At 37.4% G+C, this 275861-nt stretch overlaps 1 protein-coding gene across 1 annotated transcript; it reads left to right on the top strand.

Annotated features, from left to right (window-relative positions):
• The first annotated feature begins 23553 nt into the window (after positions 1–23553).
• pcdh1a (protocadherin 1a) lies at positions 23554–139797 on the top strand. The gene is made up of 5 exons (XM_030154186.1): positions 23554–24140; positions 32091–32905; positions 33678–35864; positions 110863–111082; positions 136198–139797. The coding sequence occupies exons 2-5, from the start codon at positions 32111–32113 to the stop codon at positions 136566–136568; spliced, it is 3573 nt and encodes a 1190-aa protein (XP_030010046.1). The 5' UTR covers positions 23554–24140; positions 32091–32110; the 3' UTR covers positions 136569–139797.
• Positions 139798–275861: the final 136064 nt, after the last annotated feature.

Genomic DNA, 275861 nt, shown 5'->3' on the forward strand with positions numbered 1-275861 from the left:
ACAGTGCTTCAGTTTCAGCTTCACAGTTTGTCATGTCTTTTATGGATTGTGATTGTCTCTCTCAACTCAACATATATTTTTTATTAGTACGTTTTTATTTTTTTCAGTTACTAGAAATTTCAGGCAACCCCATTTGAATTCCAGGTGACCCCATGTGTGGTCCCGACCCCCAGGTTGAAAATCACTGGTTTATACACTTATCCTGACCAGTGGAATGCACTTCTCTGCTGTCTCAGTTTAGTGTGGCAAATTGCGGCAAAACCTGCTGCTAAGCTATCGAAGAAGCCCAAACACATGTCAGAGCCTACTAACTCTATTTTTCCTTCACTGCTCTGGTTGTCAGTTCGCGTTATACGTCTGTTGTCTCTCTGTTGGTGTTTGTTATTTTACGTTGATTACTCAGAACACGCTCCTGCAGTAAGTCTTGAGTCAAGCTATCTCTGATCTTTTAACCCAGCCGTGTGTGCAACCTGACAATCTGTGGACCCCCCTAGCCATTCTGTAGTCTAGACTGAAGACCAAAGGCTATTCATCCTTTTCTTTCCAGGCCCTCAGGCTTTGAGAAAATCCTACCAGGGGAGCATAAATTGGTACAGTCAGTGCGCCTCCTAGATCCTCTCTGTGATGGACAAAGTATTATATAATTAAACATTGATTCCTAAATTCTACTTTTCTCAGCCATTTTTTTTCCCCGGCAATGAATAGTTGATTATCTTTTTCAATTTTTAAAAGGTGAGCATTCACATGAGTACACACAGCTTTCACTTGAAATCATTCCTTGAAGGTATTTATCAGACCATACTGAAAACATAAGGTGGTTTTTAACAAACCCCATTATAAGACATTTTGTGTTTTGACTTCAGCATAATGAAATGAAGTGTGAATATTTGTAAAAATGGAAGATTCACCTTCACTGCTTTAACCATCTATATTGCGGCTACCTCTCTGTTGAATTTCAATAAGACGTTGAGTGATGGTGGATTTTTTTAAAGGCTGATTTAGTAATAATAGATTGGAGTAGGACTAGGAATCTCAGGATACCTCACGATACAAAATGCGATACGTGGCTCATGGTAATGACAGTATCTTGATATGGCAATACTGCGACTATCAGTTTATAGTGCTTAATAACCAACAATATATCCGTGTGTTTATGGGTGAAACAAAAACAAACAAACAAAAAATAAATAAATTTTGTAGTTTATATTTTGCAGCATAATTTAACCAGAGTACAAACAGCAGTAGTGCAAAAACAATGACACTGTTCTAGCAGAACATAACTGTAAACAGAACTTTTAGGTGTCTGACAAACAGCGACACTATTTTAAACAACGCAATATGATTCACACAAATATACACACCACTTTTAATTGGTGTGTTATCTGTACCCATTAGAAGCTTTCCACAAGTATGTTCACACCGTTTTTAGCCTCCTGTCCAACCTGAATCGATGCGTCAAATACCACGCAAAGAGGGTTTGAGTTAGGGGTTACGGATGTGAACCAGAGATCTTGGCGTACACTGACACATCATCAAAAGGAAATTAATAACACGCATGTAGAAGCCAATAATATAATAACAGCCGATAACATAATAATGGCCGATAACGCAATCACTTTGCCATTTTTAAAATATAATAAGCCAAAAACTTAATCTATGGCCAATAATGTAATAAAAGTCCTGAACCGATAACGTAATAACTTATTACGTTATTGGCTGGTTATTACCTCTGCCAAGTGTAACGGTTATGTTTTCATAACTGTCTGTTTGTCTGTTAGCAAGATAACTCAAAAAAGTTATGGATGGATTTTCATGAAATTTTGGTGGTGATGGGGGGGCACTGATCTGCCTTGGCAAAGGTCTGCGCTCCAGGTGCTGTTCTAGTTGCGTATTTACCTGGTAAAAAACATTCTTTGCAAATGTAATAACTGAGCCAATAATGTAATAATATACTAATATCACTTTGTTTAACTTTTCATTATTGGATATAACTGTGAAAATGCATACCGTCTCTGTCTCTCTCTTTGACTGTGTCTCCCACTAACGTATTAAGTCAGGGGTGTCAAACTCATTTTAGTTCAGGGGCCACATTCAGCCCAATTTGATCTCCAGCAAAATAATAACAGTGAAAAAACTAAAATTATATTATGATCAGGTTTACATCTACAAAGTTTCCTTAAAAATCTGAATAGCATGAAGAACCTGAATTGTCTTTAGAAAAACAAGTGTAATTTTAACAATATTATGCCTCAGTTTTATCAGTTAATCATTTACACATGTGCGTTACAATCGTACAAAACATTGAACAACAGGCGGAATATTGGTAAAATTGCATTTACTTTTCTCAAGACATTTGCATTTGTTCATATTTGTTCAGGTTATTCACATTTTTTGTAAACGTATACGAGGGCCGTTCAATAAGTTCATGGCCTCACCCAGAACAGAACAACACAGACTGATAATTTATATTTTATTTTTCAACATAATCTCCATTTACAGCAATGCACTTGGTCCATCGATGTTCAAGCATCACTATCCCATCACGAAAGAATGTAACATCCTGTATTATAACAACCAGTATTTCTGGGTGAGGCCATGAACTTATTGAACAGCCCTCGTAGTTTGGTAATGTAATCATTTTCATGTAATTTTCCTTTTTTCACCAAAAACCAAAGAGAAAATTTGGGGTTTTCATAACTTATAGGTTATTATGATAATATTTTACTGGTTCTGACCCACTTAAAATCTAATTGAACTGTATGTGTCTGTATGTGAAACCTGAATTAAAATGATTTTGACACCATTGATTAATATCTTCAGTGTAATTTCTGCATTTCACAAATTCATCCCACGGGCCAGATTGGACCCTTTGGCAGGCCGGATTTGGCCCCTGAGCCGCATGTTTGACACCTGTGTATTAAGTTATAACGTTATTGGGCAAAAGTTATTACATTATCGGTTCAGGACTTTTATTGTTATTTGCCGGTTATGTTATTGGCCTATTACATTTTAAAAATGGCAAATTTATTACGTTATCGGGTGTTATTGCGTTATTGGTTGTTATAACATTATTGGCTTCTACAATGCAAAGGTCGAAAATGCGTACGTATAGCACGCCAAATGCCATAAGAACTGCTGTGACATACAACGCCATTTCATGAGATCAGTCTCATTTTAAACTCATTCAGAAAACATGACGTTTCATGTCTCTCAAGTGTGCATGTTTGTCGTGTCGCCCACGTATCGTATTTTCATAAGACAGTTCTTGCTTTTTATCTTCCATACTGCAAACTCCTTATCCAGCTTTGTCCCATCCACAGTATAAAAACCAAAGTGAGTCCACACTTTTGATTTAAACAATACCAGTGCATCGTTCAGTTTAACTCCACCATATTAGCGCCGTTATTTGCCTTTTCTTCTTCTGTGACTTCGGAACAATTTTCAGCCACTTGCATGAAGAGCGCCCCCTGGATGACATGTAAAACGGTGACTCGACTCACTAAGGAGGAAGTGAAAGTAGTTTATAGCAGCTGTATTTTAATAATATTTTTTTTTAAAATGATATGCTGTGAGAGTGCATCTATAATCCATTTTAAGATTAAATATTGTGATAGTTCGCCATATTGATATTTTGTCACATTTCTAGTTTGGAGCAAGAAAAATTCACCATTCCTGAAAAATGTTACACTGAAAATGATTTTTAAATGTCTGTAACTTTCACTTTTTAAGTATCCACATGAATATTACGAAACATAAAAACTAAACATCAGTCAAACTAATAAACACATAAAGGAATCAATCTTATTTCAGATTTATCTTTTTCACAGTTTGGAATCTAAATATTATCATCCACTACTATCTGCACCCATTTCTACTGATACTCATATTTTGGAAAATGTCCCACCAGTGAGTGATTAATCTCTAATTTTTGTCAATACAATAGTTTATTTAGAAAGTGGTATTTAAACACTACATTACACTCCAACACTCTGATATAAACAGCTTTCTTTTCAATACCCATAGGCTACTTGTGTGACATTACAGAAATAAAACACAAACTTCTCTGCAGCACATTACAAGCAGAGGTGTGAATATTTACTGGCCTCACAATTATGGCCCTATGATTTTAATTATACTATCTGCATTAAAGGGTATCTTGGAAAGAAAATGACTGAGTTTCATCACCTTTAACCAATAACAAGTATTCACTTAACCTAAACTCCAGTTAACCAAAATGTATGTCACCTATTTGGGTTAAATAATGAAAATAAAAGAATGCTGAGAAGAGGATTGCGTTAAAATTAACTCTCATAGATAGAACTGATTCCTAAAGGTGTACATTAAAACATCATCATTGATTTATTCATGATTCACAGTCCTTATAACTGCTTTAATCTCACTAACCTCTCAAGTTACTAAGGTCTGAAGCCTTTTAGTAGTCTATCCCCAGCAGAAATGATGAAGGTTTCTTTTTTCTTTTTTTTTTATTTTACTGTCTGTCCAAGCTTAAGTCAGCAGAAAAGACTTACAAGCCCTTGCACTACTGAGCTGCATATTATAGCTAAAATAATAGTGAGACTTTCCAAGTTATCCCCCTTTAGAAAATAAAAGTATGCCCTACTTGAGCTCAAGAAAGGGTAGTTCTGGCCAGTCGAGAAATACAATGTATAATGATGACTAAGAGAATACCCTAAGAATGGAATAAGAAAGATTAATGCTTGAATCTTTGAAACCATATAGAGCAGTGAAGCAGCAGTTTTCTTCTTTTGAGTGTGATATAAGATATCTGCAGGGTATTTTCTATGATAAGTGTCCATTTTCTGCTTCAGTAGCAGTTGCGGTTGAGTTGAACTACTCCAATTTGAGCATGTAAAATCTTAAAGCAAACAAGCAACCCCACAAAATAACTTTTCTTGTTTACAGCTTAGCCCCAGTTTCATAATGTCCTGGTCTGTGGCTTTGGTAGAAAGTACTGGACTTAGATTGTTATGAGTTATTACTTGTTTTACATGTGGAGTTTCCCAGAAGGGTTACTGTTTTTGATGGTCAAGCAGCTGAAAATGGAATCTTATTCTGCTGTAAATTGTTACTATATTTATATATATATTTTTTTCTCCACATCATGTTGAAGTATCCCACAAGGATGAGTAATACCCCAGTGCATAAAACGGAAGAAATCCCATTGGTAAGTCTAATTAAAATTTGGAGGCCAGATGTTTTGCCTTCTCTCCTCTCCCGAAAGTATTCTATTGGCAGCCTCCAGCCTCTGTCTTTTTCAAGAAGCTATTTGGATTCACAATAAAGCAAGAAGCATTTCTTTCATTTCCAGCCAGTGGATATTCTTATATAGATGTCATTTGCAGAATATTTTTCAGCCAAATTGCCCTATAAGACCACATGGGTGTATACTTTTAAAGGGATACCCTCATCTATTTGCTTTATTATAAACATGGTCAACAATAATGAAAACACTTTATGGTTGGATTTGTGTCTCTGATGTTGGATGTCTGCCATATTGGCTCCGAATGAGGAGAGGGAAACAATATTTTCTTAAAATGACTTTCTATTACTGAGAAAATGGCACTGAAAGGATTTTAGTTGTTAAAATATGGACTTTAGGAATTGCTGATGTGATTCTGTTTCACTTTTTGTCAATTGTAAAGATTTATTACTGCAGAACACTTAATATCTGGGACTGGATTAAAAGGTAATTCACTGTATAATAAATTAAACAGATTTGCTTTTAAAGTTAGTTTTTAAAGGCATCCACTGGTTTGGACTCACTCATAATGCTACTCAAGAGTGACTTTTATATTTACTTTCTGTGAAAAGAGTTAAACAGTTTTAATCATCTGCTCCTTTTGTCCTTCAGTTGTTCTGAAATACTGACCAATGTAAACTTTACAAAAATAGTACATATTGCAAGGCTGTTTATTAGACTGCTTTAGATGGCTGTTGTTTTATTGTGTCCTCCTCTAGTAAATTGCATCTATGCATTGCTTCAATGGTTCATGCCAAATAAATCAGGGCTTCTCAGTTTGTTCCAAATCCTAACCAATAAGTGGTGCCAGGCACAACAAACCCCACCCCTCACACATATTGTAGCTTATTTTGGCATCGATCCAGCTGATGTCATTATGTCTATACGTGTGTTGATGTCAGCATATCAGTTGCCTCTATATATGTGCCAAGTTTGAAGTGAATTGAAATAAAATTGATCTTTTTATAGTAAATGGGAGAAGAAAAAATATTTTTAAAAATTCATAGAAAATGGGAACTTTGACCCACCTTTCCCAAAATGTAACCACATCTATTCTGGGTCACTGGGAACCTATAATCAAAATTTGGTATGAATTCAACCAATAGTTTTGCTGCTAGAATGTTAAAAATCAAAGAAACAAACCAAACTAAAAACAATACCCCTTGCCTCCCCTTCAGGGGGCAGGGTAATAACACTCACTCTACAAAACAAATTAAAGAGGTTTGATGTATTTATATTCCAAACTCGCAACAGCAGGGGTAAGTGACGCACCAGAACTAATTTAGCCACCAAAAAAAGTCAGTGAGTGCTACGTATCCACATGCTGTATCACTCACTGAATAAGCTTTTATAATACATACATCTGTGCTATGTTTATTAGCAGGATTTCTCCTTCAAATAAAAAAAGCATAGCATAATCGAAGAAACAGTGTGTCTTATAACCTTTACATAAGTTACTGCTTCAGCCGATAGTTTACATTACAGCTGTTAGCTTAACAGTAGTCGCTTTTCCATTGGACATCTGCACAAAACTTTACTGATATTTCCTAAATGTCAAAAAGACAGAAGTGCGTAATGACGTTTTTTCCATTAGCCTCCTAAGACCCAGCTATGGGTTTTCTGTCCACATTTGTAGACAAGAGTTTCACAACTTTATACAAAAAAAAAAAAAAAAAGAAAAGAAAACTGTCCACCACAAAGGACATTCCATAAAAATTTTTAAAACTGCATCTGAAAAAACTGTTGCATCATGATGTTTCCAATATAGGCACTTATTTAATAAAAAACAAAAAAATCCTGTACTTTGCTGACATTTCCTGGGTCTTAGGAGGTTAAATCACAAATGTGATGATTTGTTTATTTATTATCACGAGAGGACACGAGAAGTCATTCCATAAACATGACGACGAACATAAATATTGTGTTGATTTACAGATATATTCATTATTATTATTATACATCACCCCTCTATCTCATAGTAAATAAAAAATGATTGGGTTTCCCGGTGTGTCAACACATACTGCACCATGTTTCTTTTAAAACTCTTCTTCGCTTGTTGTAACGTTCGTCAACATCAGTTTTTTTAAATTCACGTGACTCTAGTTGCGTGAAAAGGTCTTTCCATTGTAGTTTTGCGTGATACCATTAGCGCTACGCCTGAAAAACCACCTCTTGCCAGCGTAAAAACTTTTAATTCAAAAATGGGAGTTTTGGTGAAATTGTCGTTTTTCTATTACATAAGCTTTTCTGCGCAAGTTATATTTGCGCAATTTGAGGGTCAATAGAAAGTGCCTACTGTTTTAGACAGAAAACTACCAGATGGTTTGTGTGTCGGTAGCTGCACTAAAGATCTGTTTGGAATCGTCAAAACAAGGTCAGAATTGTCACAGTATAGTCTGAACCCAGGATCAATGAATGGAGCAAACATAATACCATCACATAAAAACGCTATACCTTCATAAGCCTCATAATCAAACTCACCTGTAAAGAAACGCCGCAATTTAAACATCAAACTCCATTCTTTTAATTTAAATCTGTGTCCAGTGGTGAAAACAACCACAGAGAAGAGCAGAGGGACTCTCTACTCCCTCTAGTGGTCACATAAATCTGTAAATATACCCAGTTCACATTTCTACATTTAATATGTTGATGTCTTTGGCACAACAGTAGAACTCTTAATTGTCAACACTCTGACACTTTTATGTAATAGTTTAATATTTGAAAGCTGAAATACAACATATATAAGCTACCTTTTAATGGTTTCTCCTTCCATTATTCTCAATTAAATAATCTTTACAAAATCAGTATATGTTGTGAGGCTTATGCTTATTGCTTTAGATGGCTGTTGTTTTATTATATCCACCTCCTGTAAATTGCCTCTCTGCTTGACTTCAGAGGCTTGTGATAAATAAATGACACTTTCTAAGTTTGCTCCAAATGACAACCTACAACACTTATACTAATAAACAGATTAAGTGCAGTATTTCACATACCACTTTATATTACAACAGCTTTATTTTCATGCACTTATAATCCATGTTAATTAGAAATAACACGGTAGATGCAGGATTGGTGAGCCACATTATGTAATAAATTTGCATTATGTAATAAAAGTTCAAAATGTAAGAAGAATGTCACGTCATCTTGTACTAAAGCCGCATTATGTAATAAACTGACGCATTTTGTAATAAACTACCACAATGCATTATGTAGTATTTTTTTTTTCTAATTATGTAGTAAGTTATTACAATTTGAGAAATTTATTACAAAATGCACTTGACACATTTTTATTTTCAGGAAAATGTAATGTGATAAATTAATCTTTAAACTGTGTGGTTAAAGTTCTGATTCCATTACCTGTAGATCCTGTGACTAATTCTTCTAAATTGCTCTGAAATTATATTAATTTGGATTGTTATTACATAATGAACTATGTTATTAAAACATTTTTAAAATAAAAATATGTCAAGTACATTTTGTAATAAATTTCTCAAATTGTAATAACTTACTACATAATGTGAAAAAATTTACTATATAATGCGTTGACGTAGTTTATTACAAAATGCATCAGCTTATTACATAATGCGGCTTTATTACAAGATGACGTGACATTTTTATTACATTTTGAACTTTTATTACATAATGGGAATTTATTACATAATGCGGCTAAAAAGGATTCCTGCGCTTTTTAAAAAACTGCCAACATCATGCAGGTTTGAATAGTGCTCACAGTTACTGCAAAATTAACCTTTATGACATTTAAAGGACTGATTAAATCTGACCGATTCACCTCTGTCTTCAGCTCTTTCATTATTCTGTATATTTACAATTAAAGTGCAAAGAATGGTTGCTTCAGAAATAAAACAAACAAACAAAAAAAGAAGTAGTGAAGTGGAAAAAATAAAAACAAATACAACTCAATATGTATATCCAAGTAAATAAAGCTTTTTCAGTTAGTACAGTGCTTGAATGGACCATAAACTGTGAATATTTATATAGATGAGCACAAGAATGCAACAGGGAGAGAAGGTATAGTTTAGATGAAAGTGGAATGCTGAGAACTGCCAGTATAATTGAATTATGTCGGAAATTTGATTTATTCTTTTAGGCATATTGACTGTGAGTGTGATACGCTGTATGTTGAATTCAGTGCAGAGGAAATATTAAAATGTTGACTGAATGTGTGTGCTTGCAAGCGTCTATCCTACTATGTCTCGCACTTTTGTCACCAATGAAAACCAAATCGGGCTTTAATATGACTTAGAGCACTGCACGGTATGTTTAGTTCTGTTTAAGTTTATTAGTGCAAATTATACTTACAGAAATAATTAGTTTTGCCTTCAAGGTGTTTACCTGAAGGCAATTTGCCAGACATGCCTAAAAACAATTTGCAAGACATGCAGGTTAAATATTATTTCTAAAGGTTAATTTGAATCTGTATAAGTGTAAAGTAGCACGAAGTAAAATTACAATATGTAGGTGGTTTGATTAAGTCAGGAATGGACTTTATCATATACTGTTTGTCTGGCTACAATGCTCTTAAATAAAACTGTGTGGGTGAGATTTGTCAATGTTTCTGATAATTTATTCTCACTTCAGGTAATGTCTACAGCTAGCTAAGGCAATTAGTAGATGTCGCAGTGAACCAGCGAATGGGTCACCATCTTTCATCAGTAAGTCTAAGGCTGCTGTTTGAAAGGAAGCAACTTATCCATTACTGTTTTACTGCAGGCAATGGGGTTTGTACGACAGACTCAGAGACAATAACACACACACACACACACACACACATACGCATGCAGCAGATGCTCTCATTTTATTGCTATGCATCCAAACAGATACAAAAGTATTTTGGTATTATCTAGTGTATTGTAAATGTGGTCTTCATTAAGTAGATTTTAATCATTTGAAAATGGAAAAAAATGATTTCCTGTTGTAGCCCACTGCCAAAATTTCTGTGGAGGCTTGAATCAGATGTTGAGTGTTATTAAATTTATGAAAATTAGATCATATTTTACCAACATTCAATAATGAAAATAACAATATGTTTCATACAGAGCCATTTCATATCTTCACTGTTTTTTTTTTTTCTTTTTTTTGCAGTCCATGTATTTGAAGATATTTTTAAGTTTTAATATCTCACTACAGTTTTCTAAATTTTATTGATATAATTAAAATGTGCCAAAATCATGACATGACATTAAACACATATGATTTGTATATAATTGATCATAACCTAAGGAGGTGGTTTCTAGTGAAAAGGTGTAAAATAAGGAGTGTATGTAAAAAATAAGCTCAGCCATTACAGACAGGGGAGGTGATGGGATCTATAGTCACACCTGAACTGTGTATTAGAGAATAAAACATGTAACAGAGTACAAACAGACTGTTCTGTGATGTACACGATAGAGTGTCAGCCTATGGGAGTCTTCATGTTAAACATCATATAGCTAAATGATCAAAACTAGTGTAAAATATGACAAATATGAAAAAGAAATAAGTCATGTAAGTTAGCAAAAGATCGAGCATGGATGAAGGGTGAAATGCAAATTTTGAGGCAGAGGCTGAAAATGACTGGAAATGAAAAAATAAAATAGACAAACAATCAGTTGGCACCAATTCACTTACACTCATCAGTGGAAATGGAGAGAATTTGTCATAATTTGTCATTTAATAATATTGTGTAACAAGAAGAGTGGACCAGTTTCACTCCATTTTTAGTCTTCTATTGATGTCCTTCCCCTTTAGGTATGCTCCATGGGACCTCATTTCAGGAAAATAAAATAAAAAAAATTGAATTGCAGTTACCGGTGAATGCAAAAAAATAAAAAAATAAAAAATAAAAATAAAAAAAAATAAATATATATATATATATATATATATATATATATATATTTTTTTTTTTTTTTTTTTTTTTTATTCCACTTTAACTTTGCCTTGATGATTGTACGTTTATAAGACAGCTTATTAAATCAAAAAAGTCAGTTTGTTGTAAAATTGTATTAGACTGTGCAGACATGTAAAAAAGACTATCAGATTATCACCTCTTTTTTTTTTTTTTTTAATTATCTTTTTATTGGAAAGGCAAATGTCCTTTACATACATTAATTACAACCTTAATCATTAATAAAAATAAAAAAATATACATATATATCTGTATATATATAATAGGATGAATACAGAAAGTTTCATTGCTTATATCCATATTGCCCTTCTAGAATTTTTCTAAATGGACTGTTAATTTCTGGTGAAACATTTATACAACAAAACAAAACAGAACAGAACAGGGGAGCGCACTACCTCACTCAATCTCAGTTTCACATAAAAGCAGATAGATTCACACAAAGCACACATCACAAATACGATCAGATGAAATCAGATCTGGTTGGTTTTACGTACTCAGTCCATTTGGACCAGATAATATACAATTTTTCTTTTTCAACTTTGAGGGAAAAGGATATCTTCTCCATAACATAAATCTCATAGACAATTCCAATCCATTCATCAATGGTGGGTGGTTCTACTTTTAACCATTTCCTCTTAACACATTTCTTACTGGCTGCCAACAGTATAGCTAATAATTTTTTGTCTTTAATGTTCCATGACTCAAACTGTAGATTGCCCAAATACATGGTTTCACATTTAAACCGAATGTTTACATTAAATACATTTTGTATGTTTTTGTGAATCTCTTTCCAGTAAGGTCTTATAACCGGACAGTCCCAAAAAATATGGAAGTGATTGGCTCCATTAGTTCCACAAAGATTATCACCTCTTTTAATACTTTCTTATGTCCCTCATGAAGAAGGAGGCGAGGTAAAACTGATGTATCAGCCATTTTGCTGTTGGTGACATACAGGGCTTAATTTGAGCCAGATCGGGATCCGGCACCTCCAACTACAGATCCGGACCCTATTTCTTGGATCAGGCACCTTTGAAAAAATAAATAGCCCAAAAAAAAAAAGTTTAGTCTTATCTGTTTTGTTAATTTTTATTGCCCGTTGAAGTTACACAAAAATCGTGTGTTCTGATGCAATATAAGGTACATTTTAAGGGAAACACAGACGTAACAGGGACAGTCTAAAATGCTTAATGTAAAATAGCCTTACGTAGCTTAATGTCCGACAACAGTGATCAATCATCACCAAATTGTGCATGGACATCTCTAATCATGTCCACTTTCACTACAAAAATCAAAACAAAAATCTCAATATTATGGATGCTCTCTGTGTTAAGCCTTATTTTTCTGTTAATAAAACACTTTCCCTTCAGCACCATGCGTTTGAGTCCAGTCATTCACTCTGTCTTGACAATTTGAGAGAGAGAGAGAGAGAGAGAGAGAGAGAGAGAGAGAGAGAGAGAGAATTTATTAAATAAATTTGGTGATGATTGATCACAGTTTTCCGACTTTAAACTATGTTAAGCTTTTTTACATACATACTATCTGTTTGACTGTCTCCGTTACCTCCACCCCTGTTTTGAGTTGCTGGATCCATCCCCCCTCTGCATCCCGGCACCTCCCACTTTACAAGTTAATCACTGGTGACATGTATTTTATGTATTGAAAGATGCAGTCCACTGAGCCGTTTCACACTAAACTAGATGGTACTTCACTGTTATCGTTTACTACAAACTACAACTTTCTTGACCTGTAAAATTGTATTGTAGATAGCTGTACAAACATCATATGCGTAAGTGGTGACGCAATTGAAAATGGATCAGGAAATTATTTGTCTCTTGGTATTATTTTGACTGAACCAACATGAACAACATTGCATCTAAAGCAGGGTATCTGGGCCTGACCTGTTGCTTATGCAGATCATCTTTTATCCGTTTATCTTATCACTGGCAACTCTGCAGATGTTACTTGGTTCAAATGATGACAAGTAGTTGCTCAACTTATACTGCAGCTAAAATTCTAGAGAGCTCAATTATTTTCCTAAAATTACATCAGGCACAGAATGACAACCTTGAAGTGTTTCCACCGCTAATAGTGACTTTTAATCAGATGAATGCTTTGGCACAAGAAATTAAAGATATCAGTGGAAAATAAAACAAAACAACTTAATTATTCAAGTCTGTGATTCATCCTGAAATCCTCGATGAATGCTTCCATTTGCAAATCCATTTAAATCTATAGAATTTATTTATGACTTTGTGCATAATTTAATCTTTTCAAAAAGCAGGACTAAAATGCTAAGTAGCTTAAATTGTTCTCTCTTACTCTGTTTTTCTTGGTTCCTTTAGATAGTGTAGGGTTAGCAGCTGTGCTGTGCAGCAAATGACTGCAGGAGTGTTTAAAGCCTACTGTTTGACTATCAGAAATGTTATTGTTGCTATTGGATGCCTTACCGTCAGGATCATGTGGTTATAATCCTAACCCAGTAGCTAATATAAACAATGTGAGGAAAAAAAACAGGAAATGCAAAGTACTGTAGCTCCTGGCATGGTTGAACATAGAGTATATCATTACCTCCCCCACCCCCCAACCCCACCCCCCTTTCACACGCACACACACCCTCTGTATCAGAAAGCCTGACACTGAAACACTTCAGCTGTAAACCTGGAATAAATGCAGTAAAGGAGATAAGGAGGGGTGAGTTTAAGACATAGAAATGTTATATGCAGAACAATAACAGGATTATTTACATCTAGTGCAGCGTGTACATCACCCTTACAATACAAGTGTTTGGATATTAATTAAAACAATGTAGTCCTAGGTTACATGTTTGAGGTCCAATTTTGAGAAGATTCAAAAAGACGCCATTTTCAAAAGCATTGTGTTTTCCAAAATCCAAATATTGCATCTTCAACAAGAGGGTGGAGAGACACAGATCCTCCCATCTCTTAATACTCTCTCCTTGCTTGAGAGCCCATTCTGTTAATTAACCAAACCACATGGGGCCAAACATAAGTCCAAATGCTCCCTCTTGTTTTGATTTAGGTTCACTGTACTCTCTCCTCAAGAATAAGGCTCGAGGCAGGAGCTGAACATAAAATGAATGTGTACATATACCTTAGTCTGGAGGGAGTGAGGCTCAAAGCTCATAAGGAAATAACAACCATGCCAGTCGAAACATGGCTTTAACCTGACTGTAACCTTTGGCCTTAACCGCTGTCAGCATGTCTGTACTATGGTGAATGTCAGTATTATCTCCTCATTGTCAACTTCTCGGTTTCTCAGCACACCAGCGTCTGTCTTAACTGCTTAAGCTGCCCACCTGTCTTTTGTATGATGTTGTTTGGAGAGGATAAACAAATGTGCATGATGTGAAGTGATAACCAAATTGACAGCTGCTGGTGGAAATATTAGTGGGAAAAAATGTTCAGCCTTTGTAGCTGCCAATCAGAAACACGCACAGCGAGTTAAATCGTGACAGCCATGATGGCGAGTTGCTCATGTGGTGCTGACAACATTATAAACACAGCTCCTTTAAAGCTTTTCCAATGCCAGTTACCCGTTAAAAAATCACTTGTCCATTAATGCATTTCAGATGATAGATTAGTTGATCCAGAGAGAAGGATTATTTTTTCCCCAAACTGATTTCTTTGACATAAAATAATCAAGTTATCAGGTGGATTTTAGAGAACAGCTGCACCATTATCATGTAAGATGTGCTAACATTTCAAAGTACAAAAGCTGATGCATCGTCATATTAAATCTTGCGTATCTGCCGAGTAGAATACAATGCAGTTTCATATGTCTTCTGTTTGTTTATAGTGGCACTGAATCTTTTGCAGTGATATACCGTCAGGTTCATTAAGGCGGTTTACAAAGCTAAACCTGCTTTGCACCCATTATACTGTGAATAATCCTCATGTCTTACTCGTCTCACCAAGTGGGGGTTTAAGTAGTGTAATGAATTAGTGATGTAATGAAACCAACTGCACAGTTCAAACTAAAATCTGGATGAGACAAAGCACAGTTATATTATTAGGATGATACATGTGTATCAGAGGGAGTGACAGTAAAGAGACGAGTCATGTAGAGGAGATGTAAGTACATGAGATTTGCTCTAATGAAGGAGGTTTTTTACTGTTGGGAAAGTTACAAGTGCTAATAAATACACAGGGGGATTAAATTTAGGAATTAATGCATGTGTTTTTCTGAAGTCAGTAAATGCTCTGCAGTGTGATGTCCAGTGCCTCTGAATAACTGTTCATTTTGAGATCTGCTGCAAAAGTCGAAAATTATTACCCTGCCCCCCAAAAGGGAGGTAAGGGGTATTGTTTTTGGTTTGTGTTTGTTTGTTAACTATTGATTGAGTTCATACCAAATTGGGTTTAAAGACCCAGAATAGATGTCATTACATTTTGGAAAAATTACTTCAAAGTTAAAAATTTTTTATGATTTTTTTTTCCATTTACTTTTAATGGGTGAATTTTCAAATGTCTGTAGCAGCCAACTATTGTTGAATTCATACTAATTGGGTTTATAGATTACCAGTGACCCAGAATAGATGTCATTACATTTTGGGAAAATGTGGTCAAAATTCAAATTTTTATGAATTTTCTTTCCTCCCATTACTTGTAATGGGTGAAATTTCAAATGTCTATAAAACATCAATTTTGTTTCAATTCACTTCAAAACTGGCGCATATATAGAGGTAACTGATATGCTGACATCAGCACATGCATAGACATGATGACATCAATGGGACTGATGTCAAAATAAGCTACAGTACATGTGAGGGGCGGGGTTTGTTGTGCCTGATACTACTTGTTAATTTTAAAACCAATATGCAATTTAGATTTTTTTTTGTTGCCACAGAAGTTATCTTGCTTTGCTTTGTACCATGTATCATTTGTAACTTGACCTTCCCCCAGGCTCAATAAAGTATCTATCTATCTATCTATCTATCTATCTATCTATCTATCTATCTATCTATCTATCTATCTATCTATCTATCTATCTATCTATCTATCTATCTATCTATCTATCTGTCTGTAGAGAAATGGGTTTGTGTGTGTGTGTGTGTGTGTGTGTGTGTTGTGTATGTGTATGTGTATTTCTGTCCCTTCAGTCCTTAGGTTGACCTCTCTGTATCTGCTCTGCTTCACAAATGTTACAAATGTGAATGCAACAGATTCTTCAACTGAATGGAATGTGATTTTCTGTTTTTATCCTGCAGCTGAGGTTTAAACATTTTCTAGACTCTGTTTTGATTGCAGTGACATTTAAAGAGTAAACCCACATCCACTCACATATGGCAGAAAACTCCTGCTGTACTGATGCCTGTGGGCTTAGTTGCACTTTTGGGGCACACCTTATGATCACGTGTCCTTGAGCATGATACTTCACCTGACTTGCTCCAGTTGATTCAGCTGTAAAAATGAGTATGAGTTTCTGCAGGGGGACTAGCCTGTGATGGACTAGAGTCCCATCCAAGGGGAGTTATATACTCTCATCTGTTTAGCACTACAGAAACCTGAGGTCAGCGCTGGCCCAATAAGCCGCCTGGCTTGAAAGGGGTCTTGTGATGCCACAGTGGGTTTTTTATCAGCTGTCAATGGTAAAAAACCTGACTGGGATGTGAATAGTGGAAGAAAATACTTGTGTGTACCATCCTGCACATTTACAGAGCTGATTTGTGGCCATTGAAATTGATTTTTAATTTCACATTCAATCTTCAGTGTCTAGAGACTGCAATTTTTCCATATAAAATGTGCCTGATGTTTGGTGTTTGTGAATTTCTGTGCGTATATTGGCTGATTTTTACAGTTTGTTTTTTCTCAGTGTCTTGGTGCAAATGTGTTTTTAATGATGGAAAACTAGTGCTTTGAGTGTGAGATGTGATGCAAGAAGAGATGCAAATATGTACACACTGATTACGTGTATGTCATGCACATGTCAAATGAACCATGAACTTGCCTTCATAGGATTTTGCAATCTTTAAAGTTTTCGTTATTGATTGATATAAATCCCATAAAAGGCAAGGCACGGCAAGTTTATTTGTATAGCACTATTCATACACAGGGTAACTCAAAGTGTTTTATAAAGGCATAAAAACAAATCCAGAAGAAAAAAAAAAGCAAGACATTGAAATTAAAATTAAAATAGAGTAAAGCAAGATATTAAAATCAAAAAACTGCATTGAAAGACAGGACTGAAAAAGAGTTTACTCATAAGCACATGAAAAGAGGAAGGTTTTTTACCTGGATTTTTAAATGTTCACATTTGGGGCTGATAAAAGAAGGTCCTGTGTTCGATTCCAACCAGGGACCTTTCTGTGTGGAGTTTGCATGTTCTTCCTGTGTTTGCGTGGGTTCTTCTTTGGGTATTCCGGCTTCCTCCCACCATCCAAAGACATGCACCGATAGGTTAATTGGTCAACCTTAAATTGCCCATAGGTGTGAATGTGAGAGTGATTGGTTGTTTGTTTCTATATGTCAGTTCTGCAATGAACTGGTGACTCATCCAGGGTGTACCCCGCCTTTGCCCATAGGTAGCTGGGATAGGCTCCAGCACCCCCTCCCCATGACCCTAGTGAGGATAAAGTGGGTTCAGAAAAGGAATGAATGAATCCTATAAATATATGTCACAGAAATCTCTGTCCATACTTTTACATGATTCCAGTTAGATGTACTTAAAGGGCTAAATGAGGTTTGAAACAGTCACAGAGCACCAAAAACGTCTGAAGCACAAGGCTGTAATATATTCAGTGCACTGGTTACAGATAATGGGTTAGTCAGATATAGCTGGCAGGACTTTTGTGGGGAATTTGGGAGTGTTGGAGGGCATCGTCTTTGTTCTGATACACAGATTACCCTTGCCTTGTCCTCGGTTCGCTCTCTTATATTCAGATACATCTACCAGGAAAAGGTGAGTCGGAATCAGAAAGTAGTGCTATTTAAGCGGCCTAGACATCAAATGAAACAATATTTCAACCCACCTGGAACAGATAAATACCACTGTGAATCATGCACCTAGGTCTGTGTCTACTGTTCATCGGGAAATAAAAAAAAAAGATCTAGAGAAAATTTTTCATATAACTGACATCTTAAGACTGGTAAATTGATCCAGCCGTACATCAAAACGAATCTGTTCAGGCCCTCCTCTAACAAAACAGATAAGTTTTCTTCTTTTTCACCAGTCATTTTAAAAACAACACATATGACAACAACTTCTACGATATGTTAGGTTGATGTGCATGTTAAAAAGGAATCATTTGCAATAAAAAATAGTGTTGATTAAGTCTTGTCTCAATCTCATGCTATGGACCAGGGGTTGGGCAAACCTTTAACACTCAAAGAGCCATCTGGACCTGTTCCTCACAGAGAAGAACACACTCACAAGAAACCCACAAAACCTTTTGACAACTAAAATGAACATAAGACTGCATATATTGTTTTTTACCTTAATGCTGTGTATATATATATATATATATATATATATATATATATATAGAAAAGTACCTCTATGTGGTTCAGCACTGGACAGCGCTACAGTTACCTGTGCCTTTTGAACAGGTTCAGCACTGGACAGCAAGATTATTATCGTTAATGAAAACTAACGAAATGACGAAAACTAGAATTGAAAAAACATTTTCGTTAACTGAAATAAATGAAAACTATAATTAAAAGAAAAAAAAACAACTAACTGAAACTGTATTGTGTGCTTACAAAACTAACTAAAACGGATAAAAATTATGGATAAAATTCCCTTTGTTTTCGTCTTTGTCAATGTTGGACTGATATGAAATCGATTTATTTTGCTCAAGCAATTATATCTAGTGGCACCATATGATATTTAACGGTCCGTCACTTGTGGTCACTTGTGGTTTACAGTTGTCTTCTGGTCCCCACTCTATCTGGAAACATGGAGACTAAAGTTGGGAGAAAGCAGCAGAGTCCTGTCTGGGATTTATTTGAATACGACGGAGAAGAAGAGAAACGATAGACAAAACTAAAATTTATACTAAAACTAAACTCAACCTAAGCATTTAGAAAAAAAAAAAAACTAATAAAACTAGCAAACCTGCTCTAAAAACAAATTAAAACTAACTGAATTAGAGAAAAAAAAGTCCAAACTAAATAAAACTAAACTATAATGAAAAATTCAAAACTATTAGAACCATACTGGACAGCCAGCTCTAAAAGCTGTTACGTTTGCAACCAACACATCACTAATCAGAATACAGACTTTAACCTCGTCCCCTAACAAATGGAACTGACGGTTTAATTTTTTGGCCATTATTTTTTTGAACGGCAAAAACTTAAATACCTTTTACTTTAATGTTAAAAGATCACAATAATCTTCAAATCTAGAATTACATTTAAAAAAAAAACTAACAAACCAAAATAAAATTAATTTCAATTAAATACTCATTATTCATGTTCCCAAAGTCACAGGGAGCCTCAGCAGAGGGATGAAAGAACTACATGTGGCTCCGGAACCGTGGGTTGCAGACCCCTGCTATAGACCATTTTGATGGAGGTAAACAGCGATGATGTATTTTGTGGGCGGGGCCTAACTAGTGGCAGAAAGTGACAGTTGTGGTATTAACAGTACATGGAAGGAACATGCAAATTAGGAGAGAAACAGAGTAATGGAAGATACAGAGGCCTTCTCCGATTATTTTAATGGTCTGTCAATGACAGACGAGGTGTCTTCCAAAGATAAGCTGACCATTAGCAGCGTGGTGAGGTTTTCTGATCCATACTCACTGTCGGCTCAGTGAGTCACGGAGTCAACAAATGGCCGAAGCTACAATGGACGGACATCTGTTTATATCTTGATGAAAAACCCAGTGTTTACACAAAAGAAAAGCTCAATGCATACAAATCCCTCGATGACTATAACTTTGTTGCACCGGACATTTTACGGGTACGAATACCATGGTAACTCACACAATTCACAGGCAAAATAATCACATACACAGCCCGTGTCACTTTTTATTATGAACATCCTGTTTGACCCTTCAGTTTAAGAGCCCAAAGAACACAGAACAGGTTTGGAATATATTACAAACTTTGTACTTTGCGGGTCCCAATGTCCAGGATATTGACATACTGAGATTTGTGTGATGGTTTGTTGTGTGTTGAGGACCAACCGTGCTGCCTAGTCAGCGACAAGGACAATAAAATGACCAACTCTATACTGACAGACCAACTGCACTTGCATGGCTGGGGAGTGTTGTTTAATGTACATATTGATATGAAATGGACACTGCAAAGCCCAGAATTCCAAATGATTCATCAGTCCAGTCTGTCCGCTTAATGACTTAAGTGTCTACGGTTTTGCCTCAAAGGGCGTCTCAACGACAGGTATTCGGTAAAAGTGAAGGTTGCCTTTTTGAGCATTTCTATTCTGACAAGCTACAGCGCAACAAGACATTTTTCTTCCTCTTTTCTCTCCAATCTCTCAATTTACCTTCATTGTCATACAATGTTTTTCTGCCACCAGAGTGCATGTAGACCTTAACGTTAATGCTGAAGTGGTCTATATGTTACACTAATAGGAAACAGCTGAACAAATTTACACTAAACAGTATATGACTATGGAATACAGGTTGGTATAAACAGTATGTTTTCCTTTGCCTTTTCAGGCAAAGATATGCAAAGTATGTGTTTATGTATATATATGTGTAAGACATATGTGTGTGTGTGTGTGTGTGTGTGTATGTGTTGGTATACAAGAGCATATATTTTTATTCACTTGTAAATAGTACATTCAGGGCCGGATCTACTAAAATCCCAACTTGCATGTACTGATTTACTTGCACATTCTAGAATTTTGCGTTTGGGGTGTAACCACGGTTTGCAGGTGATTTACCAAGATTGCTTGTGCAAATTACAACAGGTGCAAAGTCTTGCACACCGCCCTATTTAAATGAGGGTTTTGTGTGCGCTACTGGAGACAATACGCTGTAAAAACTGCTCTGGCATGCACCAGCACTAACGGGAACAGTGACTGAATGATCCAGACGCAATGAAAATGTACGTTGGAGGAGTGTTGGTCATAGAAGGTATTGCATGACTCATTCATTCATTCATTCATTCATTCATTTTTCATTTTAAAGGTGTGTTGTGTGTGTGTGTGTGTGTGTGTGTGTGTGTGTGTGTTGTGTGTGTGTGTGTGTGTGTGGTGGGGGTTGTTGGATTGAATGACCGTCAGGCGCACATAATTTTGTCACACTGTATCCTAATGTCAGTCCATATTTTTAATCACAATCAGGAGTGGAAAAGAGTCCTGTAAAGTGTGTGTGTGTGTATGTGTGTGTGTGTGTGTGTGTGTGTGGGGGGGGGGGTGCCATAAGTTTCCAATTATTTTTTTCTTCCGTCATTCCAAAAATGTTCACACAAGGGTTAAAAAATGCGTTCTCTGCATCTCGTTCTTCATGTCGATGTCTCCTAACCACAGCCATGTGTGTGCAATCATGCATCCAAACCGTTTGCACCTCCTTTTGAGACGTGTTAAATACAGATGCAGTTTCTATGAGCAAAATTTATTTCAGGTTTGATAAATCACTTTGCGTGTGCTAAATTAATATATTTACATTTTCTCCTCCCAGCACACACACAATTGCATGTAAACGCCCCGTATTGTATATTCATTGTGGCAAATGTACTAACTGGATGCAGACGCGCTATTTTGCACCTTTGAAAGACGCAACCCTTAGTGCGCACTGTTGGTAAATCAGTTTGTACATTTTTTTGCATGTGCAATGAGTTTGCACACATTTTAATACAAGCAAACCTGTAGTAGATCCGGCCCTCATTATGCTATTTTTGTGCTTTGCAGACACTCAAAATAAATGACCAATTAATCAATAAATCTGTAATGCAAAATAAAAAAATTCAATTTATGTGTCATCATCTGGAAAAGTTGTCGAAAATTTCTATTTACATCTATATGATTGAAAGAAAACAAAACTAATGGCTAAACACTTCTCTAAAAAAAATAAACTGTCTCCGGTGAAGGTTTCCACATGTAAATCAGCAGTAATGATGTGACATAAACGGTCTGCCGCGTGTCTGCTGGACATGTTTATTCCATTCATTATTACCATAAATGCTACTTATGTTGTTTTAGTATTTTTCCCATCTCTCTACCTGTTCAATTCTCAGTCAACTTATGGGCCACCTGTGAAAATACTTAAATGTTATTAGTAAGGCTGGTGAAGGGCTGCATAGCAGTGGCAGTGCGTGGGCGGGAGCTCTAATATGATTGGCTCGGGGACACTGTAAGCTTGAGTGGCAGCCCTTAATGGGAGCCCTGGAGAGGTAACCCAACAGCTGTGTGTTTGCAGCTAATGAGAGATGGGGGAGGAGTAAAGGATCACAGACTGGAAACACTCTGATAAACTCTTGCTTCAGAATGGCTGGGTAAGATAGGAAATCAAGTTTTCTCCGGAGGACATTGCTCAAGGCTTTCCTTTGTGACAAAACCCTCGTTTGACTCATTGCTCCTGGTCTGCTGCTCATGCTTAAGCAGTTATGATCACTGGCATCAGTGTTTTGGAGGAAAGAAAGAAAGAAAGCAAGAAAGGGAGCGGGCTAACCGTGGCGTGGGATGGATTTCACTCCCCGCTGAGCCATGCTGATTTATAGCCCTGAGCAAATGCATTGTTTTTTAATTACACTGCTGCAGATGATGTCAAACATAACAAAGGTATTTTTCCCCATGTACACCAAACAGCACAGCCTTCATTTTGCAACAGACAGATATTGTCTTCACTGGCAAGAAACATTATAATATGCATTACGCCAACATCAAACAGTGTTAAAAATCAATTCCCCTAATTTCCTCAGCTGATGCACAGAACTGTATTACTTCCTTTCCTTATTATAACCGCCTGAGGGTGGCGCCAAATGAATAAATAGTGGCCAACCAGCTTCCATTTTAGGCCACTCATTTTACCACATGGAATGCATATCAACAAGTAAACTGTCAGTGCACGCTACCTGTTACATCAAATTTAGATAAGCTGCACAAAAGCTTCATTTGATATGAATATGAATAAGAACTCTGCAGGAATAATAATTTAAAAAAGCGCAATGCATGCTCAGTAATGGCCAGTTTCTCCTATTTAATAAGGTGCTTTAAAAAAAAAAAAAAAAAAAAAATCGAGGTGACCTAGTTCGATGAGATCTTCTTAAACTGCAGGAATCACACAATTTCTTGGTAGACAGCCCAGGATAATGTGATGTTGAGTGTGAAGTTGCTGTGTGCTGCGGTGGATGGGAGCCCCACCTCCACCCACGCTCTGATGAGTAGAGAGAGAGAGAGAGAGAGAGAGAGAGAGGGAGAAGAGGGAGAGATAGGGAGAGAAGGGAGCAACTAACCTACCCACAATATCTCACCACTTGCTCTCTGGAAATGCTTCAGATGGGCTTCTTGTTAAGGACCGCTTAGCTTTATCGACTTGCGTTGCAAAAATGACATTTGTGTTGCAGTCTTTCCCGCAGTCAGTGCGTCTTTGAGAGTGCGCTTTAGGTTTCTTGGTGTAGCTGTTAGAGGGAGCGCTGGACAAACTTGGACTAAAGGGATGCGCTAACGAGTGCAAATCTTGGCAGGGATCATTTACTGAGGATTGGAAATGGAACACACTAGGCTGTGCGCATGGGATGAGACTCCTTATTTGTCAGTTTGAAAGTAGAATAATCTATCAATACGCGCTCATAACTTACACGGACTGAAATCTGAAGAAGATCACGGTAATAAACGCAGGATTTTTATTTATTTATTTATTTTTTATTTTTAATGGAAGTTATGACTGCTTTGAATGGATATTATAGCTTCCTGAAGTTCTTTTGATTCCTGTACTGTGTCGGAGATTGGAGGTTTGGACACCAGCCTCTGGGATCACCGGTGGATATATCAACTGCGGACCGTTTGGCAACGCGTCAAGCGCACATAGAGAAGTCTCTGACTCAGGTACGGACATGACTGCAAAATAAACCTGCAGAAAAAAAAGAAAAAAAAAAGTTGCTTTGATTTGTTCGGAATATAGAATCGTTTGAGCTTCATGTTGTCACGATGATTGAAGTTTCAACTGGAAACATGCACTTCTTTTCTTGTGCGTCAAATGGATTCTGTATATAGACTACAACAAGTTGTCTATGATGCACTTTATCATAGACAACCTGATATCGCCAGCTGCATAGTGTTACAGGTTGATACACAGAGAAAGGAAGGCAACAGTAGACAAATACTCAACCTGAGATAAATGATGCGCTCCATGATTGATAAAGAAGACGCACTGAAATCCAAATCTGCGAACAGGACTTGAGGTATATAGCCTCCGTGAATAATAGTATTAAGTCATTAAGTCGGCATATCATCGCACTTGAGCTAAAATATGAGTGCTAGGCGTTTCAATCTGATATTTACTGGCCATCGGCTAATTGCATTTTATTATACCATTATGAATCTGTGAAGCAGAAAATCTGATCCATTTGTATCATCGCTTTCGCGCAGTCTCTTTTATACCAGGCGCAAACATCACACTAATTGCCTTTATTAGTGGATCTTTATTTGAGGCTGTTTACTTACCAGAAACCATTTTTTTTTTGGGGGGGGGGGTAAATGTTTATAATTAGATATATACCCTGCTATGTTAACAACTAATCTATAGTTATGTTGAAAGGTTGGTGGAAAAATCTTTGGTTTTGCGCACACGGATAATCTTCTGTGCTCTCCGGTGAGAGTCTGGGGTGTTGTTTCTCGCCACTCCACAGACCACCAGGCACATTTTAATAGTCTGCTCTACATAGTGATGTCGGTCTAAGTTCCCACACGTACTGTGGGCTCCAACGCCATCAAAACAGACCAGATCAAAATGGGCCATAACCTACTTCTACAGTACTATCTATCTATCTATCTATCTATCTATCTATCTATCTATCTATCTATCTATCTATCTATCTATCTATCTAGGGATACTAACATGTTCCACTTCTCAATAGCTTGTGATGTTTTATTACATTATTTCTTAACTGTTTGCCTTTCAGTAAACATCTAACATCCGAAAGGCTGCAAAACACTTACAGCTGCTCAAAAATAGTTAAAAAAAAACTGTTAGGGTTCAAGTCAAACAGACATGTGAAATTCAATTAAACTGGTTTTAGTCAGACAGACACAGCAACAAAGTATGTGACCGACCAAGAACATTGATAAATCCCTTTTAAACTCTGTGATACTCTCTGAAAGCATCTAGATTTTTGGGGTTGAAGGTGTGACCCTCCATCAGTATTTGTGCTGTGGAGTAGCCTATGAAGAGCTCATTCAAATGCCCATGCACTTAGTAAGTGTTTCTAGCCAAAAGGCCTTTGCCTTCTCACCACTGATAGCCAGGCCTTACAGTCACTAAAAGTGTGTAGAGTAATATTTTGCTGTAAATTCTATTGGTAGATCATCTGAAAGGAGACCCATAGCTGTGATACTACCCGTCATAAATCATAGCGGTGGAGGGTAATGGATTTTACCTGTTATACTAGCTAAAGGCGCAGAGTCAGCCAATATATCAAATCACATCACTTGGGAAAATCATTAAATCATCTGTTATCTTTCCACACTCCGGCAAAGCAGAGAAAAGCACATCCTACAGTAGAAATTCATGCTCCTGATTTGTCCCAAGTAAGGGATAAGAATTTAGGTTCTGTTTATGTTCTGCAGAGGAATAAAACATCAAGGACTGGTGATGCCGGTGCATGAAAATCTCTCTTGCATATGATGCTATTTTGGATTCTGCTGAAAATTTTCTGACACAGCCTCACATTTTTGACACATCAGTAATTTACAAATAGGCCCCATAGCTTATTGAATGCTTGAGTCATTTCATCTGGACCTGTGGAATGGTCGACTTAAAGAGCAAATGTCACGCGGTCAGTCACTGAGTTGACTCAGTCAGTAGATAGTCTGTCTCTATGGTAACCAGGACAGGCACACATGCTCTGCAATACAATTATATTGTACTTCATTCTTTAATATAGTTCATCTATAACAGCATCACTCAACTGTTGTATGCACCACTCCTCTTATTAATCTCTCTTGTACTTTAAATCAAGCCAAAACTCCATTACAAAACTGTAAAAGGTATCTGTCACTACAGTTGATGAAGAAAAAGTGGCCAATCTACTGATGACTTTAGCATTAGGGATTTATTTTATATTAAAGTATAAGTCTATAAATATGCAGGTTGGTTTGGTTAAACCAAAAAAGGCTGATAAATCCCATTTGTAGGGATGTTTTATTCTTGACTTCGATATTCCTATAGAAAAGAATCACAAAATAAACATTGAAAATCTCAACATTTAGCCGACAAAGCCCAAGTTAACCTTATTTTTTTCCTTTTCCTCCCACCTACAAAATGTCAACATACCTGAAGACAGTTTGACAACTGCCTGTGGTGTAAAGGGCTTTTGGAAAAACTCATGTGGAGAAGTTTAGGGATGATGGTTTGAAAGTCTGAGGGGATGAACAAGACTCTTTCCCCTAGGGGCCTGGGTGGTACAGAAATTTCTGTATTGTGTCTGACAAATAGGTAAGCAAACAGCAGTTGGTGGAGGAACGGGTTTGTAATGTTTCTAAGATAGGAGTCTGTGATACATGTTTCGTTTCTCCAGACTTAGAAGGAACATTGAATTCAAAAACAGTTTTGTTCTTCTGAATGTTTTTTTTTTTTTTAACCAATTAGATTTTTTTTTTTTTACAAAATAATCATCTGTTTTGTTTTTGTTTTTCTCTATAAAAACTTTATCCTGAGGCAAATAACATCTTCGTTTTCCATTCTCTGGCAACAGTACTGAAGTTATATACTGTATACTGTATCTATATTTCAGTAAAACAGCAGCACAAGTGGCAGCTCCCATATGACTCTCTCTCTTTGAGCCATTTCTAACTATAGAGGTCATTGACAGGTGAGAGGCTGTGCTTCGGTGAGCTTCTCCTGCAGCTTGTGGGTCTGTTGAACGATGGCCATGCTGAGTATGAGTCATGAAACACTGACTCTCTAGTCCGGTCTTGTACTTAGACTTGGCACCCCTGATGGTCTTAATTAACTGGGGTTTGTCCAATTGTTTTCTGACATGAAGCACACCTTTCCTGTAATGCTCATAAGGCTTCTGAACTCCTATGCGGGGTGATATTTTCCATGACTGCAGTCTTTCTTGCGAAGTTAAATTTCTCCACATGCAATAGCAGCAAATAGCAAGGCCGTTTGAGGCTGTCTTTGAAGGTCCACCTTCATACTGTGGTACAGGCTGCCTTCAGCTTTTCTCTATGTTGGAACCATCTGGACCATTGCATGATCACAGCGTGCAGTTATGTGCTGAAAGCTGTTTCAGTGATAGACCTAAAGTTTTGTTCTCAGTGGACGCTGGATGCCTTGATCGTACTTGGAAGGATATTTCTTCAGATTATTTGTAGCACAGGAGCAACTCCATAAGAGTCTGGCTCAATGTGTAGTTTGACTTTTTTCTATTTACAGATTGCTTTTCTCTGCGTATAGTGCTTTGAGAATTGTAGCATAGGGTTTTTAGGCTTTGCAGAGTTGTAACACTCCTTCATTATGGAAATATAATGGGTACTGCACTTGTACAACACTTACTGTATCTGAGGTCACCCAATCACCATTCACCTCTAGGCTGTTATGTGGTGCTGTTTTGATTTTGTAACTGAAGTAAGCGAAAGACAACACATAAATGAAAGACTTCTGGGTATTACAAAAGCACAGCGTAACCACAGGCTTTTGGCAGGATGGTTTTTAACAGTACGGAGCCACCTTCCTCAGCCTCACACTTGTTTACAACTGTGATGCTGCATTGACTGATCTGCTCACTTGTTGGCACTACATAAGCAAAATCTTTAACTAAGCAAACAAGAATTTAATAATACGTCGGTTGACTGGGATACTAATATGATAGACACACTGGATCACACTGGAAAGCTCACCCCTTGTTCTTCCTTTTGATTTTATGCTGAGCTATGTATTGCAATCTGCCTGAATCAGCTTGTAGTCTTATGGGTCTACCACACCATCTGGGATGGCAGATGATAACCAAGTTTTTCAGGGAAAAAGCGCTGAGATGCAGGAAATGTCACTCCTAGTCGTGTTCAGCAGTTCTAAATCATCCATTTTGCTGTTCAGGTAAGTGAACTTTGGTGAGACATGAAGTAGTCCAAAAAGTCTCACATCCTCCTCTAGTGAGAAATCTTAGCAGTTTCAGCACAAGTTTCCCTTCACTGCCACCTTTAGCTGTTTTGAGAGGAGGAAAAGAAATGTGATGCTGTCAGATGTTTGATAAAATATTTGTGAGACAGACCAGAAATGTGAGATAAAATCCTGAAGACATGGTGTCAATAATCTTCTTCAGATAAGAGATCCCTGCCGGCTAATGGCAAAATGGCATATTTCACAAACAACATGAATTTTAATGTAAATGTAAACAAAGAAAAAAAAAGAACACCGATTCGCTGTGGCTGCCAGGCACAGAGCCATCTGGAAGACAGGCATGAGGCCAACTGGAAGACATTAAGTCATGAGTGTCATCAACCATAACAATCATGTCACTACCAAAGCACGCCTATTCATTCTAGGAGTGGCTTTAATGGAAGGGGGACAGTTATAGGTAAACAGAATATTATGACATGAAAAATGGTTTTCATTTTTAAATGGCCCCTTTTAAGGGTGATTTTGTAGACTTAAATTTAATAGTGAATAACAGTACAGTTAACTGAATAAACAGATGATGCAGGTGGTGAGGTTTATAAAGCACACATCATTTGATGGTGGCAAGCTGATTTTATACATTTTAGAGAATATATATATATATTCTTTCAAACAAGTTCCCTTTTTAAGGGGGCAGCTGTATGTAACACATGTATAACCAGTATAGGGACATACACAGTGCCTGTTCGATATCATTTGATACCACTGTTGATTAAATAGGAACTGTCAGCTGTGGGTACCAAACAGGTATTTTGTATTGTATCCCTGGATAATCTTTTTACTCCTGCCTGCCTTTTTCTTTGTCACACATGAACACGCAGCATACACAGTCACCATTTACGCCACATTGACTGCAGACTCCCCCTGCAAATGTAAAAAGGGGCACATCGATAACTAAGCAATTAGCGCATCAATAACCAGCACTTCCAATTTTAATGTATTCAGAAGGAATTGGATTTCTTATTGGATTTCTGTATATTTGTGTTTTGCTGCCTAGCTTTGTACATATTTGCTTTGCTCTCCTCTGGAACATTGTTTCGTATATGGAGTTACAGAAGGCACTGATTCAAGCCCAAGAACAACACACTGATTCAGCCACAAATAGGATGCACTGATCCCAGTCCCAGTACAGATTCCAAACTGTTAAACCTGAGGTATTGGGAAATAACATATACAGTGTGTGCAAGTATTCTATTTTTCTTTTTCAGTTTTAAATCAATACAGAATTGATAGTAAAATGTTTTTCCCTGTATATGGTAATATGAGACTGGTACTGGTCATCTCTGCACAGTGCAGTATAGTTGTGCAAATTAATATGATATGAATTTTAAGGAAAGAGAAATCTGCTATATACTGCATTTAATATTAAGTCTGGTCTACACCATGAAATAACTTTTATTATGATTTGACCCTATATAAATAAAATGTGACTGGTTGGTTGGTTGGTTGATTGATTGATTGATTGATTGATTGATTGATTGACTGATTGAAATGTGATCATATGGGCTGGTTTGTCTGGGAAAGACTACAAGTGTGGTATACATTTAATAGAGCCAGTATGAGGGTCTGATCAAGCGAAAGTGAACATCAACATAAAAAAGTACATTTGCACACATCATTTATCAAGTGAACTCATTTTTTAGCTGAAGATCTCTATTTTATGGAACTGTTATCCTTTTTAAAATGCCACTTACACAGTACAGGAGAATTTCCAAACCTTCTGCTAGGCTGCATTAAATTAACAAAAAGACATGACAAGACTGTCTATTACTTTGAGAAATACAAATTCTGAATGATGAAGTTTGTAAATTCATACACTGGTCACGTTTAAAAAGACTATCTGTGAACTGTTACTGAGAAATTACTCTTTATTTGCACTTTACCTGTATCAGTATGGACCACCACAAGTTGTAAGTAACAGTGTGTTAGTATTGAATATATTAAATAAAACATTGTGATTATATCTGGCTTGTTTTTAAAAAATAACTCAACATTTTGGGTGATGCATACAATGGCAAAGAGTCATCCACGTGTTACTATGGCAGCCTGTCCATGTGTTACCACATTCTCATGTCGATAAAACAGAGACTTTTCAATATTTTACCCCAAAACGTATTTTCAGCATAGTTGAACATAATATCGAAAAGGTTTTGTCCTACTTTATTTCAATTTCTGTCGAGAACCACATGTTTTGAATTTTTGCCTAAAGCTTTAAAAATTGATGTCCGTTTCAAGTTCACGTGTTACCGAGCAGTAATTTTACATTTTTCACTTACAAATTTTTTCTCCCCAAATTTTGTTGTACATAATGTTAAAGTGCTCATAAATACTTACTCAGATATGTATAATACATGCATATAAGTTACTCTGCTTACATGACAGAGACTGTTGAACATGAAATGTGTCCATGTGTTACCACTTCATCTGACCCATGAATATAATATTAATCACATCCATCATATTGGATTATTGCATTTTAAAGAAAGTAAACAAAGTACATGTGGGATATGAAATGTGAAAAGACCCTTGAAGACATCACGTACAAAACTAGTCAAATGTAGCCAGTACAAGTCTCAAGTGCTGTGAACCTTGATATTTAACCTCTGTGCCAATTTGCCTCTTATTTACTAAAGAACTTCACACTTTCTCACACACACATGCACACAGAGGAAATAATTATAGTTTAACATTGTTGCAGCATGAAAAAAGACAGAATTTTTTTTAGCTAGGGGAATACACATCAAAGAAGACACTCAAATAATGGGTTATAATTACAGAGTTGAAAGGTTCAAAATCAAACATAATGATTACAGTGTTTAAGCTAGCCAGTAGCAGTGGAGCGTAGATTTCTGTATTGTGCATTGTTGGAGGCTGCATGTGATGATAATGGCCAAGTTGCATAATCAGTCTGATGAGCAGTGGCCTCATTGGCTTTATGACCCTCGGTGTGTGTGAGACCTCAATATTCAGGAGCCTCTGACAATAAAATGCACCAGATACCAGTTCAATCTGTAGAAACTGTTCTGGCACATTTGTAAGGATGCATTTATGAAATATTTTGCACGCTATAGATTATTTTGAGCTGCTCTGCCACTAAAAGCCTTCTAGTGTAATATTGAAATAATGAGTCTCTTAGGCTGTATGGAATCTCTCAGATTTTGTATTACATTTTTATTTGATTAAGCAGCTGAAACAATCCACACTGGCCCTCAAGTTTGTTTTGCTTCTGAGCTCACAAGATGTTATTTCTTGTTCTGACATTAATTTCAACATGGAATTTGTAAAAACGGAGATGTTCATTAAAGCCATTGAAGCTTTGGAATATAATAGAAACCATGCTGGGTTATATTTCTGATTGTATTTTTGAACATGCTTCTTTCTCCCCTTTGTTGTTGTTTTATTTATTCTATTGTGCTTACAGGCATGCTGTAGGTTTTGGTACAACTTATTGTCAACAAATAGTCCATTTTATAGCCTTCGAGGTAAAATGTACAAATAAAATGAAGACAAACCTTTTTTCTGCTCTTTTTGTCCCTCTGAAGTGAATTCTGTGATTTCCCCTTTCAGCTATAGTTAAATAATGACCAAAATTATGCTTCCATCAAGTCCTCAAGAATCACTCTCTAAGGGAAACAACTCTCTTTGTCATCTTACAGGCAGATCTTCTGATGACCTAATGGAACAGAATTTACGAGCAGTGCTGTTGTGGGTCCTGGTGCTGCTGTGTGGCTCCACTAAAGGCAGTATCCTGTACCGGGTCCAAGAGGAGCAGCCCCCCAACACTCTAATTGGTAGTCTTGCAGCAGACCAGGGTCTGCCAGACTCGGGTCATCTCTACAAGCTGGAGGTGGGTGCCCCTTACCTTCGTGTTGACGGAAAGACAGGAGACATTTTCACCACGGAGATCCCTATAGACAGAGAGACGCTTAAGGACTGTCGCTCCCTGGCTAAGGGTAAGCCCTGTTACTTGGAGTTTGAAGTATCAGTGACAGATCTGATACAAAACCAGAGTCCAAGACTCATTGAAGGGCGTATTGAGGTACAGGACATCAATGACAACACCCCTCAGTTTCCCTCTTCTGTGCTCACCATCTCTGTCCCCGAGAACACAATGATGGGTGCACTTTTCTCCATCCCTCTTGCCACAGATAGGGACTCAGACAGGAATGGCGTGGCTGATTATGCCCTGACTGCAGGGCTAGATGCAGCAACCCTGTTTGGTTTACAAGTGGCTGAGGACAGAGGGGAAAAGCTCCCACAGCTTATTGTCCTGGGCAACTTAGATCGTGAGTTAAAGGATTCCTACGACCTCACCATCAAGGCAGTGGATGGAGGAAACCCACAGCGCTACAGCAGTGCTTTGCTAAGAGTGGTTGTCACCGATGCCAATGATAACTCTCCAAAGTTTGAGAAGTCGACATATGAGGCAGAGGTTTCGGAAAACAGTCCAGTTGGGCACTCTGTGCTGCAGGTAAGATTTAAGTACAAGTGTTTTTGTGTTTAATAAGTTATTTTAAGTCAATTTGTGTTTAAGGATAACCTAAAATTACTGTTTTGTTTTTTTTTTGTTTTTTTTCTGTTTGCGTGTCATTTTTGTGCATTGTGCTGGGACATTTGGTTTTAATGTGTAGGAATATCTTCACTGTAGCATTTCATTTTAAATCTCAAGGACAAGCAGTTGCAGGATTTCAAGAAACTAAGGCCACCTGTGCCTGTAGTTCCTGAATATGCACTATATTTAAATGATTCATGAATTATATCTAAGTTGTTTTTCCTCTAGTTCTCAAATGTGCATTTTAGGGATTATTACTCAAAATATTAAACAATTACCATATCATGCATGTACATACTGGTTATCACTATTATGCTACTATACTGTCAGAAATAAAGATAGACATACATCTGAGGGTAGGAGTAAGACACTCTGGAGAATTTTCTCTGCACACTGCTGTAAAATTGCATCATTGCCATCAAAGAAATAGAGCCTGAATATTTTGCCCCATGTTTTCATTTGAACCTTTCCAGAGCTTATTTATAGAAATAGAATTACAAAAAAGGAATGAAAAGACCATTGACATAAACATTAACAGTAGTGAGAAGGAGGCAGTAATGAAATACACATACTGTACATAAAAGCTGCTCTGTGCATTCATTTATTTATTACACTGCCCTCATTTTTTTTTTCTCTCTGCACACTGGTAGTCATGTATCGCTTTTAACCATAGTTTTAATTTTGATTACAGGTCAAAGCAAATGACTCTGATATGGGCCCCAATGGAGAAATTGAGTACACCCTTCACCAAGCAGTAGATCCAGTGCCAAAGCTCTTACGAATTGATCGGTCAACCGGCATAATTTATGTCAAAGGTCCTCTGGACAGAGAGGAAATCAGCAGTTTGTCCTTCTATGTGGTGGCAAGAGACAAGGGTCCTCAACCTAAAAGCTCCAAAACTTTTGTGACAATTGAAGTGACCGACCAAAACGACAATGCTCCAGCTGTGGAGATTCGTGGAATTGGTCTCGTGACCCACAGTGAAGGAGTGGCTAACATTTCAGAGGACATGCCAGTGGGAACAGCCGTCGCTTTAGTGCAAGTATCTGATAAGGATGAGGGAGAAAATGCTGTAGTCACTTGTGTAGTGGCAGGAGATGTGCCCTTCCAGCTTCGCCCAGCCAGCGACTCTTCTAGTGACAACAAGAGGAAGTATTTCCTGCAGACAACCACTCCACTTGACTACGAAAGAGTTAGGGATTATCGAGTTGAAATTGTGGCTGTGGACTCTGGAAACCCAGCGCTCTCCAGTACAAATTCTTTAAAGGTGCAGGTGACTGATGTGAATGACAACTCTCCAATATTCTCCCCAACCTTGTTTGAGGTAGATTTTGCAGAAGAGAACCAACCAGGGGAAAAGGTTGTGGATGTTACTGCCTCAGATGCAGACAGTGGCACTAATGCAGAACTTGTCTATAATATAGTGGCAGACTCATCTATCAAAGGTCTGTTTGAAATCGACTCAAATACGGGTGAAGTAAGAGCCCGAAGCCCCCTTGATCGAGAACATAAAGAGCGCTATGAGTTCCGGGTCACTGCAGCAGATAAGGGTTCACCTGTTCACAAAGGAACAGCAACTGTGGTAATAAAAGTCCTTGATCGAAATGACAATGACCCCAAGTTTATGCTTAGTGGCTACAGCTTTTCAGTTCTGGAAAACATGCCTCCCCTCAGTCCAGTTGGCATGGTGACGGTACTGGATGTGGACAAAGGTGAGAATGCCCGTGTTCACCTCTCTGTGGAGCCTGATGGAGGAAAGTTTGTAGTCCAAAATGGGACAGGCACAATTCTCTCCAGCATTTCATTTGACAGGGAGAAGGAAAGTAGCTATACTTTTCGTCTAAAAGCAGTGGACGGAGGAGAACCACCTAGGTCTTCGTATGTGGGTGTCACCATCAATGTCCTGGATGAAAATGACAACGATCCTGTTGTCACCAAGCCTTCTAATTCCTCCTTCAAGCAACTGTCCCCTCTAGCTTCCCCAGATCATCATGTGGAAATAGTGGAAGCTGAAGATTTGGACAGTGGGCCCAATGCCGAGCTAGTTTTTAGTATAGCAGGTGGAAACCCTTATCAGTTATTCCGAATCTCCCCCACCAGTGGAGAGATCACTTTAGCTAAGGAGATGACACGAAAACATGGTGGACTACATCGTTTAGTGGTGCGAGTAAGTGACAGGGGAAAGCCTTCACGCCACGCCACTGCCTTGGTCCACATCTACGTGAATGAAACCATTTCGAATGTCAGCTTAGTGGAAGCCCTAGTTGGACACAGTCTCTACACTCCACTAGACAGGGACATCGCCGGTGATCCTGACAATGGATTTGCAGCACAGCGAAGTAACATTTTGTTTGGAAGCCTCGCTGGTGTGGCAGGTGTTGTCATGTTGATCTTGGTGGTAGTATTTATCCGACACCGCATCCAGAGAGAAACTAAGAGCGGTTATCAGGCTGGCAAGAAAGAAACAAAGGACTTATATGCACCCAAACAGGCACCAAAAAATACTAAAGGTAAACGAGGCAGAAAGGGAAAGCCCCAGAAGTCCTCCAAACCACTCGGTGAAGAGGAGGAAGTCAGCCTTCAAAAAAGTCTAAAGTTCAACCTCGATGGTGTCAATGATAGCCCCAGGATACACCTGCCCTTGACATATTCACCAGGAAGCCCAGATATAGGCAGGCACTACCGCTCCAACTCCCCCCTACCCTCCATCCAGCTGCAGGCACAGTCCCCATCGGCTTCGCAGAAGCACCAGGCCGTCCAGGACCTTCCTGCCGCCAACACCTTTGTAGGAACGGGAGGAGATGACAACTCCACCGGCTCAGACCAGTACTCAGATTACAGCTACAAGACCAGCCACCCGAAGTACAACAACAAACAGGTAAACCTATACCTTATAAAATCTAACTGTCAATAGAGATTGTATTAGAAGACAGGTCGATGAGCTACTGAATAATAAGCAATGATCTACCCAAGTGATAGTATCATGACATTATATCTGAATTTCACTCTCTCCGTTATAGTGCCATCAGTCCATTCATATTGCAAATATATAAAATGACACTTAAAAATTAATCACAGATTTGTTACTGCCCTATTTCTCTTCTCTCTCAAGATATTAGGATGAATACGTTAAAGTGTAGGCATATAGCTTGCAAAAAGCAGGAATAAAGTTTGAATATCCTTAATGGTATTTGAGAAAAGTGCAAAATATTCAGAATTTTTCAGGATCCGTTTTATCAACATATAAAATGTTTAACTGCACAGAGAGGGGTTTGTAATGTTAGTTGGCCCCATGTAACTTATCTTTGGGTGAAAACGTTTAAAAGGTTGCTGCAAAAATTGATAACTCTAGATATTTCTCAAGTGTTACTACTAGAAAACTTCATATTCTGTTATTTCACTGGGTCAGCAGTAAAGCTGAGCAAGGAAGGTTCATTTCTCAGTGACTCACTCCTGCTCTCCTGCCTGACCTCTAGTACTATGATCTCTACAGGTCACTTGCTCTTATCTCCATGCTCCTTATGCTCTTATCTCCTCTTATCTGTACAACATTTGGCAAGGCTAAATTGCCATGGAAACCATGGAAATATTAATAGACTCAGAGGGGATTACGAACGGAAAAATTGTGGAGTCTAGGGATAGAAAGCTAGTGTGTCTCTAGGTTTCTGTGTCATCTGCAAGTGTGTGAACATGTGTCTTGGGCTGCAAATGTGTATATGTGTTTGAGTGCATGTGTGAAAAGGGGATAAGAGAAGATTCTTCCTGTCTTCTTTAAATATTGTATATATACCCAGTATGGGGCAGATGGTGTGATTTGATCATTCTTTTAAGACATCTGTACATGGGATATAGAAATGAATTCAATACCACCTCTAAACACAACAACAACAAAAAAAAAAACATTCAGAGCTTCTAAAAACATTGTACATTGTGTAACATAACAATATCGACTCTAACAATACAGTATTATTGTTGCATCGGTGGCTTTCAAAAAGATGCCATGGTTTTGAATTGAAAATATTTGACATTAGTGAATGTAATTTATTTTTATCGAAGACAAGTTGACATGAGCTTTCAAGACGCCTCTATACCATATCTCACACTGCGTGGCATCTATACAAAACAGTTTGACATCTCATAGGACTTTTCAGAAAAAAAGTTTACCACAGAACAATTAGCAAAAATAGAAGTGGAAAATATACCGCTGAGCTGTAAACATGTGTAGGTGACACATTTTCTTCTGAGCCAGTCTCACAGTTGGCTGGTTGGTAGTTTCAGCAGATGCCGTCTGACAGCTGAGGTGATCACAAGCCTTTGTGGGTGGAGTCAGTTTTGAGAACAGTCACCACTGTCTCCTTGATGGACAACATAAGGGACCAAAATGACTGCAAGCCACAGGGTGTGTCTGGGTATTTGTGTGTAGTGCCAATCTTCGTGTTTGTGTGTAGATTTCCTGCTTAGTAAAAAAAGTATTAATTGTAACTGCGGCACAGATGTAAGCTCTCAGCACTAGGTTTGCAGCTTCTCAATATGATAACATAAACGTGTATGAGGGATAATTCAAGTGATTGACAGGCTGCGTAAAAACACGGACAGCTGTTGCAGCTCATGTGACATACCTCAGCAGATGTTGTCTCATGTATGGCATCCCCTCTCACATCAGGAAGAACAGATTGACCAAAATATATAATTAAAGTAACTGCCAAGTGATGTGACAGATGTAAAGTGGTGCCCTTGCTTTAATTAACTGTGCTCCTGTTCAACAATGGCTTTTCATTGGGCATGTGGACATGTAAGTTCCTACAAAACTCTTGATAGAATGTCTGCAAGTCGTAGCTTTCCCTGCATGTGAAATATTCTACGATTTTGGATTGTGAACATTTCTAATTATGAAGAATTATGCTAAAAAAAACAAAGTTCATCTCTGTTATGGAATTATCCTTTATTTCTTCCTCTTTTTTGAATTCCCCTCAGGCTCTAATTAAATGCAGTGTGAACATGCTGTTGGATAAAATGAGTCGGTGTAGCAAGCTAAATGGGTGTGATATAAAAGCTATAAAATGAAAATGTGTGTTTGCATGCGTGCTTTGTAGCGTACTCATGTTTACATATCTCTCAGTTTAAGCTAAGCAGATCATTTGAAGCTTTAACATGTTTACCACATGAGGATATTTAGACTACTCCGCGCTACTTTAAGGGTTAAAGTTAGAGATTAGGCTACATCCATATTTAATGACTTCACCACGGACTAGAAAATTATGAAGAGCACCATCTAACTGTGATACACCAGATATTTAACTGTTATATTGGATGTCATATCAACAGTTCATCAATAAAATAAAGTGCAGATTATTATTTTTTATAGATTAATGGGTTATTAAAAGACTAGTTGCAGCCCAGATGTTATTTCACTACAAATATACACAGATGAATGGAGTCATAATAGGTGTGGTGTATATTGTGGGTGTCGAATTGCACTAATATTCATTTATTCGGTAGATTTGTTTGCTGCTCCTACTTTACTCTTAAATTCATTTCATGTACATATAGTGGTTAATAGATAATAATACGTTATTCTAGTATAATCAGTCATCTGCATGCTAAAATGATGTGATAAACTATTTAATTAGTATGCTTGAAGACTGATATAGCATACATTAGTGATATGAACAAAGACATACAGTAGTTGATTTGTTTCCTACATTTACATGCATGTTTTTGTCTTTATTGTCACAGTATTCCTGAAATGCCATCTCGAATATAATACATACTGTCTCTAAAAATGAAATGCGGCAGAGCACATGATCGCTATTGTCTCGCAGCAAATACAAAATAAATCAATTTTTGTTCTTCAATTGCTTGTAACCAAAAAAGAAAAAGATAAAAAGAAAAGGAAAAAAAAAATGAACCGGTAAATGCCACGGATAGACTTAGACATCCAAAACCCTTAACCACAGTTGTAACCAACGGTTGTCATGTACTGTATGTGTCTAGAGCCAATGAAATTCAGAACCATGGACAGTGTTTTCTGCTGCCAACTGCTCCAAAGCCTCTGTGCAGATGGAATACTGTTGCATCACAAGAGGAAAGAAATACGATAAGGCCGTGTAAGGCTTACACACACTGGCTCCTGCCCTTTGTCAACAATATTTTGAATCATACCAAGCAGTGATTAAATACTGGAAATCCAAAATAAAAATGAGACATTTTACTTCCTGTGGTCTGCAAACACCCAGAGAATTGAAAAAGACCAGAGAAATTTCCTTTTTTTTTTTTTTCTTTCCTTTTTTAAAATTATGTATTTGAGTATTTTTGACAGGAAACCTTGACACAGGTACAAAATTACTAACAAACAAAACCAAAATGCTCCTACACCAGCATCAAATGAACAGGATGGGGACGCTGTGTGATAGGTGAATAGCTTCCATGTACTGAATAGAGCTCCTTTCAGCTGCTTTCATGCTACTTGCACCTGTTTAGGTAATATTGTAATTAAAGTTGGGACATTGGGAATTTTCCTGAAGGCCTTGGCAAGTCAAAGTATTCTCAGGAGTATGTCACAATTTTGTTACTGAGCCTGAAAAGCCATTTACATACAGGAAAGTGTAGACGTTTCAAAGGTATTTCATCAATAATGTGCTTGCGCATGATGACGTGTGCAGTGCAGACTTTTTAAGCAGACAATGTTTCATTTTCATTTCATTATTTATTCCAGTTTAAATGATTGGAAAGGAGTAGGATGAAGAAAACTTATAATACCTGCCTCTTTCTTAAAACATCTACTTACATCAGATAAGCTGCCGTTTCAGCTATGACAGTAAACACTTTACATGATAGTCAATGAAAATAAACAAATTAATGTTTTTAAAAAGCTTCTCTATTCTCTCTTTATACAACCTCTTAAACTGAAAAATAATTTGTAAAGCTCTTCTCTTCCATTAACAAAGAATTCCACACTCTGACACCCACAACAGAAATATACATTTGCTTTACATTAGTCCTTAGCCTTTGCTGTTTAAAATTAAACTTCCTTCTATGTTTTTCATCCTGTGATACTAAAACAAATAATCTCGACGGCAAAAGTCAGTTTCTCGCTCTAAACACAATCAACAATGCCCTTAATTCAGCTAACTCTGTAAACTTAAACAATCCTGATTTAATAAACAACTCATTTGTATGTTCCCTGAAATTAACATTGTACATTATTCTTATTGCTCTTTACTGTAATAAAAACAATGGCTTTGTGTTACTCATATACGTGTTGCCCCAGACTTCAATACAATAACTAAAATATGGCAGAATAAGTGAACAATATAACATTCTCATTGCTTTATAATCTAACACATATATTGCTTTACTCAATACAGAAATATTTTTAGACACCTTTTTTTTTACATAAGCAATGTGTGGTTTCCATGTAAATTAATCATCCACTATTACACCCAAAAAACAAATTTCTGAAACCTTTCAATCGCAACACCATCAATAGGCAATGAAACATGTTCCTTCTTTTTTCTATTTGTGAACACCATGAACTCAGTTTTATTCCAATTCACACATAATTTGTTTATATCAAACCATTTTCATTTTCTATTCTCTGTACTAATGTTTTTAAATCATCTCCTGAACATAAAAATTACTCCTGAATTATGTTTGAAATGTAACAACAAACTAGACTGATTTTTATTATATAATATTGTCATACTTGACATTTTAATATTTGCTCAAATGCAAGTACAAACATTTGGAGAAGATTTAAAGCTGAGAAGAATATATATATATATATATATTTTAGTTCAATTTGATAGTTCCTGTTTTAAATCAAATTTTCAGTCCTCGCTTTCAAAGTAAACACGTCTCACTTGATGCATTCTTGGTTGTATCCAGAAATTACTCTCAAAACCGCAAATAGCTAAAACAAGACAGCTCCAAGCTTGTGCAATTTTACAACTGCTGTCTTTGTAGATGTCTAGTCACCCTTTTGTCACCTTTGAATGTGTGATATTGCATGATGGTTGCTGGAGAAACCACTGACTCACATTACCCCTTAGAGCTGATAATTAGCCCTGTTGGGTCCATGAACTAGCACCTTTTTTTAACACTGCACTTAATGAGAATCCGACATTTGTCCACAACATAGTGTGAGCGGTCTGAAACACAGAGACATGTCTGTGTAATTTGGCTGACATAACCACTCGAAAAGCTGTAAATTGATCCTTATATATGTGCATTCACACTAAAATGCTTTATTTAGGAATAAGATGAATGAGTGTTGTCCCGCTGTGGGGCGTACTCATCTTCATTCCTATCTGCAGTGCCAGTCCAGTACATTCTTAGAGCAGAAAAGGATGTAGCGTGAGTCACAGAGAGTCTTAATTAACCTGCTTCATTGTTAAGCAGAGCCCACACTTTGTGAACTTTAGGCATCCCTTTGAGCTGAGATTAGCCCAATTTAGCCCAGTACTGCTGTTTGAACTCAGCAGAGGTGTATTTTACAGACGGGGCCGGAGGCAAAATTTGCACTTGTTCTACAAGACTGTGACACATTATTCTCTCTTACTTGTACTCCAGACCAATGAAACCTTAAAATAACTTATTATAAAGCATGTCATCTCCATCTCACTGAGAAGTTGGCAAAGCAAGGAGTACTGCCGACTTATTTTCCCATATCTTTTCCTATTCCAGTATCCAGTCTGCCTTTCAGTTTTCTTTAAACAGCTACAACACACAGACACCCACACAACACAGGGCTCTTTGTGAACCGCATATTTGCCCTGGTTGATTACCCAGGAAAGGAAGCCTACATGGAAAGTGAGGTTCAAAGCATTGTCGACGCTGAAATAATTCATCCTTCCTATACTGCATGTTGGGCTTACTGTTTTATAGCTTAATACCATGATGCAATGCATTGTGCTGGCATTGCATTGTATGGGAAATATTTTTGTTTCCAATATTGCTCCAATTTCTCATCTTAACAACACTATTTCCAAATGTTTGCTCTTAGTAAGTTCATTTTGTTGTGTGTAACACAGTGTATTGAGTATTTGTATTTCTGTAAAAGAAACATATTAGACTAGAAACACTACTAGTAGAGTTGTATAACTGAAACTCCTACCATTTGCTAGTGCAAGTGTTTTATATATACACACACACACCTACGTACACCATCAGTTATATCAGGAGGTGACTCCAAATATTGTTTTCTGTTTTCAGTATATGACTTTGTCTATTTTGGTATAAGTGTTGTCAGCAGTAATTTGAATTATTTATTTAAGGTTTTGGACATTATCAAATTCATAATGATTTAAAAACAAATAAAATAAATTATGGGAATGATTAGTTTAGCCTTTTGAACACGAGAAAGCACCAATAAGAGATGGAGCCTATAATGAATGTGTAGTACTTTGAACTACACTTGATGGAACTGAGGCCTAGCTGGATCAAACATGTCATGAAGATGACATGGATAGAGCCATAGGAATTTTAATTGGGAATCTTGCTGTGCTGTGGAAAATGTGTAGCATGAGCATACAAAATACTGCATGCAGTAGACCTCTCCAGCTGCTTATGTATCTTTGCATTTCACCCCTTTTTCATTAACAGTAAAACTGCAGAAAAGTAGGACGTAGACTATTGGAAATTGGGTATATTGCTGGCAACAGATACAGAAAAAAAAAAAAAAAAAAAAAAAAAATACACATATACACACACAGTCACACAACAACAAAATGAGGATTCAAAGGGGCTCTCTAACAAACAAACCAGTATCTGCAGAAGTGGTTTCACTGCTAAGGCTCATAACTTGACCTAACTTGAACTAATTAACATGTATAAAGGGACTGATCATTGGTGAGCAGCTGCTGAGCAGAAAGGTAGAAAGGTGACAGTGTCGTGACATCTACAGAGGAGGAAAACTGTTGTGTGCTGAGGAACGACAGAAACAGGAAAGACCCTGTGACAAGAGAGAGAAAGTGTGAGATGGTGTGAATGTGTCTGTCAAAACAGGAAAGAAAAGGATGGATGGATGGATGGATGGATGGATGGATGGATGGATGGATGGATGGATGGATGGATGGATGGATGGATGGATGGATGGATGGATGGATGGATGGATGGATGGATGGATGGATGGATGGATGGATGGATGGATAGATAGATAGATAGATAGATAGATAGATAGATAGATAGATAGATAGATAGATAGATAGATAGATAGATAGATAGATAGATAGATAGATAGATAGATAGATAGATAGATAGATAGCACAGAAAGAAAAAAAAAAATCAAAATATGTGACAATTATAAATAATATAAATATATAAATCATATGAAATTCTAGTACAGAAATGTAATCACTTCTAAAAATCAATTCCAGTCCGTGGTTGCTGGGTGCAGTTGAATAGCTGTATGGCCTGGGGGACAAAAGTCTTCCTCTGTTGAGCAGGACTGAGACAACATTCTGCTGCCGACCATACTCCTCTGCTCTCTGATTGTGTTGTGCTGAGGGTGGCGGGCATTGTCCATGATGGACAGCAGTTTATTTAAGGTTCTTCTCTCTGCCAATCACACAAGGGAATTCAGCTCGATGCCAACCACAGAGCCAGCTCTCCTCACCAGCCTGTCCAGCTGCACAGCATCCCACCTCTTAATGCTACATGCCGCAGCATAGAGGAGAACTGTGTTGACAATGACTGGTAAAACATCAACAGGAGTTTTCTACAGCTGAGGAAGGACTCCAATGGCCTCAGACAGTAGAGTCAACTCTTGCCTCTTTTTGCCTCCTGCTGCAGTGTAGTGGTATGGACGGCCACTAGAGGACGGCTCTAAAAACAGCACGGCCTCAATAGATTCACACTAATCCTATCCATAAATATGAAGTCATTTTTTTTCAGCCACCATTTTATATAGACTGTTGAAAATGGATAAATTATTATTCTGTTAATAAGGCTTATACAAGGGTTTGTTATTCTGTGCTGACACATTGGGCCTTGATTGACAGCTCACTTACCTGTCAAATCAGAATTTCAGAGCTTCTGCTTATTGAACAATTATTTTATTCCTGACAGACTTTTTAACTGTAGTGGTGGTTAACCCTTTAACAATGACAATCTCTCCGGTGCTGCATTTAGCACTTTACCACATTCAAATTACTGTAACTCCTGAACCGTTTATGCCAGGGGTGTCAAACATGCGGCCCGGGGGCCAAAACCGGCCCACCAATGGGTCCAGTCCGGCCCGCGGGATGAATTAGTGAAACACAAAAACTACACTGAAGATATTAAAAATCAAGGATGTCAAAATAATTTTAGGTCAGTTCCATCTAAAGTGGGTCAGACCAGTAAAATACTATCATAATAACCTATAAACTAGAAGCACTCGGAGAGCGCAGACCTCCGCCACGGCTGATCAGTGGCGCCCCCCGTGGGCCCCCCCACCCCCGATCACCACCAAAATTTAATCATTTCTTCCTTATCCCATTTCCAACAAACCCTGAAAATTTCATCCAAATCTGTCCATAACTTTTTGAGTTACGTTGCACACTAACGGACAGACAAACAAACAAACAAACAAACAAACAGACAGACAAACAAACAAACCCTGGCAAAAACATAACCTCCTTGGCGGAGGTAATAATGAAAACCACAATTTTTTCTCTTTGTTTTAGTCTAAAAAAAAAGTAAAATTACACAAAAATGTTAACATTTACAAACTAGCCTTTTACAAAAAAATTTGAAAAACCTGAACAAATACGAACAACCTGAAATGTCTTAGGAGAATTAAGAGTAATTGTACCAATATTCTGTCTGTTATTAAATGTTTTGTGTATTTGTAGATCCACAGTGATCTGTAAGTTGTAATGAACATGTGAAAATGTGAAGCTGAGGCCAAATAATGGCATAAATTGTTAAAATTGCACTTTTTAAAAAAAAAATGTATTTTGATCATGGTTGTTCATGTTTTTCCACATTTTTTTAAAGGATGTAAAAATTTTGATAATATAATTTTCCTTTTTTCATTCTAAAACAGAAATTAGACATACAAATTTTGGAAGTTATATTATTTTTGTATTATTGTGTTATTATTTTAATCATCCGGCCCACTGCAGGTCATATTAGGTTGTATGTGGCCCCTGAACTAACATGAGTTTGACGCCCCTGGTTTATGCCATCTACACAATTCAAACGGAATCAAAAAGCTGAGATCATGAGGTTTCTGACACTATGTAACACTTAACAGCAGGAATGTGGGACTCTATTACAAGTAGAAAGGAACTTTTTCAGAGACTTCCACACAGGCTAAAAAATGCCTGGAAATAACAAAAAAAAAAAAAAAAAAAAAAAAAAAAAAAAAAAAAGAAGCCATAATATGCATACTGAATATTCAAGACCAAAAAGCATGTTTGAGCAGATGTAAATTAGTTGAAAGTTTCTTTCTGCAATCTCAAAAAGTTTGAGACATTTACAGTTATTTCTGGTAATAGATATGCTAAAAACCTCAATTCTGTTTTTTATGTTTACTGAAACACACTGTTTTAAGCATTTATTATTGAGAATAATAATAATTAATGGACAGATATTGAAAGTTAAGTTCTTTCTGAGAATAAAAGTGCAAAAAAAGCATTGGCAAAAAAGACGTTTTCTGACACTTTTATTGCAAAGAAAACCTGAAGACACCTAGCAGCCTGTTATAATGGCAGTCTTAAAAAGGTTAATAACTTGCACTATCAAGATCATCAAATGACTGAAATATTATTTTGATTTAGATATTAAAGTTTTGGGATGAATTGTTTTATTATTTTGCAGTGTTCTTTGTGACCAAGATGTATGTAGTACCCTGTTTTAGTTTAAATATTTTGTCAGTATGTTAAGCTTATTAAGATAGGAAACAGTAGAACAAGTATGTTCTGTTCTTCCTCTAGATCAGGGCTGTCAAACTCATTTTAGTTCACGGGCCACGTTCAGCTAAATTTGATCTGAAGAGGGCCGAACCAGTAAAATAATAATATAATAATATATAAATAATGGCAACTCCAAACTTTTCTCTACATTTTAGAGTGAAAAAAGTTAATTTGCATTATGAAAAGGTTTATACCTACTAACAATCCTTTCAAAAGATGTGAATAACATGAACAAACTGAAAAAACAGGTATAATTTTAACAATATTCTGCCTCAGTTTATCATTTATACGTGTAGATTATAACTTACAGATCACAGTGGATCTACAAATACACACAAAACACTGAGTAACAGGCAGAATATTGTTAAAATTGAACTTATCTCTCGTAAGACATTTCAGGTTATTCACATTTTTTGCAAAATTATACTTTGTTTTAGTGTAAAAACATGAAAATATTTACATTTACAAATAGAAACATTTGAAGTTGACACTATTTATATGTTATTATGATATTATTTTACTGATCTGGCCCACTTGAGATTGAATTGTTCTGAATGTGGAACCTGAACTAAAAGGATTGTTAATATTTTAGTGTAATTTTTGAATTTCACAAATTCATCCCAAGGGCCGGACTGGACCCTTTGGCGGGCCGGATTTGGCCCCCGGGCCACATGTTTGACACCTGTGCTCTAGATACACGTCTAAACACACACATATTCACACACACAGTGTTGTCAAACATAGGTGATAAGAAGTAAACTTATTGTTGGCATAAGTTTACTTAGAGTTGAGGCCCCACATCTGCTTGACCTTTTTAAACAACAGTAAGTTAAATACCAACTCATTTGTATGGATGAGTCCACCCATAGAAAAAAAATGTACAATTCATCAAATGTTCGGGGCTGATTATTTTTGAGTCCTCAGTGCTGAGTGTCCATCTTATTTGCGCTCTGAATAAATTTTGTCAACTTTGAGACTGAGCCAAATCCAGACTCATCCCCGGAGCTTCCAATAAAAGAACGCGCTAACATGACTTTATAATACAAATATTTGCTGTGTCAGTAAGCTAGCATTTAGCATTAGCTCAGCCATCACCTTCCACTCTCCTGCAGCTCCACCCTGTTATCAATGTGACATCCAACTCCAAAGACTACACAGGAATGGCTAAAATGCAAACTCTAGATTTCAGAACACCAGTCCGAAAACTAGTATGTGTTATTAGGATAGCTCTGTCCACTTATATACAGTTTATGGCTCTGACCGCCTTCACAGACCCATGGAAACCAGTAGCAGATTCGGCCTGGCCCTCCAGAAGTCCATTATCATCTCTTCGGTCCTAGAAGTGCACAGCAGTAGATGGTTTGACCTCCACCCTGTCATACAGTCCTGTCCTCCCTCCCCTAGGAGCAGGGCTATCAAACCTGTTGAAGAGGTGGCTGAAATGGTTTGCTGTCACCACATGGCCATCTGCTGTGCTACTGCTCTTCTTCCTCCTCTTCTTCTCGCAGCCAATTATGGGTTTTATATCATACCAGACCTCCCTCACGTTGTTTCCCTGCAGTTTCAAGACTCAAAATATTTATTTTCACCGCACAAGAGCAAGATGATTTCATTTGCAGCAACCCTAAATGCCTAATTAAAGCTAGAAAACTAAGAAAAAATACACACATCAGAATATACACACATATGTCGGCCCTACTTTCCCTCTGTGCGACATCTTTGCCCCTGTCAGCTGGACCTTGATCCCCCATGTGATGGGGGGTGGGGGTGGGGGCTTCAAAACCAAATGCAAGCCATACAAGATGAATACAGAACACTTTAGTACATAGGCAGTTGTGATACTTTGTTATAGTTTATATAGTAGAAATGTTATGCATAAAGTAGAAGATAATGCAGTTTTAATCAAATCAGTAGCCTTTTTTTTTTTTTTTTATTGTGAAATATACACAGTTCTTCTGGATCATTGATGTGTGAGCTGCATTCATCCAGACTTACTTTTTCCCCATTAGAGAATGAAGCCAAGGACTCCAGAGCCTTTTCATTATTTTCTGCTGAAGCATTGCCTTAAATACTCTCTGCTTCTAATTTCATTTTGTTTAGGATGGCTGAACATGAAGACTGAACTGGCAACTTCCCCTTGGGACAATAATTAAATTAAAGCATAATAAAATATTCCTCACACATCCTCAAAAGATTCACACATTCATAGAAAGTTTACAAAAGAAAAAGAAAGACAGAAATTGGAAATGTTGTACATCAAAAGATAAGTATCTCACAGGCATGCGTTCTCCTTGACTGACTGCGTGTCATATTTGCCTTAAACCAATTCTTGTCATATGTTTTCAGTTATTTCAGTCTTTTAATTGTCTAAAACCGCCACCGTAGATTCATCTTGTGCATAACTGAGTGGCTGTCAGCTTTTTAAGACGTTCTTTTTCCCCGGGTAAAACAGAAGTCCCTCTTTGGTTCAGCAGATCGAACACCAGGCATTAAACACTAAAACAGACATCACAGACTCAGTGTTAAAATGCAGCCCAGAGCACACTGATATCCCTTGTTTAAAGACTATATCACCTAGTAATAATTCATGCATACCAGTCGAGGGGGCTAGACTAGTGCTCTAGACTAGTGCCTAAAATGCTTAAACTCCACCCTCTCATGTTTTTTTATTAGGTGTCTGTGCTCATTGCTATTAAGAAATGCACTAGGCAGGTGGAGATAGTGGCCAAAAATATCCACATAACATCCCCAGACATCCTTTGAAGTATCTTGCCAGGATAGAGAGGGTGTGTGTTACCTTGGGTTACAGTAGACGGAGACGGATGTCAGCTGTGCGATCTGGCTCTGCAAAATATAAAAGATGGCACAGCTCAATAATCAAGGCTTATGCGGAAATGCTGGATGCACAGGCGCCTGCTAAACTCAGCACATTTCCAATTTCTTGGCACCCTCCGTGTACCCTGCTGACGTTGTTTTGTTTCATGTTCACTTAAAAACTGGAGCTCCTAAATATCAGGATACATTTTATTTACTTGGAGTTCAATCAACTGTCGAAAGTTTGAAGGGACAAATATACTTGAAGTTCCTTTGACTTACGAAGGCAAATTCTATTTGAAGAATGTGATGAACGTTGGTATGAAAGTGTCTGTTTGTACACCGGTATACAGACATTAAATGTATATATGTGCAACATATGCACATGTAGCCACTGGCAACTGCACCTGCTGTGTGTACTGAGTGAAGTTTGAGAGAGAGAGAGAGAGAGAGAGAGAGAGAGAGAGAGAGAGAGACAGAGAGAGAGAGAGAGAGAGAGAGAGAGGAGTGCCCCCCTTCTTCTTATGAACTATTCACTCCCACCCCACCCCAGGTCCATGCGTACCTCACAATTTAACTCTGCATGCAGCAAAGGTGCCATATTGTTGTACCTGTATCTATGCACTAGCCACTAGCTTTTCATTAGATAATCAAATCATTATCTGAAATGGAAATTGGATTAGTTTGGATTGGATTGGATTGGATTAGATTAGATTAGATTACATTAGATTGGATTAGATTAGACAGAAATGTATTGATCCCTTGGGCAGAGCCCTCAGGAAATTGAGGCTCCAATAGCAACACAGCACTGGATATACACACACATAGCAAAACAATAACTCTAAAAAAGAAAACAGTATTGGAAAAAAAAAGGCAATTGCACATTGTGAGTAGTAGTAGAAACAACAAGTAGCAAGGTGGTAACAATAATAATAATAATAATAATAATAATAATAATAATAATAATAATAATAATAGTAATAATAATGATGATGATGATGATGATGATGACGATGATAGTAAAGATAATAAATGGCTAATTTTGTTGTTTGTAGTATGTATATTATGTATGTATGATTGTATGTATAGTTTAATTAGGGAAGCTTCTTTCAGCATCAAAAAAGGTAGTTGTAGCAAGACATTTTTGGCAGTACATGTCTTCTTGTAAGTATGTACACCTGCTTGAGCAGCTTATGTGGATATATCATTCTACAAGTAAAAGGAATAGAGAACATCACCAATATAAACACCCAGCTAGAGCGCTGATCAAAATGGTCATGGCGAGAGAAACAGCGGAGAACCTCATGACATCAATTAGCAGGCTAGACCTGATGAGACCCATTCATTGAATGAGGACCTAAGGATTGATTTCTTTAGTATCATGCTCTTTGGAAGAATGGTTGGCCCAGCATTTGTGCTAGGATGGCAGGTGTGTAACAGATAAAGCCCTGAAGTCAAGTACAGAAGGGAGAAGAAACATATTTCATTGAAGTAATAATTAAAGGTGAAGAATGCTTAACATATCTCACTTGTGTTTATTAAAGAGCTATATGTACTATAGTATTTATATTTTAAAATATTCAAATATGACCGAAGGTTATCATTAGTGTTGAAAATAAAAAGTTATGAATTTATACCTATATATGGATTTTATGCGGATGTGCACTGAATCTATTCATAAACAAGGTCTGATGGATTAATGTGACCACTAGAGGGAGTAGTGAGTCACTCTGCCGGTTTCTCATGGTGAAGAAAATGAATTCCATGGAGATTTTGACCAAAGAATCAGAAAGTGTTGAGATGGGATGAGAACTGCTTTTAGAATCAAAGAAAGACTGACACTGTTATGCTTGTTTAATCCATGGACACAGCTCTAAATGGAAGTAATGGAGTTTGATGCTGAAATCATAGTTTTATCTACATACATGTGTTTGATTATGAGGCTTATGAAGGTATAAAGTTATTATGTGATTTAACAGTTCACCATTTGCTGATCCATCGTTTTTATTCATTGAGTAGCTCTGCAGATGTAGTGTTTCTTTGTTGGTGGTTTTAATAGCCATAGGTCTGTTCTAGTACACAACTTCTCTCTGCTGTTGATAGTATGGAAAATAATACTACATCTAACCCCTTCCGAACTCACATTTTACTCATCCACTTAGCGAATAACAGAGCAAGAGCAATAAACTGAATAGGGAGAGTGAAAGGGGTAGCAAGGGAAAAAAGCAGTGAATATAGAAAATTATATATTTCTGTCTGTATGTATTTCTGTCATTGCTAAAAACAGAAATAAACACACCCACATGTTCCAAAGGTGGTATTCACCTGAAACATTACCTTTCTCATTTCTGCTGTGTGTATCACCAACAGGTCTGGGTGATGCATTGTATTTTTCTGCTTTATCTAAAGCGTCGTCTCTCAGACAGAACTGTACACTAAGCGAGAAGAGTAGAAAGAGGGTTGAGAGAGCGCTTTGTAACTGGAGTCCATTTGTTTTGTATTGTTCCACCTACGCATGCTGTGTGATGCTGTTATTGGCAGGAGGTACAAACTCACTGCCAGAAGGAAATACAGGAAGAGGGCAGGATCTCTGCAGGTAAAAACACCACCACACTGACACAGGGTCAGATGTGATGATTGATAAGGATTATTATGAGGAGTATAAGGATTTTGTAAGAAAAATGTTACATATTCGTCTTTAATTTGCAGAGAAATTGTTGTAATATTTGGAAAACCCTTCCAGTTAACTGTGAATCTCAATGTATGAGTTTGTATGCATACAGTTTATTACTGAAATTGGAGCAAATACATTACTGAGAGGACACGTTATTACTGTGTGAAGTTAAAATGGTAGATTATTCATAAATATTCTGTCATGATCTAAGTCAGCTTTAATGTGTTAATCAAAACTTTTAAAACATTTCCATAAAATAGCAAAATATTGAATTCTCATAATAAATTCTTGGTGATAAATTGCAATTGTAAGTGAACTTTGTGTGCAGTAGTCCTGACTGCCAACCGTGTCCACTTTTGAAGTCATCAAAGTGCCCAACATTGCTGACTTGCTGTTTGATGTAGGAAGGAAATAATTAAAGTGATGCGAGTGATCTATAAAAATATTAAACAGCGATAGTCTCTCTCTATCAATCAAGTCTGATGAAAAGCCAGCACTTCCCAATAATCTGCTCTTATTTTTCCTCTGGCTCATATGCTTTCTGTGAGTGGCACATGGTCACATTCCTGCTTTTATGTAAAAATAAAATAAAATGAGTAACTCCTTTAGGTAAAGCTCTGTGGAGGCTCAGCTCCCTGATGGCATTGCCTTTAGCTGAGATATTATATCGCCACACATCCCAGCCTCCTTACCTTCTGCCAGGCAGATTAGTGCTTTTATCAATAAGCAGCTTAGCACCAAAGTGTCCCTCAATAATATGCCATGGTATTTTTTTCTCCTGCTGCTTTAACTCCTGGGCTTCTCTTTTTTTGTGTGTGTCTTCTACTCTGAAACATTCTCACAACCTTAACATTTCCCTGTTTTCACCCCACAATATTCTACCCTTCCTTAACTTTGGGTATTAACCTCTGACTTAGAGAAACTGTGATACATTATGCATCCTTCTTTCCAGGTCACATTAGGAGCCTAGACAGGGCCCAGGAGGGCCAGAGAGCAGCATCCCCTTCAGACACACTACCCCATTAGAATCCTGCAGTGCACCATAAAACCCATTAAGATCCATTAGGGAAGAGCTCCAGTCCACAGACACCTTTAAGACCAGTCAGCCACAAAGGTGCACAATTACATGTGGTGTAAAACTTATTTGATTTACCATCCAAATATCATGCTTTTTTAAAATCTTTATTCAGGACTAAATTTCGTTATAAATAAGAAAAACCTTATTTAATGTGTTATGACTTATTAGATGAGCACCGTCATGCTGCATGTACAGAAATGTAAATAACTGTAATAACTGTAAATGTTATAGTTATATAATGTGATAATAATACTGGATCTCACTAAGTCTTAATTGAGCCTGAACGTGTTGATGTTTTGTGACAACTGTATTAACTCCGCTGTTAACACATCACAATTTAGTTAGAAAATCAGGGCACAATACACATTATCACTGTAAATATAATTTAGCAGAAGCATTATTGAGCTAAAACAAATAACAGCTGAGATTTCACTGGGTCTTTTGTAACTGTCTGAAGACGCTCTTCAGCAAATGGCAGCTCTTTCACCCTTCTTCGATTGAAACAATTGCATGCAGCTGTGAGGCTTCAGTATGCTGCCTCTCATGTGATTAGAGCGCTGCTTATTGCGTTTGATGAGGCTGACCCAAATCTTCCAGAGGCAGACACATTTTTCGTAGTGAGTTGGAAATTCTAAATCCTAGATCAAGTCAAAGGTGAATCCCTGATTTGGTCTGAAGTTGCTATTTCAGGTGCATTTTATAGTAAAATTAATAGCATAAAAGGAGTATTATATGCAATCCACCATATGGTCTTTTGGGAGCTTTTCATGTCATTTTAATAAACTGTACCAAAACTGCTGCAAATGTGTATACCAAGATTTTCAAACACTAGGATGTGTCATTTCAAAATTCCACCATTCACCACACACACACAAGCCTTTGAGCAATGCCTAATGAATGTTTTTTTAATTAGCTTAGGGAAATCATTTCTCTATGTGACAAACTGTTGTGGCGTTGTGATTAATTTCATGTGTTTCAGGCATTAAGAACTAGCACTGTATGACTGTTTACCATACTTCATTTAAGCCTTACAAAAACTTATTGTAGGCCTGTTGGTGGCAGCAGAACCAAGTTCCATTTTGGAAAACATATATTTGTGTATACGTCTTCAATACTGAGAAGCACCGTTATAATTAGCGATGCATTTGCAGGCACGTGTTAAATCTAAATATTTTAACTGTGTGTTCAGTCTGAGAAAAAATAAAAAAAAATGCAAATCTGGCTTAGCTTCTCACCTGCCACTGTCTTCCTCAGCTTGTTGCTAACTGTGTGTGTCTGCAGTTGGAGACTCAGCAGGTATTGTACCTTGGGTTTTTAAAAGCTTTTGTCATTTTCTTGCTGCTGCGGGAAACAATGCAGTAAGAGTGAACCGAAATAGAACGTTTACAGGCCGGACAGCTAAACAATGAGCTGAAAGTCACTGAAAAGCTCTGTAGAGCCAAGTGGAACTATGGATTCGGGTCATAAGTCTCTCCACATGTTCACAGTACATAATCAACCATCTTCACAGTGTCAATGGAGCATTGTTTTTACCCTCAGCCCTCATTGCAGGGTATTGGCATCAGTTCGTCGTCCATCCGTCTGTCAGTATGTCTGTCCATATGTGCAAAAACTTTGGCGTGCACTGAAGGCCGAGGGTTTTCTAGTGCGGGCAAAACAGAAATTATTTCATTATTTCAACTTTTATAATTTCTTGAGGCTTTATTTTAACATTGAAGACTTGGACTGATTTATAAACATTACAAACAATTTAGTTCTACAGTTGTGTTGTTAAATAATGCATTATATGCCCCAAGAGGACTGATTTGCTGTTTTAAGTCAAATTCAGCTTTATTGTTCATTCACTGTATGTACCAGACATGCAGAAAAATCGAAAAAAAAAAAAAAAAATGCTTTTCTTTAACCCACAGTGCAAGGGATCAACATACACCCACACATGTTCATAACATAAAAAAGGCAAGAAAAAATTCTATGAAATTATGAAAATGTATGTATATGGTATTGATTCTACATACATTGCTTTGTTTGCAGCTTAAATGTTTACCCTCAGGTACACTTGCTGTTTATTTATACAAGTGAGTTTAGTCAGGAAATACAATTAAACCTTTGAGGGGAGGGAATTCACTATAGCATATAGCTCACATGTTACAGGATGTACTGCTATTTTTTTTTTCACACTACAGAAGGTTATTTTTGCACATTTCTCCTCTTTTCTCTTATTGTGTGTCTTAAAATATCATGTGCACATGCATATTTGTATCTGACCTTTTTAGACTTGAGAAATCCTGCACTTGAGACATTTTACTTGTTAAAAAGAAATGCACTGACATGGAAAATTATTTAATATTTACAGAACTCTTTGCAGTATCCCTATAGTACATAGTTACTTGACGTAAAAGCTGATAAGTTAGTGAGCAGCAAATCAGCCATGATGTAGACCCGGCCCAAATGTGTTTGGATAGTAATCTCAGAGTATAATATGCATATTATTATAATAAAGAATGGGCTTGTTGAAGAGCAGTGACAGGCTTGACTTTATTTAAAAGGACATCTAATTCAAAAGGACAAGTACTTTAGAGTTATCAGTAAGTGTTTGAAATGTATTGTGGGTCAGTGAAAGCCAAATGAATGGGAACAAGAATACAGTGTTATAGCTGTGAATTTACATTTCTGATTAGACTTCACTGTTGTAATGCTTTTAGCAGAAGGAAGAAAAGAAAAGAAAATTGTCAAATCAAAAGGAAACAATCTCATTAATTACAATGTGATCATCATTTTAATGTAATTCAAAAGGTTACTTAAATTTCTTACAAAGGTTTCACTTTATTAGCAAGACTGTCGAGATTTCCATTAACATTTGTGACATTTTGTAGGGCAATTAAGATTGTGTCAGATTTTCATTGAATTGGAGAGTGTTTGGACAGATCCATCACTTTTGACAACTGTTGAATTAAACGCAACCAATTTCACACGCAGATACAACTTTAAGGGGTTTGAATCTTCTTGAGTCCTTTTGTGATCATTCTGTGAGTTGTAAGAACTGCCAGAGTAGTTTCAAGAACAAGCTAAGAGGCCACAAAAAAAAAAACTTTAGAGCAACACAGAGATATTTACAAATGTATTATTCGCTGCAAAATCTTGATTAACATCACCTCTATGTGATCATCTCCAATGCAGATAAATATTCACACTGATCTCTTCATAGACATATGTACAAATATGCTTGTGTCTCAAAATGTTGATTAATTAATATCCATTAAGTTTTTAAAGAAATTTGTATTTTGATTAGAAAATGAATAAATCATCAGTAAAATATCAAGCTGGAACCATGAATAGAAAACAGCATGTTGTATTATGCAGCAAGAAAGAAAAGGACTTTGTTGTTGTACCGTGTCGTGAGATAAAGAAGGTTTGGAAAGACAATATCACGACCGTTCATATTGTTTTGAAACTGAATTGCTTGTCAGATAAATGCATGAGCAGCAGAAACATTTCGCAGTTAGGTACAGTAATTACAGACTTACCTATACATCACAGACAATTTAGGTTAATTACACATGGTGAAGGATGAATAGACACATTACCCACTGGGGACTGAACATGCAATATGTTTGCCAGTTACACCTCACACTCTGAGCCAAGGAAAGTGTTTTTTAACCTCCAACTGAGAGGGTTTTACTGAGAAAGCACCACCACAGTACTCATTACCGAGCCCAGGTTGGGGTAGACACTCAGCCAATAAAAGTTTGTTGAATTCTGCCTGTGATGCATCCAGGAGTGCTATATCAGCATGCTGTCTCTGCTTCATTGCAGGAGGTACATATAGAGAAGAAAGAAGGGGCATAGACAATCCCAACTATATAAGCAGCTGTTCTGTACTTGTATGATAATCGGTCTAAATCAAATAGGAATCTTCGTTTTTAGAATGTGAGCTCTCCGAAAGACTACAATTGCACGGGTATGCCTCATTACCTATTAATTTAGCCTCTGAGAGAAATGATAATATCATTCAGACGTGCCTTTGGGTAGATGATTTTACCCTAGGCTATAGGTTGCTGCTGTTACTGGGACATACATTCGATTAAGCTCAGTGAGCATGTCCACACAGGCAGACAAAATTGTGTGTGTACAGAGTGCAGTGTAGCATGGGGTGCATCCTCATCTCCAGCGATAGGAGAGGGGGCAGGTGCTGGCAGAGGTTGGAGGATAGATGGTGATGGGTGGTTGGCTTAAGAACAGGGAGGATCGGGGGGCTGGGTTGTGGGCCAGATCTCGTCCTTGCAGTTATGAAGGAGAAACAAACTGATCTGACAGTGACAAATGAACCATCTCCTCTACCCCAACTGCCATTTTTATGCCTCTCAAACCCCTTTCTCACCCCCAGTCTCTTCCCTTGTTTCCCCCCCTCCATTTTCTTCATGAACACCCTCCACCTCTATCTTCTTCGCTCTCACCTACCCAGCTCTTTTTCAGCCTCACTTTCCCCTGCCCTACATTTTTTACTTTTCTTTTGTTCTCCCCTTAATGCACTCTGACTCCTCTGCCTCCCAGTATTATCGTTCCTCTATTTTTATTTTTGCTGGTGTTGCTTGTAAAGTATTGGCAGTTTCAACACCTCAAGTACTCCTGATGCATGTGATTACATCTAGTGGTATATTTACTCCACTTGTTAGATGTAGTAGTTTGATACTTGCGCACTATAATTACTTATCTGCTTCTATCTCGTCACCTATGCAACTAACGCAGCTTTTAAATACTATAAATGCCTTAAATGTATCAAAATTTTATTGCTTTTGAGTGGAATTGTCCAGGTGCCATTAAGCAAGAGACACTGAAGTAGCACAAAGGATGAAGGCATAGCTCAGCAGTGATTATTGTTGAGGTTTAATGACTGTCTTGCTCCTGTAATAGACCTTCTGGGGTGCTGAAATGAGATGCCAAGCAGAGAAGACAATTAATTGCTTGGCTTCCCTTTGTCCCCGCCCCCATCCCCCTGTGTATTGGACTGAAAACTGATAAGGTAAAAGCTTAGGGCCACCCTAAAACCTTCAAAGACTCATGTTGACTATCTCATGTTTATTGTGAGTGCATTGTCTGATAGTAACAGTGACAGAAAGATTCATAGTTAAATAAATAGATATTATCATTATTAGTAGTAGTAGTACTAGTAGTAGTAGTAGTAGTAGTAGTAGTAGTAGTAGTAGAAGTAGGAGTAGTAGTAGTAGAAGTAGGAGTAGTAGTAGAAGTAGGAGTAGTAGTATTGTTGTATAAACTTTGGTAAAGGCTGGATGATATGGGCAAATAAATCACATTGTAATATATGCAGTGCCTGGCTAAAAAAAGTTACACAATCTATTTTTCTATTTTCTGTTGCTGATGTTTACATAGTGGTAGTAGTAGTAGTAGTAGTAGTTATAGGAGTAGCAGTAGTAGTAGTAGTCATAGTAATAGCAGTAGTAGTAATATTAGTTGTAGTAGTCATTGTAGTAGCAATAGAAGCCATAGTAGTAGTAGTCATACTAGTAGTAGTAGTAGCAGTAATAGTCATAGTAGTAGTAGTAGTTGTTGTAGTAGTACAAGTAGTAGTAGTCATAGTAGTAGTAGTAGTCATATTAGTAGCAGTAGCAGTAGTAGTAGTCATAGTAGTAGCAGTAGTAGTAGTAGTAGTAGTAGTAGTAGTAGTAGTAGTAATGGTCATAGTAGTAGCAGTAGTAGTCATAGTAGTACGAGTAGTAGTAGTCATAGTAGTAGTAGTAGTAGTAGTAGTCATAGTAGTAGCAGTAGTAGTAGTAGTCGTCATAGCAGTAGCAGTAGTAGTAATCGTAGTAGTAGTAGTAGTAGTAGTAGTCATAGCAGTAGTACTAGTTGAAGTAGTAGTAGTAGTAGTAGTAGTAGTAGTCATAGTAGTAGCAGTAGTAGTAGTAGTCGTCATAGCAGTAGCAGTAGTAGTAAGCGTAGTAGTAGTAGTAGTAGTAGTCATAGCAGTAGTACTAGTTGAAGTAGTAGTAGTAGTAGTAGTAGTAGTAGTAGTAGTAGTAGTAGTAGTTGTAGCAGAAGTAGTCATAGTAGTAGCAGTAGCAGTAATAGTCATAGTAGAAGTAGTAGTAGTAGTAGTAGTAGTAGTAGTAGTAGTAGTAGGGATGTATGGATCATCCAATAACCAGAGGGTTACTAGTTCAAATCCGGCTGTGTCCTAGTGTGTCCTTCTGTCCTAATAATGTGTATGTAAGTGCTTTGAGAACAAAGTAAAATAGAAAAGCACTGGTGGTAGTAATACTATAGAGTAGTATTAAGTGTTTCTTTGGGAAAAAAGTTACCTAATCTATTTTTTGTTGTTGTTCTAGTAGTAGTAGTTGTAGTCGTAGTAGTAGTAACAGTAGTAGCAGCTGTGGTAGTGGTATTAGTAGTGATAGTAGTGGTGACATAACCCCACACTGCTCCCACAGGTATGTACTGCAGGCACTAGGCATGATGGGTAATCCTTTCCTCACCCTGCTGCGTCCATCACTCTACAACAGGGTCAGTCTGGACTCATCAGTCCATATGACTATCTCCCTTTGCTCCACAATCTAATCTTCATGGGCTCTTGTAAATTGAATCCTATTTTTTTTTTTTTTTTTTTTCGATTAGCCTCACTGATAATTGGTTTTCTTAAGGCTACACAGCTGATTAGTTCCAATCTCTTGAGTTCTCTTTGCATTGTGAGTGTGGAAAAAGCTCTTCCTTTCACTAATGCTGTTCTACTATTAATTTTGAACGATTTGATTAAACCAGTTTTTACCCAATTTTTAGTTGTTAGTCGTTTTTTTTTACCTTTATCCAGGCTAATAATTTGACCCTTCTGAGACATCTTCTTCCCAAATCATGCAATGATTCTTCAAAAACAGTTATCTGATGAATGGAAATCTACTACTGTATGACTTGTTGCCTATTGAAACATATTAACCACTGCAGTAATTACCCTTTTGCTCAGTTATATCCATTTTATATATAATATGTTTCTTTGGCTGGGGAATTTCAGTGAGCAAAATATAGATCTGTGTATGACAACAATTTTCTCATGTGGGCCTAAAGCCACAAAGGTACAACACAACACTATTTTTAAACTAACGAACAGACCTACAGTGTGTGAATCATGGTGCTTTCAATAATACTGCACTAATTAGGCTACAGGTAAAGAATAAAATGCAAATTAAAGATAATATTTAAATGTAAGAAAAGATGTGCTTAACATACATGAGCTAAATAAAAAAAAAAAAAAAGATACCATATAAAAAATGTTATGGAATACAAAAAAGAAAATGAACAAATAATGAGCTGTCTCTGACATTTCTGCACCGTTTGAACTAACAAGCTGCCCTGACCCAGTATAAAGCCATGTTTGTGATGAACTGCACAACGAACACAGGCAATGCGAAGAAATACATTTACTTTTTCCTCAACAAAATCCCAAACTTACTGTGTTACTCAAGCCAGTCTTCTCATTCTGACAGTTCAGTGTTCACTTTGTCTTTCATCATCTGTGATGTGTGTTATTTCTGCAGTAAAGGGAGACGATCTGAACTTCTTTTCAGTTGTCATGACTTCATAGCGGCAGCCGAACATGTTACACAAATGCCTGCAGGATAGTGGATTAACCAAGCCACATCTTGTGCTGAAAAATCTTCATAAACAGACTTTAATAAACTTGCAAGTCTAGCGATATTAGTGCTATGACACCCATGATGCAGTGCGTCCTATAAGGTATTCTCCCAGTTTTAAACGAATGTGCGTCTGCGAGAGGGAGAAAACCAGAGAGGAAAGAGAAAAGCGAAACTCTGATGCCAGAAGCTTAAACAAATTTTGTCACATTTTGTACCCAATTTTGCCGATACAGTCATTTACTACATCCCACGCAGAACAAGCTGTGATATATTGGGTATATTAAAGAAATTGCCCAGCCTTAACTATAGTACAACGGTAATAGACTGCGGTGTGTATATTCCAGTCAGTCATTGCTTATACTATCTTCAGAAATGCCCTCCAGTAATAGGTTATTAAAATGTAGATCGTCCCATGACAAGTTCCCCGTTTGGACCTAACTATCTACAGCTAAAATGCTTAAATGTAGTGCTGACATAACATCATTTCCCCATGTTTTGTACAAGTCCAGCCGGTAATAGCTGAGATGTTATGTATGCAGCTTGGGGGATTAAATGAATATTGTACTGTATTGTACTCCTATGAGCGGAGCACTGTAATTTAAACATGTAAAAACACGGCACTAACATGCATCTGTTTCCAAAGTATTTTTCAAAAGCTGATCAGTATCGAAACATCATGTCTTCTACGCTTTAGAGACACACTATTAATTGGAAGTCGGTCCCTAGGCTAAGCATAAATCCATATGTGCGTCACTGACCAGAGTTAGTACTGTTACTTACCTCACCTTTGAGGCACCTCAAATTAAAGTTAAATGTTTGTCCTTGTATTTCTGCTAAGACGCATTTTCATAATGATTAGTTTCATACAGACGCAAGAGCAAGGAGTAGCTGCAAATGTCACGACCATATCCACAGTTAAATGGTGGAGTAAACATATTCTGTGGAAAAAAAAGCTGCAGTACACACTCTTGTTTATGAGCATTAAAAATGCATTGGTGTTCTAAATCATTATAATGCAAATTCTGAGTCTGTTAAGCAGCAGTACACTGCACACATTAGATGAGTGCAAATCCATCAGGCACAGCTAAAAAATACTGTGTACCCAATGTAATTGGAATAACAAATAGTAGGCTATATTATTCAACATATGGTCAATACCATACAGATTGGAGTCAGAATAAAAAAAGCAAAATATGCATGTTTGCTGCACCATTTCCTTTAGGTAGGCACAATATGCAGCGCCATTAAGAGAACAGCTACCCACGGATAATGGACGGTGTGATGAATAATATAACCTCAAATAAATAATGTCAATCAGCTCAAGGTAAAATTAATAGCAAATAAGGCACTGTGCAATATATTCACCCGATTTCAATATTTTACTGTGTTTATCTAATATTTTACTTTGTTGGACTGTAACAAAAACATTGATTTCAAAATCTGATGCGTCTTCTTCCTTTCTACTAAATGTCTGTACAAACAAAGCACTTACAATGACGACTAAAGCCTTGCAGTGTGGAATTTCAGCTCTCAACATAATGACTCTCAGACGCTGCAGCAGCTCATAGAGGCTAGGATTGTTTCTGGTTTGCAGTCATATGAAATGTCATCTGGAATTTGACAAGATATGAAGAAGCAATCCCCTTTGAGAGCTTCACTGAACCGCACATTTTCTTATATTGTTCCCTTGTTATAATCAAGCCCTTACGGGTGACCCATGTCATTGTGTGATAAAACTAATTATTTGCCACAAGAATTATTGTGGGCCTGGCTGTCTGGAGGTCAGAATAACTGGCAGCCTTCTTATACTATTAAACTGATTATATTGTGTCAGTAGCCAAGAATTTGCAGTGTGTTGTGACAAGAGTTGATATCAAAAAGCCGAGCAGATGCCACGCTTGTTATTATTAGCTTAACATTGTCATACCAAGGTATTAAACAAACATGTTTTATGTGCATTTGTGTAATTCTTTTTTTTTTTTTTTTTTTTTTTTTTTTGCAGTGTTTGATGAACACAGTCTGCAAAGAAAAAGATAATACGTTTAAAAAAGCACTGGGCAAAATGAATTCTATGCAGTTTTATAAACACATGTAGGGGTCTTATTTTGGTTGCGATCACACAAAAAGACTTTGCGTAACACATCTGCACATTTATTTATTTACACTTATCATGGGTTTGCACACATCTGGCTCGTGTTTTGGATGTGACACTTTTTAGAGCACTCCCTCAGGCGCTGTAGTGAGGATGTGGCTCCAACCACTGCCAGAAAAAAGACAAGGCACAGCAGGAAGGAGAAAACTTTTACACTTTCACAGTCACTTATTTTTAGCAATAATCTGTATTTGGGAAGAAGTTTGTTAGCTTTTTATATTTGTGTTGAAAACAAAGATTAGATTGCTTTCACCCGTCCGTTTTGATGAATGAAAATGATCCTTTTTGATATTGCAACATCCGCCACTGTAGATCAGTCTAATTAAAATAAGCAGCCAGAATGTTTGGGATTCTTTTTTTTTCTACCTTTGAAGCTTTGCTCTCAGTTGCACTTTTACATTTAAGCATGAAAAAGGTGCCTTGATGAATTCATGGCATTACTGTTTCTTTCATGAATGTGAGCGTGTAGAATTCTAGTTCGTAGACCCGAGATCAATACTTGTCAGTGTTCAAACCCTAGCTGGTCTTTGTATTTTTATGTTTTATTATAATGTATATTTCATGTGTTTGTGAGCTATATACTGCTCTGTCTGAGATTACTCTGTTCTTACACAGTGCAGCAGCAGATTGAGGATGAAATGAGCCTGCCAAGGCTCCTGTGTTGAGTTACAGCTGTTGAGAGGTTCGGTGGCACAGCTGGCGAGGGTTTGCATCTAAGGCCTCTTTTGCTCAACTCATTTGATGCACAGTTTGAGCTCCAGGGTATTCTACTGTAGAACAATTGTCCAGCTTCCACTTCAGAATAAAGCTTATCTACTTCTCGTGCAGCTGTACTGGACGACTGCTTTGACACGAATTACCATCTACATGTCTGTGTCTTCTGATTGTTTTGCTACTTGTCGTAATTGTATTTGTTTTATCATTTATTTATTGCGTATATATTCAGCTAAAAGACAACTGAATTTCTCATAGGTAATAATTATTCTTCATTACATTTCATCACATTCACTTTATATTGAAAACTATATTATGTTTGCTTTTAGTATTATCAAAGTTATTATATGCTGTATAAATTTTAAGCAGCCGTATATGTGTGCAGGTGCTGGAGGTTTATGGCAGGAGTCTTTGCTGCTGTAACCTGATTAAGGCACTTTCTCACCCTGAACTGCCTCTCAGGCAGCTTTTACTTTCAGTTTGTGTACCCTAAGCTTACTGCAGAGGACTGAGCACTGCCTGTAACAGAGGAAGGAAGTCACTTACCACTAAGGGAGCCCTAGAATGTGAAAAGATAGGAAGGATATGAACATGGTAAAAACATAGCCTTTATTTTGGTATTTAACAGAATTATCCTTTTCTTTTAACACACCTATAATACTGTAAATATATACTGTATGTTGCCTTAATTTTCTAATATGTTTTTTACTCATATGTATATGGAAAAAGTAATTAACAAACTCATTAATTGATCAAAAAGCTTAAAAAAGGTATTACTCTTTAACTGTCATGCCAGCGAGTATTATCCATTTAATGAAATTGTTTGACAGTGTGTGGAATTGTTCCACCTAAAAAACAAAAAAAAAAAACAAAACAAAAAAACAGTGAAATTTGCATAATCTTTTGTGTTGTCCTTCAGGGGATCCCACGTGAAACACTTAAAAATGTTAATTGGTATTTTCATGCTTTATAGGTGTAACAAAAAAAGAGATTAAAAGTGTTGATGACACTGTGCAGTTACTAATGTCATCTGTGAAAGGGAGTGGAGAAAACATCCTGATAGTTTTGTGGCTTGTGTAAGAGGAGTCAGTAGTAGCTCAGGTGGTAAAACAGGTCAGTGGCTCAGTCATTGCAATTCCATGAACATATACAGTACATGTAGGAGAATGTAAGCACTATGTTCTCTAGCATGCAGCTATGAACATAAATCAGCTATTCTACCTTACTTGAGTTAACAAAACAGCAATTTTTGGCCTTAAGCAATAAAATAACACAATTAAATTAAAAATGAGTTATAATTTACTTAATAATTTAAAAGCAGTCCATTGTTTTAGGTTATCTGATCTGTTTTGGCTTAAATTCAGGCTTTACAGTTACATAAAAAAAAAATCAATGTCAGTATCTTCAATGTCATACTAAAGCTGAATAAAGTCTTTTAAGGGTTGTAAAAGTAGTAAAATCTTAAAATTCTCTTTTTTTATTACCCTACTTTCTAGTTACACTGTTGTGAATTTAGACAATATAGATATATGAGGAGCAACAATTCATGGAGGTAATGTCAGCCACAAGTCGACACTTGACAGCGTAGGCAATTAAATTGCTTTAACACATTTGGCAAATGCTGTGAAACCTGACATTAAAAGTCTCCCCAACAATGGCCAGTGACACTTTTCTTTTTTTGCCCCTCATCACTCTGCAGCACAAAGGGTCACCAAAAGTCAGAACAGGTGCAGGCAAGGGAACAAACTCCATAAAAGTGCCAATCAATCATAGCACAACCACAGAGCACATACATACAGATATAAAAAAAAAAACATTTGTCAAAAATAGATCGTAGAGGGATTCCATGTGTAATTTCGGAAGCAGCAATAACATCAACAGGAGAAAATGTTCTTAATTTGAAAGCAATGTAGGTATTTTATTTATAGTGTTATTTTTTTTGGTATTGGCCCAAATTCAATTTTTAATGCTCAGTGAATATTTAGCGAATATCCAAAGTTTTACTGTGTCATGACTTTGACAATCAAATATGCATAAGATGATCAAGTGGATAATAAAGACATGTCATAGACAGCCAACCTTTTTAGAACCAACCCCTGCTAGCCAAAAACAAATTTACACTGGGGGTGGGTGTGCCAGATAATATGTGCGCCCCCCCCCCCCGGCTCACAGACCTCAATATGTAGTCAATCTGGACCTCAATACATAATTCTACAAGTAACGCAATGGGCCTGTATGTGGAGGACATGTAGATAAAGTAGTGAAAAAGTGAAAGTCAGCTCTTCTCACATTACACTGGTCAACAACAAATTTATTGTTTACGTTTTTTGAGCTGAGTTAGGATCATTTTGGTGTGCTGAATCCAAAAATCACATTAATTTTGCTCAATCAGGTCAACTTTCTCAACTATGCTACATATTGGCTTTTTAACATTTTTGCTTACATTTATGGGCATTTTCACATCATATGATACAAAACTCTTTCATATTTCTTGCAATAAACGAGTTCTGAAGATTTTACTTTTGCCAATTTATGATTAATGGTTTTTTTAATATTACAGGTGAATGAAATGGCTTCGACTAGAAGATCTTGCAAAAATAAGCCTGACATATTCTGCTACATCTGTGGTGAATACACCATTGTACCTAACAGGAATCAAGTCACAAGTTTCATAAAGTGTGCTTACCAATCTTATTTTGGTATTAATTATTATATTTTGTGAGAAGATCAAATTTTTCAAAATCAAATCAGCAAAAAAAAACTGACCTGATTGAGAAAAGCAGATGTCATTTTTGGATTTAGCAAAATGGTCCTAATTCAGTTGAAAAAACCTAGACAACTTGCAAAAAACATTTTTTTTGTAACTCAGTGTTATCATTGACTATCTGCTGCACCCCCCAAAACAAATTTGCAAGGGGGGGAGGGAGACGATGTGCCGGATGATATGCCCCCCGACTCATGGACCTCAATCCGTTAGTGAAATGTAAATGCTGAGTGATTTACAGTGTTGTGATGTACAACAGCAGTTGCTAACGCACCTGCATCCACGCACGGCAATGTCACTTGCAACCCCCTCCGTGTGCTTGTGCCCCCCCAGGAGACTGTCCGCACCCCCCCACCCAGTTGAGAACCACTGCCATAGAACATAGAACAATATAAAATGGTGAAATGAGTATAATAGTTTCACTAATGTATTGATGCATACAGTCGCGGAAACTATTATTAGACCATCAGAAGTCCTCAAAAACAATTGTTATGCAATCAAGTACTATCATGTATCATGTGACTAAAACAGACAGAAAAAAAAAAAAAAAACATAGAATGCCTAAAAGCACGGTTTTTGTCAGTACAATACCATAGCTATTGATGTAAGAACTGAAGTGGTTTTGGTTATTATCAAGAAAACATGGAAAATGGCTAGATGTCAGCTCTGAAATTAAACTCTCATGAGCTATTTTTGTCGTTATTATTATATTTGTCCAAACAAATGTACCTTTAGTTGTACCAGGCATTAAAATGAATAAGAAATTGAAGAAAACAAGGGTGGTCTAATAATTTTTTCCCCTGACTGTAAATTGGAATATTACGAACGCCTACTGGGACTCAGACTCATGGTAGTGAACATGATCCCAAGATGTTTTAAGTCTGATATCATGACTTATCAGCAGTATTGAAACACTTAACACAAAGTTCTGCATTTAAAGTGAATGAACCAAACACTTTTACTGCTGACAGACTCTAAAGAATTCCTATTAACAGGCTTAAAGAGACCCGCTAGCCTAGCCACAGTAATGCTAATGACCCACGATGCGGAACAGTGAAGCCGTGACACCAGAGGCTCTTCTCAATTTCCTGTTTTTCACCTCCTCGATTCCTCATTGCTCAGCTGTGGCCCATAAATTGATCTCGGTGCTTCTGTGTTGTTGGACGTCTCAATTCCCTAAGATCGAGGAATCGAGGAATACGGACCCAGGAGGCTGACCGGATGAGCTATGTGGTCTAAGCAATGTGACCTAAGAAACACATCTGGATTATGCAAACCACAGCGGGAGTAGGTCTTTTTAAAAATGAAAGTTCTCCTCATTCTGAAGTCGTATTAGGTATTTAAAATGCATGATCAAAAATATAGCATCCCTACATCACATATTGAATTTCATTAAAACATTGTAAGTATATATGAGGACCCAACTATCAGAGATCCTAAAATACAGCAGCAGATTCTAACAACATAGACACATAATGCAGCTTTTACACTAGTCATATTTAACCAACATCTATTTAAAATGACCACACTAAGGCGAGCGTGTCTCAGTTTGTGAAATACCTGCTGGCTCGGCTACTCTCTCCCCAGGACCTCGCCTTGACTCCTCTGTTCACATGTCTAGTGGGAGAGTGTGGAGTCGAGGAGAAGGAGTCAAGGCGAGAACCAGAGGAGCTAGAAATACTACTGAAGACGACCCTCCCATTTCAGCAAAAAATAGACTGAAGGAATGGAATGCACCACTTCTTTTGAAATGTAAAAGCTAGCACAGGAGAGGTTGTCTAGGGTCATCTTTTGCATGATTACCTAATACCTCGACACTGTACGATTAAAAAAAGAAAAAAAAAAACCACTGTTTGAATATTAAAATTGTATAGCAGATTCAAGGGGCAACAACCTCAGCTCCATTATCTTAAAGCCGTGGTTCTCTTAACTTTTTACAGTGGAGTACCCCCTGAAATATACTTTTTTTTTTTTTTGCCAAGTACCCCCAACTCTAGCTTCAGCATTTTTGATTGAAAAAAAAAAATAGGCAAAATTTGTTCCTGCGCCAAAGGTGTCTTACTTTGGAAACAAACAACACATATTTAACTGTAATATATAAAATATATAATAAATCACATATATATTTTTAAAGTGAAATTTATGTGCAAAATACAGTGCCCTCTTTCACTAATTAGAAAAATAAATGAATTGGTCATTAATTAACAAATTAACCTTTCATCAACAAAAAATAATTACTTAGCTGCTCAAATAAACTCATTTTGAATAATAAAAAAATAGAAATGTTCTTAAAATGTTACCTAAGCTTAAACAAGCATTTTTGTCCTCTGTAGTGAACAAGAGTTTCACAGCTTTACTTAAAAAAAAAAAAAATCCACTGAAAAGGACATTAAAAAAATAAAAATAAAAATGTATTTGGAAAAAACTGTTGCATTATGTTGTTTCCAACTAAGGCAATTATTTTATGTAAAATGGATAAAATGTTTACTTACTGGGTCTCAGGAGGATATGAATGTGTTTGTCTTTTATATTTCAGGATTAATTGTCATTATTTATCTGTTTTCAGTACCATGATGACTTATTTAAGTATTTTTTCCAAAAAAGTCAAGTAACCCCTGGACTTCTTCCAAGTACCCCCTTTGTTTTAAAGCATCTTAAAGTGTAATACAAGCACCCAATGGCCAAAATGCAAACCTAATGCTTTAAAACTAACAGTTCAGTACAAATACGTGATTGTCTTGCTTCCTCCGTCCACTTCTTATACACCAGTCTGAGGTTATGGCGTGCAGTTGAAAGGAGCCTACGCACTGCAGTCAGTCCACAGTGTTGCATTACTCCATAGGGGCACTTTTAGCGCACTGATGATTAAAAAAGTTTCCAGCGTCTATAGGGGAAACACACAGGCAGTATATTGCTGCTCCCTGTGCGGCCCTGCTTGAAGTCAGAAGTGTTACCAAAGAAATGAAGTAGGTAATCTCCCGTTGAGCTGGAGCTGGAGGTGCATCAAAAACCAAATCCACGATTACTTGATTTGCAAAGGTGATATACTTATGTCAAGAATACGCACTCACCAAGGCATCTTGTTATCTGACAAGAGCAGCATATACCTGCTCCCAGTTATGTGCTGGCCTTTGACTATTTCACCTGTTAAACGGGTAGCTGGCAGTCTGCAGAGATGGATAAGCTCAGTTACAATATATGACAAACTTGAACATTCAGGGTCGTTGACAATGCCCCCCCCACCCGTGAGTATGGTGAAAGAGGACTATGCATTTTAATAGTGTTTCTGAATGTGTTAAATCAATGTGCCTGCGAGTGTGTGATAAGCCTTACATTTGATTATAGTCCTCCATAAGCTCTTGGCTTTGATCTTGTGTTCTCTTTGCATTTAACATGCATTTGTACGTGATCCTAACTCTGTGTAAATTCTTTAAGCCTAGGGATTATTGTCTGTGGCAGAGCCACTGTGTTTCTTAATGTGACTTTTGCTTTTTGCTGAGGAGGGACACTGCCTTAGCTGCATTTTAGACATTAAACTGTGCCACATGAGAGAAGAATCCCTCTCACAACTGTTAAGCTTGTAAATGTGGCTCCAGTTGTGTGATACGGGGAAAGAATATATTTGGTAAAGCCAAAATGTCAAGTTACTGCACAGTGATTGATGACCAGTTGTGATAGCAGTGACCGGATTATTCATGACTTTTTGATTTGGATGATAGCACAAAGGCAGTTGTAGCGTTTGTGTGTTTTATGTTGTCTGGGTATGTGTTTTATTATAACATATGCAATTTGCTTTGATTCTGTGAATTTGTGAATGTATCTCTCACAGCTGGGAGCTTGTGTTGTGTCTTTCAGCTTGTCTGCCTCACTGTCGGAAACAGTCATTGATCAGAAACAATTACCCCTTATGACTTGAATATAATTCAATTAATTTCCTTCATTTCACAAGTAATAATGCATAACAGAGTTCGCTTTCCTCATTCTATGAAAGACATACGGTTTTTCACGAGAGAATACCATCGCCGTTGGCTTCGCTTTTCTGCTTTCCTGGAGACGCAGTTCCATGAAAGTCCTTAATCTTTCTCTACTCATTTGGGATGATTTATGAGTTTGTAGTCAGACCTTACTTTGTTAGTAAAATGTCCAGTGCGCAAAGCCGGATGACAAAATAAACACACCTGGAATCTTGCTGCCGTTGTTTGTCATTTTACTGCCTCCCACCACCCACCGTCCCTTGAAGTGGTTTTTCTCCTCCTGTCAGTCATACAGCGGTGATAGCATAGGTTGGAAAGGAGAGCGGTCTGACACACTTGGTTTAAATTTGACATCTTCATAATAACATGCCACAACCCCAGTGCAGACAACATGACACAACGTGGTTTACTCTTGATGATATTAACTATTTCATGTCAGAAACCTTAACATAACTGAAATGGTTACAATTAAATTTGGGACATTTTAACTATAAAACCCATACAGACCCAGTGCTCCTTTTGTGTCAGTTCCAAATGATTTTTCCTCTCTATTTTAATCCTATCTTCAGTGATTTATCACCATTTCTACATATATTATCCTGTGTATTCTGCATTCTTCACTGTGGAATCATGTATTTTCCTATTATTTTACTGTTTTTAATGTACAGCTGTTTGATGTCTTTTTAATCATTCTTGTATTTTAAAGTCTATTAATTTTGCTTTTTTATTCTTCTGTTACGACACTGTTTTTTTTGTCTTATTCTTGTATTTTATTCTTTTATTTTGGTTTTTTCCCCTTGTAAGTCGGAAATTGTTGTAAATGTAAATTTAAAAAAAATCATGGGAAAAGAATGCTTCTGCGACCCCAAAAAAAAGTTTGTTGGAGATGCTCTTTGAAAAAAGGGATTCATAAAATTAGATGACAAACAGGCATGTGTACGGTTCTATACCATGACCATGCCGGAGAATAAAGGCATTTTAATGCTTAAAGAGAGTGCCTTGGAGTTTTCTTCCTGTTTGTCATGTATTTTCCTATATTTAATTTAGATGTTCATAAATTAAGTAGGGCGACACGGTGGTGCAGTGGATAGCACTCGTACCAACACCAGTCGATGGGGGTGGGGCCTTTCTGTCTGTGTGGGTTCTCCATGGGTTCTCTCTGGGTACTCCTGCTTCCTCCCACCATCCAAAGACATGCACTAATAGGTTAATGGGTTAATCTAAATTGCCCATTGGTGTGAATGTGAGAGTGATTGTTTGTCTCTATATGTCAGCCCTGCAATGAACTGGTCACATGTCCACCTTCACCCATAAGTAGCTGGGATAGGCTCCAGTGACCCTAGTGAGGATAAAGCAGGTTCAGATAATGAATTAATGAAGTCAGAGTAAATTCAAAGGTTATATCAAAATTGAGAAAACTGAAGAAAAAAAATGACTTTTTTTAGGAAAATCCTGTATATCATTATCTGAAAGTAAAAAACAGTATCTCCAACCATTGTCATTTATCAAACTCTGTGTTCAGTTTGAGGTTTATTTTGGTCATGTTACTTATTATTTTGTTAATTTTTTATTCATTTTTGTTCATTTTATTGATCACTTTAGCTGTTTTAGTTCATTTTGTTATACATTTTATACTTTTATACTTCATATTAGTCCATTTTTTTGCTTATGTTTTTCCACATATTTTTTTATTATTTTGTACATTTTTTTAAAATTAATTTTTTCATTTTTTTATTTCTCATGTAAGATAAACCAAGTGACTCCATCCACTGTTATTGATCCAGCTCCATGGGTTTTACTGGTGAATCAATGTTGTAGAAGATGACGGTGTTTCCACAATCACTACAGAGCCTCTGAATGAGAAAAGATGCAAACTGCATTGCACACCAGTTATTTACATGTATTGATAGGATTAGTGGACCAACAGATAAACAGTTGCATTAGTAGATGTTTGTCGTCAGGCAGTGGATGTTTGGATCTTTAAAGGTTAAGGAGGGGAAGGAGGGAAGTTGTGTACTGGAACACACTAAGGATTATCAAAACCACCAACAAATCAACACTATGTATCCACAGACTGTATCACTCATTGAATATAAGTATAAAGATCATTGTTTACATACATCTATATTATGGTAGCATTCCATTTTTCTTCTTTAAACTAAATCTAATGCCATTATTTTGGTCAGTCTACATAACACTGTATCTTAAAATCTCCATGTGCTGCCAATAGTTTACATTATAGCTCTGTTAGCTTAGCTCTGTTTTAAATCAGCAAATCGATAAAACCATACATCAATGACAGTTTCTGTTGGCATTGTCAGTAGCTCCCCTAAAGACGTGTTTGGAAGCATCCAAACAATGTCAGAACTGTCACAGTTTAGTCTGAACTGTGGATCAACAAATGACAAACTTAGCAAATTCATTCAACAGTGATTCTACCTTTTATAACTCTGTTCCTTTCTTTGACTCTACAAGTAGCTTCTTGGTGGGTCTCATTCCATATGATCACTTTTGGACACTTGGTTAAAACGCCCCATGGTGTTAGTTTTCCTCACCATGGGAGATCGGCAGAGTGACTCGCTACTCCCTCTAGTGGCTAATTATCCACACTGTCAGAATAAATATATTCACTGTATATCTTTACAGTACATTGCATTGGTATTGTATGCATAACTGTGGCCGTTTCTCAATACATGTTCTTCTCTGTTCTTCTGTGAAACGTCATCAGTCACGGCCCTAGTACTGCTCCAATTGTAAATTCACTTAAAAGTGGGGTTTGAGATGGCTTTCTGGAGCATTTTTTATTATATTCCTTAAAATCCCCTTCATACCCCGATTACAACTAATTAATTAAATGCTCTAACACAAAAATTTAAAAAATCAGTCACCTGTGGAACGGGCAGGACTGAAAAAACACCATCCAATCATTTTGAACGCCCACTCAAAATGATTGAACGGTGATATGTCTATCAAACTCAACTGCCATTCACCCCTCCCCCCGTCCCCCCTCTGCGCATGCCCCTCCTCACCTTCCCACAGGCTGGAGCACTTGTACAGGAAGTAGCCAGAGCTTGGCTATATTAGATATAATAGGATGGAGAGTCACCAGCAAACTGTTTTGTTCACTAACATAAAACCACTACGAAATGTAACATTAGTCACATAGGTCTGAACTGGGGCTGTTCTGGAAGAGCGTGGGGTGTGTTAGAGGAAACTGAATGAGGGATACGCAAGCCGGAGGCTCAGCCGGGGCTGTAGTCGGGGTAGGAGCCCGAGGTGTATGGGAGCGGAGCAGGGACAGAGCCTCAGCCAGTGTGGAGATGGTTCCGGCTGGACTGGACCGGACGTAGGTATGGCGTCGGAGCCAAACCCGGGTACGGAGCACAGCAGTGCCTCACGGCTATTGATGCCGTGCAGCGCTCGTGAACCCTCCGGGAACAAGCATTGTGCGTGCCACCACTCTGGAGGTGTGGCCTTCCGAGGGTCGTCTGAAGAAAGGGGGTTTGGACTTTTGAACTGAGTATTTTTCAAAGTGTAGCTAGCTCGGGCCGTTTTTCCAAGATCTCAGACCCCACCTTTAAACCAAGACCACATGGAATACTTGGATGTTGTTTCTTGTCAGCTAGCTTAAACGGCCAGGAGCTGGGTGGCTGTGCCCGGCTGAACTGACGAAATGTATTACAGATTTCAAAAATATACAAAACAGTATAAATGACATGTAAATACTAGTACAAATGTATTGAAATCAAATCAATGACATTGTGGTGATTTGAGGGAATACGTTAGGGAGCAGATGGCAGAAATACAGCAGAGACAGGGAGGAAAGTTACAAGTACGCAGCAGTTCCAATTATAGCTAGACTGAGTTCTTAGGAAGTCTGTTCTCCGGGACGTTCGTTCCAAAGGACCGTACTTGCCAAGTTCCCAAGACCGTACTATGTGTTCTTGGTATGAGAAACAGCTTGTAAGTCTCTTTATTCTAAACTGACTTTTAGGTCAAATTAGAAATAGCCTTTACCTTTATATTTATAATAATACTTAATCCTTTTCCCTCCCTAAAATCTGTAATGCCTTCTGATAATCTGGTCTTTTTGAATGTTACTGTCTTCAGCATAATATTGGAGGGTAGATGATGTCTGCATGATGCCCCCCAGTTTTTACAGTTTGAGTAATGAGCTTTTCCTTGTAAAGAATACTACAAAGATTTCCAGGCCTAAATTGTTCTGTGCCTTGAGCCTTTCAGGACTCATTCCAACACTCCTTGGGCTCGGCTTTTTCTGATAATTGATGGATTCTGTGATGTTTTTAGCCGTGTGGTCAAAGTTTACAGATAGAGCTCGGAGCCATGTAGGGATTTTACAAGTATGTATCAAGGAAGATTAGACTAAAGGTTATCTCCTTTCTTGTGGCTGTGGACCGCCGATGGCAGCATGACATTGTATACAGGCTTCACCATTTTGAATCCCACCAGAGCTTAGAACACGGCTCATTTCAGTGTGTTTGTATGCTGCTTATGCAACTGCAGCTCACAGACTCATTTTCTCATCAGACATAAGAGCTTGTATTTTTTTCTGAAATGTAAATGTGTTTGTATGTGAAGGTAAAAACATTGAGGTTTGGGTAATATTACTTACTCAAAATTTTTGAGATGATAAATAGAGTTTAATAAGTGGTGCAGGGGGAGTACACTGGTGTGGAAGCTAAAGGCCGCTTAGTCTGTGAGTGGTATTTAATCAAAAAGCAATTAAATGACTCCCTTTGAATATGAGAGTTGACACTAAGAAGTAAGTTAAGAAACAAACATGTCAAACAAAGTATAGACATACGGTCAGTCAGAAACTATTGCATAATAATAGTGATCTACTGTGTTTTTGTTCCATTATGGCTGATGAGTAAATGACAGAGTGCGTGTATGCTTCCTCTTTGTCGTTATCCTGATTGGATGGCTGCAGGCAGCATCTTTGTTGGCATTTAAAGGCGTTTTTGTCTATCGGAGCCAAGGACCAATGTCTGTTATAGCAATGCTTTGTAAGCAGAAAGGAATATAATCCGTTACAGCTTTTCTCTGAGCACTAATTAAATACCTTTGTATTGATGAAATTAATTAAGGTGCTGGTTGGGATTAAACTTGTCATGTAAATCAAGTCGTTAAAATAAATGATTGTTTCTTTAACAGGCTATTGAACTTCTGCATTCTCTAAATCTTTGAAATCCTAAAACTGTACCATTAAGAACAGTTTAATGTGTGACAAGAGAGAAACATACATGTAAATGTGACACTCAAGAGGATGATGTCTTCACTAGGACTGTTTGAGTTTCTCCTCTAGATCTTCTGCGTACAACTTCCCCTTTTCAAGGAGATTCCCTTTTAACTGTGCCTTTTTTAATGCATCAGACACTTCTATACAGCATATCTGTGTTGCTTTTGATCCACGTTCATTTAGCTATTTCTCCAAAAACCCAGTGTTTTTTGTTTTTTTTATCCCCTCTTTTATTAAAGCATATGATGGAGACCCATCTTCTAGGAGTGTCAAAGAAAGGATGTATTTATAAAGCAACTATACCTCAGTGTATAACATCTCACAGCACAAAACGAGTGTAGACAACACATAAAACCAGAAGTCCACAGAATATGTGTGTACTATACAGCTGGAGAAGAAAAGAGAGAAAGGCTGGAGAGCATCAAGGTGTGTGTTTGTTATTTTATATATATGTTTCTGCAGGAAAAAAAAAACACCTCAGTAGTGAGTCGGTTGGGGTAAAGGTGAAGGAAAAGTCTAGTAGGAGATTTCTGCTCACCTGGGGATTGAGGTCAGGTACAGAGAGCAGAGACAAAGGGCAGAGAGAGGTATGTGGGATTGCCGAGTAGGAGGATGTGTGGATGTTACTGTATCTTTGAAATGGAGGGAGTTGCTAGGATACCAGGGAACAAGAGCATCAGTTGGTTTTGGAGTGCACATATAATTTGTCAACTGTATTTGGCATCAAGAAAATTAGAGCCAATGATTATTACTTGTTAAAGAGTAAACCACTAAGCGTTAGCAATTTTCTGATCACAAGGCCCAATGCAAAATCAGCATTTTACCTCCAAAAACATACCACATATATTGCAAAGCCTTGCAGATTTGACCATCAAGGCAATTCTCCTTCAGCAAAAATGCCTTTTATTTACATTTCTTTGTGTGGTGTAGCTACAACCTGTAAATATGGGCTACAGATGTCAAAATATGACTGGGATATAATATTCCCCGATGAATGAATAAAAGAAATGTGTTGGAGCTTTCTCAGTGTGAAAAAAGACAATCTGACACAGCAGAATACACTGCATCGTGTCAAAAGGAGAAATCACTACACACAACCTTATCAGCTCTGTGTATGCATAATTTAAAGGGGAGATGTTCAGTAATTGGCAAGGTTTAAATATCTTGAGCTATGGTAATTGAATAGTCTCCCCACTAATGGAAATGTGTCAGACATGCTCTTACACCCAGCAGACCGCAGACAGTGAGTGACAGAGCACCAGGGCAAGAGACTGAGACATGGAAAGAAGAAGAAGAAAGGAAATTCAGTCTTATTATTTGCTTGGCTGTGGAGAAGAAGATATCATGATGAGAAAGAGTGGCTAGGTCATGTTGTTCTGCTGCCATTGAGCTGCTTGAAATTATTCCATCTCTTTCTTCTAATATTTATCTTATGATAAAACCACTGCTAGCTCCCAGGCTATCCAAGTCCTGTTGGGTTTGTTCTCATCATAACCCTCCTGGCTATTTAGTTAGGACTGGCTGCAGACTGAGGAAAGTCGTTCTATTCTTTCCAGTGGGAGTTATCTTGCTGAAATGAAAAATCACTTTTTGAGATACTTGTCTAATCTTGTGTTCATTTTTGTACATTTCGTTATAGTTGTGCATTCATAACTGACACTGGGTTTTAGGAATTAGAAAATTATGAGGTGCTAAGGCAGTGTTTTTCAACCTTGGGGTCGGGACCCCATGTGGGGTCACCTGGAATTCAAATGGGGTCGCCTGAAATTTCTAGTAATTGATAAAAATTTACATATAAAAAACACTTACTTATAAAAAATATATGGTGAGTTGACAGAGACAATCACAATCCATAAAAGACGTGACAAACTGTGAAGCTTAAACTGAAGCACTGTGGTACTGTTTATCTTTCAAATGTTCATTGTGGTCAGTTTCAGATGCTGCAGCTCTTTCATAATTCATAGCTTGAGTTATTATTTGTTCAGTATTAATTGGCAGTCTTTTAAATACAAGCTGGACTGACTGTACATATCCTGACCAAGGAAAATAAAATTGTCACATTGTGCAGTAATCTACACTAGGGATGTAACGATTACCAGTATGATGATAAACCGCGGTAAAATTTCCGATGGTTAGTATTACCGTTTAAATTCTAATTATTATGATAACCGTGTTCGATTACCGCACTTTGAAAATCACGGTGATGCTCTTTGTTTCCTGGTCAAGCAGCGGCACTCCAGGCGTGCGTGTGCAGTTTGTAATATTTGGCCTCTGAAAACATGGTGGAAGGCACCTGCATGGACAGAGCTCGGTCCGTCCAATTACGTGCACACAGACCTGGGTCCATCCAAGCGAGTGAGTGAGTGTGTGGAACCGGTCCGTCCCAGTGAGCGAGCGCACGGACCTGGTTTGTTCGAGCGCGCGCGCACACGGACCAGGTCCGCGCTACTGTAAAACCCTCCCCGGCCTTTCAGAACCTCATCCAGCAGAGAGACCTGTCCAACTCCTTTTTTTTCCCACTCAAAAAAACACTCAGGAATCGATAGGAGACTTGATAAGGAATTGGATTGGTAAACAGAATCCACAATAACATTAATATTGATAAAATCCTATTAATTTCCACCCCTGGTGCAGATATCTCTTTTGGCCATAAGGTGCTATCTTTAATGCACATTTGTATGTTTGATGTTGACATGTTAATATTTTAATGTTTCTCCCACAGAAAGTACACTGTGTGTGTTATTTATTTGTTTGTGTTTTTTTCAAAATACAACTTGGTTATATTATTTCAGTATGTGTATAAGTAGTTTTTGAACATTTTGAACACATTACAATAATACCACGATAATAATGATAACCGTGATAATTTTGGTCACAATAGCCGTGATATGAAATTTTCATATCGTTACATTCCTAACCTACACCTGACTTTTCTGCCTCTGTCCATAATAATATACATTATATAGCCTAAATGTCACCTAAAATTAACGTTAATTTGCAACATAGTATAGCAAACTATTACATGATCAAAAACAAATTAATTTTAGCCAAAAAAAAAAAAAAAAAAAAAATTCTCCATTTTGAATGTCTGGGGTCACCAGAAATGTGTGATGTTAAAATGGGGTCATGAGCCAAAAAAGGGTTGGGAACCACTGGGCTAAGGCATAAAACGCAAAACAGGTCAATGTTTTGATGTGGCAGTGGCTTCAACCTTCATACCAACATATTAAGTAACTGGCGTGTTGACTCGTGGGGATCTATGAGTTCTAGATGTGTTTGTATACTGTTGTGTATTCATTCATGGTGTACCGCATTTGTCCAGCAGTCACCACCAAAATGTTCTGGTATAGCAACCATTGTATTCCAAAATTACGAATATCTCCCAAAATATCGGTCCTATCAACTTGCCATTTTCGCTAGTCTCTTCCTTGACCAAAAATACATAAGTATGTCAAACTGGAGTCGTCAGCTCTTTCCAGATTTCGTGTGAATCCCCAGACACACATACATATACACATAAACACACACACAGAGGCCATAGATGCTATACTGAATTACTGTCTGAATTGTACAAATTGTATCTATGGCTGTAAAATTAATCAAGTCACAATCATTATCACAGCCTGTATACTTATCACTTGTAAGGTGATCTAATTGCAGTAATTGGGGTGATATTTTTGATTTAATCACACTGAGCAAAGAGAAGAACTGTCATGCATGTAAAATAGAAGCATCAGTCTTTTGTATTTTGCTAAGTTCTTGCATTTTTCTGTGTATTGTTCCTGATAACTAAGCAAGTAAACTCAAAGCACAGTCACATTTGCAACATTCCAGACAGAAACATCAATACGACATGCTGCCATAATTGCATCACTTCTTCTAACAATTCCAAAAATGTGAATCAGAAAAGTTGAATGAATTGCATCATTTTAACATATTAGAAATGGCTGCCACTTTGAATTAATTGCTCAGATTCCAAACAGCAATATGTGATATGATGTGACATTTTATTTGACAATCTCTCCTGAAATAGCAGAAAAAACAAGCAAAAGTAATAATAATCTATATCAGGGGTGTCAAACTCATTTTAGTTCAGGGGCCACATTCAACCTAATTCGATCTCAAATGGGCCAGACCACTAAAATAATAGCATAAAAACCTAGAAATAATGACAACTCCAAGTTTTTCTCTTCATTTTTTGTGCAATAAAAAACATTAAATTATGAAAATATTTTCATTTACAAACTATCTTTTCACAAAAAAGATGTGAATAATCAGAAAAAAATTTAATTTCTTAAGAAAAATAGGCTACATTTTAGCAGTGTTATGCATCAACTTATCACTTGTACATGTGCATTACACACAATGTTACACAAACATAATATTGTTGAAATTTTGAAGTTTGGAATGTGTAACTAAAATAAGAATGTCTACAATATTATGTATCAATTTATTAACGCAACTTACAAATCGAATCTACAAATCCACAAAACATTTAGTAACAGACAGAATATTGTTAAAATTATACTTAATTTTCAGGTTGGTCACATTTTATTGTAAGTGTTATTAGACTGTTATTTTACTTTAGATCACATTGGGCTAAAAACAGTTCAACACCTTTGACTGTTAATATCTTCAGTGTAATTTTTGCACTCCATAAAATCATGCCACGGGCCAGATTGGACCCTTTGGCGGGCCGGTTTTGGCCCCCGGGCCGCATGTTTGACACCTGTGATCTATATAATAATATATCTGTATGCGATGAGGGTGATATAAAGCCGTGGTTCTCAACTCATCTCACATCAGGACATGCATTTTCCCATCATCATTAGATCACAAGGCACTCTTATAGATTCCAAACAGAGCAAATTTATGTTCCAAATACTCTGGTAGGCAAACATACACTGATGGAATAAACTTATTTTTGAAGCTCTAAACATTTCAGTTTCAACAGTTTTCTGTCCTCGTAGGCTTTTAATCCCTTTTTGTAATCAGTGAACTTAAATCCACTTTTAACCCATTCAGTGTCATTATTTACACTTTAATATCAGATCTAAACATCAGTGGTCACCTTTTTAGTCAAATGTTGCTGTTACCATGGAAACGCCTAGCCGACTGAACGTTCACGCATGTCTGTCTAAATAAAAGATTACCATCCAGTAGCTAAGCAATTAAAATAGATTTTTTTTTTTTTTTTTTTCCCCATTCAGAATCATTCTGCAACCCACTTTTGGATCACAACACACCAGACGAGAGAGCTGGATGTAAACGATGCACAGAAATCTGCATCCGCATGCATCCTTATAGATTGTTTTGGGGGGATACTTTTTCCTGCAGTTATTCTGTAGAGTCCTTAGTAATTGCTAGGCTCAATACATCTTGTTCTTTATAAATCAGATTAACACATTGATCAGCCAGGAAGCTATCTTACAACCACATTGAATGGGCCTGTGGTAAATACTGCGATCTGTCTTTGAAAGTTTAAAGCACTTGCCTCGTGTAGACTCATTCTTTTCATTTCCACCCCAGAGTTTTGCAGTGGTAGATCTCATAGTTTTATTGTTGTAAAATCATAGATCCTTTACGTGTGCTGGTGAGGTATGAGCTAATGATAAAGGGATTCTAGAGGTCTTTGTTAAACTATTTGTCTTCAGTGAGGTAAAATGCAAAATGTCAGCAATCTGTGCTGTCAGACAGCAGGAGTTGTTTCAGAATCAATGTCGTGAGGACGGTTCAAACTATTTCTGAGTGATTGACTGGCATGTCAGCAGCTGAGCAACCATCAACAGCTGCAGAAATAACCTCACATGGGGTTAGAGCTGTTTGTTTTATGGTTTGATTTTTGTGGGTCATGATGCAGAAGGAACATTACTTAGTAAGGAATATTTAACAATCTGCCAAAACTGGATGTCTGGGGGGACGTACTGTTGAAACCAGGACATATTCATCTATTTCAAAGATTCCTCTGGACACCTACTGTGTCAGTGAAACTGGAGACACATGCTACATTTCAAGTTAACTGTCTCCCACTTGAAGCTGTGACAGGACATGGCATAATTTTCCTTTATCAAATGAATGGGCTTTCCCATTTACGATCACCAGGACAATACTGTACTTATTAAACAAGAAAATAATACCCAGATCCCGCTATAGCCAGACATAACTGAGCTTAGCTGCATTAGCTTGCACCTGATTTTTTTTTTTTTTTTTTTTTACCTCCGCCAAGGAACAGCAGAGGTTATGTTTTCATCTGGGTTTGTCTGTGTGTCTATTTGTTTGTTTGTTTGTCTGTTAGCAAGATAACTCAAAAAGTTATGGACAAATTTGGATGAAATTTTCAGGAAATGTTGATACTGGGACAAGGAACAAAGGATTACATTTTGGTGGTGATGGGGGGGGGCTGATCTGCCTTGGCAGAGGTCTGCGCTCTCCGAGTGCTTTTCTAGTTGGTTTGTTTGTTTGACTGTTAGCAAGATAACTCAAAAAGTTATGGACAGATTTGGATGAAATTTTCAGGAAATGTTGATACTGGCACAAGGAACAAAGCATTTTGGTGGTGATGGGGGTGGGGGGGCTGAAATTAAAAGACAACAGCAACATTCAAACAAGTTACATCATTGTGCAGGAGAGGATAGAAGCCAAAAAAGGCTTATATGAATACCTCCCCAGAAATAAACAAAACAGAGGAGAAAAAAAAGGAGAAAAAAGAATTAAAAATATGATATTACTGAAATAATAAACTAAAGTAACAACAATAAATATACATATCAAATTACAAATCATCAAATACAAATCAAATGATATACAGCCTTACATTTTTTCATGAATTAAAGTCCTTTTCAGATGCTTTTAAATAACAATAAAGAAGATGTTGATTGAAGTTCAGGTCGTAGATTATTTCAAAGATGTGATCCACCATATTTTAGAAGTTCGGCAGTATGGAAGATAAAATTTGCTTGAATACCGTGTAGGATAATTGTGAATAACAGAAGACAACATGAAGAAGTTCTGGAAAACTTTGAGTTAAGTGAACATATTTGTACATGAAGACACAGGTCTGATAAACGTTCACATAGAAGAAGAGGAGCAGATGAGTCAAGTCTCTTAGAAAAGCTGATCTTAAAAATTTCTTTTGAATTAGGAGAATCTTAGGCTACATTCAGACAGCAGGTCTTAATGCACAATTCGGATTTTTTTTTTTTTTTGTGACATCCGATTTTTTGTGTGCTTGTTCATGTTACAAATTAAATGCGACTTCTATCAGTTCTCAGTACGAACTGAATGCGACCCTGAAGCGACCCGCATGTGCAAAAGAGGTCCTGACGTAATACGTGACCACGCAGCATGCACTGTGTTTACGGAAGGAAATATGCAGGCATTTTGTATCGGTGTGTGTGTGGCACTGATAAAGTTTCTTTACAACTGAAGTCAGCACCATTACAGTCAAATAATTTCAAGTAGACGATTAAAAAAGAGGAGAGCCAGGTTTTTTGCTGTGGCCTTTTGTGGTGCAATGGCTGCTATGTCTGTACAACAGAGTATTTGGATGTGGAGTCGGAGTCAGGAGTGGTGGGATAATGATGTTAGCGGTTTCACCGACAGACTTCATTCATAATTTTCAAATGACAAGAAGAACGTTTAAATACATCTGTGACTGCCTCACGTAACACTCTCACAACACGACACTCATCTCTGGCGACCTATATCTGTTTGCAAGTGTGTTGCAGTCGGGCTGTACTGGCATTTCAATGACGTAAAGGTCGGATAAATGCGACCTGGCCGTTCAGACTGACGTCGCATTGGAAAATATCCGATCGGTTAAAATTTGCCTAGAGGTCTTTTTTATGTCTTTGTGCATAAGAAATCAATATAAGTGAATCCCCAAAGGAACTCTGTGTTGGTAAATGCAAGTTATGCAAATTTACAGGATTTCAGTTCTGTTGCAACATGTTGATGGTCATATGAACTATGTTTTTAGCTCAAAAATGTCCAATTTCATCACAGTTAATGCTATATTTTCATGTCACAAATGGCCAAGTTATATTTTAACTGAATTTACCTGAAAAACAAATATTCTATTCTTTTAGATTCCCCAATTTTTCTTACAAGATTATATACTACATATCACATGTTTTATTTTTACAGGTTGCAATATGGAGTATGGTGCTGATCCATCCTGCTTATGTTACGCCAATACATACATTAAGAATGTCACATGTCACTTTTTAAATCAACAGTTTTCTAATAATAAGCATTTTTATAAAGAAATAACAGTTCTATATTGTTATTTACTCTTTAGTATGATGATAAACTATACAATAAATAATTCTGATACTAGTTTTTGCACAGGGATCATTTGTGGAAATGGTGACATGGCTGCCGAGCATCAGTATGATGGGATCTGTAACAACCATGTCACATCCGTCCACTGCCACATTTTGTGTTTTTGTGTCAGCTGTTATTGTTTTAGATCCACAATACTAACATTTATGAATAAGAGGATACTTAGCAATAGTAAGTATATAAGTTTATTACTAATAAAGTACTGGTACTGACCAGATCATCATGGGTAATGTCACGTCCGTCCACCAGCAAAAGTTTTCACATACACGTGCTATTCAAAATGCAATATTTCTGAAAATATAGCTTCCACTGTCAAATCAGTAGTCTATCAGTAGTATCAGTAGTCTGTGCACAAATGTATTAGCATTATTTCAACACAGTTCTATGCATTTCTTACAACTTTTTTTTTTTTTTTTTTTGACAAAAATGGCCACTCATTTGACCCATTAAGTAAATTTTTAGCCGTGATACGTATCAGATTTAGTACCACATATGAAAGTGGCTGGGGTCAGATTTGAAAAAATCAGATTTGTGCCATTCAAACTGTCTTTAACAGGTCAGATACAGGTCATATAGCGGCAAAAAATCTGATTTGGGCCACATTTGGCTGCAGTCTGAAGGTAGTCTTATTGAGATATGTGGGACAGGTTGCCGCCCAAACAGTATTGCAGAAAATAATGTAAGGATAAATTAAGCAATAATAACTGATTTTATAGTTCCATCCACTCTTTTAACCTTCGATCAGACTGCAATGCATGATAAGGGGCCTACTGTTCTTCCGGTCATATACAAATAATGAAACCATATATAAACTGAAAAAAAAAAGCTCTGAATTTGACCACTGTTGTTTAAATCATTACCACCAACAACAAAATATAAGCTACAGTATATCAGAGGGTTCCTCTATCGTAATATTCACACCATTTGTCAGGCGGTGGACAAATAATTGTGCTTCACACTATTAAACTAAGAAATGGGAAAGTCATTGTAGATAGAGAGCAAGAGTGAGATGGATTTGATGGGGGTTGGGAATAACAGTCTGACACGAAAGAAATTAATCCTCAATATCCACTGCTCCCAATGCACCTCCACAATTGCAGGCTCAGGCTGTCTAGTCCATTCATGAATCACTGGGCCTAGGAGACGCGCAGGAGAAAACCACCAGCTCTCATAAATAAAGCAGGAACCTACTCGTGTAGTGCCAATGAGTCACCCAGGTCTGTTCTCATTCACTTTTGGAAAGGGGCAAAGCATGACAAAAACCACCTCCAGCACTTATGAAAACCTACCACCACTGTATTTACACTAAAACTTAACCCTTCTGCCACTGCTTTTATCTGACTAAAAGCGGCGTTAACTACCGTCACAATGTGAAAACACACTTTGGTTATGAGATTAGATAAAGAGCACACATTTAATTTCCTTTTATTGATTCAGGGTGGTCATCAGGATTTTGGCTCCAGCGATCGATCTGAGATGGCTGATGCAGGGTGGTTATCAAGTGCAGGGGATTTTTTTTTTTTTTTTTGAACCTATATACTAGCTTTCGGCCCAATTCACCAGAGACGCTTCACATCAAAATGTCACTAAAATGCCACCAGGGAAATAGAGCTATTTTTTTTCTTATGTGCTTCTAATGTTTGAAGGAGGAAAATTCTTTGAGTGGCTGTTCATTATCTTCATCAAATACCACCATTATCAACCGAGCCCTATCTGATGATCCACAGTGTTTGAGTTTCACTGGCAATACATCAGTTTTGATTTAAAATTCGGCTTTTTATTAATGTTCATGTACTCGAAACTTAATTTAACTGGCAGACATATGTTAAATATCAGTGTAAGAAAGTAAGTGTTCTGAATTCTATAGGAGAGTGATTTTAAGACACATACAAGTAAAAATGGAAGGTATTTCTCAGTCTACAGTTAGCTAGCTTTATTGACTATTTATTGACATTTAAGCAGGTATGTCCTATAATAAGATTCCTATGCAGTACAGAATTTAGCTGTTAAACAAATAAAACCTGCATCTCAATGCAATGTTCTCAAGGTCTTTGACAACTTTACTGATTTTTTTTTTTTTTTTTTTAAGGTTTCTCCACACTTCTCACAGCTTCTAGCGCAGCCACTCTGGGAATTGTCCCTTCTATACAGAGGATCAATATGTGGAAATCATTACTCTCAGCACTCCAAATGGTTCAATTTAAAGCTAGTTTAAACAAATTGTGAAACATGTTTAGGTTCTAATGCCCTTGTTCAAGTTATGATTTTATCTACTCGTGCTATGTTACATTTTGATCTGTTTTGCACAGTTGTACACACATTTTTTCTGAACATTGTGCATATATCTAGACTTAAAGTTGGAAACTGGCCATATAATAACAAGTTTGGAGAAGGAAAAAGCTTATAACCAATTAACAGGCCTGTCTTGGTTTCATGATTGGAGCTGAAACCAGCGTTTATCCCATAAAAACCCAATGTTCCAAAATATATATATATTTTTTCTCTATATTTACTTTTCTTAAGTGATTTATCACAATTTATTTTGACATAATCCTCTGTATTTTGTGTTCTTTCACTGAACATCAGGTATTTTCCTATATTTAATTCCCTGATCATGTAGATGTTAAAAATAAAAAAAAAAAACAGATGAAAGTTGAGGATTATTATATAAAAAACAGAAAAAAATTTAAGTAAAAGTGACCTTTTCGTCAAAATATATCATTAACTGAACATAATCCAAGTGTCTCCATCCAGTGTCATTGATCAAACTCCATGGGCTTTACTGGTGAATCAATGTTGTAGAAGATGACGGTGTTTCCATGGTAACTACAGTCATATCTGATGACCATGGAAAGACGACAAACTGGATTTTTCACCAATTATTTACATGTATTGGTAGGAGTAGTGGATCAACAGTTATTAAACATTTTAGATCAGTAGATGGTTTTGGTCATCGGTGGCTGTTTGGGTTTTTATGGGTTAATCTAAGTAAAGAATAAATTCTGAAATATCTGCAGTAATAGATGGCAGATAATTAAGAGCAATTTACTATTTATATCTTGTTGGCTTATGAACTGCTGGACTTTAGCACACCTACCCATATTACACACAAGGAAACTGCAATTTCCTTTTTATCCTGTCTAGTATCCAGATAAAAGATAACATATATATCCCTTGAAATTAACCAGAATTTACATGTAGGTATATATAAAGACAATCCTTTATGTTCTATGAATGGAAATAAAATTAAAGGGGAAAAAAAAAAAATCCATCCTTGATATCCAGTGGCCTGTAATTGTTTTTGAAATAAAAATGTGATAGCTGGCCAGCAAAAGAGAATGTGTGTACAGAGCTCTGTGTGAAAATGTGAATATGGGTATTGTGGTCAAAATATCCAATTTGTCCAGGAGAACGCAAAGCAGCTGCTGTCAGCTCCACTGCAGTGGCGGAAGCAAAATGGCAGTCCCTCTTCGTCTGAAGTCCATTTTAACACTCCACCACAGGCAGGTGATTTAAGCTACCAAGTGTAGAGAGAAGGCAGCTCTTACAGGCTTATTCTGTCATAGCTACAACCCATCTGAACCTGCAGTCCCTCAGAGTTTACACCCAAGTTGACTGTCTAAACCAATCATAAAACAGCGGCATCGTAACACTTGCAGAGCCAAACGTATGAATGAAAGCGACAGTATAAGAGTATGAGTAAGATGAGTAGCGTCTTTTTACAGAGCCTCCATGAAAACATAGGTGTTAGTCTGTCTATGTCCATTTCTATGAGTATGAGTGCGGTCCTCTTTAACAGCTTTGTATATCTCTAAATACCGCTGACCAAAGTGATTAACCGGTTGACCTCTACTATAAATACCACAGCATGTGTAACTACTCTGTTCAGTGAATGTTCAGTGCTGTGTATCTGTCGCATTTGAAAAATAAACATGAAATGTCAGCTGATGTATAATGCCTTCCTGGACTATTTAATTATTTAATTCTCCTCTGACAAACAAGTGTGAATCAGTAATGTGTGAACACAGTTGTCTCCACATAGTATGTTGCAGTATATGCTCTGTGCACTTCCATTTCACGATGGCACACATTAGTACCCAATGTTCTGTCGGAAAAATATGATTAATTTATATGCATGAGGAGCAAGATGGACTCTTCTCCTAAATTACAGGACCAATAAAACACTTCCAATCAGCAGCTTCATCTTCAAAGGGGGGGGTGAAACACAAACCGGTTCCATAAAATAGTCAGTAATTATAATCATTACAGCTTTGAGAGGTTTTTCTTTCTTTGAAAAAACATTGCTAGAAATAATAAACAGCTCTACTGTTTGAGAAAACCATCTGTAAGCTGAATATCAATTAAAAAAAAAAAAAAACATTTAAAAAATCCACCTAGCTGTGCAAAGAGAAGGCTAGTCCGCTCAGTCTGTTATCCACTTTGTACAATTAAATGAAACCTTCACTGATGCCAATTAAAGTTCACAGATTTATATCACCTATAGCAACATGTCAGGTACCGGCCATAACAGGGTTATTGGCAGCAGAAATAACGACAGAATATGTTTATAGGCCAAGAAACGAGATCTATGCTCCTGTTGACACTACATTTCTATAATCTTTTGAAGTCAATTCTTTTCAGGTAGTACCAAAAAAAACGCCTACCTGATGATGACCAGTATTGACATTTAAGGTTGTTGTTGTTGTTGAATGTTATGAGGGAAACAGACAAGGCATACTGGCTTTTAGGAAGCCTATTGATCTGTGTGACATGCAGTGTCTTTCACCATACAAGCCTTTTTCAAACACATGTCTAAGGTAAAACCCGAGCCATGTTTTCCTTTTTTTAAAGATCAAATAAAAGGTCAAATGTCTGTAAATTCCAGAGTCCTATTTGACTTGCTTCTATAGTCGTTCTCCGTGTGTCACAAACCGGTGCTATTATTTGGAGTCACTGAAGTGGATCCCTGTATCTGTTGTGACACAGGGGGGTTTGTCGCTCTATATTGTAGGAGCCAGGCCTTTCCAATGTACTGATGGACAGGGTCAAATACCATGATCTGTATTATCAGCAGGATGCTACTCCTGTGCTGTAAATGTGATTTTAAAGCCTCTTTATCCTCTTTTGAGGATTTGCAGTATGGCAGATCACATGTGAGTCTCCCTGCACTTAAGCTACACTATCAGCCACCCAGTAGGCTATCCATAACACACATAACCTCTTTTCATTTGGTTTTTTTGTATTTATTGAGGAGCTACCCTATTTGGAAACAATTCAAAACCATGAAGCAATCTGCTAAGTGCCTTAATGTTGGGACCTCTGTGTTACTACTTTAAGCCAATGAAGTGCTTGTGGAAAAATATCAGTGCTGCATCTGTCTTTGCTGCCTCAGAAGCTGATCTGTAAATGACCCGTTCACTCTTAATAGGGACCAAAGATAACCGACAGCATGCTGTTTGTTGTTTGCAGTGAAATAACGCAAATACTGGGCTAGGCTAGGTCAGAAATTTTGCAGCACTGTTTATAGTACACAGCAAAAAGAAAACAGATGGAGACTGGAGGGAATATCATGTTTATTCATTTGATGTTAAAAGCATCCCAACAAGTGACAGTCTGTCAATAGTATTGAGGGAGATATACTTCGACTGGAGCATCTTTTGTGGTTCGGGTTCATTATGGCGAAGTCTGACATCCTTGTTTACTAATTTAGAAAACAGACTATTCTAAAATCAAGCTGGAATCAATATCCTGCTGAAAGCACTGTAAAATCAAATGCAGATCATATGCAGCAGTGCATTGTAATGGTCCAGGCTTCTCATGGTCATTACAGAGCACTTTATGCTAAAGATATATTAATGAATGTCCATTTTATTAGACTGTGATCCAATGAGCCACCTGCTCTGTTCATTCAGTGAGTGCTTGTTCATGTTAGAGTATGACCGGTTAAATGAGGGGAAAAAAATAAATCTGAATTGTAAAGGTTAGATTTGAATCCATTTGATGCTCTGTTGGTTTTTGATGCAGATCTGGGACTTTTTATTTCCATGAACTGACGGCACAAAAGCAACTCCTGGATATTTGTGGTTATAAATACCTGCTGATGTCAGAAGAATATGGAAATCGTATAAAATAAAGAGTTTGTTGATCAGTGCTCGCAGTTATTATTGTTACATCTCCAAAGCCCATAAAGCTCCTCAGCAGTGTCATGTTATTGTAGAGATGGCTTTCTAACATGACATTATACAGGCTTACAAAAAAAAAAAAAAAAGCAAAGATAATATTTAAGTGAATCTATTTTGGCAGCATGTTCTGTAACCACCCAAACAGACTTCATAGGGAATAAAGAAAGTGGGGAAGCTGTAGGGGGAGGCAGCCAGTGAGGAATCATAGGCTGTCAGAACCGTGTCTGTCTAAGCTTCAGGAATCCAGGAAGCTAATGCTGTTTGATATATTAACCATGATGGAGGGGCAGTGTCTGTGTGTTCATGCACAGTCCTGTAAGGATTTGGGTACATTGTGTCTTGTGCGCGCGTGGGGGTGTATGCGAGACTGTGTGCACGAGTTAATACATATATTGTGTATGTGGGGGCGTGTGTGCGTGTATGCACCCACTGACAAGAAGAAGAGGAAGGAGAATTGATGTTGTTTGATGTATTAATCATACATATGTGGGATTGAGAGGCTCTGTGATGGGTTGCTCGGGCACTGATTCTATCTTCAATCAGAGTCTCATTTGGGTCCCTTTGTGTAAATGCTTAACATTGTTTAGCAGAAAATAAGCAGTCTGTGTCTAAAACAGTTGCATTTTTGTGTGTGTGTGTGTGTGTGTGTTTGTGGGTGGGGGGGGGGCCCACTGGAGACAAAGAGAAGGGGAGTAGCGAGAGTGCTTCTCAGATTTTTCATCTTATTCATACATAAAGCATATTATAAGCATTGTTTTCCATGAACCCGCTTTTGATTTGATATTTATCAAGAAGCTTTTTGTTGCCAAATACGAACAGGAAATGCATTTTCCACCAGCAGCGCCGTGTATGAGTCAATCAATAATTCAGAGGAAAAAAAGGTATGACACTGATCTATATGCTATCATGATTTATCAACCGCGTGTCCACCCTCGTGATTTATCAGAGATTCCAGTTGAGGGCAGATGAATAACTGCATCCATTAAGCCGTCACATTTTAAAACTACACAGTTAATTAGTTGTTCTTATTTTGTGTTCACTCAAGCATCCATATTCAGGTACGAGTCCATGTTCTGAAAGTTAATAGGGAACAGAAAATTATTTGCCTTTTGCCACTTCACTTCGCCCACGTTACCTATTGAAATCTTGTCCAAGAGGCACTCCTACTGTCTAAAATTTAATCCATGTTGCCTTTGGATTACAAATGTATTTCGTTTGACACTTTAATTCACTGCAGAGCTCTAGTTCTGTTGCCAGGCAACTCTGTTAAGGTGCACACAAAGGATCATTATAGATTTCTTGGGTGCAACTGTTAACTTGTACTTCTTTAGAATGATATTGTACCATTCTGTATCCAGATAAAGCTTCCTGTTGTTGTACTTTCCCTATTCTTCCAGTATCTGGGTCCCTCATCCGTGCCATTCAGTATATAGAATCAGTTTATGCAATTTTTTTTTTTTTTTTCAAATAAATTGGCCTTCTCCACCAGTAACTTCACAAACTCATGTCTCGAGCTTTCTTGCAGCACCATAAAAAATAAATAAATAAATAAATAAATAAAAATCAAGTTGAGTGCCTCTTCTTCTGCATCTATCAGACATATGTTACTAACAGCAGATGACAGCATGGCCCACAGTATTTAAATGGTTCATGGTGCTTGTTCTCTGATGGCTACGATATGACATGATGAGCCATAAATATGTCAGATATGACTCAAATGAGCTCTGAAAGGATATGGCAACAGAGTATTCATACAAGATATTCTGCTTTGGGGCCCAGTCTAAAGCCCATTGTGGAGCACTCCACCAAAATTTCATCAGTGGGTTAATCAAATCTGTCATCAATATCATTCCATATCTGTATCAACTGTGTGTAGAGTGTCCCCCTACAGTATTAGCAAAGCTGCACAGAGACCATGACAGATGCAAATGTGCTCATCTTTTTCAAGATTTCAATTTGAGTATTCCCAGCATTAACATGGTCAGCAGGTTTGCTTAGATGGCTTAATATCCCTTTTTGAATGTGCCAACAATTTCTAACTTTATCAAGTGTCTTTTCTGATATGTATTATACTGTAAGTACGTGAATATGTGATTAGCCTTGTCTTTCTCTGTGACTGCAAATGGCAGCTCAGTATGTTCTGGCTTTATCAGCAAAGAATCCAATTTTCCCCTGGAAGTTCAAAGTTATCTTTTATTTGAAGCTTGCAGGAAGATCACCGCTTAGTTGCAGACTGCTGTTGCAGAAAGAAGCCAGCAGGATGGCTGGATGCAAGATGAGAAATGGTTAGCGGTAGGATCTAGGAATGAGGATTATATTTGCATGTTTGGCAATGAGATGAGATCGGGGGCTGGCCTTTATACTTGTGTGTGAGTTTGTTTGCACTTTCATTGAGATGCGGTAGGTGGATTACAGGGCTCTCTTCACAAAAACACGCTAACTCCGAAAGGCTTCAACACTCACAGCAGCTCACTCAAACAGAGTAATCTCTTCATCTGATGATTTTTGATATGTTGTTTTTCTGCCTCGTTTCACTGCACTGGGTTCTCCTCAATCCCTGGGTCTGCAGAGAGATCAATGTTGAAAACACATCCTACTCCGGCAGTGACTGGGCGCTTGTAGCCAGAGATGAAAAAGGTCACTATGAATCTAATTAAGCATGATTTTTCAGTTCCTTGATAAGATGGAGGAGCATGAGGGCTCCCCATCCAGTTGCATCAAAAGGGATTACTCTGAGTGCAAGAATGAGATGCAGACACATTTCTGAAATCGTCCAGCTCTCTGGATGTATTGCCAATCGGAACATCTTGGGTGCAGGGTAACAAATCAAGACAAGCGAGACCATCAGAGATGCTATTAATAGCAACGCATACATGTGCAGGCGCACGCTCACACACACACAACCAGAAAATCATGCACTCACATATGATATTAGAGGATAGAGGATGGTCAGGGAAAAAAAAAAAAAGTTTTAAGTATGGTTGAAGGCTTTTTCATCCTTCTTCCCAATCCAATTATGCTCCATTTCAAACAAGTGGAAGTATATGCATGCTTCTCAGCCAGATGCTGCAGCAATAGAGATATTAACTGTGAAGATGGGAAGTTTGAGAGGCAATAAGGTACCCAGCAGGGAGTGGATATTGAGGATTAATTTCTCTCATGTCTGATTCTTTACTTCCCCCATCAGCCCATCTTCCTCTCTGTCTATCTTTCCCTTCTGTCATTATTAACTCTTGATGTGCCTTGTTAAAAAAATGCTTTTTTTTTTACAGAGCAGCAAAAAACATTGTAAACTAGAAAACCACTCGGAGAGCGCACACCTCCGCCAAAGCAGATCACCCCCCCATGTTTGTCTGCCTGCCTGCCTGCCTGCCTGCCTGCCTGCCTGCCTGTCTGCCTGTCTGTCTGTCTGTCTGTCTGTCTGTGTGCAAGATAACTCAAAAAGTTATGGACGGATTTGGATGAAAATTTCAGGAAATGTTGATACTGGCACAAGGAATAAATGATTAAATTTTGGTGGTGATCGGGGGTGGGGGTGGGCGCTGATCTGCCTTGGCGGAGGTGTGCGCTGTCCAAGTGCTTTTCTAGAAAAGAGAGCGCAGACCTCCGCCAAGGCAGATCAGTGGGCCCCCGTGCCCCCACCCCCCCTCCCTCGATCGCCACCAAAATTGAATAATTTGTTCCTTATTTGTTCCAGTATCAACATTTCATCATCCAATTCCATCCATGACTTCTTGAGTTATCTTGCACACAGACAGACAGACAAACAGGCAAGCCAACACCGGCAAAAACATTACCTCCTTGGCAGACGTAACCAGCAGCTCACAATCTACAGACTGCAGTGAACGTATACTTCCAGAAATATACCCTTATTTAAGTAGATACATGAAGTAAACCTTGTTCAATTGAGCTGACACGTGTACGCTGACAAAGTATATACTGGCCCAGACAGCTATTAAGGTGTGCAACTTCTGCTCTTAAAAACAGTAAACATTGATTGGCTGCACAGAACCACAGAACTTGAGGCCAGTGTTAGAAATGATAAAACAAATAGTATCTTAAATATGTTGCAAACTGTAAATAATGGATATAGCTGATACAGATATCAGCTTTAATCCATGACAGATAAGTCTGGGAGTTGTAACCAAAAATACCTACAGATATCTTCTTCAGATAATTTTAAAGGCGCATAGATCCGAAAAGTTTCCCATATGAGTGGGTTTCTTTGATCTTTTTTTTTTTTTCTTTTGCCATCAGCACATTAGGAAATCGGTCCATTGACTTGACTTCTCATGTCTTTGTGTTAAAGTATTGCCTTTAAATTCTGCCTGCCTTTAATTCAGTTTTGTTTAGGACCACAGCTTTTAGAGATTGAATTGGAAACTTGCCCCTGGGACATTATTTAGATAAAAAATATAGCTGCATTTGGCCATAAGAGGGCTCTGAACTCATAGGCCAGACACACACACACATACACAGATATTGGAATTGGAAGTGTTTACTCAGCAACATTTTTTTAAGCATGATCAGATGAGATCCAACAAACTTTGGGGCATTTCTAAGCATCGATGTGTGATTTGATACCTCAGCTTTTTTACCTAGAAAATGCTGGTTTTTTTTTTTTGTTTTTTTTTTTCAGGGCTATGTTTAAAGCAGCACAGAAACAGCCATGGTTTTTAGTGTAGGGTTTGACCAAAGGAGTTTTTACCTTGAGTATTGTAATGAGGATCGGATTGGGATGAATTATCCATAGCTGTGGTAAAGGTTGGCTTCTATCGTGGCAAATCAAATAAGCCCTTCTCACTCCCTTTAAAAGCACCCTGATATCCTCCAGTGCAGCTCCCAGTATTTCACACTAAAAGGAGCTTTACAAAAGAGGAAAGTACTGTTTCTGTTTGGGAGGCGCAGTCGCAAAGTGCAAATATATGCCACCTAAAATATCCTGCTGAGGTCAGACAGTGTCGGTTTTTAAGTCTAAATTTCTGGAGGTATTAAGATCACTGTCGCCATGTTTATTTTTCAGAATGTGTGATGACATGAATCTACAATTAAAGTGGACGATAATAACTCACAATTGCATGACATACAGCTTTTCACCCTGAGTAGATGCCGTATACTTTTTTTTTTTTGTGCGTGTGTGTCTTGTCTAGTGTTATAACAGCAGAATGGTAGTCACGCTGCCTTTTGGTGCTGAACAAATTTGCTTTGCCAAGGGAAACTTCATAAAGTATATGAGGCTTCCCTTGATATTCTTCTGTCTTTATTATGAGTTTTGCTGAACCACATTTTGATGCTGGACCTGACATGAAGGTACACGGGGAAAGAAAAGAAAGCGGGAGAAGAGAAGGAAAGAGTGAAGGGGGGGGGGAGGAAGAAGAAGGTAGTGAAGACCCTCACAAGAAAATATCAACAATACCAACAATAACAACCATGGTGATAACTGTGATAATCCAGAGAAAGTGTCATCAGTTATCTGGAATCTCTTACTTTAAAAGCTAAAAATCAGGTTAGAAATTTAGGGGTAATAATCGACTCAGACCTAAACTTTAACAGCCACATTAAATTTATTCAATAACATCATCAGCCTTTTACCATCTTAAAAACATTGCCAGAATCAAAGGTTTACTGTCGAAACCAGACTTAGAGAGACTTATGCCGCGTTTCCACTACATGGACCCGGCTCGGCTCGACTCAACTCGGCTCGACTTGGGTACCAGGTACTCTTCCTGGAGACCGTTTCCATTACAGGATACTACCGACTTTACAGTACCTGGACGTTATACCAATGTGGCACATTACTTCCGTGTCGTCTGCTCAGAGAGTTGCTGATAAACTTGCTCATTGCATGTTGTCTCGTCAAGCTCATGCTGAATTTTTACGTCGGCCGCCTAACCAATCATGGTGTAGTTTTGCGGGCTGTCATCATGTGGATTAACCTACCACTATATTTACTGAAAACTTCCACATCTGTTTTGTGTAAAACAGCGAGTCACAGAGACAACTCTCTGACCAATCAGTGGTCTGCAGTGTTTACACGTCACATTTTAGTATCTGTTCCCCAGTCTTGGAACCTCATCGGAGGTGATACCAAAAAACTAGTACCGGGTACCAGATTCCAGGTCCTTTGTCATAATGGGAACACAAAAAGGCCAAGTCGAGTCAAGTCGAGCCAGTACCATGTAGTGGAAACTCAGCCTTATCCATGCATTTATCTGGAACAGGTTAGACTACTGTAACGGCCTTCACACTGGACTCTCTAAACTAGCTGTCAGACAGCTGTAGTACATCCAGAACGCTGCTGCTCGGGTCCTGACTAGAACCAGGAAGTACAACCATATTAATCCTGTGCTCAGATCTCTGCACTGGCTTCCTGTGGCTCAGAGAATAGACTTTAAAACAGCTCTGTTTGTGTATAAGTCTCCATGATCTAACACCGAAGTACATCTGTGACATGTTGGACCCATATGAACCATCTCAGACCCTGAGAACCTCAGGGACTGGTCTTCTGCTGGTGACCAGAATCAGGACTAAACAGGTGAAGCTGTGTTTCAGTTCCATACAGCTAAACTGTGGAACAGTCTTCCTGATGATGTGAGACAGACCTGTACTGTGACAGGGTTTAAGTCCAGGCTGAAAACAGCTCTGTTCAACTGTGCATAGAACAACTGAAAGGGTTCTATCTGCTCTCTTCTCTTTTACTTTATTTAAATTATTATTTATGTTTTATTGATTATGTTTTAATTGTAATTGTGTGTTTTAAACCTGTCTCTTTTCCGTTTTTGTAAAGCACTGTGAATTGCCCTGTGTATGAATTGTGCTCTACAAATAAATTTGCCTTGCCTTGATAATTATAATGGAAACAATAACTAGAACAATAACTCGAACATTGTTACCATACTTTGTTTTCATAGTATATAAAAACCAAACAGCCTGGTACCTGGACGGTAAAGTGAACACAGATTTATCCATCTATGGTAAATAAAACACTGAGTTCCAATCATCTGTCGGCTTCCTATAGCCTTTCCATCTTCTCACTTACCCCGCACCCTGCTGGCCTGACTCCAAGGTACACAGTCGCTTTAATTCACAGTTCACCAGTTCTCTTCTAAATGCAACTGTTGTTGTGCTTGCTAGAATTTATTTAGGCTGCAAACACACTTTCTTCTCCAAGGAACTGTTAATTTCCAGGTCTAAGGAGCAACCGCAATGTACAGAGATCTTTAGGAGTTAGACATTTACCATCTGTAATTATACTTCTTCTCTCAAAAACAAGTTTAAACTTAAATACAAAAAAAAAAAAAAAAAGTCGAAAACCTTCAGTGGAGAAACAAAGATTATATTCATTATTGAGTTAAATAACTTTTTTTTGTTTCTTATAATACATGGTAGGAGATAATACCATAAATAACTAATTAGATTTTTTAAAGTTTAATTTCTATTTAATCAGGCAGTCTCATTGAGATTCTGTTTTACTAGAGAGACCTGAGGATAAGAAGTAGATTCAAAAAAAGCACAAACACCAAACTGGAACAATCTACATAAGCAAGAAATTAATAAAATGAAGTGTAAAATTAAAAAAAAAAAATGTTTTAGATCTCCAATGGGAACAAAGATCTGATGTTTGAGGTCCGCTTTAGACATCATTATTTTAACATTTGAACTTGATTATCAGTTGTTAGAGTTGGTGCATGCATTAGGAAGGTCTAAGGGGACGACATTTCTAGCTCTTGTATTGCAGAGATAAAAATTATGTTAAAAAGACATTTTCACCCTGTTTACATATTGAGATTAGATTGTATTAGATTTGATGAAACTTTATTGATGGGAGACACAGTGGTGCAGTGGACCTTTCTGTGTGGAGTTTGCATGTTCTCCTCATGTCTGCGGGGGTTCTCTCCGGGTACTCCGGCTTCCTCCTACCATCCAAACACATGCACCGATAGGTTAATCGGTTAATCTAATTTGCCCATAGGTGTGAATGTGAGAGTGATTTGTTTTTCTTTATGTCAGCCCTGTGATGAACTGGTGACATGTCCAGGGTGTACCCCGCCTTTTGCCCGGGATAGGCTCCAGCGACCCCTGTGACCCTAGTGAGGATAAAGGGGGTTCAGATAATGAATGAATGAAACTTTATTGATCCCACAACAGGAGAATTCACTGGTTAAAGCAGCAACAGCATAAAGTGCAAGAGAAAATGTGCATGCATAAAGATAGCACAAAGAGCAATACAAATAATAATAATAATAAGAAGAAGAATGATAGTAATAATTAGAAAAACAAATAAATATACTATTTTCTTTTGTTCAGACAAGGTATAGTTTTTAGATGTTACTTGCTTGACAGTTTCCACAAAAGAAAATAGTATATTTACATAAACAGAAGACAAAATGAACATCTTTAGCCTTAATTAGAAAAGCACTCGGAGAGCTCAGACCTCTGCCAAGGAGATCCCCCCCCGCCAAAAAAGAAAAAAAAGAAAATTAATCATTTGTTCCTTGTGCCAGTATCAACATTTCCTGAAAATTTCCTGAAAATCCATCCATAACTTTTTGAGTTATCTTGCTAAAAAAAACAAACAAATAAGCAAACAGACACAGAGACAGATAAAAACACAACCTCTGCCGTTACACTTGGCAGAGGTAATAATGGTAAGTAAAACTCTATAGGCTATATACATATTTACATAAGAAGTAGAATTGCAATTTGTCAGATAGTACTGATATTGAAAAGTACTGACACGTACTCAGGCAACAGACGTAAAAACTTCAATAATGACTTGATTTCAGTAGCATTTGTTCATTTAACCCAGTGTTTTTCAACCTTGAGTTTGCCTTGAATTCAAATGGGGTCGGCTGAAATGTTTAAATGATAAAAAATAAAAAAATAAATTACTAATAAAAAATATGTTTTAATAATTCAGTAGATATTTCATTATAATTAAAACACCACATGCTTTTCCGAATAAAAATCAAGTTCATATAAAATGCAGAATATAATATCTAAGGGGGCATATCTTGATTGACCTGATTATGCTTCAACCTGCCCGGACATAGTCGCAGTCAGAAAACCAGACCAAACACAGAATAGGAAGATTTCTTCACTCACCTGGCCGCGCTAAGACATCTCCAAGAGAAAAATGTCTCTGTTTTGAATGTCTGGGGTCGCCAGAAATTTGTGATGTTAAAATGGGATCACGAGCCAAAAAAGGCTGGGAACCACTGATTTAACCCATAAAGACCCAAACATCCACTGCTGATCAGATCACCTATGGATGTACAATGTTTAACATCTGCTGATCCATTAATCCTATCAATCCATGTCAATAATTGGAGTAAAATACAGTTATTCATCTTTTCATGATCATCAGATATGACCCATTTGGACGTTTAGAGGCTCTGTAGTTACCGTGGAAACACTGTCATCTTCTACAACATTGATTCACCAGTAAAACCCATGGAGTTTGTTAATGACAGTGAATGGACACACTAGGTTTATGTTCAGTTTATGATATATTTGTAGAAAAAGTCACTTTTTCTTCAGTTTTCTCTGTTTCTGATATAATAATCCTCAACTTTAATCTGAGCTTTTATGAGCATCTACATCACAAGTGTCAAACATGCGGCCCGGGGGCCAAATCCGGCCCGCCAAAGGATCCAATCTGGCCCGTAGGATGGATTTGTGAAAAACAAAAATTACACTGAAGATATTAACAATCACTGATGTCAAAATCATTTTCATTCAGATTCCGCATACAGACCAATTAGATATCAAGTGGGTCAGACCAGTAAAATACATATTAAACCTATAAATAATGAAAACAGCACATTTTATCTTTGTCTTAGTGAAAAAAATGTGAACAATCTGAAATGTCTTAAGATAAGTAAATGCAATTTTACTAATATTCTGCCTGTTATTAAATGTTTTGTGCATTTGTAATTGTAATGTAAATTTTAATACACATGTGTAAAGGATAAACTAAAAATCTGATGCAGAATATTGTTAAAATTGCAGTTGTTTTTCTTAAGACGTTTCCAGTTGTTCATGTTATTCAGATTTTTGTAGATGTAAACATGATCAGAATGTTACTTTTTTCACTCTTATTATTTTACTGGTACGGCTCACTTGAGATCATATTGGGCTGAATGTGGCCCCTGAACTGAAATGAGTTTGACACCCTTGATCTACATGATCAGTGAATTAAAAATAGGAAAAGAGAGGATTTTCACTGAAGAAATACAAAATAAAGAAGATAATATTACAATCAATGGTGATAAGTCACTTAAAATGGGTTAAATACAGAGAAAATTTCATTTGGGAACTGCCATCAAAGAAGCACTGGGTCTTTATGGGTTAATTAATTGTATTTAATTTAAGAATGCATTAATCATTCAGGAAGTTTCAGTAAAGGTATACTGTGTTAAATGATATGTTATATAAGGCAAAGAATTAATTGCTGAAAAACAAAAAGCGAAGAAAAAGTATTATTTTCTGGGAATGTACATTGGTATTTTTTTTATGTTTTTTTCCTCGTGGTACTGTAAGAGTTGAGAAAAAAATTGTAGACAGATGCAGGGTTCAATAGGGCAGACTGTAAAAACTGTAAGAAGACCAGGGTAGACATCTTGACTTGTAGTAGATAAAACCGGCCAAAAGGCTAGCCATCGACAAAGCTGCCCTTCTGCCAGGTTTAATCTTCCTTTCCTTTTTGTCTCATAAATTCAGCTGCTATTTTCAATAATTCTTACGCCTTCCGTGCAACTAACATCACATTTCATTGGTAAAAAAAAAACAATCATCTCCAATTATCAACAACCATTCAGAACTGCCCTCTCCTTAGTTGTTTTTTTTTTTTTTTTTCTCTGAGTTTGGCGAAAAGTAAAAAGCTTTTTTAAAGTTGTTTGTATATCTCCGTACACCCCTCCCGTGTCCCTGATTTATCCTGTGGTTGTTCTTCTCTCAGTTTGGCGCATTGATCCCCATCCAGTCTAACAGTGTGTCTGGCAGCTCTTCACTTGAAAACCCCCCACTCTCAAAAGATGTCTCCCAGCCATTTGAGCTCATATTAGTACATTTAGTCCCCACTGTTTAAGACAACGGGAGCGCTCGGAAAACGAAAAAAAAAAAAAAAAAGAAAAAGGTTTTAAACCCCAAACCAATCAAAAATTTCAATCCTGTGCCCTTCCTAATTAAGTTTTACCACTGATCCCTTCACTGACTTACTTAAACTGATCCCTCCCTTCAAAATTTCCCTGGACACTAAAGAATATTACATTTGTGGTTCCTCATTTCATCATCTTATTTAATTTTGTCATAAAAAATACCAATCAAGCAAATGACATTGTGTTTCGCTAAGCAGCTTTGACTCACTGTTTATATCAAATTCACTATCACTTCTCCCACAATATGCCTGTTACTGATAATTAATTGAAACTCAGCCACAAAACACACAATATACATTTCTGCCAGATGTTGTGCATATGTGGAATCGTGTACAACGTTAACCCCGTAACCTAGTTTTTAAGCCTCACAACTGGAAAACACATTTTAAAGAAGATTAGTTTTTGGACTCGGATGTCTTTTACAGAGTGCGTTTCGCTGTCATCAGGCATTAAATGAGCCTAATTTAGTCTAAAACAGGTCAGCGAAGGTGGGAGGTGTAAGGGTGATGGCAGTGGCAGTGGGACAGGGTTGCTGCCTTGCCAAAGTGGATGATGCCCTGCAGCTGACAGCAGTGAAGCGACCAGAATCAGTTTCATACACTCACTTGAAATGTGTTCTATAGTGTGGAGTGTTCTTGTAATAGGAAAAAAAAAGACATCCATAGCTCATTGTAGGACAGAGGGGCTGACGGAGAGCTTTTTGTCGAAGGGTGATGCATTCACACCAGCACTCCCACATCCTGTCATATGGGATGGTGTGAACAGTCAGATTTGTCATTAGATGTGGCAGCTATATTCACACTTGGTGGGTCCTGCTGCAGTAATACTTGGTTTTACTGTGACAACATTATGGTATTTCAAGGCCAGTGCTCCCATTGAAATGAAATTCTCTGTGTAAGAGAAAAAAATACTCCGGAATAGACGGCGGCAGAGACAGTGAAGAATGCGAATTCAGTCTTGCCTATCAAGACCATTAAGGTCTATGTGATTGTTTTTTAATGCATTCACTCCAGCCTTTTTTTTTTTCTCTCCATTTACAGTACGTGAACAAAGGGACTTCTGGTCTTTATCCACCCTCCCTCCCCTGTCTGATCACTTCATCCTCCACCCAAACCCATGCTGACTCCTCTGCACTCTTCCCCCCCTTCCCCGCCTCTCGCTTATGTTCTTCCCTCCCCCTCTCCAGCGTGTCCCCTAGTTTTCTGGTAGCTGTGTCTCTTTGATAATCCAAGACTCTTTGAAGACTCCAATTCCACGCTGCTTGCCTTGGAGCTATTGCACCTACAAAAACAACTGTGTGTGGGTGTGCATGTGTATGTGTGTGTGTGGGTGTGTGTGTATGTGCATGAAGAGAAAGAAAGAGAGAAAGAGAAAGGGAGAGCAGTAGATGGGATGAGAATGGAGGACATAATGGTGGAATGGAAAATAAAAACAGTTCCATATGCATTTCCTTTGCAACTGCTTCAGTCTTTATGGTTTTATGCTTGCTGCATACACTGAGAGGTGCACTTCTTCATTGTCATATTTGTTGGTGCAGCTCATTTTTTCTGTGCCTTCAGAGGCAGCAGCTCATTGATTCCTGCATACACGCCCAAAATGCCAGAGCCAGGATGTACTCACAAACACTGTAACTAAATGGAAATTGTAGCTCCCACACTCGGGGAAGTCTCACAAGGTATCAAAGAGTCTAGATGCATATTTTGTATAGATGCCTCACTTAGGAAAACAGAAGATCTATATACTAGACGTTTACGATACACCACTGCACTACTGCGCAGAAATGACTTGTAGCAGCTGCTGGATCTTAACAAAAACTGATTTTATTTAGTGTCTGTCAGGTGCCGCGGAGAGGTAATTAGAGAAAATTAGTTGCCTGTACTTAAAATGCCACTGTGATCAAAATTAATCTTTGCTGAAGCATTTTTGTTCTGTCTCTTCACTTTTCACCACAGCCTAGTCCTTTCACCTTTCACTACGTCTGGCTGCACTCTACGACTCACACTTTTTCTCCATTGTTTCAGTCTAAATCTTTAGTCTCTCGTCTTCCATCTTAGTCTCTAGCCCTCCCTTTTTGTCTCTGTCATTCTGCCTCTCTTTGGCAGAGAAGCTTGCCATTGGGATTTAGAAGAAATTGAATTGAATTATGAAGGAATTTCTCTGCAGTACGATTGGCATCATTTCCTCCACACAATAGAACATCATTCTCATATCTCTCAGTGTGGGGGAATGAAAATAGGCCGTGCACCATTCTTTCTCTCATCCTTTTAAATTGAATTTTTCATATCACAGGGGCACTGAGACATCAGCCGTTTCCTTTAACATGAGCAGAAAACCCATTTCATAATCTGAGAGACACATAACTGTGATTCAATGGAGAAAGTCTGGTTTCCAGCTCCAGTACACATACAATATACCTCAACTCAAGGTTGATAAACAGGCCACATAGGTTTCCTGCACCTCAAACACTTGAGGGGGTTCCAGTTGGCCGTTCTGTAGGTGTTTGGCCTTATAACCCTTTAAACACACTCCATTTTAAAGTAAATTGAACCCAGCATTTTGCTCTTAAACCCGCGCACTGTTTTCTTTCTATCGGTGTCAATGTGAAGCATATAGCCCACAATCTGTGCCTTCACACATTCTACAACTTTGTTTTTACGGTATGAAAGCTACTGCTACAGCTCCCTATTTAATATTTTTATTTTTTTCCTCAGACTGTATTTTCCTGTTGCATACTGTAGCCAAACTGTAGCATTACTAGTGTTTAATTGGTTGTTATTCCAATTTATGTGCCTTCCTCAAAATTATGAAACACTGCTCTTTGTGTTTTTCTCCTTAAGATATTACTCTGAATATTCAGTGTTTTCCCTGGCCACAGTGACTCAGCTTAAACAATGCCTCTGTGTAATAAAAAATTGAAATAAAAACATTTGGTCACAAAGTAATTGTGACAAATGCACTGTTAAGCATTGGACATGGACAACCAACAAGAGATTTCACTTAGAAAAACAAATTCTCTGTTTTTTTTATATTTATTTATTTATTTATTTTTTTTTAATTAAAGTTTAAGGAAGAAACATTTGACTTCTCTATGAAGGGCAGATTAATTTTATTGCAAATTGCTATTCTATTTTTTACAGCTTTACACCCCTCTGTGGTTGTTTGTCATTTGGAGGAAAATAGATAGCTAAATTGATTTTAAAAGGATTACTTTTATGATTAATGCATAAAAGATGATGCAATATTTGACTTTGATCTAAATACATTTTAACAAGCTGTTGGAGTTGCATAAATAGAGATGCAATCAGAGTGGCATAACTGGGGTATCAACCACTTTTGCTTAAAATTCAGAGGTTAATGCCTATCTAATTGTTGGATTAGGTACTTCCTAAAGCATTAAGTTTCACATTTCCTTTTTTTTTTTTAACCCGCCACCACCACCCCTCTTCGGAGGACAACTTTATTTTTAATTACAGCTTGTGTGTTAGTAACAGTCTCAAACTTTATATTCACATGTTCATCCATTCCTTGCTTGTATACATATGCATAGAGGGGGCTCATATAGATGAAAGTGTACAGGGACAGGATGAGACAAGACAGTGGGACAAAACAGACATAAGACAAGAGAGTGGGACACGCCAGCTAAGTAGTTGCTGTTGAAAACATAACAAAACATGTGAAAGACAAGACAACAAGTAAGACAAGACAAATACAGATTCACATTTCACATTTATATTTAATAAACTTCATATCAAACAGAACTTACAAGAACAACTTGTTTTTAAAATGTATTATAAAATTAGTATTTATATTCATATAATATGTGCAATCTACTACTAAACAACCACTTCACCAAAAAATACAGATATTTATCCAAAGTGTTAAAAGTACAGTAAATGGCCGTAGATCCAGTAGAATCACAAATGTAAGCTTTCAAACTCTAAACCTGTCTCACCTAGAACTCTGCAGGAAGTATGCTCAGAAAGTGAAGTAGTTGATGGAAATGGTTTTCCATCTACATAGTCACCAGCAGCCCAGTGCACTGGCAATCAGTGAGGCTTGGCTGGATGACAGGACACCTGACGCTGAAGTGATGTCAGGTACCTCCGGGGCATTTACAATGGAACCGGAGCTCAGTGCTATGGGGAACACAACAGCAGAGGGGTCTGCTGTCCCATCAGGTAGTGGTGGTGGTGGTGAAAATCAGCAATGGCAAAAGAGATGCATCACAGTCCCTATAATGCTATTGTTGTTGTTGTTGTTGTTGTTGTAGCAAAGCTATTTGCCCCAGGAATCCCTGTTTATTAAAGTAGACTGCTGGCAAATACATTATTTTTTTCATATCCAATCTCTAGGACCGTCTGTCCAGACAGTTATTTGCAAGTGATTAGGTCTGGTTTAACAGTTAATGTTACCTATTTGCATCGGTTGCTGTGGTAACAACATAGGCGTAACTACATTCACAAGCTGCCTGTGAATTTTTCCAATACAGACACAAAACCGCAAGCTGCAGGCTGGGTGAATAATGGAGATGCATCCTCTCACTCTTCACACCATAGCAATATCTAGCCTCAGTGCAGAAGTCTTCCATCACACCAGACAACATTAGTGACAGAGGTGGCTGATATATGTATTTTGCAGCAGTCACAGCTCGCTCGCAGGGCAAACAGCTCTCTGGATGTGACGTCACTCTTATGTGTCAAATTGCAAGTGAGGCAGAGGACAGCTCGGAAGCCAATTTTTAAATCAGATATCAAACCATATTTGAATTTAGTTCAAATCTGATTTGATAAATGAAATATTCATTCTGATGTCTGGGTGTGCTAAAATGTGATATGGGCTGCCAGTCTCGACATAACCTAAAATGCCCTCATACATTCAGATGGGGATGCCTTTCTTTCTTTAAAGCTCATGGTTTCACTCAGATGGTCACATATGATATGTCCTACTTAGAAATTTCAGCACAACCAGTTGTTGTGGATGATGTGTTCGATTCTGAAGCCAGTATTAACCCATAAAGACCCAGTGGTACTTCTGTGGCAGCTCCTAAATGAATCTCTCTCTCTATTTAACCTTTCTTAAGCAATTTATCACCATTTATCGTAATATTATCTTTTGTAATTTAACATTTTTTACAGTGAAAATCAGGTATTTTCATTGAAGCTCAGAGTAAATTCAAAACTTATATCAATACAGAGAAAATTGAAGAAAAAGTGACTTTTTCAGCAAAGATATAAATAACTGACCATAAACCCACTGTCTCCATCCACTGTCATTGATCCAACTCCATGGATTTTACTGGTGAATCAATGTTTTAGAAGATGACAGTGTTTCCACATTCACTACGGAGCCTCTGGATGTCCAAATGGGTCATATCTAGGGATGGGAATTGATAAGAATTGAACAATTCTGATTCCATTATCAATTTTGCTTATCAATCCGATTCCTTATCAGTTCTCTTATCTGTTCTCATTGGGTGAAGGAATAGAGGAGTACAAATGGGTGTGTTTGCATTAACTGTCTTTTATACTTCCATCTGTGCACAGAAAATATTACATATGCAGTATGCACAAATAATAACAGATGACGCCGGGCCCGGTTCCAGATAGTCATATAGGCAGCAATGAGGAATGTTAAGGGAGCAAATGGAAGCGGCAGGAGCAGGGAAGGGTGTCGCACCATACAACCGTATAAAGTGAAAGTGAAAGTGAAGATGCTTTACTAATTCCTCTATGTCTCCTGCTGTTGTGCACCTCCTTTTCCTTTTCTTTAACTTTGGAAACTTTTATGTGAGGGGGCAGGACATTTGTTTCCCCCCCTCTACAACCAAGCCTGGATGATGCCCTGGTGTTTGCGCTGCTGCTAGATTCACAAGCATCGCTAAGTAGCGTATCAAAGACGTGACATTCCTGCAAATGAATTGCCTGCTTTGTGGACAAATGTTTTGGCATATTGTAGGTATTTCCCCCCTTTGAAGAAATGGAAGCTTTGCAAGTGTTACAAGTGGCCCTGGTGTCATCTTTACACCTCAAATATAGCCATACATTGGAACGTTTCTCTTCTTTTCGACGCCATGTTGGCTACATTCTAAACCAATACAATACAGTGTACGCGTGACATCATCACACATGTGCAATGAAGGCAGATTCGTTAAGCAGGCAGGCAAACAATTCCAAGGAATTGAGCTACTGGGAACCGGTTCTCAAAAGAATCGGTTCTCGATTCCCATCCCTAGTTATATCTGATGACCATAAAAAGATTGCATTTTACTTGAAATATTTCAACATATTGATAAGTTTAATGGATCAGAAGTTGTTAAACATTTTAGATCAGTAGATCATTTTGGTCACCAGTAGCTTTCTGGGTCTGTATGGATTAAATACATTCAGGAGTTATAAATTCATAAGCAGAAACATAGGCCTTATAATTGACAATATGTATCCTCTATATGTCGGCCTGTACTGTTTGTATGCAACATTAAATAAAAACATTGTAAAGGCTTGACAATATTAAATAAATAGTTTTCTAAATTACAGCATCCATTTTATAGCATAGCAAATTCTCCCTGATCTCCATGAACATTAAAGTCCATAAACATTTTAACCATCCCCCATATCTATACGACAATCTTAACTTTATTCTGTTAAGTGTATTTATTATGTGGCTTTACCAGCCTACATGCTCTGTCCAAGTGTTCAAAGCTTATAAGCAGCACAGTCTAAGGCCTTGGTGGTTGGGTACTTCTCTTTAAGATCTATTGTGCTCGCAGCTTAATGTGGTCTCATTTTCTTACACTGTTATTATCTTAATGCACTGAGGTACAACTGGTTTGCTATTATATGAATTGAAAAAGTTAGCCTCATTTGTCTAAAGAAAAAAAAAGAAAAAAAACCTTCTCTTACTCAGTCTTGCATACAGTTGATTGTCAAGCATACAGCTACCTTATTATCTAACAGCTTTTATTGTAGAGCTTTTCAGCATAGCATTGTATCAATAAAATATTGAGCTGAGCTACGTATAGCTTGAAATGATTCTGAACCTGTAGGTTGTTCATAATATTTCTGGCAGTTGGACAGTAAAAATGGGCTTGAATGGGCTATGGGACCTTTAGATAGGCAGTGGATGGTTTCTGTTTATTACAACGTTAAAATGTCTCTCGGATTCCCTGTTAAGACTGAGTCCCGACTCGTGACTTTCCATCTGCTTTGGGATTGTCATCTAAGGCGTGTAAATGAGGTCATTTTAGCCCAAACTAAATGGGGTTATGAATTCAGATGTCACCGTAAATGTGCCCGCTTTCCCTCCCATCCCCATAGCTTCTTACTTCTACTACAATGCCCAAACAATCCCACTCTCCCGCCTCCAGTCTCCCAGAATCTAATCCTTCTGCTTGTCCCCTCCAGCCAAAGCGTTGTCCGTGTCTGCCTGACCAACTCCCCACTCCTGCTCAGCCTCCCCTTCCGTCTTGCCGCATCCCTGCAGCCCCCAAGGCCTGGCAAAGGATTTGTGCTCTGACTAAAAGGAGAATCTATTTGCCATCTCTGCAGCCTTAGCTAGTTATCATACCCAGGAAACATGCTGACTCTCTGGAGTGATGCCTTGAGGAGAAGTTTAAGCAAGAATCCATATTTAAATAACTAAATGCCCCTCCAGATTTAAATAGTCGTGGAACCTGAGAGACTTCCAATCATATTATAAGAATGCGTCATTGAAATATGTAATTTGGTCGAGCCACATGAGGCAATAGCACGTCGATTTAAATATGAAAACATCAGTATAAGTCACTGTTGTAGTAGTAGATTTCTGCACTGAGACTTCCTGTTGAATGCAGCCTACGATCCCATGCAATAGTGTATTCTGAACCTGAATTAGATCAATCAGTTTTACATTTTAATTTGCAAGCTCTGCAAGTCATGATAAACAATGAGCTCTTAGAAATAGATAACACTCGTATTTTTAGTTCAGCACATAGCTGATAAGCAAATTGTTACAGCCAGAAATTGTTACTGCATATAGATGCTCCAATCAAAGAGCATGTGTAATGGAAAGAAAACAAATGTCATGTTTTCCGTTTCCTTCTTTTTCTTGTTTTCACGTCGTGCATACAAATCACTATCTCAGATGAACACATAAAGAGCTGTTTTGTTACCTTACAAGGACCATGATTTGAATTGAGAATTTCAGTTAAGTTCCTTTAAATACTATACTTAAATTCAAAAGACAGCCTTCCTCTTGTCAAATGTGTATGATATACTAATACAAGCATGACAAAAAAGGCTGCTGGGTTGAAAAACTATGATACACCCCTGAATTCAGATGAGAGTTATTTAGATGATAGACCATGAGATCCATCTGTGCAGTGAGAGAAAAAAAAACATGACATGTTTAGGATGATGGAAGATGAACAGGTTTCTGGAAACATTTTGAGGCCCACTAACAGCATTAAGAACACGGTGTTGATAGCACTTACCTAAACTCTAAAAGCATTTCTCAATATCTGGTGTGTATGTACTAAAAGGATGATGGTTCCAATGATTTTCAGCATGGATTTGTTTGCCAGAAAAGTGGTTGAATGGTAGAAAGCACAGACCCGTGGTATTGATCTGGACTGACTCGTGCAGCAGTGGCAGCCCTGTTCTGCTGTATCAGTGCTTTCCTGACTTTTACGAGAGGTGTGGGGGTAGGGGAAGTGTGTGTGATTGCATGTGCACTGCGAGGAGTCATCTTTCTGTTGTGGATCGGTGGTAAGTAGCCATTAGTAAACTGATCTTTGCAAGAGGAAATTTAATGGTCTCCTAACTGTATTTACAAGACATTCAATTTGATAAAGGGTGTGATCCTGAATGATTTATTATACGCTGGCCTACTCCACTCTAACTATCAAATTTAGGATTTCATCAGTATACATTCTTTGATTCATCAGTTCTCTCACTCATTCATCAGATTTTATCAGCATATAACAGTGAGAGGGGATTTAATGATGCATTGTAATGCTGGCAAATGGCGAATGTCAAAAACTATAATCCCAGTGCTCTGTTTTGTGCTTTTAGTTAGCCTTATTTAGATCTTCTTGGAATCCACTCTCAGTTAAATTACAAAAATATTGTCTAGCTTTCTGCTCGGTTTAACATCAAAAGCTGTGGAAAAAGAAATATTAAAATATGGAGATAGGAAGTAGCACACTGGGGCGACTGATTAGTGTACCAGTCATTGTCATCCGAATTCATTTGACAGTTGCAGATTTAGAAAATGAAACTTTTGTCTGACTAATAATTATAATAACTGCAATAATGCTTCTTTTCTTGTAATAATCTCTGTCATGCTCTGATACATGTTGTTTGCTGCTTCTGAACTGTACAAATGTTACAAATGTATAGCCAGTCTTTGTCTTTTATTTATTTATTTATTTATTTATTTATTTATACGCTTCATGTCTTTACAATTCCATTTCAGTTATTTCTACTGAACACAACTATAAAGGTAGCAATGCAGTTGTACAATACACAACACTTGTAGGTTTTTTTGTGTTTGTTTTGTTCCTGGTACAAATGCCACATCCATCTGAAGCTTTAGATAAGGTGGACAACAAATAATGCAGATACACAAATCTGCACATTGTGCATCTAAACCTGATAAGATGCACAGTTTTAAATCATTTATAGTATCGCCATGTCAGGGCGCTGGCTCTACAACTATGTGGAATTATTGTAAACACAAACACATTTTAGACCAGTACCTTTTCATTTATTGTGAACAGATGCACTTTAATCATTCTTAAATCTGTCATTAAACATATGCCGTATAAACACAGTATATATTTCAAAGTCACAGTATGAATGCAGTATCCGATGTTTGTGTGTTGCGCTGCTCTGTCCCGTTTCATATTTTCAGCTCTACATATTTTTCATCTTTGTCTCATATTATGCAGTTTCTGCTTTTGCTAATTTGCACCCCACTTATTATTGGAGTCCATAGCCTTACTTCATTCATATACTATTTCCACCTTATATAAGCTTCAGAATAATAATAGTGCAAAGGGCTATTTAATATTTAAGGCTGTTTAATATTTAATACTATTTTCTGACTTTTGAAGACTGAACTTTAAAAGGCCAGCAAAACCCAACCATAGTCTTAAGTATCTTGAACATCCGTAGTAGACTCGAAAACTATCAAAAGTTTAGCTACGTCGAAGAGACTTAGTTGTTTGTCTGTCTGTTTTTCAGCATCCCCATCGGCGAGTGACCTTCTCTACTACCAACCCTGTGCAAGACCTGCAGGATGCCTCTCAGCACAGCTATTATGACAGCGGTTTGGAGGAATCGGAGACACCCAGCAGTAAGTCATCATCTGGTCCTCGCATCGGACCCCTGACCCTGCCTGAGGACCACTATGAGAGAACCACTCCTGACGGCAGCATTGGAGAGACTGAACACCCTGAAAATGGTATGGTGGCATTCCCCTCCTTTCTGTGTTGTTTTTCTATGAATATTTATTTAAATGTAAATGGCTCTAATGGGCTCTGTGTGCACGTTGGCAATGCTGACACTTGTGGGAGATTTGTTTATGCTCTGTGGCCATTTTAGAGCACAAATGTTGTGGCACCCGTGACGTTGCCTTGCTGTGTTTGTCGATGACTGTGTGAAATGTTATTGGTTTTTAAGCAGATTTTAGTTTGTGTAGGTGTGTGTGCGTATGTGTGTGGGTGTGGGGGTGGTATTAGGGCCGGAGTTAGCAGTGTTTCCATCCTCCTCATCAGCAGGTCCTCTGTCAGACATCCTTAATGACTCTCTCTCACAAGTGTGCTAATTAAAAAGCCCAACTAATGAAGCATTTGCCCTCTAAATAAATCTGAACCATGACATCTGTGCAGACAACACTGTGTTTACTCTAAGCATTTCCTTCCTCTGTGTGGACCCAAGGTAAACTGCAGCGTAGGTGTGCAGGAGCCATATTTCCAAGGCACAGTAATCAATCCACAGAGATGGTCTCAGCATAGGTCCATATAAAAAAGGCAAAGCTGAAACCACCATTCTGTGAACTGTGTATCATAATAGCAATTTTGCTACCTTAAGCTGCCAAACATAATCCATTACCTGTGTAGTAACAAACTATGTAAGTGATTCACATGGTGCATTTACAGTTATTATAGTATTTTACATTGCACGGCTGTATGGATTAGACACTTTTACCTGCAGACGTCTCATAGAAAATTTGTTTTTTTATTAAATGATTATAGAATAAGATTGTATAAATATATAGTGTTACGTTACAAGCATCTATGTTTATGCTAACCATGTATACCACACTGATTTAAAGGGTAAGAAAAGGAAGGTGTTTGCTACCATATAAAATAAGACATGTATCTGCATAAGCTACAGTGCGGATAATGCAGCTGATTAACATTAACCGTCTGTCGCACTGCCTGGAAAAAAAATAAATAAATAAAAAAAGAGGGGGGCACAGATGCACCTTTTGTTTAGTAACTGCCTACCCAAGATTTGCTGCTTTTTCAAGGGGAAAAATAATTCTTTCAAGTGCTCCCAGTTGCAATATCTTGCAGGATCAAAGGGTAAAATGTGTCAGCGCCACACCTAAACAGCAGATGTCAAAGTTCTAATACTGTGAAGCATTAAGGCTTTACTACACAACTGTCTGGAATCCTTTTTCCAATTAAATAGGCTATTCAGTTCTATTACAATAGTTTTATTTATTTGCTTGTGTCAGTTAGAGTTTCTATAATTCGAGAATAGAAGTGGGTGGTGAGGATGAGCCCTCCCAGTGTTGTATTTCCCTCCGGCCCTCGCAAGATCGTAAATTACTAATATCCTATTTAATAGATGGATTTAGTCACCCTATGTAACTACATGCTAGCTGTTTATAGCCCAGAAGGCAACAGTTGTCTATTTCCATGTGTCTTCTGCACCTAGAGTGTGTAATATATGCATTTTCTTTTTTTTTTTTTTTCTCTATTGTTGTTGCTGTTTATTGTGTTTTTCCCATCTGCAGAACACAGGTTTTTGTCAGACAGGGCGCGCTTTGTTGTCAGCAGCAGGAGAGCAAGATTGCAAGCGAAGATGGAGCAGTTAAAGAATGAAAAGATGGCACAAGATGGGGGAGATGTTAGATTATGACAGGGTGCGGGGACTAAGAGTCTCTGACAAGGAGGCAAAGCCCATAGGATGCGCACACAGGACAGGGAGATATGAAGACGAACTGCTAACCAAGGATAGACCTAATTAAAATGTGATTCCCTCTTCAGGGAGATAACAGAAAGCCCACATAAAATGAAGGATTCGACAGAAAAATCAAAAGAGACAGAGGAATTCCTTCCCAGCTCCACCTGAATAGTGACGTGAAGTCTTTTTATGAGCATTTGAGTGACAGAGTGACAGGTTATACTTGGTGCCGAGCTTTATTCATTGCAGTAGAGATGACTGACAACCAAAAAATGGGAAGGTGAGCATGATGTGTCATTCCATTTAGGTTGTATAAAGCACGGTATGTGAACCCTAGACTGTCAGCCTTTGCATCTCTGGGCCCCTGGAATATCGACACGGATGTGTTTTTGTTATACAAGTTGAACTTTGACAGTGGAGGATATACATTGTAAGAGTGTGCACTGGGCTTTCAGTGGAGAGGTGTGCAGTTCACTACCCACTGTGGATCCTTTTTCATATTTAGATAGATATTATAGTTGCACTGATACATGTGCTATATTTGGCTGTTATTATGTTAACTTCTTGATATTTAATCCTCACTTGGATTTGATAATATTGATTCTCGTAAGTGCAGCTGATAGCACATTAGTTGTTTTATTGTAACCCAATTCATGAAATCCTGATCTTAATGTGATTGTTTCATGTAATACAGCAGGTCGATCACAATATGATGGCTGATGCAAAATATTAGCAGTTTATTTTACACATCATTGTACCTGAACATTTTTTTTTTTTTTTTTTTTTTTTTTTCACAGTTCAGTATTCTGACCTTGTTTTCTTGACCGGGGTAGCAGAGAGGAAGGAGTGTGTGTGGTCTGTAGCTGTTTCTTTGCTTCACTTGAATAGACATCAGCACATTCCCATTAGAAATAAGGCTTTAGAGTTGAGAATAGTTTCAAAATGCAGGAATAAAATGTCTTGTATGACATGTATGTTGCCTGATATGCTGCAATTAATGTCTGGATTTTTTTTTTTTTTTTTTTTTGCCTGAGCAGCTGCTCTCTCCTCCTACATTTTCCACTTCTTGTCTGCGGGCTGTGTTAGAGTGCACTCCATTTCAGATTTCCCATGTGTATTTTCCACTATAATATGTGTAATGCAAACTTTGCTTAACTGTTGGTTAATTTCATCAGAAATATCCCTTTGGATGCACATGTCTGTGTACACCTGCTTGCATGCATTTGCTTTTTCAATCGCAGAATGTTGCATCACAACCCAAATCCCTAAATCATTTTCATTACAGTGCTATTTTACTTTAATAGACCCTCATCATAATCACTGAGCTTTGTAATTCTCTTTAAATTGATAGCCTCAGACAGCAAGAAAGCTGCATATCGTGTATGTCTGGTCGCTGTCAAGATGCATGATTTATACTCCAAAATGAAATCAGAGGACGACTGTGGATTGAGCTCTGTCCGTCCCATCTGTCCATTCGCCCAGTCTCAAACGCAGCACATCACGTTCTGATTGATGGTCAAATCAAAGCAATATACAGTATTTGTACTCTTTAGTTCTGAGAGATGGCATCATTTTTGCTGTTTTCTTGCATTAGTCACTGAACTTTAATTCGTTTAATCACTCAACTAACTCATTTTGATATTCCTTCCATCCAATTTTGAAATGGTCTCCAGCAATTATATTTCATTCCTGTTTTTAATTCAACATTATTCCAAGCTAGTGATCCCATTTTGAGGCCAAGCGTGCACCTGGAGTCACATAACACCTAACAGAAATTGTTTAACCTCCTTCTGCCCCACAACCTTGGACACGAGTCACTCGGGACCTCTGAAAAACCCGTCTTTTCGTCTTGTGATACAATTTTGACCAGCAATCCCGTCATGTCTAGTCCAAGCTAGACAATAATCACTCTTCCGGGGATCAGTGGTTAGGCATCTTGGCTGTGATATGAGGGCTAGCACCAATAGGACACTGGTGTATTGAAGACAGGTAACAGGGTGCACACACATACACTCAATTGACCACAGATGGAGGAATTTTGATGTGGCCCGTTGCCCAGCATGAGGTCTCCCCGTGTCTTCCTCTGTGTGGACTCACTGCCATATGGGCTATTGAGAAGGGTGAGATAAAATGGAATAAATGGCATTTGCATGATAATGAGGTTCTTTAGTTATGCTGTCTGATTTTCCTGCCTCAGATCTCTCAGATGATGCATGTAGTGTTGTATATTTGTTCTTTTTAAACTCCTGTCAGGGATTTTACCCTCCCTTCAGCTCATGCCATATCAGTATCATACAGAGCACCACAGTTTTAGCAATTACTGCTTTAACACCATGAGTTCTTTTGCATATTTGTTTGGTGTGTGAATGAAATAATATGATTCATGTAGAGGAGGGATCTGCACACTGAGAAGCAAAACATCAGCCTAATGGGGCTTGTTGGTCTGCAGTGCGAGCATGAGGGCCCTGGCCTGGGTGCCAGTACGGCGCACTACAGCAAGGGTGTGGGTTTGCTCAAACACACGTCATCGTAGCTTGTCAGAGTCCCTGCCTGTTAGTTCTACTGAGTTCAATAGTCCATGCCAGCTTGTACCAACACAGTGGCCTATGGCAGCCGCTGCTGGAACTGCCACCACCTGGGAAAGGACAGGTCATGGGACTGGCAGTTTTTTGGAAGCTTCGGTGGAAAAAGTCCTTACAAGTGGTCCCCTGAGGCAAGTTGTCATGAGTAATACGACTATAATCCAGAGTGCTTTGCTGCACACATATTATGCTCTGCTCACATCAGCTGCTGCTGTTTGTTACCCCCAATTGTTTGTAATTTTATTTCAGAGCAAATAGGTCACTGGAAGAACCTAACTGGAGCAGAATTAAACTCTCTAACCTGGATTAGGCTTTGACACCACGAACAATAGTTTACTATAGACCATTTTCTAATGACTTTATGGCAGAGTGCAGCTCAATTCAAAATTGAACTGATGATGTGTCAGCGCGCCATAGCTCTGAATGTGTCTAGATTTTTTTTGCCCAATTTCAGTCTGAAAATGTTCTTTCGCTCATGTGATTACTAACAATGGCTCTTACACGCTCATGCCGCACTTTGTGTTTGTCAAATTGCTGCAGATAGGCCAGACCTTTGGACGGCGTTATTTGAGAGCGGGAAAGAACGTAGTATCACAGTTCAGCCCATTAACTATAGCAAAGTATGGAATTGGCTTATTGTCTTTTAGAGTGAACTGACATTTTATTGTGTAGCTGAGATTGCAACCACATGTGAAATCTAGATGAGGCCAGAAAAGAAGTCCCATTATCCCAGTAAATCTACGCCCTTGCATTTAATTTCATTGTGGCACGCTCTTTTACAATAAAAGTGATTTCCCTGTAGTTGCATCATTTGTCCAGCTATCTGGGAGACTTTGATAATATCACTGATAATAGTATATTTTTGACAGAATCAAAAAGATATTTTTGGCTGTAGTTTAGTTAGTTCCTTCAAAAATATATTGTATAAAGAAATGGAAAAAAAAAAACTGAGGAAGTTTTTAAATTATAAACAATATCTTTTAAATTATTATCATGGCAGTTTCTCTAGAGAAATAGAGGGGAAGTTAGAAATCATAAGTGATTCAGCAGAAGTTTCATTTGGAACATTTTCCTTTTCCATGGACACATTCCCAGTCTTCTTCATTTTAATTTAGATCTACACAAACTACCCAGCTCTTATCCACACATGTATAACACGGATGAAAACCCAGATGAGTGTTCTGAATTATGGCCAGAAAGAAAAGTGCATGCATATAAGCGCACATTAGGCTCCATAAATAGTGCTTTTAACACCATGCTGCTACTGAAATGGTCCGGTTTTAGCACTAAGCTTGTAAAATGAATGAGTGAGCTAGTATTCATAAGCCAGTATCCCTAAGCTGTAGATGTGCTCATGTATTACTCTAACAAAAGTAGATGGCTTCCTGTACTTAGGCAAAAATTGGTTAGCGTGTTGCTACGCTAGTGAGTCTGGCCAGCAGCATGCTGTAGCAGCAGGTCTGGAGGTGGTAATGTGTGTTTAAATGGGTGTTTGGGAACGACTTCAGAAAACTACAAGTGTATAAAGACACATGGAGAAAAATGCCTTAATTACCCCGGTGCTCCTTCTGGCTATAAAAGATGTTGCTTTAGCTGAGTGTCCACTGGCAGGTCCATGGGATCCTGAGTTGAAACTTTGAGGATAATTATGAAGTCAGGAATAGAAAGCGTGGTAGTGCTCCGACGCTCTCAGTGGGTTTTACCCAGTCTCACCCCAGATGTGATTCGTAGAGCAGGTAGAGCCCTGTGCATCTGGGAGGGGCTGCTGGCTAGGGGCCAGATCCACTTCAACCTCAGTTGGTCAGGCAGCTCAAGCCGGCATCAGAGAACGGCCTCCGGGGTCATCTCTCCATCATAGTGTGATGGGGACGGAGAGCCGCTGAACCTCCCTCTAACTAGTGTTCTGCCCTTCAATGATGGATGGCACTTGAGGGACTGGAATTGTACTGTATGGGTCTGACATGCATTTCCTTATTTCCAGTGAGTCACAGAGGAATGGAGCCGCTCTTGCTTTAAGGCTTTCTCATAGTCAGCTGAGGATATCTCAGAATTCACTGCTGTTCAAGGCCCTTACCAACTCAAATCTAGTTAAACTGAAAATGTCCTTTCTGTACTAAACAGAGAGCAGGAGCACTTTTTTTTTTTTTCAAATGGAAATATTCTCTCAGTGAAAGGATCAATTCTTAATTTGCAGCGCTGCATCAACATGGTATATCACACAGTCAACACTGTACATGCCTTAAGCTAAACAGAAATGACTTGAATTTGTCTTGCTAAACCCTACAGCCAAGCATGTACATGTTATGCATTTAAAGTGCCATTACTAATATTTTAGTGGCCTATTACACAAAATAATCAGACAGTTTTTACAGGGGCATGGCAAGGTCTTTGATCAATGCCACACAGTCACTGGCTGGTTTCCCATTTGTGAAGATTACTGGCTTTCAAAACTCACTTTAAAACTCACTCTGTGGTTTGAGTCATTCCAAAAGAGCCTTCATTCTTAAAGCCAAAGTAGAGTAAATACCACTGTTATCTCACAATTTTTAACCCTTTCATGCATAAGTCACTACAGTGGACAGTTATTTTCCAGCTGTTCTCTTGTATATTCATGAGTTTTGTTGTTTTAGTTCCATATCAGCCAACACAGTGGACACTTACGCACCATCTCATACCCTGACATTCATACCATTACTGTAACTTTGCTGTTCTTGATAAACCTGATCTCCAGTAACATGTTTTAGTGTAAACCAATTGTTATTTTTTCAGACAAGAAGGTTGTTTTTTTTTGTATATTATCTCCATGAAGTGAGTAATTACTAGTATCAGAATATGTTAAAATGTGAGAAGACATCAGATTAGCAGCATTAAAAATGTTTTTATTTCATTGTTTTCAAATCACTTTCTGATATTGGGTTTCAAACATGTTTCTTGTCTTCAAAAAATTAAATGCATGGATATTTTTGTAACTCCATAGAAAAAAAAAAAAACTTGATCACATTGTTTCTTTTCATGCCTAAGGAGGAATATAAACACTGAAGAAAAAAAATCTTGAATAAGGTTCTCACAATTCATGCATGAAAGGGTTAATCTTAGAATTTTCACTGTACCTTCCTTGTTTTCTTGATTTTTCTTTTAATCCCACAGCACATTTGACTCCACTGTAAAATATACTTGAAACTATATAGCTCCAAGCCACAGATATACCACAAACAAGTCAATCGTGCTGTAATCTTCTGGTATCCGCTAGAGGAGTATTTGACTGTACCTATAACATCCATATGATTCTGTTTACTTTCCCTTCGGCTAACTTCTTCGTAGACGGTCATGTTGCAAGACCCCAACACTTGTCACTCATCTTGATGAGTTATCTACTTTGAAACAATATCTAGCCTGGAGATACAGCACCCATCATAGTCACTGCTGCTGGAGGCACTGAAAAAAACAGATGGCAAGTATAGCCACTTTTTTTCTCTTTAAAGCAGTTGCAATATTTACTTGTGTTGTACTTTTTTTTTTCTGTGTCTCTTACTGCTTCCACCCATTGTTGTTGATGTTGTTGCTATTGCCACTCTTGCACTTAACAGCTCTTGAATAGCTATATTCAAAAGAAACAACAGCACCGAAAATGCACTCTGTGAACACTTAGGGTCACAGACAGTGTGCGTGACCTAATTTAACCATCAGATTCATGAAATTTTTATGTTATTATCTCATAATGCAGTGTATGTCATGGTCATTTATGTTAGTTTAATGTGATAAAATATTCATGCTGCAATTTTACTGCTGTATTCTGTATTAAAAAGGCATTAAAAAGCAGGTATGGGCTTAATACATTTCACTAAAGTACTGGGCTTACTAAATGTTTTTTGCCTCCTAGCTACATTTTCCTGTGTATAAGTATGTTTTTTTTTAAATACAGGGTGTCCCCAAAAAAATGTATACACACTTTATATAATTGTAAAGTAGGTGTTTATTGAAATTCATTTAATTTTCAAAATGTAATAGAATTTACAACCATCATTTTATTGTTTTGTCATCGCCTGTTCTCAAACTGACGTCCGTTCTGGTCCAGACACTGCTGACAACGCCAAGCAATGAAATCGCACACATTACGAAACAAAGTCTACACTATAAGACCTGCAACAGTCACTGAATTGAGAGCAGCCATTGAACGTGAATGCACGCAAATACCAAAGGAATTGTTTGGTGATGTGTGCGATTCCATTGCTTGGCATTGTCAGCAGTGTCTGGACCAGAACGGACGCCAGTTTGAGAACAGGCGACAAAACAATAAAATGATGTTTGTAAATTCTACTACATTTTGAAAATTAAATGAATTTTAATAAACACCTACTTTACAATTATATAAAGTATGTATACATCTTTTTGGCACACCCTGTATGCTGGCTCAACTGTGTTATTGGGTTATATGATTAAGTCTCTTGGAGGATTTTAACTTTTTAGTCAAAAGATATGAATATTGACCCCTGCTCGACTCACTAGGACCTTTAAAAGTCAATCAGAAGCAGTGAATGCGATGGATCAGTTATGAACAACAGGGGAGAGGGCATCATGCTGGCTGTAGAAGCTCACATGATGGCCCCCTACCGCCTCTGTGCTCTGTGTCTTTCTTTATGCCCATATTTAGAGCTGGAAATTCACAGTTTGCCTTAATAATTACATATTCAGTCAAGCTTCTTACTCAATGTGAGGTTTTTCCCCTTTCCCTAATCAAAGTGTTGTCAGAAATGCTATAGTACGGCAGAGGGTAAAGCAGTTATGGGAGAGCACTGCTGTTCTTTTCCCGCTGCCTTCGCTACACAAAAAGCAATTTTCATATTTCATCATGCTATATATTTGAATTGTCCTCCTCTAAAGGCAGAGCTGTATTGTGGAAATCACTATGGGAACAGAACTTTCCATTTGACTGTGTTAGTATCGTGGCTTTCCCAGTGAACTGTCAGTCATGCTGCAACGCTCTTCAGTAAATGGTCAAATGAAGCCGTCACCGTCTAGGTCAGTGTTTTTCAACCTTGGGGTCGGGACCCCATGTGGGGTCGCCTGGAATTCAAATGGGGTCGCCTGAAATTTGTAGTCATGGATAAAAATAAAAATAAAAACTTACTAATGAAAAATATGTGGCTAGTTGAGAGAGACAATCACAATCCATAAAAGACATGACAAACTGTGAAGCTGAAACTGAAGCACTGTGGTACTGTTTATCTTTCAAATGTTCATTGTGGTCGGTTTAAGATGTTGCAGCTCTTTCATAATTCATAGTTTCATAGAGTTCTTGCTTGTTCAGTATTAATTGTCAACCTTGTAAATCCAAGCTGGACTGACTGTATATATCCTGACCAAGGAAAATAAAATTCTCACTTTGTGCAGTAATCTACACCTGGCTTTTCTGCCTCCGTCCATAATAATATAAATTATATAGACTAAATGTCGTCTAAAATTAATGTTTATTTGCAACATAGTATAGCAAACTATTACATGATCGAAAACAAATTAGTTTTAGCAAAAAAAAGAAAAAAATGTCTGGGATAGCTAGAAATTTGTGATGGGTTGTGAAAGGTTGGGAACCATTGGTCTAGGGCACAGGTGTCAAACATGCGGCCTGGGGGTCAAATCCGGCCCTCCAAAGGGTCCAATCCGGCCCGCGGGATGAATTTGTAAAATGCAAAACTTACACAGAAGATATTAACAGTGGTGTCAAAATCATTTCAATTCAGGTTCCACATACAGACACATAAAGTCTAATTAGATTTGAAGTGGGTCAGATCAATAAAATATTATCAGAATAACCTGTAAATAATGTCAACCCCAAATTTTCCCTTTGTTTTTTTTGGTGTAAAGAAGTAAAATTACATGAAAATGTTTACAATACCAAACTATCCTTTTACAAAAAATGTGAATAACCTGAACAAATATGAACAAAAGGAAATGTGTGAAGAAAAGTAAATGCAGTTTTACCAATATTCTGCCTGTTACTAAATGTTTTGTGCGATTGTAATGCACATGTGTAAATGACAAACTGATAAACCGAGGCATAATACTGGTAAAATTGCACTCGTTTTTCTTAAGACGATTCAAGTTGTTCATGTTATTCAGATTTTTAAGGAAACTTTGTAGATGTAAACCTGATCATAATAGAATTTTACTTTTTTCACTGTTATTATTTTACTGGTCCGGCCCACTTGAGATCAAGTTGGGCTGAATGTGGCCCCTGAACTAAAATGAGTTTGACACCCCTGGTCTAGGGTCTGTACAAAGTACAGTACAAAGAGTGATTTTAAAGATTGGATTTTATGAGATAACGCTAATGTTCGCCCATGTATGAGCAGAAAAGTATGTCTCCATCAGTATTTCTTTACTTTTTTTTTTTTTTTTTTTTAAATCTGTGTATATTTTGTATTTTTTGCATGCACTGTACACTACACTACATACATTCTGCCTGGACTGCATCCAGACTACATAGTGTTGTATCTGATTCCAATCTGAATCTAACCACTTGCTTTCCGGTTCGATATGATGTATGATGAACAGATAAAAGTTGTCTGCAGTAACCACTACCGCAGGCAAGGCCACATAGCCCACAAAACACAGCAAGCATTGAGAATACATCACAACAGAGGTTTAAAAAAAAAAAAAAAAAAAAAAAAAAAAGGTTTTCTTCATGGTTGGATGTTCTTGTTTTCTTTTTCATGATTGTACTGTGTGCAGGTCTAGGCTTATTAACCGATAATGGTAACTCTTCCAGGGTAAACATGTCTCATGCTGTAGATTGTACAGATCAAAGGTAGAATTAGCAGAGATAGCACCATGATCGAAAGGGGAGGCAAGAAAACAAACAGATCATGGAAGACATCCATTTTACATGTCAATAAGATCAATCGCCTCAAGATACTGAACATGGAAATGGTGAGTAGGAGTTCACTCAAGAGGAAAATCTTCAAATGGAAACAATTCCTTTTTTGATAATTTGATGTGGATCACTTTTAGAATCCCGATGTGAATAGAGACATGTCTATATTAACTGTATTTATCCACTTTGTTGTAAGTAGCTTGGTATTAAAAAAGAAAAAAAAAAGTTGTTCAAGAAATTCCCTGGTGCAATTAAGATAATATTTTCTGTAACACCTAACAATAAGGGTGCCCTTATTAAAGATTCATAAATACTTATAATTAGGTTATTGGTTTACACTCATGAAGAAGTTAAAACAGTTTCATACATCGGTTCTGGCTCACTAATTGAAGGGGTTATACTGTTAAATCTTAGATCTTATTATTTACTGAGTTACTACAGTTTATAAGCTGAGAGGGAGAAGCTTACTGTGAAGAAGAAAACACATCACCATTTATTAATGATTTAATAATATTTAAGATGCCAACCAAGTTCAGGTGGTTTCTGTAAGATCCTGCTTTTATGCTTCCTTTATTGATCCAGTGTGTATGTGTGTTTGTGCGTATTTGGTGCAGTGAAAAATACCTACCTACTAATACAGTAAAGCAGAGTGAAGATTTTTAGCTTAGAGTTTTAAAGCACTATTACCACAAATTGGACAAACACAACACTGCTACTAAACAACTTATCCACATGTTACATAAAACCCTCTGTTAAGTCTTAACATAAGGTAAATTCCTTTTCACTGCACACATTTAAGTGTTTATTCACAGTTTATCAATTGATATTAATTCTAAGTTATTATCAGGGTCACACACACTCCATGATACAACACACATTACTGCATATGTACTACTACTTGTCCAGTGAAAGTGTATAGAGCTGATAAACTGAGCCCAATGATATGGGTGTGGCTGCATTTGAATGTGAAGATGTGTCAATCAATCAAATTTTATTTATACAGTGCCACATCATAACAAAAGTTATTTCATGACACATTTAGAGTTGGTCAAACCAGTCTCTAATGTGCAGATGCCTGCTTAACTAATAATAACCCATACAAACCCAAACAGCCACCAGCAACCAAAACCATCTACCGATCTAAAATGTTCAATACCTGTTGATCCACTAATCCTATCAATACATATAAATAATTAGTGTAAAATACAGTTTGTCATCTTTTCATGGTCATCAGATATGACCCATTTGGATGTTCAGAGGCTCTGTAGTTACCATGGAAACACCATCTTCTTCTACAACATTGATTCACCAGTAAAACCCATGGAGTTTGATGAATAACAGTGGATGGATACACTTGTTTTATGTTCAGTTAATGATATATTTTATATTTTAAGTCACTTTTTCTTTACTTTTTTTCGGTTTTGCTATAATAACCTTTGAATTTACACAGAATTTTCATGAATGTGTACATAATCAGTAAATTAAATATAGGAAAATATATGATTTACACTGAAAAATGCTGAAAAATACATAGGATAATATTATAACAAATGGTGATAAATCATGTAAAGAAGGCTGCAAAAGTAATGCTAGGTCTTTAAGGGTTCATTTAACTAGCGCGTTGGCCTGCGGGGGTCCATGGGTTCTAGATTTGGTGGTTTTTATGCTTTTGTGTATTCATGCATGTTGTACTGCATTTGTCCAGAAGTCACCGCCAAAGCACTGTGGCCATAGCAATGTGATTGCAAGGCTATTGTATCCCAAAATTACTAATATCTCCCAAAATATTGGTCCTATCAACTTGCCGTTTTAGCTACTCTGTTCCTTGACCAATAATACATAAGTATGCCAAACTGCAGCAGTCAGCTCTTTCTGGATTTTGTGTGAATCCCAGGACACACACGCACGCACGGATACAGAGGCCACTTGGGTTTTATAACATGGATAAATCTCAGAAGAAGCTGACAGGTACAAATGCTGCTGATCAAGACATAGGAACCTCAGTAACCAATCGACTTAGAAAATGTAATGTTGTTATAGAAAAAAATTGAAGTCCTCCCCCTTCTGGTTGGACCCCATGGGACTTTACTTTGGAATAAATGTGAACATCAGTTATTGGAGAGAGATGAATACGTTTTTCATCCTTTTTGAATAATGCATCATTTGCACACATGATGTTTGTCAATTTAAAAGATAAGTTCAAGTCAAGAAAATTGCACATGGTCATAAAACTGTTGAAGTCTCAAACTGAAGATACAGAAATATAAAGACTACACACCTGAAAGTTGCTGAGGTGACATCATCGTAATTATTTCTCTCCACGATCTACTCAGAGTCACTGAAAATACCTTTGGAGCTTCAACATGATCGGGCATTAACAAGTTTCACATCTTTTAATACTTTTTCACCTCATGCTCAAAGATTGAGGTAAAATCTAAAAGTAAAATCACATATGATGAGACATTCAGTCCATTGAACTGTTTAATACAAAACTAGAAGTTTATTTACTGTTTTTGTCCAAGTGACAAAAATCATATGTGTCAGGTTAGGTCCCATGGGGTACACCAGATGGGACTGGACTTCACCTCACAATCTGGCAAAAAAAACTGGTTGTTTGTTTGTTTGTTTGTTAACACTCTAGCAGCAAAACTATTGGTTGAATTCATACCAAATTTGGTTTATAGATTGCCAGTGACCCAGAATAGATCTGATTACATTTTGGGAACAGTAGGTCAAAGTTTAAATTTTCTTTGAATTTTTAAAATCTTTTTCCCCCTTTACTTATAATGGGTGAAATTTCATATGTCTGTAGCAGCAAAATGTTTGGTTGAATTCATATCAAATTGGGTTTATAGATTGCCAGTAACCCAGAATAGATGTGAGTCGGTCAAAGATCAAATTTTTTATGATTTTTTAAAATCTTTTTTTTCTCCCATTTACTTGTAATGGGCAAGATTTCACATGTCTATAAAAATATACATTTTGTTTCAATTTACTTCAAACTTGGCACATATATAGAGGCAGTTGATATGCTGACATCACCACATGCACAGACATTAAGACATCAGCTGGATCGATGCCAAAATAAGCTACGATACGTGCGAGGAGTGGAGTTTGTTGTGCCCGGCACCACTTGTTATTACAAGCTTATTCATGATTTACAAAGTGTTTACAGCCTAAGTAATAAACTGTTACAATGTACAAATCCTTTGTAAAGCTACTTTTATTGGTGTGATACCATATTTTCGACTAAAATCAAGAATATACTCTCTGAGTGTTTGGTCTTGAAAAAAACACACAGACAGATTAGTATGGGGGCGACAAATGGTAGAGGTAAAAGCAGTTACATATTTCGACCTCAGTGTAAAAGCCCATTACTTGTTAAGTGTTTCTGGGAAAATCGTGTTCACAGGAGGTGACAAGTGATATGTAAAGAATATTTAAAATAAAACTAAATAGCCTTATTTTTCTCTGACAGCATCTACCTGCTAGCACAAGCCCAGTGATTGCTGCCACTGTGGTTGAAAGGACCACAGAGTGCAAATATAAACGCCTAAAGCAGGAGGAAAGCTTCAAAAGCAGGAACCAATAAAGAGACATTCAGACAAGAGAAGAAGAAAGACATTTGGTGTGTGAGACAGGAATAGACAAGTGACTCCTCAAGTAAATGTCACAGAGTAATCAGAGTAGGGTTGCGTGATGAAACAGTCTGTCTAATTATCATGACAGTATTTTCCATTAAACTAGTCTTTAAAAAAAAAAATAATATATTTTTGGTGAATATTTTCTCAGCCCCATCGTCGCTTTCAACCTTGATGCTGTCACCACTCATTACGCCTGAAATTTTGTTCCTTTTGTTATGCAATCGGCTCTAGAAAGAGACAGACACAGGGTCAATCAAGTTGTGTAGCACCAAGCAGCTTCTGTTCTTCTAAACAAATGTAATCTACAGCTTTTGGACCACTTCATGCTGATGACGAGTGCTTCTTCCTCTGGCTTGAACTGTGCAGAATTTGCAATGAAGTTACACTAATGAAATCACCAGCCTATTGAGTGTCCAGTCACAACCCCACACCACAGGGATTTAGTCTGCATTTCTTTGAGCATTTTTAATTAAATTACACTGAAAACTGAATAGGAAATGTAAGGTTTCCTGTTTCAGCAGAATGAGAAAGTCAGTGAAGAAGTAAAGAGGAACTAAATGTTATTATATAGGATAGTACATTGCTTTTAGAAGTGCAGCAGAATGATGTAGTATACTGTAATAGTGTTTTTCATTGCTATATCAACATGTTGTTATTGCCTTTTCATGCATTTATTTACACAGATGTACTTTACAAGTTCTATACATAAGACAAGTGTGATGGAGCATGTGTTAATGTACTTAATAATACATTCTATGCATCAAATGTAGACACAATAAATATTAAAATAAGCAACATTAATAATTGCTCCATGAATCGGCCTAAAGAGCAAATGCTGAATGCTATATTTAGATGCTTTAAACTCTCCATGCACATTTAACTTGGAGTCCCTAAAGCCCTCAATACATAAATATGAGATTTAACACAGCATATATTGTATTGCTGTTTATCATCTTTTCTGACTGCTCTAATAAAAGATTTAGCTAAGTTGATGTAGGCTTCATTTCCTGTCAATGCAAATTCAACCTGACTAACAAAAGGTCTGTTGACATGACATCTAGTATAATCTGTATCTGAATATTATTTATAGGAAGGATGTTGGACCATGTGTGTGCATGTGATTTTAACCCATAAAGACCCAAACATACACTGGTGACCAAAATTATTTACTGATATAAAAAGTTTAATAACTGCTGATTCATTAATTCTGTCAATCCATGTGGATAATTGGTAAAAAATACAGTTTGTTATCTTTTTATGGTCATCACATATGATCCATTTGGACGTTCAGGGGCTCCTTAGTTACCGTGGTAACACCCTCATCTTCTACAACACTAGTCGCGCTTTTCTATCGGACATCTGCACAAAATATTACCGATATTTATTAAATGTAAAAAAAAAAAAACAGAAATGCGTAATGTCGTTTTTTTCATTAAATCACAAATACATTAATTTGTTTATTTATTATTGCAAGATGACATGAAAAGTCATTCCATAAACCTGGCAACGAACGTAAATACAGATATTACAGATATACAGATATATTCAATATTATCATATATTACCCCTCTATCCTGTACTAAATTTAAAAATGATTTGGTTTCCTGGTGTGTCCACATATACCGTGCTGTGTTTCTTCTAAAACTCTTCTTCGCTTGTTGTAACGTTCGTCAACATCTGGTCTTTTTTGTTCACGTGACTCTAGTTGCAGAAAAAGGTCTTTCCATTGCAGTTTTGCATGATGTACCAATTGCGCTACAACTGAAAAACCACCTTGTGCTTTGAAAAATGACAGCGAAATTGTTGTTCTTCCATTTGGCAAATTTTTATGCGCAAGTTATGTTTGCTCAATTTGAGGGTCAATGGAAAAGCAACTACTGATTAATCAGTAAAAACCAGTGGAGTTTGATAAATGACAGTGAGTGGAGATACTTGTTTTTCTGTTCAGTTAATGATATACTGTAGGAAAAAGTTACATTTTCCTCCATTTTTTCTGTTTTTGATATAATAACCCTCAACTTTAATTTGAGCTTTTATGGACATCAGTCATGATCAGTCAATTAAATATAGGAAAATACCTGATTTTCACTTAATGCAAAAATACTGAGCATAATATTAGAATAAATGATGATAAATCACTTAAGAAAAGTTAAAAATAGAGAAAAAAAAAAACCAATGTTTGAAAACTGCCACAAAAATAGCACTGAGTCTTTATGGATTAAGATAGTGCAACAAAACAGCATTTGTTTAAAGAAAAAAACAGATTGAGGAGCAGTCTTGAATCTTAAAAGGGATTTATGATACTCACACTTCCATCTCTAACGCTCATGCTAATGATAATGATAATTTATTATTTATTTATTAAGCCGCTGTGGATCAATATCTGGTTGTCAAGGTTCAAAATGCTATTTACAGTCAGTAATTGGGCAGTAAGCTTGACATTATGTTTCAGGGCCATGCAGCGGTCTCTAGGAATGCATTTCACAAACACCTCTGTGCACTGTGATTTTACTACCCACAAAGCCAACTGTATCATCATTTACTGCAGTTTTCTCTCTCTCCAGTCTTCCCCCGATGTTTTGAATCTATTTTCTCTGACGATACCTTGTGTGTGCCACAGTTTGACAAAGCCTTAGTGTTGGTTGACATATCACACCGCATATCAACTTCTCAATTGGGGGAGCTGGTGCATAGCGTGATCTGTCAGCAGGTGCTAAGGCTTTGTCAAATGCTGTGATACAAAAGGCAGTCTTCAAGTAAAGGAGGTCCGAGACAAAATGGTGGACTGGGAGAGAACTGACAGGAGGTATAGCATCACCCACTCAAGTATCTGCAGCAGTTCTTCCTGACGTACCACTGGCCGGCACATCCACTCATCAGCCTATGTCAGCACACATTCGCAGGAAGCCGGGGTTTTCACATCTTACATCTGCGAAGACTTTGACAAATGTGCCATTAACATCAATAGTAATTCTTCTCCTCACATCAGTTTCAGAGGAGGGTTGGAGTGAGAATTCATTAACTTGTGTCCACCAAAACAGTTAATGTTATATTTTTGAAAGAGAAAGAGAGAACCCAGGTTATCTTTACATTGCTATTAAATAAAATGTTTTTAAAAAGTATCCATAAAGATCCAAACCTCCACCGACGACCAAAAGAGTCCACTGATCTAGAATGTTTAATACCTGCTGATCCACTAATCCTATCAATTTATGTAAATCAGGGGTGTCAAACTCATTTTACTTCGGGGGCCACATCCAGCCCGATTTGATCTCAAGTGGGCCAGACCAGTAAAATAATAACAGTAAAAAAAGTAAAATTCTGTTATGATCAGGTTTACATCTACAAAGTTTCCTTAAAAATCTGAATAACATAAACAATTCGAATTGTCTTAAGAAAAACAAGTGCAATTTTAACAATGTTATACCTTGGTTTATCAGTTTATCATTTACACACATGCGTTACAATTGCACAAAACATTTAATAACAAGCAGAATATTGGTAAAATTGCATTTACTTTCCTTAAGACATTTCCGTTTGTTCATATTTGTTCAGGTTATTCACATTTTTTGTAAAAGTATAGTTGGGTAATGTAAACATTTTCATGTAATTTTACTTTTTTTACACCAAAAAACAAAGAGAAAATTTGGGGTTGTCATTATTTACAGGTTATTATGATAATATTTTACTGGTCTAACCCACTTGAAATCTAATTAGACTGTATGTTTCTGTATGTGGAACCTGAATTAAAATGATTTTGACACCATTGATTGTTAATATTTTCCGTGTAATTTTTGCAATTTCACAAATTCATCCCAGGGGCCGGATTGAACTCTTTGGCGGGCCGGATTTGGCCCCCGGGCCGCATGTTTGACACCTGTGATGTAAATAGACGATGTAAAATACAGTTTGTCCTCTTTTCATGGTCATCAGATATGACCCATTTGGACATTCAGAGGCTCCATAGTTACCGTGGAAACACCATCATCCTCTACAATATTGATTCACCAGTAAAACCCATTCAATTTGATAAATAACAGCGGATGAACACACTTGTTTTTATGTTCTGTTAATGATCTATTTTACTAAAAAAGTGATAATTTCTTCAGTTTTCTGTTTTTGATATATTCTTGAACTTTAACCTGAGCTTTTATGAACATCTACATGATCAGTGAATTGAATATAGGAAAATAGCTGATTTATACTTTAAAATGCCAAGTACAGAGCATAATATTAGAATAAACGGTGATAAATCACTTAAGAAAGGTTAAATAGAGAGAAAAAATTCACTTGAGAACTGCCACAAAGGTAGCACTGGGTCTGTATGGGTTAAATAGGCTTTGAGAACATGCAAGAGTACATTTAAACTTTGGTACAACATTTTGATAAGGAGCCCTTTTATAACATTTATACTTTTATCTATATAGAATGTTTTACAGAAGTCTAATGAACCATTTATCAATCACTTATTTCTTCTTCTATACCTAGATCAATGATTATTTACCAACATTTTCCACTGAAGTGTAATTATATTACTAGTTGGTCTTCATTGGGTCAGGTATGATATGTTGTCCGTCCTGCAATTATAGATTTTGAGTCAATAAAGGGCGAGTAAGGACATGCAATTAATACATTTTATTTACTTAACACATTAAGAATACAAGGCCGTAGTTGTTAATATTGATAAATTGTTAGTCAATTGATTTTCATGTCTGGTCCCAAAGGAATGCTGAAGTGCATTTAAGGTGACTCATAGAGTGAGATAAGTAAACGTTATACAGTAGATGCATATTACAGAGCGAGGAAAGAAAATGGTCCTTGTGCAGACATTGTTAATTATTTTATTCATTAATATCTAATATGGCCATTAGTTACATCCATAGACTGGAAATACATAATAGATGTCAGCATGGAGCTGGAAATTACCATATTTGAACAAAAAGGGTGGAGCTACAGGAGTGCAAGGGGTCAGAGCCACATGTGAGGCATCATGGGTGAACTAATGCTAAACAGTAGCTTATTAATTCAGCAAAATGGCACTTGTTTAACAAAATTATTTCATGATTTTTTTTTTTGTTTTTTAGCGTAACATTAACTACACATACAGTCAAGCTGTCTGTCAGGAAAAAATATGCATTTTATTCAGCAAACAGAAGCCCTGTAAATCCAACCTGGCAGGCAAGTGAGCTGTCATACAGACCTGTCAATAAAACCTGGCATGACAGATCAAAGCCCTCTATTTGCCCTGAGATCTTATTAATAGAGCAATAATTTATAGATGGTCCACTGGATCACTTATTAGAGAGTTTGAATAAAACAAATGAGCCCAGAATGACTCCTGAAAAAAAAAAAAAAAACGGCTTACTTATTTTTAGAGTGAAGTTCAGTGACAGTCTATGAGAGCAGGAGCGTTTTGGAGGCAGGACCCAGCAGCTGTGAGCAGTATTTCAGATACTTCTGCACTGGTTTCATTGTCAAGCCCAAGTCTTTGCCTCTTGGTTACATCTCATAAACCCTTTTACAAAGGCCTCTTTATCAGGAAGTGGTATTGTAAGTTTTTCGACACAGCCACCTAAAAAGGGAGGCAATTCTGCGTATGTGAATTGTACACAAAGCATTTCTTAGAATAAGCATATTCCAATTATCTAGAGAATAAAACCATAATATTCTAAGTGAACAGTTAACAAATGCTTTATCTCTCATGTCAGTTTCTGTACAGGTTAGGTGACAAAGCTTCCAAGCCTACACATTCTAATTTTCCTTGTGAGATGTGAAATGCATGTCGGGGGTTACAAACTCCACCATTGTTCTTTTGTATTCTATTACAATGAGCAAGGAGAATGTGCATGTCAACACTATGTTTGTGTGCTTGTAGCGAGTTTTCCTCTTAAAAATGCACCCCTCTGGAGGAAAAAAAAAAAAAAAAAAGAAAAAAAAAGAAAAGGACTGTTTTTGGTTGCTTCTGCTTACTGTGAGAAACTGTTCAGAGCACTTGAATAACAAGACTTGACATGTCATAGCTAAAGAAATACAAAACCTTAGTTTCTTGTTGTTTTTCTTTGCTGCGTATGACAACCATAGAATACATTCACACCCAGTTATTATACTGATAGCCAGCACTAGACAATAATGTTTGCTCAGATGTGGGATATCTCCTCTTGCTCATTTTGTTTCTTCGAACTTTCTTCATAATTTACCACATAAACTGTTTGCTGAGACTGCAAACATATCACTAATATCACTCATATGCTCCCAAATGATAGTAGCTGTTTTTTCCCTGTTATCCCTCTCTGAGCTCTGGGTCTCTCATATTTGTTCGCCATCGATCATAGCGGTATGGCACACACGCTGGAAAGCTGCCGGTGGGGAGAGGCAGCATTTGCAATCAAACAGAGAGGAGCAGTGTGAAATCTCAGGAAGAGGCAGCTTCCCCCATGCCCGTGGGCAAGGGATCAGACGATGAGGAAGCCTGCCTCAGACACTCAACACCTCCCACTGGCACCCTGATGCAAGCAGCATGCAAACCCACCCCTCACATGTATCTGTCAGCCGGGGGGTTAAGCTCTGTGTGTACCCCCTCTCTGTTACTGCACTGTGGAATGCATGTTATGCTACTGCAGTGGAGGTGCTTTTAGAAGCTTTGCTAAGGTCCAATGTGAGTCACTGGTGTGCTACTGAAGGTTGTTGCAGGTATAAGGTGGAAATTACTCTCTCTTTTCTTCACGATATTGCTTTAAGCAAGCAGATGGGACTGACCCAATATAAAAGGAAAAAGCTACAGGTGCAATCTATCTCCAAGTCTAGTGGAAAAGAATTCTGCTGTGCACAGAAAAAATGTCATTGAGTCACTGCTCTTCAAAACCAAATCACAAGCTCTCTAACTCCAGTCAGCCTGTTCCAGCCACTGGCATAATAGTGTGGTGGTTTGCCCATCTGTTCTCCATTGTCCACCTTGACTTTCCATCCATGACATACAAGACTATAAAGTCTAAAGGGTTTGTTCCAGACTCTGAGCAGATTTATTTCAGGTATAGGTTCAGGAGAAAACAGGTTTCAGTGAGTGAGAAATACAATTTTCCCGCTGTGCCTTTGGCTGCTCCTTTACCTCATGGTTGACTCATTTGCTCCATGAGGTCCACCAAATATTCCAGCGATGATCGTATCATCCAAGGGCGGGAGTGCGATTTGATGAACTTCAGAGCAGACAGTGTTCTGCCACATTTCAAGTGGGTACTACATATACAGATGGCTAATGGCACTGGTAAAAGGCAGCCACAGAAGTATTTGATTTATTTATTTTTATTTGCTAGCAGTAGATTTGAGTGGGATAGAGAAGTCAGTAAAACAAATGTAAAGTGTTTTCTTCCACAAATGACACACTGTATCATAATATGTTGTCAGAACTACATGACAGTGAAATTCTTACTATCATTATCATTAGAGTTTGCTCAACAATGAATCAGGAACTGAAATCTATATGTACGCTGTAAACCACTGATGATATGAAGCAGCTACGACATTAGTACTACAGCTTGCAGCTCCTGAAGATAGATGTTATTTGTTAAATTGTCTGTAAAGACTAAACAATGTGTCAAAGCAGGTTTATAAATATAACCACATAGAATGTTGATGAAACCCTAACAGACAAGGTAATAACCTACTTAAATAGCTGGCATTAGTGCATTCATGTTCTCTCTTGATGACGTTCAATATGTGCTTTGGCAGCGTTAGAAGAAAATGGCAGACTTTGGCAAGCTAGACGTAGTATTTAGCTGTCATAGCTCATTTTCTGGCCCTTGATGATGATGAGCATGGTTCAGAATGTGCCTTAATTCCTGTCACTGGTGCACGGTATCATTTTACATTACATGTTTTCTTTTGGTTGGCATTCTGGTTGATATTTTCTCAAAACACAGTCAACCTAGAGTCAATTACCAACCTGACAGTTCGTCAGTGCCGATGTGGTTATCAGTGTTAACCTTTGTTTGTCTTTTATCTCTTATTTTTGTTACGACTAATTGAAGTCAAAAGGAGAAATTATCCCTTAAATAGTAAAGTATAGGATATTTTTGCACGTTTTGTGGCTGTATTTAAATGCGCACATAATGACAATTTCTTATTCATAAAGAAAGAGACATGCCCAGTTGTGGCATGCAAAGTGTTTTGGGATAGCAGTGTAGATGTACCTACTTTTCCCCATAGAGTGATTTCTAGTTGTGGAGCTATGCAGAATTTTACACAAGGCCGCTTTGGTGTGGCGTAAACCTCCTGGAAGCTGTGGAGAGGTTTTAATCAAGTGTGAAATCCTTTTGGAGTAGATGCCTACACGACTGTGCTTGTGCTTGGAAGCGTACTTCTCAACCCTCTCCCCAACTCTCTTCCCATGAACATCTTTTGTAGCAAGAGTCCATTTCACTGCAGTGATGCATACAGACAACGCTCTTAGCGCAGCCGAGAAAATAAAACTCCAATCATCATGCATGAAACGCCACACACATACACTTGTGTTCAAACCCTTTCTTTAAGCTCCAAATTCAGGGTTTTTTGTTTTGTTTTGTTTTTTGTCTCAATCGCGTATAAAAGTGTAGTTCATTTATTTAAAACAATCTGCACTGACATTAGCTTATGAAACAGAGACGAAGAATTTGGCACTTAAGGAGAATGGTATAATTAGGCATGAATAAAGCTGAGGCATTGCTTATTGTGGCATAAATGCATTTAATAGCCTAAACATCTACCAATTTAGGATTACAGGAAAAGCAAGATTAACAGTAACAATAGACAGCCTATGCGTTCTGCTTTGTCTCATGATTATCATTTAATAAACAATGGGTCGATTGTTTTAGAATTCCCAATTGGTAAAATATACTCCAGACATAAATAAAACATTTTTGTTAAGCAGTTTAAATTCTTAAATCTCGCCTTGCCGACTCCCAAGCTGTCTCACGTTGGCTTTTGATTGATTGAAGCTTGGTGAGCCAGATGCAGTTTTTGCAGCCTCAGAGGTCTGACATTTTGTGGGATAATTATCTTGCCACTGGTCATGAGTACAATACTGATGGTATGTCTCATAGGCTTACTATCAAGCTGGCATTTTCTCTATTAGCTGTGAACTCTCGCTGCTGTTTTATACGTCATCTCTTGCAGTTGCATCATTGCCGTCTTGTGTGCGGCACTGAGCTCACTGCTTTCTCGGCGAATAAATTTACTCTCTTCCACACACTGTCCCTTTGCCGCCAAGTGAGATGGTGCCTCCATGATGGACGTACTCTTTCATGGTGTGGACAGCATTGTGCCGTTGCAGTAATGCATTTATCACAGCAATCAAAACTTTACATGTGGGTGACATCACAGCCTCAGATGTTAGTTGTCTGCTCTTCTCTTCACAGACATTGATTTGGCTGTCCTAGGCTGAATCTGAGGGGATAACAAAGATAAACTGAGATGTATTTCCATTTAATCTCAGCTGTATGTTTAGCTTGTCAACAGGTGGGCTGCTTAACAAGTCTGTTGGCTGCCAGCTGCACAGTCTGGTAAACAAATACAGGAGTTCTTCTGTGCACTTTTACTTTCAGAGCCCAGTGATACTTGATAGCTGAAGCGAACTTATTTTAGAACCCTCTTAGCTAGTGCATTAAAATGAGGTCACTGGGTCATGGACCCATTTATTTAATTAGGGGGAGTTGAATAAAAAATGGATAATAATCAAGGGCAGGGAACTCATTTCAGTACTGTCAATCAATAATTCTTTCACTGGTTTTGCCCAAAGGGATACATGGTTCTCCTAATAACCAATCACTTAATGTGGATGTGTGTCTGTAGTATTTTTCTTTAGCCGAGCCTCCTTTTTTTTTTTTTTTTACAAAGACACATATTTGAAGCTCCATTACAGGAAAATCAGACCCAAACTTCTCATGAATTATAGGAAGTTGAAATAATGCATTGCTGTTCAACATCTTTACAACTCAGCGATATATTTTGAACATACAAACTGCTGTTGGATACTTTAAATGACACAGATGCAGCATTCCATCTCCTGAATGTATCTGTAGACTACACAGTAGCGCTCATTACACAGCGCATAGCAACAGCTACATAGCAACTGCTGCTGACTGCTTAGCAACAGCTGCAAAGACCTCAAGGAGGGGGGTGGGTTTCATGGGGTGTTTCAGATGACACCATTTCTGTTCACAAATGCCTTTTATGACTTTTTTTGAAGATGTTGTTCTGATCTCTATAACTCTGAGGCTTTCTAATAGTGCTGTTTTCTCTCTTGTGTCTGCAGATATCCGCTCCCTCCCCGATGTGGCTATGACCGGAAACTGTACAACCGAGTGCAGCGAATTGGGCCACTCAGACGCCTGCTGGATGCCCGGGCATCCTTCCCCTGTACGCAAGACCAGGAACCCCCCGAAACTCTCTACCTTCGTGCCTTACCAGGAGAGAGGGAGCCTGGGACGCCTGGCCAATGGGAGCGCCAGGCTGGGTGGCGAGGAGCACCGGTCGCGCCTGCCACCCTCCCGCAGTGCCTATTCCAGCAGCGGTCACGACGCCAGTCAAGACTGCCCATTGGAGGAGATGCCCCTCAGCGTAGCCTCCGAGTTCCCACCCACTTCTCCTTCTGCCCACACTCCAAAAAGAGAAATCTACCTGTGAGGAAAACCATCATCTGATCTGTGCACAAATGAAGAAAAGAAACACCTACATCAGAAGGAGAAACAGGCTGTCCACACGCTAAAGCCAATGCCCTTTTTGTCAGCAACAATAGGCTGTGACTCATTCAATCACTGGCATGAACACTTGTTTTCGTCATTCTTCTCCTTAAATTATTAATTTATTAGCATATTTATTAAGAGTTCCACACAGTTAATTGATGCACTCATTATTTATACAAAATCTTGAAGGATATAATTCAAACAGATCAAAAGGAAGTGCAGATGGTAATTGCAACGTTAGTAGTAACTAATTATTGTTGTAGTTAGCCAAGTCCCATTCTGTGAAGTGATCTCTTCAATTTGAAAGTTGTGCTCAGTGCTCTTGTGCCATTATTAGATATCATTCAACAGTCAGTCAAGCCCTATCAGAAGGCATAAGAATTTTGATTAACAATCAAATGAAATGGTCTATCTTAATGTACAGTGCTGTAAATACATTTGAATGGTGTGTTCTACATATATTTTTGTCTGGCATAAGCTGAAAAAAGATTGCCTCAGAATTTTAGCATATTTAAGCTTTTCTTTGCTGCTGCTGTTTAAACTTGATTGAAACCATCTCCAGATGTGGAGTTCGATATTGTGGAAGGCATTTATCCGCTCCACACAATCACACACAGACACACACACATACACACACACCTTTGACCCCTAATCATAGTAGAATGGCCTTTACCTGTGCTCCCTGTAGAGCTTTGCCACTGGTGGAGAAGGCTGTGTGGCTGCATTTAAACTGACATTATGTTCCACTGACTCTCAGCACTGTGACCTATCGTTCATCATGAAAACGGTTGATTTGGCCACAGTACCCCGGAGTCACAATGACCAAATATAAAGTACTTACAAGATGCATTCTGATTGGCCTTTCACTTCAAACATTGTTACCCTCTCAGTTACTGGAATCATATTAGTGTCTCAGTTTAAGACGCTCCTCTCGATGGCGACAATCAGACCAGCTCATAGTGTTAACTCACAAAACCTTTTCTCTGCAACTGAAAATTCTTTACCTCCCCATATACTGTATGACCTTGTATAGATCTAATGAACGCATGAAAAGCTACTTAAATGAGATCAGAAAACGGCACGACATTACTGAGAGATCCTGGTAAAAGTAAGTACGAGTTGAAGTGGTGAAGAACAGGTGGTTTTCTTTGTTTAAAACTATATATTATGATATTAACTTCCCCAGAGGTGAATTCAGTGAATAATGCACGAACTGGATTAATGTTTTTTTTTATATGGACCAAATAGACCTCAAAGTCAATGCATAGATTTGAAATTAAATCAAAAGGTCATATTTGGAACTCTTATTTCAATTCAGTAACTTCTACAGAAGCAGAGAACATTTGAGCTTAAACATAAGGTTATATGGTATGAGTCAGTCTCAATGTACTGCAGCTCCTGTTATTTGACTTCCTTTATATTGAGGACAACATGCTTAATAACTTGTTAAGCATTTTTCCTCCTTTGACTACTGAACAGACTAAAAAATAGGACATGCCCGTGGGCTTCATTTATCTTTACAAAGATTTTTCCAAGTGAATCTGAAGGATATGTCTGAAGGACACTATGTATTAGTCACTAATTGGATGTTAATGATGACTACACTAGCCTGCCTTACAACATCGTAGAGCTAGACGGTGTCTTTGATTTAAACATTGATTTGATTAGATTTGTAGATACCTTTCACCTCTGCAGAGTATTTCCATAGTCAGATTGTGTCTCTGAGTAAGGGTGGAAGAGCCTGGAATGGACATTTCCTAATTAGGGTGAGTAATGAGTCCTGAGCTAGGCCATGTGTGAGCACACCCCCAGGACAAGGCACCCACTGGATAATGCAAATCCACCCACAGAGCTACAATCAGTTAAAGGGGGTATTTTTATCTGCACTTACCTCATCATGCTGCCATTGAAAACTGCGTTTAGAATAATTAAACTGAAAACATATGGAAATTACTGGACATGGCCATGATTAAATAAGGTGGGCGATTATCCTGCCTTGAGGGGGAGAAAGCACATTATGCCGTTTTCAAAGCCATTTAGCGACTGAAATAAAATTCAAACAACAGCCATGATACACTGTGATTAAACCCCCACGGCTCGCCCAAGCGACCCTCTCAGAGCTGTGGATAGCCGCTTCATGAACTGAAAGCAGCGGGTAGGATCACTGACCTGGAATTAATGACAAGTGAGAAAGATAGCAATGAGTGATAAAGCCAATGTCACATAGCCTCAATCACAACTTTATCTATTTAAATGCTTTGACTCAATTCAGATTCACTTATTCTAGCTGTTCTGTGTCAAGATTTATCTCTGGGGTTAAATCTTAACCTGATACCAGCCTAAGAACACTTATCGCTTCAGTGAATCTGCAATGTATCTTCAGATTTGTCTTTTACATAAATTAAAAGGGGGAGCTTTTAAGATAACTGGGAGTCATCGGCTGTTGCTCTGAATGAAATGACAGGAGTTTGATTTAAGTCCTCTCCAAAATAAAAACAAGCTGGGGCCTTCTTTTTTTTTTCCCCTCTTGTCGTGATGAGTTGGACTCTTTCATGCCAGCTGATAATGACCTACTCCTCTCCCCTGGAACAATATATCACAAGGTTTGACCTTTCTTTTGAACTCATGCTGAATGAACTGTGTTTACTCTTGCAAACACAGAATGGTTCTCCTTGATCAAAATAAGAGGACATCATGAAGCACCTAAATACACTCAGTACGTTGAGTAATGTTTAATTTGTACTTAACATTAATTTAATGTTGAATTCACTTGAGTATCTTTTGCCTCTCTGTAGTGTGTATTGTATGGTGATCATTTCTGTGGACAGATGGACAAAATACTGTACTGAAATTGGCAGGGGGGGGGTTTATTACTGATCAGACTCTTAACAAACTGGTTGTGTGAAAAAAATACAGAAATCTGTTGGTGGTGTAGTGTACATAGATCTCCACAGCCCTGTGTCTGCTGTCGAGCAGGCGACGATTTTAGCATGAATTCCAAAGATAATTGGTAGAAACTGTTTACTCTTTTTCTTTGACTTTACTTTCTGAAATGTTAGTGCTGGTTCATATTCAAAAGGCCCTCTCCCAAATGGACTGAAATTAACTGAACATTTCATCTTTTTCACAGTTCATCTCAAACAAAGACAATTGCCTTGAAAATATGTCTTTGCAAGAGAGAATCTAGTTGTTATCCTAATTGTTGGTATATTTATATAGGATAAAATGCTTGTGATGCCATGTTTTTGTACAGTTTTATGTACATACAAGTGAAGCTTTCTAAAAGTTCTGAGAAAAGCCGATGGCATATAAAAATTGTAACATGTTTTCTTGAGATGTGCACATCTTGCCTTGGTTGGATTGACCTTTGCTGAGTCAGTGTGAATGTGGCCGTTCTATGCCTGCACTGTAGTCATTCACCGGCTCCCACCTCCTGAGGACTTAATCAGTTTTTATGTTTATTGTGAACAGTGGATTGTCTTATCTTATCAGTTTGTTAAACTCCTGTGTTCTGCTTTGTTCTGTTTTCGCATGTTGACAAATTCTCTTGTAATACTGTAAGTCCTCATGAACTTTGTAATAAAATCACTTCAGGGAAAAAACGAACGCTGTCAGTGTTTTCATCGTTTTCTATCCAGCGTTGGTCATAGAGTGTGAAAGGACTCGATTATTCCATTTTCATAAGAGGTTGGAGCCTTGGAGCTACGTTGTGTAAGCTGTGTCTCACATAAGACCCAGGCTCATTAAGATGTTCTGGTATTCTTGTTATGTAGGGACCAGTGCTTCATTTCTTAGTCAGGAAGCCCCTGAAATTCAGAGAGGGATGCTTTTCAGCACATGAAGTGGAAGAGTCCCAGGACCTTAGTCCACCACTTCAACTAGAAAAACAATGTCCCAGAAGTAGCCTCAGTCGTGCACTTAACATATTTCTTTAAAGCACTGATGAGTTGCCCATAGCTACACATTTAGTTCTAGACTTTGAGGAATTCCTTCTTGTGATGTTAATTCTTGGATATCTTTGTGCTTTTGCTCAAAGTCAGAGCGGAAATGGTCTTTTTTATAAATGGACAATGAGCTATGGTTGAAAGCATTCAGTGACAGAAAAGTGCATCTTACATCCTGATGTTAATGCTCCGTTCATTTCTCCCGCATTTGATCATTAGCGCATTTGCACTGAATTTAACTGAGTTAATCGTGGCGGCACAGATACCATATTATTTAATCAAGTGTGAAATACAGTAATGTATCATAAATGATTGAGCAATTTTAGGCCTGTTTCACAAACAATATCCTAAACCAAGTCTTTAGTCAGTCTTTGGTAATGTGGTATTATCGTCATATTAGAATGAGCTTTTCTGCCACTGCTTCTCTGAGTTAAACTTTTGCTATTGTTAATGTTCTGGGGAAACCACTTCTCTTATTTCATGTGGGTGCTTCTATGAAACTAGTCCCTAAAAACAGGACATAGGGGCTAAAAATTAAAACCAGATGTAGACTAATGTAATGAAGCAAGTTTGGAAGCACTTTGGGTCTATTTTAACCCTTTCATGCACACTGGTCACTCCAGTGGACAGCTATTCTACAGCTGTTCTCTTGTATATTCATGGATTTTGTTGTTCTTTTCGTTGTTTGTTTGTTTTTGGTTTTTTACACATATCTTTATTAAAATTTTAAGGCACTACATATCTTTTCTGACATGAATTGTTAACATTATGTAGATCTCTCCTGAGCATAAACCCCCAGAATCACAAGCCCTCCCCATAGTTTTCACACAATTTATCAGTAAATACATGTTTCTGTGCATCAAAAATTCAACGCATAGTGTCCAGCTGAGTGGACATTTTTGCAACTTCATGAAAAATAGGTTCATAAGATTTTTTTTTTTCATTATTTTTTTTATACATTTTTAATATTTCTTAAATTATTTTTATTTTATTATTATTTTTTAAATTTATTTTTCAGAAGAAAATTTTCAATCACATTGTTTTTTTCATGCCTAAAGAGGAATAAAAACACTCAGGAAATATTTTTGATTAAGGTTCTCATAATTTGTGCATGAAAGGGTTAAATATAAATATTTATTGAGATAAAAGAGAAACTATTTTTCAGATAACACACATTCTTATATTATTTTTATAGAAAAATCCGCATGTAACACAGTAAAAAGGACACGAAAATTACATCCTACTATTTTTTTTACAGTGTATTTATTCTCTCACAGGTACATTTTGGGTATCAAATTAATTATGCAAGGCAGAGTGTTGCACAAAAATGACTGCTGTTGTAAAATCACTCGCGATTTATATGTGTTTAAATGGGCAGGTTCTGTGTGTAACACAAATGGACACGATGGGTTACATGCAAAACCGGGAATGAGACTGCAGATTCATCAAAAACCTGCATGTCTAGATTAGAAAAACCACTAAGATTGACAAATTTAACACACTGTCTTTATATAAGACCATTTCAAGCCATGTGTTCCAGATCAAATGCACTGACACCTATTTCTGGCCCTAATATTTTATTAAAAATTCATTAATTTTGGGATGGCTCAGAGCAAGAGTATAATTTTTTGCATTTATCTGAGGTCATCATCCTGGGGGGAAATATGTCTAAATTTCTCTTTTATTATTTGGTCTAAAAAACTGGCAAAGTTCCAGATACCAAAATGAATCCAGTTTCATAGAAGTACCCAAATATTTAAAGCAACAATTACAGGTATAAAAAAAAAAAAAAAAAAGACTTAACATAAAAATGTGATACATTCATTGAAATGGATAATTAAAAATAGAAAGAGAGTGTGAGTGAGAAACATGATTATGCCAAATGGTACAATACAAATGGGACCTGATTATGTAATATAATCATTAAGTACAAAAATTAATTTTAAAATGAGGATTTGGGGGAAGAAAAAAAAACTCACTCTCCACAGAAACTAAATCTACAAAATGTCTAACAGTTCAGGAGAGTTCAGCCATTTAATATATAATATGCAAGAGGAGCTCAGATTAGCTCTGTCTATGTAATTTTAAGTGGTTTGGTCAATATTTCCCATGCCATTCTAATTGTTTCTCCCTGGACTGATCAATTATGCATTGGTTGTTATCTGAGATTTTGGAGAAGTAGTTGATGGTACGTACAGTGAACCTGCCCACGGAAACTAATTAATACAAGAAAAAAATTAAGGGTAAACAGACAAGATCAAATCCCTTTGGATAATAATGAGGAGTGCATTATAAGTTAAATGAAAGATGTAAAAAGCTGTTACAAGAGAATATTCAACAGTGCAGATTTTCCACTTCTTTTATTTTTGCAGTTATTCACATGTTATTGTTAAAGGATAGTTTGTTAATGTAAACGTTTTCATAATTTAATGTTTTTTGCCTTAAATCAAAGAGAAAAAAATGGGTGTTGTCATTATTTATAGGTTATTATGATATTATTTTTGAGTTTGATGCCCTACCTTGCACTTTGCAAATTCATCCCACGGGCCGGATTGGAACCTTTGGCGGGCTGGTTTTGGCTCCCGGGCCGCATGTTTGACACCTGTGTGCTACAAGGTATCTCTAAGTGATATTTACTCCCAAGATCAAACATATGCTATGGGCATTAAGAGACAAATAAAAAATAAAACAAATAAATAAAATTTAGCATCGGAAAAAATCAGATATTCTATAGGAGGATGTGACAATAAGTTTTTCAGTACCTGGCAACCTGTTCTAAATCACATGAAAAAGGTAGATCCCTCACTTATTCCACAGTAGTCTTATCAATACAAGTCTGTGACTAATATCTGTGTTCCTGATTTATTTATTGTTTTTATTGTCAATTATCTTTTTTTTTGGTGCAACAGGGTGGGAATGTTCATGTGTTTGGGTTTAAAAACAAAAAAACAAACAAAAAATAAAACAATGACTGTATTATATTTTTCTGTGAGTCGAAATTTAATAAAAACACTTTGAACAAAAGAAAAGAAATAAAAGTACAATTTTATCAATATTATGCCTCAACTTATCATTTATACATATGAACAAAACATTTAGTAACAGGCAGAAAATTGTTAAAATTGCACATAATTTTCTTCATTTTGTTCAAGTTATTCACAGGTTATTGTTAAAGGATAGTTTGTTAATGTAAACATTTTCATAATTTAATGTTTTTTGCATTAAATCAAAGAGAAAAAATGGGTGTTGTCATTATTTATAGGTTATTATGATATTATTTTTGAGTTTGATGCCCCAACTTGCACTTTGCAAATTCATCCCACGGGCCGGATTGGAACCTTTGGCGGGCTGGTTTTGGCTCCCGGGCCGCATGTTTGACACCTGTGTGCTACAAGGTATCTCTAAGTGATATTTACTCCCAAGATCAAACATATGCTATGGGCATTAAGAGACAAATAAAAAATAAAACAAATAAATAAAATTTAGCATTGGAAAAAATCAGATATTCTATAGGAGGATGTGAAAATAAGTTTTTCAGTACCTGGCAACCTGTTCTAAATCACATGAAAAAGGTAGATCCCTCACTTATTCCATAGTAGTCTTATCAATACAAGTCTGTGACTAATATCTGTGTTCCTTATTTATTTATTGTTTTTATTGTCAATTATCTTTTTTTTTTGGTGCAACAGGGTGGGAATGTTCATGTGTTTGGGTTTAAAAACAAAAAAACAAACAAACAAAAAAAACAATGACTATTATATTTTTCTGTGAGTCGAAATGTAATAAAAACACTTTGAACAAAAGAAAAGAAATAAAAGTACAATTTTATCAGTATTATGCCTCGACTTATCATCTATACATATGAACAAAACATTTAGTAACAGGCAGAAAATTGTTAAAATTGCACATAATTTTCTTCATTTTGTTCAAGTTATTCACAGGTTATTGTTAAAGGATAGTTTGTTAATGTAAACATTTTCATAATTTAATGTTTTTTGCATTAAATCAAAGAGAAAAAAATGGGTGTTGTCATTATTTATAGGTTATTATAATATTATTTTTGAGTTTGATGCCCCAACTTGCACTTTGCAAATTCATCCCACGGGCCAGACTGGACGCTTTGGCAGGCCGGTTTTGGCTCCCGGGCCACATGTTTGACACCTGTGTGCTACAAGGTATCTCTAAGTGATATTTACTCCCAAGATCAAACATACGCTATGGGCATTAAGAGACTCCAAACAACTGCACTGGCCAGCATCACTGGAGGTATTACCTCCTCTGGAAACCGATAAAGGCAACAATCTCTCTTGTATAAGCCTGTTAATCTTCATTCATTAGGCTCATCGTCCTCAGTCATAGCTGCCAGTGAGCATTATGGCGAAGAATTCAGTCAGTGTACAGCTTTGTTAAATAAAGATTTCTGCTCAGTCAATAATTGTATGCTTGCTTCTCACACATTATCTCAGCAAACACTGGCAGAAAATGACATTTTGTATACAACAGTTTCACAAACATGGCTCATTGCCGTTAATTGGACCTCGCAGATGTTAAAGATCACCTTTTTTTTCCCCCTTATAAATGAATCAATTCCACCTACATTTCCACATGCAGCTCAGCAATAGGTCCATGTCATTAAGAAATGTGAAGTTGCACTAACGTAGGGAGCACAGGAAAATTATCTATTAAATCGTGCAGTTCAGTGGAGATAGTGAGCACAATTCAGGAGAAAAACCTGGTGTACATCTGACCTGGTTTGTCGTCTTTATTGTGTTTAGGATAAAGGTCAGGTTCATACGTCTTGTGCACAGTTCTTGTATGTTTGTCAGGATGTAAATATAACTGTTGGCTATTGGGTAACCTGTCAGTGCATAACATTACACCACACAAGCTTTAAAGCCCTTCAACAGGCTCAAAGGCTTGAGTACTCATCTACACATAATCATGCGGGCCCTCAGGTCTCTTGAGAATATTATATGTTTCTGTATATGGGAACTGAGCGTAACCTCTTGCTCCTGCTCAAAATTCCCAGCATTGGCTAAGGAAAAGAGACGTGTATTGAGAACATTTCTAACAGATCATCTCTCATAGGTCACATCAACAAGAGTTCAAAACAGACCTTTATCGAGACCTCAGGCACTTCCAGCATATATAAGCTGCATGACAAGCATGATGCGCTTCACATTATATTGCCCTACCAAAAGCAAGTATTTTGACAGAGCTTGACAGAACACTGACAGCGTAATAGACCAAAACAAATAAATAAATTTTAAAAAATACTGTAGAGCACCTGTGTTTTGCAGGGATGTGATGTAACTATGATGTTTTGTTTTTTTTTTCTCCTTTCTCTTTTCTTTTGTGCAATGGAGGATGAAACCCATCCAAGTGGACCATCCTGGATCTAAAAGAAGAAGCTCAAATGCTTTCAGGTATGAAGTTCAGTTTCAGCCTCAGCTGTTGACCACTTATGGATTTGGATGCAACAAGAGAGCAAAGGTCCCTCACCTTTTCTTACTGATGTTCAAGCAAGCATTGGCTATATTCTAAAAGGCATCAGCTTGAGAGGGATTCAGCTGAAGTTGAAGACTCCCCAGTGAGTGCCTTGAGGGACACCATGCAGGGAGGGAACTCTAAATACCGACTTATATCCAAACAAATACACACAGAAGTGGAAATTTTGAAGTTGCAGTATGAAGCAGGTCTTGTATAATATCACTAACAAGAGCCTAAGAAAGTTAAACTGTTCCCGTTAGAAAAAGAGACCGCTGTTTTGAATTGCATTAGACTCACCAGGTGTTTATACACACAGAGAAATTCTATTTAAAAAAGCCAAAACACATACTCTTGCAAAATGAGTTTAAGGTAGCTGTTTTGATTTCTGGAAAAAAAAAAAAGTTCAGGAGGAGCTTTGAAGTCTACACTAATAATGACTATTTGACACCAGTTGTTTGTAATATGCATGATTGACTCCACAGCTGTGTCGGTGATAACATCCAATCATATCGATGTATCTGTTCAAAGCAAGGTTATTATCGTTAACGAAAACTAACGAAATGACAAAAACTAGAATTGTAAAAACATTTTCGTTAACTGAAATAAATAAAAACTATAACACTGGGTTACAAAAAAATGTTTTTTGCAAGTTGTCTTGTTTTTTTTTTAACTGAATTAGGACCATTTTGCACCGCTAAATCCAAAAATGACATCTGTTTCTCTCAATCAGGTCAAGTTTTTTTGCTAATTTGATTTTGAAAAATATGATCTTCTCACAAAATTGATTACATTTTTGTGACTTCATCAGTTGATTTTTGATATAGTTCTCACCCAAAATAGGTTTTAAGAGAAAAAAAAATCATTTGATCACTTGATTCCTGTTAGGTACAATGGTGTATTCACCGCAGATGTAGCAGAATACGTCAGGCTTATTTTTGCAAGATCTTCTAGTCGAAGCCATTTCATTCACCTGTAATATTAGAAAAAACCATTAATCATAAATTGGCAAAAGTAAAATCTTCAGAACTCGTTTATTGCAAGAAATATGAAAGAATTTTGTATCATATGATGTGAAAATGCCCATAAATGTAAGCAAAAATGTTAAAAAGCCCATATTTGGCATAGTTCAGAAAGTTGACCTGATTGAGCAAAATTAATGTGATTTTTGGATTCAGCACACAAAAATTATCCTAAATCAGCTCAAAAAACTTCAATAATAAATTTGTTGTTGACCAGTGTTATTAACCCTTTCATGCATTGTGGTCACTACAGTGGACAGTTCTTCTCCAGCTGTTCTCTTGTATATTCGTAGGTTTTGTTGTTTTAGTTCCATATGAGCCAACACAGTGGACACTTACACAACATCCCATAATACACTGCAATTCATATCATTACTATAACTTTGCTGTTCTTGATAAACCTGATCTGCAGTAACATGTTTAAGTGTAAATCAGTTGTTATTTGTTAGACTAAAAGAGTTGTTTTTTGAATATTATATGAGGTAATGACTAGCATTAGAGTATGTTAAAATATGAAAAAACATCAAATTAGCAGCCTTAAAAATGTTTTTATTTCATTGTTTTCATTTTACTTTCTGATATTGGGTTTTAAATACATATTTCTTTACTTAAAAAATTAAATGCATGGACATTTTTGTAACTCCATGAAAAAAAAAACTCGATCGCAATTTTTTTTTTATGCCTAAGGAGGTATAAAAACACTCCAGAAAAAAAAAAAAAAAAATCTTGACTAAGGTTCTCATAATTCATGCATGAAAGGGTTTAAAAGAAAAAAACATAACTAACTGAAACTGTATTGTGTGCTTACAAAACTAACTAAAACATATAGAAATTATGGATAAAATTCCCTTTGTTTTTGTTTTTGTCAACATCAGATTGATACGAAATTACAATTTATTTTGCTCTAGCAATTTTAGCTGGCGGCACCATACGACACTTCATGGTCCGTCACTTGTGGTCACTTGTGGTTTTCAGTCATCTTCTGGTCCCCACTCTACCTGGAAACACAGAGACTAAAATTGGGAGAAAGCAGCAGAGTCCTGACTGGGATTTATTTGAATACGACAGTGAAGAAGAGAAATGATACGACAAAACTAAAACTAAGCATTTAGAACAAAATGAAAACTAATAAAAACTAGCAAACCTGCTCTAAAAACTAATTAAAACTAACTGAATTAGAGAAAAAAAAGTCAAAACTAAATAAAACTAAACTATAATGAAAAATCCAAAACTATTAGAACCTTGGTTCAGAGCGGACATTTTGAGACTACACATGCTGTTGCTGCGATCTTGCTTTGGCTGTCAACTTTTGCCGCAGCAGGTCAAGCTATCTTGTGTTTTTCATTTGGGAGATGTGATTTATAACTGCGTGTCCTTTACAAGACAGGACGTCAACTGGCTGTCAATCATTTATCATTTGCTGTTGTAACTGCCTGGTCTGGGACCTTTTAGCCAATTTCCCACTCGCCATTACGCCAGCATTCAAGATATGAAGCTGCTGCTGTTTGCTATGGAGCCGCTGAAAATATGATACATACATAACAGCCTGATCACAGTCAAGGTGCACAAGTATATTTGCATCGGTTATTAATCAGTTTTGCAAAAAGGTACCCCCAAAACTAGGGATGCACCAATACCACTTTTTTCCAGACTGAGTACGAGTACTTACATTTGAGTACTTGCCAATACCAAGTACCAATACAAGTACTTAATAATCCCATTCCAGTTCTTAGTCCTTTTGTAAATGGGCTTTATTGTCGTTGTCATTAGTCTGACTGGAAAAAAGTGCTGCTACTGACATTTAATGTGTTGGAATGAGTGTTTCTCAATTAATCCACCAGGGGGCGCCGCTCTGAATTAACCATACTGGACAAATACCATGAAGAAGAGTAAAATTTTTTGAGAAGAAGAAGAAGAAAGTCAGTAATTATAAACATGGAGATGACAGAGGCAACACTAATGTGATACTAATATTGTAGCGTTTTCACTGGTAAGGTTTAAAAGCTTAGCTTCAGCAGGTAGAGAAAAGATATATGAGAGAGAAGTTTCGTTTTCACTTCTGCTGGCGGCACGGTCCGCACCGCTCCGTACACCCGCTGGTATTCTCATTCTGTGTACGCATCCACCAGCACCTGGAAAACGGATGGAATGTACGCAGAGGACGGACAGAACGCTGCGTCTGTATCTGTAACGTTACTTGCAGTCAGCGTTACTTTTATCACCGTCATTTATTTTGAAAAATGTCCACACTCTTCACACTCCACACACATTATTCCTCCTCCTCGTACCTGCTGCACTGAACTATGAATGTCAAATGGCCATAAGTGGTATCGGTGCATTTGTATTGGATATCTTTTACGAGTACGAGTACACACACTGAGTATCGGAGCCGATGCCGATGCTACTATCGGTATCGGTGCATCCCTACCCAAAACCATTCCCAAAATGTTTCTGTGGCCATCTTATTACTAGATCTTGCAATCCTCCAAATTTGAAGAAAATCGGATAAAAACTGATAAAATGGCGACCCAATGAGCGTGAAAACGTGCACAATTTTATTGTTATAAGAGGGCAACATTATTGTACATAATGTTTTGTAACACAATAAATAATTACTACTCAACTCCTGTGTCTTTTTCATTACAAAATACACACAAAAATACATACTCACATTGCCTTTCATTTATTGATCATTTTTGTTGAACAGCTGTTTGATTATCAATTCTTATTTTCAGTATTAAGACAATCAACCATTTTGTTCTGAAAACCCCTCTTTTACAGTCCTTTAATTGTAATAATAGAATGGGAACCTGTTATTTAAGTATTATTATGACTAAATATGCATAACTAGACAGATTTTGGTATGCTCCCTGGCTGCAGAAAATTTGGCAAACGGATGTTTACGTCGAACCGCATGTTTTCAATGACACGTTGTTCACCAAAATTCATGTAGTGTCCGTACACCAATATACTTCCATCAATAATGTCGCATATATGCCTTATAGATATATTGTTATAACTTGTTCACAAATGTTTATTTCCTCCTGTACGAGGAAGACTTAGTTAAAGATCTAACAGAGATGTGACCATGTGGTAAACCAGATTTCCATTCCAATCTTGTAGTGTCCATACACCATATTCAAAATATGTGGGTCTAATTTTATTTTTTCTGTAAATATATGGAATTTTTCAGCATGCATGCTTTGGACACGACATCTATGCAATAAACAATGCATGATTATCCTGAGTGCTGAAACATTTGTATATCTTTGTAGGTATTAAATATGGAGGCTATTAGGCTGTAGTATCTGTACACCCAATAATTTCTGATTTGACAGGGGTACAAGCCTGCGAAATTTTTAATAGACACCATAATACAAAATATTTTGGACTTTAACAGAGAAATATCAGACAAATAAAATGGCCTGTCTGATTTTATGATAGAGCATTATTATTTTTTATCTATATGTACACCCTTTCTGGTACCCTTGATTGTGATCAGGCCCATAAGGTTTCAGGATGTATACTGTTTTTTTTCATCACTTTAAGAATCACATCTTCTCACTACAAGCAGCAGAGATCAGGTTGTTAGTGCTTAGAGTGACTGACTTCATGGTTCTTTAACCTTCCTACAGTATCCTCTTTGCAAAAGGAACTCGCATGAGTAATTTTCCTGAGTTTATCAGCTCTGATACCATGCTTAACAGGCTGCTAATTTTAGCCGAGTGTGTTTGCTAGGGAATGAGAGGAAGCCAATATTATCAATATCAAGTAGCCTTAACGCTGGACATGGGGCGGCGGGCATGCTGTGCATAGTATATCATCTTCGGCTGAAACAAACAGAAAAAGCAAAGTTCAAGCTTGTAAAATTGTCATATTAACGACAGCACATTCACTGCTGGACCGATACAGTTTGCTGTCCAAACAAAATCCAATATGCAGTCTTGAAATGACAAGAACAAAAGCCAGAAGGAGCAGTGATGTAAACTCATGAGATCAATTTTCACAAAAGATGGAGAAACTGTAAAGTATAAGTGTGTTCTACAGCCATATTTTTACAGTACCTGGCTTTGTGGAGTTGGCTAATCGGATTACCATTTATATATTGTATGATCTCTGTAACACCGCTTAAACTGTTACCTGAACATTACACCACTCCTACTTCCAAATGAATTTTAACTCAGGGTAAGGGGCTCCATTTTCTAATTTATTAGTCTATTAGATTTGCTCAGAATTTCACTTCACTGTTGTAGTGAAAGATGACATAACTGGCACCTTCAACACCGATTTGCTATTGGAAAATTTCTCCTGTGGCAGCCAGGGCTTTTACACAATCGCCGTGTAAGGTTGGCTGTCTGTCGATTAATTATTAATGTTTCTATGTTCTGCTCGAGACTCTTATTTGAGGGATGTGCTGTCTCCCTATTATGGTTATTAACTGCTTTTGACTCATGGAAGTGTTTTGCTATTCAGGAGAGACACCTAGAATTTGGCAAGAGAGACCGGACCGGACCGTTCGGTAATTGACAGTGCAATAAAAATGAGACCAGGAACAGGATGAATTGAAAATATTAAATTGAGTCAATAACACCATGCATATCTCATGAGAGGCCTGACTTATAATGTAGTTTTGCAGATCATATTCTTTTTACAGTGTAGTAGAGCGACTTGGACTCTTTCTACAAGAACAGGATATTTTCGACGAGATATTTTAAGGACCAGCAGAACGGAGGCCTGGGTTGATGTGAAACTGTTACATGTGTTCAATATTTTACCTGAGTCTTGCGATCAAGGTTTAGCTCAGAAAATGCACTGAATATAGTTCAGTCATGTGTCATGGCAGTGACATATCCTGGAATAGCACATAGAGTAGACAATGCATGGGAAACAGTATGTTGTATAGAATAATTTATATTTCGAAATGACATTTTGTGAAAATGGATATTGCACATGGACTGTTTTGCCCTCCCCTTTGTGTGAGGATTGTCTCTTCTGTTTTTTAAAGCATTGATTGCCTAAACTGCTTTTAGCAGCTAAGATTTACACAGTGTCAGGAAGAAGTATGGATAGCCTTGCAGCACAGCATAAAGAGGGTGTATATGAGGAAGATGTGAAGTGTCCAGCCTTTAGACTTGCTTCCCAACTTGCACAAAAAGTAATATTTTTCTCTAAGTACTCATTCCTTTTACTGAATGTAGGATGGCTCATGAATAGAATAGAAGTTAAATATTCACATCAGACTTTAGTGTACCTTTTCAATAATGCTGGAGTAAACTGTAATCTAAACTTCAAAATGTTTGACGATAATCAAGGCTCACGCAAGGTCACAATGTTCCTACTATGGAGTCATCTTCTGTGAAACACTAGGGATTTGAAGAAGGTCCCCTTTAGCTAGTTTTTGCTTTATTTCATCCATTACTGACCGTTAGGCTAATGCAACACATTGGCTACGCTCTGTCTCTCTTTGTGTTTTCCTGCTGGGCATAATGTGTCCTACTTGGAACACATGACACACATGGATGCAGACCATTGGCAGAAAGGAAACAAAGAAAGCAATTTCTTAATAAATTGGAATTGCAGCAAACAACATGTGAACAAGAGCCTGAAGCTGTCCCAAACTCTCAATACTTATACTTTATTGAAGAGAATTTGCCTTTAGTACAACAGAAGTGCAGATGCATTAGCAATTGTTATGTACATCTGTAGTGCATCAGACACCTGGGTGTCTGTGAAATCACACTGATTTATAAGACAAGCAGGAAAAAAAAAAACAATCAGCCGTAAATCAATATATATCAAACACTGATCTTTGTATTTCTCTATTCAAACCTTGAGAAAAGAAAGCTTTTAAAGCTCTCTCCCTGCAGTGATTCTTTAATCCAGTCCACTACTGTACTTCAGAATTGGTTTACACAAGTCTAATTCTGAGGGTTGGGGGAAAAAATGTTGGTTGGTAAAAGCCTTACTCTACAGGTTTGGGTGCATTTTTCACTTCTGCAACATTTCCACAAATACATCTATTACCGTATAGATATTCATTATAGAGCTGCAGGAAGCACTGCAGGGAAACACTGCTCCCCTGTAGCCCTTTCCTCAAGATGAAAACACTACTCGGCTACTGCTGCTGTTGCCTTGGAAACCTGGTCACTCTCACTCTTTTACCCACACTCTTCACCACTCGCTTCATTAAGTGCATTGCTGCTGGCAATTAGAATAAAACCAGCGGCAGGGCTGGCTGTCTTGAAATGCAGTCTCCAATTAAACACTTTGAAATAGCAATGGTTCTTCAAGCTACATCTGCTCTCTATATAATAAACCATGCACCTGGGAGCTATGTTTCTAAAAGCCTGTACTATGGTAGCTATACTGACGAATGACTTCAAAATCCATGTCTTTTAGTATTGTGAATACAAACGTACAGTGGGGATCAGAAACTGCCTTGTTACTGTGATGTTTTTTCAAGTCTGCCCTGCGCTCAAATAAGCAAAACAATGTTCTAGACATTGTCACGGTTGGTTCACACAGGAGGAGAAAAATGCCTGAGTGATCAATCCAAATCTGCATCCTTGTGCGTGCACTACTATTTCATGTACTTGAGAGAAACAGACAAATATAAATGATTGATTTTGGAAATATAAGTGGAAAGTGTGCGGATTACAGATTTTTAAGTGTCACTAACTTTGATTAACTGACGATGTTATTGCTGCATTAAAATTGATGAAGTAAGCGAGTCATCATCACAGGACATTTGCTTTAAGTGAATGAGTACTCTGAAGTAGTGCACTTTATGTTTCATGTATAACATCATTATTAATTGAGTGTTGCCCATTGGATGCTCTCACACATACTAAAAACAGAGAAAACACATACAGCGGTGTTTTTACATCACCCAGCACTGAAAGCTGTTAGTGCAGCCTCACCCTTTTCAGCTGAGTCTGTGAAGCTTTGCATCACTCATTTAACACTCTATTACCTCCCACCTGAGCACACTCTCACTCATTACTGAATTACCTACAAGCTATCCATTTGCATTGACAGACCCTTTGTAATAAGGCGACAAGCCCTCTAACAAATGCAGTTCAAATGTGATTGCAGATTTCGGAACAGTTATATGGTCGATTGCAATATTGCAGTCGACCATAAAATCTTCACAGTATCAGAGCATTTTAAATATATTTTATTCGGCCCATCCATCGGATCCTTTTTTACCACTGACCAGCAGTGTAGATAAACCAGCACAGACGGGAAATTTTCACTCTGCCGTATCTACACTACAAATATAAACAGCCCACAAGTCATCAAATTTAGCCGTCACTCTGAGTTCTGCGATGAAAATAGGAGAAAATAAATTTCATAGTCAATATCTTCACTTCAATAAATCATTGTCTAAATAGAGTCAGTGGCTGAGAGTCTTTCAAAATTAATTCAAATGATGAGGCATGCTGCCACCAAGATCGAGGACTTGTTATGATGCCACAGCAGTGAGTGAGATAGAGTGTAGTTTGGTGTTATATTATTTGCTTTACAAGAAAGAAATGTAATAACTAGGAGATAAAAGGTCAGCAAAAAGCATTTCATTCAAGGGTGGTTTTTCAGTAGTGGCTACAATTAAAGCTGCAATGTTTGATTTTTATTTTTTTATGTCATTGGACAAAAATCACATAATTATCGTTCAGCATTTTGTACATCAAGTGGTCTGAGTCAAAAGAGGAATTTTCCCTGTTTTTAGGTGAATGGAGGTTTTGGACATTCATTAGGTTTTTTCAGGGAGGTGGAGGGGTTATGGATGTAATTGTCACTGTTAACACTATAATGCCAAATGTATCATATTTGATACATGAGTTTTGAAGCCCTCTACATGGCCAGTGTGATTTTTTATTTTTTTTGAAAAGCCTGATGTATACAATTAAATACATGTAATACACAGATAATCCACCAGGGGGGAGGAATTTGTTCACCAGAGGCCTTTCCAGTGACACTACAAGACTGTCATTAATGAGGAAGGAGGCAGAACTTTGCCAGTTTTGAAAAGGAATTACCAATTTGTTAGACATGTTTGTGCTATATTATGTTTTTGTTTGTTCAAAAATAATATTTGAGCATTGAGACCTGATGTATCAAATATGATACAAAACTGAAACTCATACATGGAAATTGATATTTGGAAAAAAAAAAAAAAAAAAGGGGGTTGCTCAGAAGGACCAACAAAGGCTCCGGTTTCAGAGAATTGGAATTTTCTGTCAATGATTAAATGTTTCAGGCTTTACAAGGTTAAGACTGTCAAATACGACTCTACCGCCGCTCTGTTCCATGGGTTCCCACAGAAACATGTCACTTCCACAGCGTTAGATTATTTTATTCTTTTAATTTGGACCAAGAGGAGAGAGCTGCATTTTCAGATTCTGGCTTGTTTACCACTGATATTGGCTTGTGAAAATCTAATAATATCAATGACAACTGGCCTAACATCATGTAAAAAAAAAAAAAAAAAGAAGTGCTTTTTTATATCATCACTTGACTCCCAGACCTTGTATTTTCTATCCTTTAGAAATACGTTGGTTATTAAAAGGAATTAAATGGAAACTGATCTTCAACCTTCGTTCTCTTACTTGAAGGTGGTGAAAGATTTTTGCTGAATAGGTTGCACACCTTCATTGTATGAGTCACAAAATAACAAAAAAAAACTCATAAAATATTACATTTCAATTAGATATATTTCTCTGCAATAAAACCTAACGTGTGTTTTTAATCTAGCATGAAGGTTGATATTTAATTAGATAACAGTTTTAATAATGTTGTAACATTTACATGACTATAAAAATCTAATTACTGGGTGTAATCAGATAATTGTAATAATCGGGTCTGATGCATTTATATGCACTGCAGAAATGTGATAATCAAAATACCCTAGTTTACATTTTTTCAGTATGTTATTGGATTGTTTCGGAGGAGTGACAGTCAGTTTTCTGTTATTGTTTTCTGCTCACACTGGGCCCGTTTACATGACCATAAAAATCAGATAACTGGGAGTAATCAGATGATTGCAATTATCAGATCTGATACATTTACATGCATTTCCGAAATGCGATAAATGGAAAAACTCTTGTTTAGATGTTTCAGTCCATTATCGGATTTCTTTCGCAGTAGGTATGTACGTAGTGACAGTAGACTCAACTTAACTCCCTATTATTGAGCCTGTTTACAAACACACTAGTACTCCAACCATTATCCGAGTTTGGGAGTTATCAGATTATTCAAGTGATGATGAAAACAATATAATCTGATATGCTTTATCAAATAACAGCAGTAATTTGATTATGAGAAATTGGCTTAACACACCTAAACTCCCCAATACTCTCATGTCTTTGTGCATATATATAGGTTAATCTGATTTATTTTGTTCTTTTTTTTCATCTGCACATGTGTAAACATAATTGAAATCGTAGAAAACAGATGTTATGTAGTCAAACATGAATGGAAGACAATAACAGGAAGTTTGAGTCTACCATCTCTATATACGTACATACTCTGAAAGAAATCTGATAATGGACTGGAGTGTCTAAACCAGGGTTTTCACATTTCTTAAGTGCAGGTAAGCGCGTCAGATCTGATTATTACAATAATCTGATTACCCCTAGTTATTGAATTTTTATGGTCATATAAACAGGCTTATTTTCCCATTTCTATTATTTGTTATGTATTTATTTTCTTAAATATGTGCAGATGAAAAAACAGCAAAACAAGTGGTGCCAGGCACAACACACCCCGCCCCTCGCACATATTTCATCCATTATAAGTAAATGGGAAGATTTTTAAAAAATTCATAAAAAATTGAAACTTTGACCTATTTTTCCCAAAATGTAATGAGATCTATTCTGGGTCACTGGCAATCTATAAACCAAATTTGATATGAATTCACCGAACAGTATTGCTGCTATAGATGTTTTAAATTGAACCCATTATAAGTAAATGGGGAAAAAACAGATTTTAAAAATTCATAAAAAAATTGAACTTTGCCCTACTTTTCCCAAAATGTAATCAGATCTATTCTGGGTCACTGGCAATTTACAAACCCAGTTTGGTATGAATTTAACCAATAATTTTGCTGCTAGAGTGTTCACACACAAACAAACCAAACTAAAAACAATACCCCTTGCCTTCCCTTCAGGGGGTGGGGTAATAAATGAAATTAATGGGCACTAGAGAGAGTGTGTTAATCAAATTTCATCTAATCAGATTACTGCTGTCATCTGATAAAGCATATAACATTATTCTGTTTTCATCATCATTAGAAAAATCTGATAACTCCAGAAATCAGATAATGAATGCAGTTTTAGTGTGCATGTAAACTGACTATTTTCAATTTTTTTTTTTCTTCTTTCTTTACACATGCGCAGATTTAAAAGAACAAAATAAACCAGATTAACAGGTATACATGCATAAAGACATTGAGATATTGATGAGAACTCTGTGTATTTATCTGATTTCTCATAATGAAGCATATCACATTCTGCTTTCAAAATTCGGATAACTGAAATTCAGATGACTAGATTTTTAGTATGCATGTAAACGAGCTCAATGTATTTCACAGGGTACGTCACTGATTTAACCCTTCATCAGACAAGTGACTGGGCATTTCCACACATTACACCACAGTGACAGTAACGGTTCCAATGAGGACAGTGAGTCAACAATCTCAGGTCCAATGTGGTCTACAGGGTCTGTAAGGTCCACCTCTGCATGAACAGTGAGTGTACTTGCTTTGTTCGGTACCATGAAGTAATGGTACTAATGTAAGGAATGATGTTCAAAGGGATAATGTGGATGAGGACAGGTGTCTGGATGAGTACTTATGTTGTTGTAATGTTCTGAAAGTAAAGTTCTAATGTTCTAAAGTACATGTTCCTTTCACTATGAATGTGGTTTTCTTGGATTTTTACCTCACCCCAAGGCAAGGGGTATTGTTTTTGGTTCAGTTTGTTTGTTTCTTTGTTTGTTTGTTAATACTCTAGCAGCAAAACTGTTAGTTTAATTTATACTAAATTGGGTTTATAGATTGCTGGCGACCCAGAATAGATCTGATTACATTTTGGGAACAGTAGGTCAAAGTTTAAATTTTTTATGAATTTTTAAAGTCTTTTTTTTTTTTCCATTTACTTATAATGGGCAACATTTCAAATGTCTGTAGCAGCAAAACTATTGATTGAATTCATACCAAATTGGGTTTATAGATTGCCAGTGACCCTGAATAGATGTGGTTACATTTTGGGAAAAGTAGGTCAGAGTTCAAATTTTTCATGAATTTTTAAAATCTTTTTCTTCTCCTACTTACTTATAATGGGCAAAATTTCAAATGTCTATAAAACATCAATTTTGTTTCAATTTACTTCAGACTTGGCACATATATAGAGGCAACTGATATGCTGAAATCAGCACACGCATAGACATGATGACATTAGCTGGATCGATGCCAAAATAAACTACAATATGTGCGAGGGGCGGGGTTAGTTGTGCTTGGAACCACTTGTTTAAATATACTACTTGGATTTTTTTTTTTTTTTTTTTTTGCCGCTTATGGGAAAGGAATCAAATATGGTTCATTTACTTGATTTTCTACATAACAATACAACATTTAGAAAAAAATCCACAAAAGTAATACAATTTTATGTCCTCCAATAACATACTAAGGTTGACATGCTTTTTTTTTTTTTTTTTAACACATATCTTTATCAAGGTTTTAACACATGACATACATTTTCTGACATGAAAGGATAATATTGTGTGGGTCTCCCATGAAAATAAGTCCCCAGACCCCCTGCCCCCAAGACTACCTCTGAATTTTGAAACAGCTGTGAAAGTAAATAACATAAAATAATAATTGACGGACAATATACACTACTTCCAGACTTCCAGTTGCAGGTTTGATGGATCGAGTTGCAGCAAGAAAGCCATTGCTGAGACTTCAGAATAAGAAAAAGAGGCTTGCCTGGACCGTGAAACACCGCCAGTGGACTACTGAAGACTGGAAGAAGGTGTTCTGGACTGATCAAACCTGCAACTGTTCAGTGTTCTCTTCACAGTTGAAACTCAGACTTGCTTACTACGACCACTATTGAGCTGTGCTTGAAGCTGTTGTCCTGTGAGTCTCCTATCACTCCAGCTGTTGACTGTCATAAACTTGTCTTCTGATTCTGTTGTGGCTTTGGGTCTGCCAGACCTCTTCCTGTCAGCATTTCCCCCAGTTTCTGAGTGCCTTTGGATGGTGAAGGAACCTGGACTTACTGACACCTTGACTTTCTTGGCAATTTCTCTGTAGGGAAGACCTACATTTTTAAGTGTTATGATGGTCTGTCTCTCTTCTATTGTTAATTGCCTTTTCCTCTTTTCCATTTTTACAGTAACACACTACTTTCTGCAGTACAATACTGTTCAAATAACGCTCACAACAGTATGGTACCAAAGTGTGTTCCAACACTACTTTTATGCAGACAGAGGGGGTTGGAAGGAATTCACAAACATTGGGACACCTGTAGGAATTGGTTGCACCAACTTTCAAGGCTTGATCAACCTCCATTGCTGCAGAACTGCTTTAAGTTGTTAACCCATTTCTTGTTCACCTTTTTGTATAATTCTGAAATGTACATTATTTTTCAGTTTTGTTTAACCTTACCTTTTTTTTTTTTTTTACCTCTGGCAGTTCACCGCTTACCTTTGTACCATTTCAAGCTGTTCATTGGACTTGAACTGCTTGAATTTCAATACAACACTGGAAAAATTGGAGTGTTCTAAAACTTTTGACCGGTAGTGTAAGTTATATTGGCTTGAATACTTCTCAACATCTATTTTCTAAGGTTGAAATTTTTTAATTTCAGAGTATTTCTATGACTACCCTATAAAGGGTTAATAGTGGATAGCACCATTTTTCCGCTACAAATCTTTCTTTTCCATGTAAGGGGATACCAAAGATTCACACTCCAGTGAATTAATAAAGGAGTCTTTCTGCTTTTGACATGAGCAGGTTTGTCCACAGGTACCCGTGAGCCCTGCTCCTCTTCCCTCTTGCACCTGCTGGCTTTCGGGGTCGGAGCTGACGAGTTAATGCGGCTCAGGTGTTGTAATTGAAGATTGCCACCAGCTGGTTGTGGTGTAGCTTGGCAGGGCAGAGCGGAGCTGAGTTGGCTGTCGGGGCTGAACAGGTGAGCGGTGCTTCAGTGCTGCTGGCCTCTGTTCACAACAACCCCCTTGTTCATGAGAGCCACTCATGTCTCTAGGCACCACATGCACATAATGACTCTAACAGTACAATAAATAGAAAAGAACTAGCGCTTCATTGAATATTTATTTGAATCTGAAGATCCTCTAAAATTAAAACCAACTAACCTCATTAGCATCTCATTGAACATTTAAACAGAATGGAGCCAAAATATTAAACAGTATTTCATTGTCCAAATACATTCTGGGCTGTCTGTAGAACCAAATATTCACTTAGTTTAATGTAAACCACCCACGTACTCAAAGGCTTGTAGGCCAGTAGCAATCCATATTGGATTAAATCAGCCTCAAATTCTGTTCCACTCTACACCAGCTCTGTGCTAGACAGGAAGAGAGCTCAGTTACTAACCCTTTACATGCAGCCTGTAAGGATACTTTTAATGCTTTCCATTTACATTTTTAAACCTTATAAACATGACATTTAAGTAGTAATCTAATAAGCCACTACTACAGGTCCAAATGGAATTAAAACAGTTTGCATTTGCCTAAGATGTATTCAGCATATCCACAGATGTCTTCAGATGTCTAAACTACATTAGCAGTTTCTCCCTTCTCTGGTACTCATTTCCATTAGCAGACTAAGCTGTGCATTTACAATATCAGCCACTCTGCAATAACTAATAACAGCTCTCGACATCAGAGGTCAGGATGGGTGTTTCTTTTTTTTTTTTCAAGTGCCCACTTGAATTTCTGCTAGATATTGAGTTAGAACTCCAGCCAAATATATTAGAAGTATACACACATGGTCGAGAAACTCATTTATCTTTCATTTAGCGCCATGGGATATTTATGAATGACCAAAAGCTTTTTGAAAACAATGGAAAGCAGTCAAAATTAGTCAAAGTTAATCATATCTCGAGTGCAAAACCAGCCACATAAGAACAGCATTGCATCAGCTTCCCTTATCTTACAGAAAAACACATACTGCATGTGCAAAAAGAGCTAGCAATATCCAACTCCCAGCGGCACCATAGTGACATAAGTTTACATTTTCTGGTTTTGGAACAGTTTTTTGTAAACACCAGTGTTCCCAGCTGCTCAGAGGGGGGGCAAAAAATGAAATCGATTACACAGTGTGGCACCTGGGTGGGGATGGTCGAAGCCAGAACTTTAAGCACCGAAAAGAACGACGGTGGCATCACACTGTTAGGAGCAACACCACTGTGCAGAGAGACAAGTCAATAAACAGTTACTTGAGACAGTAGGTTGTTTGTCAAGTGCAATTACAAGCAAAAAACATTTTTGGGGCTGATGTTACCCAATACAAACCAGGTAGAGATTGGAAGATAAAGCAAGGATAGATATGAGGAGGTACAGTATGTGAAGCACTTAGCACTAGGGGTTATATGAGCTGTTGGAAAGAACCACAAAACGGGCCAGAATAGGATCTTCACAAAGATGGAGTAAATGAAGACAAGGGCAGACAGGGGCCATGAAATATGCATGTTTGTCCTGAACCAGATGACGTAAGGCATGAACGCGATACCAATAAAGACTAAAAATAGGTAAATAAAAAATAAATACGCATATAGCAAGAGGCTGAAAGCTTGGCAGCTCATAACAGAAGAAGACAGTCACAGTATAGGAGTGCGTTCATTAAGACTCGGTGGCGAGTGAAGTAGCAGGGCGCATTCAAAGTCTGTACGAACAGAAGAAATCTCACAGCAAATGAAATGTTAAACAATGCCTATGTGTTGAACACTGTAATGCCTGAGGGCCTACAGTCTGTTGTTGGGAGATAGTCCTGGCTGATTATATCTTACAGACCATGATTTGCAATTAAATATTAAGTCTAATTAGTTGATGCTTTCTTGGATAGTAATTCAAAGCATAAGCGTTGACCTAACGCATCCTAGAATAGATCTTATGTATAAATAACAGAATTGATGTTCACTGCGGCTCACTTACACAATATTCAATTTACTGCCTGGTGCACTGACACAAATGTAAAGGTTTCTAGCTATTTGATAGGAAAAGTTGTTCCAAATTTCCAAAGTGTTTCATTATATTTAACTAAGAAAATGCAAAAGCTTGTCAGAGAGTTTTCCGGAAGAATATTAGTTCCCCTTCCATTAGTTCTTGTATTAGTTTTCTAAGTGCAGAGTTCACAGCCCAATCATCTGACACTTAAAACTAATCACCTGCCTTATACAATCCTTCAACCTTTTATAGAGGCCTCTAGGTGATAGAATAATTGGTTGTGGTTCACTTTCTTCTTGGGAAGGAGATGTTGTAGTTCCTTTTCGTTTTATATGCCGCCTTTTCTCTCAGGGTATTTTGGTGCTGGTGACGGTAGATTCTTGTAGAAAACAGAAACACCCAGTGACATTTTGCAAGCAGCAAGTTAACTTTGCTGAATGGAGAGCGCCAACTGTCACTAGAGCAGATCCAAATAATTGATTGGCTCATTACCGTAACTCCATATTTTCTCAGCATGAGACTTTATGTTGTTTGGTTGGAGCAACCTATTATTTCACTGGGGGTTTCATTGTGGAATTAATTTGTGCTTACCAATCTCGTAACTGACAAACAGTAGTGTTTAAACACTCCTGATTTTGCTCATAATCCAGTGATGAGCTTTCAGGCTTTTAAAACATGAGTCATAATTTTAACCTTAGGCTAAAACATGTGTTGTTAGTGTTGGATAAAATGTTCAAGAGACTCTAAATGTTACAGTTTCTTAGCATTTCATTGACCACATTCCTGCATTTATTGACTAACACTATGCATGTTGAGATAGTCTTTCAGCATGGGATCAATATGAGATAGTAGCATGGTGTATGGTATCAATTCTCATGGCATATTTATTAAAAACCTTTCAGATGTTATTTACTTGCTTATTGCCGTACAGTATTGCCCCAAGTCCCACTCACTGTAGCTTTTAATCTTTTTTCAATCAAAATATGTCAATGTTATTTTCATAATTAGACATTTGCTTTTTTTTTTTTTATTAGGTTGCATGCATTTAAAGTAATTCCACCTTTCTGAGTTCACTCTTGCTTACACTAAACAGTATTCCTGATGCTAATGTTCATGAACAGCTGACCCTCCTTCCCTAGAGTGACAGAATGTAACCTTTAGGAGGAACCGACCCATCTCCCCAGGGACAGCCAGTGTAGATGGCAAACTCACAGTGACCCAGTCTTTTAAGAGGCAGCCGAAAGGGCACCAGCTTGTAGAAGGGGATACGCACACAGCGCACGGATGTCAAACCCTTGGAGCTTTGCCTGTTCACTGCTTGATAATTGGTGATCTATCTACTCTCCTGTGATCACCAGTTTAGTTCCAGCTCTGTGGGCCAGTCATTTATTTCTGGTCTCATTGCTGCTTGTTTGTTTCCAGTTGTGTAGTCAGCTGTTTACTTCTGGTTCTATGATCTGAAATTTATTTCTGGTGCTGCAGTCAGTGGTTTATGACTGGTTTCAAGGACATTGGTGTGCAGTGCAACGGCCATTAGTTGTTGCTTTTTTTTTTTTTTGCTTGATTTTGTTAATTGGCTTCACATTTACTTAATCCAATGGAATAATGGGGCTTTGATCATAAATTAAAAACAGATAGAAAGAATGAAACGTTTGTTCTAGGACTAGGTATATGAATATGAGCTTAGTATGTGGAAAAACAGTTTCAACGTGAGTAAATACCCCAGTGGTGTAGTCCAAGGTATACAGCGATATACGGAGTACACCTACTTTTTTTTTAGTCAGCATTGTTTATACCTACTTCTAAATCCCCCCGATGCGCTCCATTCAGTAGTATCTGAGCCAAACTGCTATTTTTTTCTCCTAGGATGGTGAAGCCATGACCCGCCCTACTCTGCCTCTAATTGGCTAGTACTTGGCACCTTCACTGATTAGACTGGTTAACTTTAGGCATGAGGACCGAAGAGCCAATCAGAGGCAGAGTAGGGCGGGTCATACCGAGGAAAAGATTGCGAACTAGCACTGGCCACCTCTGGAACCTGATTGGACACCTCAGGTGCCAGTGCCACCCCGGTTGATTGACAGGTCACTGCATGTCTCATTGAAAGATGGGCGATTATTGGAAATATGAATGAGAAAGGCAAAATAAACGTATTTCAAGTGAGTGGCACGTATTGAGAGAACCTACTTTCATGGAATACATAATTCTGAGGTAAGTTTTAAGGTGGTTTCAGAATGAGTCACTTTTTTAAACTACTGTCCATATGACTGCACATTTAGACGAGATTTTTGTTGCCAATAGTGTGAGTAGGCTAACATTATGAAAGGCTAATGTTAAGAAAGGCTAACGTTATGAAAGACTAACATTATGATAGGCTAATGTTATAAAAGGCTAACATTATGAAAGGCTAATGTTATGAAAGGCTAACGTTATGAAAGGCTAACATTATGAAAGGCTAACATTATGAAAGGCTAACATTATGAAAGACTAACATTATGAAAGGCTAATGTTATCCTATGTTTGCCTCATGTTGAATACATTTACATTCATGCAGCTGCTTGTGTGACCAGTAAAACCCACAAACTGCTCCTGATCAAGTCATGATAATTTTATAACAGTGAACAAATACTACTGATGGATTTTTGGATAAACTAAATATAGTAGTCTTACATGTCACTGTTTCTAAAACAGGACATTTTTCCTGTACTACTTACAAAAAAAAAAAAAAAGCCAAAATTACGAGTATAGAATTGCAAGAACTCCTTCAGGTACCAGTGCACCTGAGATAGAGAAGTGCAAATACAAAAGTGCCCTGTATAAAGATGCATTTTTGCAGTGAGAGGTTACAAAATGAGTTAGAGTGGGACAGTCTTGTTGAATGGAGCCATAGGAGCAGAGCGGGATCATGGGAAGATGAGTCAGCTCTCTGAATGCAGAGACAGAGACGTACACAGTAGCATATGCTGTGAATAGGGATGGGGTTGATGTCTCCAGTGAAAAAAGATATGAGGTTTATATGGCAGCAGCACCTTGAGGCCCTGCGAGAATCTCTGTCAAGAATACAAACCACTGGGTAATCAGTGATAGAAGTAGCTCCACTTTTTCAGTTTGTCAGTAAAAACATGTAGGATGGATGTTGGCCCTGCATGAAAAAGAATTATTGATCAACAAAAATGTAATACTCACTTTTGGTAAGCAAGTTTATTAAACCCTCAGATTAGAATCACTATGGGAAAAGATTTCAATGTTTTATTTACACATAATGATTGGTATAACTTATAAGAATTCCAAAATGGTATCAAGGGAGATCAGGGCTACATTCATTCATTATAAAATCATTAGCCAGGTCTATTGGACTTCCTCAAAAACTATTAAAACTCAATTTGAGAGAGGAGTCCCAAGTGAAGGAGGCACTTCAGTGAATTGTCGGTGATAGTCTGGCGATAAAGGTTTTTGTTTCTAATTCATGATTCCGTTGAAGACTGTAGGCGTTAAATATTCATACTCATTCAGGTTCTCTCTGCTCGGCAGCCCAATGTCTGGGTACTTCATCTTTGGACGAGACAGCTGGTCGAATGGCACTTTGGCCAGCTGGACATTTGGTAAGAGTGTAAATCATTTGATTTAACGACTCTGTCTGCACCACGTCAGCTTCTAAATAGATAATGATTATAACTGATAATCATGGCACGATAAATTTTGTTTTACTAAAATGCATGTTGTTTTCATGCTTTTCATTTCTGACCTGGGTCCGGTAATAAAGGGTATGCATGTGACGTCACCGCCAGTGGAAGTCACTGCAGTTATGCCCACTGAGTGGCAGAAAGAGGGAGATGAGTAGCGGCTTTGGCTTGAATACTGCGAAAACTTTAGAACAATCTAAAAAACAGGGAAGAGCTGTTGGGCCATTGATTGCACAAATAGGTTTAAAAAGCACTCGGAGCTATCGTTTTAGCGGTGACCTAAAGCCAAAGACAGAAGAAGCAGATGGATCGCTGCAATTCCTAGAAATAACTGGAATCCAGGCAACGAAACCTGGATTTGTGGTTGCCATTTCGTGTCAGGTAACGTTAATTTATGCTGTATTCTTGCATAAAATCATACCTTAAATTGGCTAACGTTACTTCTTAGTAAAGCTCTTAATGTTAGCATCTGTCATTTAGTTCTATATTTCATAACTGAAACGTTTTTGTCTTCAATTGTGTGATTCTGAACCTTGTGCTCTACATGATTTGTAAACTAGCTTAAACTGAGGCTAACCTAGTTTTCCAAATAAGGGGGTACTATAGCACAAAGCTGTTGTATCTGTGTTGTATCAAGTATTTGATGTAAACTCTAGTTAAATCTCCACAGTATCAGTAGATCATCCACTCACTTGGGTCAGTACTAAGGGTTCAACTCCAGTAAATCAGTAGTGAACTGTGAGCACTACTGCTGGGCCTTTACCTTGGCAATCACCGCCAAGAAAATACGTCTGCACTGACAGAAAACCTCAAAAACAATAGTATGTTGAATTGAAAGCACTCACTAGCTGTAATCTTCTAATTAACGATGACGAGGACGTCAACAGCTCTTTGGCTTTTGTATGCTGTCAGCCTTTGCATTGTGGATTTTCCCGGCGTTGAAATCAGGTTCATATAAATGTCAGGATACGTGATTTCCGGCCACATATCAATGTTCATAGACCACTTGTTGTTTGGTAGCTTGTATGGATCCATGTCCAGTCCAGTTGTCTTTAATTTCATGTTATATTCCACATTTTTCGCAGTCTCGCTGTAGTTACTGCTATGCTCCGCCATGTTGAGCCGGTTTGTTTTTGCCACTCAGTCTGACTTAGAGGGGCGTGGCCCAGGGGGGAAGTGACGTATGTGCATTCCCTCTATATATTTGTTTTATTTTACATTCTAACCGTTGCTTGGCATAATAGTAAAGAAAAGATACCAGCCATGGTAGCACGGTGGCACAGTGGTTAGCATTATTACCTCACAGGGAGAAGATACTGGGTTCCAGAGCCGTCGGGATGACGTAGGCAAGGTAGGCAGCTGCCTAGGGCCCCCTCACTGAAGAGGGCCCCTGATGGTCATTTATCTGTACAACTAATTTAAAACCATCCATTGTAAACACACCACCACAGTGAGGCAGCGCTAACCCTCTCCTGTACTGTTTTGTGACTGGGCCCCCCAGACTAGAGGGACACCCCCTATGCAATGACAAACGCTATCAGGGTCATGTAGAAGTCCGCCCTCGCGCACCCCCCATCACACCCCCCACTTGCTGTCAGTGGAACAAACGGTCTGTCCACACTAAGCATGGAGGCGCGAGCATTTAAAAAGAACATCAATAATGAAGCGCCTACCCTTCAGGGTTTGCAAAAAGACAAAAAAACAAGAAAGAAGAAGAGGAAAAACGCCAACGACACAGCGGTAAGTATTAAGTAAACCATTGTTTTCTCCAAATAGGCTACAACTGTGTGATATGTTTGAAAGTGTGCGAACAAAAGCCCTCACATCAGTGACCAAACACACAGATAGATGTTAGCATGAGAGGGAGAGGATTCAGTTCAAGAACTAATCATATACACACAACACAACTGTGTTCTGTTGGAAGAATTTAAGGAGAGAAGAAACACAACTTCTCCATCGCCATTTTCTGCTGTTGTACAGCGTTCCAAAACTTCTTTGGAGCTAAATAATTTGGATGTGGAGGACCGAGGTACGACAGCATTAAAAGTATTTAGTCATGAAAAGCCAAAGCTAAGCCTACTGAAGTGTTTTCACTTACTCTGGACGGTTGTCTGCTCCTGCTGCGGTCACCCACACAACTGTATTCCAAACAAAATCGTCTGGTCCTATGAATCCCATCCAGTTTGGACAAATAATCCATCCAGTTCAATGGACATTTTCGGTTAGCTAGCAATTTCCGTTGGTGATCTGTCCATCCCATTAGGAGAAAAATGTCCCTTTTCCATTGCGTTTGTCCGTCTCATCCATACGTATGTTCCTTGTGTGTCAGCTGGTTTAGGCACAGAAGAGGACTAGAGTAGGACTGCAGCAAAAGTTTGGATTTTCAAGCCAACATTTGTTAAAGTCCCTCACATCAGCTCTGTGCCCTCACTGCGTTTTTTCTTCACGTTCAAGGCAGCACACGTAAACAGTTCATGAGGCGTTCAGGAACAATTAGAATAATTAGGAAATTACAAGACTTTTCAAAATCGTCAAATATTCAGAATATTCAAATACATTTAAAAAAAAAATGAATGGCGGTGTCTGTGAACCATGTCTGTCAACCATGTAATCACAATCCTACATTTTAAACTCTGTAATTATCTATTTTTCCCACACTTGCCCATCAACACATCACAACACTTTGCACCATGTGCTCAGGTAGTTTTGCCGATGAGGTCTGACGTTACATTTTGGTGCATTATGGGAAGTGAAGTTCTTCTCCTGCAAAGTTACTATTAAATCCTCCACACTTTAATCATATACTTCTAGAATAAGGACAAAAGTAAGCCTACTCACCAAATGCCTTTTTTTTTTCTTTTTTAGGCACTTTGCTTAAATTTCTGTCAGCGCCAAATGATAGTGACAATTTGTGTCATTCCCATCAAAAATGCCTAATTGAAGACACTGTGTCCTTTACTACACTCTGGTGGATACTCTGTTGCATAATGCAGAGTAATTCATGACTCATTAAATGCACCAGAAAACAGGAAATCGCATCTGGATTTTATTTTTCTTCTTTGGTGATTCGACCACCACATCTTCACGTATTAGGGGCCTCACTTTACTTTCTTGCCTAGGGCCCCCAGATATCTTGAAACGGCCCTCCTGGGTTCCAACACTGGCCAGTGGGAGGGTACTCTTCTGTGTGGAGTTTGCATTCCGTTAGTCTCATAACATAATTACCAAAGTCATTTTTGGCCGAAGTGTGATATCTGCTTCACTTTACTTTCCTAACACTGGTGCTTCATTTTACATCATTGGCTATGACCAGAAATTAATATAACATATGGGTGAGGTCAAGGGCATCACACATGGACAGCCCACTACTTTTTGATTCATAACTTTTGAACAAAACAACTTTAAGGCAAATATTACACATAATTGGAAAGGTCTAAATGCCATCTTAACCCTTTCATGCATAGTGGTCACTACAGTGGACAGCTATTCAAAGCTGTTATCTTATATATTCATGGATTTTATTGTTTTAGTTCCATATCAGCCAATAAAATGGACGTACCATTGCTGTAACTTTGCTGTTCTTGATAAACCTGATCTGCAGTAACATGTTTGAGTGTAAGTCAATTTCTTGTTATTGTTATTAGACTGTAATTATTATTATTATTATGATTATTATTATTATTATTATTGTTTTTTGTTTTTTTTTTAAACAAAAAGGGTTTTTTTTGTGTATGTTATCTCCATAAAGTGAGTATGTTAAAAAGTGACAAAACATCAGATTAGGAGCATTAATTTTTTTTTTCATAGTTTTCACACAGAATATTAGTAAATGCATGTTTCTTTGCTTCAAAAACTAAACTCATGGTGTCCAGCTAAGTGGATATTTTTGCATTTCCATGAAAAATTGGTTCATTAAAAAAATTCAATTGCAGTGGTTTTTTTTATGCCTAAAGAGGAATAAAAACACTCAGAAAAAAAATCTTGATTAAGGTTCTCCTAATTCTTGCATGAAAGGGTTAAGCATACTCAAAGGGCAAGATTTAGTTTCAAATATTTTCAAATGAAAAATAACAAAAACTACTGCATCAAGGATGGACAAAAAAATTTACATCTGTTTTTTGCAAGAATTACAAAGTTCTCAAAAGTGAAGTTCCTCTGACATTTTCATCCTAAAATTTATTCAGTGTATACCTTAAACCCTCTATTATACAACCTAATAATTGGTTAGAGGAAAAAAATATTATATCGTACCTAAATAGCAAGAGTTTTGAAAAATGGCAGCGTCAAGGATGGACAACAAAAGTAAATATCAAATTACATATCTTTTATTTCAGTTATCAATATCATATACATTTTTTAACAATATTCACAACATACAAATAATATTAGCATTATATTCAAATGTATTTTGCATATATATGCATTCATTAATTTTTAAAATAGTGTGTTTAGAATATGACATAAATAATATAATAGTCAAATATCAATGTATTTGGAATAAATTTAGTTTATTTATGAGAGTTTATAAAATGAACCCAGAATGACAGCAGAAAACTTTGTCACTTTCCAAACATTCACACTCATAAAACTCCTCTTTTTTTTTTTCACAATTTTTTTCTCATTTCAAAACATTTTCCTGAAAATATAAGTAATTACCTACCCAAAAATATAAGTTTGGTGTAGATTATTGTAATTAATTTTTTTCGACCACATGTTAACCTTCCTTTGACTTCGCCCATAGGCAATTATGCTATGAAGCTAACGATTGGTTCTCCCCATGGCTGTGGGGGTTCTCCCCAGATACCCCGGCTTCCTACCATTCAAAGACCTGCACTTAATAGGTGTCATAATTATGTCAGCCCTGTGATGAACTGGCGACACGTCCAGAGTGTACCCCACCTTCACCTATTGATAGCTGTGATAGGCTTCAGCACCAAGCCCCCCCCCCCCCCCCAACCCTACTCCACCACTCCACCGACCCTCTCGAGGATTAAGCGGTTTAGAAAATGAATGAATGGCACATATCCAGTTAGTCTCTATCTAATCAATTCACGATACGTGCAGAATCATTCACCAAAAGGTCGTGTATCTGTGGCATCTTTACACAACAGTAGGTGCATTTTTTTTTTTTAATTCTTTGTTTATTTGGAAAAGCACATGTTACAAAACTTCTATTACAGGTACAATTCAATTTCTACACATCAAATGAAAAAATACTTATCCAAGATTTTTTGTCATATATAGAACATATAAAATAAATAAATAAAGAAAAGTGGGCTGGGGAGAGGGCTTACTCCACTACTTCATCAATAAGACAAGACACTTTAAGGCACAGGTGTCAAACATGCGGCCCGGGGGCCACCAAATGGGTCCAAGTCGGCCCGCGGGATGAATTTGTGAAATGCAAAATTTACACTGAACAATCAAGGATGTTAAAATCATTTTAGGTCAATTCAATCTAAAGTGGGTCAGACCAGTAAAATACTATCATAATAACCTATAAATAAAGAAAACCACAAATTTCTCTCTTTGTTTTAGTGTAAAAAAGGTAAAAATACACAAATATGTACATTTACAGACTAACCTTTTACAAAAAAATATGAACAACCTGAAATTTCTTAAGAGAATTATATGGAATTGTACCAGCATTCTGCCTTTTACTAAATGTTTTGTGTATTTGTAGATCCACTGTGGTCTGTAAGCTGTGATGTACATGTAAAAATGATAAACTACAGCGGGATATTCTTAAAATCGCACTATTTTTTAAAAGAATTTTCAGGTTGTTCATATTTGTTTGTGATATGTTTGAGTACAGTTCATAGATGTAAACATTTGAGTTTTTTCACTCAAAAAAGAAGAAACATTGGAGTTGATATTAATTATAAGTTCTTATCCTATTATTTGTATTATTTGACTGGTCCGGCCCACTTTAGATCATATTTGTCTGTATGTGGCCCCTGAACTAAAATGAGTTTGACACCCCTGCTTTAAGGTGTGTATGTTTACATCAGTCTAAACAGAAATGTTTCACATGTAAAAGTATTCACATCACCGATGTATTCATTTCACATCTATTACAAATTTAACATAGTTTGTCCATTTTGACCAAATAGTGAAAAAAATATTCCTTTTGACCCTTAAAGCAAAATGTCAACTTCTCGAGAATGTAAATGTCCCATACGATGTTGTTCCATTCTTCCGTTGTGGGCGCTTCAGGCTTTTACCATTTTCTAGTGATAGTCTTTTTACTCGCTGCCAAAAGCATAAACAACAGTTTTTTTATCCTTCAGAGTCCAGTCCTTACATGAAATATCTCCTAAGTATAGGGCTACAGTATGTGCTTTTTAAATATATTATAACATTAAATTACAATAAACTAGAACATATTTTGACATATCTAATTATCACAATTTGCAAATATCATTGCCAAAATGTCAGAGATTTGTATGAGTCGCTGACATCTTTTTTAGACATTTTTGTTGTTGCATTTCCGTGATACAACTACACAAAGACAGCCATTGCGCTGACACGCCTGACAGCCGAATACAGCATAATTTGAGATGCCAAAAATTGTACATTTGTATTGACATTTCTTTCTTTTCCTTTAGTGTGTTCCCTCTTGCATTTTCTTACCCGCGATATCATAAATTGCTAGGAAATTACCAAATGGGAGCAAGCACAAAGATACATCCTTGTGCCCAATGAAACTGTCACTTCACAAGGTCACCGAGCTCGATCTACTCAGGTACAAAATTAGGGCTCTTGGGATCATGAAATTTGCATTGACAAGAGTACACTAATGAAAGAGACAAAAGGAGAAATCATATTATCTTAAATGTTACCCATAGTGTTTTAGAGAAAATACACTATGCATCACCTGTTTTGTGTTTTTTAAGCTGTAATGAGGTCTTTCATTCTTACTCAAATCTGTTTTTTTTTTTTTTTCCCAGACACACCTAATTAGACTTCACAACCTCTCACTGTCGATCTTATCTAATTAAAGGTCTTTCATTCCTCCTCTCGCCTCATGTGCCTCGTGCTTGTCAAATAAAGGTCTTATTCTCACCCTTTCCTTTCTGCACCCGACCAAATAAAACCACTTCCTTTTTGTCTCCCTTGCATTCACATCTTGAGTCAATTAGAAAATAGTAATTCAATCGCGGTCTTCTCCTTAGCTTTTTACACTTTCTGTTTTCTCCTACAATGCACCTCTCACCTCAGTTCTCAGCCAATGGGGTTTTTCACTTGTTTACTTCCTCTCTCAAACTCTAAAGCTCTTTTTTGGAAAGGAGTCTATTCTGTTAGATGTTTATGATGTGCCTCTCTCAACATTTCGTCTGTTTCCTCTATCACTGCTCAGGGTTTTGGTTGCCTCTCAGGACGCCTCGCTTTTGTTGGTCTAGACATATGGGACACAAATCTGTTCAATGAGGCAAGCATCACATCTTATCTCCTCCATAGTTCTTTCCTGTTTTACAGTCTGCACAACAGCAGAGTAAAAGCAAAATGTATTATTCCTTCAATATTACATATAGTAGTGTTTTCAAATTGTAAATATGTCTTTAAGTGGCATGGAAGTTACAGTTTCTCTGCGACGTTGTACTTACTGCTGTAGTAAAATGTGCAATTCTTTTAGATTTGACATTTAATGTGAAGCAACGAAAACTGAACAAATGTCATTTCCTTTAGGTTCAGTTGCTGTGTACTGATCGAGTGTTTATCTTGCACATAAGGTACTCAACCCTCTAGCTATGACATCATCACTGACATATTTGCAGTGGTTAACCCATAAAGATCCGAACAGCCACCGGCAACCAATATCATCTACTGATCTCAGATGTTTAATAACCTCTGAGCCACTAAACCTATTAATATGTTGAAATAATTGGTGTTAAATACAGTTTATTATCTTTTTATGGTCATCAGATATGACCCATTTGGACGTTCAGAGGCTCCGTAGTGAACGTGGAAACACAGTCATCTTCTACAACATTGATTCATCAGTAAAACCAGTGAAGTTTGATCAATGACACTGGGTTTATGTTCAGTTAATGATAGATTTTCCTGAAAAAAGTCAGTTTTGCATCAGTTTCCTCTGTTTTTATATAAGAAACCCCAACTTTAAACAGAGCGTTTATGAACATCTACAAGATCAGTAAATAGAATAGAATCGAATAGAATCGAATAGAATCGAATAGAATCGAATAGAATAGAATAGAATGTCTTTATTGTCATTTTACAGGTACAATGAAATTGAAGGTGCAATCCTCTTTAGGTGCCATAAAAGTAAAAATAGTATATAAAAAAGTATGAAAGCTGAAAATATAAAGAAAAACCCTGGAAGGCATAAACATCTAAAAAAAAAAAAAAGCACAAAGTGCAGCACAGAAAAAGTGTCACTGGAAGAATAAAAAACAAATAAAACATCATCATATGCACATAGACCACATTTAGCAGTAGCACACTTGTATTAGTGTCTAGCGCTGTTAAATATTGGAAAATACATGCTTTTCACTGAAAAAACAAAAAAAATACAGAGGACAATATTATAATAAATATGGAGAAAAATGTATTTGGGAAGTGCCACAAAAGTGGGTCTTTATGGGTTAAAACAGTGTTTTTACATTTTCCAAAAAAAATAAAAAATCAGTTTCTTTATAGCTATGTCCAAACAAAATGTTGTTTTCACCCAAGCCTGGCATGCAAAGTCTGTAACAAAAAAGGTTCCCTTTGAAAAGCACAACACACATTATTAATAATCATTTACAATAGAAATCAACATAAATGGGGAGTATTTTACTAAATAATATATCCCTTATGTTCCCATAAACAAGGCTTATACAAAAAATGAACCTCACTTCCAGTTTTCCAAAGCTTGCATAACAAATTATGCCCCCCTCTGGAGTGGCATTAAAAATGCTCAATGGCAAATGTTAATATTCCTGAATGCAAACGTACACACAGGGGTCTTTTTTTCATTTTTATGTCTAAATTATACCTCACATAAGGTTCTGTAGTTGCTCTTTCTGTCATTTGTATTTATGCTATCTTCTCCTATACATAAGAAAGTTTCCTTCTGATCTACTTAATACCCTGTTCTGGAAAATGAGTGACAAATTGTTCATACAAAGGAAGGATTTCATCTCATTAGACCTAGAGAAGACTGTGTGAAATGTCCCTACTAACAGTCAATCTCTTATGAGACACCCTCACAAGTCTGTTCCAGAGCTGAAGGTTTTGACATTTATGTCTGATGTTTGGATCCTATATCTGCGCTAATGGCCAAAACTGAAGTAAATTTATGAACTCCCAAAAAATATTGAGCTGCTCTGTAATACATAGTATTGCAATTTCTATATCCACAGACACCGTAAACACCAGTCTCAGAGTGAGACACAAATGCATGTTTTATAGAGAAGTGTATCAGTATGGAATTATATATAAATAAAATGTTACGTAAAAAAAAAAAGAAAAGTATATTCTTCCTTTCTATAACTACTGTTAGATATGAAAAAATTATTGATTGGATTGTTTTTTTCCCATATTATTTATGAACAAATGACTTGAGAGTAGAATTAACTCACATATTACACATACATGCATACATACATACATACATACATACACACACACACACACACACACACACACATACATACACACATGCATACATACATACATACATACATACACACACACACACATACATACATACATACATACATACATACATACATCATAGGAAACACAGTTGTATAATTAAGAGACATTGTGCATATAAGCTGTAAAAACTTCAATATTTATCTAATAAAATTGGCTAAATAATATTAATTTGTATCCAAATTAATTGAAAATTCTTCTAAGCAAACTGTGCGGTTGAAAACAAATGCTTTTTTTTAATTTCACATGAAGGGAATTCATGGCTTTGAAGTGAGATTTGATTAATCAGCATGATTAAAGTTTATATGGTTATTAAGACAGAAATTATCTATTTTTTTTCATTCCATCCATGCATGTGTTGCATTGCCTTTTCTGTATACTTTTGTACAAGACTTACTAAAATCACTAACCAAACTATTAAGCCAAAAGAGACCTGTAAGAAATGCCCTGCTTATACTAAGAAGAAGCAGAGATAATAAAAGGCCTAATTTTTATCAAAATCTCACAATCGATATAAATGGTCAGGCAGAAAATGGACTGTCTGTAAGCAGTGCAATTTGCATGCACAAAAAAAAAAAAGAAATCGAAAAATAAATAAATTGCTCATAAGCACAAGTGCTCCTTGTTTAAGACTTAAATCCCTTTCCCATGAGGCTTGTGCTTCATGCTGCAGAGACATGGTGGGCTGATTGGGGGTGGGAGGGGGGGCAGGATGTAATGTTAGACTCGAACACCTGCTCACGTACTGAAGCCTCAGTCTCCATCTCCTACTGAGCAGCAGGTATCTCAGGAAAGTGTTTTACCCTATCTAGCTGCCAATAAGTAGACGGAGAATTAAAGTTAAACTTGTTTCCCAGGGGACATGTTGAAGATGAGGATGACTCGATTTGGTCCTGTTTAATGAGCCTGACTTAACATCCTGCTTTTGTATTTGTAAAGCCTTTTTCAAAGACATCTTGGTGCGATTGAAGGTTCTTAAAGACGTTTGGAGGTTTCATGATATTTCTGAAGAAAAATTCGCGAAAAAGGAGACATGAGCTAGAGCTCTGAACAGTTGGGAACATTGCCTGCCAAATGTCGAATGACAGCAGCTAATCACTTTGGGGAAATGGTGATGATAAGTATCTCTGGAAAAACAGACCAGAATTTTGACGTTTTTGTATAATCTAGTGACGACAACTCATTACACTGCATTTAAGGGAATTTTAAAACAGTCCTGAAACGTGAGTTTAGTTGAGGAGATTTCACCACAATACCTGCCATTGTTTACTGGGATTACAGTGTGTTGTTTGGATTCAGTTGTTTCTTTATCCTGCTTCAAAGTTTGAGCAAAATGTCTTAAATGCAAACACATGGTATGTAAGTGAGAGATATTTTCACATTGAAGAAGTAATAGGAGGACAAATCTAGAATATATCTTTATATATATATATATATATATATATATATATATATATATATATATATATATATATATATATATATATTTATTTATTTATTTTTATGGAGCTGGAAGGAAACAAGTTCTGCTTACATTGTAACTAGTTAAATTTTAATGTGTATTTCTCACAATAAATCATAAAGAGAATGGCATTTCTTTGTCATATTGCATCAAATGCATCGTTAATCCTCCAAACCTCATTAATGATTAGCTATACTCAGCATTTCTGCCTGTATTTCAGCTATTAGGTATGTATTAAACATGCGGGGATCCAGAAATGCACACCACAGCTAGTGTGTTCATGGAAAACTGCAGTAAGATACAGTACGTCTCATTAAAAAGGACAATGCAATGTGCATGCAATATGCCACACATGCAAGGGAAACATTTTAATGAATGCTAGCTTACTGCCAGTAACTGTGTAAAGTTTTTTTTTTTTTCTTTTCATTTGACAAATAATACATCCAGAATTTTTAAAAGATGATTTAATATTTTTCTCTTAAATTCTTTTTGATGAAAGGATACACAGAGATGTACACCTCACCAACATAAACCTATATTGTCTAATTGGATCTGTTTTAACTACAACTACACTTAAGATGAATGAAGACAAAACTTATTTATCGGTATACTAAACTTAGTTTTATGGCTAGCCGCTTTTGCTTCATAACATTTTTCATTTTTGATCAGAGGATAGAAATTAACAAAGCACAGATGTAAACCCACCAACGATGTCTAGTCTCATAATTCATGATTTACAACGCGGTGAGCTGAAGAATTGAATTCTGAAAATGTCAATTTACTAGTAGCCAATATGACATATTTCACTTTCATAACGAGACGTTTTTCACACTTGACTAAACCTGCATTCCTCTTCTACTCTTAAGAGACGGAAGCCATTTTTGCACTCTTTGGCCATCACAGTTACAGTCAAGAAGATTTGACAAGCATGGCAGGTTTCTTCAACACAGCCTCGAACTGGACGAAGGGAAAGCTGCAACTTCTGAAGCCAATTACTCAAGTTTTTTCCCGTTTCCTTTCATTCTCCCTTCACAAAAAAAAATAATTCAATGAAAAAGTTCCAGCAGTTTTATCATATAGTAATAATATATTGTTTCCTGCGTTTTTTTTTTATGAACTAACCCATCTTCACATCATTTATTCACATTATTTTGCAGTGCATTCTAATCTCCCTTCATAAAAAAAAAAAAAAAAAAAAAAAAAAAGGGTACTTAGAAGATCCTTTTGCAGAATAGCTGCTTTCTGTGCTGCTGAAGTGTGCCAACAGGGAACATTTACTCAGAGATTCTTTGCAGTGTTTAGATAAGACTTTGGATGCTGGTGACAAATCAAATGCATGTCTGTGGGAGTGTGAGAGGACAGCAATACAGCCAATCATGCAAAGCTGTGCTGCTTCTCTGCCAAAATGAGATTCATATCCAAAGTGAATGGCTGCTTCTGAAAATCAGCAGTGAAAAGTGCTACAGAAATATCCACTTAAATGTTACAGAACATATCCCCCATGGCAAAATAAGTGTGATCACAATAAAATAAAAAAAAAAAAACAAGCAAAAGATGACCCATTTTATAAATAAACCGTTTGGAAAATGACACCTACTCTTCCAGACACCACTGCTTGATTTAATCCACAAAGCAAGAATAAATGAGTGTTTAAAAAAAAAAAAAAAAAAAAAAAAAGATAAAATCAAATCAGCTGTGTGCTTTTTATTCAAGTGATACTAAGAGTTGGATTAATACTGCATTGCAGAGTGACATATTTATGATTTGGTCTGCTGGATATATTAAAACTATCTACCTTGTTTCTACATGTAGTTTGAATAAGAATAATGATGTCTGTAGATTTATAATGAAATGTACTGCCTCAAGGCCTTTGACTCTGTCAGGCTAAAGTTAAAATGGCCTCTTTTGCATTCTTGTGTGTTGGTGTGGTGTTGAAGTAGCCAGAGGGGATGCAGTGAAAGAAAGCAGCAGAGAAGCAGAAGAGTTTTGAAGTTCATAGCAGGTTGCATATCATCCGTCTGTCTCCCAGCATTCCCTCTCACGGTTTTGTGAGTAGTTAGGAAAATTATTGCAGCGTCTCAAACATATTACTGATGTCAAATTGCTCCCGAGACAAATGTTTGGGGTTTTTTTTCTCCTCCAAAGGCGTTCTGATCAGTGCAAAGTACATGAAGATTGTTAGATAGTGCCTGTTTACAGACTATGCTGTCTGAGTGGTGATATACTTCTGCTATATTTCCAATCATATCTGCCATATATTCTGATGTACATCTTGATATATTCAGTGCATTAAAGCTGCTGGAGCCAAAATCAAGAGGAAAAAAACAGCAGAATTTGAAAATATATACCTTCCATCTGCAGCTATTTCCACTCAGTCCAAAAAACTAAACATATGTAGAGTCAATCTAAAGTAATTTCATGCCGTTATGGAAAACTGTAACCACTTCTCTAAGTTTCTGTGTGGAGATCATACACTGTACTCTGTGTGACATCGCTCGTTGATTTGTGAACTTCAACTCTGAAACCTCGAGATGCGCCATATTGGTTTAATCCAAGCAAATGATTTAAAGGTGGGGTGTGAGATGTTTTCCTGGTGCATTTTTTACTCGGATACAAGTGATCGAAATGAGTTTCCTCCGTAGGGTGGCTGGGCGCACCCTTAGGGATAGGGTGAGGAGCTCAGCCACCAGGGAGGGAGTAGAGCCACTGCTCCTCCACATCGAGAGGGGCCAGCTGAGGTGGCTCAGGCATCTGTTTCAGATGCCTCCTGGACGCCTCCCTGGGGAGGTGTTCCAGGCATGTCCCACCGGGAGGAGGCCTCGGGGAAGACCTAGGACACGTTGGAGAGACTATGTCTCTTGGCTGGCCTGGGAGCGCCTCGGGGTCCCCCTGGAAGAGCTGGAGGAGGTGTCTGGGGAGAGGGAAGTCTGGGCATCCCTTCTTAGACTGTTGCCCCCGCGACCCGGCCCCGGATAAGCGGTGGATAATGGATGGATGGGTGGATTTTTTACTGTATTGCTTCACACCCCGATTACAACCAATTAACTAAATGCTCTAACACAAAAATAAAAAAAAAAGTCACCTGTGGAATGGACAGGAGTGAAAAAACACCATTCAGTTATTTTTAGCACCCAATCGAAATGATTGAACGATGATATGTCTATCAAACTCAACTGCCATTTGTCCCTCCCCCTCTCACGTACCCCTCTTCATGCATGAATTGTGCGTTCTCAGAGGCTTGGAGCACTTGTTCAGGAAACAAAGCCAGAGCTTGGCTATATTAGATTTTATTAGGATGGAAAGTTCACTGGCAAACTGTTTTGTCACTAACATAAATTACTAGGGAAGGTAACGTTAGTCAGATAGGTATGAACTGGGGCTGTTCTGTAAGAGCGGAGGTGTTGGAGGAGACTGAATGAGGTATGCATGGATCGAAGCTGGGGCCGCTGGAGCCGGGCGAATTGTTTTTGTGCAGTGCACATGAACCCTTGAGAACAAGCATTGCACGTACCAGTCTCAGACTCTGGAGGTGTGGCTTCGGGGGGGATGTCTGAAGAAAGGGGTTTGCACTTTGAATTGAGTATTTTCAAAATGTAGCTTGCTCGAACCGTTTTTCTAAAATCTCATACCCCACCTTTAAGTTGGAGAAGAGCAATGCCATGAAACCGGAACTTACTGATGACACCTACCACATTGACTAACAGACAATAATAGATACCATCTAATAGCTTAAGCTACTTCATGAATGTCCTTACGCTAATGTCAAAGTCATAAAATGTAGAAAACACATTAAAATCTTTAGCTGAGGTAATTAGCTGATTGGCTGACAGACCATTAAATTCAATACAAATTAAGGTTGATGCGTTAAATCACACTGGTTATTATTGTAATTATGTACTGGCACAATTCATGACAGAATCCACAACTAAGGAGAAGCTGCCAGTCAGGGTGAAAAGAGTTCCATATTGCATAAGTTAGCAGCCAAGCTAATGCTAAAACAGCATTAACAGTTCAGAAAACACTGATGGCACTCTCCTTTAATTTTTTTAATTTTTTTATTTGCACATCATAAACAGCAAGAGAAAAATTTAAAAGAAGAAAAAAAACAACAACATTCAAACAAGTAACATCATTGTGCAGGAGAGGATAGAAGCCAAAAAGGCTTAATAAACAATACACAGGAAAAAGACAAGAAAAGAAAAACTAAAATTTAAAATACAATAGAACTGAAATAATAATCTAAAGTAAAAACAATAAATATTCAAATCAAATTACAAATCATCAAATACAAATCAAATGATATACAGCCTTACATTTTTTCATAAATTAGAGTCAAAATTAGGTGAGTGTATTTCATATGTGAAATGAACTCTAGAGACCACAACCATTTTTAGTACCTGCTGTAAATTTGGTCGTTTTCACATTGGGGGTCTATGGGGATCTATTCGCTTTTGGAGCCAGAACCCAATGGCCATTCGAGTTACTGCAGATTTTGACACTTTCAGATTGGCTTCACTTTTCAGCCCTGGGGGTGGCCGCTTGGTTGACATGTGGAGTAGAGCAGTAAAAAAAAAAAAAAAAAAAAAAAAGCATCCAGGTCACATCTGACAGTATCTGATCAGCAATTGGTAATTACAGCTGTCAATCATGTATTTTACCCCCTACGTGCCTGAAAACACCTGTGATCAGCTGCAGTCTGGTAGATTATCTACAGCCTGAAAATACAGATAAAATGTAGATTCAGTAGCTCCGTGTCCTCTCAGTCCACTTGAATAACAATATGCCAAAAGGTAATTATTAATAACTATCAGGCACTCAGCTTTAAGTACCTTTATTACCATGTTTAAGGAGACAGTATGGTCATGTGGTAATGAAACTGAAGACAAAATGGATGGACTTGACTGAATGCATGAATCCCGTTGTTACAGATGGTGCTGCTGAATACTCTTTTACTGGATAACATAATGCTTTCTTTTCAACTTCAGCTGAAGAAAAAAAAAACAAACGGAAGAGGAGGAGGTAACATGAGGAGGTGGTAACAGGTCTCAGAGGGACTAACCTCACTCTGTGAAAGAAAGAAAAAAAAGAAACTTTCTAAAAACACAGACACTCCAAAGCAAAAATCAATACCATATACTGGGGCAAATAAACAGAACAAAACCACTTTATTAAACCACGTGTTAAGCATGTTGCAACCATTTTTTAAAAATATATATAGAAACCTTTGTTATTTTTGTGTTTTCCCTTTCATAACATGGTTGATACCTTGTAGAAGCCAATAATGTAATAACAACTGATAATGTAATAACAGCTGATAATAGGGCTGCTCGATTATAGAAAAAAAAAAAATCACGATTATTTTAGCAATAATTGAAATCACGATTATTAAAAACAATTATTTGTTAACCTTAAAGTTGTTTATTTTTTTCTTGCAAAGCAATGTAAAATATACTCATTAAACATAAATAAAGCTTTTAACCACTAAAACAAAGTATGTTCACTTTTGTATGAAACAAAAAAATCTTTGAATGCAAATAAGTGTACTGTAAATTCAAGTATGTTTCCTTTTGTAAATAAATAGTGCACTGTAATTAAACTGCTATAGACTTGCCATAGAACTGTAGCAATAAAAAAAAAAACCTCACGTAAAGTGCAAATTATAAATTCAAGTATGTTCAATGTAGTATGAAACAGTAAATTCAGTGGCGTGCCGTGAGGTTTCAGTTCAGGCCTTCTGTATACATCAGCCATCTAGAATACGTACGTTAGGGTTATACGGGTTAGGTTAGGTTAATACGGAAGTTACAGCATAAAGAGATTCGGAGACTGAAGATTGCATTGCGGATGAAGTTGTTTTCATGCGTTTTAGTTTTTCATAAGATTACGATAAAGGTGGCGGTGGTTCAACTTTAGATGGTTAAAAAGGTTTGTTGTGTTAGCGGTCGGTGTGGACATAACTACGAAACACTTTTTGCACGTGATGTGTTTTTGCTCTTCATCTTCTTCATCAAACCCAAAGTGATTCCATACAATTGAATCTGACTTGCCTTTTTTGTTTACCAAGCACTTCTGCTGTGATCCTCTTGCCATTTTTCCAGACCGCTAGGTACAACTTTCCTCTTGGGGTGGACCTGCCGGCTAGCTGGCAGCAGTAGCTTAGAGGGGGGCGGGGCAGAGCAGTTCATGGTAGCTTGCGTGCGCGTGAATTAAAACAACTCAAAATTAATAATCGTTTTTTCTCGATTACATAATTTTTGTAATCGTTGCGTGTAATAATTGAAATCGTAATTGAATTTTGATTAATTGCACAGCCCTAGCTGATAATGTAATAAATTTGCCTTTTTTAAAATGTAATAGGCCAAAAACGTAATATCTGGCCAATAACATTATAAAAGTCCTGAACCAATAACGTAATAGCTTTTGGCCAATAATGTTATAACTTATTATCTTACTGGCTCAGTTATTACATTTGCAAGGAATTTTTCTTTACCAGGCCAATAACGTAATAACCAGCCAATAAGTCTGAACGTTATTGGCCAAAAGTTATTACGTTATCGGTTCAGGACTTTTATTACGTTATTGGCCAGATATTACGTTACTGACTTATTACATTTTAAAAATGGCAAATTTATTACGTTATCGGCCATTATTACGTTATCGGCTGTTATTACATTATTGGCTTCTACATACCTCCAAAACACTAATTAAATGCAACACAACCACATTTTTTTAAAATCATAATTGCAGTTATATTATGATTACATTATTATTCGTAGCCATATATTAATAGATTTGTAGACCACGTGAACATGAACTTTAATCACCTACTAACAGACAGATATATGTAATGTGATACTACTGCACTGTTAGTACCTCCCATGTATTTATTCTGTGACACGCTGATGTTAATGTAAAAACTAGAGCACACTCATCTGAAATCAGAACAAAATCCCATTCTACACAGAGTTAGTAAGTAAAAAATATACAAAAACCATTGTTATTTTTGTGTTTTCCCTTTCATAACATGGTTTACACCTCAAAAACACTAATTAAATGCAACATAAACACATTGCTTTAAATCATAATTGTAATTATATTATTATGATATTATTATTTGTAGCCATATATTAATAGATTAGTAGACCACATGAACATGAACTTTAATCACCTACTAATAGACAAATACATGTAATGTGATACTACTGCACTGTTAGTACCTCCCATGTATTTATTCTGTGACACATTGATATTAATGAACAAACTAGGGCACACTCATCTGAAATCAGAACAAAATCTCTTTCTACACAGATTTAGTAAGTATTCTCTGTAGAACTGTGCTCAAACTGATTGATGTGTGCCACTGGTAACATGACAGTACATCATACTTTGCATCCAGCTGTTTCGATTTAATAAAGGTACTCATTGAAATGCTTCCACTTTGATCAGAAACTGTCAGCAGTGTAATAAAGTGAGCGCGCAACTGTGGTGTGAAATGAACTGTTAGTTTTATTGACTTTATGTAAAATACTCTCAATCATCGAAACAAATGTGTTAAAACTTGATGACGTTAATATATCAAAGATCCTCCTTTTTTTTCCCTTGACATTTGTTCGTTATTAGTTAAGGCTTATGCTTATTTCTCACCTCATGAAACAAATGAACATTAAAAGCAATTGTGTCCATGGGATTAATGAGGGAATAAAAAATGCTGAAAGGTAACATTTTTTGTTTGTATTTTAGTCATAAACATTCTGTTCTGATCGTGCCACTTTTTTTTTTTTTTCTATTTAAACCTTAATAATATCTGTTATGGTCCTCATTTGGCTGCAGTTGGCATTGTCTGTTTATTTAATTATTTGTCTTCCTGACCTGCTTTGTTTGTTTTGTTTTGTTTTTTTTTCTACTTGCTAATTACCACAAGAAATGCTTTATTCAGAATGTGACACCGACCTAATGTGCAAAAAAAGTAAATGATGAAAACATATATTTTAGATTTATGAAGTGCAGAATATCAATGTCAGTGTATTAAAGCCTGTTTGTGACATTTCCAATTTGGCCAGAGATTTTGTTGTCGACTGACAGCCAGTAACTATTCTGCCACAGCCACTAACCTTTTGCTGAACATGCAGACCCAAATCATGTCTTTGACCTTTTTCGCATTCTGACAGTTGGAGCTTTATATTTGTAATATTTAGTTAAATTCAAATTGTTTTGTATCTTTCCTTGCAAAAGAAATCTGCACTGCTCATTTCCATGAAACTTTTTTTTTCTTTTTTTCTTTTCAGCTTTTATTTTGCTTCCGATACTACTTATTGTGTGTCATTTACAGTTTGATTGCACATACCTGACTGTGATTATTCATTCGAAAACAAAAGCAGGGAGAACGTGAAAGCTGTTACTGAAATAATATGTTGTAGTTGGGCTGCATACAGAAAAAAAAAAGAAAAAAAAAAAGAAGAAGCAGATACCTCCTCTTGTCTGTCAGGCGGACCTGTGAGATGATTGTTGAACCTCATCACGGAGAACATTTGTTTACACAAATAAATGCTTCCAAACATATTCGGCACACAGGCAGCCTCAAGGCGGAGTTGTGGCATTGTGTCTGAGATGAAAGGGGCAAACTCTTTTGCCTCAAGAGATTCAAACTTGGCCCTCAGTGGGCTGTTCCGCTGTAATTAATTCAGTTCTATGTGTCAGTATTTTGGAAAACTCTCTGCCTCAACTGCAAATGGATTTGTTAAACTTTCAAAACTCTGTTTGTGTGCATCAAGGTCTTTAAACCGGTACCTAAATTTGTATTTTCCTGTTGCATTTTGGCTCTCTGACAAATTTAGTTTTGTTTGAATGGTCTCTTTCTGCAGCATGCATATTCATGAATGCCTGTTTGTGTCCTTCCAGTTTCGCATTCGGGCATTTGGGACACTGAAAAACTCTGTTACATCACCCAGAAAAGACAAGTCGCCGTGCCTTTCATTCACAGGCTCCAAAACAACATTTCTCTTGCAGGCCATGAAACGGGTAATTTCCTCACACATCTCACACAATCTGAGCGGCACTTGTCGTTGCAACTAAGGTTTTTCCATGCCTTCTCTCCTTTACACATGTCTCACGCCCCTCTGCGATTGTTAGTCCTCAGCATCTGTCTTTTTTCTGCTGCCTTCAGGTTGGGTTTACAGCCAGATATATCACTTCATGGAGTCATACCAATGCAGATTTAGCAAACGTTCATTTCTGTGGAAATGCCTTGATTTGAATGATGAAAGTAAACCATCCTGACAACAGTGATAATTTCCATAGCAATTTTTGACTTGGTTTTAATCAGAGGTTTTTTTTTTGTTTTTGTTTTTTTTTTGACAAAAGCCAGCCACGTATTATGTTCATCAGCTGTTATAGTTTTAGACTAGTTCCAGTCAACTAGATCTGAGCTGAATAAATCCACAGTTGTACAATATAACCAGAAATGTAAAATTCAGCAGATAAATGAATAGATGGATCAAAAAAAAAAAAAAGTGGCGCGAGAAAAGATTTTGGGCCCGCTGCTTATCTTTGCATGAATTTTGGGATGCTTCAACCGCAATTATCACTTCAAGGACATATTGTTTACCAAGGTTTTTTTTTGTTTGTTTTTTTTCCCATTGACAGCAAACACATCAAATAACATCAACCCATAAGGACCCAATCACAAAAATGAATGTTCCTCTGTATTTAACCTTTCTTAAGTGTTTTATCACCATTTATTACAATATTATCCTCTACATTTTGCATTTTTAAATTGAAAATTTGGTATTTTCCTATATTTAATTCACTGATCATGTAGATGTTCATAAAAGCTCAAATTAAAGTTGAAGTTATTATATAAAAAACAGAGAAAACTGAAGAAAAGGTGACTTTATCAGCAAAATATGTCATTAACCCTTTCATGCATAGTGGTCACTACAGTGGACAGATATTCCACAGCTGTTCTCTTGTATATTCATGGGTTTTGTTGTTTCACTTACATATCAGTCAACATAGTGGACGCTTATACATCCTCCCAAACACTGCAGTTCATACAATTATTGTAACTTTGCTGCTCATGATAAACCTGATCTGCAGTAACATGTTTTAGCGTAAATCAGTTGCTAATTGTTATTAGACTGTAATTAACAGTTTTCTGAAACAAAAAGTTTTTTTTGCATATCCTCCTGAGACCCAGCAATGCATTTTGTCCTCTGTAGGGGACAAAAGTTTGACAGTTTTACTTTAAAAAAAAATGCTGTGCATTACAAAGGACATTCCATTAAAAAAATCCATCAATAAATAAAAATTATTTTAAAAATGTATCTGAAAAAACTGTTGCATTATGCAGTTTCCAATCAAGGCAATTTTTTATTGTAAAAAAGCTAAAACTGTCAAATTCCTGGGTCTCAAGAGGATAATATAATGTTTTTATTTCATAGTTTTCACACAGTTTATCACTTTCTGATGAGTTTTAAATGCATGTTTCTTTGCTTCAAAAATTAAATGCATGGTGTCCAGCTGAGTTGACATTTTTGTGACTCCACGAAAAATAGGTTCATAAAAAAACAAAAACAAAAACATTTGCATTGTTTTTTTTAATGCCTAAAGAGGAATAAAAACACTCAAAAAAATATAGACTAAGGTTCTCATAATTCATGAATCAAAGGGTTAACTGAACATAAAACAAGTGTCTCCATCCACTGTCATTAATGAAACTCCATGGGTTTTACTGGTGAATCAATGTTCTAGAAGATGACGGTATTTCCATGTTCACTATGGAGCCTCTGAACGTCCAAATGGGTCATATCTGATGACCATGAAAGATGAAAAACTGTTTTTTACACCAATTATTTACATGGATTGATAGGATTAGTGGATCAACAGGTATTAAACAGTTTACATCAGTAAATGCTTTTGTTTGCCAGTGGCTGTTTGGGTCTTTATGGGTTAAATGTAAAATTCATCTGTATGTCTGTTTTTCTGTAATTCCGTTTTCCCCCGTCGTCAAAAGTCGACTTGGTGAGATTCTGAGATAAAGACTAAGAGTCAGAATCGGCTTTTGGGTGGTTTATTTTTACAAGAAGGTCAGGCAGACACACAGAGTGCAACCCAGTCTGTATGGTGTGGGACAAAGAGTAAAGAGGGTCCAGTGATTTTAAGGAGTTTGGGCAGAGAAAGTACACACTAGAGGGTGAATGGTAGATGAAAGCGTTTTTGTATCTGTGTAATATGAGCAAACTCAAACCGGTTGTATGTCAAGGTTTGGGTCATAGATGGAGAAAACATTGTATGAGTTGAGATTAGAACATTCTGTGAGCAAAGGGAAACAAAACGCTTTTGCTGATCATTTTCCATTAAGCTCCCAGATCTAACAATGTACAGCTTAGGTGCATGTAAGTGAATGTTAGTTGAAGGTTGAATCAATTGTTTGTATCTACACAAAGTAATGAGTTCAGATTGGATTTCATTTATGTTTCATATTGTCCTCAAAGATTAGATTTTATTCAGCAATCATCTTGTTTTCCTCAGAGGAAAAAAAAAAAAAAATTGACAACGCTGACCACTGACAAGAATGAATGGATCATGTTTATTGTGGTTAAAAATGTTTCCTTATGTTGGGTCAAATCTGGGAGACTCACATGAATCTTCGGCTGTTGTAACTGTTCACCTTTGGGTGTAAATTGTATTTGGCAAGACTACATAAAGCTGAGTAAAGTTGGCTCGCACTACTAGGAACTGCACATACCTTAAGGAGAAAAAAAAAGTGCTAGAGTAAATAAAGTGTACTGGACAGTATGACAGCAATGTCTGTTTAGTTTTCACTGTGCAGTTATGTGCTGTGTGTGGCAACTGGGACAAGTGCAGTAAGTAGACAGACCAGAATGGACTGACATCATAAATTTATGGCCTGTACATCCCAACTCACAATTTGGAATGGTTGATATTCTACCTTTGCCTCCAGAATAATGTACTTTCCTAGTGAAGTAAAGATGATAATGCTCTAAAAATACAATGCAGGTAGATGAATATCATTATCATTTATATTAACCCAGTGGTTCCCAACTTTTTTTGTCTCGTGACCCCATTTTAACATCACAAATTTCTGGTGACCCCAGACATTCAAAACAGAAACTTTTTTTTTTGCTAAAATTAATTGGTTATTGATCATGTAATAGTTTGCTATACTATGTTGCAAATAAATGTTAATTTTAGAGGACATTTAGTCTATATAATGTATATTATTATGACGGAGAGACTAAATCCAGGTGTAGATTACTGCACAAAGTGAGAATTTGATTTTCCTTGGTCAGGATATGTACAGTCAGTCCAGCTTGGATTTACAAGGCTGACAATTAATACTGAACAAACAATAACTCAAACTATGAATTATGAAAGAGCTGCAGCATCTGAAACTGACCACAATGAACATTTGACAGATAAACAGTACCATAATGCTGCAGTTTCAGACTCACAGTTTGTCATGTCTTTTATGGATTGGGATTGCCTCTGTCAACTCACCATATATTTTTTATTTGTACGTTTTTTTATTATTTATTTTTTATCAATTACTAGAAATTTCAGGCGACCCCACATGGGGTCCCAACCCCAAGGTTGAAAAACACTGTGTTAACCCTTTATCAGGCAAGTGACTGTTTTTGGTCATTTCCGCATTCATTACAACACATCAATCAGTCAATCAATCAAATTTTACTTATATAGTGCCAAATCATAACAAAAGTTATCTCATGACACTTTACATATCGAATTGGTCGAAACCAGACTCTCAAGCCAATTTACAGAAACCCAACAGAATCCTCCAGGAACAAACACTTGTGACTGATGACAGTGGAAGGAAAAACTTCCTTTTAACAGGCAGAAACCTGGAGCAGACCCTGACTCCTGGAGGATGGTCGTCTGACTTGACCAGTTGGGGTTAAAGAGATAGAGGGTAAAGGAGGTGAGAAAGAGAGAGATAGAGAGAGACTGGGGGAGAGGGGGAGAAGGGGAGAAGGGGGGAAGTAGGGGGAGACACATGGATGCAGTTGATGCACAGATAACTGAACTAGAACTGTCAAAAGTAGATCAGCTGGTGTTAGTATAATTACCAGAAACCAGAACAAAGGTTGTGATGGCCGTGCCCACAGCCACACTAAAGGCTGCAGCAGCCACACTCACAAACACCACCACATGTTGAGTTATGCTGACCTACAGTCACTTAGTATACATACAACACTCATTGTTTTGTGTTTAGAACTGGTTTATTAGCACTTTGATAATACACTGATAATACACTGGAACATGCACATTTAGATTAGATTTTTTTGTCATTTTGCTATTAATTAATTTTTTCTTTTCTTTGAGTTACCTGGCTGCTGGGTGGCATTTCCTGCTGCAGACAAAAGATAGGGCTGAGGGCGGAGCAAGTCCCTCCCATGGACCAGACCAAGAGCATGTACATCAGAGGGGGGATTAGGCTTTCTTTGTGTTAGTTTTAGTTTATGTCTGTTTACTTTCCCCCTGTGTGTTAACTGAGGTTTGCTCTATTAGTATATATACTGCCCCAGTCTTAGTCTGGCAGGTCTGTTAGCTGAGTTGATGTATAGTTTTGTTAGCATTTTTCGTCAGTAGAGTTATATTTTGTTGACCTCTTTTAAGGGCCCTATAACTCCCTTTTCAGTTATCTGTTTTGTAAAGATTTTTTTCTTGGAAAGAAATCCCTTTTTCCAGAACTTTAAATCTGTGTTTTGTGCTTTGACTGCTTGGTCCACGACAAAGGTCCATGACTGTTAATACTACTACTACAAATACAACTAGTAACAGTGGATGTTCTACTACTACTACTACTACAACAGTTAGTACAAATAATAGAAACTTCTACCATCTATGGAACTATGTAATCAACACTATCATAACTATATGGATAAGTGAGTGATGACAGTGACAAGACAAGATCATTGGGCCTAATTGTGTAATGGACAAGTGCAAACAACAATTCACATTCAACCTGTCAGCAATCTGTGGATGTGAGCAGCAGCGTAATATTCGAAATTCTGACTGCCTTTGGTTGGTATTAACCCTTTATCTGGAAAGTGACTATTTTTGGTCATTTCTGCATTCATTACAAGACAGTGACAGTAACAGTTCCAGTGAGGACAGTGAGTCAACAATCTCAGGTCCAATGTGGTCTACAGGGTCTGTAAGGTCCACCTCTGCATGAACAGTGAGTGTACCTGCTTTGTTAGGTACCATGAAGTAATGGTACTAATGTAAGGAATGATGTTCAAAGGGATAATGTGGATGTGGACAGGGGTCTGGATCAGCACTTATGTTGGTCTAATGTTCTAAAAGTAAAAGTGATGTTCTAATATTCTAAAATACATGTTCCTTTCACCTTACATGATTTTTTCTTGTATTTTTTAAATTTAGTTTATGTGTTTTTTTTTTTTTTGTCCACTTACGGGTAAGAAACCAAATATGGTAATTAATAATAATAATAATAATAATAATAATAATAATAATACATCACACTTAGTGGTGGCTGCTTGTCTTTCAGAGAGGGGAAGCTCATTGTTGGCTTACATTAAAAAAAAAAATTGTCAAGTTATTTAAACATAAATTTGGCCCTCCGTTCCTTTTTAAGAAAATGGTCGGTGACCTTATCGTACCAAGTAAACAAGAAAACATTGAAATTATGTTAAATTGAAACAAGGAAGTACAATGAGTGTGTTTTATTTACAGTGCAAGAAATGGACGAGTAATTTCGTCGTGGTTTCTGTCTCGATTTCACAGCAGAATGTGCGACGGTATTAAATAGAACTCTGTCAAGCGAAGGAGTAGATCTCAAAATAGCTGTCAATCAAACGGGAATCAGCCTTTCAACTGATCCTCCAATCAGCACGTGGAAGCCCGGTGTCCAGTCTAGCCGAGCTCCGCCCACAGCTCCATTCACCCCCAGAGACGCTGAGCGTCCGGGGGCAGGACAACATCGTGGCATTTATCCAATTACCGTCCAGTTTTGAGGCAATGAAAAAAACTGTTCCACTCAGTCCCATTGAAGTGCATGGACGCTGAGCGTCTACGGACAAATGCACTGAGCAGAGATCGTATGAGAAAACAGCGCAACAGGAATGCATGAGAAGTGAACAACATCGAGTCTGTTGGTTTGTGATAAAGCTGATTCTGAACAAACTCGTCTGTGAGATGAACGTGTTCTAACACATTTGTAGTCAATGAAATGTCAACACAACTGAACATATTTAACCATTTAATTTAGGGGAAGCTGAGCTTCCCTTGCAGTCTATGACAAATCGCCACTGACACTTATATTGCACTTTTATGGACACTCAAAGATGCTTCACAAACAAACAAAACAAAAAGAACAAAGGGATCAAAGGGGCTCAAGAAAATGCAACTTTGAACAGGTGAGTTTTAAGTAGTGATTTGAAGTTTTGTACTGAGCAACTTCATTAACCTCATTGACCTTGGTTTTCTACATAATAAAAAAATTAGGAAAACATTTACAAAAGTAATAAAGTCTTGTTATGTCCCCAATAACTCACTAAGGTTGAAATTTGGAATTTCAGAGTATTCCTATAAGTGTCTAATAAAGGGTTAAGATACTGAGGAAATCAAAGAACTGGCAACTGGCAGTGGTAAATAGTTCTTTTTACAAATGCTAATATATGTTAACATTCACTTTTGTCTTGTCCATGCTAAAGTTTGACTTGTTTGGATAATCCTACGGATATATGTAAGTCTCTCTGGCAAGCATGCAACCTGCTCTGATAGTCCTGCAGTGTTGATTTTGGCTCACAGGCAGCACAAACATGTTGCTGTGGAAGAGGCTACTTCCACTGTAAAGTATTTACTGTCTAATTTGTGTCTCAGTGAGAGACCATATATCCTGTTTAGGGAGTGACACCTCTCCTCCTCCACTTTATGGAGCGGTGCAGGCATTTGATGGGGACTCGAACATGCTGTGCTGATGGATGAGCTTGTCAAGCCAGCCCCATGATGCTCTGCTCCCCACAGAACGCACAGGGATGGAGAAACTAAATCATATGGAAAGGCATCGCATGAAATGTAGTTAATAACTCATTCGTAACACCTGAAAATAATCTTCTTAAAAGCAACGTGTGATGACTGGTTTAGAGTTAGTGTTTAGGTACAACGTTAGATTTATATATTTTTTAGTAAAACAGTGATAGGTGGAATTTAGAGAGGAATGTGCATTATTTGGGAAAAAAAACATTGTCGAACATCAAACTACCCCACCACCCCACTCCCCCGGTACCTCACAATTCAGGTCTGCAGGCCCACCTTGTCTAACTCACTTCTTCAGCTGATAAACTTGGAGACTGAGACTGTACATACGCCAACAAGCTGCTTTTTTTTTTTTCTAGTCATCGTTTGTTACTCACACTATTTATTGCCTTGTCTAATCTACTTCTACTGCCAGTGTACATTGTTGAACACCGTGCCTGTAATGTCAGAAATTCAGCTCAAATCTCAGAGTTTGATTCCCTGAGGCAAAAGTTCTGAATCACTGACAGTTGTTTCAAAGTGTTCAATTTATGAATGTTCTAAAACAAATTCTTGAATCCTTGTGCTTTAATATGTCTCTTTGAGTGTCTCTCAGACTATTTTTGTACCTCTATTTTTGCTCTCTATTTTTCTAATATGAAAAATTCCAATCAACATCATTCCTGATTGAAGCCCAAGGCTATTCTAGGGTGCTGTATCGTTGACTTCAAATGTGTATTTTTTTTTTCTTGTATCTAATATCTATTCCAGCAGTATTTTTTATTTATATTACAGGGTATGAGGCATGATGTTGTTGTGAACTGGGCACTGATGTAAATTTCACCAGTATGAACCTAAGGCGTGTTAACCACACATCTGCTGCACTTTGGCTGCTAACTTCTCCCAGTTGAAAGCAATAACCGAAGCAGTCAGGGATTTTCCTCACAAACACCTGCACTGACCCTGGAACTGAGGTAAACAAATGTACCCGCTTATTGGGTACTGCAAAAAAAAAAGTTGCTCCGTATATTTCTGCTCGGTGTTTTCTGTGTATTTCAAAAACAAGCAAGTATTGATTTGTTTAGAGTGTCTTCCAATTAAATGTAGGTACAATTTAAAATATCAAATCATGTTCAATTTAAACCGAGTCTAAACTGAATAATCACATCAGATAATTAAAAATGGATTTCTTCTGCTTTTTGTGCTATATTATTGACTCTCCAAAAACTACCACAAATGCTGACTTCAGTTTAAATTTCCCATTAATGCATGCAGTTAACATTAGCTATGGCATGTTTGGATACTTCTTCATTACCTTGTTTCTACTGCTGTTGTGCCAAGCTGAACTGACAGTGTGTGCTGTTCCAAGGCTGTAATGCACAAAAGAAAAATATGCATATGAGCTGCTGTTGTGTTTTGCACATGATGCATGGGCCAAATGCCTGTTTACACACCAGCAAATAGGCAGCTTGCAGAAAACATTACACAGTAAAAAAAAAAAAAAAAAAAAAAAAAAGGCACAGCTTGGTCTCATGTATGTCCTGTAATGTGGCTTTCACAGCACATTACGTGCTGTAATTTCAGCCCTAATAGTTTATTGATTGACACACAATCTAAAATTTGAAATGCATTATTCCCACATTAAATGCACAGTTAAGTGGCGATATATTAAGTTATGCGTCACCGTACAAATCAAAATGTAAAAAGAAAAAAAAAGAAACACACTCCTAGACATTATCTTAACATTCACAGCTTTCTATTCTTTTTATGTAAACATTTTGAGAGGTTAAGGAGCTAAACAGATTAATCCTCCAAACAAAATGTCAGACAGGCAGTTTCGACGTGCAAAGTGGTGCAAATGCCTGTACACAGGCAACCACTGATGTCTACTAAAGCTCTGACAGCTGACAGGTAAATTGTGAAATATTACATGGCTCCATCAAACAGCTTACACCTGCCTCCTCTCTCCACTTCTTGTGAACTCAAGTGTGGTTTCCTGTGCAAACACAAAAGGTCTTTAAGGCAGACAACAAAAGGAGGAACCGCATGCAGCATATTTGCTTTTCATATGAAGGCCATTAAGAAAGGTAAATTCCTCTCTGAATTTATGAGAGGTAGACGTACACCAGCTCCAATGCAAAGGACAACAAACACAATTATATAGTGGCCTTACTCATGTACTGGGACTCATATTAGAGTTCAGTCTACCAGTATAAACAAAAACTATGGTAAAATGCTGTCTGCAATTCAGCAGTGTTGTCAGAATCATTATTTCATTGCCACGTCATGCAATAAAACAGCGGGATTACTTCATACTTTAAATCTCTTAATTTACTGACTTCATTTTATCAAGGAAAAATACAGCATTTACTCAGGCCAGTCTATTGCAGCACAGATTTCATCTACTGGTGTGGGTTGTCCTAAAAATTGTATATACACACTAGTTTTGTGGCTGTGTGACCCTGAAAATATGTCTGGGAGATTTTATGACACTCACAAAAAGATTTGCCAGTTTTGCTGACTGCATGTCTTACACTGTCGGTGGTGCATAACAGATTCCCCCATTCAGAACTGTTAATATATACTGTCTCTACACAAACTCCTCTGGCACACTGTAAGGAAACAAGCTCAGCAAACAAGTGTTTGGTAGCAGGGATGACACATTAGGGAAACATGCTGGTGTTGGATGAGGTTAGGCATCCACCGAGATGTACAAAAATATTTTATGATCAGCTCATGTGTCCTGACATGTCCTTTTTTCACTGTGGTCTGTATATTCAACTTTATAAAACAGTACATGGTTGCAAAAACTTTTTTTTTTTTTGAAGAGATGCTTTTTGCTGAAGTAGTAGAACATGTTTTGAAAAACTATCAGTGTTGTATATTTTGCGGTTGTTTTTCATGTTCCACAGCTAAGTGGTCAACAGATCTTCTTTTAAAGTGTTTTCCTTTACAATTACAGACAAAGCATAAATTCGAGGTTATATGCAAAAACTTCATCAGCAGTCTGACTGAATATCTTTTTAGAGTGAAGTATAGCAAAGCTGAGCAGCAGCCTTAAATTATTCAGGATGTGAAGGTATGTGTTATTCTTACTAATACCAAAATGACCCTGATTTCAAAGGTGGTAAGATCATAAAAAAATAGCTGCAAAAAATGAAATGGTGGCATGAACAGAGGTAACAGAACTTCTATTATGTATTTTAGGATTTACTCATATTAAAAGCTTATTAAATCAAACACATTTAACAAGCTAGTGTCAATTCCATGTGTGTTTTTTCATTTGCTCCGTCTGCTTGTATGACTTTGATAGATTTTATGCAGGGTTAGGACATCTACAGTCGAACTCACTTGTCAAAGCCTGATGTTTTTAAAGTGTTGAAGGCGGAGTGACTCCGTCAAAGGAGTCCCTCATCTTCTTAAAACTCATACAGTGAGTGAACTTTCAGAGACTGGAGCACTCTGATGCAGAGTAACAAATATATTTTGTTGCATTTGGGATGTAGCCAGAGAAAACAGTGTGTCTGTGTGCAACAAAGTGTCACCAATTCATATGCATTCCTTAATCTGCACCTTATTTTCTACCTGGTCGGAGAAATACTGATTCAATTCAAAGTGTTTTTGAAAGAAGATGTATTGTCTATTATGTTGTCTATTCCTGACTGTGTTTTTTTAACAATGAATGAAAAATACTCAGAGAGGGAGACTGCCAAATTGTAGTGAAATGTACTTTAAAGAACTTATTTTAATATTTGACTTGAATGATGATTACAACATTCAAGCAATACAATAGAAAGGGATAAGCACAAGGTACCTGTTACATCTTCAGCTCACTTGAATATTGTCACAAAATCTGCCATCCCAAAGCCCAAACAATCACTGCAGCACTATTCATTTCTCATCAAATTTTCAAATTCTATCCAAACTCATCAAACCCACAACAAAATTTTTTCCTGTGCATTTCAATTTTCACTCTGCAGTTAGGCTTTTGCACGCTCGGCTGGACATGTCAGGATGACAAAATGTGGTGCATCCATTTAGAAACTTGACCACAAAAAAAAAAAAAAAAATATCACTCAGTCAAATGACAGACTTTACAAGCTACAGTTAAAGCAAGGATAACCTGAAGGCACTGAATCCAACACAAAAACAAAACCACTATCGTGTAAGGATGTGCTTTTAGCAGAAGATAAGGATAGTCTAAAAGGAGTTCCATGCAGCTAAGATAAGGAATATGTGACCTTTATAAAAAGGTTTGGAGATAACCTTCAATGAAAAACTTTTAAAATACCCTTAAAAATACCAAAAAGACTCTTATTTATAGATTTTTAACTGTTTGTTTGTGCACCTGTGCAGACCGGTAAAAGCAGATGCAAACCCTGACTGCTACTTTCAGTGACAGGACAGTTTTACACTTTCTCTGCAGCAGTAGTCATGCATTTACCTTCACAAAACATTCAAATACTTGTTAAAAATAAAATACATGTATTGATATTTTTTGTCAACAGGAGGCATTTGGAAGGGAAGTATTGACACTCAAGTATCGATCCACCCATTACAACACTCTGGAAAATGTGTCACAGGAAAAAAACATGAAATATTCCTGCCGATATGCTTACCTGTGAGTAGTTTACAGTTTACAGTTAAAATTAAGGCTGACCAGTAGAGGATATGGGAAACACTTCGAAAAACAAAAACATCTACAATCCGGTATACTCACAAACAAGCAGCCAGGACTTTTGCGGCTGTGACGTGACAGTGATAAAAACCTGACATAAGTCGTTCATGATGAACAGACATAGGGTTAATGTTACAAAAAACAGAATTATATATATTATAAATATTGACCCACCTGTTATGATCAGATGGCTAGCAAAATAATGATACATATACATATACATATACATACACATACATACATACATACATACACACATATATTTGAGGGCTGTCAAAATTAACGTGTTAACGCAGATAAATCCATCATCATGATTAATCTGATATAAATTTTTAATGCAATTAACCCATCTGCAACACAGAATGACTCTGAATGTCTCTGGCAGCGCATTTTGGGCAGTTTGTCCAAGTAGATTTACCATTGCGCAAGAGTAAATGTGCAATTGATCTGGTTATGACAGGCAGCTGAATCAACCAATATGATGGAAGACACTAAACAGTATATTGGTCCTCTGGATGGAAACTGGGGACAAAAAAAACCCAAAACGGAAAAGCTGTTTCAAGTTGTTTTGTTGAAACTGTTGAAGGTGTTTAATAAAACGTTAAGTGCATATATATTGCCTTCCTTCTTGAGTGTGTTTGCGCATGCAAAATGAAACACGATTAATATAGATTAAAAATGAATGATATTTATTTGAGATTAATCAAAATGAATCTACAGCAGCCCTGTGATTAATCTAATTAAAAATATGAATTGTTAAACAGCATATATATATATATATATATGTAGTTTATTTGTGCCACGTTGGGGATGTTTACAAGTAATAATCTTGACAAGAATAAAAAGCATACTATATGAGCAATATGAATGTGGAATGTATGTGTTAGATTGGAATGAAATCGCAAATTGCAAATATTTTAACCAATCACAGATACAGTTCATATAATGTGAATTTCATTTGTTCTTCATGATTCTGTTTTTTTTTTTTTTTTTTTAAACCTTAATAGGCCAAAAGTGCTTGGGATGTTGAAAGTCGTAGTTTTGGCTAGGATTATTAAATCAAATTCGAATATGTTGTAGTCACAATGAGTAGACACACACACACACACACACACACACACACACACACACACACACACACACACACACACACACACATATATATATATACATATATATATTTCTATAGACATGGAAAAGTAATTACTACTCAGCAGACCATGACTTGGTTATAACAATTTAGGTTTCAGTACCATTGTCCAATTCTGAAGCCAAAATGAAATATTGTAGACAGCCAGAATACACACTGGTTAAGATTAGGCAAAAACCCTGTCACTTGTGTTACTGTAAATTACCCGATACTTGTAAAAATGTAAAACTGTTACATTTATCCAGGGACAATCTTACAATGCCCAACAGTTTCTTTCCATGTCATTAGCAGCTGAGTTTCTCATCATTATCCATTATCCTTCATCTTTCTGTAATTATACCTTCAATAAAAGCATGATTTAATATGCTTCAATTCACCTATCAAATTTGTGAAAAGTGAAAATCATTTTCCCCATTCCTTCCACCACTGAACACAGAATAACAGGATCAGGAAAACCCCGAGCCCAACTTGTCAGTAATTCAGTGTCTCCATTAAAGGATCATGATCTGTTCTATGATTCATGATGGCCATGCAGGAGAGTCATGTAATTGGAGTGTATGAAAAGCGATGGCTCTCTCAACAGGATTTCAGCTCTGTTACCAAAGTAGGTACCGTTCCAGTGACGCTTTTTCTTTCCCTTTCTACTTGAACATCATATACACATCAAAGTCACATTCCAGCAGTGCACTGCAGTAATGAATGCCCCATATTTCTGCTCCTTAAATTTGATGATTTCTCATTGAAGTTCTTTTTCCTCAAGTTTTTCTTCATGTTCTAATTTAATCAGGTTTCTGATAAAATAAGGTCATTATTATTTTGTAATCCCATCTTTAAAATGAAACGCAATTACTAACATTTTTGCAATTTTGCTGATGTCAAGTACTTCCATCTGAAATCATTAGAAGATTGAAGAAAATATTTTTGAGTATAGATTGCAATTATTTGCTATTTGTTTGATAGCTGAAAAAGGAATAAAGCCAAATGAAAGAAAGCCAATAAACTATGAAGTAAAATGTGTTTTAAAATAACAGAAACCATTTCCTTTTTATTCCAAAATCCTAATATCACCCTTTATCTAAACACATAGGAACATAGACTATAAAATTCTATTCTGTCTGTAATTGAAGCTCATATCTTCCTCCAACAAGGACACAACTGAATTCTTTTTCAGTGATTTTTCCTCTTCTTTTACAGGCAGCATCTGCCGCTATTTAAGGACAAGGCCTTTAACAGACTAAGGTTGGCTCATAGTGACAGAAGATAACCTTCAGCATGTTCGAGACATGTTCTCATTCATACCATAGTTGTTCCTTCAGCAATAAACAGATTACGACCTAATTTTATTTCCTTGTCATTTGTCCTCAGTTTGCCATTTTATCCCCAGCAGCAGATCCATAATGCGTCATTTGGTAAGATCAGGGGTGAGATCAGCCAGTGATCAGCAGTTTGCTTTACTACTTAGGCTTCATCCGAGCAGTCTGATTACCACTTAAATGTGAAGGGCTTGTGGACCCTGCATCATGCTTCAGGTACCAGTGTAATAAAGCAACACTTTTTTCCACCTCATGTATTCAGAAGCACATGATGAACAACTATTGTACAGGAATTCTTTCCATAGCTTCTGAATGAATTGGCATTTAAGTCATTGAGAGGAAGGCATTATGGGGCCGCATGTGCATTCGCAGTTATCATGCTTTGTGGTACAACACGTGTCATTATTACTAGGGCAGAATCTCCCACATAATGCACTACGGCAAGAACTGGCACAGTTAATGACGGAACACATCCATGCATTTTGTTCTTGACAGAGGGGCACCCCCAAAGGTGATAAGGTTGTCAAATGGGGTCATCATTGCGTCGACAAATAACCTCTGTTGCCCAAGGACAGAATTAATGTGATGACAGCACACAGGTCTGTAGTTACTAAATGTCAAATGTGATACTTACCAACATAACTTCCATCCATTAGACTTATTCTCAAGCAGACAAGATGTAGATCTGTTGCTACATGGATCTTTAACCCTCAGAACCTAGACAACTGCTGGTGACCAAAAGCATCTATAAAGAATTTAAAGCACAGGTGTCAAACATGCGGACCGGGGACCAAATCCAGTCCACCAAAGGGTCTAGTCCGGCCCCTGAGATAAATTTGTGAAATGCAAAAATTAAACTAAGATATTAACTAGAAAAGCACTTGGAGAGCGCAGACCTCTGCCAAGGCAGATCTGCCCCCCCCACCCCCATCCTGATCGCCACCAAAATTTAGTCATTTGTTCCTTGTGCCAGTATCAACATTTCCTGAAAATTTTATGAAAATCCGTCTGTAAATTTTTGAGTTATCTTGCTAACAATCAAACAAACAAACAAACAAACCCTTGCAAAAACATAAGGTAACAAGATATTGTTATAAGCTATGGGTGTATCAGATTGGAGGCTAATCGGAGTCGTTTTGAATTTTTTATGAATTTTCGAAAATTGCTCAATGATGACATGAAATTTGGTAAAGACGGTTAATAGTTTTCCTGTAAAGTTGATAACAAACAAACAAACAAACAAACAAACAAACAAACACAAACAAAAAAAACAAACATACAAAGCAAAGTGATCACAATACCTCCTGGCAGAGGTAACAGTCATTTTAGTTCAGGTTCCACATTCAGACTAATTCAATCTCATAATAACCTCTAAATACTCACAACTCCAAATTTGAGTCTTTGTGAATGTAAATATTTTCATGTATTTTCACTAAAACAAAGTATAATTTCGCAAAATATCTGAATATCCTCAACAAATATGAACAAGCTGAAATGTCTAAAGAGAAGTAAGTGCAATTTTAATAATATTCCACCTGTTATTAAATGTTTTGTGTGTTTGTAGATCCACTTTGATCTGTAAGTTATAATGTACATGTGTAAATGACAAACTAAAACATAATAGTGTTAAAATTACACTTTTTTTGTCAGTTTGTTCATGTTATTCACTTTGTTTGAAAGGATAGTTTGTAGATGTAAACATTTTCATAATGTAATTTTACTTTTTTTTTTTTACTCTAAAACATAGAGAAAAGTTTGGAGTTGACATTATTTATATATTACTATGTTATTATTTTATTGGTCCGACCCACATCAGATCAAATTTAGCTGAACGTGTGTCTCTTGAACTAAAATGAGTTTGACACCCCTGATTTAAAACATTTGATACCTTTTGAACCAATAATCCCTTTTAATGCTTTGAAATAATTCAGGTAAAATACAGTTTCTTAGCTTTTCAGTGGCATCAAATATGACACATTTGGACGTTCAGAGGCTCCATAGTGAATGTGGAAACTCTTCTGCAACATTCAGCGATAAAAACTGTGCAGTTTGATAAATGGCAGCGGTTGTAGATGCTCGCTTTTATGTTCCCTTAATGACATATTTTGCAGAAAGAGTCACTTTTGCTTCAGTTTTCTCTGATTTGATATATTAACCTTTGAAGTTAGTGTGAGCTTTTATCAAAAGATCAGTTTATTATACAAACTTACCTTATATTTACTGAAAAATGCAAAATGTATAGGATAATATTATAATAAATGTTGTTGAATCACTCAGGAAAGGCTCCACAAAAGTACCTCTATGTCTTTGCAGTCCTTTAAAGACAATAAATAATAAGGACTGAAGATTACTGTGCCTATGTGAACAGTAGACACAGTTCAACAGAGACAATATCATTTGAAAAAACATAAAATCATTCAGTACACCGTCATAAGCGAGCCATTCTAAAACCGCAGGTCCTTCTGCCAATGTAAGGTTTCAAGTGTCCAGGGAGCAAGTTTGTTTCCTCAACTTGGAACTTTTAAATATCTCAACCATATTAAAATGTAAAGATCTGATAAAAAATGCTCACTGTGTGTTTTAGTCACTTAGAGCTCATGAAATATTTCCCAGAGTGCAATGAAGCGACCAAATGAGGCGAGTGGATGACTTCTTCCAGGCCTGGCCACAGCTCTCACATTAGACAGCCCATCAACAGCCACATTTGCACAAGGGGGGACACTAATGGTGTGATGAGGCTGGAGGTGAATCTCAAGGCCTTAGACAGCATTTTACATATTGGCATCCAATGACCATAGAACATGTACTGTGTTACAGTGGCCAGTTCCTTATGATGCCGTATTAGTTTGTCTTTTATCACATAGGGCTACAGTATTGCATATAATGCTGCGTTCCAGGCCCTTATTTTAGCCCGTAAGTCACGACTTCAAGCCACGACTCACGACTTTGTAACGTTCCAGGCAAGTCACACCAAACTGCCTGAGCACAAGGAATTCTGGTAGTTAGATGTAAACAAACCAGCATGGTGGACCGTATGTTATGCTCATTTACAATCATTTCTACACTGTAAAAAAAATCCTGTTATTTTTACAGAAAAAAACTGGCAGCTGTGGTTTCCAAAACAATACTGTAAAAAACATATCTAACTGTAAACATATTTGTGGAGTAACATGTGGATTTAACATTTTAAACATGTAGATTTAACATTGGATTTAAATGGTAAATGGACCGCATTTATTTAGCACATTTTATACATCTTCATGGTGTCCAAAGTGCTTTCCAAAACCATCAGGTCCGACTGGGAGCAATTTAGGGTTCGGTGTCTTCCATGTAAACTTTGAAATATCAGTCAGAGCCAGGATTCGAACCACCAACCCTTTGGTTATTGGACAAGCCGCTCTACCAACTCTACCAACCCATTAGTTTACAAGTTTAAAATATTACACTGTAAATGTTTACTTTTTTGTAACTTTTTTATATTATAAAAAAAGCAAATTGGCCGTTATTTCAACATTATGGTCTTGCAGTTTAAACGGCATCGCATTGTTTTTCAATTTACAGTTTTATTTTCTAAAAACAATAGAAATACATAATTTCTACACACAAATCTGGTTTTGTTAACATACTCTTCCTGTAAAAACTACAGCTATATTTGATTTAATTGTTAACACAAAAATCTTTTCAAATAAACAACTTTGCATTGTATTGTCACTTACAGCAATTTTACAACTTCTTGGTGTTAATTCTACAGTCATTTTTTACAGTGTATTGTCAAAGGTGTTTGCTCTTTGCTTATTTGAGGGAAACAGAGGAGTTAAAATGGCGCATACGGCAAGAGAAGCTGTTCTACCTTTTATGTTATGTTATTTGTATATTTGGATATGTATTTGGTATTAATTTATTATTGCATTCAATGGACTGAAAACTAGCTAACGCGAGAGTAACTGTTAATTATACAGAACATTTACAGATAAATAATGTCAGACCAATACCTTGTTTTAACCCTTTCGTGCATGAATTATGAAAAAAGGTATCTGATTTTTTTTTTTTTAGGTTGATTTTAGTACTCAAAATTAGGCTGAAGTAGAAATGCTTTTTGATTTTTTGAAAAATAAATAAATAAATAAATAAAATAAAATAAAAGGTTTTATTAACCCTTTCATGCACAAATTATGAGAACCTTAATCAAAAATTTTTCCTGAGTGTTTTTATTCCTCTTTAGGCATGAAAAAAACAATGCAATTGAAAAATTTCTTCTGAAAAATAAATTAAATTAAATAAATAAACAAATAAATAAATAAATACAAAGAATTCAAAAAAATTCAAAAATACATTAAAAAAATGACAATGAAAAAAAAAAATTATTAACCTATTTTTCATGAAGCTGCAAAAATGTCCACTCAGCTGGACACCACATGTTTAATTTTTGATGCACAGAAACATGTATTTACTGATAAATTGTGTGAAAACTATGGGGAGGGCTTGTGATTCTGGGGGTTTATGCTCAGGAGAGATCTACATCATGTTAGCAATTCATGTCAGAAAGATATGTAGTGTCTTAAAACTTTAATAAAGATATGTGTAAAAACAAACAAACAAACAAAAAAAAGAGCAAAATCCATGAATATACAAGAGAACAGCTGGAGAATAACTGTCAACTGTAGTGACCAGTATGCATGAAAGGGTTAAGAAAATATTTTACTTCTGAGACCCAGGAAAGTACAAGTTTGGGATTTTTCAGAATTAAATATTTGCCTGTATTTGACATCATGATGCAACAGTTTTTTCAGATCCATTTTAAAAATTTTTATAGAATTCCTTTGCGTTAGACAGTTTTTTTGTTTTGTTTTTATTTTTGTTTTTTTTTTTCAAATGTGGACAGAAAACCCATATCTGGCTCTTAGGAGGTTAACTTTATGAGATCACAGGGCAGTCCAAATTGTAAAACTAAGATGAGACTTTTTTTTTCATTGTATTGCTTTGGGTCTATACAGACTGCCCCCATGTGGTTTACAGAATATTACCTTTATAACCCTTTGGAAAGTGAACTGAAACTATGTGTCCACAAATGTAGACATCATGCATGAAAGGGTTAATAAACAATTTGCATAAACACCACATCCATGGGGGCCTCCATTGCTACGTGATGTCAGAACTCAGAACTGGGAGTATATCGATCTAGTATGAGTTCACAGATGGGAAGTCAGCGGGTTTGACTGCCATTCCAGTGCATTTTCACCGGTAGAAGGTTGGAAAAACACGAGGTTGCCTGGAATGCAGCATTAATATCTAACATGTTCTGGGCCTGAGAGATATTACAGTTAAACCAACATGAGGAAAAAAAATTGACAACATAAGACACAAACCTGGATATTTAGAGTAGAGTACATTGCAAATCTTTTAATCCTTCACATTCTGGTCTACAGTCTAAACTAAGGACAAAAGGATAAGGCCGCCTGTCCATCTGGGTTCAAAGATCCACAACAGCTGTGCACATAAATCCAGTTTATGCCCCATATTGTGAACGTGGAATGGGAGGTTTACAACAAACAATGAAAAAAACATAATTCAGGAAATTGCGATTGAATTCTTAATCATCTTCACTTGGGAATAATACTCATTAATTTTTCCCTCACAACAACAAAATAACCTGAACTGCTATTTTATTTGTATTATTCTGTAAATGTTAGTCATGTCTGGGCTGAATATAATTTTTGATAAAATCCAATTTGCATGCATTCATCAGAAAAAAAGTGGTTTCTGTTGCTTACTTCATTTTCTTTCTTTCTTGTAAAATCTTTGTTTTATTCATTCATATTCAGATTTTATACTTTTGTGAGACATGTAATCAAGAGATGTCACCTTGAAACTTGTATCTGGCTTTTTCAGCATTTTATACACTCGCTGATTTTATTGAAAAACTGATTAAGTTGCAGCCTCAAACTACCATTAGTATGCTTGTACTGTCAGACAATATTTATCAAATTTTAATATGTTGCAGTCACAATGAGCACGCATATACATATAGCTCTATGGTCATGGAAAACTAATTACAACTCAACAGACCATGACTTGGTAATACCATTTCGGATTTCAGTACCATTGTCCAATTCTGAAGCCAAAATGAACATCTCCAATAGAATAAATATTGTGGAAAGCCAGAATACACATTTGGACCACACTATGCCACTATGTTGTATTGTCTACTAAAATAAATCAAATGAAAAAAGTAAGTTTAGAGATCCAGAGTTATCTAAAAATCCCAATCCTTGCTGATATAGATCTTTCCTGTTATTTTGCAGGCATCACAATTTCCATGTGCAAACGGCAGGTAAGTTCCTTATTGTCTGAGAATGCACAATGTGGTGCAAAAGCTGTCGACAGCACTTTCATACAATAATAGCTGCAAGGAAGAGAAGAAATGGATGTGAGGTGCCACACATGCCTTTGTCCATTGTACTCACTTTTCACTCCCCCACAGGCCCTCAACAGTCTCTGCCATGTGGCACACAAAATGCTGGCTGGAGCTGGAGACAGAGACTAACTGGAAGAGAGTATAACTGGAAGAGAGCACTTTGATGAGAATCCAAATGTTCCTAGAGAGAAATCATTTCTTTACTATTGTTTCCCAAACATCTCCTTTTGTTTTAAAATGTACAAAAATCTAAGCGGTGATACAACCTATTGAGAATAAACTGTATAAATCTGTACAGAATGTGGCAGGAGTTGTTAAAAAATAACCTCATGCCAACAACTATTGTTTTTCTAACTGTGTAAAACCTGGTCAGGGGACTAATAGATGAATGATCTTACTTCTGTCATCAACTATCGCTGAAATTCCCCTGAGCAAGGCATTAAACATGACAAGGTGTAATGGTAGTTGTGGGTCTGCTCTGAGGCCAAGACGGCTTGTACTTAGTGGCTTCCAGCTATGTGTGTGGGTACACAAAGCCTATAACTTTCTCCTCACAACAATAGCTGTAAATAAGGAAGTATTTTTCGTCAACATGCCTCATTAAATCAGGAATACGAATTCCAGTCAATTGAGCATGCTACCTCTGCGGTGACAGTACAGTCGCTAAAGTCTTAAAGGTGAATGCCTCCCTGCATTCCAGTCACGATATTGTTCTGTGTATGTAAGGCATAACTACGAGTTTAGTCAGCGGTAAATTGTAAATTCGCTATAATATGGAGTGTCACCATTCCAACATCTTGTGCTCAGCAGGAAGTGACTCGGCTCCCTGGTGCTGGTCTTGTTTAGCTTCTGTCTTGCCATGAGATATAACGAATGATACGCTTGTAGTTTTTCCTCATGAGTTAGAATAAACCACAGCATATATTTGTGCAGTGAAATACTTGTCTACAGAGACTGTGTGGGTGGAAGAGACCGGGAAAGGAAGGGGAAAAGGGGTAATTGTTTGAGTGCTTGTTATTTCATCACCGAGTAATAATTGCTGTAATTAGTGAGAATGCACACCCATCTCCTTCAGATCGGTTCATAGAAAAAGGGATAAATTTCACAATAGGGCAAACAGATTGTTTTGTTGCAAAGATTACTTTAGTTTAAAATCATATCAGATGGGGGCAAATCTCCTCTGTATTCAAGCAGGCAGTGATAAGAGTCTCTGGCGATCCATAATGTTTGTCTGCAGTAATTAACTCGAGGTGAAGATTATGGGAGATTTCTTCTCCAGTATGCACACATCATGCAGAATTCATATTCTGACCTAAGCTCAAAACAATGAGCCTCATTTAAAGCTTCTGCTCCCGCTGATGGGGAATGGTTTGACAGCGATCAAAACTGCACACTAATCTACCCAGCTGGCATTTGTCATTGATATGTAGTTATGGCAACCGCACTGTGCATTTTTATGGACTTATACATTTTAAGGAAGTACATAGACAGAGTGATTGTACATTGTTATAGCAAGAGCCAGGGTGAGAGAAGGGTTTTATAATACTGATCATTAGTATTAACCCTTTCATGCATAGTGGTCACTACAGTGGACAGTTATTCTACAGCTGTTCTCTTGTAGATTCATGGATTTTGTTGTTTTAGTTCCATATCAGCCAACACAGTGGACACTTAGCCATCATCCCATATATTGTGATTCATACCATTACTGTAACTTTGCTGTTCTAGATAATCCTGATCTGCAGTAACATGTTTGAGTGCAAAAAAAAAAGCAAATTGTTATTAGATTGTAATTAACAGGATTTTTTTTTGCATTTTTAAAGTTTTTTTTTTTCTTTTGGCATATTATTTCAATGAAGTAATAACTAGTAGACCTGTAACAGTACACAAAATTTTCGGTTCGGTATGTTTTTGGTTTTCAAAACCACGGTTTGTTTTTTTTTCAGTTCAGTACAGGAAGAAAGACAATCCCTCAAAATGTCTATTAATGCATTTATGAATTTTTTTTAACATTTTCCCCCCAATTTTTGGAGACAATAGAATATAGAAAAACAGGAATAATATAATTCTGCTGCTACAAATCAAATAGAAAATAAAATAAATTATTAATATTACTAAATGTATTTTAAACATTAGTATTGCACTTTTCCCTGAAAGGTAGTTTCGAACAAACAAGAAAAATCTTATCACAGTTCTGTCAGTTCACATTCTGCATAAAAATAACATAAAAATTCCACATGAAGTGCAACATTAACAAGAGGGAAAACTGGTATTCTGTTTAAACAAACTGAAGAGAAACTTTGACAACACAATGAACCAAATTATTTATTTTAGGACAGAGAACAAACTGTTTAGGACACTGTGTGTATTTGTGTGTGCCTGTGTGCTCTTTTTTTTTTTTTTTTTTTTTTGTCGAAGCCGGGGGGATGGTGGTGGTGGTGGGGGGGCGTAGTTACATACCTGGGGGTGCGGTCCATAACTAACGTAATGAACACTGTCGTGAAATGAAAGTGAAACTTTACATACTTTCAATGTTCTATTTATTCCTCTATTATACAGCGTGCGTGATAGACAGACAGACAGACAGAGCTAGTGTCAGTGTTTTAGAACTACCGTAGTTCCTAGGGGCCAAACAACGTCCGTCTTATTAATGTCTCTTTCCTCGTTGTTGTTTTTCACCTGAACCTGAACTGATCCAAACTGGACTGTAATGATGGTGGAGGGTCTTCAGTCTCTTCCTTCCAGGTTCACATCATATTTGTTGTTTTTTTTAACCTTATATCAACTGCTATTTCATATTTTGGGTCAATGTGTGCTCCTTTATTAAGTCCGTGTGAAACTTGTGTGGATTTAAAGTTCGACGAACGATGTCTTTCGTTCCTTTTTCTTTTTCTCATCATATTGTGCCGTTTTGGTACAGCTGTGTACCGAACCGAACAGGCCTAATAACTAGTATTATAGTATATTAAAATGTGAGAAAACATCAAATTAGCAGCATTAAAATGTTTTTATTTAATAGTTTTCACACAGTATATCAGTAAATACATGTTTCTTTGCTTCTAAAATTAAAACGTGTCCAGCTGAGAAGACATTTTTGTAACTCCATGAAAAATAGGTTGATTTAAAAAAAAATTCAATCACATTGTTTTTTTTCATGCCTAAAGAGGAATAAAAACTCTCAGGAAAAAAAAAAAAAAATCTTGATTCGAGGTTCTCATAATTCATGCATGAAAGGGTTAAAGTAATAATAATGTCTTTCCTCAAACAGGAGTATTTGTTACGACACTTCACAAGGTGTGGACCCAAATGCATCGAGACGAAGGGATCAGTGGTCAAAAAAAAGATTTATTTTACAAAAAAATCTCAAATCACAAAAAGGTTAACAAAAGGAGAAGCACAACGTGCTCTAAAAAAACCAAATGAACTAAAAGAGAAGTACAACGTACTCTGTATAAACTAAAGCCTGAGGAAGATAACAAAAGGGTCAAGATTCAAGATACTTAACAGAGGTTGGTCTTCACAAGATCACAGAAACGACGCACTGACAAAAGACAAAGGGAGCAGGGAGAATATATAAGGGAGGCAGGGATCAAAAACAGGTGTGGACAATAACGAGGGAGACACCAGGTGCAGACAATGAAGGGGAAGGGCAGACAAGACAAGACTGACAGAGTGCAGACTAAACAGGAAGGAGACTACCATCACCAAAATAAAACTGGAAGAAACAAAAACCCAGAACTAAATTAACACAAACGACGACGCATGACAGTACCCCCCCACCAGGTCCGACTCCTGACGGACCAGGAGAGGCAGAATGTCCGGAATGAAAGTCCCTGATGAGTTGCTTGTCCAGGATGTCTTTTGAAGGAACCCACATTCTTTCTTCCGGACCATATCCTTCCCAGTCCACCAGATACTGGTGACCTCTGCCCCTCCTTCGGACTGCCAAAAGTCTCTTGACCGTGTAGACTGGACCCCCATCAATAATCCGAGGCGGAGGAGGAGGCGTGCCCGGAGGAACCAGTGGACTCTGGATGACTGGCTTGAGACGGCTCACGTGGAAGGTCGGATGTACACGAAGTGACCTGGGCAGACGGAGGCGCACGGATACAGGATTAACCACTTTGGAGACTGGGAATGGACCAACAAACCTGGGAGCGAGCTTCCTGGATTCCACATTGAGCGGAAGATCCCGGGTGGAGAGCCAAACCTGCTGCCCCGGTCTGTACCCCGGTGCCGCGCGCCGCCGGCGATCAGCCACCATCTTCATCCGAGAGGCATTGCGAATGAGAATCCTGCGGGCAGCAGCCCACACCCGATGACATCTCCTTACCAGGCTATGCGCTGACGGCACCACCACCTCCTTCTCAGCACTAGGAAACAAAGGCGGTTGGAAACCATAGGCACAATGAAAAGGGGACAGACCGGTAGCAGCGGTAGGCAAGGTGTTATGGGCGTACTCCACCCAGGTCAGGTGCTCACTCCAGGATGCCGGATTCTGCGACACCAGGCAACGTAAGCAGGTCTCGAGCTCCTGATTTAGGCGCTCCGTCTGCCCATTCGATTGTGGATGGTATCCCGATGTCAGGCTGGCTGTGGCACCTAGGAGAGAGCAAAACTCTTTCCAAAATTTCGAGGAGAACTGGGGCCCCCGGTCTGAAACAATATCTTTAGGTATACCGTGAAGTCTGACTACTTCAGTAAGAAGAAGTTTAGCCGTATCCTTAGCTGAGGGCAGTTTAGGTAAGGCTACAAAATGAACCATCTTGGTGAACCTATCCACAATAGTTAATATTGTAGTATTACCCCTAGAGGGAGGGAGACCTGTGATAAAGTCAAGAGAAATGTCTGACCAAGGTCGACTAGGGACAGGCAGAGGGTGAAGCAAACCTTGTGGTGGCCTGGAGGAGGTTTTATTACGGGCGCAGATGGTGCAGGCAGCCACGTAAGCTTTGACATCTTGGTCAAGAGTTGGCCACCAGAACTTCTGGCGAACCACAAACGAAGTTCTGCGAGCCCCAGGGTGACAAGTCAGCAGAGAGGTGTGAGCCCAGTGAATGACCTGCGACCTCAGTGAAGAGGGAACAAACAAACGGTTAGGTGGACAATTGCTAGGTGCTGGACTCACACTGGCCTCCCGCTTGACCTGATCTTCTATAGGCCAGCTGACCGCTCCGACCACATGGGAAGGTGGAAGGATGGGTTCCGTGTCTTTGGCCCTGGGCACTGGCTCATATAGACGAGAAAGGGCGTCCGGCTTACCGTTTTTGGAACCTGGTCTGTAAGACAAGGTAAAATTAAAACGATTGAAAAACAATGACCACCGGGCCTGTCTGTAATTCAGACGTTTTGCCTTACGAATGTATTCTAAGTTTTTGTGATCTGTCCATACAATGAATGGAAACCGGGCCCCCTCTAACCAGTGCCGCCACTCCTCCAGGGCCACCTTAACGGCTAACAGTTCCTTGTTTCCTATATCATAATTTTTCTCAGCAGATGATAGTTTGCGTGAAAGGAATGCACAAGGATGGAGCTTGTTGTCATGGGGGGAACGTTGTGACAAAACCCCCCCAATACCCTCATTGGAGGAGTCAACCTCCACTACAAACTGCAGTTCAGGGTTAGGAATGGTGAGTATGGGGGCTGAGGTAAAGGCTAGTTTAAGGCGTTCGAATGACTTGTTAGCTCGTTGTGACCAGACAAAGGAAGAACTCACTGAGGTTAATGCATGGAGGGGAGCTGCTATTGAGCTAAAGTTTCTGATGAATTTTTGGTAGAAATTTGCAAAACCCAAAAACTGTTGCACCTTCTTACGAGAATCTGGGACAGGCCAATCTCTCACTGCCTTTACCTTAGCGGGATCCATCTCCACCTTTCCTGGGGAAATAACAAAACCAAGGAAAGTTACAGAGGTGGCATGAAACTCGCATTTTTCTGCTTTCACAAACAGTTGGTTCTCGAGTAACCGTTCTAAGACCTGAGTGACATGCTGCTTGTGGGACTCTAAATCCTTTGAAAAAATCAAGATGTCATCAAGATAAACATACACAAAACGGTTCAAGAAGTCCCGTAGCACGTCGTTTACCATGGCTTGAAACACGGCTGGAGCGTTCGCTAATCCGAACGGCATGACTAAATATTCAAAATGTCCTGACGGCGTGTTAAAACCAGTTTTCCATTCGTCCCCCTCACGTATGCGGACCAAGTGATAAGCATTCCTTAGGTCTAACTTAGTAAAGTATTTTGCTCCCTGTAATTGGTCGAATGCAGACGCCATTAGTGGCAGAGGATGGCGGTTCTTTACCGTGATTTCATTAAGGGGGCTGTAGTCTATACATGGGCGGAGAGTACCGTCTTTCTTTGCTACAAAGAAAAAACCAGCCCCCGCTGGCGAGGAGGAAGGTTGAATAATCCCGGACTTAAGTGATTGATCTATATAGTCCTCCATAGCTTTAGTCTCAGTCTGCGATAAAGAGTACATGCGTCATTTAAGAATGGGAGCCCCAGGCAACAGATCAATGGGACAATCATAGTCCCGGTGAGGAGGAAGAGAGGATGCCCGAGTTTTACTGAACACCTCCCTCAAGTGGTGATAGTGGGAAGGTACATTGGATAAGTCTGAAACTTCTGAATTCCCCTGATTCTGCATGTTCATGGGGTGCTTGGGAAAGGAAGCAGAGGCTACATTGTGTGTATTGCTGACACAGTTTACATTACAATCCTTTCCCCAGGCCTCGATCCTGCCTGTGACCCAGTCTATGGAGGGACGGTGTCTTTTTAGCCAGGGGAGTCCTAGCACAATGGGGTGAGCAAGAGATTTTACTATTTGAAATCCCACCAGTTCACTGTGGTCATCTATGTTCATTAGCAGGGGTTCTGTGTGATGGGAGACTTGAAAAAGTTCCACCCCAGTTATACCCTGAGCTGTAACCTTAGAGGGAAGCTCACACATCTTTAAGTTCAGGCTTTTTACTAGAGCTTCATCCATCAGGTTCTCATCGGCCCCTGAATCTATGAAAGCCCCCAACTCTATCCTGCTATTATGTACAATAAACATAACTGGAGTCAGAGTGCGTCTGGGTGAACTAGGAAGGGGGTGTATGCTTGTGAGATCATGAAGTTCTGGAGAGGAACGAGGTTTTCTTACTCGACAGGCCGCCCTCAGATGTCCTTGCTGACCACAGTAATAACACCTCCCCTCCTGACGACGGCGCTGCCGTTCAGTTGGGGAGATGTGAGTGCGGCCCAACTGCATCGGTTCCTCCTCTCCAGCAGGAGGCGCCGAAGGAACGTAGGGTCTGTGCTGATGTGGATGGGTATGGGAGAGCTGACTGAAACGAGCTCCCGCCATCCTCGTATTGTCGCTCCTGGTCCCTCTCCCGATTGCGGATGTCCAGGCGGGTTGCCATAGTGATCAAGGAGTCCAGGTCTGGAGGCTCCTCCAGCGGCGCCAGCTGATCTTTAAGGACTCCCGACAGGCCCCGGCGGAATGCGTCCTTCAAAGCCGCATCGTTCCAATCTGTGTTGTCAGCTGCTGAGCGGAAACGGATGGAATATTCTCCCACGCTGAGGTCCCCCTGGCGTAGGTTCTCGAGCCTCCGGACCGCTTCACGGGTGGGAGCGACGTGGTCGAATACCCGTCGGAGGGCGACGAAGAAAGCCTCTGCAGACTGGCAGGCGGTGGACCCCCGGTCCCACTCGCTCGTAGCCCACTCCGCTGCCCGTCCAGTGAGGTGAGAGATGATGAATGGCAGCTTGGTATATTCTGTCTCATAAATCACGGGGAACAGTTTAAAATGAAGGTCACATTGAAAAATAAAGTTCTGCAGTCACCTGATTGTCCAGAGAATTTGTCAGGGGGGGCGAGCTGTGGTGAGGAGCGGGGAGGAACACTGACGGTGGGTTCAGTTGGCGGAGGCATCGATGAGGCCGCAGGAACCATCCTGACAGGCTGGGTAGGAACGTGGTTCCCAGATTCCAGGTGAGCCAGGATCCTTTGCATGGTATGGTTAATCTTCAAAATTTGATTTGTTTTATCTTCGTGGTCTCCTCGCTGCTGCTCTATGAGGTGCTGCACTGCTTGGCTCAGAGCAGCGAGGTGTGCTTCAGCTTCATGGAGCCGACGTCCTTGTTCTCCAACAGCAGTATATACTGTCTCGGCTGGGTCCATTCTGGTCAGTGCGTTCTGTTACGACACTTCACAAGGTGTGGACCCAAATGCATCGAGACGAAGGGATCAGTGGTCAAAAAAAAGATTTATTTTACAAAAAAATCTCAAATCACAAAAAGGTTAACAAAAGGAGAAGCACAACGTGCTCTAAAAAACCAAATGAACTAAAAGAGAAGTACAACGTACTCTGTATAAACTAAAGCCTGAGGAAGATAACAAAAGGGTCAAGATTCAAGATACTTAACAGAGGTTGGTCTTCACAAGATCACAGAAACGACGCACTGACAAAAGACAAAGGGAGCAGGGAGAATATATAAGGGAGGCAGGGATCAAAAACAGGTGTGGACAATAACGAGGGAGACACCAGGTGCAGACAATGAAGGGGAAGGGCAGACAAGACAAGACTGACAGAGTGCAGACTAAACAGGAAGGAGACTACCATCACCAAAATAAAACTGGAAGAAACAAAAACCCAGAACTAAATTAACACAAACGACGACGCATGACAGTATTATGTTGTGTCCAACGTAGGTTCAATCCACCAATACATTTTACACAATTTAGTGGCTATAGATTTACAACAAAAAAAAAGAAAAAAAACATGAAACAAAGATAATGTACGGAAGCGTATTGCATTCACAAAAAAAAATAATTTCGGCTCTGTTTTTCTGAATTAATGAGATAATTATCTCATAATTACGAGAAAAAATAAGTAAAAAAAAAAATCGGCGCTGTTTTTCTGAGTTTATGAGATACTGTTTCCTGAAAAAAAAAAAAAAAGCTCTGTTTTTATGAGTTTATGAGATACTGTTTCCTGAAAAAAAAAAAAAAAAGCTCTGTTTTTATGAGTTTACGAGATACTGTTTTCCGAAAAAAAAAAAAAAAAAAGCTCTGTTTTTATGAGTTTACGAGATACTGTTTTCCGAAAAAAAAAAAAAAAGCTCTGTTTTTATGAGTTTACGAGATACTGTTTTCCGGAAAAAAAAAAAAAAAAAAGCTCTGTTTTTATGAGTTTACGAGATACTGTTTTCCGAAAAAAAAAAAAAAAAGCTCTGTTTTTATGAGTTTACGAGATACTGTTTTCCGGAAAAAAAAAAAAAAAAAGCTCTGTTTTTATGAGTTTACGAGATACTGTTTTTCGGAAAAAAAAAAAAAAAAGCTCTGTTTTATGAGTTTACGAGATACTGTTTTCCGAAAAAAAAAATAAAATGTGGCTGTGTTTCTGTGTCAGTGGGACAGTGGTCCCTGGTCCAGGCAGGAGCTCCTTCTATCTGTGCTGCTGAAAGCCTCTCGGGGGAGCGTGAAGTTGTTTCCGTTCTCGTAACCGGTTCCGATTACGGATCATGGAACTAGTTTCGTTCACAGAAATCAGAACCAAGCCCCGCTTCGTGCACGGATCAAGCCCTTCAAGCACACCGGCGCTCGGAGCCTGTAACCCGGCTTCCTGACAGGGCACGACCGCGGTGATGGGAGTTGGCATTAATGAAGTCAAATAAAATGACATTCACCAGCATTAAAGAAAATATACACAGCAGAAGAGTGCAAATGTGGATTCATTTATTTGTCAGACCTGATGGAAAGCATTAGTCAGAACTAGATCCATGGAGGAGCGGCTTGGTGTACCGGTTCGTCCCCCCTCCAATAACTTTCCATCAGGTCCAGGTGGACAGCTATCCGCTCCCCGGTGTGTAAGCCGGACTGGAGCGGGTGGACGGAGCAGCTCAACTCGACAGAACCCCGGCGCTCGGAGCCTGTAGCCCGGCTTCCTGACAGGACAGGACGCGGTGATGGGAGTTGGCATTAATGACTACCACTACTACTAGGACTCCTGCCATGGGGCGGTGTCCTGTCCCGGTGCATTGGGCCGACCAGGTGAACCAGTGTTTTCCATGGCTGGTGGTCCTGTGCCAGCTGCTCTGCGTCCTCCATGGTAACTCCATGTTGTTGGAGGTAGCCTGCAATGACGTCGAGCCATCGGGTGCGGGACTTGCCTTGTGGTCGTTTCCAGTCTGCGGCCTTTGGGTCAAACTGAAGGATGGCTCTTGTTGGATGGTCAGGAGGGAGGCGGAGGACATGACCGAACCAGCGGGGGCGACGTTGCGCGGCCAGGCTGGATGCTTTGGGCTGGCGTGTGCGGGCTCCAAGCACCTGATTGGAAACCCGCCGGGTCCACCTGATGTTTTCGATGGTTCTGAGAGCCCTGCTATCAAAGCCACCTATTCTGGCAGCCAGAGTCTGGTTTAAGGGCTGTGTTTCCGAGCCATAGAGCAGGATGGAGAGGACGGCAGAGTTGTAGATCCGGAGCTTCGTCCTGCGTGAGATGGTCTGGTTCCGCCACAGTGGTTTCCAGAGAGACATCAGAGCTGATGCTGCCAGGGCCCTTCTGTGGGTAATCTCTGGTTTTAGGTCCCCGTTGTCTGTCATCACCCCAGATACACAAAGCTCTTGACAGGTTCTACAATGTCATTACTAAGCTGCAAGGGAGGTGGATCTGGCCCATCACTGACATGCGTGAGGTTGGTTTTTGTCCAGTTCACTTGGAGGCCAAGCTTCTGTGCCTCTTCACTGTAACTGCCCAGAGCATCTGTCAGCTGACTGTAGGATGTGCTGAGCAGGATGGTGTCAGCAGCGTACTCCAGGTCCTGGCATTAATGAAGTCAAATAAAATGACATTCACCAGCATTAAAGAAAATATACACAGCAGAAGAGTGCAAATGTGGATTCATTTATTTGTCGGACCTAATGGAACGCATTAGTCAGAACTAGATCCGTGGAGGAGCTCTTGGTGCCCCGGTTCACCCCCCACCCCCATAGCTTTCCACCTGGACCTGATGGAAAGCTGTCCGGGGGTGGGGGGTGAACCGGGACACCAAGACGCATATTTTCTTTAATCATGGTGAATGTCATTTTATTTGACTTCATTAATGCCAACTCCCATCACCGCGTCCTGTCCTGTCAGGAAGCCGGGCTACAGGCTCCGAACGCCGGGGTTCTGTCGAGTTGAGCTGCTCCGTCCACCCGCTCCAGTCCGGCTTACACACCGGGGAGCGGATAGCTGTCCACCTGGACCTGATGGAAAGTTATTGGAGGGGGGACGAACCGGTACACCAAGCCGCTCCTCCATGGATCTAGTTCTGACTAATGCTTTCCATCAGGTCCGACAAATAAATGAATCCACATTTGCACTCTTCTGCTGTGTATATTTTCTTTAATGCTGGTGAATGTCATTTTATTTGACTTCATTAATGCCAACATCCCATCACCGCGGTCGTGCCCTGTCAGGAAGCCGGGTTACAGGCTCCGAGCGCCGGTGTGCTTGAAGGGCTTGATCCGTGCACGAAGCGGGGCTTGGTTCTGATTTCTGTGAACGAAACTAGTTCCATGATCCGTAATCGGAACCGGTTACGAGAACGGAAACAACTTCACGCTCCCCCGAGAGGCTTTCAGCAGCACAGATAGAAGGAACTCCTGCCTGGACCAGGGACCACTGTCCCACTGACAGAGAAACACAGCCACATTTTATTTTTTTTCAGAAAACAGTATCTCGTAAACTCATAAAAACAGAGCTTTTTTTTCCCCGGAAAACAGTATCTCGTAAACTCATAAAAACAGAGCTTTTTTTTTTTTTTTTTCGGAAAACAGTATCTCGTAAACTCATAAAAACAGAGCTTTTTTTTTTTTTTTTCCGGAAAACAGTATCTCGTAAACTCATAAAAACAGAGCTTTTTTTTTTTTTTTTCCGGAAAACAGTATCTCGTAAACTCATAAAAACAGAGCTTTTTTTTTTTCCGGAAAACAGTATCTCGTAAACTCATAAAAACAGAGCTTTTTTTTTTTTTTTTCGGAAAACAGTATCTCGTAAACTCATAAAAACAGAGCTTTTTTTTTTTTTTCAGGAAACAGTATCTCATAAACTCATAAAAACAGAGCTTTTTTTTTTTTTTTTTCAGGAAACAGTATCTCATAAACTCAGAAAAACAGCGCCGATTTTTTTTTTAACTTATTTTTTCTCGTAATTATGAGATAATTATCTCATTAATTCAGAAAAACAGAGCCGAAATTATTTTTTTTTGTGAATGCAATACGCTTCCGTAATAATGAAATGTGTGAAATATTATAAACTTAATAATAAAGAAGTAAGGATTCATTCTGAACTTCAAGGGCACTTTGTCTTGCCATAGTTTTTTTATGATTGTGAAAACTGAAAGGCTTTAAACAATACACCAAGTTTCATGAAAAACACTGCAGAAGTTTTTTTATTATATTAATCCTGTGGAAAGACACATAATCCATTGAAGAGACATGAATGTAGGCATAAATTTGCCAATTTGAATTAACCCATAAAGACCCAAACATCCACCATCGATCAAAACCTACTGATCTAAACTGTTTAATACCTGTTGATCCACTAATTCTACCAATCTATGTAAATAATTGGTGTAAAATACAGTTTGTCATCTTTTCATGGTCATCAGATGTGACCTATCTGGATGATCAGAGGCTCCGTAGTTACCATGGAAACACTGTCATCTTCTACAACATTAATTCACCAGTAAAACCCATGGAGTTGGATAAATGGAAACACTGGGTTTATGTTCAGTTATTGATATCTTTGCAAAAAAGTCACTTTTTTCTTCAGTTTTCTCTGTTTTTGATATAATAACCCTCAACTTTAATCTGGGCTTTTATGAACATCTACATGATCAGTGAATTGAGTACAGGAAAATACCAAATTTTTATAGAAAAAATGCAAAATTACACAAGGTAATACTATAATACATGGTGATCAATCACTTAAGAAAGGTTAAATAAAGAGGAAAAATTAATTTAGGAGCTGCCACAGAAGTACCAGTGGGTCTTTAAGGGTTAATGCACATTACAATATGTATATTGTATGACATGTAGACAACACAGGCTAGAACATGTTGTTTTGTTTATATTGATGAGTACTCAAAATGTGTCCCAGAGGGAGGAAAAACACATCACCACAAGGGCCAGTAAAAGTCATGACCTTTGTCTGGGCAGATAATTACTAAATTTACACATGCAACGTGTTGTGCAAAGGCATCACTTTTTAATTGTTTAGCTCTGTTTTGTATTGATCTAAAACAACATAATTAACTATCTAAATTTAATGTGCTGCCATATACATATACATTATTGATAATTACATACGTAGACAAATGATTTGCATTAAAGGTGGAGTAATTCTAATCCATTACTGTTTTTGTTGAATTTGGTGAGTATTTCCTGATGATAAATATAATGAAATGACTTGGAATAATAATAATAATAATAATAATAATAATAATAATAATAATAATAATAATAATAAACAAAGCTCTACGTACATAGAGGGGTTTGTGTTGGTTTTGGTGTTGAGCACAAATACCAACACTGTGTCAGAAGTGGCTTGCATCTCCTCTTACATTGTAAGTGGTTGTGGGAAGATTAAACAGCAAAAATTAAATATAATATTAAAATAGAAGAGTCTGAATTTTTTCACACCTTAATTTCACTCAGAAATAAGAATTGTTCTGTTTGTGTTACCTTAGATTGACCCTGTTTTGTCTACAGTGGGCTGGGGTTCATCACTGTCACCATAATTACAGGGTTAATTTCCCATTAACTTAAAAGCCCAGCACAGGCAAAACAAACACTGGTGCAAACAGGGGTTTCCACCTGGTTTACAGCTGCCATGACGGTGAGGGGGCACTTCAGTGATTACCAACTGAAATTTGACACAACTTTCCTCCCTGTCTCTGCTGTGATTTCCACCATCTACTCCCTGACGTATTTCCCTCAAATCACCACGACGTCACTTGATTTGATTTCAATACATCTGTACTAGTATTTACATGTCATTTATACATTTTGTACATTTTTCAAAACTGTATTACATTTCATCAGTTCAGCCGGGCGCAGCTGACCGGACCTGGTCAAACTGGTGGGCTCCCAGCCAGGCCGGCGCAAACTGCATCTTGGGAATTATTTCCTAGCCAAGTCTACACAAGTCACCAACCAGTGCATACTTGGTTTAAGCTAGTTGACAAGAACAACATCCAGGTATTCTGTGTGTTCTTGGTTTATGTGAACTTGCAATTGGAACAGGGGTGACACAGCGGTGCAGTGCCTCACAGCAAGAAGGTCCTGGGTTTGATTCCAACACCAGTCACTGGGGCTGGGACCTTTCTGTGTGATGTTAACATGTTCTCCCTGTGTCTGTGTAGGTTCTCTCTGGATACTCCAGCTTCCTCCCACCATCCAAAGACATGAACTGATAGGTTAATTGGTTAATCTAAATTGCCCAGAGGTGGGAATGTGAGAGTGATTAGGCCCTTTTCCACCGCAGGAACTTTGAGCATTACCCTGAACTTTGAAAAACCCTGGTGCAAATTACTCGGGTAAATAACTTTCCCTCGGGCCCAAGCAAAAGAAGTTCCTGGTAGGGAGGTAGTACTTTTCAGATTACCAGGAAGTCTTAGGGGTGGGGCTGTGTGCTGGAGAACGATGACTGTTGGATTACACTCGCAGCGTTTCCACATTCCATTCACCCGCCACAATTGAATTCATTCTGTATTTCATTTCCACAAGCTTTGTATTTTGATAATTTGGAAAATGGACCAAAAGAGAAGCTATGACAAGTGGAAGGACGACGAGGTCCAGGCTCTTTTTAGCGTTTGTGCGGAGGAGGAAATTCATATGGACTTTGAATTGCTGACACAAAACGAGCAAGGTTCCAGTAAAATTAGCCAACAAGCTGTCGGAGCAAAATGTAAGACACATGCCTAAAGAAATACAAGAAACACTGAAGAAACGTATGCAGGATTATAAGAAACTAAAGGACCATAACGGTCGCAGATGATCCAACTGCCGAACAAACCAATGGTATGTGTATCATATAAATATTCACTGTTTAGTTGGTTCCATGCTGTAACAGTAGTCAGCTGCACCAGCTGTGTAGTCAAAAGTTGGGTTAACCCAATGCTAACTGGTCAACAGTCTGACACTAAACCTAAATTAGAGAACTAGTTGTATTCACGTTGTCGCCATGAGCGGAACACTGATTTATTCTTTATGTTTTGTGATTTCCACCTGAAATGGACCGACGGACTCGCCCTTTTTTTGCGATACATATCGATATTGTCTGATATGAAAAAAAATTGTCATGATATGATTTTTTTCCATGTCGCCCAGCCCTACTACACACTAAACCTTTAAACATGACAATATATAAATTTCAAAAAGCCGATTTGAAACCTGTTTGCTCATTTGCAGGTTAAATGTCAACAGTTATGCTACAGTGTAGTGGTAAATCCATATTAAATGGTAATATACTGCTTTGATTACATCCTCAGCCATGTATGACGTGACAATGTCTGCTTCAGTCTGTCTGCTTCTCTTCTCTCTCTTTTCTTTTCCTTTCTCTAGGGGTTTTTGGATGCGTGTCCCGCCCTCATAGACTGACGTGTTACCATTGATGATGTAGGTGTATGAAGACAGATGAGGCTTGTATGAGCAATCACATCCCATACAAATAACAGCAACTTTTATAAAGCACACTGATGCTTTAGTTATTTTAAATTGCAATGCGGTGTTTGTAAGAGATACAGGAAGGCTGTGCTGCCCTTTTTCTTGTGTCTACTGGCCTTTCGTGAACAGCACTTGGATTTTAATATGGAGAGCCAAGTTCTTTTATGATTACACATTAGCAGCTTCAAGAACAATTGTAAGCTGTATGTGCCACTTCCCAGTTAATCCATTATATATCCATCACCCATCTCACAGAAGCCACCTCTTATGCTTTCGGAGCACTGGCCAAGCCAACGAGAGGCTCTGACTGTAGAAGCTCCTGCTATTAACAGAATTAACTGGAGCCAGGAGCACAGCTCAGGGAGAACACACCAATTCCATTATCTCAGCTGGACTGAGGCCATTCTCTCTCTGCCCCTCTGCAGCCAAAGTGCTCCAAGCATGGAGCCCACCAAACCCTTTGTACACATAACATGCACTAACTCTCAAATGCACTCTACCAAAGCCTTTCTGCTTGAAATATTCATCTAGGTGGAAAACCACATTTGAATCTTTTGAAAAAAATAAAAAAGGTACAAATATTTAATTCGTTTTTCCTTTTACCAAGCAAGTTAAGTGAACTACAGTGAACCCTGCAATATTTGGTACACTTTAGTTTACATAAATACCCTTTCCCAGGACATTTCCAAAAAACATATTTTTAACTCTCAGTTGTCTTCTCTGCTGAATGAGTATGAAGATAAACAGACGGCAGTTTGAAAAATTCAGTTACAATTGAATAGTAAATATTGTATTATTTAATAATTCATAGAAATTCACACTGCAACTTATAATATGATAATAATGAAGCGACATAGTTATAATAGAGGGTTTGAGAAGTTAATATAATCATAGTGAAGATATACTGTAATCTCGGGTGCCTTTTTTTTTTTCTAGCAGAGAGGTGCATTTAAGTACTGGGTGGAAAACCTTGACTGTCTAATGGGCAAGAGTGCATAATATTAAGATTATATACTAAGAATAATAATTAACGAAAATTAGGGTCATTTCTTTAGATGCATTGGCGTACTATTAGTGTAATACTTTGACAATTACAGGAAATAATGGCATCAAAAATGAGAGGCAACTGTTTGACTGTTGACAAAAGACATGTTATTCTTCAGTTTAGGGGTGGAAAATCAATGAAAATCTCCCATTTAATGAGTAGCATATGTCTGGCAATAATATATTGTTTTGTTTGTTTTTTTCACTAAATCTTGTATCAAAAAAAAAAAAAAAAAAAAAATCAAAAGGGACAAGAATCTCTGAAATAACCACAGAATATGTGATACTAATAATAAAATACATTATTTCCATGATGAGATACATGCTGTTATTTATAGCTGAATGTTTTTGTTTCTCATTATCCTATTATGTCACTCTTGTATCATTACAATGACTTGACCTTTCTCATGAGCTCAGTAGAGGGGGGTGGGGTTTGCTTATGCCCTGCAGTCAGACTGTCACACATTCAGTCATAATAAAGGAAAACCGCAGACACTGAAATGTGTAATAATTTCGCCCTCAGACTTTTATCTTCACAGTCATCCAGCACTGCCCTATCTTGGACTTAATATTTGTCTTTTAACTTCAGCTGATCTCTGCTGGAGTCATAGAGTCCTCAGCTCTGGGTTTGGAAAATGTCACAAAATGCTGAAATTTATGTTACATGTTTCTTCTTTTTATATTTATATTACTCATTTCTTTTCCAATTTTCCCTTCTGCACTTTATGCATATCCTTGAAAAGAAATGGCATATTTCAAAGTATAGTAGACCATCATGTTGAGAGCAGATAATAAGAAACTCTATACACTCTGTTGCTGTCTTTTACCTGTGTTTGCAGTCGCTAATGGAACCCACCACACACTCACCTTTAAAAGTAAGCTATTTGTCAGGCAAATAGCTTGCTTTTGCTCTATATAACCAGCCTATTGTGTCCTTGTAGGCACACAACAGGCCATTAGCATACTTTAATAAGTATTATGTATGTTCAATTTTAATGTTGAATTCATAACAAATAAAAGGATGTTTGCTTTTCCTCCTAGATGTTGTTAATACAATCAGAAAAAGATAAAAAAAAAAAAAAAGAATGTTAGCCCACAGGCAAGGCAAGCAGAAAGGAGAGGAGACCTGGTGAGAAACATGAATCTGGGCTAAAATACAGTATTATCTGTCATTAGTATTTGATGATTGTTTTACACAAATTTGCCCTCTGGCTACATGCTCACAAAGACTGTTTGTGTAGATGTTTCCCGTAGCGTGACGTCCTCTGCGCATTGTTAACAATGTGAACATTTCAGCTCATGTTAATGCTGGGTAAAATAGTAGGGAAAAAATAAATCTTTACTTGTTTACAATATTCAGTCCTTAGACACAAATTAAGCACCTTTTGTTTGACATGCAGATCGCTTTTGTGAAATGTAGAAAAATACAGAAGGCCCTTTGGAAGATTCTATGAACAGTCTATACTCTTTCGAAGGACAAAAAACAACAAATTTGTGTCTCTTGGTATTGTTGTTTTTTTTCTTTTTCTTTTCCAATGCAGGCTTCAAAGAAAGGAATGAGAGGAAAGAACAGCTCAGACTTCACACTGTGAACTGCATTGTTATTTCATACAGCACACTCCTGTGACATTTCTGCAACATACATGGGTAATTCATAACAAGTGCAACATCAAAACAATAAAGTAAATTGTCAGAGTATTGTGTTGAGGTTGTCAATATTGGTATCCCAGGGGAGAAACAGGAAGATACAAACAGAGGAAAAATAGAGTTTTGCAGAGGAAGTAAGTGACCAGGTATCTCATATTATAAAACAGGGCATTTCACTGGTATTTAAATATTTTCTGCAGCGTAGTCAGCAAGACAATTTATATCTTGTGGAATTCAAAACTATTCATATAATATATAAAGTAAAGAATAACTTACTACCGGGCAATATTCAAGAAATGTTTTGTGAAAGAGAGGGAGGCAGTGATCTACAGGGAAAATTTAATTTAAAGATTCATAAAGTACGCACTACATCAAAAAGTTTCTGTATCACCATCTGTGGAGTAAAATTATGGAACAAATTGTATGTGGGGATAAAACAAATATCAAACATAATTCAGTTTAAAAAAAAAGATATAAAGAATTGATTCTTGAGAGGTACAGTCTTTAACAATGACAATGAGGGCTGTTTGTTTATGATTAATATTGTACTGATAAATATGCTGTAATTATTGAAGAAAATGGTTGAATTGTTGAGTCTGTTTGTATGACTGCACTGCCATGAACATTTTGCTGTGAATAATTCAGTTACTGCATTATGGATTGTTGTGGTTCGATGCTAAAATAAGGAAAATAGTATTGTTTGATTGTTGTATTAAGTTAATGATAAAGGTGTAAAAGCACTGAGGGGTAGGATTAAATGAGTTTATACTTCTTCCTACTCCTTTTTGACCATGCAATATTCAGACTTGTATGTGCTTGAAGATAGATTCTGTCCATTTAAATGTTATTTTGTTTTTGTCTTAATTTGCTTTGTTTTGTTTTATTTTGTTTCTTTGCATGTTCTAAATAAATTGCAAAACATGTAGACTCAAGGATCTCAGGAAGAGACTGTTGTTCCAAAATTTTCTATAATTTGTTCCACTGGAAGTGTACCTTCGCTAAATTAGGAAACGTTTATGTGATGCAAAGGACAAAGACGGTGTCTCTTTATCTGCCCAGGAGCCCCATAGAATCTAAAGAGCCAGGGTAAAAACCCCAACTGCTGGGAATGGGGGGTGCACTACATTTTAAAAGGGACTTACCACTTGAAGTTGGTGTCGGGGGAACACAACAGGAGAATGAAGAAAAAGTCACCAAGAGAAAGGTTGAGTTTTTAAAAAAAGTTTAGTCCAGAATCTGGTTTATTAAAACAGCAAAAGTTTACAAAAAATCAAAACTTGTGAATTATCAGAGACGGCAATTTACCACTAGTTTCTCTATAAAACACACACTTGTCAAAACCAAACAAGGAAAAAAGAGGACCCATACCTTTTTTAAGAGTTTCCTTTGTTACTTTTTATAGTCTTTAGTGACTGTTGGAGACTCCCATCATTCAATGACATTATTCGTTGTAGGTTTATTATTGGTTAATCATAGTTACTGGGAAGAACATGTCAGTCACTCCATAAGCTAATTCTAAGAAAAGCACATGCTTTTGCTTAGCACCTGCACTGTTAGGCTAGCATGTCTTGACCACAAAAATCCCCTAGTTTGTATTCTTCTTTTTCTGCTACTTTCTAAAGCTGTAAAAATAGATCTTTTAGGTAGAATAGGACCTCTGCTCTGAGTTCATCACAGGCAGGTGTTAGTTCAATCAAAACACACACACACACACACACACACACACACACACACACGAATCAAACCTGACTGTTCAGTCCCTCTTAAAATAAAAATACAAGATACAGTTGGAAAATATAACTCAGAATATAACCTAAGATTTGCAAAATTAAAAAGACTCTTCAAGCAAAACAACTTTGTGATGTAAAGATTAAGCAGACAACTAATGATGTTACTTTTCCTCTCCTCCATTTTGGTTTATGATGCATGATGTATGATATTCACCTGACATTGTAAAATTTAAAGTCACATTCAACTACCATTTAAAACGATCTGTTTAACTAACTAACTAAATAAATAGATAAATAAATAAATAAAGGAATGTAGCCCAATGGAAATTAGGTGATGGGTGTGTGTTAAAAAGTTAAAATAATAAATAGCATAAATATAATCAGTTGATAAGTGGAATACATAGGGTTAAAAATTAAACCCATTTCAGTGTGGTAGTATTAAAAAAGTTCATGTCTTTGTGAAAAGATATGTGATTTTGTTGTGAGTTCATGCATTGTACTATTTACAGGATGTTAAAAAATAGCAATGTCTCAAACATGTCTAAAAAAAAAAAAAGTCTCAAAGTAAACTTTCAAAGTGGCCATGCGTATCCGGTATCCACAACCGATTGTATATTGAACTAAAAATCTAACTCTTAATGAAAAACTGTTTCTGGCCAAGTTCACTTTAATGCATTTGACCTATTTGTAATGATGTGGAGTGAAAACATTGTGTTGTATACTGCAATTAAAAGGTAATAGAAATGCTGACAGCGGCAGCAAAACTAGAAGTTTATTTAATGAGGCATACCTTGCAGTGGTCCTCAAGGTCCAACAGTCTTGCACATTGCAATTTTCCCTTAAAATGTTTTCGGATCAATAAAATTAGGTAGTTGTGCTGGTAATATAAAGCCTGCTCTCTTATGGCCCAGTGATTTAAAGGGTTCCAAGTGTTACAATTTAGACACTTTCCAAAGGCCAAACAGTGATGAAAATTTAATAGAGAGAATAATATACACTGTAATTTCAAGTTACCTTAGAGTATCAGCATATGAGGTCAAAATACCTGAGGAAACTGGACGTTATTCTGCTGAGTGTCCTTTTTACTTTGTGTATACTATATTAATTAGCCATGATGCTGAAACCTGCCTTTTTCTTTGACCCAGTAACTGGAATTAAATTCGGAAGATGGTTCTTATAATTCTTGCAAGCCGTCCAAGTGTAGTGAATACATTCAGGACCGGCTCATTTGATTCATGATTAATTCCTGTGAATGTGGCTGATCAACCACATTTTTGGAGACCGGCCAGGCAGAACTGAAGTAATTCCCAAAGGTAGGCAGAAAATAATTGTGTTTGTCCTGAATGCTCGTTTTGTGTTAGCAAACTTGTCGACAGACTTCTCTGTACAGAGTAGGCTGCTCTATATGACCAGACATTGATCTATTTGCAGCCTCAGCTCAGTTGAGCTTACATCCAATTTAATATACTATGGTATTTAGTGATGTGGTGGTGTTCATGTTTGTAGTTTAATTAAATTGTGACTTGTAAAGCTGATATTGGCAATTAAACTGAATGTAAAAGTAAATATAAATCAAAAAGAAGAGTACACGAATATATATATATAAAAAATAAAATAAAATAAAAATGTGTCATCTTAAGATAAAGTGTGAGTGTTTGAAATGCTATAATATGCTGATATGTAAACCTGAACTACATCTCACAGACATTACTGTTGTGATTTTGATTAAAGTGGAAGGAATGATAATTTTTTGGCAGCATGCTCTGGCAAGTAAGTACACTGATGTGCCTGACGGGGACATAATATTTCAAGGTTAGGGCTTCAAACCTTGTAATTGCCAAACTAGGAGGGGGGGTACTGTTGCATCTTTTTTCAGCAGGAGATTTTCTTTCCCAATATGCTCAGAACTTTCATTGCTACACGTCCCTGACTTTTTCCCCATATAATTTTATGTCTATCCAAACACTAACATAAACCATTGCAAAGTGTTTTCTGTGCATACCCTCGTTGTTTACCTATAGACAGTTTAGAAGGTACAATTTAGCAGTAAAATGACTAAACATATTTAACCCATAAAGACTCAAACAGCCCCCAGTGACCAAAAGCATGTACTGATCTAAAATGTTTAATACCTGTTGATCTACTAATTCTATAAATCCGTGTAAATAATTGATGTAAATTGCAGTTTGTCATCTTTTCATGGTCATCAGATATGACCCATTTGGACGTTCAGAGGCTCTGTAGTGAACGTGGAAGCACTGTCACCTTCTGTAACATTGATTCACTGGTAAAATTCATGGCGTTTGATAAATGACAGTGGTTGGGAATGCTTGTTTTTATGTTCAGTTATTGATATCTATGCTGAAAAAGTCACTTTTTCTTCAGTTTTCTTTGTTTTGATATAACCTTTGAATTTACTCTCCATTTTCATTACCATTTAAATTAAGTGTAGGAAATGAAATACAGGAAAATACATGATTTACAGTGAAAAAAAAAGCCAAACACATAGGGTAATTTTATAAAAAATAGTGATAAACTGCTTCAGAAAGGTTAAATAGAGAGAAAAATTCCTTTGGGGGCTGCGACAAAATTACCACTGGGTCTATATGAGTGAAAATAACAATGAATGCATGCCTTTAGTTACAGGAGTGATATTTTGTTTTTTGTTTTTTAAATGGAATTATGCATTTTAAAACTTTTCCCTGTGGTCTATATAAACTGTGAATACTACGCTTGGGTCTGAATTCTTCATTAATTCAACTCCACAGGTCCATCTTCAACCCTATTTCTGAGTAATGACACCGGAAAAGTCGTTTTGAGCGCTGGCCCTTTAAATGCACATGAGCCCCCCCCATGTTATTGACTGTGCTGCTCAGTCCAGTTCAACCAACAACTGAACATTTTAGGTAATCGGCTTGAAGTTTGGACAAATTTTCAGCATGGACTACAACCACTGCTGCTGACAAACAATTATGGCGTACTCGGACAAATGTTCATCAGAAGTCTTGACCTTATATGTGCAAAGGTCGTGACGTAACTAGTTATAGACGTAACAAATTAAGCAGGAATTAAAATGGGTTGTAGAAATCCACTCGATTTTTGCCAAAATGAATATAAAGATAGCTTTGCAGCACCTGGAGGGTTCAAATTCAAACTTTTGGAACTATCAGGGTCCAAATACACAAACAAATGTACTAAAGACTAATAAAAGTGGGTTTAGCAAAATATGACCCCTTTAACCCTTTTGTGCATGATAGACCATGCATGTATCCTCATTTTGAGTTTGTTTATCATTAACCCTTTCATGCATGAATTATGAGAACCTTAATCATGATCCCCCCCCCCCCCCCCCCCCCCCCCCCCGTTTTAATACCTCTTTAGGCATGAAAAAACAAAACAAAAAAACAATGCAATTGACAGCTTTTTATGAACCTATTTTTTATGGAGTTGCAAAAATGTCCACTCAAATGGATATGATACGTTTAATTTTTGAAGCCAAGAAATGTGTATTTACTGGTATACTGTGAAAACTATGAAATAAAAACACTTTTAATGCTGCTAATCTGATGTTTTCTCATATTTAAACATACTCTAATACTAGTTATTACTCACTTCATGGGGATAATATGCAAAAATACCCATTTTGATAAAGAAAAAATGATAATTACAGTCTAATAACAATGGATTTACACTCAAACGTGTTAATGCAGATCAGGTTTATCAAGAACAACGAAGTTACATGATGCATAAGTGTCCACTGTGTTGGCTGATATGGACTTAAAACAACAAAACCCATGAATATACAAGAGAAGAGCAGTAGAATAGCTGTCCACTATAGTGACCACTATGCATGAAAGGGTTAATATATACATCTGTCCTTTACATTTTTTTTAGACCTTTATTTGATTGAAGGAGATTTACTAAACCCACCCCACATAAATATACCAATCTGTACTTAACCATATACATCTGTCCTTTACCCTCTCTTACCACAGAAGTTATGTGCTACCATTATTTATATGGAACCATAATATATATATTATGTGTATAATACAATTAAGTTCTAACTACTAACCCTCAAAGACCTAAACAGCCTTAAACAGACTCAGACTCTCTATTGATCTAAAATGTTTAATACATTTTGAAACACTAATCTTATCAATACATGTAAATAATTTGGGTAAAATCCAGTTTCTCAGCTTTTCAACAGCATCACTTATGACCCACTGAGACGTTCAGAGACTGTGTAGTGAATGTGAAAAACACCTACATCTTCTGCAGCATTGATTCCTTATAAAACCTGTGTAGTCTGACAAAGGGTAGTGGTTGAAGGCACTTTTATGTTCAGTTAATGATATATTTTGTTGGAAGAAACACTTTTGCTTCAGTTTTCAGTGTTTTGATAGAATAACCTTTGAATTTGCTCTTAGCTGTTATGAACATCTATCTATTCAGTAAATCGGTGAATTAAAAAAAATACTTGCTTCACATTGAAAAATGAAGAGAATTAAATAAGGTACAAGGAAAGGTTAGATGTAGAGAAAAATCCATTTGGAAGTCATTGGAAAAATGTTAAAATTAGCCCATAAAGACCCATACATCCAGTGGAGACCAAAACCATCTACTGATGAAAACTGTTTCATACTTGTTGATCCAATAATCTAATCAATACATGTAAATAATTGGTGTAAAATACAGTTATTCATCTTTTCATGGTCATCAGTTATGACCCATGTGGACATTCAGAGGCTCCATAGTTACGGTGGAAACACTGTCATCTTCTACAACATTGATTCACCAGTAACACCCATGGAGTTGGATCAAAGACAGTGGATGGAGACACTGGGTTTATGCTTGGTTAATGAAATATTTTGCTTAAAAAGTGACTTTTTATTCAGTTTTCTCTGTTTCTGATGTTATAATAATCCACTTTAATTTGAGCTTTTACAAACATCTACATGGTCAGAAAATGAAATATGAGAAAATACCTGATTTTCACTGAAAAAAAACACAAAATACAGAGGATAATATTATAATAAATGGTGATAAATCACTTAAGAAAGATTAAATAGAGAGAAAAATTAATTGAGGAACTGCCACAATATGGGTTAAAAAAGGTGCAACCCTAAATAAGAGATACAGTAGCTGGAACCAAATGGAAAATTACAATAAAAAGAAAAAAACAAAGAATGCAGTTATACTAAAATTTGCTTTGAGTGGTATTTTATTACTGACAAAATCAACACAACACATTTCTTATTTTGTCTTGTTTTTGGCTTGCAACCTTGTCCTTTACTTAGTGAAATGCATTCATTTTCCCTGAATATTTCAATTACATTATGCACCAAACAGGGAGAAATATCCAAATCCTTTTCTATCTTTATTTGTCAAAACAGTTCAAAACATTTCTCAAGAACTACACCTTTAGCCGGATGCTGCTTTGGTGCCAAACCATGATTACAACCAACTATTCCCATTATCCATTACAAATCAGTTTTTTTGTGTTTTTTTTTTTTTTTTGTATTAATTTAACCCTGTAAAGCCTGAACCATTAAATCACTGACTCAAAATTCCAGTTCTTTGAAACTGGAGCCTTTGTTGGTCCTTCTGAACAACCAAAAAATGTTTTTTCAACTATCAATTTCCATGTATGAGTTTAAATTTTGTATCACATTTGATACATCAGGTGTCAATGCTCAAATATTATTATTTCCGAACAAACAAAAACATAATATAACACAAACATGTCTAACAAATTGGTAATTCCTTTTCAAAATTGGCAAAGTTCTGCCTCCTTCCTCATTAATGACAATCTTGTAGTGTCACTGGAAAGGCCTCTGGTGAATGAATTTAATAATAATAATAATAATAATAATAATAATAATAATAATAATAATAATAATAATAATAATAATAATAATGGATTTGATTTCTGTAGTGCTTTTCAAGGCACCCAAAGCGCTTTACATTATTGATCCATTATTCATTTGCTCTCACATTCACACTCTGGTGGTAAACTACATTGGGGCAGGATGATGGAAGCATGGCTGCCAAGTAGCGTCAAACGCCCCCCCGACCACCACCAAATATTCATATGCATTCATACACCAGTGAGAGTACACTGGAGGCAAGGTGGGTGAAGTGTCTTGCCCAAGGACACAGCGGACTGACTAGGACAGAGCTGGATTCGAACCACTAACTCTTTGGTTATTGGACGACCCGCTCTACCACCTGAGCCATGGCCGCCATTGTGTATTGCATGTATGCAATTTTATACATCAGGTTTTTCAAGAAAAAAAACATCACACTGATCATTTAGAGGGCTTCAAAACTCATGTATCAAATATGATACGTTTGGCATTATAGGGTTAAGTCAGCATTTGCCCTAAAATAATATAAAGGTGTTCTTGTATTGTACATGCTACAGCCTGAATGTAGAGAAAAGATGTAGTTCTACAAATGAAATGAAGTTGCTCAGACAAAATATGAAATGTGTTGTGTTCCTAGTGTTTGCAATGAAACAGATGCCAAAGTACATTTTAATATCACTGTTTTCTATTTTTAATTAGCATTTCCAATACTTTGCCAACTATTTCTCAAATGGAGCTGTAGTAGAATGAGGACAAGGAGGGAAATATCCATAAATCTACAATAAAATATTAACAAAACAAACTGGGAAAGTTAACCATAAGCTTTTTAAGTCTTTTTTTTTTTCAGTAGTTTTACAAATGCCAGTGAGAAAAAAAAAAAAAAAAAAAAAAAACTGCTGAGGGAAATTTAATTCAGAGCATTATTTTGGATTCTCTTTGTTCATAGACTTAAATTCTAACACAGCCTCATTTTGTAATCTTCTCTTAAATGGGAGTCAGAACGGTAACTAAGGCATTAATTCACCTGTCAACAGACAATTACAAATTCTTCTTGATATTAAAAACAGTTAAACAGCAAGACCCTCTTACACACACAGCTGTCCGTTGCAATTGACACAAATGGAAATCGCACACACTCCCACAACTGCTGCTGAGCATTCGGTGCAAAGTTAATTCGTAGATCTTGGCATTGAAAATAATCCATGTGTTGAGCTTTGGTAGTATCCTGCACTGATACACTCTAGAGAGACCATCTCACCAGACTCAATTAAAAATCTAGTAATTAAATGTGCCTTATATACCATTCAAGCGAGTCGTACTCATCCTATTACATATTACTCAAGCAAGAACAAGTTGGTCGTCGCACCCTGTATTTTTCTTCTTTTTTTTGTGTGTGTGATTGCCTCTTCATTGTATTCTCCATTTAAAGTAATTCCCTCTCTTAGATAGATGTGGGTTAATGTTCTCCTACGCTTTGTCTGAGACTGGAATCTGCTGTACACAGTTTTTAGGGCGTATCTTCAGTGTATACAAGCGTTTTAAATGAGCCCTCAGAGAACCAAGACTATGATCGTGATGTCACATTGATGTACCGCCCGAAGCACTTCTGCTACTTCAATGGATAGGAAACTAACTTTGAAATTGATATTTTAACCATTTATCTACCCGGTAAAACCTGGCATACGTTAGACGACGTGTGTGTCTGAGTCTCACAGCTGTCTTGAACGATCATAATATAATAGCACCGATTCCTTAACATCTGCATCTGCACACGTTGGTGTTTTAAAGGGTATAAATTGGGATTCCGCATAGACTTCCACAATGCTAAAGGTGAAAACCGGAGAACAGACAGATATGACTCACTCATGCAAAATGACTGACAGGTCTATTAATACACACTGTACAGCAAGACAACAACCACATCTCAATTGTTAATCCTCCTAACAGTGTTAAAGCCTTATTTACATTAGTGATATAGCACAAACACTGCATATATATGTATATTTGTAAAATCTTTGCCCTCATTTACAGTAAACAATAAAATCAACAGTTACATTGTATAGTGTAGATGAAGTTAGATGCGAGCCATTGTTGGCATCGGCTTCTATCAGTGCCTCCAGTAGGTTTCATATTTCAAACTGGCAACAGTACAATTACTGGTGTGCTTTTCCAACACTAACCCAGTGAGACAGATTTTTCCACACAATCTGTTTTCTTCTTATATATTCTGTATTTCTGCAGCTTATAAATTCTGTTTGGTATTATCTTAGTGAAATCACTTCAAACAAGCAAGCGTGCCTTGAGACATCACACAAAGTTCTGGTTAGGTCACAGTTTCCTTTTCTGTCCTTTTCCGAATCAATTATGTATCAGTGTGGTATCACAGATTTTGGGGCAAAAACAACCTCCTCTCTTTCTTTTTTTTTTTTATTTTTTATGGTGACACAGAAAGAGGCAGTGGTGAATGTTCACTAATGCTGAATAAACCGCCCAAGGGCAAAAGGGACAGCATCTCAAATTCACAGGTGTTGCCCTGAAATGACCAAATTTATTTAAATTCACAGGCATGAAGCTAGAATGAGGATGTTAAATAGGTTTCTGGAGTGCAATACAGTTATGCTGATTTACCTATAAAAGCCCCAAAATTATCTGTCCTGGGCGAAAAAAAGGCATATACAAGTTAAATGTCACAGAACAATTTTTGCTCTTATGCAGACCAAAAGGTTAAAGGCTTTTCATCCATGAGGAAAAATGCTTCCCCATGCATTTATTTATACTCTAGCTGTTATGGCTTTTTCAAGTGTCCCTACAGGGCTGTCTGCACTTCCAGCACCTCTCTACTCTGACGCTCTTCCCCTGGTGGGGCTTGACTGCACTGGTGAGCATGTAAAGCTCGTCTCAGAGCACTCTTCCTTCTGCCTAGGGAACGACACCCTCAGAAAACACCTACATGGAAATGCAATTAAAAGCTTCTCTCTCTGAATAGTACAGCCTGTTTTAGGGGACAGTGGCAGGAAATGTAGTGTGAGAGCAACATAAAGCAGGATGGACAGAAGATGAGGGCCCGAGACGGGGAGTAATGCAGCATCTGAATTCTCCATCTAAGCCGCTCATTTTACATTCATCATTTCAGCACTCAGTCTTAATCTAACAGTTTTTTTATCAGATGAAACACACTCACGAGCGCACACACCCCAACTATTTATAGTAAGACCAAACGCAGCCAATAATTCACAACGTGTACTAATACAACGCAGCATGTAACAGGGATTTTTCATTACACTGAAGTGGAGATATTTTTAATTAATTTGATTCATCACATCATCCAGAGATTGCAAATACACCGGATGGCAGCATTGTAAACATTAAATCTTATAGGACATATTACACGTCGTCGTTTGTTATCTGAAGGCTGTAGAGATAATTTTTTGTGAATACTGCAGGACCTACCTTTAAGAACCTGCAGTAAGTGAAGAATGGCGAGGGAAAGTGGAGTGTGTGAGCCAAATATTTAATTGCACAAATGTTTCTGTTAAGGATTAGATTGTCTCAGAAGACTACTTGGAAGGATGTTTTGACCATGTGGGCTTCAACCTGCGCTGTAGTTGTGAGTTTAAAGCACTACCAGGCATCTTGAGTGTAATATTACATATATTTACAGTATGCCTCCATTAATCCTGATTTTGAGAATGTGGCCAATTACAGAATCTCAAAGCTATCAACCTAAAGCCTCCCATAAGTAAAGACAATTATTGAGTTGCTTCCCATCGTCATTATGCCCACTGAGCCAACCTGTGATTAGGAGTGGTTATGCAGGACTGTGTGAGAAAAATTTAATCTTATGAGAAAAAAAAAAAAAGAGCACATTTTCCATTTACAGCTTCCCTCTGTTATGGTGTATTAAGATGTGAAATACCTTTATGACATTTGGAACAGATACAGTATAGCAGCAAAATGCGGCTGTAAAGTAGTCTCTTTAGGAGAGCCTTGGGAAAGAATGGTGCCGGTCTTTTATGCAAGCCACTAGCAGGTCTAGGAGGAATGCTTTATTGGCATTAAACAGGGCCCACAGATACAACATGCCCTACCCAACACAGGTGTATTTGGACCAGTGATGCCTTAGAAGTGCTGATCAGAGTGGATATCAGAGTGGATGCTTGTTTTCATCTGTGTGCAGCAGATGTTGCAAAGAATTAAATATATTGATGTGCCTCTACCATTGCCCTCAGGCATTAGATTCATCCACTGAATCAGTGTTGTGGAAATGTATTTTTCACTTTTAAAGGATGGTGATTTTGATTATCAAAAGACTTTATGCTAAATGCATATAATTTTAATAAGGATTTCAACGGTGGTTATCAAAACATGGTCTTGTTGGAGTAACTTCTAGCTCATTTTCAAGTGTTATCTCCTCTGTTGAAGAAAAGACCATGTCCACCTATGCGTTTCTCAAATCTGTTGATGTTATTTTTCCTTGTGAAATCAAAACTGAGAATGACTCACTTTGTTACACCAGAATATTTTGAGTTGACTTTGTTATGGACTATTGGTGCATGACTGGAAGACGATCAAAAAAGTAATTATCTCGAAACAACATGAAGTTTAGTTGTTTTCCCCATTGCAGAAAGCATGACAGAAGTTATAATTATGTAGAGATTAAATTATTCAAAGTTTATCTGCAACAGATAGAGCTTTCATAAGGAGAACATAAATTAAGCGTGTGTTTGATGATTTATCTACTTAAGCACATGCATCGAGCACATGGACCCTCTATTACTGTGTAATGCAGACAATTGGTAATGAAGCAAAGACATTTAAATACAGAAAAGAAACTCTAGCCCTGTGGTTTTGCTTTTAAACCCTGTATCTCTGAATGAAATGGAAAGTTCCAAATAATAAGATAAAATGAAGGAATAAGGGCTATTGGTTCCTTGGTGCGAAAAGCTGCACAATATACAGGGTGGGGAAACAAAATTTATAATATTTTGAGGCAGGGATTGAAAGACAGTGTATGACCAATTAGTTTATTGAAAGTCATGAGAATTTATTTGCCACAAGAAAATTTACATAATAGAAAATGTTTTTATTCTATGTGTCCTCCTTCTTTCTCAATAACTGCCTTCACACGCTTCCTGAAACTTGCGCAAGTGTTCCTCAAATATTCGGGTGACAACTTCTCCCATTCTTCTTTAATAGTATCTTCCAGACTTTCTCGTAATAGTTTTGCTCATAGTCATTCTCTTCTTTCCATTATAAACAGTCTTTATGGACACTCCAACTATTTTTGAAATCTCCTTTGGTGTGACGAGTGCATTCAGCAAATCACACACTCTTTGACGTTTGCTTTCCTGATTACTCATATAGGCAAAAGTTTCTGAAAAGGTATGGATAATAGTGTTAGGTATGATTATGACATCAATATATGTTTGGTTTCAAAACAATTGACGTAGTGCCTGCTGAGAAAAAACAACTAAATGTTCATTGTAAATTTTGCTTCCCCACCCTGTAAATTGTGTACAGAGAATCTTATACTCAAAAGTCAGTCAATAGTCAGGGTTCCCACTCTTTCCCTGAAATTATTTTCCAGCACTTTTCCAGGACATTTTCAGCTGCTACAGACAAGTTATCACATCATACACTAACCCATTCCCCCTCATTCTTTGGACGTGTTCTTTTCTACAGTTGTAACTTCCATTTACACAGTTTCTAAGTTTATTACACAGACATTTGATGTGCAGTCTATGGCTATAATTTATCTATGAAAAATAATTATGACAAATGTATTCTAGAATGATGCAAACACACCCACAGATTACAGCGTAGCACTTCATTAACCTGACAAACTGGAGTTACAATCTTCAATCGGACAATTCCCAGCTCAACTTTCTCTTCTTTCTTACTTTCTCTCCTGCACTTCCTCTAAGAAAAACTATTTCCTTTGTTTCATCTCAGTTTAGCCACACAAGGTCCCAAGGCAGGGAGAGGAAAAATAATTTTCCAGGATAACTTAACCCAGTGGTTCCCAATTTTTTTGGCTTGCGACCCCATTTTAACATCATAAATTTCTGGCGACCCCAGATATTCAAAACAGAGATTTTATTTTTATTTTTTTGCTAAAATTAATTTGTTTTCAATCATGTAATAGTTTGCTATACTATGTTGCAAATAAATGTTAATTTTAGACAACATTTAGCCTATATAATGTATATTATTATGGATGGAGGCAGAAATGCCTGATGTAGATTACTGCACAAAGTGAGAATTTTATTTTCCTTGGTCAGGATATGTACAGTCTGTCCAGCTTGGAATTACAAGGCTGACAATTAATACTGAAAAAAAACCAATAACTCAAACTATGAATTATGAAAGAGCTGCAGCATCTGAAACCGACCACAATGAACATTTGAAAGATAAACAGTACCACAGTGCTTCAGTTTCAGCCTCAGAGTTTGTCATGTCGTTTCTGGATTGGGATTGTCTCTCTCAACTCACCATATATTTTTTATTAGTAAGTTTTTATTTTTATTTCTATCAAGTACTAGAAATTTCAGGTGACCTCAAGTAGGGTCCTGACCTTAAGGCTGAAAAACACTGACTTAACCATTTCCAGGACATTTGACCTTTTTTCTCATTTTCCATATGTGTTCCATTACTGGAAAATTGGTCAGTCATTTTCCAGGTTTTCCAGGTTTTCCAGGATGCATGGGAACCCTGATAGTCTTTAAAACCTTAATATTTTTAATGTACCAAAACAATGTTTAAATTCAGTCTGCAATAAAATCAGTGACATGACAGATACTGAAAAAATAAACTTATCACGCCACATTAATCATTTACTCCAGGGTGACACCCTATTAGGCTTAAACAGAAACACAGAGTGCAATATTTTAAAATACTTTTGCATAAGTAATAATTTTCGCCAGCCTTTTAATCCACTTAAATGAGGTTGCTGTGCTTTTTGTTGCATGTTTGCTTTCTTGATGCAAGCGTTCCACTGCACAGTGTGCTTTAACCCCAGGTTCAAATATTCTCCACTGAAAATTACCATGGGTTCCTTCTCCTCTCTAATTGCTTAAGATGCTAATTGGACTGTGGAAGCAGCCCCTTGAATTTCATTGGGGATTTCCACATTCTGAATTCAAAAATAAGAAGCAAAAAGGTTTTCCAATTGCCAAAAGACATCTGGATGGCCTTGCCCTGAAAGCATATTCATAATTAATACACAAAGTCTGGTGGAAGGTGCCTTCTTTGATTGAACGATCTTTCTGCATTACCCCAGCTAAATATGAAAAGAAGATGTAAACTTGGCATGCAAGCATATGACATTTGAATAAGAGCATGCCGCTCTCATTAAATTTAAAGCAGAGAGGCTAGATGTGATTTCTCAGTCTGCTGCATTTATGTAAAGGACTGAGTGGCCTACAGATAATCATAACACTTTATTTTCTTAAACATTTTCCCCATATATACTGCATGTGAACAGACATTTCACACTAGAATGTCCACTTGAATGCAACACTTATCTTTAAGCCTTAAAAATACAAAAATAAAATAACAAAAAAAACAGGTTGTTAATGCCGTAAAACATTCATGAATACATTACAAAAGCCACTTTACACATTTGCTGTGTAACAAAATATAGTTTAGGTCAGTGTCCTTGGAAGACAAGCGGTAAGTAAGTAGAGTTATAAGAACTCTCCTGTATTGTATGGGATATGCAGGTTATTCATATAATAATGTGCTTCCATTGTCAGCTATTGAAAAGTGTGGTAATCTCAAAGTGAGGACTGCCTTGAATGACTGTGTTATAGAAAGGCAGAGTAGCTAATGGAGACAAGCTCTTTCCATTACAACACCATCTGTTCCACTGAACACTACCGCTGGCAGCTGCACACATGTTGGAGCCAGACCTAGAAACCAAGCAGAAAGGTCTTGGTCCTGGTTCTCTGTAAAAACCTGATAGGGCCAATTATTGGATGACAAACATCAAATTGGCTGAACTGATTAGTATGTTTGTACTCCGAAGTCTTTAGAATTTTCTGCTTTATGTGCTTTCTGACAGGGTGAGATGGAAAATTTCAGATGCTCTTGCGGAATTAATTAGGAGCAGCGTTCATTTGTTCTACTAAATTGATGCACGCAACTAACCAAACTTAATGAATGATTCTGTTTGGATACTTTTATAGCTAAACTAAGACCGATCTAATGCTGCTTTTCTATGTGTTCGTGTGCAGATATGCTACATACAGTACATTTCAGCCGTGGATTCGGTCTACGCTACAGTAGAAAATAAATGAAAGCAATAAGACGTGGCTGTTGATTTGGTCAGAGGGATTCACGTGAAGCCATCCTTCTACATAAAACATTTATTTCTCCTAATTCTCCTTGCAGAACCTTTGAGTGGTAATAACATGTTTCTTTCCGCTTGGCCGTGCCAGACGAGCGACAGGAAGACTGTAGGCCATAATTATCCTGTTTGTTCAGAGGCCCAGTGCTTTTTATTATTTAAATCTCCTAGGGCTGTGAAAGTGCTGAGAGGCAATTCTTTCTCCCATTTTTCGCCATGCTGTGTTAGTCAGTGTTAATGCGACTCTGTAATTTTTTGATGTTCTGTTTGCTGTGTGTTCATCAAGAATATGAAGGATGCCTTAACCAAGAAAAAGAAGTGGCATGACAGTGTAAACAAATAACTTGAACAAATTGCTTTATGCACACACATAACTACTGATTGTAAAAGAAGCATCAAACAACCATGTTATTATGAGCAACTTTTACACTGTGCAGCTTTTACAGTGAATCTGGTTTGTTTAATACTGCAAATGTATTAACTTTGCAGAGGTGGCAGTATTTTCCCACAAACCAAGATGTCATCAATCAGTGTGACTCTCCTGGTGCAGTATTTATGATTGTTTTATGAGCCAATAGATTCCGGGCACCTGTCAGTTAAATTATTTCATAACATAGTAAAATGCCATGCTGTCATGTGCAGAGTTATTTTGGTTTATATTATTATAATTAGTTATGTAATATTAAAATATTCTCTTTAGACTTTGGCTACTGAAGTCACTGATTTTTTTTGTTTTTTCATTACAAGTGTCTTTACCTACAATTTAGTTTTGCATGTAACATTTTTTAAAAACTGGATAAGGTATGCAGGAGAAAGAAGTTTTCTTCATTTGTCACTGTCAACAGCACATTTTCAGTTTCTACACAGTCTATATTTAACAGGTTTTTAATGGAAGCAAATAACAGCCACCAGAGTCACATATGTATAAAATGAGACTGCCATGCCCCCTATTTACAACACAGGTGACAAACAAACAATTGCCCTATTATTATTTATTCCTTTTCTATTGGTAATAAAAAGTATTCAACTGCACTGCACACATTAATACATGTTGACGCTGAGTCCGATTACGCCTAACAGACCATAAGCTCTTTAAAAATTACCATCTTTGTGTAACAATATTTGCTTAACAGCAATATTTTCTTCTTTTCTCTGTATGAAACCTCCCCCACAGTGTTTCTGTGAAAATTAATTCAGGGCTGATACTGGACAGTCATTCTCAGCACACAGGCTCATACAAGACAATTGTATGGCAGGACAATTACAGGAGAAAGAAGCCGGTGCCTGGGAGAGAAGATACAGCAGGCCTGAGGAAGCCTTAGTGTTGCTTATGCAGCTTGGAATGAGACCCCAGCAGGGCAACAGTGTATCCTCCATTAACTCAAACGTTAACTCTTCTTTAATTCAGGGAGAAAGCCATGAAAAGGGGCTTTGGTTACATTCTCCTTGTCTTTTGTAGCCATGTGTATGGTGTGGGCACCTGGGGTACAGCTTTACTCCTCTCCTGATGATACTTTCCTTAAGTTTCAACAAACTGACTTCAGCATTAGCTTGACTGGGAACAGAATATACGCTTTGTTGCCTCTCATTAAAGGCTACTCTGCTGTTTTTAAGTTCTGACCGGAGTTATTACACTTTGGATTTCTTTGTTCATTTGTTTTAGCGTTTGTTTTTTGGATTTCAGTTTAGTTTTATTAAATGCATAAGCATTTTGTTTTAAGGTGGAATTGAGTAGTTTGAGTTTGCAATAACAAAAGGCTTGGTTGATAGGAACTGAAAAATGGTCACACCAGAAAGCATGCAACATGTCAAGTAGCATTTACAGAACCATGTTTGAGTGGCATTGGTGCATTGGTTAGAATTATTACCTCAGAATGAGAGGGGTTCAAATCATAGACTGGATAAAATAACTGGATGGAGAAACTGTGACATCACCTGTTTTTTATATATATATATATATATATATATATATATATATATATATATATATGCCATCGTAGAACCCAGTAGTTTGCAATATGGCTGTCATCATGTTGCCTTTATGGAGCTGGTGACATTAAATAAAGTGGAGGAACTAGTGCTGCAGAAAGCAGAAAGGGTCAGAGTTGAGCTAAAGCTAAGCACTAACTTATTGTCAACTGGAACGACAGTTGAGCTGTCAGTCAAGTTTATTTAATTAAAGAAAACCGCAGAAAGTCTGATGCGACAGATGAGCAAGGTGTCATACAGACCTGTCAATCAAAGATCGACACAGCAGACATGAAAGCATTTAAGATGGACCGCCATATCACCTATTAGAAGTGCCAAATAAAACAGATGAGATGGGAAGGAGTCCTGAAAAAAAATAAAAATAAAAATACAGATTTAATATTTTCAGATAGAAATTCAATGTAAGTCTAGGGGAGTCAGGGTTTTTTGGAGACTAGAATAATAGAATAGAATAGAATAGAATAGAATAGAATAGAATAGAATAGAATACATTTTTATTGTCACTGTTACAGGAACAATGAAAAATCAATTTAGTATCTCTGTTTTGTTGAACAAACTGAAAATAAAAACTGTAACACAAATATTATACTGGAAGGATAAACTGAAAAATACTGAAAATATACAGAACTACAAATAAATACTGAAACACACAAAATGCCAACCCTATATCACACATATAGGAAATACATACAACATATTATAGATTTGCTTCATTTTAAGTCTTTGCCCCTTAGATCAAACCCAGGACTGGACTTTCTAGGTCTATCTGTGTGGGCTTTACACACTCTCCTTGTATCCATATTTGTTCTTTTCAGGTATTGTGTTTCCCTCTAAAGACATGTACCTAAATAGGCTAATGGCCCACTGTGTCCACAGAAGAGTGAATGATTGTGTGTCTCTATATGTCAGCCCTGTGATGAACTGATGGTATGTCCACGGTGTACCCTGCCTTCATCTGATGTCAGATAGGATAGGTCCTAGCCCCCTTAATCCAAGGGATTATGCGATTACAGAAAATGAATGAAAAGAACCATATTGAACAAAGTCATTATATTCTCCTAGCATGAACACTGGGGGAAAATGGACACACAGCTGATTTTACCAGCAATTCATTGGTAATAGTAAATTGACTATTTTCCAGCAGCAAAAGTATTTATTTATTGCTAGTTTCAGATATAATGTTTGTTTTTGTTAATTTAAATAACCTTGTTCCAACAACAGTGTTCTGCTATATATATTGGTTGGTGAGTTAGTTGACATATATAACATTTAATAGTGGGTTCTCAAGATATTTCACAAATTAAGGTCAAGGCCTTAAAATAATTTACAGAGAAGAAACCCAATGAAACCTCGGTGAACAAGCCAAGTGACAACAGGCAGGAACTTTTTTTTTTTTTTTACAGAAGAAAAAAATAAGACAGAACTAGGCTCCAGGTAGGTGGCCATCTGTTTCCACTGGTTGGGGTGAGTGGGAAAGGGAGGGAGAAAAAAAATTAGTGTAGAAAAAGAGCAACAAACAACACAGACACTGGACAGCACAGTTGGACAATGGGCAGGTTGGAGGTCAGACCCAAACATCAGGAATGTACAACCTTGGACCCACAAATACCTGCAAGAAAGGAGCAGGAACAGAGAACCAAGAAGAAAAAGCAAAAAAAAAAAACCACTACAGGAGAGACACACACAAAGCTGGTGACATATAAGGGTCGCATATAAATGTATGGAAGGAGAGGACATCACAGGTTTCCCAGCAACCAGAACTAAAGGGTAGTCCAGGGTAGCGATGGGAACTGAAAAGAATTTAACTATTCCAGTTCCGATTTTACTTATCAATCCAACTGCTTATCAATTCTCTTATTGATTCTCATTGGGTGACGGAATAAAAGAGCACAAATGGGTTTATTTGCATTAACTGTCTTTATATTTCCATCTCTGCACAGAAAATATAACATATACAGTATGCACAAATAATAATAATAATAATAGATGACCCCGGGCCGTTTCGGGGGGGGGGGGTCACACCATATGACCGTACAAAGTAAAAGTGAAACTTAAGACGCTTTACTAATTCTCCTATGTCTCCCTCTGTTGTGCACCTCATTTTCCTTTTCCCTACCTTCGAAAACTTTTATTTGAGGGGGAAGAATGTTAGTTGTCCCCCCCCCCCCCCCCCCAGAACCGGGCCCAGAAGACGCCCTGGTGTTTGCTCTGCCACTAGATTCACAAGCATCGTTCATAGATATAGACACTAGTTGTCGCATCCAGTCTCTCAGCATGTGTCAATGGAGCCGCCATCTTGGGACAGGGTAGTGCTCCTTTTAAATGAATGAATGTCAGTTGGGGCCAAGGTGTATACAGACTTACATCACCATAGGTCGGCAAATTTGATGCGAGTAAAATGGTAGAGAAAATCATTTTTTGTCAGTATAGCCTACTTTATGTTGAAAATGTAATGTGTATATAGGCAATATACCATAGACTGCAGTGACAATGTGACATCTATTATATATATTTATGAGCATCGCTAAGTACAAATGTTTGAGCATATTAGAGGTATTTCCCGCCTTTGAAGAAATGGAAGCTTTGCAAGTGTTACAAGTGGCCCTGGTGCCATCTTTTTGTGTGAAATATAGCCATACTTTGGAGTGTTTCTGCCTCGCTGTCATGTTGGCTACGTTCTAAACCAAAACAATGCAGTGTGTGTGTGATGTCATCACGCATGCACAACGAAGGCAGAATTGATAAGCAGAATTGTTAAGGAGGCAGGCAAATGATTCCAAGAAAATGAGCAACTGGGCATTCTCGACTCCCATCCCTAGTCCAGGGTCACCACGGCCAGCCCTGACTACACCCTTTGTCAATAAAGAAAGTTTCAAGTATAGTTTTAAAAGTACAAACCCAAACTGGGAGCTGGTTCTACAGGAGATGAGCTTGAGAACTGAAGGTTCTGCCTTCCAGTCTTGAAACAGTTACTCTCAGACCCACAAGTAAACCTGCACTTAGAGAGCAAAGTGATATGTTTGAGTTGTAAGATAAAATTAGGTCTGTGATATAAGATGGAGTTTTATTGTTAAAGGCGAAAAGAAGGATTTTAAATTCAATTCTAGATTTTACACGGAACCAATGAAGAGCAGCTAGTATTGGAGAAATATGATGTCTCTTTCTGACTCCTGTTAGCACTTGCACTGCAGCATTTTGGATTAGCTGCAGGCATTTACAGGGGTTTATCTGATAGTAGCGATTTACAGTAGTCCAGCCTGGAAGTAACAGATGCACAGAGTACTTTTTCTGCATTGCTCTAAGACAGGATGCTCCTAATTCTGCCAACATTATGGATACGAAGGAAAGTGATGCAAAATGTTTGCTTCATACATGTATTAAATGATAAGACCTGGTTAAAAACAAAACAAAACAAAAAACTCTGGCTCCTAACAAATGTACTGGATGGTTGAGAAATTCTTCAGGTTTTTTTGGAAGGGCACAAACCATGAATTCAGTTGTTTTGAGATGGAAATTCCATGTCATCTAAGGCTTTAGGTTTCAGAGACATGTTTGGAGTTTTACTGACTGATTTGTTTTATCTGGCTCAATAGCCAGTGTGAGTCACGTGCATAACATTGGAAGTGTAGGCCATGTTTTCTTGTGATATCACCGAAGGCCAGAATATATAAGAACTGGTCCAACCACGGAACCCTGTGGAACACCATAACTAACCTCAGTTTGGAAGGATGGCTGATCATCTACCGATAAGTATGATTTACACCGACCCAGTGCGGTTCCTTTAAGCCTGGGCGTTGGCGATGAAAACTGCTGACATTACCATTTAGCATCTAAGTGTAGCAAGAGGCAGCGTCTTAATACAACACTTTATTCCACTGTCTCAGGTGGATGTCGACAGAGGGAGAACACACCCAGATATGAAATTGGATCCAGTATCTGTTACATCTCTCACTTTCCCATCATCAGTTGATATATGTGTTTAATTTGCACCCCACTTACAGAGCAATTTTTCACTCTAGTCTGTCAACTTCAAAAATATAAGCTCAATTAGTATTGCAAATGAGAACTCAGAAAATAGACTTATGAAAGATTAACTTGGAAACAAAGGATGTCTGTTCTATCTTCTTGACCCTCTTTGACTTCATCTATGAAGCTGTCTTGAAAATGATCCCGGTCTGATATTTACTACCCTTAAAAGCCATTTGACAGTTCCGCCATAAATTAATTGGACATATTTATCAGCTGTACGTGGCCACATCTGACATTTCAGAGAAACACTTCTTTAGCACACACAATAATCCGTATAATATTGTAGCGAGCCACACTGATCGCATTGTTGGACAGTTTGTGCCGAGTCATGTGACTCACGTGGTTTGCAGTGTTGCTGAGTCATGTGATGGTGTGCTACTTTACATGTTGAAAATATGTGTTAAAAGCCAGTTCCTGTTATTTGCTGTATAGTCATGTGACTCATGTTGTGCCTATGGGGGGAGAGCAGCTAAGTTGATTGGGTGGAGGGAATGTTTTAGTTTGACACCGTGACTGAACGGTCTGTGCTGTTGCAATACAGTATGTGCTGTATTACATGTGTGTTGATATTACTGAAATTAATAAAGCTGCCTTCTTGCTGTCCTGTGACATATTATTGCCCGAGGAGTGCAACTCAAGTTCCCTCTCCTATAGCTTAATTCTGCTGAAATGTTAGAATATAATATAAGTAGTGATGGGACTTTTGTCTCTTTGAAGGGAGCCGTTCAATCAGGAGCTGTTCACTGAAAAGAGCCGTTCAAAAGACTGGCTCTTTTATGTTTTTTGCATTATTCTGAAACACCAATGTTTTAATGACTAAATAGGCTACATGTGATGATTGACATTACATTTTAAAGGTGTTTAATTGGCAGTAAATATTATCTTACCGTAAAAATTAGTTAAAATGTGGGCTAAATACATGACATGAGAGGTGACATTAGGCAAATGCTGGAATGTGAAAAAAAAACATCACGGTACATTATGAGGACTAGTCTGTAGCCTAAAAATGAAGAAGAAAATGAAACATTTTCTTACAAAATAACATTTTATTCTCCTCAAAACAAGAACAATACATGTGTGTAAACATACAGAAAAAATGCACAAAACACAAAAGCGATTTATCATTGCAATTACTTAAATACCTTAACAACTGTAGTGCATTTTCCCTCAGAACAAGAACAATAAATGTGTGTAAACATACGGAAAAAATTGCACAAAACACAACAGTGATTAATCACTGTTGTTAATAATAAAAAAAAAAAAGAACGGCTCTTTACAAAGACTCGGTTCCCATCGTTCATTTCAAAGAGCCATTCAAAAGATTCGATTTGTTCGTGAACGTCACATCACTAAATATAAGAGAAATTGCTTATTACCTCCGCCAAAGAGGTTATGCTTTCATCGGGGTCTGTCTATCTGTTAGCAAGATAATTCAAAAAGTTATGGATGGATTTTGATGACATTTTCAGGAAATGTGGATACTGGCACAAGGAACAAATGATTAAATTTTGGTGGTGAGCCGGGGGGTGGATTTTTTGTTTGTTTGTCTGTCAAGATAGCTCAAAAACTTATGGAAGGATTTTGATTAAATTTTCAGGAAATGTTGATACTGGGGGGTGGGGGGGGGTGATCTGCCTTGGCGGACTTTTTTTGTCCTATTATAAAGTCAAATTATTGTTACACCGTTGTGGTCAACTGACATGGTCGAAGCAAACATATTAAAATAAAGTAAAATGTGTTGTTCATATTGAAGCAAAAAGAAAAGAAACAATCACAGCACAAATAATAAGGGTTTGTCAGTGAAGAAGAAAGACTGTTTTTTTTTTTTTTATTCCTAACACACTAACTTACAGTATGACATTAAAGTGTAGGACCTAAGGGTAGCGGTGTCCTTTGATAAATGCTGAGAAGGCACAAATAGCATCTCTTCCCCTCTAATGCCAGTTGTTTACACTAGGCTGAGTACCCGAGTTTGGGATTTATGGGCAGTTGTGATATGAACGAGCACAAAGACATGAAAATGTCACAGTTTGTCAAATGGCTCGTGACCTGGAAAACATAGCACTATTTACAAAACAGAGCCTCATCGGATGTATGCATGCCCAGACTTATTGATTTATAATTTAGAAGTTTATATTCATTCATCAAGGACTTAAATGTCATGGGTTTTCAAGGATGATCTGAAGTGTTCTTCTTTTGGCACGGTATGGTTAGACAACACATATCTTCAAAGCTACAGTGCTCGATCATTTTCTGTGTCAAAAATTCCACAAATACCTTTCAGCATGTTGTGATTCACGTGGTCTGATCTGATTTAATTAATGATGTGATTGACAGCTGAAATTACAGATCACTGTTAAGATTCAGGCCTGACTACTGATCTACTCTGAAACTTAAACTTCTCTTTTCCCTAGGCATTGTTTCATCTCTTTTTATATTCCTACTCTATCTTAATTTTCATTCTTTTTATTTGGACCAGGAGGAGAGAGCTGAGAATAACGGAGTGTATTTTCCAATTCTGGTGTTTTTTTTCCCTCTGATTTCAATTCCTGGAGTACCACCACACAGAGAAACTTATAAATATAGGGTTAAAAATATACTGTACTTGCCACACACATAATATTGATTAAATGTCCCTTTGCGAGTTGAACACTGAGCAGATGATTTCAGTATCCATCAAGCTTCTGGCCATATCCATCAAGTTGGATGTTTGATACTCTAATTGGAATAGTTCAAGTAAACAAACCATTTCCACGGGACAGATCCATCTTTCAACATATTCTCGAAACAGTTGAGGTCAAATCAGGACTTAGACCATTTCAAAATGTTCTTGCCCATGCCACAACCAATACATCTGCATTTATTTTATATGTCAAGAGACATTCCTGACTTGTCTAAATCTATGATCCTCTCAAATCTGTACTAAGCTCCTTGGATTTTCTCATTGTATCATGTGTTTGTCAGTCGATCGAACACTATTAAACAAACCCTTTTTCATGTTTCTTTCGTAAATTTACCAGCTACAGTCAAATATCATCAGATGCCTCGGACTTAACAAGTAATGAATATTTCCGCACCCTATGGATGATTTTGACACTGTTTCTTTAATTTAGACCATGATATTTCAGAAAAATAGAGCAAAAAAAAAAATCTTAAAGTTTATTTATGTTTACTTTATTAACCCATAAAGACCCAAACAACCACCAGTGACCAAAACCATCTACTGATCCAAACAGTCTAATACGTGTCAATTCATTAATCCTATCAATACACGTGAATAATTGAGGTAAAATACGGTTTCTCAGCTGTCTGTTATAATCAGATATGACCCATTTGGTTGTACAGAGGCTCTGTAGTTACCATAGAAACACTGTCATCTTCTACAACATTGATTCCCTCGTAAAACTAATGGAGTTTGATCCCTGACAGTGGATGCAGACACTGGGTTTATGTTCAGTTATTTATATCTTTGCTGAAAAAGTCACTTTTTCTTCATTTTTTTTATGTTTCTGGTTCAGTAACTCTGAACTTGAATCTGAGGTTTTATGAGCATCTACGAGATCAGTGAAATAAATATTGGCAAATACATGATTTACATTGAAATATGCAAACTACAGAGGATAATATTATAATAAATGGTGATAAATCACTTAAAAATGGTTAAATATAGAGAAATATTAGTTTGGGAACAGTCACCAAAGTAGCACTGGGTCTCTATGAGTTAGTTTTTATTTTGCTATTCGTGATATATCTTACAATCAAATCAAAGAAAGAAACAAAGAAACAAAGACAAAATTCAGATACATTTTCTGGAGTAAAATATCAGTCCTCTTTTGATCATGAAGAATATATGGTTCTAACCTTGTGTTCTGTTTGCATTATTGGTCTAGCATTTTTAATAAGGCAGCAGTTTCAGTTGTCAGTTCCATTTACGTTCCCCTCATCCCCTCATCCCTCCATCTAAACCAATTACCTTCAGTGTTCCACATGGGCTTTAAGGCAATTAAACGTCAAGAAATGCACAAAAAGTACACAAAACAACAATCAGCCTCCTAGTTATGAGCACAGCCCTGAAGCAAACTCCCTCTGCATTTTTCCTGGATTCGTTCCTGTTTGTCGGCAGCCTTTATCAAACTTGTCTTTTGCAGTGACACAGTATTAAATGATACAAAAAGATCTGAGGCGGTAAGGTCAAGGCTATATGGCTGAGTCTAATAACAGTAAAAGACTTAAAGTCTGCTTTTGGTAGAGACTGCAGCAATCATTATATCCTAGAGATTTGGATAGAAAAACAACATCGATGCTGATGATTTCTTTCTTTTTTTTTTTTTTTTTCCGGCTGTTCCTCTGCTGTCTTCAAATGATAAGCACCATGAATGTACTCCCTGCTGTTTTGGGCACAAATTCACAACACCAGAGCTCATGCCGATCCTCCAAAGTGGATCAATTATCTGCAGTATATAATATTAAAGTTATAAATACCATACACTGCAGATGTTTTTGAAGAGTTAATGTTTTAATATTTAGGCCATGTACTATTATAAAGGGCATCGGCAAAAAAACGGTTGAATTTAACAAAAAAAAAAAAAAAATAAAACGAAAATCTGTGATTAGTAGAAGTGTAAAGGACAAGGTCTATGCAAAACCCAAAGCACAGCAGTAATTGTTGCGAGGTTTGTCGTCATAACTCCCTTTAGGGTGAAAAAACAGTTCCAGCTGCCTGGTTACAGTTCTGCTGCTGCTTGGGTATAGAAGTGACTTTACTGGCAGTGGATAAAAGCATGTAAAAGCATGTATTTAATATAACCATCAAACCTCACATTACTGTACCACTGAATTGTATATGAAAATATTTTAATGACACAAGCAGAGAACAATAAAGTGTGACAAATACTGCTGTTACTACCAATAATAATAGGAAAGGTACAAGAAAATAGATACTTTGAAGCATCTATCTTCAGTGAAGTACAATAATAATGTATTAACAGCTTGTAGCCAGGAGATGGCAGCAGAAATTTAGCTGCAGCCCTAAACCCCCAATGGTAGTGTGGGTGTGTGCTCAGCCTCATGTTTGTTTGTGTGAACATCTGCCTCACCATTTGTCTGTATTATCTGTTTCTAATTGTGTGTTTTAATAAAATGCCACAATATTTTTCTTCTTTTTTTTTTGTTAAGAGTTGTACACGTAGGCACTGGCACTGACAGGCTAAGGTAGGCCACATTCCGATGTAATTACATTTATACAGCAGCAATGTGTAAACAAGTTTACCAGCAGTATAACAAAGCAGGGTTTTTTAGTCTTTACAGGTAACTGTGGCCATCTGTTATAGTTTTCCAACAGAATTCTGTGTAACTGCTAAAAATACACAGTGAAGATCTCAAATTAAGTAGTATTCAACAGTCATTTTCTCCCCAGGGGGAATATAATATCAGCCTCTCCTGCAGGTAAAGGTGCTGGTAGAGGTTAATGCACATAATCATATACTATGAGTAATTCTATACATGTGGTGTAATTTTCCACAAATGAACAGTGAATGGTTTAATACGTGGAATCATGTAGACATCAAATTACTGTTTTTTGCCACTTGATGGCAGTACAACTGAAGCCATCAGCATTTGCTTAGATGTAAAGGCACAATGAGTTTGATTCAGTGACATCAAACATAAACGTAATATCACATTAAAAAGATAATATTATGTGCATTGTAAAAAGTGTATGACTACAAGAGAACAAAATAAAAATAGAGCTAAAAATCAGTGTTACTAATGCACTTCCTGTTTGTGTTTGCAGTCGTGACAGCACCAATAAGGAACGATAATTTCTTAATTAGGAAAGTGTTTAAAATGAAATAAAATGACTTAGTGGGCTGGACATCATTAATCATCCGTAGACAAAAACAATGGATTATGTTCCTCTCTAAAGCTCTGCTGGGTAAACTCCCAGAATACCTCAGTAATCTTCTTTCTGTTAGCTCCAGTAGTTTTCATTTACGTTCCTCCAAGTGGTTGTTTTTGACTGTTCCCTGAGTTCTGACAGACTTTGGACAAACAGCATTTTCCTACCATGCACCACAGTCGTGGAATAATCTTCAAAAAACTATAAAACTACTGACATTCATTTCTGTTAATGATTTCAAAAGTATCATGGAGAATGCAGTGAAAGAGGAATGTCACTGTTTTTCTTGATGCCATTATGGTTGAATACTTGTTATTGTGTTTTATTGTTCATTGTGTATCATGTATGTGTTTTATGTTGTTTAGACTTTGTATGGCTGCTACCTTGGCCAGGTCTCCTTTGCATAAGAGATTCCTAATCTCACTGGGACTTCCTGGTTAAATAAAGGTAAAATAAATAATAATTTAAAAAAAAAATATCATAAAATTAAATAAAATAAAACTAGAAAAGCACTCGGAGCACACAGACCTTCACCAAGGCAGATACCCCCCTTTATTAACACATAAAGACCCAAACAGCCACTAGTGACCAAAACCATCTACTGATCCAAACAGTCTAATACGTGTCAATTCATTAATCCTATCCAATACATGTAAATAATTGAGGTAAAATGCAGTTTTTCAGCTGTGAATTATAATCAGATATGACCCATTTGGTTGTACAGAGGCTCTGTAGTTACCATAGAAACACTGTCATCTTCTACAGCATTGATTGCCCAATAAAACTAATGGAGTTTGATCAATGACAGTGGATGGAGGCACTGGGTTTATGTTCAGTTATTTATATCTTTGCTGAAAAAGTCACTTTTTCTTCATTTTTTTTTTTTATGTTTCTGATTCAGTAACCCTAAACTTGAATCTGAGGTTTTATGAACATCTATGTGATCAGTGAAATAAATATTGAAAAATACATGATTTACACTGAAATATGTAAAATGCAGAGGATAATATTATAATAAATGGTGATAAATCACTTAAAAATGGTTAAATATAGAAAAATAAAATAAAATAAAAACACGAAAAGCACTCAGAGCACACAGATCTCCACCAAGGCAGATACCACCCCCCCAACCCCCGATCAACACCAAAATTTAATCATTTGTTCCTTGTGAGTGTATCAACATTTCTTGAAAATTTCCTGAAAATCAGTCTATAACTTTTTGAGTTATCTTGCTAACAGACAGACAAACCCTGATGAAAACATAACCTCCTCATAACCGTTCCTTGGTGGAGGTAATAAAGCATTTTTTTAAAAAAAAACCCACACAGAATAAGCTAATGTAGTTGTACATTCAGCAGAGCAGATGAAATCCAGCAGACAGCACTGTTTGAAATGGTAAACTGCATGTTGTGAAACCGTCACCATCAGTGTTATTAAGACTAGAGGTAGCCTGCTGGCTAAGTTTAAATGTTGAATAAAGCACTGTGCACAGTGAAAAGATGAATATTTCATTATTAGTGTCATCACATGCAGTGAGATGACCCCAACACTGCACAAAACCACCAGCATCCTGCTTGGTTACATCTACTATATGCAACAATTTAGCAGGTTAAATCAGAAAAGTCTATGCCCTAAAGCCCCTGTTTTTGACCTGTTTAGTCTGGTTCACATAGGGTTTCTACTGCGGGGTGCATTTCATTCATCTGGACATAAGACTGAACCTAAAGAAAACTACCACTAAATGATTGTATATGTGCTACACTGTAAAAAAAAATCCTGTTTTATTTACAGAAAAAACTGGCAGCTGTGGTTTCCAGAACAATACTGTAAAAAACACATCCAACTGTAAAAATATTTGCGGAGTAACATGTAGATTTAACATTTTAAACATGTAGATTTAACACTGGATTTAAATGGTAAATGGACTGCACTTATTTAGCACATTTTCTACACCTTCATGGTGTCCAAAACACTTTCCAAAACCACTAACACCAACTAGGAGCAATTTAGGCTTCACTGTCTTCCATGGACACTTGGACAGTCAGAGCCAGGATTCGAACCACCAACCCTTTGGTTACTGGACGAGCCACTCCACCAACTCTACCAACCCATTCATTTACAAATTTAAAAGGTTACGTTGTTAAATGTTTACTTTTTTATGACTTTTATATATATATATATATATATATATATATATATATATATATATATATATATATATATATATATATATAAAAGCAAATATGCCATTATTTCAACATTATGGTCTTGCAATTTAAACGGCACCACATTGTTTTTCAATTTACAGTTTTATTTTCTAAAAACAATAGAAATACATCATTTCTACATCCAAATCTGGTTTTGTTCACATGCTCTTCCTGTAAAAACTACAGCTATATTTGATGGAATCGTTAACACAAAAATCTTTTCAAATAAACAACTTTGCATTGTATTGTCACTTACAGTTTTTTTATGTTGCAATTTTACAACTTTTTGGTGTTAATACTACAGTCATTTTTTACAGTGTAATTAAAAAAATACCATTATGTATTCCAGTAAATGTACAGTATTTCAGTCATGTAAAAAATGATGTGCAAATGAACTTTTCTCAAGCCCTGTGTGTCAGCCTAAGTTAGGTTCTGGGGCTGTCATTCAGCGGGGAACGAGGGGAAGTTTTACAAGGTGTGTCAGCGAGATACAGCCGAGTCAAAAGCCTGGGGCACAGTGTGTATTAAAGTTAATTTGAACTGATTAGATTAAGCAGCGGGGATGTTGCTGTGGGGGGCGAGAGAGCGTTGTGGTGTGTCCTGCCGTGAAGAGTGCGTGGTGGGCTTTATCTCGTGCTTCTAAGTGAGCTCGTATGGGTGCTACTCCATGCTTAGGGATAGTGGGTCACATGAGTTCAACTCTGATAGCATATCCAGCAGCTTGTCACGCTTGATGGGAAAGTCAAATTGGCAGTGTCTGGAACAAGGGAAGCTCTCTGGAGGAGGCTGGTAGATGCTGGTTTTTATTAATAGTACAATCCTCTTCAGTATTTTCTTATTACTGTTGTGCATGATGTTTATTATATTGCATTCTGCCGAGTTTTTTTTGTCTTTATGGTGTTTTTTTTTCCATTATGTGCACTCTCCCAGGTGAGCTTATATCATTTTTGTGCCATTTTTGTATTTCTTGAGTCCTCTTCCATTATCCTTTAATGCTCACACAGAAACACCATTGTGCCTCTCTGTATGTACATTACAGCTGTTTTATGTTCTTTTCTATGCAATTTTCATAAATCCAAAAACTCTAATCTCATATTTTACATGTTATATTTTTCTCAGTCGTGTGCTTTCAACAGAATCAGGAAATCTTTTCTGCCACATTCCATAACACTGTACAATAAACGCACCTCTGTCTGAGGTCTCTGCTAATAATTCCATTTGCACTTATATGTTTTTTGCACATTTCCGGTTGGAAGATTTCAACTGTTTTGCACCTTACAGTCATATTTCAGCACATTACAGTTATTTTCAGGACATCACAGTTATTATCCAAATTCTTCCTAGATCTATCTATCTATCTATCTATCTATCTATCTATCTATCTATCTATCTATCTATCTATCTATCTATCTATCTATCTATCTATCTATCTATCTATCTATCTATCTATCTATCTATCTATCTATCTATCTATCTATCTATCTATCTATCTATCTATCTATCTATCTATCTATGTTTACTGTAACCCTCTGAAAACCCTATCCACTACACACTGTAAAATATTGCATTACACTTATACTCTTGCCTATTTTAATTGAATGTGTCAGAGGGAGAAAGCAAATTAAAACCACCCTATAAAACGGCATAGAATTTGTACGGCATCACCTTCATCTTACATACTCCAACAATATACAAGAACAAATTACATATTGCGTTTTTTTTTTTTTCTCATCTGTACTGTCTGACACAATGTGTGATATAACTTCTTATGTAACTCTATCTACAGTCGTGAAAAAAATTATTAGACCGCCCCTTGTTTTCTTTAGTTTCTTGTTCATTTAAATGCCTGGTACAATTAAAGGTACATTTGTTTGGACAAACATAATGATAACAACAAAAATAGCTCATAAGAGTTTAATTTTAGAGCTGATATCTAGCCATTTTCCATGTTTTCTTCATAATAACTAAAACCACTTCAGTTCTGACATCAATATCTATGGCATTGTACTGACAAAAACAGTGCTTTTAGGCATTCCATGTTTTCTTTTCTGTCTGTTTTAGTCACATGATACACACAGGAGTTAGTACTTGACTGCATAACCATTGTTTTTGATGATTTTTGATGGTCTAATATTTTTTTCCGCAACTGTATGATCTATCTATCTATCTATCTATCTATCTATCTATCTATCTATCTATCTATCTATCTATCTATCTATCTATCTATCTATCTATCTATCTATCTATCTATCTATCTATCTATCTATCTATCTATCTATCTATCTATCTATCTATCTATCTATCTATCTATCTATCTATCTATCTATCTGTAACCCTCTGAAAACCCTGTTTTTCAACTTTATTGCAATGGATTAATTTTGGCATCCACACAATTTAATACTTGAAAATTACAGCCCCCATCCTTAGTCCATGTTGGTCACTGTATGACGCACATTTCAATTTGCCATATAATGTTGATAAATAATGATAAAATGTATTAAAAAATGTTTAATTTCCACTACAAATATCATTACAGAGAGATTACAACTGACAAATAAAAGTCAGTGAAGTAGCTGAGTGACTTTTACAATATATATTTTTTAAGCAGCATAAACAAAAGAAACCTCTAATAAGCACTGATCATGATTTCTCCTCATAAAACGATCACTGCTGTGACTTCACTCATTAAAAGACGAAGAATAAAATCCTGTGAATAATCAACAAGACGAGCTGTAATCAGAATTAAATAAATAGAAGCAAAAAGGGAAACAAATCAGATTTATGGTGCAGTAAGCAAAGTCTGTAAATGAATGGAAATGGAACGTGTCGGTGAAAGTGAATGTGCATTATCAAAAATCCCTGTTTCTCTCTTTTCATCTCTCTTCTATCTGGTTTAGCAAAAGATGTGTTTTGAGGAGCTATGTGGAGCTGACAGGTCTTTAGTCTGTCTGTCCTGTTGCTGCGATATGCAGATTCACAGGCTCTGAGGATCTGACAAAAAGCTGCAAGCCTGTCTGCATCAAACGATGTAAACAGCTGGTAATGTATAAAGAAGTGACAATTAAGACATGTCCAGGTTTTAGACACATATGTCCAAAACTACCTCTGAATGTTGATGTTTTTGACAGTAAATGCCACATACTGGTGTTTTTGTTTGCTTGTTTGTTGAAATTGGAAGATTAAGCATGCTGCAGTTTATCTTTTATATTTACAAAACACCCTTCAAGACTAATTAATACATGTTCGGGTTGATTCAATGAGACGACCAGTTACAGTTACTTTTTAATGAACCAATTAAATTAAGAAAAGCAATGTAATTTAGATATTCACACCATGTTACTGCTCAAACCATATGATTTAAAGTAGAATACTATTTCATCCCTTTCCTAAGGAAGTAGCTTACTAATCTGCAGATTTGCACCAAACGTTGTAATATTCACTGCCAGCCTCAGTTTAAATCCAAACATATATCACCTAGAGAAAATTAATTCTCCCGAAGACATGGCTGGATATGGACAGTACAGATGAATTAATGTTAACATTGTGCAAAATTACATCAGCCACGAACAGAAATGTCTACATCTCCTTTCCAATTACACTCCCTTTACTTCATATTAAGTACTCAACTTAAGCTACAGGCAGGAATAGATGCATTTCAACAGAGCAGGATTTCCTTTCATTCTCTGTGGCATATAGTGTATGTGAAGAAATTACTAAGCCCCACAAGATTTTTTTTTTTTTTGGATGGGGGGAGGCAGCCAAATTGAGACTCTTCATCTGTAAACTGCTTTAAGCCTCACTGACTGCTTAGCTTTTCCTTATTAGTATTGGCGGCTGCATAGATCCAGCACACTACAGCCTTTTTGGGTTTGTGACCACCTACTGTATCTAATCACCTTTGATACAAACATGTGCACTGATCACCTCAAGCATGCCTCCTAAGTTCCCTCTAACATTCATTAAATGGTGTGTTAAGACCAGAGTGGGATGGCTATGTGCTGTAGATTTTATTGATTGTTTGTCTGGCACATCAGTTGAAAGTCTGCTCTCCGTCTCAAAGCCTCCCGACTCGTCTGATCAAGCAAAATGTGTTTGATCTAAATAAAACCACCCGAGCTGTCTGCTTAAGTACATATTATTAGGTTAGAATTGTACACTTCAACACTGTTGGTGAGGCTACTGTAGGTGAGCTTATTATCCCCAAAGAAAATGCCACATTTTATGTATATGAGAGACACGTCTTTTCTGAATAATCTTGAATCTAAGAATAGGCTGATTTTCCAGCTAGATGTGCAGTGAGTAGCACCTCTCCTGGGAATGAATGCAAATCTGTTGGATATATTCCTTTGTATGTCTGCAGTCTTGAGAGTGCCATCTATTGTATATTATGTATCAGCTTTTCTCCTGTTTGACACCCAAAACAACAGCATTGAATGAACAAGTATCTAGGGGCTGCTGAAGACAGAGAAAGCGTCTGTCATTTTGACTTGTACATTGTTGAGAGCAGAATGGATGATTTCTATGAAAATAGTGAGATACAGTATGTCTGAAGTCTTGAATATTAAAAAAAGAAAAGGAAAAACTGCAACCAAATCTTACAAAATATTTCTCTTCACTTAAAGAGCATAAGAGTGTCGAGGTAATGCGTATTTTTTATTATTTTTAAAAAATTTTTTCTCAGGTTTCACAAAGGCTGTCAAATATCTGTGTACCAGAGCTTAAAAGTAGGGGGCAGCAGTGCAATGCAGACAGTTGCTGTTATTAACTGCTGCGTTGAAAAGACCATAAAGAGAGCAGAAACAGAACACACACCCTTCTGATGGAGACTGAAAAAACTGTTTTGGAATGACCACAAGGAGCAAAAAAAACAAACAAAGAAACTGATAACTGAGCAAAAAATGTAATGATCAACATTGATAATCACAAATGCAAAAGGATGTATAATTTAGTCTCAAAATAAAGCAGCAAAAAAGCAACAGTAAGCCGATGATGACCAAATATAAGTCCTTCAACAGCTGCTCAGTATCCACAGCTGTGCCACAGCCTCTTTGATTACCTCCTGAAGTCCGTAGTTTCTTTCCAAACCTTGTCTGACCTCAATTAAAACACATCATTTAACAATGTTTACTGCATTTATGCACAATCATATTTGTTCACCTCAGACACCCATGTAATACAGAGATTAATCCATCCATCTAAAATCTGCGTATGTAGCACATCAATGTCACCTGACTTTAGCATATATTTTCATTTTGGTGACACAATTACATCTAAGATACATTGTATGAAAAAAAAGCAATTAATCTCATTTTATCAATCCTTGAAGACCTAGAAGTGTTTTTTTTTTTTCCAAATGAATTTTTCGCATATCTGTATTTATTATTTTAGCTTTGTATTTTTCAGTGAAAAGCAAGTATTTTTCTTGATCATAATAAGTAAATTCAGTTATTGTATCAGAGCAGAACAGAGGAAGCTAGAGCAAAATTGTCTTTTTTTTCAACAACATATCATTAATTGAATGTAAAACAACCATCTACAGCCAATATCATATGCCAAACTAAATGGGTTTTATTGGTGAATCCAATTTAAAAAAAAAAAAAAATACACCTGTATTGATAGGATTAGTGGTTCAAAAGTTAGTAAACATCGTATATCAGTAGCTAGTCTGAGTCTCTTTAGGTTGGTTAGGACTCTGAGGGTTAGTTGCGAGAAGTTAATTGCATTATACATATAAAATATAAATTATGGTTACATATAAATAGTAGTAGCAAGTAACTAAAATGGCAAGAGAGGGTAAAGAACAGAAGAATGTCCTTTACCTGAATCATATGTATAGGATTAGAGATTCAAAAGTTATTAGACATTTTAGATCAGTAGATGGTTAGGGTACCAGGGTCACCAAAGTCTTTAAGGGTTAACTTAACAGGTCCAATACATCAAATCAGCAGATTAATTATAAACATGAATGAGTGCAAAAATCAAGTAAAACAAATGTTTTACCAGAGGGTGCCGGTGTTGAAATCTGGCAAAATGCAACATTCGGGCCAAAACAAAACCAGTTGCAAAATAGAAATGTAATAATAATCCATTTTATTTCATACAAAGTCATATAGTATCAAACTCAACACAGCCTCGATGGAAACAGGAACTTCTCTTCAGCATTCTGGGAGGTACCCACAGAACAACATCAAGTATTTGTTGAATTGTTGGCGAATGTGCAAAGCTTGGGTCAGTGGTTCAAGAGGTCAGTGCATATAACAAAGTATCTGACCTGACTCTAACCTCAAACCACTGAGTAGCTAACATTTAGTTCAATCCACTTTATTTTCTCCTAAGAAAACATACAGCTATTTTCACTGGAGGTATACCACATCCTGACACAAAATTCAACCCAAGAAACTGAAGAATTAATGCAAACTATCACTGAAGTGCATGTACCACAGACTCAGACAGTCAGGTAGGTTTTAGGGTGAGTACTGGCATTAACAAGGCCTGTAATGCTGAAAATGATACAGCCAGCCTGAGGGGAAAATGAAATTCTTTCCCATCCTACATCCCTTCCACATTTCTGACAAATCAAATATCGTTCCAACATTGTCCACACACTGTTCTCAAGCCCGCCTTACAGACATAGTTATGGATACAAGATTTATAGAAGTTGGCTTCTCACAATACGAGTGGGCTTACCACACTGTCCTTGAGAATGTTAAATGCTCCTTGACCCTCGGAACACCACAATCATCTTTCCTTTTTCTAGTCAAGCAGACAGGGTTGTTTCAGAATGTTGAAAAATATGATGCTGTAAGTTAACAATACAGGTAACCACATTAAAGAGTTCCTGTAGCGCAGTTCAATTGCTAGGTATTTCAAAAGATCACGTATAGGGATGGGAATTGATAAGAGTTTAACGATTCTGATTCCATTATCGATTTTGCTTATCGATCTGATTCCTTATTCTCTTATTGATTCTCATTGGGTGAGGGAATAAAAGAGTACAAACGGGTGTGTTTGCATTAGCTGTCTTTTATATTTCCATCTGCACAGAAAATATAACATATACAGTATGTACAAACAATAATAACAGATGACGCTGGGCCCGGTTCGGGGGGGGTGGGGCAGCGTACAGTGAAAGTGAAACTAAAGACGCTTTACTAATTCCTCTATTGCTGCATTTCCACTATGTGGAACCGGTTCGACTCAGCCCGTCTCCCATTGTTGTGCACCTCATTTCCTTTCCCCTACCTTCGGACACTTGTATTTGAAGGGGTATGACGTTTGTTGCCTGCACCAGAACCGGAAGTGGGCCTGGATGACGGCCTGGTGTTCACTCTGCCGCTAGATTCACAAGCGTCGCTAAGTAGCATCTCAAATAAGTGACATTCCTGTAAATGAATCACATGCTGTGGCCAAATGTTTGAGCAGATTGGAGGGATTCCACCCTTTTGAAGAAATGGAAGCTTTGACAGTGTTCCAGTGGAGCCGGTGTCGTCTTTTTCAACCGTTTCTGCCTCAACACCATGTTGGCTACATTCTGACCAAAACAATGCAGCGTACGCGTGACATCATCGCGCACGCGCAACGAAGGCGGAATCGATAAGCAGAATCGTTAAACAGGCAGGCAAACAATTCCAAGGAATCGAGCTACTGGGAACCAGTTCTCAAAAAGAACCGGTTCTCGATACCCATCCCTAATCACGTATAATATTCACGGTTCCATCAGGTAATTTTCGTCATAGCCCCTTGTCAAGTATGATTGAGTACAAAGTCACTGCTCTGTCAGTGGTCAGCGACATGTTTAACAATAATAATACTAATAATAGTAATAATAAAATTTATTTATAGGCACCCTTCTTGGCACTCAAGGACACCGTACAGTAAACAAGGAGAGTATAAAACAAGCAATAAAACATAGAGTAAAAGTAAAAAGCAGGTTAAAAAAAAATTGGACAATGCAATAGTATTCAAAAGAGAAAGCAGTCTTAAACAGATGGTTTTGAGGTTTTGAGATCGGATTTGAGGAGAGGGAGTGAAGTGATATTTTTGAGCTCCGGTGGCAAGGAGTTCCAGAGTTGTTTGCCTCCTTCACAGGCTGTTCCAGCACCAGTAGTGATGCAGAATCATTGTTTTGTCCAATTACTTGGGCTGCGATGGACTGGCCCCTGACCTTGTGCAGCAGACACCAGTCTAAGATGACACATTATTGGATCAAATAAGTAACCATTTACAGATTCAGATACAGATTAAGAAAACTTTATTAATCCCATATGGGCAATTCATTTGCAGCTTATCACAGACATCAGTCAGCATTCTTTTGTGCAATGTGTCAAACATGAATCTGTAATCAGTAACCGGTATCAGTATTTACACCCATTTCCTCAAAATTGCTGGCCATAATTTGCTTTTTGAACATGGGGTTTTGACTCAATCTTGCTCACTGAATGCTGCTTGTTTATTTACACTTGATCACCCGGAATCAACAAAGGTACATCACTTCTTTTATTTATTTATTTATTTGTTTGTTTGTTTGTTTGTTTGTTTGTGATAGTTAACAAGACAATGTGGACAGAAAAACAACAACACATAAACAAAGGGAAACTCAAACAAATAAACAAACAAACCAAAAACAACAACAATGACAGACTATTGACAAACAACAACAACAATGTCATATTACAATGAAAAAGATGATAAATGTAAATAGCAACTAAACAATAAGCTTGGTTAGGGGCGATAGGGAAAAGGGGAAGAGGGGAGTGTGAATGAAAGAGAGAAAGAGAGAGGGGGGAGTGAGGGGGGAAATAATAATTGTTGTAATAATACAAAAATATATAAAAATCATACCAGTAGCCTAATTTGCTAGTATTATTGTGGCGGCGGTAGCGGTGGAGGCAGTCACAATACAATGAGTTAAATAATTTAATATTTGTAACAATGTATTTGTATCAGTTACTATCTGTTTTGAGTTTATATGAATCAATTTAAATCAATATGGCTATGGGGGGGGGGGGGGGGGGGGGGGGGGGGGGGGGGCACGCAGAGCCCGAGGAGGGGAGGACACCATCAGCCCCCCACACAACCTCCAGCCGCACAGTCATAGCCCAAGGACCAGACCAGCCATGGGCAGTCAAAGGTACATCACTTCCGGTCGGCAGTGACTCCTTCCCATAGGTTCTCCTCCCACATGTAATTCACGTAATAAAAAGGCCCAGTGGGATGCATTTATGGCAATTTATTTTTTTTACTGAATTTGCGCCTCTCTTGTTTATAAGTAATACACAAAGCACAACTAATGTAGTAAGCATGAGCAGTACATGTACACTTTAAGCCCTCATCCTTAGGTGACCAGGTTTCTAACTCTGAACTTGTCCGTCATGCTCACAAGAAATCCTAGTGGTGGTAAAACGTTTCATTCATGTCCTAACAATGTAAATTTCCGTGCCCCAGTGTGAGTTTGTGCAAGAAAATGATAAAATATTACCCAAGTTTCCTCCAAGAGGCATTGTTGTATTTGATGGAGGCAGCAGCTGCTCCGAGCAGTGATGAGCAATGTGGATGAAGGGTTTGCTCACTGGTAGGAGTCAAAGGGATACAACATGTAAAAGTTACTAAAACAGAGTGTGATTCACTGTTAAGTCTGGCAAGGGAAAAAATCATACACTGTACAATGCAAGCCACACAAAACCTGTAAAATAGCTGCATGTGAGTAGTAGAGTAGTAGTGAGTAGTTTAGACTAAAAACTTCTGCATCCATCCATCCATTTTCTGAACCGTTTAATCTTCATGAGGGTCACATGGATGCTGCAGTCTATCCTGGTTAATTCAGGTGAAGGTGGGGGACAACCTGAACATATTGCCAGTTCATCGCAGGGTTGACACATACACAGTAGGGATGCACTGATCCGATACCAGTATTGGGCATCAGCTCCGATACTCAGTGTGTGTACTCGTATTCGTACTCGGAAAAGTAATCCAATACAAATGCGCCGATACCACTTACGGCCCATGTGACATTCACTGTTCAGTGCAGCAGGTCCACAGCAGTGGAATAATGTGTGGGGAGTGTGAAGAGTGTGGAGATTTTTCAAAATAAATGACGGTGATAAAAGTAACGCTGGCTGCAAGTAATGTTAAAGACACAGACAGATAGGGATGCAGCATTCTGTCCGTCCTCTGCGTACATTCCATCCATTTTCCAGGTGCTCGTGGATGCGTAAACAGACGGAGAATACCACTGGGAACCCGTGGAGGTAGAGGATCTGTTCAAAGAGCGACTGTGTGAGTTAGAGAAAAACTACAGACAGATTTATGACAACTACCCAGGGCTGGGCTGGTTTCCATCCTACTTATAATACTATGGGGTAAGGACCGCCGCCAGCGGAAGTGAAAACAAAACTTATCGCTCACTTATATTTTCTCTACCTGCTGAAGCTTCGCTTTTAAACCTTACTAGCGAAAACGCTACAATTTTAGTATCACATTAGTGTTGCCTCTGTCTTCTCCATGTTTGTTATTACTGACTTTCTTCTTCTCAAAAAACTTTACTCTTCTTCGTGGTATTTGTCCAGTATGGTTAATTAAGAGTGGTGCCCCCTGGTGGATTAATTGAGAAACGCTCATTCCAACACATTAAATTTCAGTAGCAGCATTTTTTTCCAGTCAGACTAATGACAACGACAATAAAGCACATTTACAAAAGAAACTAAGAACTAGAATGGGATTATTAAATACTTGTATCAGTACTCGGTATCGGCAAGTACTCAAATGTAAGTAGTCATACTCGATCTGGAAAAAAGTGGTATTGGTGCATCCCTAATGCACAGGAACAGTCATTCACTCTAACATTCACACATTTAGACTTGCCAGTTAACCTCATAACCCATAAACACCCAGTGCTACTTTTGTGGCAGTTCCCAAATTCTTTTTTCTCTATATTTAATCTTTCTAAAGTGACTTATCACCATTGATTGTAATATTATCTTCTTTAGTTTGCATTTTTTCAGTGTAAATCATATAATTTCCTATATTTAATTCACTGATCATGTAGATGTTCATTAAAGCTCATATTAAAGTTGAGGGTTAGATCAAAAACAGAGAAAGTGACTTTTTCAGTAAAACCTCTCAATAACTGAACATAAACCCAGTGTGTCCATCCACTGTCATTGATCCAACTCCTTGGGCTTTACTGGTGAGTCAATGTTGTAGAAGATGACAGGCTACGGAGCCTCTGAACGTCCAAATGGGTCATATCTGATGACCATGAAAAGATGACAAACTGTATTTTACACCAATTATTTCAGTGTATTAATAGGTTTAGTGACTCACAAGTTATTAAACGTTTTAGATCAGTAGATGATTTTGGTTGCCAGTGGCTGTTTGGGTCTTTATGGGTTAAATGCTTGTCTTTGGACTGTGGGAGGAAGCCAGAGTATTATGGAGAGAAGCCACGGACACAGGGAGATCACAGAAAAGTCCACACCAGTCAGCACTGGAATTGAACCCAGGACCTTCTTGCTTTGAGGCCATAGTGCTAACCACTGCTGCCCCTTGAGCTTAACACAAGATATTTACTTCCCTATTTGATAATATAGTTATTTTCACAGAGATGCATAATGTATGGAGTTTTGAGCTTGTTAAATAATGCACACAAATCAAGAGGCAAAGACCTTGACTCCAAAATGAAGCCAATGTGGAAGTATCTGAAAACTGGTGGCTGCTGGGGTTGGTTCTAAAAGCCCTGACTCCCACAGACTTACAGTAAAATTCTAAAAAATAAAAAGTCAGTAACTTTTCTCCAAGATTCACTCTGATCTCATTCATTTCATGTGGAGCCTCTAATAAGTGATCTGGTGGTCTGTCTTATATTATATACATATCTGCTCTATTATTAAGATCTCAGGTTGAATCGAAGGCTTTGACTGATAGGTGTTCATGACAGCTCGCTCACCTACTTTTGGAGTTTCTCTTTATTTACTAAAACCATTTTTTTTTTCATGACAGACACCTCTACTGTAGCTGTGGATAATTCATTTGACCAAGAAGTATAAATTAGTTTAAGTAGTGTTTGATAAAGTTTAATATTCTAATGAGTCAGTAAGCTAGTATTTAGCATTAGCTCCCTGTGCCCTGACCCTTATGTTCTAATATGGTCGTGTCCAAAGCATGGTAACAGACAAATCAGGCTACTTTTACTACTGGCCTCAAAACTGCAGCTCTGAAACCAGTGAGTAAAACCACCCAATCGACCTTAAAAATACATTTATTTTGAGTGCAGTTCAACTATGGATAGAGGTCGATCGATATGGGATTATCTAAGGCCGATGCCGATTTTTAAAAATGTGGTCAGTCAATGCCTGATAACGACAGCCAATTTTGGAGGCCAGTATTTAAAGGTGCGGGAGACTTTCGTGATGAATTTTTCATCAAATCTGTAAAACCTCGGTCATAGCCTAAGTATCACTAATCTGCAAGTCTACTCACCTGAATCTCTGCATTACGGTGAACAATTTTGAAGTGCCATCCACCATAAACAAACCCTGTGTGTTTACATTCAGAGCCAGACGGTAACTTCGGAATTTTTTTGGAACATGCATTGTGGGAAATGGAGGCTTGCGCTGCCACTGCAAGCACACGGGGTTTGTTTATGGTGGATGGCACTTCAAAACTGTTCACCGTAATGCAAGAGATTCATGTGAATAATCACAGAAAGACTTACAGATTCGCGATACTTAGGCTATGACTGAGGTTTTACAGATTTGATGAAAAATTCGTCACGAAAATCTCCAGCACCTTTAAGGCCAATTTTTTTTTAAAGCACACATATACAATTGAAACACTCAGATAATTAAGATTTTTATGCGCCAATATAAATGAAATTATTAATACACGTACACATAGTACTCTTTTAACATTTATTGAACTTGAAGTGCTGCCCACACAGGTGCCTGATCAAATATCTTATGTCATTTTTACTACTAAATATTGGCGTTCAAAAAAAAAAATTAAGGCCGATGGCCAATATTGAAAGCAAAAAAAATATCAGCCTGATATATCTGCTGGCTGATATTTTCGGTCTACCTCTAACTATGGACATGCATATAAATTACTTACAGAAAAACTAAGCAATCTCATAGTTACATTTCAGTAAGCAATGTTTACCTCCGCCAAGGAGGTTATGTTTTTGCCAGGGTTTGTTTGTTTGTTTGTTTGTTTGTTTGTCTGTCTGTCTGTTTGTCTGTCCGTTAGTGTGCAACATAACTCAAAAAGTTATGGACAGATTTGGATGAAATTTTCAGGGTTTGTTGGAAATGGGATAAGGAAGAAATGATTAAATTTTGGTGGTGATCGGGGGTGGGGAGGCCCACGGGGGGGGTGCAGACCAGAAAATGTCATCAAAATCTGTCCATAACTTTTTGAGTTATGTTGCACACTAACGGACAGACAGACAGACAGACAGACAGACAGACAGATAAACAAACAAACAAACAAACCCTGGCAAAAACATAACCTCCTTGGCGTGGGGGGGCCCACGGGGGTGGCCACTGATCAGCGTTGGCGGAGGTCTGCGCTCTCCGAGTGCTTTTCTAGTTTAGAATGTGACACAATAATGTTACACTTTCAGTGTTGGCCAGCATCAGCAATAGCAGCAGATAAATACATATTAGAATCAAATCAAGCCTCGGTCACCATGTCCATTTTCAGTGTTCTTCAGCGGCTTTTCAGCAGAACAATTAGTCACTAATTTGTCAGTCCAAGTTAATTATCTGGTTTAGCTACAAGAATTGTGCTTCTCTTCAGACAATGACCCTCTCTTTCTTGAGTAGCAGGAGAAATGTTAAGTGTAACTGTCCAGTTTGGCTCATGTTGGAATTTGGAATGTTTGTGTTGGTATAAACTGCCTTCATTAACATTAAAACAGTCGCTGTGTAGAGACTCTAGGTTGGATTGTCTGTGAAAAAGAAAATATGAGTCCTGTTTCATCTGAGACAGTGTGAATTACAATATGCTGAAAAATAATTCTGCAATTTCTTCCCAGTGGCAGAAAAACTCCAAACTGAATGCTTGAAAATATGCTATATACCAAATGGAATGTCTGTAGTTTGTCCTGATTAGAATTTGTTAGTCATTTAAGGTTACTTTACAGATATGTATTATGTGAAGGTGACTTCTTCCCTGTCACACTGGACGTCCTCGTATTCACTCCATCCTCTCCATCCAAATCCATTGTGTACCTTTCAAAGCAGCAGGGGAATCTGAAACCTTGAAAGGTACTTTGGTGATCACAGTGTAATCTGAAACATTTGATTTTAAGATGGGAAATAAATTGTGTGTAACAACATTCATAGAATATTTGTTGGTCAGATGTAGCTCATTGCAGAGATGCTGCATTGTGTTTTTGCTTCACCTTGCTCCCATATCTAATTTTTTTCCTTAAATAATTCAATATTCAGCAACAGTGGTCTCAGCACTAGGTCTTGAAGTGATACAACTTTTTTTTTAGCTATAAGAGCAGAAAAGAAAATAAATGCACTTTTAAGGGAGTTAGTGACATCAGACTCGTCCTGTAGTAGAAATAACGTGAGAATAGGTATGAGCTGCTGTCACTTGTCTCACAGACAAAAGCACCACATACGACAGTGTCTTCAGCTGTGTAGAAGACAATGTTTTTCCAAGGCTGAGAGTCAGGAGTATTGAATTTTTCACACCAAGTGTGTGTCACCTGCAAGCCAAGCTCTGTCTCATTTCTGTGTTCCTGTCATCACTGGGGACAGTGATTGATGTAGTGTAATGTTTCAGCTACAGTTATGATGGGGCAACGCCAGTGTGTTGCACCAATATGCTATTGTAGAATACCTAATGAAACTTGACTGCATAGAGATCAACAGGCCAGTAACTTAGTTACTTATAGTACTATTCATTTTCAGCTCACTGTCTGATAGGCCATGAACTATTGTGAAGGTGAGGTGTCCATCGCTGTCCTTAGCAATTTCTTCAAAACATCTTCTTTCACGAAACTGCTGGTTGGTTATATTTAAATTGTATGTGTTGCTTCCTTGGAACAATGTTTACAAAGTTTGTCCGCAGTTTTCCGAAATTTTGATTTTCAGTGATTTAATTTAATTTAATTTTATTTTATTTTATTTTATTTTATTTTATTTTATTTTACTTTATTTTATTTTATTTATTTATTTATTTATTTATTTATTTATTTATTTATTTTTTACGAATTTTTGAAATATTAAAAATTAACTTTTACTTATAATGGGCCTTAATTTGATGGCTTATAACATGGAAATGCTTTGAGATATCAATATAGTTACTATGGAGTACTAATATATGGACTTTCATTTAATTTGTTGAGTTACCTGCTGCTTGTTGAAAGTACCATCCACTTCTGCTGGGAGATTTATCTCCTGCATCAAGACCATAGGACTCTAACATAGTGGCAGAACCTGAAAACCTCACAAATTCAACTTGTTATTGATTCTTGATAGAACATGCTGGTGAGCTACAGGGCCATGGGTCTTATTTTAGGTCCTATTATGGGTTCTGTTTTCAGAGTGTGCTTCATGTTTAAGGATTACCAGGTATGTTCATCAAATCCAAATTGTAGTACATCATACTCACACTAAAGTGGACAAATCAGAACTGACTTGGCACTACTACAACCTGCACACCAGGTACACATTTTCAAACCACAAACATGCCTTACAGCAGGGGTGTCAAACTCATTTTAGTTCAGGGGCCACATTCAGCTAAATTTGACCTGAGGTGGGCCGAACCAGTAAAATAATAACATATTAATATATAAATAATGTCAACTCCAAACTTTTCTCTATGTTTTAGAGCAAAAAAAGTACATTTACATTATGAATAGGTTTATATCTATAAACTATCCTTTCAAACGATGTGAATAACCTGAACAAACTGAAAAAAATAAGTGTAATTTTAACAATATTCTGCCTCAGTTTATCATTTACACATGAACATTATAACTTCCAGATCACAGTGGATCAAATACAAAAACATTTAGCAACAGGCAGAATCTTGTTAAAATTGCACTTTCTTCTCTTAAGACATTTCAGGTTGTTCATGTTTGTATAAGTTATTCACGTTTTTTGCGAAATTATACTTTGTTTTAGTGTAAATGCATGAAAATATTCACATTTACAAAGAGAAAAATTTGGAGTTATCATTATTTATATGTTATTATGATAGTATTTTACTGGTCCTGCTTAATTGAGATTGAATTGGTCTAAATGTGGAACCTGAACTAAAAGGATTGTTAATATCTTAGTGTAATTTTTGTATTTCACAAATTCATCCCAAGGGCCAGACTGGACCCTTTGGCGGACCGGATTTGGCCCCCTGGTCACATGTTTGACACCTTGCCTTGCCTACTTTGCCTTACAGTGTAAACAAATGAAAATGCATCTCATTATTTCGGTAGTTTTAGAAGTTAAGCAGTAAAAAGGCTCTAACAATTCCATGCAAGTTTTATTGGAGGAGAAGATATTTTCTCTACATTTCCTGGTGTTTTTTTTATTTTTTATTTTTTTTTATTCTGTATTTATTTTTTATTTTTTTGTCTCAAAGTGAAGCTCCTGGGGGGCAGCCTGAACTACCATGGCAGTTTCTCTAAATGTGAAAGAGCAGCAATGATAATAAGGTCCTTTTGGATCACTAAACCCCTCACCCTGTCAAGAAAACTAAGGCTATAAACCCTGGGTCACTTGTATCTACAGTGTTCTTCTTACGGTCACTACTCAAAAACTCCTGACTATAGGTCAGGGCCAGATGGGAGACTGACCAAAAAAATATAGAGCTTTCCATGAGATATAGTTTCCCGTCTCTACACTCATCTAATGCAGCACCTCCATTACTGCTACTAATGCACAAAACCAGTGGTCAGATATGCCACGCCACTCCCTGAAAGACCTGAACTGCTCTGCTTTGTACAACTTCATTAACACAGCAGATCCCACATGTATGGAGCAGAAGGATTTCTCCACAGATATATTGCCTGAGCCCCAAAGAAAGTTAAAATGAATGTAAAATGCAAATTTATGCGGCAGTCCTCAAAAATCTAATCAGATCAGCTGCTATGGAGGAATGCACAACAGGTTTCCAAGGAAATCTGTTTTGTAAGACTTAGGTTTCTAACATGCATTGTCCTTCAATTACTATGTTCACAAGACTGTGCCTACGCAGGTTAATGTCATATTAATGGCATTAAGTCCCACACCTACCGCTCAAACTGGGAAAAAAAGTAGTAAGTGGCAATTATCTGCTCTGTTCTTATGAATTCAACCACGCTGGCAATATTTTTAAGTACACCTACCTCATTTTAATTCAACATCAGTTAGATTTCAAAGTCAATGTTTTTGCATTGAAATGTGGAGAAAGGCACTTAAGGATAGTGTCAAACATACAGAGAAAAGCAGTGAAATGTAATAATGCCAAGCCTCATTTCATGTCACTGACATTGTGTTTAAGATGAACAAAAACAGGCTATTTGCTGATTTTAAAAAAAGAATACTATTTAAGTGTTAAAACTCTTAAATTAATACGACTCAGTTTTACTTGTATATTTTGTTCATGTGAAAGAAAAGCCTTTCATGTACGTATTTCATAGATTACACTTCTAATATTAAAGACTTGAATTTTCTCACTCAACTCCTTATTCATTTGGTGAGTTTTACAAAAGAATAGCCTTTAATACTTGATGGTTTCATATTACTTTGTACAGAATGAACTCCTAAACTAAGACTGCAGGAACATTTTCAGTGATATATTTTAACATCCCTTGTGTCAAGAGGGAGATGCATCCCAGCATGTTGTAATGTTGCTGTAATTCCTCATTTTACCCTCATAATAACTACCTCACCTTAAATTAAACTTGCATCATTTTCGAAAGCTCTTGACCATGACTCATGCTCTATGTTCTAGTCTGTCTCACTGTTATTTTTTTCTTATCTGTCTCCCTATTTTTTCTTTCCTACCACCGAACCAGTGCAGTTTTGGAAATATCTAACAAGATTAAGAGGTGAGCGCTACGTAAGTCTCTCACCCATGACTACCCGTTTGAGACACAGAAAGAGGCCATTTCTATGGAAATGCAATGTTTACACGCATGGAAGAAGTCTATTATCTGCCATTTTGAAAATGTTAAGAGTACAGCGCTTCCCGGGGTTTCTCTGCCATAGTGCTTTCAGCGTCTTATCCCTTGTTTTTCTATTTTTTCCCTGTGCTTATCCAGAGGAAAAACAAATGGTGTAAATGTCCTTGTGCCTGATTAAGCACAAACATTTTCTTTCTTCTTCATGTGTGTACAGCTACAGAGATATCTCACTAGTGTCTCCCAAAGTACCTCTACCAGCAGCTGAATGGAGCCTTTTTCACCTTGAAAGCATTTAAATGGAGATGGCGGTACTGGGTCCTTCTCTCTCCACTTTAGCAAGGTGTGTCAGGAGTTCAATGGTGTTTTGTGGAGCGTGAAGGTATACAGCGGAAGCAATGTGTCCACTGCAAGAAAATAAAGTGATAGCAAAGCTTCGACAACAACGCTCATCTCAAAGAACGGAATCTACATCTCTTGAGATAGTGAGTGTACATCTTGTCGTGTCTACCTTTGATTTCAAGAGTCCTTTGCTTACTTCAAAAATGCTGCAGTTCGAGCATGAAAATGCAGACGATAAATCATCTGTCTATCTCTATAAGAAATCACTTTTTTCTTGCAATCTCTGTAAATGTCACTAAATAATGCAGACTACATTTTGTCTTCGAAGACCATGAGGCTCTGACCAAAAAATGTACTGCATTCCAAAGACAGCAGGCAAATAATAAATACTGCATTGTGAGTCGTGTAAATTTTTTAAAGTTTATAGACAGAATGTTATGAGGGTTGACTGACCTTTGATAAAACAAGGTTGCACACTACAGTACAAGCTTCACAATTGATAATATGGTTGCTACTGGGGATTGTTTGGGTATTCAGTCATTGTCTCCTTCGTCTGCAAGGTCCAGATGACACTTCCTGCCATCTCAAACTTAAAGACATATAGGGCAGCATTTCAGGGTGATGGACAATGCCCTCTGGCCTTAAACAGGTGGTGTGGTATTAAGTGTGTACTGCACAATCACTACAAAATTTTCACTGACCAGGCCTTCTGCAAACAATGGGTACTTGTAAACAGATACTACAATGTGATTTGCTGCCTTATTCAATGAACTTCTGACTATATTGCATTATTACCTTATGATAGTATTAGTGGTACTGTGTGGTCAGAGCAGAATCAGTTATTCAACAGTTATTACAGTGAAAGAAAACAGTGTTACACTGCTTTTCATTCATGTTCATTTGTGTTTAATATTTGACACATTTCTAAATTTATGAAGTAGAAATGCAGGGGAGATCTTTTAAAAAATTTCAAAGACAGGCCAGCTTCTAGGCCTTGATTCAGGTCTTCAAGTCAAAATGATATTTTCTAACTACGGGCAAAAATCTGTGAGTCCAAAACTAAATAAAAATACAAGAAAAGCACTCGGAGAGTGCAGACCTCCACCAAGGCAGATCAGTGGGCCCCCGTGGCCCCCCATCCCACCCCTGATCACCACCAAAATTTAATAATTTCTTCCTAGTGCCAGTATCATCATTTCCTGAAAATTTCATGAAAATCCGTCCATAACTTTTTGAGTTATCTTGCTAACAAACAAACATGCAAACAAACAAACAAACACGCATGCACACACGCAAAGTGATCACAATATCTCCTGGCAGAGGTAAATATAGCACCATAGCTTTGCACTGAAAGTCAAATCACTTACAATTAGAAGATGCTTGTCTATTGCTGCCTACAGTCTTCTTTTCTGGATTATATGGTAAATGGACTGCACTTACATGGCGCATTTTATAAACCTTCATAGTGCCCAAAGCAGTTTACAAAGCCTCACATTCACCCATTCACGCACACACTCATACACCAGGACACCAAAGACACTTCAACATATGGACAGTCGGAGCCAGGATTCGAACCGCCAACCCTTCAGTCACTGAAAAACCCACTCTACCAACTGAGGCCCAATATTCTTGCAATATTGTTTTTGGGAAATAGAAAAATACAATGTATTATTATATCTGCAACAAATTATATTGCTCACTCTGGCTTTTTTGAGTTAATATACTTGGATAAAACCACATATTGTTGAATTATTGGTTTTATTTTAAGGCAGTACTTCTATCATTCACTCGACTGATAAACACTAAGCTCTTTGACAGAGGTTTGCCACTCGCATTCAGATTTGGGCTTTGTGGTCAGGACACATGTCTACTCTGTCTACCCTCACTAAGGCTGAGCATGCCTGGTGTTGAACACACTGTCACACACACCATCTGTTACCTCCAGCACTCCTGGCTTGGACAAACACGGTTATGAGTAGGTAATGGTGCAGACAAAACTTGTGACCTTGACACTGTCTCCTATGTGTGATCAACAGAGAGAGAGAGAGAGAGAGAGAGAGAGAGAGAGAGAGAGAGAGAGAGAGAGAGAGAGAGAGAGAGAGAGAGAGAGAGAGAGAGAGAGAGAGAGAGAGAGAGAGAGAGAGAGAGAGAGAGAGAGAGAGAGAGAGAGAGAGAGAGAGAGAGAGAGAGAGAGAGAGAGATTGATGAGAGCCAGTGGCCCTTTTGATTTTGGTTTGTACGAGAAAGGCAGAATCCCACGTTGCCTGGAAACATGTCTGTCTCCCT

Source organism: Sphaeramia orbicularis, chromosome 14 (assembly GCF_902148855.1).
Source record: "Sphaeramia orbicularis chromosome 14, fSphaOr1.1, whole genome shotgun sequence".
Lineage (NCBI taxonomy): Eukaryota > Metazoa > Chordata > Actinopteri > Kurtiformes > Apogonidae > Sphaeramia > Sphaeramia orbicularis.

Coding starts and splice junctions, on each gene's coding strand:
- pcdh1a (XM_030154186.1), top strand. CDS start 32,111: ATGGAACAGAATTTACGAGCAGTGCTGTTGTGGGTCCTGGTGCTGCTG. Junction 35,865..110,862: donor CGAAGTACAACAACAAACAG/GTAAACCTATAC, acceptor TCTGTTTTTCAG/CATCCCCATCGGCGAGTGAC. Junction 111,083..136,197: donor GACTGAACACCCTGAAAATG/GTATGGTGGCAT, acceptor TTGTGTCTGCAG/ATATCCGCTCCCTCCCCGAT.